At 30.2% G+C, this 242,830-nt stretch overlaps 14 protein-coding genes across 28 annotated transcripts; 5 read left to right on the forward strand and 9 right to left on the reverse strand.

Moving 5' to 3' along the window:
• Positions 1–20,984: 20,984 nt before the first annotated feature.
• pit (pitchoune) lies at positions 20,985–24,856 on the reverse strand. Its single transcript, XM_065498052.1, has 7 exons — positions 24,612–24,856; positions 24,378–24,548; positions 23,436–24,155; positions 23,068–23,369; positions 22,824–22,976; positions 22,583–22,753; positions 20,985–21,439 (listed from the first exon to the last, which is right to left on the reverse strand). Exons 1-7 carry the CDS (start codon positions 24,754–24,756, stop codon positions 21,104–21,106), a joined length of 1,998 nt encoding a protein of 665 aa, XP_065354124.1. The 5' UTR covers positions 24,757–24,856; the 3' UTR covers positions 20,985–21,103.
• Positions 24,857–25,276: 420 nt separating this feature from the next.
• Positions 25,277–29,801, reverse strand: Gk1 (Glycerol kinase 1). The gene is made up of 4 exons (XM_065498055.1): positions 29,371–29,801; positions 26,619–26,913; positions 25,956–26,556; positions 25,277–25,891 (listed from the first exon to the last, which is right to left on the reverse strand). The coding sequence occupies exons 1-4, from the start codon at positions 29,599–29,601 to the stop codon at positions 25,444–25,446; spliced, it is 1,575 nt and encodes a 524-aa protein (XP_065354127.1). The 5' UTR covers positions 29,602–29,801; the 3' UTR covers positions 25,277–25,443.
• On the forward strand, positions 27,304–28,969 carry NitFhit (NFT-1 protein). The gene has a single exon (XM_065498053.1). It carries the CDS (start codon positions 27,382–27,384, stop codon positions 28,813–28,815), a length of 1,434 nt encoding a protein of 477 aa, XP_065354125.1. The 5' UTR covers positions 27,304–27,381; the 3' UTR covers positions 28,816–28,969.
• A 5,559-nt stretch (positions 29,802–35,360) lies between the features above and the next one.
• wts (serine/threonine-protein kinase warts) lies at positions 35,361–63,156 on the reverse strand. The gene is made up of 8 exons (XM_065498071.1): positions 62,698–63,156; positions 53,973–54,333; positions 38,651–40,871; positions 38,472–38,592; positions 38,296–38,411; positions 36,799–36,877; positions 36,516–36,711; positions 35,361–36,318 (listed from the first exon to the last, which is right to left on the reverse strand). Exons 2-8 carry the CDS (start codon positions 54,090–54,092, stop codon positions 35,926–35,928), a joined length of 3,246 nt encoding a protein of 1,081 aa, XP_065354143.1. The 5' UTR covers positions 54,093–54,333; positions 62,698–63,156; the 3' UTR covers positions 35,361–35,925.
• Positions 63,157–64,792: 1,636 nt separating this feature from the next.
• On the forward strand, positions 64,793–65,739 carry LOC135948672 (protein NDUFAF4 homolog). Its single transcript, XM_065498057.1, has 4 exons — positions 64,793–64,988; positions 65,050–65,141; positions 65,201–65,429; positions 65,490–65,739. Exons 1-4 carry the CDS (start codon positions 64,844–64,846, stop codon positions 65,609–65,611), a joined length of 588 nt encoding a protein of 195 aa, XP_065354129.1. The 5' UTR covers positions 64,793–64,843; the 3' UTR covers positions 65,612–65,739.
• On the reverse strand, positions 65,740–67,152 carry LOC135948671 (superkiller complex protein 8). The gene is made up of 5 exons (XM_065498056.1): positions 67,016–67,152; positions 66,654–66,960; positions 66,360–66,598; positions 66,110–66,297; positions 65,740–66,050 (listed from the first exon to the last, which is right to left on the reverse strand). Exons 1-5 carry the CDS (start codon positions 67,016–67,018, stop codon positions 65,777–65,779), a joined length of 1,011 nt encoding a protein of 336 aa, XP_065354128.1. The 5' UTR covers positions 67,019–67,152; the 3' UTR covers positions 65,740–65,776.
• Positions 67,153–74,162: 7,010 nt separating this feature from the next.
• Positions 74,163–176,631, forward strand: Mical (Molecule interacting with CasL). Of its 12 annotated transcripts, none has more exons than XM_065498061.1 (22): positions 74,163–74,268; positions 87,632–87,736; positions 121,848–121,899; positions 148,065–149,067; positions 149,130–149,521; positions 149,595–149,824; positions 149,891–150,023; positions 150,085–150,545; positions 150,619–150,680; positions 153,661–154,146; positions 154,542–154,811; positions 154,872–155,349; positions 155,425–155,540; positions 162,299–162,457; positions 162,561–167,114; positions 167,419–167,451; positions 173,289–173,763; positions 173,889–174,093; positions 174,174–174,260; positions 174,323–174,423; positions 175,334–175,554; positions 175,665–176,631. In XM_065498061.1, exons 4-22 carry the CDS (start codon positions 148,066–148,068, stop codon positions 175,668–175,670), a joined length of 9,471 nt encoding a protein of 3,156 aa, XP_065354133.1. In that variant the 5' UTR covers positions 74,163–74,268; positions 87,632–87,736; positions 121,848–121,899; position 148,065; the 3' UTR covers positions 175,671–176,631. The 12 variants fall into 12 exon arrangements, with proteins under 12 accessions (XP_065354133.1, XP_065354134.1, XP_065354142.1 ...); XM_065498070.1 differs by lacking the exons at positions 74,163–74,268; positions 87,632–87,736; positions 121,848–121,899 and adding exons at positions 147,853–147,916; positions 151,421–151,669; positions 155,732–161,401; XM_065498062.1 differs by lacking the exons at positions 74,163–74,268; positions 87,632–87,736 and adding an exon at positions 113,615–113,625 and having other exon boundaries at positions 121,846–121,899.
• Positions 176,632–178,143: 1,512 nt separating this feature from the next.
• Positions 178,144–186,909, reverse strand: LOC135948676 (palmitoyltransferase ZDHHC6). The gene is made up of 6 exons (XM_065498072.1): positions 186,754–186,909; positions 182,249–182,433; positions 179,480–179,561; positions 179,100–179,398; positions 178,827–179,045; positions 178,144–178,760 (listed from the first exon to the last, which is right to left on the reverse strand). Exons 1-6 carry the CDS (start codon positions 186,812–186,814, stop codon positions 178,317–178,319), a joined length of 1,290 nt encoding a protein of 429 aa, XP_065354144.1. The 5' UTR covers positions 186,815–186,909; the 3' UTR covers positions 178,144–178,316.
• Positions 182,664–184,702, reverse strand: LOC135948677 (uncharacterized). The gene is made up of 4 exons (XM_065498074.1): positions 184,545–184,702; positions 184,376–184,474; positions 183,399–183,570; positions 182,664–183,331 (listed from the first exon to the last, which is right to left on the reverse strand). Exons 1-4 carry the CDS (start codon positions 184,569–184,571, stop codon positions 182,763–182,765), a joined length of 867 nt encoding a protein of 288 aa, XP_065354146.1. The 5' UTR covers positions 184,572–184,702; the 3' UTR covers positions 182,664–182,762.
• A 1,197-nt stretch (positions 186,910–188,106) lies between the features above and the next one.
• Positions 188,107–189,526, reverse strand: LOC135960376 (uncharacterized). The gene is made up of 4 exons (XM_065511657.1): positions 189,433–189,526; positions 189,273–189,371; positions 188,938–189,109; positions 188,107–188,879 (listed from the first exon to the last, which is right to left on the reverse strand). The coding sequence occupies exons 1-4, from the start codon at positions 189,445–189,447 to the stop codon at positions 188,293–188,295; spliced, it is 873 nt and encodes a 290-aa protein (XP_065367729.1). The 5' UTR covers positions 189,448–189,526; the 3' UTR covers positions 188,107–188,292.
• A 537-nt stretch (positions 189,527–190,063) lies between these two features.
• Positions 190,064–194,995, reverse strand: LOC135948679 (uncharacterized). Of its 2 annotated transcripts, none has more exons than XM_065498077.1 (5): positions 194,929–194,995; positions 191,946–192,034; positions 191,782–191,880; positions 190,720–190,891; positions 190,064–190,651 (listed from the first exon to the last, which is right to left on the reverse strand). In XM_065498077.1, exons 2-5 carry the CDS (start codon positions 191,970–191,972, stop codon positions 190,125–190,127), a joined length of 825 nt encoding a protein of 274 aa, XP_065354149.1. In that variant the 5' UTR covers positions 191,973–192,034; positions 194,929–194,995; the 3' UTR covers positions 190,064–190,124. The 2 variants fall into 2 exon arrangements, with proteins under 2 accessions (XP_065354149.1, XP_065354150.1); XM_065498078.1 differs by lacking the exon at positions 194,929–194,995 and adding an exon at positions 194,332–194,541.
• An 807-nt stretch (positions 194,996–195,802) lies between these two features.
• Positions 195,803–199,937, forward strand: su(Hw) (suppressor of Hairy wing). Of its 2 annotated transcripts, none has more exons than XM_065498076.1 (9): positions 195,803–195,911; positions 196,594–197,046; positions 197,165–197,323; positions 197,390–197,817; positions 197,886–198,018; positions 198,098–198,288; positions 198,349–198,488; positions 198,560–199,293; positions 199,353–199,937. In XM_065498076.1, exons 2-9 carry the CDS (start codon positions 196,606–196,608, stop codon positions 199,644–199,646), a joined length of 2,520 nt encoding a protein of 839 aa, XP_065354148.1. In that variant the 5' UTR covers positions 195,803–195,911; positions 196,594–196,605; the 3' UTR covers positions 199,647–199,937. The 2 variants fall into 2 exon arrangements, with proteins under 2 accessions (XP_065354148.1, XP_065354147.1); XM_065498075.1 differs by lacking the exon at positions 195,803–195,911 and adding an exon at positions 195,964–196,269.
• Positions 199,938–202,143: 2,206 nt separating this feature from the next.
• On the forward strand, positions 202,144–205,534 carry IFT54 (intraflagellar transport 54). The gene is made up of 5 exons (XM_065504077.1): positions 202,144–202,278; positions 202,343–202,460; positions 202,553–204,048; positions 204,819–205,027; positions 205,240–205,534. The coding sequence occupies exons 1-5, from the start codon at positions 202,144–202,146 to the stop codon at positions 205,382–205,384; spliced, it is 2,103 nt and encodes a 700-aa protein (XP_065360149.1). The 3' UTR covers positions 205,385–205,534.
• Positions 205,535–208,416: 2,882 nt separating this feature from the next.
• red (LysM peptidoglycan-binding domain-containing protein red) lies at positions 208,417–230,602 on the reverse strand. Of its 2 annotated transcripts, none has more exons than XM_065498079.1 (4): positions 230,144–230,602; positions 213,236–213,433; positions 211,091–211,584; positions 208,417–210,052 (listed from the first exon to the last, which is right to left on the reverse strand). In XM_065498079.1, the coding sequence occupies exons 1-4, from the start codon at positions 230,189–230,191 to the stop codon at positions 209,809–209,811; spliced, it is 984 nt and encodes a 327-aa protein (XP_065354151.1). In that variant the 5' UTR covers positions 230,192–230,602; the 3' UTR covers positions 208,417–209,808. The 2 variants fall into 2 exon arrangements, with proteins under 2 accessions (XP_065354151.1, XP_065354152.1); XM_065498080.1 differs by lacking the exon at positions 230,144–230,602 and adding an exon at positions 213,898–214,045.
• Between the last annotated feature and the right edge of the window lie 12,228 nt (positions 230,603–242,830).

A 242,830-nucleotide genomic window follows, 5' to 3' on the forward strand; every position in this document is an offset into this window, starting at 1 on the left:
GTGCCACAACCACTAATGCAATCCCGACCATTTTCAGCCAATCTGTGTAAAATGGTAAGAGAGCTATGCGGACAAATAATTGAATACAAAGCAATTATTACTTTGTATTTAATTATCCTTTTCCAACCCCTCATATTTTGGGTGCTATGCCCTCTAATCTAAGAAATTAATTCGCGAGTGAGAAATAATTGATTCGTATAAAGTTTGAAAACCGTCACAATTAAATATACACATGCACATATTAACTATTTACTTGTATGTACAATTACATATTTAACCCCATATGCATAAACAGTTTTTAAATTTGTCAAAGGTTTATAAAACAAATTTTGAATGGAAATTTTGTTTTATAAACCTATGATAGTTAGAAAATACAAAAAACACCTTCAAAATATATTTTTTAAGGCGACTTTAAATTACTAAGGTCTTCTTCTTTGTTTGCTATAACAACTCTCACTTAAAACAGAGCGAAATCAATACTGTTTAATTGTTTCTCTTATTTATTTACAACAACAAATTGGACAAACATGCATTGCTTTGTTTACTTTTTAGCTTAAGGTTCACATGTACACGTTTTTGCATATGTGTTAGTAACATCTTTAAACGCGTATAACTCCTAAAAAACTGAACCGATTTCAATAAAATATATATTCTGCACTTCTGTGAATAAATCCCTTTAAAATGGTATATTTCTTGCCGAAATTGAATGTATAATGTGAGCGTAAAAGGGGTCTAAAGAAATCGACTTGCCTATTAATATTATGATTCCTTGATACATACGAATGTGATCAATGAAAATACAGTAAGCGAAACTTAAATATATGCATAATAAATACTTATATACTGGTTTTTACTAGGCCTGGCGCACATTTCGTTAGGAATGGTTTTAATTCCCTAGTTATTATTATGATCGATTTTGTTTTAGCTTTTCAGATTCCGTTTGATTTTGTCAACTTCCAAAATAGTTTCTAATTCTGAAAATCCAAATTTAATATGGCTATGTTTTGTACATTAAAACCAAAGTCAAGTTTTTGGTAAACAAATTATTTAAAAATATGGGAAAAACAAATAATTACAAACTAATATTAAATCCACTTAGAAAACTGAAAGTGGTTTCATTCCGAAAGAAATTTTCGTTTTACTTTTTCTAAAGAAGCAAAATGCGGAATTAATTCCACTTTCGATCGGAATGAAATTATGTGACATGGGTGTATATATCGAACACATTGTTACTAATCATTGATTGTCATAATATTTGGTGCAAACTGTATGAAATAAGTCAAATGTTTCTCTTTTATTTTTAAGTGTATCATATTTAATTTCCCTTACTGTACGTACAGCAAATACTATAAACTGACTGACTGTTTTCATTAATTCTCAATTTTTTTTTCTGATGCGGTAAAATGATGACCATAAATGTCGACTAGTGTCGGCAGGCGTGGGTAACTTTTGAATACATATGTATGTATGTAGTACGTATGAATGAACGAGTACCAGTAATAATAACCGACCACGCTTAATTTTAACCACTATCGTCAATATCCAAAAACTTCGATTATTGATAATTCGTTGAATTGTTTTTGTTTGTCTAACATTTGCTAGTTTACCTGTTTAAATTTGGTCAAAATCAAATCAAGTGAAACAGTTAAATAACTCACGACTCTATGACTAAATTTGTTGCAAAAATGTTAAATCAACCATGTGGAGGAAACCAATGCAAGAACCGAAATATGAAAACAACATGGAAAAAAAGAGAAAACAAAAGTTCATGTGTCAAACTGAGATATGATCATTGCAATAAATACAAAATTATTAAAATGTATGTATGGATATGAGTATTAAACTTCTAAATGTCGAAATATTTCCTGTTGATTGTTTAATGATAAAAACATTAACTTTTTTATTACAAAAAGTTGTTCATGCTAAAATAAAATATGAAATGAAACATATGGTAATAGTGATCAGCGGATTTCTTAAATTATATTTCAATGAAATTTTAAACTTTTTATTAGTGATCGAACTTGGTAAAATTAAAAAAAAAACTAAATTTATTTTGGTAAAGAATTGATCTTCTTTTTTGGTGGACTTGATATTTGTACTTGTACTACACTGTGGAGCAAAAGTAAGCACTTTTTTGTAACTTATGACTTGAATTAAACTAATGGGAAAAGGCTTAGGGCTTTAGTTATTGTGTTTATGACTTAATATTGCCAGATTTTTTCAAATTTTTAGCTTTTATTTTGAAACATTTGTACAATATAAGTTTATTCAAAGTATTTTGGCCATTATTAGCTATGACCTTTTTCCCATCTTTCAGGCAACATATGAATTCCGACCCTAAAGAACTGCTCATCTTTAGAGCCAAAGAAAGAATCAAGCCAATATCGGATACTCTGTTTCATGGAGAAATGCCTCCAATTCTTGGTCTTTAAATTTTTCTGGCTGGCATTGACGATCTTTGGCTTCCGTGTCAAAATCACCACTACTGAACCGAACAAACCATCACATGCTGAAACCTATGATGAGCAATCGGAGTAAGAAGTAAAGCAAAACTTCCCGCATATGACGCTTTGTTGGTTGAAAATTCAACATTTTCGAAGCAAAACAAAACTTTGTAGTTTATACTATAATAATCAATAATTAAGTGAGAATAAATAACAGATATGTACCCTTCAAAAAGACATACATATAAGTTATTGTAAATCCCGAATTTTCTTAATACGTCGAGGCATAGTATAAAAGCGTTTTACAATGAGATATATCCCAGCTAGCATTGGCTGTTTTTTAGACGATTGTGTTTAATATACAAAAGAATCTTCTGATGATGATGATCTGACGAGTAACAATAACAAAAATATATATTTTTTTACATTTTTGCAGATTTTCAGACACACTCGTCTTTTAATCTTGGAGTGTTTAACATACAAATCTTGAAATTGGTTTATTAACAATTATGCAATTTACTGTTATAGATAAATAGAAAAAAACCGCGTGTCATAGTTTATTCTTCGTTTTTCATCAAACTTTTATTTAAGTTTTGAATTTAAATAGTTCAGTTGGTGATTTTATAATACATAATATGTATGTTAAAATTGCTTAAAAAAACTAATAATTAAAAAGTGAAGTGTTTGTGAAATTAAAAACTAATATTAAAATCTATTCGATGATTTTAATCTTATAAGTATTATACGGCTGAGCATTTCACGAGTTGTAAGATAATCCCTACATGAGTCTCATACGATTCTTGGCAGGCTTTATTAAATACTCTTTAGATAATCTCTACACAAATCTCAAACGATTCTCTCTACGATTAATGTTAGCGTCTTTCGCTGTGTTGTGGAAGAATCTCACTGAAGAATCAGCTGCTGAAACAGTTACTCCCGTGAAAGGATCTTGTGTGATTAAAAAATCGTAACGAAATTTCACAAGGGTAGAGCTGAGGTGTTTTTGAGTTGTTTTGCAGTAGTTCAGCATGGCCCTCGCCCGACAACTATTTGTTTCGATCGATGCAGAATGCTCTCTCTGCTATACGTTTCATAATATTTCGTAATTTCTGCAAAATAATCTATATTTCAAGCCTTGCTCAAAGGATTTCCCACATCTTGGTTACCAGTCCACATTTGTATGTTATCTTTTCTCCCTCTTAAGAGAATCTTCCTTCAATGTTTCCTTGAATTATGGTTTGAAGAAGTTTATATTTCGGGTTTCTCATGATATGACCCCAAGTATGATGTTTTCTTCTCTTTATTGTTTGTATAAGTTCTCTTTCTCGTTTTATCCTTGTCAAAACTGTTGAATTAGGTATGAAGTGTATCCAGGCAATATTTAGGATACGATGATAATTCCACATTTCAAAAGGTATGGACAATAAAAGTGGATGTATAGAAACTGTTCTTTACATCTACTTTTATTGTCCATACCTCTGAAGCATATAGCAGAACTGACCCTACATGTGTTTTAATCAAGGTTGGCAACCAAAACGAATAACGGTATCGGTAACGGTATTTAAATTATATCGGTATCTGTATACCGGTATAAAACTAATATATCGGTATTTATACGATTGTCCATACATTTGATTTTCATTTTATTGGTTCCGAGATTCATAATTTTAGCTGAATAAATAGATTTTTCGATACAAACATTTTCATATTAACGGCGCAAGAAATAATACCCTACACTAAGTAAATGAGCAAAAACATTATATGGGAAGTATGACTAATTATGGACCGATCGCCATGAAATTAGGTCCTTCTTTTGTAACTCAAAATTTCTCAAGATATCTATATAAATTAAATATTTATGACCGATAAAGTTCAATTTTGGGAGGACATTTGTATGGGGGCTAGGTGAAATAATGGACCGAAACTGGCTGAAGTTTCCTTGCGTAAAAAAAATTGCGACCTTTTTAATCGACTTTTAATCGAAAGTGATTCTGAGTCGATCTATATATTTTAAGGTGGGTATTAAATAAATATTTAAATAAGAAAATATTTTGTTAATTAGTATTTATGTATATAATGCCAATCGAGGTAAAAATACAAGCATATTCTGATTGTATTACAAAAGCAAGATACATTTTCAAAGATAATTCTGTTCCTTAGATGCATATTTCGGAATTACCAAAATATACTTGGAATTTCAAAATAAAGAACATTGAATTTAGATGTACAAATTAAATAAACATTTTTAATACTGTTATATAAAACACTGAAGATATTTTGAGAGTATCAAATGAGTATAGGGTGTATCAAGGTACTATTGAACATCAAATACATATGTGGTCAATTCACAAGGTCTCTTATCATGTCATAATGTCCTAATATTTCATGACTCGTCGCCTCGGCTTAACCGACTCTCAGGCGTTCAGCGCAGGTCTGTGCTGGTTGGTTAGGATAACACAATAAACATAGCATACAGAGTAGTATTATTTTAGGACATTACGACATGATAAGAGACCTTGTGAATTGATCAATAGTATCAAAAAAGTAAGATCGTAATAATTTTCCCATCCCTGTCGTCAAGGTTCAAATACTATTTTCTACAAGCCGAGTTATTGTTAAATTATCTATATAATTTCAACATTTTTTGCAAAATTGAAACTGGTATGATACCGGTATTGATTTGCAATTGATGCCGGTATGATAAAGGTATTGATACCGTTATGATAAAGGTATTAGAGGAAACGGCATTTGAATACCGGTATTTTACCGAAATAATTGTTTCGGTATTAATACTGGAACTCAATTTTAAACGGTATTTAATCGGTATTGGTATTAATAACGGTATCGGTTGCCAACCTTGGTTTTAATGCAGGAATATTTTGAGGGCGTGGCACATTAGACTTCTAAGTCTATAATCACTGCACTGTTTTGGATGGCATTTCTCTGGAATGATTATGAATGTCGATTTCAGTCAGTTTTAAGGGTATTGGGCCGAATCGTAAATTCGTCATCTATTAGTTTCAATATTTCGATGTAAATAATAATAAATTCAAGTATTTTATTTGTCTAAAGTCTCGTTAAATATTTTATGAAATAATAGTTGATTGAAAGACTTTAGATTCCAAAGTATTTTTAAATTCGTATAAGTTTTCATTAAATATTAAAAATCAATTGCAGATACTTTTAACTTTCCTATGTCTTTAGTAGTCACAAGGTTTTCGTTTTTAAAGTTTGGTATCACAATGTTCTGATCTTGGTGTGTTAATCCCAAATCTATTGGAATATTAATGTAAAAATTCGTTTCTAACAAATTTTTCAATGTAACCACTTTGGAATAAAATTTATATTTTTCAAAATTTTATAATTTTTTTTTAATTTAAGCTTGAAAATAATTTTATTCGACCATTCGATTAGTCGACAATTATTGATTGAATATTTTTTTTAATTCTATAACTGATAAATTCTATAAATTTTAAATAATTTCAAAATACAAACTTTAATTTTTTTTATATGTATCATTCAAAGGAAGTCATTAAATGAACTTCCGTTTAAAATTGAACCAATTTTGTTCATATAAAGTTAAATAAATTTACATATTTCAAAATATGTATATTTGAAAAAGTGGAAGACATGTGGGTTGAGTTGATTTTTCTGTTATAAAAATTGCAACAACTTCAAAACTGAATAAATAAATACTACATAACTATATAATATTGAAATCATAATAAAAACAACGTTTAAGACAGTTATTGGCGATGTGGTCAGTAAAACAATTGACTTTGACTTAGCCATCATATCGTCATCGTCATCATCATCATCACCACCATCGTGACCTAGTGACAATTTTCCATAAACCCCCCCACTCGAACCCAAATCAATTTGAGTGCGAATGGCGTGCGTTAAATGCAACAAAATTGAATGTCATAAAAAAAAAACTTAACACAGAAATATAAAGATTTTGAAATGTGTGTGAGTGTGTATTCGAATATAAATAATTTCAATTTGAAATTTGTATTGAAACAACAATAACTAAAAGCAGCAGCAGCAGCAACACTTTGAATGAAACAAGAAGCGTAGGTGCAACCCACAGGTGTTTGTTGCTTATTTATAATGCGTTGTGGCTGTTTTGGCCATTTTTTGTTTGGTTTTTTGAGCCACCAAACAAGTTGATACAAGTTGTTGTTTCTTTATTCTTAGCCTTTTAATTTGAATGACACATACAAATGCAAAACAAAACAAAAAAAACTCACACTCACATTTGTTAACAGAAAACACATGAATTAAAATTGTGTGTTTTTTTCTGTTTCTTTTTGGAGCGCATACAATCTGAAAGATATCTGAAACACCTACTGAAATTTTAACTCACACTTGGATGTTCATATGTATCTCACACATATGTATGCGAGTATGTTTGGGGGCATTAAAATTTGACAACAAAAATAAACATTTTTAATTGTTTGTAACACTGTGCAAGAGTTGTTTTTAAGTGTGTGTGTTAAGTAACTATAAATATGTTGTACTCGATTATTCGGTATTTCAACACTGAAATTTTGTATTTAATTTTACACCTTTCACCAGGTATCTATAAGTTTGTTCATTATGTTCAGGATCATTATCATAATATACCGATCTCCATATGTCTGTTGAAATCAATTTTACGAAGCTCTCAAATACATACAGCCCAATTATGAATAAAAAATTCCCCGGGAGTTTGTTCCCCCGGATGTTTTATCCCATTGAATTTGAATAGGAAAAATGAGAAAAGGGAAAAAACTCCCGCGGAATTTTTATTCATAACTAGCTGACCCGACAGACGTTGTCCTGCCCAAGTTAAAAAAAATACTTGTGTTCGATTTGTGAATTTGTGAGAAACGGTTTGGAAAAAAATCGTATTATTGAATGATAATTTTTATTCATATATGACATAGAATAAAATATACATAAAAGCGCTACTGAGATATAAAGAACCTAAGTTTGTTGTCAAAAACCTAAGTGTTGCAACAATAGAATACATGCAAATCAATGTACATATTGTTACGAAATTGTACTTGAATTCAAATATAACGATTTTAAGGGCTGATTTAAAAGTAGCATAATGCTTTCAAATAACAGTGCTGTAAAACTGTAACATATCTGTGGGCATTATTAAATAAAAGCTTTCAGTTGATTTGATTGTAAGTTGGCAACGCTGTATTCGATTTTGAATATTCAGTTAAAGAACATTGTAGAAAGTACACCACAGATGGCGTATGATCTAGAATATTCGAACTTTGACAGTTAAAGAGCAATCTAGAGTGCAGATGGCAGTGTTATAAATAGTGGCAGAGGTAGCAGTCGTTAGTGAGTTTATCAGAGACGCTTTTCGAATAAACATCATGTGAGTGCCTTAAAGTGTGTTGTGTTTTTCAAGTAAATTCGTGTACATTATAAATTGTGTCTGTAATTCTGAGAATTTATAAACCTGTATAAAAAACATTGAGTGGCTATTTAATTCTGTGATTGTTGTACATTTTTAATAAATAAAGAGTTGTTACAATTTTTAAACTACTAAACGGCTTTTATTTGCAATCAAAAGTATCCGGTTTATTTAAAGGAAATAAACCAAACGTTTTGAAAAGGTTAAAACGTAACAATATTTTGAGTTTTTATGAGTGATCACAGATCGAGCTCCTTTTCTTGATTAATCGCTTATTATCGATTTTATATAAAAAATCGATTTTTGGTCAGAAATATGAGTGATCACAGATCGAGTTGCTTTTCTTGATTAAACGCTTATTGGCCAAGTTATTAGCGAATTTAGATATTTTGAGTTTTTATATAAAAAATTTAATTTTGGTCATAAATATTAGTGATCACAGATCGAGCTCTTTTTCTTGATTAAACGCTTATTGGCCAAGTTATTAGCGAATTTAGATATTTTGAGTTTTTACATAAAAAATCGATTTTTGACCAGAAATATTAGTGATCACATATCGATCCCCTTTTCTTGATTAAACGCTTATTGGACAAGTTATCGATTTAAGCTATTGGGAGTTTTTATATAAGTAATCGAATTTTGGTCTGAAATATTATTGATCGCAGACCGATGTATTTAATAAGTGGGCGTATTAATGGGCGTGGACAATTTTAGCCAAATCGATGTAGCTGTTTTCAGATTTTAGATAAATCTAAAAAAGTGGGCGTAAAAGTGGGCGTAGTCAATTTTTCATTCCGTAAAAACCTAAGTTGGGCTATGACCAACAGTTTAAAAAAAAAAATTGTCTAAATCGGTAGAGAACGGCCGCTCTACTGATGCAATTACCAACGAACGTCATTTGATTTTAATTTATATAGATGGGCTGATAATCTCCTTTGAGATGATTTCATCATTGGAGTAAAATCCACTGAGACATTTCTTCATGTTTGAAAACAAGAAAAAGTCACTCGGGCTAAATCTGGAGAATAAGACGGAAGAGGGAGCATTTGTATAGCCTAATTCATGGATTTTGTACCCTTTTGGGCACCCGATTGTGAGCAAATGCGGCAGCCATCTTGCGGAAAGCTTTCTCATACCCAGGTGATCATTCAATATTGAAACCACTGAGCCATGTGAGATGCCCATGGCTTCCACGATCCGACCGGCCAACACCATATCGTGATTTATTCAATTGTTTCGGGTGAAGAGACCTCAACTGGGCGTCCAGAATGTTCAACATCTCCCGAGCTTCTACAGCTACAACGAAATTGAAATTGATGGTGCAGATTTTCCATAGTGTTTATCAAGCTTTGCCTTAATTTGAGTGATGGTTTTTTCCTTAATAAGAAGACGAAATTCACTTTTTTTAATTTTTCCTCAAGTCACGAGGTAGTCTGCTATCAATGGCTGTCAAACACAGACTAAATGACGCAGCTTGTTCAAATTTTGACAGGAGTCAACTGAGTGTTGACCTTACAGACAAGAGCCGATAAATTCAAAAAGTCGCGGACTTATTGATCTACAAACATTATTGTTATCTCTATATATCAGTCAAGTTTAGCAGTGAGATTATTATAGTATGAGGCTGTTCATCAGGGCAAGATGTGAAAACCAGCACTTCAACTAAAATCGGATACATATCCATTTTTAACCATGTTATGTATCCATTCGTTTATTTTAACGAATAACGAGTAAAAAAAGACATTCAGCCCAATTATGTATAAAAAATTCCGCGGGAGTTTGTTCCCCGGGAGTTTTTTCCCATTGAATTTTAATAGGAAAAATTAAAAAAGGCAAAAAACTCCCGGGGAATTTTTATTGATAATTGAGCTGATTGTTTTTAATCTTAAACTATACTTTTGGCAGGTCTTCTCTCAGTCAGGATAATATTCCCAGAGAAATCTCTGATCATAGGGTCGCGACATTTTACTTCGGTGTCCCATCCCCCAGTAGAGTTCCCCAGTAGGGATGAATGGATTGGATCTGATCAACTGTTCGAAGGGGGATCGTAGATGGTGAGGATCCGGCGTTTCTATGATCGACAACAGTCACTCTGCTATCATACAGACACTCTGACGAATACAGCGTCTTCCAAGCGATATGGAAAGTCACGGATCACACTTCACATAGGTGACAATTTATGTAGACAGTCAGGTGGCACTTAAGGCTCTGAAATGTTATATAAAACATTCTAGGATAGTGGTAGATTGCAGGAAAGCTCTAGAAGAGTTATTGTACTCTACACAATCAGATTGTGTTGAGCATTGTAACATACAGGGAGGTAGCACTGGCCAGACATGGCTCAGATCTGGGCCATAGTATTAGGAATCGGGTGTAAGACCCCCTAATCTTTGAAATATTCCGTGATTCCACCAACCAATTCTGGAATAGTGGAATGGATTGTCAAGCGTCTGAAGCCTTTTGGCCAAAACTGGATGGAAACGCAACTAAAACACTAATTGGGTTGGATAGGCGTATTGTCAGATGTATAGTAGCAGTGATAACCGGTCAATTGTAGCCTTTATAAGTAAATGGGTTAATAACACCCAAATGTAGAGCATCCCCACATGAAAGTTCGAAAGAATTTTTTGATCTCAGTCCTTATTTGTGTAATTGGTCCCATGGTTAATGTGTGGTTTTCGTAAAAATGAAGAGGGCTTTACTACAGAGTTTTGGATCCAATTGGTAATTTCCGGACTTATCCCTCAATTGCTAACTGTGGGATAAGTGTGACATCTACTTCGCCTGTAATGGGTAATCTCTCATGCCTAAAAGAAATATCAAGGAGGCATCTCAAATTCATCCATCTTTTCATCACATAATCTGCTTGATTTATCATGAAAACTGCGTGTGATGACTGATTGATATGCTGCTGGACCCCTGGGTAACATAATGGGATCTACTAAAAATTTTTGTCAAACTAAATTTTAATAAAAACAAGTAAGAAAGTATGGTCGGTCAAGCCCGACCATATAATACCCTACACCAAGTAAATGAGTAAAAATATTTTTCTTTTAAAATATCAATAATTTATATTTTTGAGTGATTTTTCGAAGGGGCCTTATATGGGAGCTATGATCAATTATGGACCGATCACCATAAAATTAGGTCGTGTGATTTATGTCTATATGAAAGTTATTTATGTTGAATTTTGTGTGTATACGAACATTTTTAAGTGATTTATGCACGTTAAAGTGATTTTCGGAAGCGGGTCTATATGGGAGCTATGACTAATTATGGACCGATCGTAACAAAATTTGGTGACATGAATTTTGTATATATAAAACTTATTTGGAGCGAAATTTGTGTAGATACATAGATAAATTAAACATTTATGACCGATAAAGTCCAATTTCGAGGGGACATTTGTATGGGGGCTAGGTGAAATAATGGACCGATTTCAGCCAGTTTCAATAGGCTTGGTCCTTGGGCCGAAAAAGTAATATGTACCAAATTTGATCGAAATATCTTCAAAATTGCGACCTGTACTCTGCGCACAAGGTTTACATGGACAGCCAGCCAGCCAGCCAGCCAACCAGACGGACGGACGGACGGACGGACAGTATACTTTAAGGTGGGTGTTAGACCAATATTTTTGGGCGTTACAAACATCTGCACAAACGCATAATACTGGTGGTAATAATGGTGTAGGGTATAAAAATGGGTGAAAACAAATTTTGTGCAAACAATTCGGGTTTAAAAATATTTTTCCGGATTTTAAGTAATTGCCGGCCTGAACTTATATGGCGTTATATACGTCGTGCTCTTGAGAATATAAATTATAATAAAACTAGAGTGGAAAATATCACTACTACTAAAATAACAATGTTTGCTATATTGATTTTTAATTTTTGTAAGTACCCGATGTTTAAAAAACAAAACTTGAAAAGGAAACTTTAAACCATATGCTTCAAACCGGGTTAACTTCATATTCTAATACACAGTTAAAAACTCACGTACGCTAATTGTGTGTAAGCAGAAAACTAATTTTATTTATGACAAAAGAAAACTTCAACATTTAATTTTCAAATGAATTTTAAGTAGTGGTGGGTGGGTGGATGGCTTATTGTTTGTATTAATTTATTGGTTACAAATAATTAAAAAAAAAAAACAGTTTTTATAGCTCAAAACAAAAGAAAACAAAAAAGCAATTCATTTCATTCATAAAATCATGTACATACATATGTATGTATTGGAAAAATACAAAAACAAAAATATTATTGAAAAAAAAAAATCCAAATCCAACTGCGCAAGTGTAACCAGTTTGCGTGTGTGTTAAGGGAAGGGGATTGTTTCTTTTCAATATTTATCAACATTTATGTTTGGCTAATATACAATAACAATTACAACAGAGCGGCAACAACAAACCAACAGTGTCAGACGACGCAACAACCATTTTGCATTAGAATTTATGAATGAATTTATTTAATCATAAAATTTGTACTGTCATGTCAAACCGGTATGTAAACTAAATGCACATAAATATACATATCGTCACCTAAAATGCAAAACAGCGTATCATCAAAATATTCGAAATTGATTTTATTATTGATTACGACGATTCACTACATCATATTACAAATGTGTACAAAATTTTATACTTTTACTAACCAAAATAATCAAGCTATAACCAATATTCAAAATAAAGTATCATCAAGTACATGATTTTCTTAAACAAAATAACGTATGTATGTATACGCTTTGAGTAATTAATTAATAAATCGTTCTTACCTTATTTAAGGTAGTATCCTATTTTTTTGTAATAACTTTGTTACAATTGCATATTTTTTGCAGTCTTTATGAAAATTTAATGAAATACCTTTTTTAGTTTAAATAAGTATTTGTTAGTATGTAATTAAAAAAAAAATATAAAAATATCGATAACCATAGAGAAAATATACATAGAGCGGAAACTAGAAAAAAAATCAAACAAAAAAATTCCTCAAAAATGTTACACAAACGAATGTTCACATATTTTTTTACTAATACATTCTCACCACTTAGGTTTTTGACAACTGAGTTAGGTCTTTGACAGGAGAGTTTCCGATCTATGGGTATTTATCTATGTCTATAACTGCTTTTATATATCTATATAAATAAAAATCAAATCGTTCGTTAATAATTGCATCAGTAGAGAACGGCCAGACCGATTTAGACAATTTTTTTTTTTAAATGTTGGTAATAGCCCAACTTTGGTTTTTACGTAATGAAAAATTGACCACTCCCTCTTTTACGCCCACTTTTTTCGATTTATCTAAAATCAGAAAACAGCTACATCGATTTGGCTAATTTTTTGTTTACATGATTATAGTAATCCAATTTAAGTTTTTACTGAAAGAAAAATTGACCACGCCAATTTTTTTTCGATATACATATCTAAAATCGCAGGACGTCTGAACCGATTTAACTAGTTTTTTTTAATGTTCGCAATACATAGTCCGAAAAAGTTTTTACATAAATAAAAATTGTCCACGCCCACTAATTAAATTAATTAAATACATCTGCAAAATACATCGGTCTGTGATCACTCATATTTCAGACCAAAATTCGATTTTTTATATAAAAACTCAAAAAATCTAAATTCGCTAATAACTTGGCCAATAAGCGTTTAATCAAGAAAAGCAGCTCGATCTGTGATCACTCATATTTCTGACCAAAAATCGATTTTTTATATAAAAACTCAAAATATCTAAATTCGCTAATATCTTGGCCAATAAGCGTTTAATCAAGAAAAAGAGCTCGATCTGTGATCACTCATATTTCTGACCAAAAATCGATTTTTTATATAAAAACTCAAAATATCTAAATTCGCTAATAACTTGGCCAATAAGTGTTTAATCAAGAAAAGCAGCTCGATCTGTGATCACTCATATTTCTGACCAAAAAACTCAAAATATCTAAATTCGCTAATATCTTGGCCAATAAGCGTTTAATCAAGAAATATCTAAATTTGCTAATAACTTGGCCAATAAGCGTTTAATCAAGAAAAGCAGCTCGATCTGTGATCACTCATAGTTCTGACCAAAAATCGATTTTTTATATAAAAACTCAAAATATCTAAATTCGCTAATAACTTGGCCAATAAGCGTTTAATCAAGAAAAGGAGCTCGATCTGTGATCACTCATATTTCTGACCAAAAATCGATTTTTTATATAAAAACTCAAAATATCTAAATTCGCTAATAACTTGGCCAATAAGCGTTTAATCAAGAAAAAGAGCTCGATCTGTGATCACTCATATTTCTGACCAAAAATCGATTTTTTATATAAAAACTCAAAATATCTAAATTCGCTAATATCTTGGTCAATAAGCGTTTAATCAAGAAAAAGATCTCGATCTGTGATCACTCATATTTCTGACCAAAATTTAATTTTTTATATAAAAACACAAAATATCTAAATTCGCTAATAACTTGGCCAATAAGCGTTTAATCAAGAAAAAGAGCTCGATCTGTGATCACCCATATTTCTGACCAAAAATCGATTTTTTATATAAAAACTCAAAATTTTCTTTTTAACTATTTTTACCCTTTTCAACCCGTTTCTCACAAATTCACAAATCGAACACAAGTATTTTTTTAACTTGGACAGAACAACGTCTATCGGGTCAGCTAGTTTAAAATAAAAAAAAAACATAATTTAATTTAAATTTTTAAATTTTTATAGAAATTTATATTGATTTTAAGTTATTTTGGTTTTAGAAAACAATAATTCAAAATAATTTCCATTTTATATAATTTTTAGCTTCTCCCATAAAGTTATGAAAAGTGATGTTACGTTATTTTGCATTTTAGGTGACGATATGTATGTATGAACATTTATACTGCATGCACGTAGATACATAATTTTGAAAAGATATTGAGATCGACTATCGACACTTAAATAAGTATGACCAGACTGGTTTATTTTTTTTTTTATTTAATAATTTGTAATGGAAAATCTTTGCAAACGCGCTTAACATGTGTTTTAAATACGAGTAAACATCAAAACAAGTCTTGCAGTTGCAGTGAAGATATTCTTTTATGAGAATTATTTGTATTTGTTTAGATAATATTTGTATAAATTAGATAAAATCTCGTTATTAGAACAATATTTACTCTTTAAAAAGGAATTCTTTGTTCAGACTAAGTTTGGAAGTTGCAAAGTTTGGGATTGCTGTTGCGAATAATACTTATTACAAGCGTCGATCTGATAATTAAATTATTTTTGACAATCGTAAAACCAATTTAAACAAGGACTGACTTTCGATTGATCATGTTGAAAGAACCATTATTACTTTAACAACTAAAACTAAATTATACAATTATCTTCATAAAATGATTGTGTTCGAAAATTTTAACTTATGTTCAAAAAAAATTTAAATTTTCATAAATTTTAAAATATTTTTATTTAATGTAGTTTAAATTAATTCAAACTATTTATTACACCAAAGCCCCACAAACTCAAGCACTTGAACATTTAAAAAAAAACAAAAACATATGGCTTGAATTTATGTTTCCTTTTCACTGGAGAATGCTATTGAAATAAAGTGTAATACAACTGAAATTCAATTGCTTGACTAAAATTCAAGGCTTGCAATAACACTTGCTTTCAACTTGCATTCCAGTAAAAATTCTTATTGGGAAATAGTTACAATGAAATATCAATTCCACTTTGAAAACTGAATCTGTTGTCATTGCGAAAGAAATTTTCGTTTTACTTTTTCTGAAGAAGCAAAATACGGAATTAATTCCACTTTCGATCGGAATGGAATTCTGTATATTTCCACTCAAGTCAAAATTGAATTTTGGTCAGAAATATGAGTGATCACAGATCGAGCTCCTTTTCTTGATTAAACGCTTATTGGCCAAGTTATTAGCGAATTTACATATTTTGAGTTTTTATATAAAAAATTTAATTATGGTCAGAGATATGAGTGATCACAGATCGACCTCTTTTTCTTGATTAAACGGTTATTGGACAAGATATTAGCGAATTTAGATATTTTGAGTTTTTATATAAAAAATCGATTTTTGGTCAGAAATATGAGTGATCACAGATCGAGCTCTTTTTCTTGATTAAACGCTTATTGGCCAAGATATAAGCGAATTTAGATATTTTGAGTTTTTATATAAAAAATCGATTTTTGGTCAGAAATATGAGTGATCACAGATCGAGCTCTTTTTCTTGATTAAACGCTTATTGGCCAAGATATTAGCGAATTTAGATATTTTGAGTTTTTATATAAAAAATCGATTTTTGGTCAGAAATATGAGTGATCACAGATCGAGCAGCTTTTCTTGATTAAACGCTTATTGGCCAAGATATAAGCGAATTTAGATATTTTGAGTTTTTATATAAAAAATCGATTTTTGGTCAGAAATATAAGTGATCACAGATCGAGCTCTTTTTCTAGATTAAACGCTTATTGGCCAAGTTATTAGCGAATTTAGACATTTTGAGTTTTTATATAAAAAATTGATTTTTGGTCAGAAATATGAGTAATAACAGATCGAGCTCTTTTTCTTGATTAAACGCTTATTGGCCAAGATATTAGCGAATTTAGATATTTTGAGTTTTTATATAAAAAATCGATTTTTGGTCAGAAATATGAGTGATCACTAGAGTGCTCCAAGATTGTATGGACGAAAAAAACTTTTTAGGTACAGGCCGTCCCCCCCTCTAGAATTGTTCTATGTATTGTAGAAACACATTGTGTAAAATATTAGGATGATAAGATAACGTTAACTGGTGGCGCAACGACGCTGAAGTTTTGAGGTGCATTTACAAGGGGAAAATATGCAATTTTTTCAGTTTTTGTAAAAATTTTGCCATTAAATAATGACTTTTACAATTTAATTTAAAAGAATCGAAATGTGTACGTAATTGTCGTTATAATAAGATATAAAAGACAAAAATTGGTGAAAAAATGTTAAAGTTATTAAAAAATCGCCAGGCCATTAACGTGTCTCAGGCCACTAGAACAAGAAATTTATGAACAAAATTAACATATTTTGAGAAATATTAAAATAAAAGCTTATTTTTACTTAAAATATATCCATATTTACTTGTATATGAGTTTTTGCCCTCGTAGGATACCGTTAACCTATTCGCAGGTATGACCAAAAAAATTAAATTTTTTTAACGGCAGTTTCAAAACTCCAATATCAAATTTTTAAAAATTTTGTTAAACAAATTTCAGAATTTTCTGATCATCACATGGGGATTTATTGACAACATAATAGGGAATAAAAATGTGAAAAAAGTATGTCAATACCTCCTATAGTTTTTCCGTACCTGCGATATAAATTTTGCGATTTTCGAGAAAAACTAATTTTTTGGCCATATTTTTGGGAATGACCAGAATTTCCTTACTGTAATGATTTTTAAGTAAAAGCTATTCAGAATAATATAGTCCAGGTAATTTTAAATATAGTCTGAAAGTTTTACTAAAATCGGAAAACTTTAACCCTTAAATCGTGAAGGTCAAAGGTAAATTTTTTCAATATTTGGAATTTCTCATGGAAAGATTGCGAAATATTATATATTTTTGGGCCGATTTTGATGAAACTTAAGAAAAATATAAAATGAAGTCTAGTATTCACAATAACAGTACAAAAATGGAAATTAACCCTTAATAGCACTTGGGGTCCAAATGACCCTCAACTTTTAAAATCACGAAAAACACATTCATTTTGACCCCAAGTACTCTTAAGGGTTAATTTCCATTTTTGTACTGTTATTGTGAATACTAGACTTCATTTTATATTTTTCTTAAGTTTCATCAAAATCGGCCCAAAAATATATAATATTTCGCTATCTTTCCATTAGAAATTCCAAATATTGAAAAAATTTACCTTTGACCTTCACGATTTAAGGGTTAAAGTTTTCCGATTTTAGTAAGACTTTCAGACTATATTTAAAATTACCTGGACTATATTATTCTGAATAGCTTTTACTTAAAAATCATTACGCTGTCAATAAATCCCCATGTGATGATCAAAAAATTCTGAAATTTGTTTAACAAAATTTTTAAAAATTTTAAATTGGAGTTTTGAAACTGCCGTTAAAAAAATTTAATTTTTTTGGTCATTCCTGCGAATAGGTTAACGGTATCCTACGAGGACAAAAACTCATATACAAGTAAATATGGATATATTTTAAGTAAAAATAAGCTTTTATTTTAATATTTCTCAAAATATGTTAATTTTGTTCATAAATTTCTTGTTCTAGTGGCCTGAGACACGTTAATGGCCTGGCGATTTTTTAATAACTTTAACATTTTTTCACCAATTTTTGTCTTTTATATCTTATTATAACGACAATTACGTACACATTTCGATTCTTTTAAATTAAATTGTAAAAGTCATTATTTAATGGCAAAATTTTTACAAAAACTGAAAAAATTGCATATTTTCCCCTTGTAAATGCACCTCAAAACTTCAGCGTCGTTGCGCCACCAGTTAACGTTATCCTATCATCCTAATATTTTACACAATGTGTTTCTACAATACATAGAACAATTCTAGAGGGGGGGACGGTCAAAATTCGCAATTTTATTTTCTTGGAGCACTCTAGTGATCACAGATCAAGCTCTTTTTCTTGATTAAACGCTTATTGGCCAAGATATTAGCGAATTTAGATATAATATAAGTGATCACAGATCGAGCTCTTTTTCCAGATTAAACGCTTATTGGCCAAGTTATTAGCGAATTTAGATATTTTGAGTTTTTATATAAAAAAATCGATTTTTGGTCAGAAATATGAGTGAACACAGATCGAGCTCTTTTTCTTGATTAAACGCTTATTGGCAAAGATATTAGCGAATTTAGATATTTTGAGTTTTTATATAAAAAAAATCGATTTTTGATCAGAAATATGAGTGATCACAGATAAAATCGAATTTTGGTCAGAAATATGAGTGATCACAGATCAAGCTCTTTTTCTTGATTAAACGCTTATTGGCTAAGATATTAGCGAATTTAGATATTTTGAGTTTTTATATAAAAAAATCGATTTTTGGTCAGAAATATGAGTGAACACAGGTCGAGCTCCTTTTTAAGCTATTGGGAGTTTTTATATAAGTAATCGAATTTTGGTCTGAAATATGATTGATCGATGTATTTGCAGATGTATTTAATAAGTGGGCGTATTAATGGAGGTGGACAATTTTTATTTATGTAAAAACTTTTTCGGACTATGGATTATTAGTTTCTTTACAAACAGTTCTCCTTCACGTCTCCTTATGAGTCCCATTGCAATGCTGCGAGTGTAATGTCATCCGTATTTTTCCTCAGAGTATGTCCCAGGCAGTTATGTTTTCTTCTATTAATTTCTATACCAAAAGGGATCTGTCCTGTTCACTTCAGTTGAATGACGATGCTGATAGATAGAGGCCACCATATTCTTAGAATGTGTCTGGTTTTCTTTGTAGCGCCTTCTACATTGATAACACTTCCTAAGTATTCCAAAGGTTGTTATGCCCTCAATTTTCTCAGCTTTTAGTTAGTTTGGACGTATTGTGGGCATTCAGTCAAAACTTTTATTGATCAGATTTAGTGTTGAATAGAAGAACAACATCGTACGCTTATTCCACATGACATAGCTTTTGGTTTATTTTTCACATGTTAAATACAATTATTATGTTGAGCTCTAGTCATTCAAACAAATGTAGAGCTAAATGTTTGTGGTACATTTGTTTGTAGTTAAAATTTTTTTATAATATGCAGTCATGGTGTGGGCACCATGCAAAAACTTTGCAAGACTTAAACATAAGTTAATATTTTTAAGTAAACGTTTATTAATGAAAAATAGAATGAGCTCAAGATTTAAATCAATTGATTTTGACACAGAAACAGAAATATTTATTATTTTTCAAATAATATTTGCATGGCTTATTAACAGCATGTCTGTGTTCTTTATGGATTAAATATAAAAATTTGAAACATCATGTACCCACACTAATGCTGCCTCCTCCTTCAACACATGCCACACAAAAACCATATTGTACACAAATAACAAGTTTTTCATTAGTTTTAATGTAAATTATTAAAACTATGTTCGACCAATTTGCATTAAATAAATAAAGTATGAATGAAATAATAATGACGGCGCTTTAATTAATAACGAGGTTTTTCCAAATATTTAATGTATAACTGATTATAATAATTATTGTTGGGGAAATGGTGTAGATTATGAAAAGCTTTAATAATATTTTATTAGTGGGTAACTAACTAACTGTGTTAAAATGCGTTGGTTTAAGTTGTGTTAATGAAATGTTAAAACAAAAACTTACAACTGCAAACAAGCAGTTGCAATACAAAACAAAATAACTTTAAATCATTTAAGTGTTCTGTTCAACTGGTTGTTTGAGGGTGGGAGTCGTCTAATACAATAAGCTTGGGTTTAATATAAAAACACAATTGTTTTGTTCTTTGTTGTTGCTGTTGTAAATTTACGAGTACTATTTGTTTGATTAATTTTAATTATAGGAAATTTGTTACCTAAAATTTAGGCATTAAAAATTGGAATTTATTTAAAAATAAAAAGTGGGTGTAATCACGCATTTAAAGCATTCATGCGTAAAAATGATTTTAATCATGTCATTTAACTTTTATAAAATACTGGCTGCATGCATACCATGCCCAATTGTTACTTAGGTAGTTTTTTTATTTTGTCTAATTTATTATTTCTTTTTTAATTGTCTTTATTTTCATTCGCTTAACAAATCGATGAGTGTTCAATTTGTTTTAAGTTTATCTTGTTTATAAATGAAAACCATATAAATTCAAGTTAATTTGCAATTTATGTTAAAAATTTTCAAGTTATATTAATTATGCCCCTCTCTCTTTATGTAAACATTTAAGTGAATTTACTTACTGTCTTTTAAGGCCAAATTAAAAGCCGGCCTTTGACTTAATTTGTTCCATTTGCTCACATGTGGGTGGAGGATGATTTACAGTATGAATATGAGATGATGGTGATGATGATGATGACCATTTAAGGCTGTTTTTCGTTTGACAACAATTTAATTGAGAACAAAACTTGACAATAAGTTATTGAAGATCATTTAATTTCCCTGCTTCCTCTCTTCTTTGACAAAAGCATTTCGTTTTCTTGTGTTTGTTTTTACTTTATTTTTTATTTGTTTTGTACACTAATACAAAAATAAATGTTTTTAAAAATTGAACATAATAACTACAGCTTAAAATAACAAAATCTTTCACTATCGCATAAAGTTTTTACCTTTATTTTGCATTTGCTCACGACTAACTTGTTTAAATACACGTTGTTTGTTTTTATCTTCGTTCATGTTTTTGTAGTAACCAAAACCACCACCACCGACACGTCTTTCGGGCCGTTGACGCTTGGCCGCACCGACCTTAAGATCAACCACTGGTGGCACCAGGAAACCAAAACTCTTGGCAACAGTTTGCAAGTCCAAGGTGTTGACATCAAATATGGTCTTCAATTGATGGGAGTCATAGGCACGAACATATGATTTGAAAGCCTCTTTGGCTGATTGATTTAGGAAGTAGTTTTTCGAAATTAGTTTCTCCAGCTAAAAACAAAAAAACGAACACAAAATAGAAAATTTCACAATTAATTAAAAGTTTACATTTTATGGACATTTTTATTTGAAAATTAATACATTCTCCGAAATTATTTTTTCAGTTTACCCTTCACCATGAGTTAAATGCCGTTTCTAATTTCTACATTTTTCATTTGCGACTCAACAAATCGTTATAGATAGCGAAGTCGATATATGTCCGTCTGTATGTTGAAATTAACTTTCTGAAGCACCCAAATAACTTACATATGCGCAAAAAACCCGGTTAAAATCGAGAAAAACGGCACACAAATGGTTGAGATACAAGGAAAAAACCAGGACAACCTCGATTTTTGACCTATTTTTATCTATATCTGGATTATTATGTCTTTATATCCAATAACATATATTTCACACCACTTTTCAATGGCGTATGGGTCAAAATCCCGAAAAATTATTTTTTACCTCGAATTTTTTTTTTAAACAAAAAATTTTTTTTTGTATAATTTTTTTCAATAAAAATTAAATTTTGAAAAAAAAATCTTTTCATAAAATTTTTTCCCCCAAAAAATGTTTTATTTAATTTTGGAGCCATAAAGAGTGGCAAGGGTTTGTTATTCTGTTTGTAATTTCTACACGTTCCATTTGAGAGCCTATCAGTCGGTCGTCTGTTTGTTGAAATCAACCTCCCGAATATCCTATGGTTGATACATCAATATTGCTATAAAATCGGCCCACAAGTGTCTGGGATATAAGCAAAAAACCACGACTACCTCGATGTTTATTCATTTTTGAACCATATCAGTATTACTTGTCATTATGTATATCTAATGATAGACTTTTCATAGATCTTTCAAAAAAAAAAATTGTCCCCATCAATTTCACTTAAACAATTGTTTCACCAAAACATTATTTTTCAGCAAACATTTGTTTAAATCTTAATCTTAAAGTTTACTTTGGTTTATGAAAAAATATGTCTGCCAAAATAAAACTGCCGGATCTTTTAACAATTTCAAATTTACAACCTGTTTTTAGAACAAGAGTAACTTCAACGAGCATTTTACATATGTTTTTTTGTTACAAAACTCATGTTAAATTTACGCTTAACTTTCTTGATTGTGTTTTATTCCAAACATTGATTACAAAATGACTTACTTGTAGTTGAATGTCTGCGATTTTATTCCAAGAGAATTCGAATTCATTCAATGGTACCTTGGCAGCCTTTAAATAACGCAAGAAACCAAGTTCTTCAGGACGCAACAATAACAAGGCATGACCAGAACTGCCAGTACCACGAGCAGTACGACCAACGCGATGTATATATTCCTATAAAACAAAATATATATACATTTAAATTACCACAAATCACAAAATAAATAAATTTCGCCCAACATACTTTAGGATCATCTGGAGGATCGTATTGTACAATCCAATCAACTTGGGGAATGTCCAAACCACGAGCTGCCACATCAGTACACAGTAAAATACCCTCGGCAGCATTACAAAATTGGAAGAAAGTTGTGGTACGTTTTGCTTGCTTTTGTTTACCCTAAAAGTATAAATTAAATTATGTTAAGTTTATTTCATTTCATTTTAAAAGTAAACTAGAATTTAAATCATAAACTAATTCTTTAACTTACATGTATGGAAGTGACTGGCAAATCTATATAGTTGAACAATTCATGATGGTATTTAACAGACATACAGGACGAAAAGAAGACCATAACCTTCTTCCTGCGATTTTTCTTAAGGAAAGTGAAAAGCACTAATAGACGTTTTTCTGAAGGACAAACAATATATCCTTGCTCTAGACCGCTAACAGTAGCTGTGTCCTTGTTGTCGTCTACACCCACATAGATGGGTTCCTTTTTCAAGGCCAACTTCGACAAGGCATCAATTTTTTCGGTTTGTGTGGCCGAAAACAACATGGTCTGCCGACGTTCTAAAATACAAAAAATATAATATTTAGAAAACATACATATAAACTATTTCGACAAGTTTAACTCACTGGGCAACAAACTAATAATTTGCTTAAGTTCTTCCTCGAAACCAATTTCCAATATACGATCGACTTCATCAATTACCAAACATTGCAGATTCTTGTACAAGAAATCGGGTGAGTTTTGTAAATGATCCAATAAACGACCTGGTGTTGCCACCAAAATATTTACACCCTTACTTAATTTTTCACTTTCTACTTGGCGATTGGAACCACCCATTACCAAGCCATATGTATGATTGTGATGGTTCATTAATTCCTTTAAAACGCCAAATGTTTGCATAGACAATTCTCTGGTGGGAGAGATGATTATAACACCAGTACCATTGCGGGGCATGAATCTAAGTTTGTAAATCAATTCTAAGGCTGGTATCAGGAAAGCTAAAGTTTTGCCCGAACCAGTTTGAGCAGCTCCCACCAAGTCACGACCTTGCAGCAAGGGAGGCAATGATTTGGCTTGAATTTCAGTCATCTCGGTGAAACCCATTTCGTCAATAGCCTTTAGAGTAGCATCTGACACAATACCCTTGAGCGAGGCAAATGTGCGATCATTACTGTCACGTTTTTCCAAGGCTTTGGCAGCGGCCGTAGGATCAAGCTCATCGAATGATTGTTCCTCTTTAACTTTCTTAACATTCTTTGGCTTTTCCATAATCGGCATCTTTACGGGATGTTCCACTTCCTCATCTTCGCTATCGGATAGTTCACTGCCATCTTCCTCCTCCACATCTTTAATAATAAAAAAAATAATTATTTTAAACAAGGCTTCATTCATTCATACATCATATCAATGTTATAAGAAAATTATACTAAATATCAGTTAATTTTTCATAGAATTTCATTTAGTTCAACAACAGTTGACTATAACTTGTCGCTAGTAGTTGTACCTCAAATTCGCCTTAAAATCATCAGGTATTTCTTAATTTTAAATAAATCTAGTAACAATCATACCTTCTTCTTCATCATCTTCCTCTTCACTGTCCTCCATATCATCATCTTCTTCATCATCACTTTCAGAATCCGAATTCACCACTTGCATTTGTTGTTGCTTCTTTTTCTTTTGTGGCTTTCCATTTTTTAAAATTTGTTTAGGCATTTCTTGGAAATCATCATCCTCTTCATCTAATTTATGATATATATTATTCATTTATTTCAATATCTCTGGACATTTTCAATAATGCTTACCCTCTTCCACTGGAGCTACATGTTTCACACGTTGTTTTGATGGTGGCTGCTGTTTTTGTTGCTTACCCTTCTTTTCAGCCAATTCTTTCTTCACTTTCTCGCGTTTTTTAATTTTTTTCATCAACAGTTTTTCACGCATAGACATTTTTAATTATTTTTTATGTTAATTACTAATTTATAAATATTTTATTCACTGATTTAAAGAAAATGATTTATTTTTGTCAGCAAGCTACTGCACGTGTTGACTGAAAAGTTTAATATGAAATGCTCAATAGTGAAAACATTCACAATAGACTGTGAAGAACATGTGGTAACACCAATAGTACGAAAAAGGAGCCAGACAATTTATAGAACGAAGTTGGCAACGCGGAATTTAGACGTTATTAAAACGGAATGTAAACCACTAATATTTTTACTTCCCAGACCATGAAATGTCTTTAATTTTAAATATAGAAATAGTGAAATAAATTATGAATTAATAATTAAAGTTACTCTATAATTGAACAGCACAAAGCAAAAATATTTCTCTTGTTAACTACTAAGATAAAAATATAAAAAATTTTGAAATTTTTAAATTTGTTTATGAAAATTTTTATTTTCGGTCACGCTGGACCTTTCTGTGGAAATGTCCATATGTATTATAATTAATTAAAAACTTATTTCCATTTTGGTAGCTTTTAATTTATTAATAGTTTATTAAAAATATGTGTATTTAAACAAAAATTGGCGAAACATTTGAAATATGTACTAAGAAAATAAAGCACTAACATTTGAAAAAAGAACTTTTTACTTTTTAATATACATACATAGTAATTGTAAAAAGAAGGCAGAACTAATCAAATAAATCACGATTCTTACTAGAAGCTGACGAGGTATCCCAACCAATTGACCGCTCAACTGCCATCTTCCACTTGTGATAACGTACATCTCGTTCATTTTCTGTTATTATTGGTTTGTACTTAGCACGTTCTTCACCAACTGACAAACCGTCTTCAATATTAAAAGAGGGCTCCACAACGCGATAAGCGGCCAAAGCAACACCTAATGCCGTGGTCTCGGCAATTTTAGAGCGTATAACATTAATGCCAACCAAATCGGCTTGCAATTGTAGGAACAGACTATTAATCGTCATGCCGCCATCGACCATAAGTTTGGCCAAAGGAATACCACAGTCTTTCTTCATTGAATCTAAGATATCACGCACTTGGAAGCATATAGATTCTAAAGTGGCACGCACGATATGTTCACTAGTGGTGTCTTCACTTAAGCCACAAATTACCCTAAAAACATAAAAAAAATGTTTAATAAAATACTCTTTTATAAAACTTTGCAAACACTATTTACCCCCTAGCCTCTTGATTCCAGTAGGGTGCATAGAGGCCACTAAAAGCCGGCACAAAATATACATCCAACGAATTGTCCACCAAACGAGCCATGGCCTCCACTTGACCCAAAGACTCAAACAGACCCAAATTATCACGTAACCATGTCAAAGCTACTCCTGCTATAGCCACACTACCCTCCAATGCGTACACAGGATGTGAGTCGCGACCGAATTGATAACCCACTGTGGTAAGCAAGCCATGCGCAGATGTAACTATAGCGGTGCCTGTATTGTAAAGTAGAAAGCAACCAGTACCATAAGTAGCCTTAGCCTGTCCCCTCTGCAAGCACTGTTGTCCAACTAATGCAGCCTGCTGATCACCCAAACAAGCAGTAATGGGAATACCCTTAATGTCGGAATCCTTTATGGTGCCAAACATTTCCGAACTGGAAATAATTTTAGGCAATATGGAGGCGGGCAAACCAAAGAATTTCAATAAATGAGAGTCCCACATTAAAGTTTCAATATTCATTAACATTGTACGCGAGGCATTTGTAACGTCGGTCAAATGAAGTCCACCGTTTTTAGCGCCACCAGTTAAATTGTAAATTAGCCATGAATCTATAAAGATTTAATTATTATTAAGACTAAATTCAATTGATACTAATTTATGTAATTTTTACCTATGGTACCAAATAAAGCATCACCTTTATCCATAGCCTTTTTAACTGCTGGTATATTGTCGCGTAACCAACGTAATTTCAAAGCCGAAAAGTAAGGTGATAATGGTAAACCACATAATGGTTTTAAGTAATTTATATTTTTCGAATTATTTGGTATGGATTCGATCAAGTCATCTACTGTTGTGGTGGTACGATTATCCAACCATATAATAGCATTATGCAAAGGTTCTCCTGTATGACGATTCCAAACTATAACCGATTCTCGTTGATTAGTAACACCGACGGCAACAATATCCTGCAATAAATATGTAAAATAGAATTATATCTTTTAATTTGTTTAGTGTTTTTATACCCACCACCAAAAAGATGGGGGCATAAAAAGTTAAAGAAACCCGAACCGTTCGAGTTTACAACAATGAAAAATCCGGTTTTCGGTGTTGGATACTCTAATTCAAGTTCCTAAATACATGTTATTGTGAATGATTTAAAATGCCATGCGAAGTTACCACTTGTACGTTTAATCAAATCTATACATTTTATATTCCGTTTCGAAAATAAATCCCATTTTTGTCCAAAAACAAAACTGTTGGCAACTCTTTGTGATAAGATGAAGAAAGCAAAGAAAGATAAGCGAATAAACATACTGAGAAATAGAATAGAATTTTTTGCAAATACATATGTAGAACACGAAAAGACAATAACAAACAACAATTAGTAACAAAGTGCGACCAAAGGTAGTAGAAGAAAAGAAAATTAAAACTCAATGTTGATCCAAAGTTATTCAATCAGCTCAATTGTCAGAGGCAACAAACATTGCAAATTCCTATCAAGCCTAATTAAACTGCGAAATATGTCTTCCAGCGGAGGAGAATCAGAGCAAAAAACTATTGTGGCCATAACACAAATGCGTAGTACCAACGACAAAGCCGGAAATCTACATCAAGTACAAAAACTGATTCAACAAGCCAAAGAGCAGTCGGCTAAGTTTGTATTTCTACCAGAATGTTGCGATTTTGTGGGCGAACATCGTGAGCAAACTTTGGAGTTATCCGAACCTCTGACGGGCCCGTTAATGCAAGAATATCAATCATTGGCCAAAGAACACAACATTTGGCTGTCTTTGGGCGGTATTCATGAATCTGTACTAGATTCGTATGAACGAAAGACAAACAAAATCTATAATGCTCATGTAATTCTAAGTAATACAGGTGAATTGGTAACCGTATATAGGAAATTACATTTGTTCGATGTCGTAACACCCGAATTTACATTCCAAGAATCCAAGGTGGTGCTACCAGGCCAACGTCTGGTTTCGCCCATAGATACACCGGCAGGAAAATTAGGTTTGCAAATCTGCTACGACATGCGTTTTGCCGAAAGTAGTCTTTTACTGAGAAAGGAGGGTGCAGAAATTCTAACTTATCCTTCTGCCTTTGCATATAACACCGGCAAGGCTCATTGGGAAGTGCTTTTAAGAGCCAGGGCAATAGAAAATCAGTGTTTTGTTTTGGCACCAGCTCAACTGGGTTATCATAATGCTAAACGACGCAGTTGGGGCCACGGTATGGCCGTTAACCCTTGGGGAAAGATTATGGCTGATCTGGGGGAAACGGATGACTTGAAGATGGCTACGGTTGAAATTGATTTAAGCACTGTTCAACCCATCAGATCAGCAATGCCTTGTTTTGACCATAGACGTAATGAGGTTTACAGTCTGACGGCCTATGGTCATGGAACAACGGAGCCTCAAGAAGACCGCATGTTTGCAACTAATGTCATCAATAAAGATACAATATTTTTCGAGTCGCCATACTGTTTTGCCTTTACTAATTTGAGTTGTGTTGTCAAAGGTCATGTCCTGGTATCAACGAAACGCGTTGTACAACGTCTCAATGCATTGAACTCGGCAGAAATGAGTGATCTCTTCAACACTGTGTGTCGCATACAACGAATGTTAGAATCAATTTACAAAACTACTGCTGCCACTGTTACCGTCCAAGATGGTGCTGATGCTGGCCAAACAGTGCCTCATGTACATTTCCATGTAATGCCCCGTAGTCCCGGCGACTTTAAACATAATGATCAAATTTATGTTAAATTAGAGGACCAAGTGGAAAATCATAAGATACGTACAATGGAGGAACGCATACAAGAGGCACAGAAATATCGAGAAATAATGAGAAGTTTTAAGTTTTAACTGTAGACAAGCGATAAGTGAAATAAAATCATAGAGCAATTAGAATGAATAAGGTTGTATGTAGTACATCAATCACATTATGGGAAATATTTATTTGTCTTATGAAAAATTGTTAAATAAAATTTTACAAATTTTTTAAAGACCATTAAAATAATTTTGTTTACTTTGTTCTTATTAACTGATAAAGGTATTATTTGCTCTTTGATATCAAGCTATTGTTTTTATGTTGTTAAAGTGTGATACAATTTAGTATAGAGGAAATAAGTAATGATTATACACACATGGGGTCAAAGAGCATACAGACAATATCTACAAAAATCTCATAGATTTTGATATGTTCCAATTTATATTAAATATCGTCACATAAAATTTTTGGGATTTAGGTGGCGATATGTACAACAAATATGCATTTAAATGACATTTGTTAAATAGATTATTATATCATCGATTATTATAAACAAAATTTATAATTGAGACAATTTGCCAAGTGAATAGTTTACTGATTTCTAGCTACATATTACAATTACATAAATAGCAATAACAACATTATCTTACCTTAACATTACCACCAAGCTTTTCTAATTTTTGAACGGCTTCATCGATACAACTTTTGACAATGTCATAGATGAGGACGGGATCCTGCTCTACCCAACCTTCCTGGGGATATATGGATGGCACTTCAATTTGATGATAGCACACTATTTCATCCGTACCAGCTTTAAAAATAATAAAACGTGCCGATGATGTACCCTCATCGATGGCGCCAACATATTTAACTTGATTCATTATTATTATTTGGCTCAAAGACTAGTTTTATGTGTACACGTAATCTACGCGTTTAAATTGTTTTGAATTTCCCAAAACCCAATATTTGTTAATGCCAAGAACTTTGATCCAACTACTCACATAACCAGACCACTCACTTGTCGAAATAGAATTATTTATTAAACTCTTTTTTGTATGTTTACACCAATGTTTAATAAAGAAAGAGAGAAGGTGTGCTGTTTATAGGAGAAAGGGTTTATCTGTGTATTATTGCATTTATCAGTAAAATATCAAAAATAATTGTTAATTTATTTGTTGTGATATAGTTATTTTATTGTCACTTCTTATCGTTGTTTCTATTTTGATATCAATATTTCTTAATTCACAATAGTGCCAGCTGAAAGCAAGGTGATGCATGTGTAGAGATGCCACGTTTTATTAGTCTACTAGTAAACCCGATTAGAAGAACGAAAAATTACCATTAGTGAAATACATATTTGAGTTTTTTTTTATATTAAAAATCGATTTTTAGTATAAAATATGAGTGATCACAGATTGAGCTTATTTTCTCTATAATAGCAATATTTACAAAGTTATTAACGATTGAAGATATTTAATTATTTTATTCTAAAAATCGATTTATGGTATAAAATATGAGTGATCACAGATTAAGCTTATTTTCTTTATAATCGCAGTTTCTACAAAGTTATTAACTATTTTAGATATTTGAGTTTTATGTACTAAAATTCGATTTTTGGTATAAAATATATGTGATCACAGACTGAACTTATTTTCTTTATAATCGCAGTATTTACTAAGTTATTAACGATTGAAGATATTTTAGTTTTTTTTATAAAAATCGTTTTTTTGGTATAAAATATGACTGATCACAGATTGAGCTTATTTTCTTTATAATCGCAGTATTTACAAAGTTATTTATGTGCTGTTTTTCTATAGCGAACGAGTACTTTGTGTGGAAATTTAACATGTGTTTTGTTATTGTAACAAAAACAAACAGCCCAATTATGAATAAAAAATTCCGCGGGAGTTTGTTCCTAGGTAGTTTTTTCCCATTGAATTTGAATAGGAAAAATGAAAAAAGGGGAAAAACTCCCGGGGAATTTTTATTCATAATTGCGCTGAAAATACATGTAAAACGTCAAATACACCGTAAAACGTCAAACAGCACATTCATTACAATGTTATTGAACATGTCAGATTTTAAAATGTTTTAAATATTGAGTTGCAAAGCTTTTATGCACGGTTTTTATGATATGGAAAAGGATCTTGGATCTTTCAGAATTCAACTTATCTTTAATTAAATGTTGTGTTTCTTGTTGTTCCAGTTGTGTCTTGTTTAATTTTTAAACTAATTTCTAGCTAATAAAAACCTTATTTGTAATAAAGTATGTATGTACATTAAAACAATACAGATTTTTGGATTTATTTGTTTTTTTTTATTTTTATTTATTTATATGTGATTTTATTATTAATTTAAATATAGAATATGTACAACGAATTAAAAAAAATATAAAAAGAAATAATAAAAAATAATATGAACAACAACTATGATAAAATTTTTAGTCAATATTTTTTGTTTTTTTTTATTGTAATTATTATAAAATATTATATTTGTAACCTTTTACTTTCTTTTGACAGAAATTTAAACTTAATTTAACTATAAAAAAAATGCTGAAACAATAAAATTTTATTTATATTGTTTCAATTTCAACATTTTTTTTTAATTTTTTAGTAAAATTATTATTTTTGTTATTATTATTTAATTTAGTATTTAATAATAATTTTAAAAGTGTAAATTAATAATTATTTATATAAATTACTAAAAATTTACTAAATTCATAATTTATTAGCAGAAAACATTAAGCTAAGTTAACGATTTAAAATAAAAAAAAAATGAAGTCATAATAAAGTAGGGAGAGTAATGATTGAGCAGCATGTATAGAAAACTAATTAGAAAATTGATAAAATATGTAAATAAAACAAACATTCAAGTACGAGTATCAAAAAACAAAATAATTAATCATTAGGCACGAATTACATACATACAAAATTGTCTTCAGTAACAGATGTCGGCAAATGAATTGTTACTTGTTGCAGAGCTTAAATTGTGACAATTTATATAAACACAAGGTAAAGTTTTTAATTTTTAATGTTTTTTAACGTTTTTTTTTTATTCAACTATAATTATTAATATTGTATTTTCATAATATTATTTTCTTTTAGATAAAGGCACTATTTTTATAAGGCTTCTTCGGTGATAGTATTTAGTGGTACATAAACATTTAATAAATAATTAGTTCTTAGGATTTTCTTTTCCAAAATTATCAAACCAATTTTATTTTATTTAACCAAATACTTTTAGGATTTTTGTTTTCGAGATAGGTATGGATTTATTATTAAATGTTGTAAACTTCAAACACAAATTATTAAAATCATTCCTCAGATACCTACAGATGTTAAAGTAACAAAATAAATCAATCAATCAATTGTTGGGAAATAAACGCCTATCTTAAATGATTATCTTTTTTTAAGTTCTTACATTTTTTCAAATATATTTTATCAGAAATAATTACAAAACTTTTTGCAGCTACACTACACACATTTATAATAAAATGTGAAATATTTTGAAATTTCCTAATCTCCCGGAATTTTTCCATTCCCAGGAAATATTAAAAAATATCTGTTCATATCTGGGAATTCCCATTAAATTTCATATAATCGTTCAAAATTCAATAATTATAATTATGTCCGACCAAGTTAAATCTAGAAAAATAAAAGTAGAATTAATTCCGCATTTTGCTTCTTTAGAAAAAGTAAAACGAACATATCGGAATGCAACCACTTTCAGTTTTATAAGTGAAATTGATATTAATTTGTAATTATTTGTTTTACTTTTTACCAAAAACTTGACTTTTACAAAACATTGCCAAATTAAATTTGGAAATTCAGAATTAGAAACTGGCCGACTTCATAAACGCAGTAATGCAAAGCAATTACAAGGCAAAGCAATATTTTGTGACATTCATGAACGCATAAATGTTTTGTAAAGAATCATAATTAAAAACAGTTCACAAATTTGACAGATGCTGCGCATGGACAAGCATTGCCATACAATAATGAACTTGCGACATTGCCAAAACAAAATCTATTGCGTTTATGAACACTATGCATTGCAGTGTTGCTTTGCAAAATGCGATTATGAAGTCAGCCACTATTTTGGAAATAAACAAAATCAAACGAATTCTGAAGAACTAAAATCTATCGGAATAAAAACTACCATTCCAAAAGAAATGTTTGACAGGGCTGTACAATATAATGGTGGTATTTGACAGCCCTTGTCAGTCGTAGTTTATTCGTTATAAAATCAATAAATTCTATTGTTTTACTATAAAACTCAAGAATTCCGACTAAGTTAATCGTTTCCAAAGATACATTTTCAAATCGGATTGTATTTAAACAATTTAAAAATTTGTTATTATTTCCTCTAAATATGAATATCCTTAGAAGTTGTAATATAAGGCAAATTAATAATTCCTTTAAGAACATAACATTTCAATTTGATTCAATCTTAATTCAGGTAGCTATCTGTTGCTAGAACCGAAAAAATCTAAAGATGTAATGGAATCATTTGATTAGCAACACATTTGTTCATCAAGAAAACTTATAAATTTCCGAGAAAATTTTTTAAAAACATATTCCCGAGAACATTTTCGCTTGTAGGAACCCTAGTTGTTGCTGAAAAATTTTAGTTGTCGTGACACAAATTGGTATTTATTTGTACCAGTATCGCAAAATTAAAAAAAAATCTAAACGAATCATTCAATTGGCATCAAATTACAATTAATATTTTTTATTAGTACAGAAATTCTACTTTAAGAAGAATTTCTGTAGGTTTTCTAATCTGGTAAATCTGGTTGCAGGGAGACTTCAATAGTTTATTTTTAAAACAATAAAAACTTGGCAAAAGTTTCAGTTTATTCTAAAACATTTTATGAAACAGCTACATATATTTTTGTTTGTTTTTATTTGCCTAGCACATGTGTGGGCTAACTTAAAAGTAATGATTTTACTAGAGAAGAACTTCTTCTAACTCTACTTTCATATAAAAATGAAACAGTTACATTAAAATTTCTTATGTAAACGCTTAAGTGCCTCGTAAACTGTGCAATCTGTTCATTTTCATGCAAATCAATTAAGACTCGCAAACTGTTCCAAAGATTTCGCTTTCATTAGAATTTAAATTAGCTTTTGTTGAATTTCTTTTTTTTTTCTACATTTTTATCAAATAGGAATTTATTTTGTAAAATTCCATAAATTTGAAAATGGTGGGTTCATGAAACATGTCGCCCAAATTTACATAAATGAGAAACTTAAACGTTTAAATGAGTACCCTTATTAATTTGCAAAATATCATTACTATTTCTAAGTCCTTGGTAATAAATAACTGATTAAACAAGATTGCTTTCGTCGGCATCTACAATTGTGATAAAGAAAATGTATGTATCTTGTGCTAATATTTAAAGATACTAATATTGGGAAATATTACTTTAATTTCTATTATTTGTGTTTGGATTGAAATTGTTTTATAAGACCAGCTTATATGGCTAGCTTACCATTATAAGATGTTTCTTTTACATATGTATGTTTAAATATTTAATTTGTTTGTTGTTGTAGTAAAGTAAAGTACATATGTATATATGAAAATAAGTATGTATGTAGATAAATTGTATAATTATTAGTTTAATTCATAATAGAGTTAGAGTTAATAGTTAATCAAATTTTTGTATTTGTTTAGATATTTGGTTTCAATATTCAAATTTGCATATTAATATAGAATATTTTTACTTTTTACCAATTTGTTTCTCAAACATTTTTCATAATTATTTTATTTCTCTATCCAGCCTGCTGAAATAGATTTTTTTGTTTGTTTTATTGTTATTTAAATTATATTTTTTTCAAAATTCGTAAATTTTTTTGTTGTAATATTGACCAAACTTTCCTTTTTTTCATATTTGAAGCACCAAAATTAATAAAAAAAATAAATATCGAACAAATTAAGTTGTTTGTTTAATAAAAAATACGATTAAAAAGTAAGCAATTGTTAAAAAATTTTAATAAAAAATAAAGTTTTTATTACTTTTTTTAGAAACACAGAGTTTGTTATAACAAGATTATAGTTGTTGTTGTTGTTTTGCATAAATGTCATTATAATATCTAGTAAAAAATAAATATAATTAATTCAGTTCATTTAAAAAAAAATCAAATTATTAAAAAAATAACTAGATGTTTTCAAAATATTTAAAGACACTTTGGTATTTTGTTTTAAATAATATGGATATATGTATAATACTAAACTGCATAATTTTGTGAAAAATTTAAAGATAGTAGTTAATAACTTTAATTAACATATTTTACTAAACTCAAACAATACGAATAATAGTTTTATAATTATGTAAGTATTTATCTAATTAATATGATGATAGAGATTTCGGTTTTAGCTTAAAATATATAAAATATAATCAAAATGGATTTTAAATGTACATTATTACAATTAAATGCAACATACATACATTTATATTCATGTTTTAATTTCTTACAATAATGAGATAAACATTTTATTATCAACACATGATGAAAACATCTAATTACTTTTTTCAATAACTTTTTTAGTTTTTGTGTAACCCACCAAATTAGCAATTGTTAATATTAGAAAATAATTATAATGTATTGCTTTCATTAGAATATTTTGTATATATTTCTTTTCTTTTATTGTTTTTTTTTTGGCAAACATTTTAACTAAATTAATAAATTACTTTAGAACGAACTTACGAGTATTATAACTACAATAGTTCCATTTAGAAAATTTCAATGAGTTCTATATACCACCTTCTCTAAGGATTCAAATTAAAATTACGGTGGGGCAATGGAGACAATGACTCAAGTTCATACTTGTTTAAGCATGTACGTATGTATGTTTATATGTATTTATTATGTATTTAAAAAAAAGAGGGCTAACTACTCATAATAATGTATAGTAAATAGTAAATGTATATAAATATATGTACTATTTGTATATATGCGTGTGTGTGTTTTTTTTGTATTAAATTTTATGGATAGTTTAAAGTTACAAAAAGAAAACTTTTGTTTTGTTAAATTAAATTGACTATGCATTTGATTTGTTCTTATTTTTCTGTTTTTTTTTTAACTAATGAAATTTATAAATATATATGTATGTGTATTTTTATATTTATTTATAAACGCGCCATCATAACCTGTTTTACTTTTTTTGTCCACAGCATAAACACTTACATGATTGTTTCATTCTCATACATACACCGGTGACTGATCATCCATTACATCTGGATTAAGTTTATCGTCAAAGAAGCGACGAAATGTGAATTCGAAGAAACCGTGAAATGGCTTGTCATCATTGAATTCATCGCCGCTCATATTTGAATCGGAGCGCAATTTCTCTGGATCAATTGGATCAAAGTTAGATGTGTCTGTGGGATGTTCAATCTTTGGAATATATGGTGCAATTTGACGGCGCATATCAGCAAAATCGACACCTTTGAAAAAATCATGAGCTTTAACTTCGTCGGCTTTTTTCCCTAAACGTTTGTCGGATGATGAGCAAAGTCTCAGGATAAGATCGGTAGCTTCTCGTGTTAGTTTTGCTTGCGGTGGTATATGTAGCGTCTTTTCCCAATTGATGACCTGTAATAAGCAACACAAAACACTGAGTTAGTTTTTGTGAAATAGACGGAATATATTCAATACCCTCTATCTAAGACTTTCATGAAATTCTCAAATTAAATCAAGTTTAAAATGAATTTCTTACAATGCAAACCCCTCTAGATATTAGTTTTATCTATTTCAAATGAATTTTTGTGTGAAAAAACCCTATATTTTACCTTTTGTTGTGTTTCAACAGGACTATTGGCTAAAAATGGTGGTTGTCCCACCAACATTTCATAAAGTATCACACCAACACTCCACCAATCACATAGTTGAGTGTATCCACTGCGTTCTAGTACTTCTGGAGCGATATAGTTGGGTGTGCCTACAAGTGAATGGGCCAAGACTCTTTGGTGATCACGCATTCTCCGCCTTCAAACACAAACACAAAATTATTACAATTATATTAATGACTTTTCATTTCGATTATTGTTCCATCTATATATATATTTTTTTTACCTTTCCAAAACGGTAGGCTTAGTTCCATTGTCGGAAAAATCTTCCCATGGTTCCATTGAATCCTGTCTAGCATGATTTCCTACAAATAAAAATTGTTTTATTTGCATGCTCAATTTATAATGCATATTTATCTTGCAATAAGGAGTGAGATCGAAAAATTCTTAACACACGTTTTTCATTACATTTTTTAACCCAAGTATTATTTGAATTTTTTTTTGATCAAGTTACCTTTGAAAAACATGTCAGTTATTATGTGTAATGTCAATTATATTAATTTTTTTGTTAATCTGATTAAAATGAGTGACCAGAAAAAAGTGCGTACTGAAATTATTAAATATTTTCAACAAAACCCAACTTGGTCTTACAAAAAGTTGGCCAAGCATACAAAGGTCTGCCGTCAAACTGTTTCCAATGTTATTAAACAGTACCGGGAGAACTTGTCAGTTGATAGAAAACCTGGTTCAGGTAGAAGGAATGGTCCACATGATGTTTCTAAAGCCAAAAAAATAGAACGCATTTTCAAAAGAGCTCCCAACACATCCGGTAGGAAAGCAGCCCGGTTAGCTCAGTGCTCGGACTATTTGGTACGAAAAGTTAAAGCTAATGCAGGTTTAAAAACATACAAGGCTCAAAAAGTTCCTGACAGGAACGCTACTAAAAATTTAGAGGCCAAAAACAGAGCACGGAAATTGAAGTCAAGTTTTATAAAAAAATATTCTTGCTGCATAATGGATGACGAAACGTATGTTCTGGCAGATTTTTCGCAACTTCCAGGTCAAAAATTTTATGTTGCTGATGCTCGAGGGAATGTTGAAGAAAAGTTTAGGACCCAAAAGCAGACAAAATTTCCCAGAAAGTTCTTGGTATGGCAAGCAATATGCAGTTGCGGCAAAAGAAGCCACTCATTTGTTACAACGGGCTCTATAAATACCGAAATTTACATCAAGGAATGTTTACAAAAAAGGCTGCTTCCATTCATAAGACTTCATAATGTGTCCACTTATTTTTGGCCTGACTTGGCATCCTGTCACTATGGCAAACAAGCCCTTGAGTGGTACAAGAACAATAATGTGGTATTTGTACCAAGAGAGGCAAATCCTCCAAACTGCCCGGAGCTAAGGCCAGTGGAGAGATATTGGGCTCTTGTTAAAAGAGAATTGAAGAGTACAAAAAAGGTGTCCAAAAGTGTGGTAGATTTTAAACGGAGATGGACTACATGTTCGAGCAAAGTGACAGAAAGCACTATAAAAACGTTAATGGAAGGGTTTCCGAAAAAGGTTCAAAATTTCATCACTAGTGATTAAAACTATAAAAATAATTTTTTTTGTAAATTGTAATAATAATTTCAATCAAATAAAAAAAAATTAAAGCTGTAAGTTTAGTGGTTTCTTTTTTATAAACATATATGTATGTTAAGAATTTTTCGATCTCACTCCTTAATAAACAAAATTTGTTTCTTTAATTTCATCTGATAGATAGATCTCACACCGTACTTACCATTCTCCTGATAGTATTTCGAATTGTGAGTCCATCGAAAGCCAGTACATAAACCAAAATCAGTTAGTTTTATATGGCCATCTCGATCAATTAATATATTGTCTGGTTTTATGTCCCTACAATAGAAATATTTTCTATTTTATGTTTCTATTCGCTTTAGCGTAATAACAACTCACCTATGAATAAAACCCATTTTGTGTACACTTTCTACGGCACAAGTTAGTTCCGCTATGTAAAATCGAGCTAAGGGCTCCTCGAAAATACCCTTTTTGATTAGCAGTGACATCAAATCACCACCTTAAATGACAAGCAAAATATTTTACTACCGCTTTGTTGTTATTAATTTTAATCTTACCCGGTATGTAGTCCATGACAAAATACAAATTGTCCTTGTCCTGAAAACTATAGTACAGTTTGACAACCCAATTATTATCGGCCTCAGCTAAAATATCACGTTCTGCTTTCACATGAGCCACTTGATTGCGCTTGAGTACATCGGCTTTTCGTAGAGTTTTCATTGCATACAAATGGTTGGTGGTATCGATTTTACGGACCAGTGTTACCTCACCGAATGCGCCCACTCCAATGGGCTTTATCTTGACGAACATACTTTTATCCATTTTGGCTCTTTTGAGACGTATGTAATTGCTCTCCTTCTGGTTCAGCATCTTTCTCATTTCGACTTGAGTTTGTGTGGATAGACCGATCTTTAACATCTCTTTTTCCAATTGATTCTTGCGGAATGTTCTCTGTTTATAGGATTTGAGAACATTTTCAATGTGTTGTTCCATGTAGAATTTGAAGGCCTGCGGAGAGTACTGCCTTATGCGACATTCCTTGCGTTCTTCTTCCTTTTCTTTGGACACTTTTTTACGCTCGGGTATGGGAGAGGCGTGTTTTATTTTCTTAACGTTGTCGGGTGGTGTAGATTTGCTACTACTCGACGCTGCAGCCCCAGAAGACGATGAAGCTACAGATTCACCAGCACTGCCATTACTGCCGCCATTATTATTCATATTTTTAGACGGAGGTATTGGTGGCGTAGTAGTCAAATTACTATTTGTAATTTGGTTATTGTTTAATCCATTTGCTCCTCCTACTCCGACGACACCATTATTTGTATTCATTTCGTGAGGTGAGGATGACGATGAAGATATGAGAGGTGGTGGAACAGCTGATGATGTACGAGTGCTTTGATACGGAGGTGGTGGAGGCAGTTGGCGTCCACCAACTACGGGCACTGAAACAGAGGGCTTTTGTTGAGCCAGAGCAGCAGCAGCCCTTAACTGGGCTTGCAGTTGTTGTTGCTGCTGTTGTTGTATCGCCGCCACCTGTTGATGTTGCTGCTGATGATGTTGCGCAGCTTTGGCCTGCATACTTTTAGCGTACGACGGGGGCTCTACACAGGGCGATTTAGTCATAACAGTGCCATTTAAGGCATTTGCGATTAACGGAGGTGTCGTTGGAGTCGGTGGTGTGGGCTTACTAACTACAGTTGGTACTCCACCTGCTAAGAGTGGCGACTGTTGCTGCTGCTGTTGAACAACAGCTGCACTCTTTTGTGGATACGATGGTGGAGCTGGCAGAATGTGAACTGGTGAGTTACATGCTGACGCCGTCACCGGCGATTGTGGCGCAACGGCCGTTTGCAAAACCGGCTTTTGGACTTGCGTTGACTTGACACTCTGCATAATAATCGGCTGTTGAGTGCGTGTTGGATAAACACGAGGCTGTGGTCGCGCCACCGATGATGGCTGAAGTGGTGGAGGAATTGCACTGCTTGTAACCGTAATTGGACTGGGCGAGCCGGCAGAAGTGGCCGAATAAATGCCACTACTCGGCGACTTGCGATAGTCCGATTGAGACTGTGTAGGAGATTGCCTCGATTGGATAGAAGCTGAGTAACTTGGTGGTGGAGCAGATGTGGGTACCATTACCGTGTTTAGGGGATATGGTGGCGGCGGCTCCACAGCACTACCGCCACCCGACTGATACAAACTAAGGGCCTTCATTTGTTGCGACAATTGTTGCTGAGCCTTGATGCCGTTCTGTGGTATCACTGGTGATGTACCGCGTGTGGGATTAGGCGTTATGGCTGCAGGACGCGTTGTGGCTGGCGAACGTCGTTTATAGTGTTGATTTGATGGCGGTGGTGGTGGTGGTGTGGCAGAGTTAGCAGATGTTGGATTACGTGGTGGAGGTGCAGGCGGAGCCACATCGCTAAAGCTCGATGGCGATGGTGAATATTGTCCGGTACTTGCGCGACTAGCACATGTAAGTTGTTGATGTGAGTGTGGACTATCCGAACGTGAGCTCCCAGCTCCGGAATCTAAAGCCGGACTGCATCGCAGATAGTTCATAGGAAGCTCACGCTCTATACTTGCCTTTCGATTGAGTTTGGGTGGGATTATTGATTGTGGCAAAACCTTTGGCACGTGACCATTAAGTTGAGTTGAGGTTGATATCGCAGGTGATGGTGATGCCGACGGAGGTGGTTCCATCGGCGGTTTAGCATGATGATATTCCGGTGCATCGGGGCGACCGTTGACAGCAGAATATCGCAAATGATTAAAATTCTGGAAATAAAAACGAACAATATAAATTCAATCAATAGGAATTAACAATAACTACCTAAATAACATTTATTAAGAGGAAACAAAGATTTTTGACAAGTCATGTGACCTGAAACGTTCCAAATTTTTTAAACACAGGTGCTTAATTTGAAGTTGCTTAAAAGTTTTAAATTCGCTTTTGTTTGTCTTATAAAATCGCTCAAATTCCGTCTCTATGTTGAAATCAACTTTCCGAGCCCTCAAATAACATACATACATGATTCATACATCAATATATCCGCTAAAGAAATCGATATAATCGGCCCACAAATGGATGAGATATAAGAAAAAAAAAACAGGATCTGGATTACTTAAGAGATTAATATAGATAATGTGCATATCTAATGATAGATATTTCAAAGTCCTTTGGAACGACGTATATAACGCCCTAGTAAGTCGGACCTACAATGAGTCAAAATCGGGAGAAATATTTTTTAAATCGATTCTTTTTTTTCAACAAAAAAAATTATTTGCCATAAAATTTTTTCACTAATAAATTTAAAATAAAATACAAAAAAAAATTATAAGAATTTAAAAATAATGAAATTTTTGATTTTGTTAAAAGTTTTATTTTAAAGTATAATTTGGTGAAGGGTATGTATGATTCGGCACAGTCGACTATAGCTCTCTTACTGGTTGTTGCATTCGTTTTGTTAATCTACAGAACAAGAGCGTTAACATATACATTTTGTAACGTTCCAGTTTTAAATTTGGTAATTTTTTAGAATTTAGAAATTTTTAAGTTAAAACAAGTAAGAATCTTGTACAGTAGGTATTTTTTATTGACAATAACATATTTTTCTGATATAGGGGTTATATGGGGTGTAGGCTCAATTATGGACGATGCTTACAAAAGTTGGTAGAAAGATTTAGGTTCATATAAAACTTGTTTAAGTCTAATTCCATCTCGATATTAATTATTAAAAGACAATTATGAATGTTAGTCGTTTTCTGAGGGGGTCCTTATATAGGGACTAGGGACAAATGTTGTCCGATTTTCGTCATATTTTACAGTATAAATTCAGAGTACTTAGAACTAATTTATGCAACAATTTAACAGGATTGCCGCATATTTATGACTACACAAACAGTATTCCGAGGGGACATTTGTATAGGGGCTAGGTGAAATCATGGACCGACATTGCCCATTTTCAATACCAAAGAAACAGAAACCAGTTAGCTCCTTTCGTTTGGGACCTATTGTGTTTTCAACAGAAGGACGAAGCTAGATCGTCTTAGAATCGTATGATAACCCAGAATATATATGGTGTTGTGGGTATGTGATGTGTTACAAACGGAATGACAAAATCAATATACTTCCTATATTGATTGATGGGGATAATGACATGAATATTGTAAAAAATTAATATATGTATTGATAACAATAATTCAAGGTACGATTTCCATAATAAATATACTATGAAAACCGAACTAGCGTACGAACTACTCAATTGTTGTAATCTTTACAAGTTATACATAAAACAAAATTACGACAAATTAGCTGGAAAATATTTAAAATGTAAAATAAATAATTCTTAATAAATCGAAATAAAAATTTATAATATAAGATGTATGATATAGGGGAGACACACAAAGAAGAGCTAAAACGAAATGTATGAATGAATGAAAATCAAATTGTGTATCAGCAAACAATCAACATTCTTCAACGAAATCAAGGCAGACAAAATGTCATCATCGTATGTGAACAAAACCCATTATTTAATGGCTTTAAATTATGTTTTGTTGATGGTTGATGTTTGTTGTATTTTTTTCTTTATACTTCTATAATTTAATCAAGATAACTTTAATTTACATAAGAGCAAATTTAGATTAAATTCTAGTCAAATTGAGAATTGTGTACATTTTTAATTTTTTTTAAGTTTTTTTTAATAAAATAACTAAGATAAAGTAAAGATATCAAGGACAACAATATCGGTATGTAGGCATGCACAGTTGCGTCCAAATAAAGTGTAGCAATATTGTTTAGTACCATAATTATATTTTATTTTTATACCCTCCATTACCAAAAAGTTTGTTATTCCGTATGTAACACTGAGAAATATTTATCTAAGAACCAATGAAATATGTAAATAAATTATGGATCATAATGAAATTCTACGTCGATTTCGAAAATTCATTTTTTTACATTTATATTTTACATGAAATATGTTCCCATTTCCCATTTTTCGTTCATAAACTTTGTTCATGTGAAAAAATTTCCCATGTTGTGAAATTTTTAGATGAAATTTTGTAAACAATAAACAGCTGCTACGAACAAAATCAACTATTGTGAATGAAAAGTTTAGGGGAATACTCCCAAAATACATACTTTGCTATTACTTCGACCACCACTCTGTTTGTGTATCTGAATTCTAAATATTATTTTATATTATGTTGTTGCTGTTGTTGCAGATTGTATTTTGCGTCAAGTTTTAAAAAATAAAGACCTCATACTTCAAATTCCTAAAAGACAGGCACAAACATAAAGAATCTCCAGCAAAGCATTAAACAAAACAAAGACAACAGCAAAAGACGAAAGCGACGGCAACGGCAACGGTAGTAACGACGACAACAACGACCAATACAGCCAGATGTGTAATGTGTCTGTGTAATGTGGTGGTGTATACAATTTGTTTATAATCATACTAATGATCATCATTATCTTCATCATTATGATCCTCCACAAAAGAACAACATCAAATACTATACGCACCACATATTGCAAAACTATTACATCCTGACATTTTACTTCTTTACGACAGATCTTAAACAAATGTAATCCATAATTATGGATTTGAAGTAGGGTTCCTAATTTTCACAATTTTTTTTAATCCATGGAAAATTAAAAAAAATGTGTTCATTCCCGGGAAACCAACGAAAATATTCAAATAAATTGGTAAAATTTCATAAAAATTCTATTGTTTTTAAAAGGCAAAAAACAAATCATTAAACATTTTGGCTTTGATTTTATTATACCCTTTACCTTCGTGAGAAGGGTATATACATATAAGTTTGTCATTCCGTTTGTAATTTCTACATTTTTCATTTCCGACCCTATAAAGTATATATATATATTGTGTATCCTTATAGATAGCGGAGTCGATTAAGCCATGTCCGTCTGTCTGTCTGTTGAAATCAATTTTCTGAAGACCCCAGATATCTTCGGGATGCAAATCTTCAATAATTCTGTCAGACATACTTTCGAGAAGTTTGTTATTTAAAATCAGCAAAATCGGTCCATAAATAATGAAGATATGAGCAAAAAACCGGGACAACCTCGATTTTTGAACTATTCTAATGATAGATGATTCAAAGTTGTTGTTGTAGCAGCAGTGTTTGCTGTGTTGACAGCCCTTGGCCGAGTGAACTCGGGTCATTCCGGTGCGTAGAACCGGCTGTCGTGGGAATGGTTATTCAAAGTCCATTGCAACGATGTAGATAAGGCTATAGTAAGTTGGTAAAAATATTTTTTAACCCGAATTTTTTTTCATCAAAAAATTTTTTTTGTCATACATTTTTTTTCCAAAAAAAAAAATTAAAAAAAATTTGGAAACAAAATTTTTAAAAAAAATTAAAAAACAATTTAAAATAAAAAATTTGAAAAACAATTTAAAAAAAATTAAATTTTGTTTACCTAAAAATATTTAAAAAATTTATTTTAAAGTATAATTTCGTGAAGGGTATATAAGATTCGGCACAGCCGAATATAGCTCTCTTACTTGTTTTTTATTTGTAGTTGGTTTTTGTTCTTTAAAAGCAACGGACTAAAGCCTGTTACATGATGTCGAAAGAAAAATTATTCGAACAAATTCGAAAACTGAGTGTTTTTTATAACCATTTTTTCAACTCATTTTTCTTTCGACGTAGTGGAATTAAATTTGGTATATTTATTTATTTAACTTCTATGGGTAATAGTTTTTAATGTTACAAATAATTTTCATATCAAGGATAACGAATTTGTTCCTTCGAATGACTGATTGTGTATATTTCAATGTAGTATTGCTTTAAAAGAGACCTACTGAAAAAAAGTGTTGCTACATACACGTGCCACTACTACTGTATTACGCACAGCAACATCCCAGCAGTTTTACAAGTCGTCAATGTATCCATTAGATACAGTCATTTGCATTAAAGTCTGCCAAGTATATATTTTTGGTTCATTTGTCACGTATTTACTCTTTATAGTGCAAAGGGAAGTTAATTGATCACATTATACATCCCAGGTAATCAAGCGTGAAGTCAATTGTCATTTTAATGTCTTTATGCAATCTTTATGTAGTCATTGAAAATGTTACTTGCTACAAATATTTTATTATCGAGTCAACTATCATTATACTGGCCGTCTAGCATACGACACAATTATTACTTGGTGTATGACTTAAAAATGCGGGATTATTTAAAATGTTTAGCTTTTATTTTGAAACATTTGTACAATATAAATCAAAGTAATGGTCATTGTTAGCTATGACCTTTTTTAATCCATCCTGCAACATATGGATTCAGAGCCAAAAGAACTGTCATCTTTTGCGGCCAAGAACGAATCCAGCCAAATTCGCATAATCTGTTCCAAAGTGAAGCATATCCCATAGAGAGCGATCTACATCGATCGAAACAAATAGTAGTCGGACGGGCCACTGTATGAACTATTAAGCGGGTGAGGCAAAATACTTTTTAACAGGTATTGGCAACATGTGGCTGATCGTTGTCATAACGGAACATTACGGTTTCATGTCTGGCCGCATATTCTGGTAATTTTTCGGCCAATGATCGCTTCAAACGAATCTATTGCGTTCGGTACAGATTCCCTGTCAGATTTCAGCTTGTGTTGACTACTTTCGCTTGTGTTGACTACTTTGAACCAGCTATCAGACTATATCTTTGTACTCTAGTCTGACAACTAGTCACGTAGCTAATTATGGAAGCAGTGATGTCCCTAAATGATAGGTAAAATCACTTGTTCGGGACAGTCAGCCAGAACTGCTGGTATGTCTTAAAAGTCAAAATAAAACAAAAGCCAAAAAAGAAAAATATAATGACAATAATCGTAAGAGCCGAAACTAAAAATAAAATATGTTTGTACATACAGATGTACATATATACATATAAATGTGCATGTAGTATGTAGGCTTTTATGCAACAAGCCCAAGCAATGTCAATGTAAACTAAAGAAGCATAAAATCCAGCTGAGATTCTGAAAAAAAAAAAATAAAAAACATAAAGGAGCAAAAATATCTTTTGAAAAAGTGGAATTTCAAGGAACAACGTGATGATAAAGTTGTGTAGTTGATCGATAAAAAAGAAACAAGTCAGCAGCGATTGTATGCTTGATGGTACGAGCTGATGGTTTACACAAGCATTCATACATATGTACAACTACATACACATCTGCTCAAAATAATAGATACACCTAATTGGAAAAAATTTAAATGGCGGTAACATTGAAAATTTCCTCGCAAGCGTTAAGAATACATCATATTATTAAAATTTCTATCTGGCAATGTCATGTCAGTCAAAAATCTGGCAACTATTTGCTTTCATGTTGATTTTTAAAAACGAATTTATTTGAATTACAAAAAATTATTTGCTCATAAAAATAGATACACATCAGTAATTTGTAATTTGTTTATATACAATTTTTTTTTTGTGCAATTTTTTGTTCCTATTTACGTGAAACAGTAAGTATAATTTAAATTTTAGCAACAATTTTATAAAAAATAGGACTCTTTTGAAGAAAATGGGACGAAATCATCATTGTACCGAAGATGAGAAAAAAATTGTTCAAACGATGAGAAATCAAGGAAAATCATTACGGGAAATAGCAAAGAGCATAGGAAGATCTTTACATTTTGTCCAAAATGCTTTATCTAAAAAACAAAAAAGAGAAACTCGCGGTAGACCAAAGAAAACCAGTCCAGAAACAGATAGGCGGATCGTCCTTATGGTTAAAAAAGACCCTTTCATATCATCGAAAGCTATTTCTGCGGAGCTATGTAACGAAATCAGTCCACAAACAGTTCGTCGTCGTCTTTTACAAGCTAAATTGCCGGGAAGAATTGCCAGAAAAGTGCCACTAATGCGCCAAAAAAATATCAAGACAAGATTAGAATTTGCTAAAGAGCACTTACAATGGTCCGGGTGTGAAGGCGAAAAAAAATGGAGAAATATTTTATGGAGCGACGAAACAAAAATAAATTTGTTTGGAAACGACTGCCAAAGAAATGTACGCCGACCAAAAGGAAAAGAATTCCACGTTAAATTTACAAAAAAAACGGTAAAACATGGCGGGGGAAACATAATGGTTTGGGGTTGCTTTTCATGGAATGGTGTTGGTCCGATATTCCGAATAGAAGATACCATGAATGCTAGTGGGTATAGAGACATATTGGAAAACGTAATGCTGCCATATGCATCGGAAAATATGCCATTAATATGGACATTCCAGCAGGACAACGACCCAAAACATAGTTCAAGATTAGTTAAAAACTGGTTCTTGGAGAATAACGTACCTGTTTTAAGCTGGCCCAGCCAATCCCCTGATTTAAACCCAATAGAAAACTTGTGGAGTGAATTAAAGATAAGGCTTTCGAAGGAAGTTTTCAAAAATAAAGACGATTTATGGGAGAAAACGCAAAAAATATGGTACGAGATTCCATTGGAGAAGTGTCAGAACTTGATATCCAGTATGCCCAGAAGAGTGGAGAAAGTTTTACAAAACAAAGGTGGATATACTGGATACTAGCTTTACTTTAATAATAAACTAATTTTTTTAAGATAAAATTTATTAGCTTTTGTTTAATAAGAATTTTTAAAAATGTATCTATTATTATGAGCACCAAATTTTTCGAAATTTAAGAAATTTAATTTACTTTATAATATTTATTATTAATTATGAAATATTTTGTTTTTGTTTTTTACTCTCCTTTTAACTGTAAATAAAAATCGACTGAATTTTTTTTATAATTTTACAATATACCATTATTTTTTTCGTTTTTAAAAAATAAATTTTGGTGTATCTATTATTTTGAGCAGATGTGTACATGCGTACATATGTATATGCCTAAACATATAGAGGAATTTATGAAGGATATTTACGTAGGAATTTAAACACTAATTATGATCATGCTTTATTAACCGGACAACAAAGGAGTTGTTTACAAAAATGTTAATTACAAAAGTAAAAACTAAATAGAAACCGGAAATGATAACAAAAAATCAGTTACAATTACAATAAATATGTAGGTACTTAATATCGATTTTAAATATTTATCTCCTAATGATCAGCCTTATAATTAAGCTAAACAACTTTACATACATTTTACAAAATCAATTCAGATTTAAAAAATATACCTCCATTTCACTCGCATAAAGTAAAATTATATATTTTCATATGCCCAACCAAAAAGATGGGGGCACATTGATTTTGTCTTTTCGTTTGTAACACATTGAAATATTCATCGCAAACCCAAATATATACAACATTTCGGTATCTTTCCAAGAGAAATTCCAAATATTGAAAAATTTTACTTTTGACCTTCACGATTTAAGGGTTAACGTTTTCCGATTTTAGTAAAAGTTTCAGAGTATATTTATATGGACTATAATATTCTGAATAACTTTTGCTTAAAATTCATAAGAGTAAGGAAATAGAGCTCATTCGCCAAAAAATTGCCAAATAATTGTTTTTTCTCGAAAATTACAAAATTCAAATCGCAGGTACGGAAAAACTATAAGAGATATTTTCATAATTTTTTCACATTTTTATTCCCTATTATATTCTTAATAAATCCCAATGAGATGATCAAAAAATTCTGAAATTTGTTTAACAAAATTTTTAAAAATTTGAAAGTGGAGTTTTGAAACTGACGTTAAAAAAATTTAATTTTTTTGTTCATACCTAAGAATATGTTAACGGTATCCTGCGAAGACAAAAACCCATATACAAGTAAATTTGGACATATTTTAAGTAAAAATGAGCTTTTATTTTAATATTTATCAAAATATGTTAATTTTGTTCCTACCTTTCTTGTTCTAGTTGCCTGAGACACGTTAATGGCCTGGCGAATTTTTAATAACTTTAAAATTTTTTGACCAATTTCTGTTTTTTATGTCTCATTAGAACTACAATTACGTACACATTTCAATTCTTTCAAATTAAATTGCAAAAGTAATTTTTTAATGGCAAATTTTTTACAAAAACTGAAAAAATGCATTTTTTTCCCCTTGTAAATGCATCTCAAAACTTCAGAGGGCTTGCGGCACGTCTTATCCCCAACCGATTTATCTAAAAAAATTTTAGGATGATTTTTTTACTAATGTTCACCAAACTGGAGGGTGAGAATGGCCAAAATCCAACTTTCGTTTATTAAGGGCCACCCTAATGTATATATTCTGGATCTAAGTGATTGAACGATAACTTAACCCTCTAATGCTTAAGCATACCCTAACCACTCATTGCAAAAATGCCAATAAATGCAAATATAACTGATTTTTCATTTCAAATACTCTTGTAATAGTTGCTAAAAAAACGGACTTAGGTAAATATTTTAAAAAGCTTTCAAAGTTTTTGAAATGAAAAATCAGTTATATTAGCATCAGTGTTTAAAAAACTAGACTACAAGTAGCAGTAGCAACGAAAAAACACAAGTAGTCTAGTTAAAAAATTAATAAAAACTCGGAGTCAATCAATTACTACTACTACTGCTACCTACACATTTTGGTAGCAGTAGTTGTAGTAGTACCAATAAAAGAAAAATTTAAAAGTAGCAGAGTAATTTATATTCTATTGCTACCTTAAAAAGAAAAAGTTTTGATGTAGCAGAGTCATTAGTTTTTTTATTAATTCCGCTACTTTTAAAATTAGGAGTAATAGAAGTAGCAGTTGAGGTAGTAGAAGAAGTAGCATGCTACTGCAGTTAAGTAGCAGTTGAAGTAGCAGCTAAGTAGCAGTTGAGGTAGCAATAAAATAAGTCAAAAATAAAAATCTTCAGCCAAAAAAGTATATTTGTGTAAGTTGGTCGTGTTGTAAACAAAAGTTCGGCTTTTTTGTTATACACACAGACAACACCAAAATGATGAGTGCCTTGAGGTATGCTTAAGCATTAGAAGGTTAAATGCCATTTAAGAATGTTTTTTAAAACATAAGTTTCAAACATCTACAGTATTGTCAAACGATCAAAAAGAATAAAGTGAATAAAAAGAACAATAAGAATAAACAACTTCACACTGTTCACTTGACTGAATTGTTCAGCTGAACTTGTTCGTTCATGAGCAATCCAACTCTCTATTGAGAACCAAAAGTATGTTACCAGTTCCAGTGTTGATTATTCGGGAAAAAATACAAAATGTGCCTATGCATAGGCATAGAAAAAGCCAACATTTATTGCCAGAAAAGACATCACCATTCGTTTTTTAAATAACTTGTTTTCATTGTAATTTTAATTAAATAATTTAATATAACTTATTTATTTATGACACTATTTATTAATGGAAATAAAAGATAATGAATTTCATCATAAACGCCGACGCAAAATACAATTGAATAAAGATAACTAATTAATAATTATTGATACGCACGCGTACGCATTTTTTAGTTTATATATTTACGGCCTACAGAAAAAACGTACAAAAAATCGTGACAAATATGTTGATATACTACTTATTATTTAAATACATTAAAACATAATATTATAATTAGAGTTTAGTGTTCGGTAATAACCCAAATCATGGCTCAAACCCGAAAATTATTCTTCTGTTTTTTTTTCTTTTCATCCACATTATTTATCTAATTGTAATCTAGTATTTAATTAACTGGACATAGAGGAAGCCTTCAATAATATAAAGATAGAGGCAATCAGATGTTCTTTAGTTGATCTCGGTTTTCAGGATTTCCTGGTGAGTTGGATAGTTTCAATTAGGATTGTCAAATTAACAACAGGGGAGGATAATATTAGGAGACTAGTTATACACCGCAAGGAGTAGTGTTGTTTTCCCTGGTATGGATAATGCGGTTAACTCTATTCTCAGAATCTTTGTATCTAAAGGTAGGAAGATAGATGGTTATGCTGATGACGTTGTGATTCTGATCAAGGGAAAGTTTCTTGGTTGGTTTTTGGACGAAGCATAGCAAACACACGCGTTTCAATTACAATTGAACACAAAACAACAAAGTCAGAAATAAATAAAAAGTTTGAGAGAATGTCGGCCGTATAATATTCTTTTATTTCCTTAAAATTTAAATTACATTCATTTAATAAATTGGTTATATCTGGCAAAAATTCTAAATCTAAACATTCTTTATTTTGTTCTTATTTTAAGTATTTGACATTATGTTTGCTGGGTAACTATCTCACCAGTACATCTTCATTTTTATTTTTGAACATCACTGGTGTAAAACCATCGAAAACGGAATTAGTAGGAAATATTGGGTAGATAACTGGTTGGATAACTGGTGTAATCGGCAGCACACCTCAGGCGGCCTTGGATATACTCCTAAATTTACTAGCCATATAGAAATATGTGGCGGCTAGGAACGGGTAGGACACACTAACACATTTTGTACGAGATAGGTATAATTGGTCAGGTTAGAATGATGGATCCAAGATGGAATCTTACACTGGGGCCAGATCTATATAGTAGACATCGACTTCTAAGCGTCATATATCGGCCAGGTTACTAACAAAAGTTTTTACATTATATATTTGTAATCTAATAATCTGGCTGTTATATGGTATACATGAATATATACAAGGTGGCGCAAAAGTAAACTTCCGATGTTTAAAAGTATAAATAGTCAGCAATATTCCGCGTTCTGGAGCAGTGTAGCGTAACATTGTTTATTAACGTGTATTTCGCATGTGTTTACTACACAAATGTCAAAACAGAACTGACATTAGGGGCCAATCGCAAAATTTATAGCATTTTCTGATAGGAGAATTACTTTTGCGCCACCTTGTACATATATATTTGTGGAAAATATTATGCAGAATTAAACATTTTACTTTGTCTATAAAGTGTCAATTTATACTTGCTAGGACAAGGTCCCTGTTTTTGACAGATTCACAACAGATCCCTATCAACGATAGATCAATCGTTTAACTAGTTCTATGGTCGATCCTATTTTCTATGGTTATTATAAATATATATGATTTATACAATATTACAAGTCTGTCATAACCGTCTTTATTTTTGTCAGAATGATTTTTTTATGTAAAATGTACATTCAAACATCTTTCAAGATTGTTTTTCATGAAATTTTCTTGACAATTCAGTTCAATGTTAGTAAAATGGTAAATTTTTAGTTTAATTAGTTTTAAATCGTATATCTACTTCTACATAGTTATTATTATTATTATAAAATTTTGATCAGTTTTTTTTTTTGTTGTAATTTATATAAGTGTGAATATAATAAATATGTACACCTCCTATAAAGATTCTTACAATATGATAAACATATACACATCCATACATACATACATAAATAAATATGAGTATGAAATTGTTTATTTGAAAATAAAATTTTTGTTTCTCCCCTTTAGATCTTGTATTAGTGTTCCTTCCTTCTTTTTCTATTGACTGATGAAAACCAAATGTTCAATTTTAAAAATTATATTTTGAATAAATAAATATTCCACAGAAATTCAGTTTTTCTCTTAGATATTGTACTTTAGTATGTATGAATGTATAATGTACATAAATATTTAAAATATTTTTTTGAAAATGCATTTTTTTTACATTTAAATTTTATTATTTAATTATTGTTCATCAATTGGGGTTGTGTGGAAAATATAAAACATTTTGCATTTTATTTGGGGGATTTTCTTTTTCGGTAGTTTTTTTTTTATTTTGTAATGTTCTTGAGAGTTTATTTAGCATTAATACTAGGTAATACATAAAATATAAGAATTCAAAGATTTTTCAAATTTCTAGTGTATTAAATTGAATAACATTTAATTCTAATTTGAGTTCATTAATAATGTACTAAATTTGTAAGTTACATTTAACTATAAAAAAATAAACAAGTTTATAATAATCAAAGTACATATCGTATAAATGTTTCGATACTTTCAAACCATCTCGTTCATATGATTATTTTCTCTGGGAATATATTAAAAATCGCAGGTTTATGCAAATAAACCAGAAACGATCGAGCACTTGCAAGCAAATATTTGATGAGAAATACAAAATAAGCAAATCAATTAAAATATGTTATTGAATTTAATGTTAACTAAAAAAAAACTAATAGATAATATAAAACGCCTACAAAAAATCATCGTTTTACAGTGCAAATTAATCAAACCACCATTTAAATGTCTTTTAACTATTAATTGTATAGCATGTTCTTTGTGTCAAGTTAGGCTAATCTTTCTTTTAAAAAAATAAAGCCAATTAACATAATTTAAAAGCAATTGTTTTATTTCATTCAAAATTAAATAAAGGTTAGTGTTGAGTGGTATTATTAGAGACAAATTATCTAATGACAATGGTTAATTGGTTTGCGGTCATATACAGTGAGCCTCAAAAGTGAGTATACACCAAAAAATATTTGATTTTTTTTTAAGATAATGAAAATCCTAAAATTTATTCATCGATTAAAATTTTGACCCTAATTTGTAAATCACGTCACCAAAGTGATATTTATGTGGAAAACAAAAACAAAATTTTAAAAATTTCTTTTTGTTTTATATACAAATTCTGAACAGAACAAGCGTACCAAAATAAAGGCACTGATTTGCCTTTCATAATTTGAAAATTTTGTATATAAAACAAAAAAAAAAATTTAAATTTTTTAAATTTTGTTTTTGCTTTCCACATAAATATCACTTTGGTGACGTGATTTACAAAATTAGGGCCTTTAATGTTTCGGTTTGTTGGAGATTGAGTTGAATAATAGATTCGGTTGTGAAAAAAAAGATTTAAGTCGAACTATAATGATTTTCATGATCCCAAAAAAATCAAAAAAATTGCGGGTGTTTACTCACTTTTGAGGCTGTGTGTATTTTGACCACGTACATGTACTATACGAAAAATCTATGTTGTGTTTTTTTTGTTGTTCTCTTTTATATTTACCTGTTGTATGCCATTATCTTTTTGAACTTGAAATCTCGTTAAATCCTGTTTTATAGTTTCAAGAGCTTCAGCTGTATATTTATTTTTGGGGCGACCACTTTTTCCGCCCGCTTGATGCATTCTTGCAATATTTAGCAGTCATATCACACAATTAATACAAATTTTTGTTTGTTTTTAGAGGCAACAATTGTAATATACAAAATAATACCAAATTTTATTTATTCAAAATTTATTTTATTCAGTTTTTATTAATTGCATTTATTGTGCGCTGATATTTTTGGAATATAGGTCTATTTGTAGCTTTACTATTCATAAAACTTTCAAATTTTTAAACAGCAAATAGTCACATTGCACTTTGGATCTGTAATAAGAAAATAATAATAACTAATAATTATGCAAAATATAAATAAACATACAAAAATATAGTTAAAAAAAAAATAAATGTTAAATAAATAATAAAAAAAAAAAATATAAAAGTTTCAACAGATTTTTTCTAATCCTTATGCAATATTTGTCAGTAAAATTATATATATATCAGTTGCTTTCAGTCAAATTTTGAACCAGCTGCGTCATTTAGTTTGAGTTTGACAGCCATTGATAGCAGACAACTTGAGAAGAAAATGAAATAAAGTGAATTTCGTGTGCTCAGTACAGTACGCATTATTTTTTTGCGGAAAAAACCATCACTCAATCCAAGTCTAAAGGTAAGGTCATACATGGCAAATATTTGACGAAAAAGACGTAACCACTTTATTTAGCACACATTTGTTTGACGTTGTAAGATCAAAAACTAAATATTTGTTTTGAATTGTCCTAAGCAAAAGGAGTTTTTGCGATAAATAAGGGAATTCAAATATATTTTATTTAAAGTTTTTTCGTCAAATATTTGCCATCAATTTCAATGGTTAATAAGTGGTTTACTGAAAAAAATTAATACAAAATTGTTTAAATTTTTTAAAAATTTCAAAATTTATAGAAGACCATTTGAAAAAAAGGAAATAAAAAATTAGCTGATTTTTTGGGCAATTTTTTTTTTAAAAAGCCATAAAAGTTTTGTTTATGAATCGTTTTTATGAAATTTTACAGAATCTCACAATTCCCAAAATATTTAAGAACATATTGGGGCATACAAAAGACGTTTTAATTTTTAGAAAGCAGTTAAATTGAAATCTACATAAAAAATTGGTCTAATTCGGAAGGCTCTGGACCTCACAATAATACAAATTTTTAAATTATTTTTCTTCTATAGTATTTCCCAAAATAATACCTTTGAGAAAAATATAAACACATTATTTATTTTGTTTTTATTTGCTGTATAACTAAACTTTATATTAATTACATAATTCTATCGAAAACAACTAAGAAAGTATGATTGGTCAAGCCCGACCATATAATACCCTACACAAAGTAAAAGAGCAAAAACATTTTTCTTTTAAAATTTCAATAATTTATATTTTTTGAGTGATTTTCGGAAGTGGGCCTTATATGGGAGCTATGACCAATTATGGACCGATCACCATGAAATTATGTCGTGTGATTTATGTCTATATGAAAGTTTACTATGTTGAATTTTGTGAGTATACCAAAATTTTTAAGCGATTTATCCACGTTAAAGTGATTTTCAGAAGCGGGTCTATATGGGAGCAATGACTAATTATGGACCGATCGTAACAAAATTTGGTGACATGAAATTTGTATATATAAAACTTATTTGGAGCGCAATTTGTGGAGATACATTTATAAATTAAACATTTATGACCGATAAAGTCCAATTTCGGAAGGACATTTGTATGGGGGGCTAGGTGAAATAATGGACCGATTTCAGCCAGTTTCAATAGGCTTGGTCCTTGGGCCGAAAAAATAATATGTACCAAATTTGATCGAAATATCTTCAAAATTGCGACCTGTACTCTGCGCACAAGGTTTACAAGCCAGCCGGACGGACGGACATCTTTTAATCGAATGAGAAAATGATTCTAAGTCGATCGGTATACTTTAAGGTGGGTGTTAGACTATTTATTTATATTTTTGGGCGTTACAAACATCTGCACAATCGTATTATACCCTCCCCACTATAGTGGTGAAGGGTATAAAAACATGCAAAAGAAGTATTAAATGCATGGGAGCATTTTAACATTAGCGAGTTTACACGCCCGTCATTAAAAATATTGCTTAAAACCAATGAAAGTTCAGTGAATAGACTAGGTTTTTCATTGATCTGCAACATTATCTCAAATGAGTGCTTAAAACCAATGAAAGTTGTATGATTCTAATACGTATTTTCATTTCTTTATTAATCTATTAATAAAGAAATCATGAAAATATCCATTCTTCTCGAATAACTTAATTTTTTTTGCTGGGTACCACAGTATTGGATCTTTGCTCCCGCTGCCGCACTGTACTTATAGATATCTGCTACAATTTTGTCATATGGCCACCTCATCTGCCGTCAGCTGGCTACAGATAATAAGTGTTTCGGGTGCAAAGTCTGGTCGGAGGAGTCCGCGCTTTAGTTTTGTCTTACACAGTATATTGAAATCGAGATCGAGATGCAATATAAAACAGATGTTTTGGCCAGGAACGCGAGTTGGGTTCAGCTAGTCTATATATATAAAAATGAAATGGTCCATGTATGTAATGGCATCACGTGAGAACGGCTGGAGCGATTTGGCTGATTTTTTTTATTCGATTCGAACTTTTCAGGAGAAGATGGTTTGTAAAGAAAAAAAATTCAAAAATTCCGGGTAAAACTCGGAATTTATTTTTTTAGTCCAGTCAACTGTAATAAAGAAGCTCCCTAAAGTATGCAGTACAAATTTAGATATTTTACTTGCAAATATATGTATAACAACAGGCCGGTGAAGAACTAACATTAGTAAATGCTACTCAACTAGTATATTATAAAAATTTAACATGTTTTTAATATGTAGAATGTTAGAAAAAATCATTTGTTTATTAATATTTTAATTTTCGATTCCGGTGGACTGTGGTAATGCCGACAATGGGTAAAAATCTCGAAAAATATTTTTTAACCCAATTTTTGTTTTAGCCTAATTTTTTTCAGAAAAAAAAAATGTTTTCAAAACACAATTATTTATAAATAAGATTCGGCACTCTCCCTTATTTGATTTTTCTTAAGCAAACTTTTGAATAGTAAAGCGTATTTAATACTCTCCAGAAAAGTTGTTAAAAAATGCATAGCTATTTTATAGGCGCAGCGACGAATAGTTAATTTGTTTGATATACCAGTACTACGTCAAAAATAGGGTCTTTCACGGACAACCTACGTACAATACAAGTAAGTATTTATATTTGCTTAAGAATTTTATTGTTTTAGCTTCACAAAAATCGAGTTTGTTATTGGTTATTTATACATATTTTGTAGGCAGGTCTTAAGCTTACGCTAAATAAATAATATGTTATGGAAGAATGATAGTACTAAATAGTAGATTTATTCAACTAGTCAGAGTCTATCTGTCTTCTATTTAGAAAAATCAAATCAAATCCCATTCAATTACATTTAGTATAAATATGTACTAAAAGAAAAAACAAAATATTTGAGTTGTTGTTTAGTAATCGTTCGTTATTTTGCTGCCTCCACTATCTGTCTGTCTGTCGGTCGGTCGTTCGAAGTTTTAGTTGTTGTACGTAAGTACGTACATACAAGTTTATTCGTTGTGGAATACCCAGTTTTGTTGTGCCTTTGTCGTCACTCACCCGCGGCATGTATCTACTCGGATTGCATGCTGGAATGTGAATGGAATTCAAAATATTTCATCGTTTTACCGAAATGCGGCGATCAATTTATACTACAGCAAAACAATAACAACATGTTCATATTTATTTTGTTGTTGTTTGTATTAGCAGGGGCTGTATGGGCTGAATTAACTAACTAACTGACTGACTGAAATGTGCATGTTCACATACACATTTACAGTGACTCACACTCACATTTTTTTTATTATTATTTTTTTTTTTTTTAATTCTATTTGTACATATTTGTTTGTGTATTTCTTTTTTATTTTTTGATTTGGATATGAATGGATCTGTATTTGTGTTTATATGTAATTTGTTTATAATATTCTAAAAAAACTCATGTTTTTTAATGCATAATTTTAATTAAATGTACAGTGTCGATCAAAACACGTTATACAAAAATGGATTCTATACTATTTATATGTTTTGTCTCCCCATGTATCGAAAATTTTTTTGGATAAAAACTACTTTGTCCAACTTTTCTCCAATTTGTTATCCCTTTCAAATAATAAAATTTGTCGAGGTCATCAAAATAGTTATTTTTTGTGAGATGATTTCATCGTTGGACTCAAATCTCTTTCCGTCGAAACATTTCTTCAGGTTTGAAAACAATAAATAGTCATTCTGGCCTATGACCGGAGAATAGGGATAATTTTGTAGACTAAATTCATTGATTTCCTCATGGAAACTGCACATGTGTGTACCTTGATGAAAGCTTCTTCATACCCAAGTGATCATTCAAAATTTAAACCGCTGAGCCATATGAGATGCCTATGGCTTCAACAATTTCTCGCACTTTCAATCTCCAATCGGACAACACCATATCGTGATTTTTTTCAATGTAGAGACCTCAACTGGGCCTCCAGAACGTTCGAAATCTTCCGTGCTTGTACTGCCACAACTTTTTTACCATTGAAATTGATGGTGCATAGTACCCATAGTATTTGTCAAGCTTCGCCTTCTATTTGAGTGATGGTTTTTCCTTAATGAACAGACTATTTTTGTATGGTAATGGTTGTTTTTGAATATTTTATAATAATGAACCTAAAATCATAAATAATGAACATAAACATATGAATCTGAATCCACAAAAGGTAACTTTAGTGATACATTTCTTGATCTTAAAAGCACTTGTTGAATTTTCTATAATAACGGACATAGAAATATGAAACTTAGTATTCACGATGATGGGAATACAAAATGTGGGTCTTTATGGCACTTATTCTTTATTCGAATATGTTAGAATCAACATTACAATGAATTAATAAATAAGAATCTAGACATGTTATCCTGAATGAGTGAGAATTCATAAAGGGAGACCTAATAGTACTTTTTCTTACTTCTAATATGGTAATGAATGAGTGAGTTTGTAGATTATGATGGAATGGGTAGAGTTCGACGACCTGTCAATAAAAGCCGTACTGGATCAGTTAAGCATGGAGGCGGTTATGCTATGCTGTGGGGTAGCTTTAGTGGTGAAAACTTAGGAACATTACACAAAATTTACGGTATTATGGACAAGTGTATACAAATATATTGCAGGAGAAGTTGCTGCTTCATGCCCATAACAATAACCCTAAAGTCTCATCCAAATTGATGAAGGATTTTTTAAAATAGGAATGCGTTAATGGCATTAAGTGTTCATCAGCACAGTCTTCCGACCATAACCCTATAGAGAATGGATGGAAAATAGTAAATAGAATGGTAAATCGAATTGGAAAAATGTTTTATAACACGAATTTTGTATATAATATTTTGAACGACACTGTATATGTTTTTATATGTACGTATGTAAGTTTAATGTTTACTGACGTCTACCCTATATGTATGTGTTTATCTTGACTGTCTTTAAGAAATATTATCTTAAAACGGTGAGTAGTTGAGTTTAATTAAATAAAATTATATTTTTGGCAACAAACTTATGCAAACTTGATAATTGCCGTGACAAGAAATTTCAGTTTACTTTAAGAATTTATAAATTGTAAATTATATGAAGCTTCTTGCTTCAAATCTCTCACTCTGAATAGCTATGAACGGACAATGGCACACAAGTTACCAACCGAAAGTTTTTCTTGCCGACATGAGCTTATGTCAACAGCCAACATCTTGCAACAACTGGGTGATGTAAAAAGATTCTTACCAATTTGTTTGCACCTAACTATAACATTTTCGGAATTGATTAAAATTTGTTTATTTTATTATTATATTCTTTCATAATTATGTAAATTTGTTTTATAAAAACCGAAATAAATCTAATATATATATGAGAACTAAAAATTGATTCTAAAATTATAAAAGTTGTAAAACTAATTTGCATATTAGAATTTGTTTTTATAAATTTTTCATATTTTATCAATGGTTCTTTGTATAAGACAAATTTCAATAACAAATAAAGATTAATTCATGATCAACGACTTGATTATAAATATACATATGTATATTATTATGTAAACAAAATAAACGACTTAAAAATGAATATACATTAATATAAACTATTCAAAATGGCTTTCGAGCAAAATTTAAAAAAAATAAGTAAACGCAAATATCTCTGCAACTAAAGATATAACCTACAAATTCCCACGACAGCCGGTTCTACGCACCGGAATGACCCGAGTTCACTCGGCCAAGGGCTGTCAACTCAGCAATCACTGCTGCTACAACAAAAACAACCTACACATGTAAGCATATTTTCTGTAGATTTTCTAGAGGACTATTTATATTTTATTTTATATTTCAGCTCATTCAGATCATAAATGGATTTTTGGCGATATTATTTTAAAAAAAAATAGACTCGAGATGACAAACCCCTAGGAAGCTGAACAACTGTAAATCAACTCGAAAACACATCAGCTCCAACCATGTGAAATTTTGTAATAATATATCTAATAGTTACCGAAATACCGAATCATTTCCAAAAAAAACAACGTTTCTGAACCACTGTGCGTTGCAGCCAAATGAGCGATATGTATTGTATTTTGAAAATACATACCGTTATTTCTAAATACTATATCTTTGGCAACCCTTGCACTTCTATAGCAGAGCAATTACACTCAACGATTTGAACACACAAACTCACTCACTCATTGCACATACATATTTATTTCACATTCAAACACATATTTTGTTTAGCATAAATATTATTTTTATTGCTTCTCTATGCCCAAGACTTTCTTACTGTTTTGTGATATATGTTTGTATGTTTGTAGTTATTATGTTCTTATTCTTTTTTCCAGTTTTTTTTTCTCACACTCCTCTTTATTCCGCAATTTATTTACGTTTATCTTATTTATTTTCAATATTCAACTTTTACTCAATTTTTATTTATTATTTACATTTTTTTTTTTTTGTAAATTTAGTAAATAAATCAAAAATATTTTTCAAATAATTGCTACACATCTTTACAGCAATACGAAAGATATGTGAAACAAAAATAAAAAAGAATTATGGAAAAATCTTATTGGAAATTATTTTCTATTATTATTTTTAGTAGGTAATTCCTCTTATTATTAATGTTAACAAATAATTTTACACCGGTCCTAGCCGGTAATGCGAATAATCCGGAGAATGAATAACATTTTTCCATTTACAGCTTGATTACAATTGCGATCGCTGTTGACAGAACACATTTTTTGACGTTTCTAAAAACAATTAATTTAGGCCTTTTATATTCACTGCATCACTGCATCAATGTCTGTATAAAATGCCTTTTAAATGAGATATAAATCTTAATTAATGGTTTCAAAATCATTAAGGTCAAAATTAAAAAAAAAAATATATCCTGATAATGTACCTATATTTACTTTAAATATGTCAAATTATAATAATTTTATTTACAGGACTACAGGCTTTCATTTATCTACATTTTCTTTCTTATTCCCGAGTTATGATAATTTAATCCATTCTGCACGATCATAGGCCCGCTATCAATAAAAACATTTTATGCGAAGCCGGTGTTAGCTACAATTCAGTGTACAATAATACCTACTATTATTCCAAAAAAAATTTAAATAAAATAGGATTAACAAATATTTCGGATCAAAATCGAAAATCTGGAATTTTATCTAAATAGGTATGTTAATAATTTTTAAGCTATTCTTTAAAATACTTATCAGAAATATGATAAAATAAGAGTTTCATTTTCAGAAGATTATAAATCGGAAAATATGGACCGGCGAAAAATAATTTTTGTTTTACAAAATCACCTTCCTATTTCAAGTTTTTTATTATTTTTATTTTCCTTGGCGGCTATAAACTAGCCTTGTTCATTTAAAATGTCCCCAATAAGCATTTTTATTGGAATTCAAGTTGAAAGCAAGCGTAATTCAAGCCTTGAATTATGGTCAAGCAATTGAATTACTTTTGTATTACACTTTATTTCGACAGCATTCACCAGTAAAAAGCAAACATAACTTTTATATTACACTTTATTTCCACAGCATTCTCCAGTAAAAAGCAAACATAAGTTTAATATTTTTCGTTTGAAAAATATAAAATTTTTTGCATTCAAGTCAAATTCCAACATAATATTGAAGTGCTTGAATTTTTGGAGCTTTGGTGCTTTTTGGGTTGCTACTTTTTTCATAATATGATAAAACAAGCTAACCACATATAATTTAGGGGACAAATCTAGTTTCTGGGCGCCACTTAAGAATCTAACCAAATTTTTACTAGCTAATGCAGAATACTGCCTCAGTACTCAGTGGACAAGAACAAGAACACAGCAGATGAAAAACAAAAACAAAAAAAAAACATGGATGAAAATCGAAGAACTGTTATACGATTCTTATAATTTTTAGCACCACTAACTAACTATATGTAAATTGTTGCAAAATAGTAACAAAATATTTAAGTTATCAAATAAATTGTATATTTCTTATTAGAATCCAACAAACATCCATTAAACATGAGAAATTTTCAAAAAGCTAAATAAAATGCATTGGCACTTGTTGTTTTTGTTACTTTTTCTTACATTTTCTTCGTTGTTTTAGTTGTTGTTTAGCACATTCTTCACCATTTTTATTTTTTTTTTTAATAAATTATAACAATTTTTATTTTTATATTTTTATTATTTATTTTTTGTATTATTATGTCAATTTATTTAGCGACGAGTAAATTTTTACGTTTTGCGATTTACTAGTTATTTCTTTTTTGTTAGAGAGCAACGAATGATCTTTAATTTCTTATTGCCCATACGAACATTCAATTCGTTACTTTAGGCAATGTGAAGGAAAATATGAGAAATGATTGCTCGAAAAACACTTTTAAATCCACAATTTTCGAAAGATTTTCAACACTTTTTTGTAATTTGGTATTGGGAAATAAATATTTTACACTTTTTTGTTAAATTTATACGTTTTAAAATGATATTTTTGCAAAAATTTCAGCACTAACTTTTTCACATACGTCTAACTAACAAACAAACAATGTCACGAATAAATATCAGTGTAGCCGAATTGTTTATTTAATTCTAATCAGAGTTGTACTTTTAAGTTCCCATTTACAATAAGTGTTGCTGTTGTTTTATTTTTTATTTATTTTATTCAGACGATCGTCGAAACAGCTTGCATTTTAAAAACGTAAACATTTATGCTCTTTCTTAGTTTAGGAGTTATAGGAATTTAAAGTCAATATATATAATAGTAAATTTCTTATAGCTTTAGAAAATGATCTGATCATTGTGGGTCTCATTGAATAGTGCTTCAAAATACCTCGTACATGATATATAATATGGTACTGTTTATTAACATTGTGAACCAAAATATGACAGTACTTCGGAAAATTTTGATATACAGAGTTTTAAGTTCCTTCGCACGGCCTAAGGCCGAATATACATAAAATATAAATATTAACAGAAAAAAAATTATGAATAAATAAAATGTTGCGGAAAATCAACTTTTTAAAACGCGAATAAAGTCGAAATGTCAAAAAGTTGACTTTTAGTTTCAACTATAGAACCTTAATTTGTTCCCTATTGAGATATTTATTATGAAAAGAGTTACATAAACCCCACGTGATGAAATTCTAAAAAGATTAACATAAGTATGTTACTTTTATAAACGCATAATCCGATTTTAATAAAATTGGTTATGGAATAGGTGTAGTTTTGGTATTGAATTTGGACTTTAAAGACTAAGGTGGCGGAGTCTCAAGGCCCCAAAGTGAGCTACCTCTATATATGGAATCTACTAGAAATAATCTACAAAAATAGCGTTATGAAAACTATAATTTTATTTTTTTACCTACTAATTTGCAAATAACAGCTTCAAATCTTTATGGATGTATTAAATATATGCAAATAGTAATTATAAATATTATGCAAAGGGTAATTACGCCCAAAAATAAAAAAAATCCATTTTGGGATCTTTTAGACGTTTTTCTTTTAATTATGCATTTTGATTAAACATAAACTTTTTACAAAACAGGTTAATAAACATAAATTATATTGAATATGAAAAATTTTATTTTATTTATTCCCGTCACTACGTAACGTAGTGTCGGGAATAACAACAACAAAAACAAATTTCGGCACTGATTTTTGTATCATCGTGACCATGGTGTAATGATATACAAGGTGACATTAATCAAACAACTGATTATATTTTTGCTCGAGTTTGTTTACAACTTTAATCTTGTCAAAATTTTTTTTGCTGTAGTTTGTATACATTATGTCAGTTGTTTTTGACACTGTAATCGTGACGATAAACTGACAGTTTTCATACAAAAAAATGTTAATTGGAGGTTTAACGTTACGAAAAACGATAACCAGAGATTGAGAAAATGGGGGTAAGATATATTTAAAATTTTATCTGTTTAGTGATGCTTATAGCAGTAACTAATTGCAAATGATAATAAAAAACTGCCAAAATCAATTTAAAGAATAAATTAATTGAAATATCTGATGATTTTAATATTTTTTGTAATATCTATTTATCGAAAAATGTCAAATGTTGCCAGAGTAAAAAAACAACCAACTGTCATTCGGAGGTTATTTTGATTGATGACATTTCACTATTGTGAATGTTTATTTAGATTGTTAACATTTACAAATGTTTGGTTATATATTGAAAGAAATTTATTAATTTTTTTATTAAAATATCAATTAAACTTATTTCACAATGGGAAAAGTAATGTCGGTAGTGTCTAGGAAACTTAATCGCTTTAATGTAGAGAATCGAGCACATCGTATATTGGAAAGAGAAAAGCCGGTCGCCGCACCCAAGTATGAAGCAAATTTAAGGGACATGGAAAGAACTATGGAGTGTAAGTTTATTTAATAGGTAATCAGTAGGTGCCCGGTTCAATTATTTCGTATATATTTCAGTGGATCCCAATTTCTTGGAGAAATTGAATAAAAAGGACAGTGCTTTGAATGAACGACTTAAAAATGTTTATGTAACCTCGGAGGACAGATTTGTGAGTAGTTTGTGTATAAGTCGAATATATGTATTATATTAATGGTTTTCTTTTTATAGATTGATTATGGACTGCAACGAAGTCAAACTTCGGCTGAGAAACAATTGCCATTGGCTCGAAATACACCAGAAGATTTTGAATTTGGTTATATGGAACCACAAAGGATTACAGTAGGACGTTGCACATTAAGACAGGCCTTAAAGTTTATAACAGACCACCAGTCTGAACCGGAAAAGTTTACGCCAGCCAAAATTGCTGAGGATTACAAAATGAAACCAGAATTAGTTGGTTAGTAAACATTGCAGATATATTCATCATTATGCTAAATTGTTAATTATTGTTTTTCAGATAACATATTAAAATACTTTAGAAGTTATAATATTTATATACCAGATCAGAGAAGTAATGATTCTATATTGACACAAGCCAAACGGAACCTGTTGACAGATAAACCCAAAGATGAATCTTAAATACTTAATTTAATTTACGAACGCTTTCCTAAGTAATCTTGTTATTATTGTAAATAAAAGTTAGTCAAAATATAAAAATAAAAGCTTGAACTCACATAATGGCCCTAAAGTTGTTACAAAAATTCAAATTATGTTGTTTTTGTCAAATTAAAAAATTTATTTCCTTCATACGACAATATTTGGTGGACAATTATAAACGTTCAGTGATTTGTCCTCCGATACTGAAATGACTTTATCATTTCCAGGACTATACTTAACACCCCATGCCTGATCACTATGTTCGCTAAAGGTGTGCATGCATTTACGTTCAGCAAAATCCCATATTTTCACGGTACAGTCACTGGATGAAGAAGCAAAATGTTTGCCATCTTCTGAAAAGGAAACACTTAATACCCAAGAAGCATGACCCGATAAAGTACCAGCGACATCAGAGTGAACCCTAAATTAATTTTATATTAAAAGAGATGTAACTATATATATTTCCAAATGGCTACTTACACATCATATAATTTCATATGACCATCGTCGGATGCCGTCAACAACATTTGTGAGTTGGGAGAGAAACATAAACTGCGCACCGGCATAGCATGGCCCTCAAGTGTTTGAGCTACTTTACCAGCTGCCACATCAAATATGGTAATGATGCCATCTATGGCTCCACTGGCAATATATTTGCCATCAGGACTCTAATCACATAATAAAATATTTATTTACATCTATGCATCAATTATGTTATGAGTTCACTTACGTATGCTATGCTCAAGGTAAATTTGCCATTTTGTGCATCCAACACTTGCTCCACTTTGCCCGTCTCCACGCTATACATGGATATCTTGCCCTCATTAGAGCCTGATATCACATATTTATCGCAAGGCGAAAATGCAACACTCCACAGATCGACAGGGCCAAAAGCTAATAAATGCTGTTGTTGGCCGCTTTGAGAGTCCCAGAAACATAAGCTGGAGTCCAATGAACTGCTGGCAATGGCTAAAACATATTGAACATTAGCTTAATTAGACAAAGAATACTTGATTTTACATACTTTTTCCATCCGAACTTACAGCCACCGACACTACGCCCAAAGAATGGCCCTTCAGTTGATGTCTTAATTTTAATGTATTATCTTCTCGTATATCCCATACCTTTACTAAATCATCTAATCCGCCGGTAACTATGAAATCAACTGGCAATGGTTCCGGCGTATCTTCTTTAATAATAAATTCTCTATTTGCTTCGGGATCCTTTTCAGTTTTCTCTTCTTCAGCCGGCTTTTCTGGTTGGGTACGACCCCAAGCACACGACCATATACCATCTTCATGAGCGGCTTCCTCTTTATGCAGCACGGAAAACTATAATGATTTAAAATGTGAATATTCTTCAAATTCTTTAATTTCAAATATTCACCATTATTGTGAGTGAAATTTAAGATGATAATTTTATTAAAATAAAATTAAAAATAAAATTCCGAGTGCAAAAAAATGAAAATGAAAAACAAAAATCGCTGATATATTTACACGTGTTATTCACCACAAACTAATAACATGATTGTGTGTTAGAACAAGAAACTGAGAATTAGCAAAAAAAAAAAAAAAAAACGGTAAACACCCTGCAGTTCTGAGTAAGTGTCCCGATCTAGTAATTTTAAATATCATTTGGGTCATCACTAGACACAGAATTAACTGTGATTACAAAAGGACACTTACGGCCATTTTCACAATGTACGATTAAAAGTTAACGTGAACTTTAACCGCAAGTTAGGCTAATATGAATTTCACAATGTACAATTAATTCTTAACTGACACTATTTAACAACAAAGTTGCTGTTAAATATAACCGAATAAATTTCACCGGTTAGCATCTTAATTGTAAGAAATATAATAAAAGAACATGGAAAAACATTTATATTTTTGTAATATTTATAATTTTTAAAAGTGTAAAGCGAAGAAAAGTAAATTTTGCACGGGGTTATCCATATACCACCCGGATATTGCACTTACAAACCAAACAACAAATGTGCACTTTTCCTTGTTGGTTTTCAGTAATTGTTGTTCAGTTTGTTCTGTAAATTTTACAGTTAGGTACCTTAATATTTTTGAGTTTTATACGTTTTTTTATTATACCACTAACCCCCAGTAACACGAAGTCTGGTTATGTTTTAACAAATAGTTATACTGACAGTTTTCATACAAAAATAATTTTAACCGACAGTATAACTATTAGTTAAGGCATAACTAGACTTTGTGTTAATGGGGGTAAGAAAACACAAATTATTATTTTTTATGCCGTCTTTTAGAAAATTTTTTATATTTCAATCTTTCATTACACTATTTTTCGCAAGGCGTATTTAACAAGGTGACAGCAGTGGCGAATTGAAATAAATACAGGCGAATTCACTTATTTTTTATATATAGAGTTTGACATACGGACGTACGGGCGAATATTTTTTATATATGTAGTTTGACATTTGTGCGTGCTATTTCTATAATCAGCTGTGCTGCCGATAGCACCTTATTAAATGCACCTTGATTTTTCGTAAACAAATGTATGCATTATTGCCATACTTTCTACTGAATGCTTTGGTTAAGTAATCAAATGATGGTGAAACGTAAATCGGTAACCGTTGGTTAAATGGTCCCCGTTAAACAAACCGACAGTTAGTTAATTTTCCGGTTAAAATGAAATAATCGTACATTGTGAAAATGGCCGTTAGTGACAATAATTTATTACATTTGCTGGGTACAAAACAACTTTTTACACTCAAGTTACAATTGACTTCAGGCTAGATTACCAGGGATATATAAAGTAACCAATGACCATAGCAAAGACCTAATAATATCTGAATTGAAGCCAGAAAAAAGGTAACAGGTTTTTAGAGATAACAGTATTTTCGATTATACGGTAACAGTGTTTTAATGAAAATGTTATCCCTAAAATACTCTTTTATATACATTAGAAGCTGATTTTTTCCCTTATATTTTCATATACCGATGTATCACACTTTGGATCACCTTGAGAAAAAATTAACAGAGTAGATGCATTTTCCAATTTTTGATGCCGTTTCAAAAAACAAAAATTTCGAAATTTTGCTGAAAACTTATTTTTTTTGGCAAAAAAAAATTATATTTCTAAAACGACTACGCAGATTAAAAAAAGTTTCAGTCTTACTTAAAGGTAATTTTATTGCGGAATTTCGTTTTTTTTAGTTTAATCAATAATCTAAACCATTTTTGAAAAATCGATTAGCACCACTGGATTCAGCGTAATCGAATTAGGTTAAACCGCCGGGTGCCCTGCTAGACAGGAAAAAAGTGTCGAATTCGAGCACAGTGTTATTAAATAACATGACCAAAACATGATCGCAACTTTGTAGTCCGTTTGCTGATCATCCATTTGATTATCATGAAGAGGAATATAAGCTGTGGACTTTTTAATTTAATAAAATTTTAGTAATTTTCTTTAATAATACAATTTGTCAACTTTTCTATTGAAATATCCAATTTTATAAAGAAACAAAAAATATAAACTTTTAATCCGTTTCTGGTTTCGTTTTTAAATTATCTAGTCGCAAATTAATTTTGTTTTAAAATATATTTCGATAACTGAAATGTTTGTATTCAATTGTTGAAACGTATGCACAATTAAACTATTGTTCTGTGTTTATAAAATACAAATTTAATGTTGAATTCACTTTAACTCGACTCATGGTAAAGGTCATAGGGTAACATAGAGACGAGGTGTTATTGTTAAAAACCTAACTCTTGCAACAAATACTTATTAGTCCATGTATTTAGTTGTTGTAACAGTCATATGATTGTTTAATTTTTCATAAAGTTTTTTGCATATAATTGTAGGTAATGTAGTTCACGATATTAAAGTTTAACGGTTTTTAAATGAACTGCACTGTTTTCACAAATTATTAATGTGAGCACTTAACATAAGTGGTGCCAAGTTTAATGATAAATTCTTACTACTACTTTCGTAACACAACCAAGTGAATTTGATGCAACATTTTTTGTCAGTCCGAGAGTAAATTTCAATTAGTACGAACGTGTTTGCGCAAAACGAATTAACTAGATAAAGGAAAACTAATTTTTTTCATTGCTATAATTAAACAATCTTTTTTTTCTTCAACTATAACTAAAAAACAGCTCGTTAAGTGAAAAAGTAAAAATATTATATAAAAAAGCAATCAGTTGTCACAAAGAAAGAATAATTCTTTCTATAGGTCGAGTACGCATAAAAACAAATAAAATTTTATTTTAAATTAAAAAAAATGTAAGAAAAATGTTCACATTTAAAGTTTTTGTGTTAAGTAAAGCGTGTTGTTGTGTGTGAGAAAAATGTTAAATAAAATCAAAGAAACGACGATTTTTTTTAGTAAAAACCTAAATTTTTATTCAAATAAATATTAAAAAAAAACCTATTGCAAAACGCAAAACAAACTTAATAAATAATTAATGCAAGATTTTAATTAATAATTAACAAATAAAGAAAAACAAAAAAAGTATGACAGAATAAAATTGGTAGAACAGAAAAAAATATAAAAGAAGAATGATAAAAAAAGCATGGAATGACGTGAATTTACTTTGTGTTATTTTTGTTGTTGTTGTTTTTGTTCTTGTATGAATGGATGGATAACAAAAACAAAAACGAAAGAAATGTTAAAGAGGGTGTTTATATCTGTAGTAGTTAGCCAGTTAGTCAGTGTGTGCGTGTGTGTGTGTGAGAATAAGAGTGAGTGCAAGTTAATGGATTTGTTGTTGTTGCAAGTCAGTGACTATTAGCCATATTGTTGTTGCTATCATTGTTATCTGCAGTTTTTGGCCATCACAATTTGCTGTAAAATGAATAAAATTTAACTTGCTAAATTTATTTTGTGAGTCTGTGAGTAGAGATGAAAGTATGGACAATTTACCTGTTTTGGGGATGGTTTTCATGCAATATTGGTTGGTAGGGATTATTTGGTTATTGCAGACATAGATGGGTTGTTTTCCCCCAAATAAAAAGATACATATAAAACCAATATATATTTTGCTAATTCTGACAGCAACTTTTAAATTCTATTGAGTCCAGCCAGTAGCTATTTATTAACTTATGTATTTTTTTATTTTTTAGAAATATGATACTTATATACCCACTCATAAATTGTTTATTCTTATTAATTTATTTTGCTGTGTAATGTAGCTGCCCATATACATCGTACAATACATACCTACATAAATGAATATGTAGTTATTAGTTCTTTTTAATTGTTTTTATAAACAATTTCAACAAAAGGGTGGGGTCTTCCTTAGAACTATAAACAAACAAAATATAAATAAATAAAATTCTTTTTATTATCTAAATAAAATTGAGTTTTTTATTTATTCTTTAAAGATTTCTAAAAATGTTCTTTGTCTTGTCAAGTTTTTGCAACCCCAATTGATGTGTTGTTATTGTTGTTGTTGTAGTTTGGTCATTCACTTCATCTTTGTGTTTTTATTTTTAGTCATGTCAGTCTTGTTCAGTTTTATCACAGTTGAATGGATGGAGAGAGTGACAGGGAAGGAAATATTGTATGTCTAAAGAACTAACGTTTCGGTGGGTAAATTTAAATTTGTCTAAAGTTCGTCTTGAATTTTATTTAAAAAAAAACGTTTCTTTTGTTATAAAATAATATTTTAAAGACATAAGTAGATAGCTTTTTCAACCACCAATATTTGACAATTTGCTAAAAATACCAGAATTGAATTTTTGTCTAACTGCTTTTTGGTTTTTTCCAAACTCCAATTTTATAATATTTGAAATTTGGCTAAACAAATTCTAAAATACAATGGAAACTTTTCCAAATACATATCGCTCATTTGCTGCAACAACGTCATAATTCAAAAAAAACGACTTTGAATGTTTTATGACATTTTACTATTTCTTTAATAAATTTTACGGAAATTCCCGGGACTACAAATCCCGGGAATTCCGCAAAATTTTCAATCCCGAAATTCTGGGAAATTCAGCGAGAATTCCCGGAAATTATTTTACTTAGTTTTATGTGATGTTTTTTGACTTTCTCTAGAAGATGCTTAAGCTCCAAAACAAATGCAGAAGGTTCATACAACAAAAAAGATTTAACCCAAATAGACCAATATCAAGTTCATTATTAAAATTATTCCAAAATCCCTTGAATGTTTAGGGCTGTCAAAGAATTCAGTTCCGATCGAAAGTGGAACTATTGTAGTATTTTGCTTTTTCGCAAAGTGTAAAACTATAATGTTTGGATAAAAGCACTTTCCGTGGAATTGAATTTTGTTTAATATTATTGGGTTTCCTTCAAGTTTTAATTAATATCTTTACTTATATTTTGATTTAAAAAGCAAAACATTGCCAATTCAATAAAAAAATATTTTTTTTTTGCGAATTAACAGAATTAATATTAATCTAACGAAGATAGAACAAAATCTAATGGAAATTGAAGCCATTCAGATACAAATGACAAATGGTGACAGGTTTTTATACATATATCCAAAATTAGACATCGAGTGTTTGGTGTTCTTCGAAAGAGTTGTTCGACTTCTTCAGTTATAAATATTTGTTCCTTCTAATCCAGGTTTCTTTCAATGTACAAGTCTTCTTAATACTATTTAATGGCCTTTGAAACCGTGTGACAATGATTTTTTCAGATCCTTTGCTATTTTTTTTTAAAATTTAAATTTTAAATTCTGCACATACTTTTTTTCGCTGTCCATTTTGACCAAAATAACAGTTGTAAATCAAAGATTTAGAAAAACGTGATAAAACAAATAATAATTTGTTGGACCCAGGATAAGTTTTGGCTGGAATAGTGTGTATAAGTTTTATCTGACTCACTCTTTATATATTGAATAAATATATAAATAAAATGATTTGATGTTCTCCGTAAAAGTAAAGTTCACGTTTTCATTTTATTTTTACACCTGTTTTTGATTTTTACAGTCAGCTGTTTTTTTTGGCGTTTGACAGCTAGGAAATATTTTTACAAAAACAAAATCCATGTTGGTTTTGTAGAGTTGTATTTGTTGTAGAATAAGGACTACCAGAAAATAAATTTGACTTGGTCTTGACCATTTAAATGTTCTTTGGCAAATTATATTGAAGCAGGACGGTTTTATGTAAGCATATCAGTTCGAGAATTAATTTCCAATTTTAGGTAATTGATAACATTCCGGGGAGTAATTTTTGGGAATTTCCTAAACTCTCTTGCAATTAAATTAACTTGTTTTGGCGTAGTTTTATTATTAGTTGGGCAAAACAAGATTGTGTAATATTATACACAAAATATTTAAAAACATACAAAGTAACACTTGTAAATAAATGAAATTATAAACAAAAATTTTTCTAAAACACCTTTTTGACATTTAATATCAAAAAAAAAAAGCAAATGTTTAGAAATTTCTATAAAATTAAATTTTCTGAATAAAAAAATGTGTTAAAATTTTTACAGTTAGTTTTCACTTTTGCTTCTGTATGTGAGCGAGTGAGTGTTGTTTTTTTTTTGTGGCAAAAATGTGTGATTTTTGTGAAATTTTGCAACACGTCTATAAACCTGCAATATGTATTGTTTTAGCCAAATGCATGTGAATGTAAATGTATGGTTGCTTAAACTACCCAGCAGTTTTTGGTGACAGTACCGAGCTAGTGATTTTACCTATTACATAAGTAGTTACGCGACTAGTTACTTTAACACTTGTATGTCCTAAACTGCTAATAGGCCCAAAGTAGTCAACTCATTAGATTCATATACCGGCTACATAGAGCCAGTTATAGTTCTAACAACTTAACTGTTTACTTGATCAGCTAAATAACTAATTATTTTAACATGTACGGGTGCTAATTGACCTCAAATAGTCAGTTTAAAAGATATTTCATAGACAGTCCAATAACCGATTAATTCTGGTGGATAAAATACTTCTGATGGGTAAAATAACTACTTTGTAAAATGCAGTAGAAAACAAACTTTTAAAGTAACTACACTCTAGGTTACTTAGAGACACTAAAGTGACAATTGGCTTTACGCTAGGTTACATGCGAGGTTAGTATATTTAAGCAAAAAGAAAATAAACTGTATGATAATTACATCAATTTTGTACCAATTACTCACAAAAAAGTGCAATTCGAAATAAACTTTTAAAGTGACTACACTCTAGGTTACTTAGAGGCACTTAAGTGGCAATTGACTACACGCTATTTTACCTGAAATGTATTGAGGATGTATAAATTATTGATTTCTCTTTGCACTAGAAAGAGTACATAGTCAACCAAGTGATCAAACATTATTGGCAATTATTATCTATAAGGGATACTTTGACAACTTACCAAACTGCTGGGTAAATACAACCATACATATACAAATACAAGTCACAGATACTTGCTTATAAATCGTTGCCCATGAACTGTTCGTAATGTAAAACAAACCGGCATCTAGTACAAAATGAACATTGTATGTGCGTGCTGGTAATTCGTATCTATAAAATCGATTCAAATTTTGTATTTTTTTTAATTTTAATTTAAATTTTATGTTCAACAATAATAAAAATAGAATTATTTAAAACAGATCGTAATTGAATTACAAAAAAAAGTTTAAGAAAAAAGAAAAAAAAAACAACAACTTTAACTAACTATTTTTAGTAGCAGTTTAAAAACAGGTAAGATTAAATTTTGTATATAATTTAATGAAAGCAATTGAAATATAATTTTATTTCGAACTTTGTTTTAAGTTTAAAATCTCCCCGAAATAGTTTTACTGCGTGTCACATCTTTTTTTTCTCTATTTAAACTTAAGGACATGTTTTGGCCAAACTTATTTTATTGGGTGTATGACTTAAAAATGCAGGATTTTTTAAATGTTTAGCTTTTATTATGAAACATTTGTACAATATAAATTTATTCAACTTATTGGCCAGTGTTAAATTTTCCCACCTTTCATCTTTTGAGGCCAATAACGAAACAAGTCAATATCGGATAATCTGTTCCAAAGTGAAGCGTAGAGAGAGACCGTTCTGCATCGATCGAACAAATAGTAGTCGGCAATATAATATTCCGACCCTATAAAGTATATATATTCTGGATCCTTATAGATAGCGGGGTCGATTAAGCCATGTCCGGCCGTCCGTCTGTCTGTTGAAATCAATTTTCTGAAGACCCCCGATATCTTCGGGATCCAAATCTTCAATAATTCTGTCAGACATGCTTTCGAAAAGTTTCCTATTTAAAATCAATAAAATCGGTCCAAAAATGCCTGAGATATGAGGAAAAAAACCAGGACAACCTCGATTTTTGAACTATTTTTGACCTATATCCGGATTACTAAGTCATTTGCACACGACAAACGTAAGACCATAGTAAGTTGGAGCTAAAATGGGTCAAAAATCGGAAAAAATATTTCTTAACTCGAATTTTTTTCACCAAAAAAAAAAATTTAAAAAACAAAAAATTTTTTTTTTAAATTTAAAAATAACAATTCGAAAAATTTTTTTTCCAAAAAATTAAAAAAAAACAAATAAATTGTTTACCTAAAAATATTTAAAATTTGTATTTTGAAGTATAATTTGGAGAAGGGTTTATAAGATTCGGCACAGCCGAATATTACGGTTTCATGTCTGGCCGCATATTCTGGGCGTTTTTCGGCCAATGCTCGCTTCAAACGAATCAGTTGCAGGTTCCCCTTGATGTTCTGTTTAGATTTCCTTTTGCTCCCACCAAATACTTAGAATTCTCTTATAGGGCCCATACAAAACACCATCATGATTGTGCAATCAAGTGATTGTGCACGCTGATTGATCGTGTATGAGCTTGTGGTGTGATTGTACCAGCTGCTGGTGCTTTATCAAAAATAGTTTGATATTTTTTTGATTGAACCAGCATGATTGAATCGTGTGTTGTAAAATTAGATCATAAAATTTAAATCGTCAAGACATAAACATCAAAAAATAAAAAAAAATAAATATGAAGGCCAAAGAAAAACATATTTTGGGGAGAATTTTTCGAAGTTTATAAAACAATGCCTAGCCTATGAATTAAAAAACCAATGCTACAATAAAATGGTAGAACAATTGAAAGAGGTGAGCCAAGAGCAAGAATGGTAAAAAAAATCAACGTTTTTCGAATACTGCAGGAACAGATGATGTTTTGGAGTCTTCGTTGTGGTATTACGATAAACTCTATTTTTGGAAGATCAGGAATGTTCCAGAGAAGAAAAATGTACCATCTTCTTTTAGAAGTTTAGTGTGTCCTAGTTCTCCTTTGTTTTCTAGCAATTTCTTCATGCAAATACGTCTTTTTTTTTGTTTGTTCATTTTTCGTTTTTGTTTATCATTATTCATTACAATCTTTTCCACACAATTTTTGGTAAAAAATTAATTTTGTACCAGCATGCTGGAGTAATGTGTGCTTCAAGCTTAATTGCACAATCACTTCATTGCTCAATAATGATGCACCAGCGGCTGGTACAATCACACCACAAGCTCATACACGATCAATTAGCTGGCACAATCACCTGATTGCACAATCATGATGGTGTTGTGTATGGGCAGTATTAGCGCGATATTTGTCTTGTTGGCCGGGCTTCACATACGATCTTTCGTAATCGATCCATTTTTCATCGCAAGTAATGATTTGAAGCAAAAAATTTTTCTTTTTAGCGTTCAAGCTTCATTTCGGACATGCAAAATCGTCTTTCAATGTCCCTCGGCTTCAGTTACGAAACACTATCAATTGCAATATGCCTTAATACAAATAGAACCTTGTTGAATAAATCTAATATTTCAGTTCAAATTTAAAGTATTTTTGATCTACTTACAAATTATAGTGGATATTATTGGGAATTTATGTTTTTAAATTTTTTCTTTTGTCGAAAAAAATACCCATGATACAATAATTGTAGAAGGTAGAATCACTAGCGAGAATTTTAAATATTTATTCCTATAACGTCAAACTTTGATTTTGATTTTTTTTTCATATTACAAGAATTGTATAATTGAGAATTTATTTTCTATTGAGTGTCATGAAAATATCTATATTTTTCTTTTGTAGAAACAAATTTTCTTCGGCATTATAAAAAATTTTTATATGATCCCAAAAGAGAACATTATGCAAATGCTTGTAAGTAAAACTAGGCTCAATTAAGCGGACCTAGTCCCCCCAGACTTATCCAAACTTGGCCAATTTAAAAAAAAATTAGGTTTGAGTAAAAAATTCTAAAAATGCAAATTCTTACTATCACACAGTAAATAACGTCACAGGCTTTTTTTCTAAAAAAAAACTCAGTTTTTGGAACACATTTTTGTCGTTTTAGGAATTTCGGTATTTGAAAATATACACCTCTATCGCGAATCAATATTTCACATGAAATATTTTCCCTTTTCCTTTTTTCGTTCATCAACTTTGTTCACGTGAAAAAATTCCCCATGTTGTGAAATTTTTCGATGGAATTTTGTAAACAATAAACAGCTGTTACGAACAAAATCAACTATTGTGAATGTAAAGTTCATCGTGATATTGCCGATAGCAATTTTCCCTTCGAGGGAAATGAATATTTCATGGGAACAAAATTTCACATGTTATTGCCGATAGGGGTGATAAAATGTCAAAAGTTATAATGCCATCATTGATTTAAGGACATTTGGATCTATATTAATTTTAAAAAACTTTTGTCTACCTTATTGATTTTGTCCATACTGTATGCAGTTAAATTTATAACATTCTGAAACTTCTAAACAAATAAAATAAATATTCTAGTCACAAAATTAAAGAAATCTAGAAATTTATTCACGAAACCCCTCTTCTTACAAAAAAATTAATAAATTTACTTCAACGCCACTATTAATAACAAAACACAACCAACTACATATTTATTTATTCACTTATTTGTTGGCTGACTGACTGGCTGTTTGCGCTGCTTACCCAAGTACTTTTCAACATTTTAAGTCACAAAATTATTTTTGTCAGCAATTTTATTCCACACACAACAACTATACAGCCTGACTGGCTGGCTGGCAGGCAAACAGGCAGGCCGTAATAATTAAAAACCAAACGAAATGAAAAAGTGTTAACTGCTGCCACAACAAGATTTTAAATAACTTTCATTGGCATAAAACTCACTTTTTTGTGTTTTTGTTTGTGGCTGTGAAATGAAATCTGTTAATCTTTTTTCAACGTTTTTCTTTTACAATTTTACAATAATTTTTTTTTTAATTTTTTCTTTATTACAAACATTGAACTTTTTTGTTTATAAATTATAATTTACTTATACATGTAGCTTTAGTTTCAATAGTTTTTCTTTATTATTGTATTTTTTTTTGTTGAATTGTTTATATCGCTTTATTTTTTGTTCATATCTTATCGTCTACAACAGCGATATGAATGTTGAAACTTAGCTGTTATCTCTTAAATGGTCTTAAAGTATTTATTTTACTTAAAATATGTGTATGTTTCTTTAGGCATTAGAATATATTATAATTAGAAATAATTAAAAGTCACAGTTGCATTGTATTAGTAGTATAGCGATCAAAACTAAAAGTGATCCATGATCCCAGACTAATATTGCTGCAATGACATTTTTTTTATTAGAAGAACTAAAACAATCAGTTACTGTTAACTTTCCGAAGCTCTCAAATAACTAACAAACATGATTGATCGGATATAATCCTGGTTCAGTTGTTATTTAAAATCGGGAAAACCGATACTCAATTGGGTGAGATAAGATAAGCAAAAATCGAATTCCCCGATTTTTTATCACAATTAATAAGTAATGTACACAGACAATATATATATAAAATGATATTGGGTATAAGACTTAAAAATAACGGATTTGCAACAGATGGCGTATCTTATGTTTTTTATAACTTTTATGTCATTTTGAAGGCTACATATCTTTCATTTATTCTCACATAGTTGTTGAACATTATAGTTTTTTTTTTGCTTCGAAAATGTAAAATTTTGTACCAACAAAGCGTCATACGCGGGAAGTTTTGCTTAACTCCTTTAATTTGAAAAAAGTGCCGCTGAAGCACACCGAAGATCGCCCAGACCAGCCAAAAAAGTTTGAAGACCAAGAACTGGAGGCATTACTCCATGAAGGTTGTTGTCAAACTCAACAAGAGCTTGCAAAAAAATTGGGAGCTACTCAAGCAACAATTTCAAAACGCTTGAGCACAGCAGGATTCATCTAAAAGCAGGGAAATCGGATATCATACGAATTGAAACTGAGAGACCTTTTGTATGTCTGAAATGCTGCTTGAACGTTATAAAAGTACGACCAAATTATTACTTGCGATGAATCGAGACCAAAGCCAAATATCCATGGCCCTTGGTGGGAACAACAGCGCTCTATCTATTATGAGCTGCTGAAATCTGATCAGACAATCACAGGGAATCTGTAACGAACACAATTGATTCGTTTAAAGCGAGCATTAGCCGAAAAAAACGCCCAGAATATGTGGTCAGTAAAATTCCATCATGGCATGATTTGTTTTGATCGATGCAGAACGCTCTTACTGTGATACGCTTCACTTCAGAACAAAGTATCCGAATGCGACACCAACGCCAAATATCCATGGCGCTAAAGTAATGCTCTGTATTTGGAATGAGGTGGTTGAGAAGTTTTCCCTCACCCTCTTTATAGAACAGACCTTGCCCCGTCCGACTACTACATATTTGCTTCGATCCAAATAGAACACTCGGATACTCTTTGGTACAGAGTATCCGATATTGGCTTGATTCGTTCTTGGTCTCAAAAGATGAGCAGTTCACTTGGACGGAATTCATACGTTGCCAGAAAGATGGAAAAAGGTCATAGCTAACAATGGCCAATACTATGAATAAATTTATATTGTACAAATGTTTCAAAATAAAAGCTAAAAATGTGAAAAAAATCCCGCATTTTTAAGTTATATACCCATTATACATTTCAAAGACCTTTCCAACGATGTATATAATACAGAAATTCTGACCGACAATTGGTTAAAATCGGGAAAATATAAATTTGAACAATTGGCAAACGTTGCTTTGGTGTGAGTCTATTCATGATAAATTGCCAACCAAACTAACCTCAAAACAACCGAGATTATTATTTTTTTTTTTTTTTATTTTTTTTTTTGAATTCTCAAAATTGATGGCAAGGGTACGTAACCAAAACGCCAGGGTATACCACACGATTTAAGTAAGTCCCTAGTCGACCTATATCTTCATATAGGAAGCTGGAACGCTTAAAAGACTTCACGATATGAGTTTTAATTAGTACTCCACCAGTTACGAAGAGTTTTAATGGTCTCCACCAGGGTTTATCAAATTAAAAGACACGCGGTTGGTGCAAACGACCTAAAACAGGAACCGTTATACGAAGCCTTACATCACACACGTGTCAGAGTGAGACGCAAAATTGTCGAAGGCAAAAAAAAACGGGTATGATTGCACTTAAAAAATAATTGCAAATGACGCGTACAACTCGCGCGTCATGACGCGCGAGTTGTTAATATACCCAGACCTACTTTACGACTGGAAACAACCGAGATTCTGTCAAATCAGCTGTTATAGAAACCAGTGCTGCCAATTTAAAAACAAACCTTTAACTATATTAATGAAACACTAAAAAAATGTCCTAAGGATTTTTTTGATTTTGACCTCTTTATTGAATAATTGCAAAGTTTATATTATATTATATGTATGTATTAAGAATGTCAATTATTTTTAGACTCTACAATATATGTGTCATTAAAAATGTAAATCTTCATTACATTTAATGTTTTTTTTGTATTTTACCAACACACAAATCACTATAAATTGATTTAATTTTTCATAATTTGTTTTTTTTTACAGCAAATATTTTTGCTTGCATGTCGAGGTCAACTTAAAATATATTTCCCACTTGTTTTTTTTTTTTGTAAAATAAAAAAACACACAATATTTTAATAAAAATGACATATAAAATTTAGATTATTGTGTTATATACAACAAGCAAACATATATACATATGTACATTCATATGTAAATAAATTGTGTGTACATAAATTCTTGTACATACAACTTATGTTGTTTACATCATACAAAGATGCGTTAACATTTGAAAACCAACTTTATTGTGACACAATCATATTCGCCAATATATACATTAAGGTGGTCTCAAAAAAAAATAAAAGTTGAACTAAAATAAAAGTTGAATTCATTCTAAAATAATGTTTTTCAAAATATTTTTGCTGGGTTCAGTATTTGATGAAAATTCGGGAATTTTTAAAATTTGTAGCTTTTATTTTGAAACATTTGTACAATATAAATTTATTCAAAGTATTGGCCATTGTTAGCTATGACCTTTTCACATCTTTCTGGCAACATATGGATTCCAAGACAAAATAACTGTTCATATTTTGAGGTCAAGAACGAATCAAGCCAATATCGGATATTCTATTCCAAAGTGAAGCGTATCCCAGAGAGAGAAATAGTATTCGGACGGGGCAAGGTCTGGACTATAAAGTGAGTGAGGCAAAACTTCCCAACCACTTCATTCTAAATACTGTTACGAAATTGTACTTGAATTCAAATATAACGATTTTAACACGGCTGATTTAAAAGTAGCATAATGCTTTCAAATAGCAGTGCTGTAATAGCAAACTGTAACATATCTGTGGGCATTATTAACATTGAATAAAATCTTTCAGTTGACCATTGATCATAAGTATGGCAACGCTGTTTGCTGCGACCGTATATTCGAATTCGAATATTCAGTTAAAGAACATTGTAGAAAGTACACCACAAATGGGCTATGTATTAGAAAGCTCTAGACAGTTAAAAAGCAATCTAGAGTGCAGATGGCAGTGTTAAAAATAGTGGCAGAGGTTGCAGTTGTTAGTGAGTTTATCAGAGACGCTATTCGAATAAACATCAACTGAGTGCCTTAAAGTGTGCTGTGTTTTTCAAGTGAATTCGTGTACATTATAAAGTGTGTCTGTATTTCGAATTTATAAACATGTATAAAAAACATTGAGTGACTATTTAATTCTGTTGTTGTACATTTTAAATAAATAAAGAGTTGTTACAATTTTCAAAATACTAAACGGCTTTTATTTGCAATCAAAAGTATCCGGTTTATTTAAAGGAAATAAACCAACATTTTGAAAAGGTTAAAACGTAACAATACGTTTTAACAGTTATTGCATCATGTGGCCGCGCATTGTCATGATGAAATATTACTGTTTCATGTCTGGCCACATATTCTGGGAGTTTTTTGTTCAAATCATTTGCGTTCGTGAAGAAGTTCCCTGGGGGGTTACTCTCTATTGCGATGCGCAAGCAAGTTCGATGCGAAAGGTAAATGCGATAAAAATACATTTTATTATTCTGTGTCGTATATGCAAACGCTTTCGCAAAATAAGTTGAAAAATAAGCAACACTGGTACCACAAAATAAACAATAGCGAAATGAAATGTCAAAATTTGTAAATAAAAACATTTTAAACACATTTTTTTTCGATGAGAAAACGCAGTAAAGGGTACCAATTGTTCAGTTTTTCTTTCGCATCGCAATAGAGAGTAATAGAGAGTAACCCCCCTGTTCTGGCCAGATTTCAGCAGGTCATAATAGATAGAACTTTTTTGCTCCCACTAAATACAAATAATTACCTTAGCGCCATGGACATTTGACTTTAGTGTCGATTCGGCAGGTTGGCGGGCTTCACATACGATCTCTTACGCTTCGGGTTATTGTAATGGATGTTATTTTCATCGCAAGTAATGATTCATTATTTCGGACCTGCAATATAGTCTTTCAAGGTCTCTCGGATTCTATTGGTATGGTAACCAATTTCTTTAATTTTGAGTGAATCCTGCTGCTTGCAAACATTTTGAAATTGCTGCTTGAGTTGCTGCCAATGATTTTGGAAGCTCTGGTTGAGTTTCACAACAATCTTCATGGAGTAATACTTCCAATTTTTGGTCTTTTTTGGCTGTCCTGGGCGATCATTCCGTGTCAAAATCACCACTTCTGAACCACACAAACCATCTCTCGCAAGTTGAACAAGATTGAACATATTCACCATTAGCTTTGATAAGCAAACGGTGTGCTTCAGCGAAATTTTTCTCCAAATTAAAGAAGTAAAGCAAAACTTCTCCCATATGACACTTTGTTTGCACAAAATTCGACATTTTCGAAGCAAAAAAACTTTGTGAGAATAAATGACAGAAATGTACCCTTCCAAATGACATATGAGTTATTAAAAACAAAAACCGTGTTCCAATCTCGAATTTTTAAGTAATACTTATTCTTTTATAACTTGTTTCCTAAAACACTAGTTTCTCTAGAGTGACATACGTTCATCTGATAACATTATCCAATGGAGACCAACTAAATGAACTCGAGATTATACTTGCTGTACTGATAGGGGAATCCCTAATATATTTGTTGTTTTTCTTTTTTTTTTTACATATTGTTGTTGTTATTCTTCTCATCGTATTTATACATTTAATGTTGTCCTAGTATGAGTATAAAACTTGTCTATGCTAGTTTTTAGTTCATTTGTTGTCGTTATATTTGTATGACAAATCGCTAAAGAAAAGCAAGAGTGTGAGAAGAGAAAATAAAATAAAATCGCTAAAAATCCTTTGGACTCTTTGACGCCTGTTTGTCGTTTTTATGGTTGTTCTAAACAAACTTAACAGTTAGTTGGAAGGAATAAAAGAAACAGTTTAATTTCTATGATGTCATGCCACACTTCCACTACTACTACTTTCACAATTATACAGTCAACGACAAGAAAGTTAGCTGGAATTTAATAGAGATTGCTATATTTATTTTGTTATAAACAAGGCAAGTAATGTTGGCCAAGTTTTTGTGGTTTGTCGTTGTGTATTTAAGTTATAGTGTATGAGAAAGGGAATATAGAGCAATATGAATGACTATAAGTAGTTTTACTTTCATTATTTTGCTTATTTGTTTTAATATTATATCCTTTTTCCTTTATTTATTACGTAATAATATTTAATGTTACTACATACATATATACAGCTTTAATAGAGAAAGTAATGAAATGCTGGAATATTCGGTATTGAATTAGGCCACATATTCGGCACAAAATTTTCCGAATACATATCGAAATTTAATAATTATAACGAAAAAATATAGATTGTGAAATTTTGGAATGAAAAAATCGGACTCTGTATTATCAGTGAAAACAATGACTCTGTATTATCAGGCCTGTCACAGAATTACATTCCGATGGAAAGTGGAATTAATTCCGTAATTTGCTTCTTCACAAAAGGTAAAACGAAAATTTCTTTCGGAATGAAACCACTTTCAGTTTACAAAGTGGAATTGATATTTGTTTGTATTTATTTGATTTTCTTAAAATTTTAATCAATTTCTGAACCAAAAACTTCACTTTTGTTTTAATATAAAAAACGCTGTCAAATTAAAATCTGAAATACAGAATTATTAAATATTTTTTGAATTAACAAATCACACGGAATCTGAAGAACCGAAAACGAAATCGCTCGGAATAAAAACTACGGAATTGAAACCATTCCGAACGAAATGTGTGACAGGTCTGTTAACACAAAAACGTGCTATGGATTTTGCAACTCTATTGGTTTAATTAATTATATTATTGCAACATTGGCCCATAATCATAGTCAAACACTAAAGTCGGTTCTTTTTAAAAACAACTTTAAAATAAAAACCTGCTTTTTATTAATTTGCAACCATAGTCAAAATTAAAGTATGTTTTAAATTGAACCGACTTTAACTGGGTGCCACCGCAAATGTAGAAAATGTTTTCATACAATATACAACAAAAAACAGACAAGTGGCAACGCTGAACAGCTAACATACAAAATAAAAAAAAAATCCAAAAAACATAAACAATAAAAGTTACCGGGACATCTAAAGAAAGAAAGTTGTTTGTTGTGGAAAAATGGAAAAGATAAGATTAATATCATAATTACGATATTTTGGTACTAATTTTATTGATAACTGTTCAATAATTGCAAAATCTCTACCAATATCTTGTAACTTAAACATTTTTTACTTTGTGACGAACTTTTTTACTCGGCGAAGAACAGCTGATGCTGTTGTTAAACGAGTTAAAAACAACTTCAGCTAGTTTTATATTTAGAGTCGACTTTAGCGTCAGATGTATACTTTAACTTGTCTATGATAGACCTAAAGTCCACTCTTAAGTAAAGTCGAGTTTAATTCTCTTAAAATGTACTTTATTTTTGACTATGATTATGGGCCATTGTGTTTAATGATTTTATCAATTCTTCAATGGCATCTGTTTTGATGGAATTACAGAAATTATTTCTGAAATTAGTCATAATTAATTTTAAAATTTAACAAATTCAATTCACATTTTCGCCGCATTAAAAGTAGTTTTTTTAAGCTGTCAACTTAATATTTCCCAAAATCCTTACTGCATTTGTAGTCTAGGTTTTTCTTATTACTGTAACATTACATTGATTTTGACAGCTCACATACACTCTAATGTATTTATTTAGTTAATGTGTAATGTTGTCAATTCTTATCATTAAAATTAATGTCTGATGATAACATTGAAAATATTACTGACCAATTTCCATAACAAGTATTAAATAGATAGATATTGATACACTTATTGATTTATATATAATTTTTTGTTTATTATTTTACATTGAAATCGTTGTTTTAGTTAGAATTCCTTCGTTTATTTACTGCGATTTATTGTTAGTTTTTTTTGTTTATCAATTTTCTTCAAGTGTTCACTTTCACACTTATTTGATAAATAATAATGAAACACAATTGTTTTTGTTTTCAAATAATCGAAGTATTTGTGGGCTAATATTTTTTTGATGTAACCTAATTAACTAATTATTATAAAATCAAATACAATTTAGAGACTGTCTGTTTCTCGAAGTTAAGTGAGTTAAAACCTGATTGTTTTTCGACTCACTTTTATTTCGACATCGAGCAAAATACAGATATATATTTGGTATATTACTTAAAAATGTGCACGATTTTTTAAAATTTTTGGGTTTTATTTTCAAACATTTGTTCAATATAAATTTATTCAAAGTTTTGGCCTTTGTCAGCTATGACCTTTTCCCATCGTTCTGGCAACATATGGATGCCGAGTCAAAAGAACTGCTCATCTTTTGAGGCCAAAAACGAATCAAGCCAATATCGGATACTCTGCTCCAAAGTGAAGCGTATTCCAGAGAGAGCGTTCTGCATAGATCGAAACAAATAGTAGTTGGACGGGTCACGGTCTGGGCTTTAAAGCGGCGGAGGAAAAACTTCCAAACCACTTGATTCTAAATAGCAACATGTGGCCGATCGTTGTCATGATGGAATATTACGGTTTCATGTCTGGCCGCATATTCTGGGCGTTTTGCGGTTAATGCTCGCTTCAAACGAATCGGTTGTGTTCGGTACAGGTTCCCTGTGATGGTCTATTCAGATTTCTGCAGCTTATAATAGATAGGACCGTTTTGCTCCCACCAAATACTGATAATTACCTTATCGACATGGATATTTGGCTTTGTCGATTCGGCTGGTTGGCCCGGCTTCACATACGATCTCTTACGCTTCGGGTTATTGTAATGATTCGGTGCTAAAATAATTTTCTTTTATAGCGATCAAGCATCATTTCGGACATGCAAAATCGTTTTTCAAGGTCTCTTGGATTCAATTCTTATGGTACCCAATTTCCCTGAGTTTAGATGAATCTTGCTGCTCGCAAGATTCACCCGTTTTGAAATTGCAGCTTGAGTAGCTCCGAATGATTTTGCAAGCTATTGTTGAGTTTTAAAACAATCTTCATGGAGTAATGCCTACAATTATTGGTCTTCAAACATTATTTGGCTGGCCTGGGCGATCTTTGTCTTTCGTGTCAATATCACCACTTCTGAACCGAACAAACCATCTCTCGCACGTTGAAACCGATGGAACACATTCACCATAAGCTTTGGTGAGCAAACGGTGTGCTTCAGCTGTACTTTTTTTCAAATTAAAGAAGTAAAGCAAAACTTACCGCATATGACGCATATGTCTCCTTGTGAAAAAAGAAACTTTTTCTTGACCAAATTTTTTGTTCAAATTCTCGTTAAATCGACCCAATTATTTGGCATAATATTTGCCATAGAACGTTGTCAATGTTCATACCGAAATGACTTTCGCCATGACTTTATTGGCTGACAAACCCACCTGGCCATCCTTGGCGCCGATTCATTCCGAGATGTGGTGAATTCAAGTTTCGTTCACGGTTACGAAGTGGCGCAAATACTCGTCCATATTGCTGTTGAACATTGTCACACAACATTTCTTCAGGTTTGGACACAAGATATAGTCACTCGGGGCTAAATCCGGAGAATAGGGCGGAAGAGGGAGAATTCATGGATTTTGGCATGGAAACTTCACATGTATACCCTTTTGTGCACCCGATTGGGAGCAAACGCGTCAGCCATCTTGCGAAAAAACTTTCACATACCCAGGTGATCATTCAAAATTTAAACCACTGAACCATATGAGATGCCTATGGTCAATCACCGATCGGCAAACACCATATCGTGATTATTTGTAATTGTTTCGAGTATTTCCATAGTATTTATCAAGCTTAGCATTAATTTGAGTGATGGTTTGAGTAATGCATAACTTGTTTAAATGTTCTCCTCCAGTCACGAGGTAGTCTGCTATCACTGGCTGTCAAACACAAACTAAATGACGCAGCTTGTTAAAGAAGTCAGCTGACAGATGCCTGTTGACAGGAGTTAAGAGCCGGGAAATTCAAAAAGTCAGGGACTTATCGTATCTATATATATTATTGAATTTTGACCGATTATTTTTGTCTTAATTTAGTATTAAAAATTTTCTCAGGGATTAAACAGATTTTGTTTGACATTTCCTGGGAATTAGAAAAAGTCCAGGAAGTTAGGTTGTTAAGCAAGTGAATATCCTTACTATTTATAAGAATGATAGAAAGAAGTCTTATCTTTTTATTGTAGTTATTTATAAATATTTATTTGTTTGTTTGTTCTTTCTTTACAATTTCAGATTTTCTTTGTTTGGTTGAGAAGAAAACAAGTATTAAACAGCACTATTGTGTGTTTGCGAGCGTTCTTTATAGATGATTTCAATAGTAAATCAACTCGTTTAAAGGTAAGAATTTATTTGATTATTTTTTATCTTTCAATAAGTTAAAATTGATGAATATTTTTAAAATATTAACAAATATATCAAAGAAATTTTAATAAATATTTACAAAATCCCAATCAATATTTGAATTATTTTGTTTTGTTTTTTGTTATTTAATTTGAAATGGTGCAGTTGGTTTTAAATTTATAATACCACAACATCTTTCGTTTCATGTCATTCGTGTGCTCTTTTTTCTCCTTGTGTAGCCATCCATCCATCATGCTGGCACTTGGCCAAATAGAAATTGAAAGAATAAAGAAAGGAAAACATGTAAAAAAAGACGAACAAAACAGAGAAAGAGAGAAATACAGCAACTGAAAGTGCAAAGTTTATTCGGCCAAAAACAATAGAGATAGAATCTGTTAGGATGGCTGTTGCTGGTTTGATTAAACAAATTAAAGTAAAAAATAATTGAATAGAATAGAAAATGGTATGAAAATGTATGTATCTATTGTCTAAACACAAACATACACACACACACACACTCTTTCATAATTAAATAGCCAACCAAAGTTATTTTTAAATTTTGATTACAATTACATTTGCAAAATTAAAACATTTAAACAATTCAATTCAATACAATTGAATTGAATTCTATTCAATACATTGACAATTGCAAGTATTTTTAAACAAATTTCTAACATTTTGCTTTCTTGCAACCTTTAACAGAAAACTTTCGTTGGATGTGTTTAGGTTTTTTGTGTTTTGTAATTTTTAGAATTAAATTTATTAACAATTTCTTGGGTCTCTTTTCTGATCGTGCAATACATTTTCTCTAATTTGTGTTGCTGTTGTTGTTGCTAATATTGAAATTGTTGTTAACACATGAAATGAACATTTTCCAACACTTTATAAATATAGTTTTGCTAAATTTAATGAACATATTCTGTTAATTTAGCATGTGCTAAATTCCCCAAAAACAACCACAACAAAAAAAGAAAAAGAAAATCATGTGTTTCCTGTATTTAACAAAAAAAATTCAAAATCAAACAGATTTAAAAACTACGTAGAAAAATTTATATTTATTTATGTATCTATGTATTTATTGTATGATTCAATTTGTGGCAAAACAAAAACAAAAAAAAACTGTTAAAGTTTGCAGTTTTTCCATTTTGGGATTTTTTTTCTATATATAATTGCCTCAATCACTAATTATTTTGCAATTAAGCTTATTTTGTTATATATTTTTTTTAATATTCAAGAGGATTTCAAGTTGAAATAGTATTTTGTTGCCAAATATAGTTATAATAAAAACTCAATACAATTCCGCAAAACTATTGCAATTAATATTAGAACTTTAACATTTTTATATACATAATTGTAACCTTGATTGAAATTTTTAAAATTAAAAACAAATATAACGATTTCCTAATAGATTTATATAAATGTTAAGTATCTCTAGAAATGGCCATTGTATATGGTTGACAAAACAATGGAAACTTTTTCAAACATTAAATTAAAATCAGAAACAAAATTCAAAGTAATTTGTATATTTTTAGTATTACATTAATATATACTCTTGTTTAACTCTATTAACTAAACAAATATTGGGTGTATGATTTAAAAATGCGGGATTTTGATAACGGTTTTTGCTTTTAATAACTTATAGGTCATTTTGAAGGGTACATATCTGTCATTTATTCTCATTTCGTTATTGAACATTAAAGTCTAAAGACAAAGGCCCATAATCATAGTCAGAAATAAAGAATACTATAAGAGAATTAAACTCGACTTTACTCAAGAGTGGACTTTAGGTCTATCATAGACAAGTTAAAGTATACTTCTGACGTTGAAGTCGACTTTAAATATAAAACTAGCTGAAGCTGTTATTAACTCGTTTAACAACAGCATCAGCTGTTCTTCACCAAGTAAAAAAGTTCGGCAGAAAGTAAAAAAATTTTAAGTTACAAGATATTGGTAGAGATTTTGTAATTATTGAACAGTTATCAATAAAATTAGTACCAAAATATTCTAATTATGATATTCATCTTATATATTTAATTTTTCCACAACAAACAACTTTTTTCTTTAGTTGTCCCGGTTACTTTTATTGTTTACGTTTTTTGTTTTTTTTTTAATTTTTTTATGTCAGCTGTTCAGCGTTGCCACTTGTCTGTATTTTGTTGTATATTGTATGAAAACATTTTCTACATTTGCGGTGGCACCCAGTTAAAGTCGGTTCAATTTAAAGCATACTTTAATTTTGACTATAGTTGCAAAATAATTAAAAGCAGGTTTTTATAAAAAGAACCGACTTTAGTGTTTGACTATGATTATGGGCCAAAGTTATTTTTTGCTTCGGAAAAAAGAGCCACTGAAGCTCACCGATTGCTCACCAAAGCTTATGGTGAATGTCTGCCATCGGTTTCAATGTGCGAGAGATTGTTTGTGCGATTCAGAAGTGTGGATTTTGTCACGGAAGACAAAGATCGCCCAGGCCAGCCAAAAAAAGTTTGAAGACCAAGAATTGCAGGCATTAATCCATGAAGATTGTTGTCAAACTCAACAAGAGCTTGCAAAATAATTGGCAGCTACTCAATCAGGAATTTTAAAACGCTTGTGAGCATCAGGATTCATTCAAAAGCAGGGAAATTGGGTACCATACCTAAGCCGAGAGACCTTGAAAGACGATTTTGTATGTCTTAAATACTGCTATAAAAGAAAATCATTTTTGCATCATTACTTGCGATAAGCAAAAGAGATCGTATGTGAAGCCCCGCCAACCAGCCGAATCGACACCAATGCCAAATATCCATTGCAATAAGATAATTCTCTGTATTGGGTCGCAGCAAAAGCGTCCTATATATTATGAGCTGCTGAAATCTAGCCAGACCATCATAGAGAACCTGTACCGAACGCAACTGATTTGTTTGAAATGAGCATTGTCCGAAAAACGCCCAAAATATGCGGCCAGATTTGAAACTGTAATATTCCGTCATGACAACACTCGGACACATGTTACAATACCTGTTAAAAACTATTTAGAACTATTTCGTGTTTGGGAAGTTTTGTCTTGCATGCTTTATAGTGCAGACCGTTGCGCCGCCCGACTACTATTTGTTTCGATCGATTCTGACTTTTAGTTTTTGTTCTGTTAGCTGTTTTGTGAGTGATTTTGATATTGTCATAATTTTAGCACGTGAAATTTTGTGTGTCATTTTTTTTGTTTTTAAATCAAAGTTTTACTAACTTTTAATCGCCCGATCTATTCGAAATATTTTTTATTAGTAATTTTGTTTATTTTTATTTAAGCTTGAGGTCACTTTTTTTATAAATAATTATATTTATTTATTTTCAATATTTCGCTACTCTTTGTGTAGCATCATCAGGAAAATAGTTTAATAAATTAATTATAATAACAAATTGTTTTTTTCAATATTTCAATAAAATTGTCAAAATGAAAAAATTTTAAATATTATACAAACAAAAATATTCAAAAAATATTTAGAACAAAAAATATTTAACTTCTGTTTCCGTTTTTATAAACTAAGTGTCTGTAGTTTTTCTATAAAATCGTATCATAATTATTGTTTTTTACACCTAAACCGTCACCAATGCCCTGAGGCATTCTTCACCTTTTTGCACCTGGTTCGTAAACATAATTTGCAAATTAGTTTCTGATGGCTGTTCGTAGTTTATTGGATCATAATTACCATAAAAAAAATATTCGACAACTTTTTTTAAGTTTTTTAAGGTTTGCGGGTTAGAGGGTTAATTTTACAATTTCGATTTTTTCTCAACATTTTAAAAAAATGCTCCCCACTAAATAAGAGTTTTAAACATTTATTCCAATCAGTCTTGTCTTTCAAAATTTTGTTGCAATATAATCTTTGTCTCATTTACATTTGGAGAGAGCCAACCGGCTTGGTCGAATAGCTTCGTTATTTCTGGCAAGAAATAGTTATTGAAATTCTTTTTTCAACAAGAGTCATTTATCACAAGGCAACTGTCAAAAAGTTTATAAACGTCAATTTTATAGTTTCGGGTTGTTGAAAAGCGCTTAATTGGCAACGCTGGCTATTTATTATGTCAATAATTAGAGTCTGGCTGTGAAGAGAACTTTAAACAACTCTGTTTGTATTAAAATATTTTTAAAAAATTTGTATGTCAATATTTTTACACGTTTAAAATGTTATATAAATAAAAGTGTAATAATAGTGACACACTCAACTGAAATAGCATCTAATTGCAGAGATTAGTAATGCAATTGAATCATCGAAAGGCAATAACTGAATATCATTATCATTAGACAAAGCAATATGGCTTTGTTTTAGTAAATAATTAATCACTAAGTTATATCACAATTAAATGCAATTAAATATACAGTGAAGTTTGCTTAAGACAAACACAATTTATAAAAATACTATTTCTTTGGTCCCTATGATTTTGTAATAATTTTTGAACAAAATTTAAACGTTTATTTCAAAAACCAGTCAAGCAACAAAAAATCAAAAATAAAGTTAATGGCAATTTTTGTTTTGTAAAGGTAAATGCATCGTTTAATGCAAAAAAAATAAATACTGCCCTCTATTATGCTGAAGCAAAGCCTGGAATTCCGTGTTTAGTGCAGAAATAAGTCAAGTGACAGCGCTTGACTGGTCCTATTCTACTTTTGTTCTATAAATATTGTAGGTCTCAATAAATGTGTAAAAAATAAATGATTTACAAAATCTAAAACCCTACTGGTAGGCTATTAAGTGTTTAATCGGAATATTTTTCAATGACATAAAATGGACTCTAGAGCGAGTGTATAGACAAGTAGTTATTTCAGAACAATTTTGTATATTTGCATATGATGTAAAATTCTTTAAAAAGTTCAACTGTCTTTTTACTTTTGAAGTTCCTAATAAAATTAGAAAAATATTTCGTATGACAATTACAATAGTGATGGTTGTTTTTTTCAAAAACCAGTCAAGTTCAAACTTTATATTATTTTTTAAATATATGTTAAAAAAAGTTTTATGTTTGTGAAAAAGTTACATAAATGCATAACTTTCAAAGAAAAAAATATCAATTTTGTAAATGTAATTTGTAGGTCACTAGGAAGTTTTTTGTTGCTTGACTGGTTTTTGAAATAAACGATTCAATTGCTCAGTCGTTTCGTTATATCCAAACTTAACAGCTTAAGAATTTTGGCTTTATTAAAATCATTTTGTTTCTATTTAGATTGAATACAACTCTCGTTAGAATACAACACTGTTTGTACCACTACATATTTTGCTAATTTATATAATAGATATGATTAGATGGTTATTAATTATTATTAACTCCCTCTTACTACTATTTCTTCTGGTTATTGTTAATATATATTTTTTAAATTCAAATTGTTGCAAGAAATAATAGAGAATATCAATAAATTGAACGTTGGCTGGCTGGTTTATTACACAACCAATAAACACCCAATTGAAAAAAAGTTTATTAATTTCTTTTAATTGTTTTTTTTTTAAAGCAACAAAACCAAATGAAGGTTATAAACAATTTAAATACTTGAATTGTTTTTTTTTTATTTCTTTCATTTTATTGGATTTTAAATGTTAAAGTAGAAAGGCAGTGGTGGAGGGGGGTGTAAAATGAATTGCTGGCTGCCATAGTTTTTATTATTGAATTGAACTGCTATTATTTTCTTCAAAATATGTACACGCACAGAAATTGCAAGGGCCATTAATATGGTTTGTACAAATAATAATTCTATATTATTTTACCACATGATTCATATTTTGCTTCTTTTTTGCGTACTCGTGTATTCTGAAAGTTATTTAGGTTTTTGCTATTTATGGATTTTTAGAACGTTTAACGTTTTTTTTTTTGTTAATAAAAAGAATGCGCTGATAAAGCATTGATTTGTGTGATTGAAATTTTGCTTAATAAAAAACTAGAACAGCTGAATAATTTTGTATGTTATTATATAATAAGATATCGGTATAATTATCGAAAATTTAAATAACATAACCACAAAATTATTATAGACGAAATCATGTTCATATGCCTATAAATAAGGCAACATAAATGTTTAACCAATTCCATTATTTTATTGGGGTCTCTTGGATATTTACCCCTTCTACATTTGACATTTCTATTTTAAAATCATTTGGATTTTGTTGCGCTTGATTCATTTCATTTACTTTCCATTCAAACATACATATTTACTAAAATACATAGTTGACAAAAATGTTTGTTGTTGTTTTATTTGTTCTTCTTCTTGTATTTACTGACTCTGGTGCTTTAAAATTATTCTCCTCGTTTGTTGTTTGTAAATAAAAAATCAATAGACAGGCATATTGACAGTTTTGATGTTGATGTGCTGCTGCTTTATTGTTTTTTTATATATATATTTTTTATTCTACTTTAAAGGTATGTTCAGTGCTTTAACAACAAAAACAATAGCCACAACCATACCAGCCATCTTCTCAATGGGAGAAACAAAGGGCAATCAAAATTAAACAATGTTTATATATACAATTTCTCATGACTATGACACCCTTTTCCGGTAGTATTTGTATAGTTGTTGCTGCTGCTGTTGTTGTTGTTTTTATTTATTCTTATCATAAGCACAGAAATTGTTGCTTTAATGCATATTAAAAATGGCCATAGAGGAAATACAAATTACATTCATACATATTTGTTTTTATTTTTATTTGTTTGTTTTGTTCTTGTCATACAAAAAGCATGTACCAAAATTACTAGAGTTACTTTTTGTAAAATTCTACTATTTTTTTGTTGCTTTATTTATTACAACCCAAAAAACCTTTTAAAATTTAATTTTTAGCAATCAATTTTTGTAATAAACCAAAAAATTTGCATTTATTATTTATGGATCGCATGATTGTTTTTATTTTTCTTCCTACTTACCTTTTAAAAAAAAATTATCATATGCTTACTTACATGTTGTCTCAAATCAGTTTGGTACAATTGTAAAATTTTTGTAATACGACTTATGACAGAAAAGTACCAAGTAAAACAAACATTAGTGTTTTTTGAAAAATTTTACAACTTAACTTTAAAATCTGAATAAATTCATGTCTAATATACAAAGGAAATTTCAGTTTGTCATTTATGTTTTAAAAAATATCTCCCTTTACCAAACATAAATTATATATTTGAGATGAATTCAAATTTACTGGTTTTCAATACAAATATGGTAAATTTTATCGTTTTTTATGCATTAAAGTTTAAGAAAAACCAAATAAGAGAGTTATATTCGGCTGTGCCGAATAGATTATCTATATTAGTTGAAGAGATATTTAGGTTTATTGATTTATTTTTTTTAATTTTGCTCGATACGGTCATTTCAAACGCATTCACTTAGGTCACCTTTGAATGTCTCTGGACAAAAAAGTAATAAAGAATAAGGCTAATATTTTTGGTACATGATAATTAGACTGTTTATTACAAAATGTAGAAAAATCAGGTAGATCAGAAGACATACAAAAAATTAATTAATGTCGCCCTTGAACCAGTGTGGGGCGGTGCTAAGGGGGCTCAAAGTAGGGTACCTTCGACATGTAACATTTTTAAACACGTGCCATTTTTTCCGATTTCAAAGATTTTTATATTTTTGGAAAAACATGCTTGCGTGTGCTATTTATCTCTTATAATTTCCGAGTTACAGGAATTTAAAAATTTAAATTTTAAATTTTGAAAAAAATCCTCGAAGTTTGCGAACGGTCTCAGCATAACTTTCCAAATTTTTGTAATAAGTTTTCACAATTATAACGCGCTGTTCTTTCGTAAAGCGCTCCATTTTTAATAACCGGCATAAGGCACTTGCACAAAAAATGCACTAAATTGAAAAATTGCTCTCTTACTGAGACAACCTTTACCTAGTAACGATATGCTTTAAGTTTCAGAGAAACCTGTCAAATTTTGGATAATGAGTCATACACTTTAGTCTCTAATTTTGAGTGATCCATGATTCATACACCGTAACATCCCTCGATATAAAAATGTACTTGATGGGGGGCTCTAGAGCTTTTTTTTTAGTTCAAGTACCAATTATTGTCTATCTCTATTATTGTTTTATTTAAACATTTTTCATTTGTTGTTACAGTTTATCTATTATACACTGTGTTTGTTACTGCATATTTAAACTTGATTTATCGATATTTGTGCTCTTTATTAATGTAGAAAACAACAAACCAAAGTGCAGTAACAATTTCATTCTAAACGATTGAAGGTTAAACATTGATTTCTATTAAAAAAAAAGAAATATATAAAATAAAATTCAAAATCGTAAATGTAACTGCAATTCAGCCGAATTGAATGTGTTTTATAAATGTAGTTTTTTTTTCTATTTTTTCTTTGCTCTAATTGTTTTAAACATTTTGTATCACAAAAATATAAGTTTTGATTTCATGTGTAAAACATAAAATAGATTTTGTAATTTTTTCTGATTAATTCGTGGCGGCATAGGATTTGAATTGTTGCATAGAAATGGCATTCTTTAACATTTCTTTTGATTAATATTTAACTTTAATTTAAAAGCTTTTTCTGCATTAATTTAACTCAATTGTTTGTGTGTTTGTATTTTGTTTAACAACCTTGAAAATTATTTATTCACACAATTGTTTTTGATGTTTGTTTTTATAATTTTAAAGTTGTTTTTTAGAAAACAAAAAAAGAGAAAATTAAATAAAACTAAATAAAACTTCAATGGAAATGCAAAACAATAGTTACAAAAAAATATTTTACAAAAATTAACACATAAAATCATTCAAACGTATGTTGTTTAAGTTTTAATTTTTATTAAAATTCAAGCGTTGCGAATTTATGTTTTAATTTTACCGGATTTTAGTTTTACTATTATTATTTACTTGTATGTGTTTTCTAAAGAAATTAAAAGTGTTAAAATAATAATAAACTAAATTGTGCAAATAAAATAAAAGTTATCAAAAGTCTATCTGTCTGTCTATTCATTAAAATAAATCCGGCTAAATTTATTTTTTTTGACTGTTGTTTGTATTCACTTAATTGCCAGCTACTACATTTTTTCACTTTTCCTATCAGCTGGCTGTCAAAGTTTTAACTTATTACGCATTCCATCTGTCATATTCATAACTAATATTTCAATTTATTAAAGGTTTATGAAATTTTCAAAATTTGTTTAACGATTTCTAAACTTATATATTTTTTTAAATTATTGTAAATATGGTGATAAGTTTATTATTTTTGAATTAAGAGTCCCTCTCATTTACTGCAAATAATAGAGAGAAAAATCACTTGAAACTACAGCCATGTGTTTAGTATAAAAATACATTTTTGTTTTTTTTTTTTTGGAAAATTTAGTCTTACAATTAGTGTAGGCTTATGTGCATTGCGTTTTTAAATAAACATTTTAATTTAACAATGTTGCTTTGTTAAAATATTCATTAAAACTAAGTTGTTGTTAGTTTTAAAATTTTGAAAATGTTTCAAACTAAATTTCATGTTATAATCTTTTAATTTGAACCTTTGCATGTGTTTCGTTTACAAAAATTTAATTAATTTAATTGTTTTACATTTAAATTACAAGTAATTAAATTAGAAAAGCTGCATTAAAATTACAACGTAACAACAAATGATTAATGATCTCGGGGGGGGATAATATTTAAAATTCGAGGTTAATTATATTAGAGAACTTATTCATACATTTATGGGTAATTTCAATGGGTTTTAATAATAAATTAAAAGTGATGCATAGCAACAATTAATTCAGTTGAAAATGTATTAATTCTCTCACGTATTGGAATTCTCATGCCTAGAAAATCAAGAGCTTTTGATTCTTTAATGTTTACGCCACGCATAAAAACAGAGGAATCAACATGTTCTGTCCTGCGTTTGTGTGTTAATTGGATCTTATCTATATATATAAAAATGAAATGGTCCATGTATGTAATGGCATCACGTGAGAACGGCTGGAGCGATTTGGCTGATTTTTTTTTATTCGATTCGAAATTTTCAGGAGATGGTTTGTAAAATTCAAAAATTCCTGGTAAAACTCGGAATTCTTTTTTTTTTTTTGGGTCCAGTCAACTGTAATAGAAAAGCAGTACAAATTTAGATATTGTATTTGCAAATAAGAACAGGCAGGTGTATGTGGGTTGTAGAAACTTGAACAACTAACATTAGTAAATGCTACCGGGCGAAGCCGGGGCTGTCAACTAGTTTGCATTAAAATCAACTCTATTGGCACAATCCCATTCAGAGATTGTCACAAGATGTTGATTAAGTACATCATTCATATTTTACCTCATTGTCCCAATCTTCGGCATGCTGGGTCTATTGTTAAATGAATATGAATGGCAAATGTTGCTATCATCTGCAAATGAATTTAGAAAGATAATGAATAATAGTAGGAGAAATAATGGGACCTTGCGGTAACACTGAATTGGTCTGGGGCCAAATCACCGCATTCGAAATCGAGTAGTTTGTCATCGAAATGTAGTTAACGTGGATCTTATCAAAAACAAACAAACACTGCCGTTTTGTGTTAAAAGTAAACAAATCAACCAAAACAATGAAGTAAAATAATAAATAAACAAAAATATACGTATTTTTCTGATATTTTCTCAAAATTAGTGTAAAAAATATAAATATTTTACTAAAATTGTAAAATTTTGGGCCACAATTTGTTTTGTATTTTGTTTACGTTTTTCACAACTTTGCACATGGTACTTTGTGCTAATCAAAGTAAAAAACATTCTGAAATTTGCCACTGGCTGATGATGAGGAATACAAAAAACATTTACATCCATTTTTATTAAAAGTTTTATGCATTTTTTTCACAGTTTAACAATTTATCACAAATTTATTTATTTTGTTTTCCTTTTTTGTTTTGTTTTTCTTATTGTCATATGCTTCAGCAATGTAAAAAATAGTAGTAAATAATAGTAGTAAATAGTGATCCAAAACATTGCAGCCATCGAAATTTTTCTCTACACGAACGTGCACTCGATATCGAATGCCGTGATTTGCCCCCTGTTGTCATGATCTTGATTTATGCCTGATTCACTTACGATTGCGAACGTGACACACGATGAAAATCAAAATGAAATGTTTTTGGTGATTATTATAAAATATTTAAATCCTATAAATTGACATTAGCGAACCATTCTTTCGTCCGCACACGACTTTGTTTCGTGTGAACAATTCTGGTAGATGTTTTTTTTCTTATTCGAACAACGTTGTCAGAATATCCCAACCGTTATTTGTGACTGTCCCGAACTAGTGATTTTACCTATCAGTTGTGGTGACAACTAGTTACCTATGTAGTTACGTGAGCATGATCCTTTTTGATTACAATGAGACTCTCTGATAGCTGCTCCAAAGTAGTCAACGCATTGGATTCACATACCGCTTATATATAGTCAGTTACCTTACTAGCTACCTAAATGGTTACTTGATCAGCTATGTAATTAGTTATTTTAACATGTAGGAGTATTAGCAAGAGTGTCTCAAGGCATGCCAATTATCTCAAAAAGTAATTATAATTTTTTTTTTAAATTTAACTGTGACTTTAGTTACAGATTTGTTAACATTTCCCTCTAAGGTCGAAATGCATTCTGACTTTTAGTTTTTGTTCTGTCAGCTGTTTTGTGAGTGATGTCAAAATTTTAGTACGTGAAATTTTGCGTGTCATTTTTTTTAAATCATAGTTTTACTAACTTTTAGTTGCCCGATCTATTCGAAATATTTTTTATTAGTTCTTTTTCATTAGTTTTTCAATAAAATCCTATCATAATTATTGTTCTTTACACCTAACGCTGGGTTTCCGCATACACCGTAATCGGCGCCGATAACGAAAACTGAAAAACGTTGGTGTTCGTCACCGTCTCGTTTCTGAATTGTTTTTCATTTCAGTTGGATGCGTTGCGGCATAAAATTTCATAATTTTTGACAAAATCTATTATTTTTTCCTCTTCCAATAAAGAAAATTTATTTTTATACCCTTCACCATGAGTGGCAAGGGTATATATAAGTTTGTCATTCCGTTTGTAATTTCCACATTTTTCATTTGCGACCCCATAAAGTATATACATATATTCTGGATGGTTATAGATAGCGGAATCGATATAGCCATGTCCGTCTGTCCGTCTGTGTGTTGAAATCAACTTTCCGAAGCCCCCAAAAAAACTTACATACTCGATTCATACATCAATATCTCCGAAATTCTTCCGGCTCGTCGCTATTTAAAATCGAGAAAATCGGTCCACAAATGGCTGAGATATAAGGAAAAAACTAGGACAACCTCGATTTTTGACCTATATCTGGATTACTAAGTCATTAATGTAGACAATATGGATATCTAATGATACATATTTCAAAGACCTTTGCAACGACGTATATAAGACCAAAGTAAGTTGGACATACAATGGATCAAAATCGAAAAAAAATATTTTTTAACCCGAATTTTTTTTTCATCAAAAAAATTTTTTTTGTCATTAATTCTTTTTCCAAAAAATTTAATTAAAGAAATTTAAAAAAAAAAGTTTTGAAAAAACTTTTTTAAAAAAAATTAAAAAAACAATTTTTTAAAATTTTAAAACATTAAAAAAAAAATTTGGATTTTGTTTAAATAAAAATATTTTTAAGTATAATTTGGTGAAGGGTATATAAGATTCGGCACAGCCGAATATAGCTCTCTTATTTGTTTTTATTCATTTTGATATTCTTTAAATTTGAAATAAAAAATAATTGAAATAATTTCGTTGCTACAGCACCGAAAACAACTTACTTGAAGTTGTTTTCGTTCCGTCCCCAAATGATAGGTTTTTCGTTACTGATCGGTGCCGTTTCGTATCCAATTTTCGTTGCCGATTTCTGAAACGAACTTTTTTCGGTGCAAATGTATGGAATATCGTTTTCGGTGTTTGCGGAAACGTTGCTTAAACCGGCAACAATGCCCTGAGGCACCAGGTTCCTATACTTAATTGGAAAATTAGTTTCTGATGGCTGTTCTGAGTTTATTCGACAATTTATGTTTAGTTTTTTAAAGTTTGCTGGTTAGAGGGATTGACCTCAAATAGTCAGTTAAAAAGACACAACTCACAACTCTCCTCCGACAACTCTACTTTTGGTAGGTAAAATAACTACTTTCTAAAGTGCAGTACAAAATAAACGTTTAAAGTGATTACACACTAGATTACTTGGAGACACTAAAGTGACAATTGACTTCACGCTAGGTTACATGGGATATATAAAGTAATCAATTAACTGCTCACTGCAATGATCACATACGTGTCAAATGACCCAAATAATATATATTGAAGTCAGCCTTAGGTGATCGATCAGACATTATTGTCTATATGGGATACATTGAATACTTCCTTAACTGCAGGGAATTGTTTGCACAAATATATCAGACAATAAATGCAATTTTCATACGAAAAGACCGCCATTTTTAAAAATTACAAAGAAAACTATGAAAATTCATATGAACAAATTTGTGTTTGTAATTCTGCCAACGTTTTGTTCTCGTCTTGAATTAATGTTATAACAATTGAAGAACAGAAATTAATTTGAATATTTCAGACAAAGTTATATCATTTTAATTAATTATATGACAAACTATTTCTTACGCTAACAATTATATTTTGATAAATATTTTATTTATATTTTATCACAAACAATTTGTTTGTTTATGTTTTTTATTTTTATATTTGTTTTGCAAATATTTATCAATAAATAATTAAATTGTTGCCAAACACATATGAACTTATCCAAAGTAAACAATTTAATCAGAAACGTCTACATTTATGATGATTATTTAACAAAATTTGTTTTACACTTTTTGATAAACATCAACATTTGTACATTCCCTTATTTGCATTATAAATTCACGTATATTGTATTAAATATCTGCCCAATTGATTACAGCACTTAATTAAGAAATTGTTGGTTAAACAAATATCTTTATTAAAATTTTTAATTTTTCATTTTCTTTAAATTCGAAACAATTTTATGGCCTAGTGAAAAAACATCAAGAAAACTTGGTTATTAATGTAAAAAAAAAGAAAACGACCCCATCATTGAATTCAGCAAAAAAAAATATTAGTTCTGTTACCACCAACCACTCGAGTTTGATGCCCAAAAGTAATTTATACATTCATACATAAAAAAGTACATCCATCCATTCATCCATCCATCTATCCACCACATCCATGGAGATCAGAAGATTAATGTTCTTGTAAATACATACAATATTCATTGAAATATATCCCTGCAGTTTTACAAGTAATCAATGTAGCCCTTAGGGCACTGCTACACGTTCAATATATATATTGACCGCGATCCAGTATCGCGATATTTATTGAACGTGTAGTATACGGTATTGATGGATCGCGATCCAAATCGCAGAATAACCTCATTTTGCGTGATCCATTTCAATGGATCGCGATTCAAATATCACAATATATATTGAACGTGTAGCAGTGCCCTTAGAGATAGAAATTGTCACTAATATCTGATCACTGGCTGACTTCAATTTATATATTTTGGGTCATTTGAAGTCAATTGCTTACTTTATACATCCCAGGTAATCTAGCCTGAAGTCAATTGTCACTTAAGTGTAATCTAGAGTGTAGTCAATTTAAACATTTAATTTGTGTTGATATAATTCTCATACAGTTTATTTTATTTTTGATTAAGTAAAAATTAAATTGTAGTCACTTGTTTATTTTGTACTGGAAATAATCTTTTTTAGAGTAGTCGGAGGAAGGTTTGTTTACAAAGAGTCCGTTATAGGATGTATTTTTAACTGACTTAGACTCGGCTTAGCTGACGTAACTGACTATGTCAGTGCTGTTAGGCTCATCATAAAATCGTCAAGACTAAAATCATGTATTCATTCAATTAAATTTTTTTATAAAAATTTTATTTCTTTAAATAATATCGAATAAATTAAAAATTTTTCAACGGTTTTTGTCTCAAAGAATTTCTTGTCTTACTTTTATTTATATTTATTTGACTAAAAATACTGATGAATTTTGTAAAACTATTAAGACATTTACAAAATCACATAAATTAGGAAACGCTGGTTTATTGTTTGATTTGACCTATTTCCAGAAAATATTAAAATCGAAAGAACTTGCACTTATAAGCAAAGACTCGATAGAATTAATTCTTAATTCCATTTTCGAACTCAAATTAAACTGTATCTCTTAACCATTGCGGTAATGAATTCATTATAAATTAATTCATAGACTTAATTAATTTGTCCTTCAAATTTATTGAATTCATTCCTATGAGAATCAATTACTTATGGAATCATTAAAATGTTCCTTAATTCAAATCCATTACAAAATAGCTTTAAACATGTTTTGAATGATTACATTTTTCTTCAATTAGATTTTGATTAGAATTGAATTAATACAAATTTTATGCATTGTTTTACAAGTTTATGAATTAATTTAACGATTAAAGAATTCTATTTAAATAAAAGCCTTTGAAAGAAGATTAAAGTACACCGATCGACTTAGAATCACTTTCTGAGTCCGTCTGGTCGGCTGGCTGGCTGTCCATGTAAACCTTGTGCGCATAGTACAGGTCACAATTTTGAAGATATTTCGATAAAATTTGGTACATGTTATTTTTTTGGCCCAGGGACCAAGTCTATTGAAACTGGCTGAAATCGGTCCATTATTTCACCTAGCCCCCATACAAATGTCCTTCCGAAATTGGACTTTATCGGTCATAAATGTTTAATTTATATATGTATCTCCACAAATTGCGCTCCAAATAAGTTTTATATATACAACATTCATGTCACCAAATTTTGTTACGATTGGTCCATAATTAGTCATACCTCCCATATAGAACCGCTTCCGAAAATCACTTTAACGTGCACAAATCGCTTAAAAATGTTGATATACCCACAAAATTCAACATAGTAAACTTTCATAGAGACATAAATCACACGACCTAATTTCATTGTGATCGGTCCATAATTGGACATAGCCCCCATATAAGGCCCACTTCCGAAAATCACTCAAAAATATAAATTATTGAAATTTTAAAAGAAATATGTTTTTGCTCTTTTACTTAGTGTAGGGTATTATATGGTCGGGCTTGACTGACCATACTTTCTTACTTGTTTTATACTTGGGACCAGCTATCAGACAGTATCTTTGTAATCAAAAAGGGTCAAGCAACAAGGGGTCAGCTTAGAACAGGCACTTATGTACCTATTAGTCACTAGTTCATGAAAATCATCCAGAACTGCTGGGATTTTTTAAAATTTATCGAATACATCAGCAGAGAATTTTGTTTTTCGTGTAGCAAAGTAGGGAAACAAATTGTAAAAAAAAGTTTTCAATTTCATTGCAACAACCCATTTGTTGATCGTTGGTTTGGTGGGTTGATTTGGCTGGCTGGCTGATATCTTCTGTGTTACTGACACATGTTTTCAGTTTTGTTTTTTTCAATTCACAGTGGGGGAGATGTTGTTTATATTTATAAAAGAAACAAAATTAATTTTAACACAATTGAATTCTAAAGAAACTGTTAAATATTGAGAAGAAACATACATTTTTAGTAGGTTATTTTTTATAGACAATAGTTTAGCTATTTAGATTTTTATTAAAAAATTGTTTATGAAATAAATCATTTGCAAATAAAGGTGGAAAATTCGCCAGGAATCTCAAAAAATAGTATTTGATCTTAATACAATTATAAATATAACAATAATAAATAATTTCAATAATATTTGAAATATGTTACATAAATCTCAAAAAAATTAAAATCAGCTTGTACGAAAGTTGAAAATATTATAGAACCATTTGATAACTATTGTAATGAACTTTGCTTAAATATTGCCAAAATCGTTTGGTTTCAACTAGGGTTGTCAATCGAATAAAAATTATTCGAATAATCGAGGAAAAAAATTATTTTTTAATCGAATGAATAACATTTTTTAATTTAGAAGAAAACTGTATTCAATCAATTATTGTCGAATAATCGAATATTTTAAAAATCATCTTTTAAAAATCATAAACTTTAATTCTAATAAAATTAAACACGAATAATTGACAACCCTAGTTTTAACTACATGGAACCACGACACAACAATAAAGGGTACACTCATTAGAAAATAAATTATACAATTCTTATAACGTCAATCACAAGAAAATATGAAAACATATGAAAAAAAATCAAAATCAAAGTTTGACGGTATAGGGGTAAATATTGAAAACTCTTCCTTCCTACAAATACATGTAGTTTGTAAGCAAATTCTAGAACTATTTCAACTCAATTAGTAAATCAATTGTTTTGTCATAAATACTTTCATATTAATAATATTAAATTCTCTAACTATCATTGCAGTTAAACACGTCATATTCGAATTTATAAAGAAATTGAGAAGCCGCTGCAAACATAAATACATAATTTAAAACGCATTCAAACGTGTGTAAATTATGTCATATCAATTTAACAATTTGCCTGCTGTTTAAATTAGCCAAAAAATACAAACAGACAAGATTAAAAGCCTTGTAAAACAAGATTTCAAACATAATAATATTAGATAATAAATACAATAAAATACAAAAACACACATATCAAAACAAAACAAAAAAATAAATTAAGTTCATCTTTATGCATAGTTTATTTTACAAATAATTTGCATAATACACATAAACAATAGTTATATTAACAAGTAAGAGTGCTATATTCGGCTGTGCCGAATCTTATATACCCTTCACCAAATTATACTTCAAAATTTTAAATATTTTTAGGTAAACAAAATTTAATTTTTTTTTCAGTTGTTTTTTGAATTTTTTGGAAAAAAAAATTTTTCGATTGTTATTTTAATTTTTTTTTTTAAATTTAAATTTTTTTTTTTTAAATTTAAAATTTTTTTTTTAAATTTAAAATTTTTTTTTTTTAAATTTAAAAATTTTTTTTTTTAAATTTTAAATTTTTTTTTTTTTTTAAATTTTAAAATTTTTTTTTTTTAAATTTTAAAATTTTTTTTGGTTTTTTCAATTTTTTTAAAAAAAATTCGGGTTCAAAATTTTTTTCCCGATTTTGACCCATTGTAGGTCCAACTTAATATGGTCTTATATACGTCGTTGCAAATGTCTTTGAAATATCTATCATTAGATATCCATATTGTCTATATTAATGTCTTAGTAATCCAGATATAGGTAAAAAAATAGGTCAAAAATCGAGGTTGTCTTGGTTTTTTCCTCATATCTCAGCCATTTGTGGACCGATTTTGCTGATTTTAAATAGCAAAATTCTCGAAAGCATGTCTGACAGAACTATTGAAGATTTGGATCCTGAAGATATCTGGGGTCTTCAGAAAACTGATTTCAACAGACAGACGGACAGACAGACAGACAGACAGACGGACATGGCTTAATCGACTCTGCTATCTATAAGGATCCAGAATATATATACTTTATAGGGTCGGAAATGAAAAATGTAGAAATTACAAACGGAATGACAAACTTATATATACCCTTCTCACGATGCTGAAGGGTATAATAAATTATACTACATATTTGATAATATCTAAATGAAATACGAGCTCAATCTAAGAAGATTTTTGAGGTAGATTCTTGTACTCCTCGCCTCTTGCTGCTTTTCCGGTAGTACCCAGTCGAATTATTAACATAAGTAGTCTTGGGTTATTCATGAACGAACTAGTTCTATTGAGTGATTCAATTGTTTATTAGGGTTCCTACGCGGGAAAAATTTCCCGGGAATTCCCGGGAATATTTATTTGTTAATTTTCGGGAAATGTTTGTCGGTAATTTTCGGGAATTTCTTCATAAGTTTTCTTCTAAAAGTTACAATTTTCAGATTCGTTTCGATGGCCAAATTTGTTGCTAATTGAATCATTCTATTATATCCATAGATTTGTCGGTTCTAGCAACAGATAGTCAGTTGGCAAAGAAGTATTACAGTTGAAATAGCCGAATTTTTTTCACTCAACTCAAGCCACAGCAGAAAAATTTGGTTATTAAGAATGAATCTAATTTAAAGTTTATGCTGTTAAAGGAATTATTAAGATGTCTAACATTACAATTTTTAGGAATATTCAATGAATATTCAAATTTGTTTTTCTACAATCAGATATGAAAAATATCTCTACGCATATTTTATAGATTTAACATAGTCGAAATTCTTAAAACTACGACTGTGATAATACCGATAAAATACCACTATTAAATTAGAAACTCTTATAAAGGCTGGACCAACATTGTACAACCAAATATAGTTATTTTTTTACTTCTTTTAAAACCGTGGTACAATTATAAGTCAATTTATTCGAAAAAATTGTCTGGTTTTTGGTTTAATTTAGTATTAAAAAATTGCCGGGAACTCCCGGGAATGAAACCATTTTTTAATTTCCTTCCGGGAAAGAAAAAAGTCCGGGAAATTAGGAAACCTATTGTTTATACTAAATGAACTAATTACAATATTTCCCAGAGAGCATTCTGCATCCATTGAAACAAATATTAGTGGGACGGGGTAAAGTCTGGACTATAAAGCGCATCAAAACTTCACAGCCACTTCATTGTAAATACGTTTTAACAGGTATTGCAACATGTGGTCGAGTGTTGTCATGATAGAATATTACGATTTCATGCCTGGCCACATATTCTGGCCGTTTTCTCGGAAAATGCTCGCTTCAAACGAATGAGATGGTTGCTCCCACCATGGATATTTGGCTTTGGTGTCGATTCGGCTGGTTGGCTGAACTATACGTACGATATCTTACGCTTCGGGTTATCGTAATGTATCCATTTATCATCGCAAGTAATGATTCGGTACAAAAATATTTGTTCTTTTATAGCGTTCAGACATGCAAAATCGTCTTTCAATGCCTCTCGGCTTCAATACGTATGGTAACCAATTTCCCCTCTTTTAGATGAATCTTGCTGCTCGCAGCTGTTGCTTGAGTAGCTCCCGTTGAGTTTGGAAGCATCTTGTTGAGTTTGTCAACAATCTTCATGGAGTAATGCCTGCAATTCTTGGTCTTCAAACCTTTTTGGCTGGCCTGGGCGATTTTCGTCAAATCACCACTTCTGAACAGCACAAACCATCTCTCGCACGTTGAAACCAATGGAACAGGTTCACCATAAACTTTGGGGAGCAAATAGCGTGCTTCAGCGGCACTTTTTTAAAGTAAAACTTCTTGCATATGACGCTTTGTTGGTACAAAATTCGACATTTTCAGCAAAACGCAAAAAACTTTGTTGTTTACACTATAATGTTCAATAACTAAGTGAGAATAAATGACAGATATGTAGCCTTCAAAATGACATATACATAAGTTATTAAAAACCAAACCGCTTTAAAAAGATACCCCATCTATTGTAAATCCCGCATTTTTAAGTCATACACCCAATACCTAAAAATGGCAAATTATGCAAAAAAAAAAAACAAAAACAAGTAAGAGAGGCCTTCACCAAATTATACTTCATAATAAAAATTTTAAATATTTTTAGGTAAATAAAATTTATTATTTTTTTTCCAATTTTTGAAAAAAAAAAAATTTTCGATTTTTTTTAAATTTAAAATTTTTTTTTTTTTTTTTTTCGATTTTTTTTTTAATATTTAGCGAAAAAAAAACTTTTGGTGAAAAAAATTCGAGTTAAAATTTTTTTTCCGATTTTGACCCGTTATACTTATGTCCAACGTACTATGGTCTTATGTAGGTTGTTGCAAAGTTTTTTGAAATATCTATCATTAGATATCCATATTGTCTATATTAATGACTTAGTAATCCAGATATAGGTAAAAATAGGTCCAAAATCGAGGTTGTCCTGGTTTTTTCCTTATATCTCAGGCATTTCTGGACCGATTTTCTCGATTTTAAATAGCAAACTTCTCGAAAGCATGTCTGACAGAATTATTGGAGATTTGGATCCCGAAGATATCTGGGGTCTTCAGAAAATTGATTTCAACAGACAGACGGACAGACAGACGGACATGGCTTAATCGACTCCGTTATCTATAAGGATCCAGAATATATATATTTTATAGGGTCGGAAATGAAAAATGTAGAAATTACAAACGGAATGACAAACTTATTTATACCCTTTTCACGAAGGTATAAAAATAGCAAAAGAAAAAAAGTTTTTTGTCTGTCCTTAACTTGAAAAATAATACTCCAGCGAAAAGTACATATCATTTAATATATAGACTCTAAATTTTAGAGAAATATTTTAAACAAATAAATTTTTAAATTAATTTTCAGTCTGCCCTCTTTGTATAAACTATTTTGCATGCAAGCAACAACAAAAACAAACCGTAACCAATCTAAAAAATTACACACATCCACACACACTTTGACACATAATAAAAGTTTAACAAACTCATTTAAAGATCATATTTTGCCTCTCGCTCTTTGTTTTGTTATGTTTTGATTTTTTCCAATTCTCTCTTTCTATTTGCATTTCTTAATTTACACATTTGATATTTGCACATACACTTTGCATTTTTATACATATTTTTTTAGCGCGCTTATTATTTTATTTAGTATGTAGTACAAATTAGTTTTTTTTTACTTTTGTTGCTTTTGTTTTTGTTTTTATTTTCGGCCAAAACTATAAATATAAATGTAGTATATATTTTGTTTGTATCTATTACACGTTTCCTATAAAGTTACATATAAACTTGAATTTATTAGTTTTTTGAGATTGAGATTTTTGTTATACAGTAATAATATTAATGCATTAGTATTGCTATTGCTCGTATTTATTCATTTCATTGCTATTGACCTTACATGAGGTTTTTGTGTGTTTTTTTTCCATTTATTTTTTATTTTTTTTTGTTGAAATTCACATGATGCCATAAAAGGCATCATCATCATCATCATTAACAACAGCAGCATTGCTTTGCAATTAGTTTGTCTTAAATAAACAATTGAATTGAAAATGAAACAAAAAACTAAAAAGAAAAAAAAAAAACATAAAAGTAATTTAATTAAAAACCACAATACTACTTATTAAAATGTCAATTTGAAGAAATAAAAATACGAGCACAAACCAACCTACCAATAGTAGGTACGCGTACACACATGCATATTTAAATGAATGAATTTTAATTTCAGCAAGCTGTGTGCAAAATTTGTGAGTGCATTAGGATGCAGCCAATTTATTCTTACATTTCTGCAACTTTTCTATAAAATATAAAAGCGAGATACTCCTAACAAATAGTATGTAATCACAGCTTCGAATTAATTAATTAAATTTGAGTTTAATTCACTAAGATCTTAATTCCGAATTAAAACATATCAGCCATTCATTCTCAACATCTAAAGCTACGTATACACGGTTGTCATATTCTTATAATATTTTCAGAAAATGTCCAATAAATGGTTAACAGCCCTATGGGAAATTCCATATCATCGTACGTGACATTTGTACGCCTATAGAGTGGAATAGATTTTGCAAAAATAAGAGTATCTGAAAAATAATTTGGTCTTTGTGCTCCATTCAGGGGGTACTATATTTTAAAATAATAAAAAGTTCTTTCGAAATATTGTTGTCCAAAATATTGAGCGAAATAAGGGTATATCGTACGTGACATAAAACGGAACTCATTTTGAGGTACATGTAGAAATATGCGAAAATATTCGAATCATGAGAGGCGTTGTGTTTTCTTTTAATTTCTTACACTAAACGAAATATTTTTCCTTTACAATCCGTCACATTTAAATAAAAACAATCTTTGGATAATTTTATAATAAATATAATATCGTACGTGACATACCGTACGTGACAGATTTTTCTTATATAATAAAACCATATATATTGTTTTATTTAACTTTTATTTTGAAACATTTGTACAATATAAATATATTCAAAGTATTGGCTATTGTTAGCTGTGACCTCTTCTCATCTTTCTGGCATTATATGTATTCTAAGCCAAAAGAACTGTTCATATTTTGAGACCAAGTACGAATCAAGCCAATATCGGATACTCTGTTCCAAAATGAAGAGAGAGCGTTCTGCAATGATCGAAACAAATATTAGTCGGACGGGGCACGGTCTGGACTTTAAGGCGGGTGAATCGAAACTAAATAATTTTAACAGGTATTACAACATTGGTCCGGGCATTGTCGGGCAATTCAAGCTTCAAACGAATCAGTTGCGTTCGGTACAGGTTACCTGTGATGGTCTGGTCAGATATCAGCAGCTCATAATACATAGGACCCTATTTGCTTCCACCAAATACAGATAATTACCTTAGCTTCATGGATATTTGGCTTTGGTGTCGATTCGGCTGGTTGGCCTTGCTTCACATACGATCTCTTACGCTTCGGGTTATCATAATGGATCCATTTTTCATTGCAAGTAATGATTGGGTGCAAACATGATTATCTTTTATAGCGTTCAAGCATTATTTCGGACATGCAAAATCATGTTTCAAGGTCTCTCGGTTTCTTGTTGTGTTTAACAACAATCTTCATGGAGTAATGCCCCTCCAATTCTTGGCCTTCAAACTTTTTTGGCTGGCCTGGTTGATCTTTGTATTCCGTGTAAAAAACTCACACGTTGAAACCGATGACACACATTCGCCATAAGCTTTGGTGAGCAATGAGCAATAGCCATGTCCGTCTGTATGTCGAAATCAACCCATTTCCTGTTCGGTTGTTATTTAAAACCGACAAAATCGGCCCACAAATGGCTGAGATATAAGGAAAAAACCCGGAACAACATCGATTTTTGACATCTTTTTTACCTATATCTGGATTACTAAGTCATTAATATAGATAATATGGATATCTAATGATAGATATTTCAAAGTCCATTGCAACGATGTACATATATAAGCATATCGGGAAAGATATGTTTTAACCCGAATTTTTTTTTATCAAAAAAAATTTTTTGCCATAAATTATTTTTCAAAAAAAAAAAATTGGAAAAAATTTAAAAAAAATAATTTGCAAAAAATTTAAAAAAACTTTTTAAAAAAAAAATTAAAACTTTGTTTACCTAGAAATATTTAAAAAAAATTATTTTAAAGTATAATTTGCCGAATATAGCTCTCTTACTTGTTTGAACGGAGTTTTTTTTGTAACAAAAACCATTTTTCTCATTAATTTTTTTCACTAATAAATTAAACAAAAATAATTTGAAATTTAAAAAATAGTAAAAATTTTGAAAAAAAAAATGAATATTCAATAATAAATATATTTCAAATTTGAATATTAATGTGCCACCCTACTGCTGATGTTTCGATTCATTCACTATCTACCCTTTAATTTCATTTGTGCATGTATTTTTTTATTTTTTTCTATCTTTCATTTAGTCATAATTATAGATTTAGACATGTCTCATGACAAACGTGTATCAAGTCTCAGCCCACATAATTAAGTTACTTCCACTGTTTTGTATTAGAATTTTATAATGAATGACTGCAGAAATTGTATGAATATTGAGTACAAACTCGTACGATACAAGTACATTAATATATTAGTGACCTTACTATTAGATTAAATTGTTCATAATATTATATTAACTTGATCAATCAATTGAATAATAAAAGCATGGTTAAATTAGTTTGAATAAATCTTGGCATAAAAGTTGAAGAAGTGAAACTTATGGTAGTAATAATTTATTAAATGTAGTAAATATTTGCAAAAAAAAACATTCGCAACGGGGTGTTTATAGAGGAGGTATGGTTAATTTTGGCCCGATCCTCAAAGATTGGAAGAGTGATTTCTACTTTTAGTACTTTTAAACCATTTAAATTTTATATAGGACTTTGTGGGAAATTTAGTTTCCTGTCCTCAGAAAAACAAGCTCTATATATTCAAAGAAAGTTGCAAATTATATTAAGAAAACTCGTTAATATTATAAGATAAAAAAGTATCATTAAACAAAATGTCACAATTTTCTAACATAAATTTCAATTTGTCTCTATGGAAAAATGTCTCAAAACCTAAAGGAGGTTTGAAAATGGCAAAAAAAAATTAAATCGTTTTTATGTTAAAGCAATTTTGTCTGGTTTCCACTGACAGTGAAAGCGTTAAACACAGTTTTTTTTGTTTCAGTTTTGTTTTTTTTGTTCATATTTAATTTAATTTGAAATGCAACAAACAGCCAACAACGACTCTTATTTTATCCGACACTAAGTACCTTTTGAGCGTAGATATCAGCAGCGATAAAATATCGAATCTACGAATAACAAGCAACTCATCCATCCAACCAAATTCAAAGCAATGCACAGCAACCTTTCTAATGCCACCGCCAGCCAACCAGCCAGTTTAGTTCAGTTCAATGCAATTTGACTCTAAACTAGTTTCCAGCATGTGCACTTGTCTTTTATGATTTGTCTCCTTAAAATGTGAGAAAAAAACGAAAACAACCGTGTGTCAGACAGGGGACTGACTGACACTTGTAAAAAAAAAACAAACATGATTCGATATTTTTTAATCGCTGTAGTTTTCTATTATCAAATGGGGTGTGCTGAAAAATTATGTTATTAACCCTATAATATTCGCTTGTGAATGACTAAATATGAGAATATCACTGGCTCCGAAATTAGTTTGATTTCATTGTGATGTTCAACTTCAACTCAAACTTGAATTCTTTAATTTATGATAATGTCAATACAATCTTTAAAATTTTTCAGTTTGTTATAATTTGTTCATTAACTTAACCCTTAACTGGTGTTGATTTTTCCAGTTACGTGATTGGTTTCGGGGTCCAAATTGACCCCATTGAAGAAATGAAATATTTACTGTTCTAAACATAATGGCCCATAATCATAGTCAAAAGTAAAGTACATTTTAAGAGAATTAAACTCGACTTTACTTAAGAGTGGACTTTAGGTCTATCATAGACAAGTTAAAGTATACTTCTGACGCCGAAGTCGACTCTAAATATAAAACTAGCTAAAGTTGTTTTTAACTCGTTTAACAACAGCATCAGCTGTTCTTCGCCGAGTAAAAAAGTTCGTCACAAAGTAAAAAATGTTTAAGTTACAAGATATTGGTAGAGATTTTGCAATTATTGGACAGTTATCAATAAAATTAGTACTAAAATATCGTAATTATTATATTAATCTTATCTTTTCCATTTATCCACAACAAACAACTTTCTTTCTTTCTTTAGATGTCCCGGTTACTTTTATTGTTTACGTTTTTTTGATTTTTTTTTTTAATTTTGTATGTCAGCTGTTCAGCGTTGCCAATTGTCTGTTTTTTGTTGTATAGTCGGTTAAAGTCGGTTCAATTTAAAACATACTTTAATTTTGACTATGGTTGCAAATTAATAAAAAGCAGGTTTTTATTTTAAAGTTGTTTTTAAAAAGAATCGACTTTAGTGTTTGACTATGATTATGGGTCAATTTTTATATATTTTAAATTAAACAACATTTTGTTATATACAAATTAAATGTTTGTTAGTTTATTTTGTATATAAATAATAGCCTTTTGTTTTTAAGATTTTTTTTTGTTAATGCTGGGGTCCATTTTGACCCCACGATACCAGTTAAGGGTTAATAATCCTTGTAGAAAGTTAGAATTTGAACTCCTTAAAACTATTTATACAATTTTGTTTTGTTATTAACATCAAAAAAATTAAATTTAATTTAAACCTATTTTTCCAATCAGCGACTTGAATAAAAAACAGCTGTAACTTTTAATTTTGACACTGACTGACACAACATGTCGTTGTCACATTGACAAGTGGCTCTATGAATACAATTTAAACATTTTAATTATTTATGCCATAAAATTAATATTTTTTGTTTAGTTTTTGTATACATATTAACTGAAAGCAAAAAGAAATGACAGCTTCCCTACTGCTTTGCATTGTAATTAAGTAGTGAAATTTTAATTGAGTCACCCTGTAGTATTTTTTGTATTAAGACCACAAAACAAAGAAATCAATGTAAATCTTTACATTAAATTGTGTTTATTCAAAAGCCAGTAATATTTCAGAGTTTATTGGCCAGGCCAGGCCATACTTTATGTAAAAATTCTTATTGCCAACATTTTATGCTTTTTTTTGAATTACAAAATAGCAACAATAACAATATTACAAAAGCTCCGTTATTGATAACGGAAAAAATAAAATCAAAAGAGTATTTCTTCTCTTTTTGATTTTGTATTGTAAAATAAAAGGATTGAAAATAACAATTCATCATAAGTGTAAAAATAAAACAAAAATATAGTCAGATTGCAGCAATAAAATTTGGTGCAATAAAAAACCTGCTGCAGTAGTTACTTTGCAAGCAAATCAGAGATGGAAAATGGAGATTTAAGAAGAAATAACGTCAAGTCAGAGCTGAGATATTTCTGAGTTGATTTGAATTAACAAGGGTCGTAGATGGAATAGGGGTTAGGAGGCAGCCACTCAAGTTAGTAGCTTTTTAAAATTTTACAAAATTTATGCTGGGTAATGATGCTTTTAAATAAATTGATAGCATTTCCAAGATACCGAACGCGACATTCTAACGCGAAAAAAAATAAAGAAATCCTAATTTTGTTTTCTTATTTACATTAATTGCTTCTAATATATTTGCAATAAACATGGGATGAGATTAGGGTTGCCAGCCTGGCTGGACTTGGCTGGATTGTCCAGCTTTTTTGATGCCTGTCCAGTTTCAAGCTAAAATTACATTTGTCCAGCTAAATTGAAATTTTCGACAATAATATCTATATTATTTATTACTTCAAATTTACGTACTACTAAGTAGTAGACAGTAATAACTTATGCAAAAAAGTGTATGTATTTTTTGAAGAAAGGAAAAAATAAATACCAAAAAGTTTTATGCGAATACGTGTCATGTGGAATTTCTGATAATGATGTCAATGAAGATGAATGTAAAAGTTATGGATTATCAGAAGCATATTTATATTTTATGCAAAACATAATGCAGGAATTTACAGCTTTTGAGAATAACTCTTGTACAGTTTTAGAGTTGCTCTATATAATGACCGTACTTATAAATAGCCTCAAAAGTAGAATAAATGACAAATTTTTTGGCTCCAAAGTTAACAGCATTTTGAAAAAAATTGCGAAGACTTTTTAAAAACAGCGGTCAGCTATTTAGAACATCGTTTTTTAAAAAAATAGCATTTTTAAATTTAACCTTCAAATATCTGAAGAAATAGATAACGATAAACTATACATATAGAGCTGATGGCCATAGCAGCTAGTGCTCTTTAACTATAATTTTGTCTTAGAATTAAGTTCATTACGACTAAATAAACGAATAAATAAAATAAATAAATAAATAAACAATACATATATTGATTACTGCAGCCTTCGTGAAGTTTATAAATAAATACCAAGAGATTTGTCAAATGATATGGTCCTATTTTTTACCAAAGGTGAAACAAATGAATTCAAGAATTTAAGAAAAGCTGCATGTTTCGTATTTTCAATACAAGTAAGCAAAGCTTTTTGTGAAAGATTTTTTCTATTTTAAACAATCTTTATACTAAAGAAAGAATCCGAATGTCATTCGACCTGAAATATTAATACGGAAAAATTTATAGGAAGTTTGTAAAAATTTTCAAAATTGTTTACAAACCTCTAGGTTTGAAATTGGCCAAAATGCGGAAGCTCAAAAACGAAATAAACGAAATAAAAATAAAGCAGTGTTTTTAGTATTTAATAATATAAATATGTATATGACGGACTTAACCGAACAAATTTAAGTTTAGTTAAATAAATTTTAAGGAATGAAATGAAAATATTTAATTGTGATTCTAAATTTTTAAATATTAACACACTGCTAAAAAAACACTTTTTGTAAGAACTTGAAAAGCGACCAAGTGTGGGTTGTAGACCCAAAGATTTTGAAACACCCTAAACATTTTTTGTTAATTTGAAAAAACTGTTTTACGATAGGTCGTAGTACTTTAGTACCTCTAACTCACACATTTTTAGACCGAAAAATTGTAAACAATTATGGAAAGGCAAAGAATTAAGCTTTCATAAAATGTATACATAAAATGTATTTTCTATGAAAACCATTTTTTTTTGTACAATGTTTTAAACAAAATTATATATAGAAAAAAATAAGACATTACTTGTTAAAACCGTTCGAAAAAGTTCGAAAAAATTTACTTGTAAATTAAAAACTACAATTATTTTACTAAAAAACGTATTAATGAAAAGTTGAATAAAACCATGTTTTGTTAAGAACTAAATTTTCTTTATACATTGCTATAAATTTGCATAAGCTTTCATAGCAAAATAAGCAATGAAAAGCCACTTTAAATAAAAAAGTTGATGAATTTTGTTTTGTTTAGATATTCTTAACAAAAAAAGTTTTTTCTCACTGTAGTACCGTGTAATACATTTGATTACACAAAACCAAAATTAACATTTTCTCAGTAATTTTTGTAATGTCCAGTTTTTTTTGATTTGTCCAGCTTTTTAGACCCCAATGTCCAGCTTTTTGCAAATCTGAATCTGGCAACCCTAGATGAGATAGATGACTGTCTGTAGAAAAATTTAAAAATAAGCGAAGTATAATTTTTTAAAGCGTTTTGTTTTAAATTTCAATGGAATAATGTCTGTTGAAAGTTTCATGTTAAAATATTTGTATTGGTTAATTTTTACAAACTTTATTATGATTTAGCACTCGACATTTTTTCGTCACGTTTTTAATAAGGATTTTATTTTAATTAACATTTTCAGCCACCTGATTCTTACAATCGCGGAGTACTGATCGATAATTGTATAGTTATTTTCATTATTAATTCCTCAAGTTTCAAGTTTTTTTGAATTTTGGAAAAAATTATTAATGTATAGTGTTGCATTTTCCATGTCTGATGAACATACATATTTACAACAAACAATTACCGCAGTTGCAGCGTGATATTAAATTGAAAAAAATAATGAAGAAAAAACCTGTGATTTTTTTTCTTTGTAAAAACATGCAAAACAAAATGCCAGTAACCAAATAATTGCCACCTAACACAGTGGAACCGCCGCTAAGCATTATCGTCATCAAGGCTATAGAAGCGTTAATTTCGCTTAACTCATGGTCTAGACTGGCAATAAATTCTATAACATATATTGCAGCATATGTCAAAATTGTGTTATCTCCAGTGAAGACGCATCTTTTTTGTACATGGCAATAATTGTCAACAGTTTTTCATCGACATTTATGGCGAACATAAAATGTCAAATTTGGTGTCAATTTGTGTTTGATATTTCAAAGAAAAGAAAACAAAATGACGCGCCATAAAAACATTAAAAGAAAAGTGTTTGCAGAAATTTTCGAATTTTAAATTGTGTGTTAACATAAATAACTTTTCATAGCCTTAACATAAGTAAAGCAATAAGCAATATTGTTCCATTGTTGTTGTTGCTTATTGCTTTTCTTATGTTAAGTAATAACATTATTGCTTTATTGCCAACATATTTATTGCTAGTCTAGTCGGGCGGTAAAGACTACCAATTAAAAGTTTTTAGTTCAAAATAGTTATAAAATCGTGTAAATAGTTTCTTTGCAAATGTCAACCTGAATTCATTTTATATGTATTTCACTGTAGTATGCTTTTGGTTTTTTAATGTCTGTTTTGTTTTCTCTTTCTCTTCGTCTGCTTGACTGACGTAGCGTGCTTGATTGTACTTTGTTGCCTTGCTGCAACTTCTAACTGCTGCAATGTGGTGGTTTACTGTTGTTTATAATTTGTTGTTTTTGTTATGTTTGCCCCCTCAGGTGGTAATGATGATGACGACGATGATGATAGGTTGGTTTCGTTGTGCGCCGCCAGTTATTTAATTTGTTTTTCTGTTTTTTTTTTTATTATTTCTCTCTCTGGTTTTGTTGTGACTTTATACTTTATGCACATTTTTTAGGTTTATTCGATTTAAAGAAAATACTTATTTTTTGGTTTTTCAATTTCTTTTTCTGCGTCTCTTTCTTGACTCAATTTACAGTTAGCTGTTTTCCTGTGTTTTATTGACCTACCTTTATATAAAGATTATTATACCCATAATTGTTATATACTTACCACTTACCACTGCTTATATATTGTACTTATTCACTCATTCATTCATTGAACGCCAGTAGAGGTTTGTTTTCCTGCTTAAGTCCTTTCAACTTTTGTATTTGCCACAAGGCCTCTGTAAAAAGAAAGTCTTAAAGGAAATTAGGCATTGTAAGAACAAGTAACTAATGAAAAAATAAATGAAATTATTTGCACGTTTTAGCCATGCACGTGCAAAACGAAGCAAAGTGGATTACGAATATTTGATGGCGAAATTTTTAAATAGTGCAGTGGCAGTCAAAATAAAAGCACCAAATCACAGATATTTATTATTGGGTTTATGACTTAAAAACGCGGGATTTATAATAGAGAATGTGTCATTTATTGTTACTTATGTAGTTATTGAACATTGTAGTGGAAACAACAAAGTTTTTTTTGCTTCAAAAATGTCGAATTTGATACAGTAATTTTGACTTACCTGCACTATCAACTTTGCACGATATTTTGTGCAGGTAAGTTAAAAATGCAGTTAACCTCAATGCACTTACCTGCTCATTGATGCTGGTAAGTGCATTTACAGTTTACTGCCCAAAAAAGCAGCTAACGGCAAATAATTTACATGAAGCTTTGTGATTTTTCCGTCTAAAAATAACGTCAAATTGATATTTTAGCTACTTTTAAAATTATTAAGAAGTTTACAACATATTTTTTCATTCAAAATTGTATTTTTCTTATTTGTTTTGATTTAATTTTGTATTAGGCAGCTAAATTAAATTTTTTTCATGAAAACCAGTTATAGCTTCCAAAAGTATTATGCACTTATCTTAAATGTGCAGGTATGAACAATGCACTTAAATTAACGAATTTATATGGAGTTTGGTAAATAAATATACAAAACACAAGTTTTGTGCACTTATATGCAAAATGCTTTTAAGTTAAAGGCAGGTAAGTCAAAACTACTGTACCAACAAAGGTTCATATGCGGGAAGTTTTGCTTTACTTCTTTAATTTGAAAAAAAGTACCGCTGAAGCCCACCGATTGTTCACCAAAGCTTATGGTGAATGTGTTCTATCGGTTGCGAGAGATTCTTTGTTCTTTGTCCAGGCCAGCCTGGAACCTAGAATTGGAGACATTACTCCATGATATTTGTTGTAAAACTCAACAAGAGCTTCCAAAAGCAGAGAAATTTTGTACCAAACGAATTGAAGCCGAGAGATTTTGATTTTGACTCATTACTTTGGACAATCAGCCGAATCGGCACCAAAGCCAAATATCCATGGCGATAAGGTCTGTATTTGGTGGGAGCAAAAGGGTGCTATCTATTATGAGCTGCTGAAATCTAGCCAGACCATCACAGGGAAACTGTTCTGAACGCAACTCATTCGTTTGAAGCGAGCATTGGCCGAAAAATTACCAGAATATCCGGCCAGACATGAAACCGTAATATTCCAAAATGACAACACTCGGTCACAATACCTTTTAACACATTGACTGCCACGTCGGACACATATGTATGACACTGCACTATGCGGTTTACGCCACGTCGGACACATATGTCCGACATGACTTTTGTTCTCTATAGCCATGTATGAAAATAGTTCTGGATTTTAACCATTTTTTCGATGTTGTCTGGAAGTTCCTCATCAAAACTGTAATCTTCACATTCTTCATCACTTTCTGAACTTGTACTGAGTATTTTTTCTAACCAGTATCCCATAAAAAAATCCTTTTCGCCATTTCGTAAGACCCTCTTATTTATAAAAAAAAAATCTGTGTCTAAGCAGTAAATATTTCTCACAGTAGCCTAAATTCCAATATTGAAGTTTTCGAAGAGATTACGCAAAGAAAATGCTGTGGCCCCCAGCATATTATTAGCTGAACGTGCCTTGGCAGTCAATGTGTTAAAAACTATTTAGAATGAAGTGTTTGGGAAGTTTTGCCTCACCACCTTATAGTCAGACCTTGCTCCGTCCGACAACTATTTATTTCGATCGATACAGATCGCTCTCTGGAATACGCTTCACTTTGGAACAGAGTTTCCGATTTTAGCTTGATTCGTTATTGGCCTCAAAAGATGAGCAGATCGGAATCAATATATTGCCAGAAAGATGGGAAAAGGTCATAGATAACAATTTCCAATACTTTGATTAAATTTATTTAAAAAATGTTTTAAAAAAAGTTAGATTTTGCAAAAAAAAAATAAAAAATTCTGTCTTGAGTTACAAAATATTTATTTTTATAGATATCCGACCAAAAGGGTCTTCAAGGAAAATTTGAGCAAAAAAAAATTAAATTTGGAAAAAAAAGTCAACAAAGTTTTTAATTTTGCACAAAAAAGTAAAAATTTGTATGTTATGGGCCCTTTCTTTTGAAAAAGGGCCCATTTTGAAAAAAAAATCAAAAAAGTTTATGATTTCGGAAAAAAATGTAGAATTTTTTTTATTTTTTTTCTCGAAATATTGAAGAAATAGCTGTCTAAACTATTTGGGACACATTTTGCTAAGAATAATAGGTAATAAGTTACATAGATGAGCAAAAACACCTGCTTGGCCAAAATGTCAATTTTTACCCCCTCTAACTCAAAGAGTTCTCCACCGATCTTGTTGAAAAATTGTGTTACTAGCCAATAGAACTAACCTTGGTGCAAATTTCATCCCGATCGGAAGATATCGATTTCAAAAGTTCATTCACTTGACATTTATTTAAGAAAAAAAGACAACCAAAATAAATTTATCAGTTTTTTGCATAATACTCCTTTAAAACAATATGAATGTCATATTACTATTATTTTGACCTCAGCTGTATGTTTAAATAAGCAAATATTTTAGTATCAATTTCTGCTAATAGAACAGGATATATTTAAAAAATATATTTTTATTATGGGTCATCAAAACGAAATCATTTCATTGCATGTTAAATTCGCGAATTTAATCTTATCAATAATAAGTATAATCAAGATATTTTGTTTAACAGGAAAATACCCATAAATGAGAGCAAACCATTTCGGTTACATTTGAAAAAGTGAATCATAAATTTGAAATGAATATTTGTATTTCTTCCATTAATTTTTGTGGGAGTTCATTAACCCAAAAAAAAAATGACAAAACATTTCATAACTTTGCTTGTTTATTTCTCTTTCAAACAAATTTAACGTAAATTTTATGTTTATTTTTTCTTTACAGATAAAATCGGCCTTTATGTGCTGCCTATCAGTTTTGACATCGACTAAAAAAAGTAAGTATGGAAAGAAATCCTCATGCTTACATACAGTGAATATAAACATCAAAAAGAATTTCAATCTATGAATATAAAAAGTTGAAAATAATACATACTAAACCCCTTATTCAAAATCAATTTTTATACCCTTCACCATAAGTGGTAAGGGTATACAAAAAAAGTTTGTCATGACGTTTGTAATTTATACATTCTCCACAATGTATATATATTCTGGATCGTTATAGATAACGGAGTCGATATAGCCATGTCTGTCTGTTAAAATCAACTTTCCGTAGCCCCCGGTTCGGTTGCTATTTAAAATCGATAAAATCGGTCCACAAATGGCTGAGATATAAGGAAAAAACCAGGACAACCTCGATTTTTGACCTATATCTGGATTACTAAGTCATTAATATAGTCAATATGGATATCTAATGATAAAGACCTTTGCAACGGGTTTTCTTTTCACCAAACAAAATTTTTTCAGTAAAAATTAAAAAAAAAAAATGAAATTTAAAAAAACAATTTGAAATTTTGACAAAAAAAATTTAATTTTTTACCTACAAATATTTTAAAGTACAATTGGGTGAAAGTTATATAAGATTAATTGGGAGCTACACAATCAGTAATTTCCAAACATTTGCTAGCAGCAGCATTTATTTAAAAGCAATGAAATTGGGGACCATATATGGTCCAGAGAGACTTTGAAAGACTATTTTGCACATACGAAATGTTGCTTGAACGCTCTAAAAGAAATTCAGTTTTGCACCGAATCATTACTTGCGATAAAAAATGGATTCATTACGATAACCCGAAGCATAAGAGATCGTATGTGAAGCCCGGACAACCAGCCGAATCGACACCAAAAACAAATATCCAGGGCGCTAGGACGAACAATAAGTTCAATAGGATCATTTCTTGTCGACCTGACCTAAAAACGGTTTCGATCGGTCTCTACTAAAAAGGAATTCCAAATTTTATGAATAAATGTACGTTATAAAGTTAAATTGTTTAAATTACGGGCGATCACCAGCTAATTTTATAATATGTATCTCATGATCGTGAGTGAAATAAAATTACACTCACTGTCTCAACTCTTATTAAAAATCGACACCAAAGCCAAATATCCATGAATCTAAGGAAATTATTTGTATTTGTTTGGAGCAAAAGGGTCCTATCTATTATGAGCTGCTGAAATCGGACCAAACCATCACAGGAACAGGAACAGGGAACCTGTACCGAACGCAACTGATCCATTTGAAGCGAGCATTAGCCGAAAAACGACCAGAATATGCGGTCACTCATGAAACCATAGTACGGCCACATGTTACTATACCTGTTTAAAACTATTTAGAATGAACTGGTTGGAATGTTTTGCCCATAGGTAGCAAACCGTTTAAAATTCTAGGAAAATTTACCTAAGATCTCAATAAACAACTTTCTAGAACATATGAACTTCCTAGGAATGATTCTTAACACTGTTTAGGTAGGTCAATACAAGTTAGTTTAAAAAACTAAAGGAATTAAGTGGTTTGGGCCATAAATAGAGTGTCAAAAAAACCGGCAAATTAAAAAAACCGGTTTACCGAAAAAAATTTTTTGGGAAAAATATGTTTAAATGAGCTTTAGAAAATATATTTCATTAAAACCGGTTTTCCAACTTAAAAAACCCGTTTTTCAAAAAACCGAAAATTTAAAGAACACCGAAAAAGGTTGAGTTTACAAAGATGAAAAAATAGGATGACCGGTTTCGGTTTTGAATACTCTATCCATAAACTATTAAATTATTATAAACAAAAGCATACTTTTAGGCAGCTTTAAAAAAAATTTATTTCGAATTTTTTAAAGTTTTGATCTTGAAGATGAAGTTTTTATACCCTTCACTATGAGTGGCAAGGGTATATAAGTTTGTCATTCCGTTTGTAATTTCCACATTTTTCATTTGCGACCCCATAAAGTATATATATTCTGGATCGTTATAGATAGCGGAATCGATATAGCCATGTCCGTCTGTGTGTTGAAATCAACTTTCCGAAGCCCCCAAATAACTTACATACTCGATTCATACATCAATATCTCCGAAATTCTTCCGACTCGGTCGCTATTTAAAATCGAGAAAATCGGTCCACAAATGGCTGAGATATAAGGAAAAAACTAGGACAACCTCGATTTTTGACCTATATCTGGATTACTAAGTCATTAATATAGACAATATGGATATCTAATGATAGATATTTCAAAGACGTTTGCAACGATGTATATAAGACCATAGTAAGTTGGACATACAATGGGTCAAAATCGAAAAAAAATATTTTTTAACCAGAATTTTTTTTTCATCAAAAAATTTTTTTTTGTCATAAATTCTTTTTCCAAAAAATTAAATAAAGAAATTTAAAAAAAAAAAATTTAAAAAACTTTTTTTAAAAAAAATTAAAAAAAAATTGTTGATTTTGTTTAAATAAAAATATTTAAAAAAAAAATATTTTTAAGTATAATTTGGTGAAGGGTATATAAGATTCGGCACAGCCGAATATAGCTCTCTTACTTGTTTTGATTTTATATGTTCACAATTTTTGTTCTTTATGACAAGGGCTACAACTTTGCCTCAGAGAATAAATCAAAATTCTGAACTGTTGCAAAAATTAAACCGAGGCCCGTAAAAAAAGTCCATGACTTTGGGCAAAACTGGGAGACATGGGTCTTTTTTTTTGGTCTTTTATCACGTACTGGTGTCCGTATATGGTTATATTTCCATGACTTAAACAATGACAGGAACACAGTCAATTCGTTTGAAGTACTAACCCCCATTAACACAAAGCCTTGTTATGCCTTAACTAATAGTTGTAGTGTCGGTTAAAATTATTTTTGTATGAAAACTGTCAGTATAACTATTAGTTAACAATAGGGATGCCAATCCCGAAATCCCGAAAATACCGGGAATTTTCGGGATCGGGATTTCCCGAATTCCGGGATTTGTGAAAAAGAATCCCGGGATTTTTCGGGATTAACAAATCCCGAAATATTATGAGATTAACAGGCTTTTACACAATTTACACTTTTACGAAATTTATGTTCAAGTTATTTTCTGAAGGGGACTAGGGGCAAATGTAGCCCGATTTCCGCAGTACTCTACAGTATAATTTCAGAGTACGTACAACTTATTTTGTGCAAAATTTTATAAGGATTGCCGCATAATCAAGATATTTATGACTGCTCAAACAGTACTCCGGGGGACAATTGTATGGAGCTAGGGGAAATCATGGACCATTTATTTTAATTTAATGCATTAGTTTCTGATTTGTTATATTTTTACTTAAATATATTAATGAAATTATAGTTTTTATTGTTGAATTTGATGTTTTTGACGTTTAACTAAAATCCCGAAGTCCCGAAAAATCCCGGGGTCCCGAAAAATCCCGGGATCTCGGGATTTACATTTTTAAAATCCCGAATCCCGGGATTTGTAAAACCGAGTCCCGTTTGGCATCCCTAGTTAACAATAACCAGCCTTCGTGTTACTGGGGGTAAGGAATCAAGACAACGATTAAATTCGTGCTGAATTTGATTTTGAAAATTAAATTTTCTCAAAACAAATTTTTTATGAAAAAAAATATTGAAATTTTTTCCAAAACATGGCCTTTTGTGGATTCGAATATCTTAGATAATCAGATCTTGGTGCAAATCAGATCGGGTCATATTAACCTTTCACAATAACCTTAAAATGCAATAACCCCTCAAAATAAATACTCGAATATGTACTAAAAAATCTTATAGGCAGACACAAAGAAATACATACATATAGATGTAGTATGTTTTTAAAAACCATAAAGTACTTTTTGTAATCTTAATTAGCTAACATTACACATGTACTAGTCACAAGCAGTCTTGTTGTCGTCCCAAGCAATTCTCAGACAGGAGGAGTCAGTCAGTCATTCAGAGTCATATATATTTACTTAAATGTACGTTTTAGTAGCACAACTTTAATAATGTTTAATGTGGGCTGCTTTCTGCTTTATTTGTCTCTTTGTCAGTATTTTACATTGTGATTCCAACTTGCATCAATCTTTTGTGCGACGAGTATTTCTTAGGAACAAAAGACTTGTTGTTATCATTTGAATCACAGTCATTATCGTTTAATTCAATTTTAAGTGAGTGTTACAATAAAGTGAAATGGAACACAATTTTTCATATAATAAACATCCATATAATTAACCCCCGGTTTGTGATATTATACTGGCATTTGCATTTAAATAAATGTATTTGTCATGATCAGGGCAACCAAAAATATGCAATATCATATTTTTTGCTGTGCGTCGTATAAACATATGAGTTAGTTTTATATCCGTTTCAGACAATTTTAAGAATTTTGGCATCGATTTGTTAGTGCATATTTTTGCATATTTTGCTCTTTACTGCATATTTTTAGCATATTTTGCGTTTTATAGCATATTTTTGCATATTTAACTCATAATTGCATATTTTTGTTGCATATTTTCTCTTATTTTTCATTATTTTATTTTCCTGATATAATTTTATTCTTTGTTTTGTAATTTTTCATTTCTATATTTTACTATTTTGTTGAGGTCCAATGATAATTGGTCTAAGCTACTTAAATACAAAAATAAAGTACCCATAATCGACTATCTTCAAAGAATTTTCGTTGACTTAAGGGTGCTTAGTTTCCATATATTTCAATTAAATTAAAAATATACACACACAAATATTAAAATTTAACAAATAGTAAAAATACGTCAAAAATTAAAAGAAAATTACTTCATAACAAATTTTTGGATACATTTTAATGAAGGAATTTAAGGCAGCTTGAGACAGTTATGGTTGGGCATTAATAGTTTACCACTAATGTAAAATTGAATAAATATTCAACAGATGTTCAGAATATTAAGATCCATCGAAAATTTCGCGTTCAAAACCCATTGATATATATATTTACATAACTTGTAAAAAAAAGTTATTAAGAAATCATTAAAAAACAATATACGTGGATATCGATAGACGATACAATTGATAAGAAAGGAAGTCCCAATGATAATACTTGAATAAAAAGTTTTTTTATATTTTTTTAATTGCAGTCATTCCACTATTGTAAGGCTTTTTTATAATTCTATTTAAAGTTTAGAAGCCGTATTCAGATATTAATCTAGATACTAGTATAACCCGGTGTACTTCGCTACCCCTACCCTAGTAAAATAAAAAATATGAATGGATTTCTGATAAAACCTAACTACATATACAAAATATTGAGAATCTCTCAATTACATTTCACTTGATATTCGAAAATAACTAACTAATTTGGTATGGGAGATAATCCTCCACTGCTCTGATCCCACCCATTTTTAAACCTTCAATGTAAATATGAAGCTTTACTTTAACTATCCTTTATAAGGGAGGGGTAATTCTTACTAAGCCGATCATGCTTAGCTAAACTTGGAACAGGAATCAGTAATAAATTCATTTTTAGCTCACCTCCGTAGAATGGTAATAAATTGATTGATACAGAGTTTAAATACTTTTAGAATTATAGTTCTCCACATATTCAAAATTAATTATTTACTTTGCCCCACTACCAATAATACAATCCCGACCATTTTCAGCCAATCTATGTAAAATGGTAAGAGAGCTATGCAGCCAAAGTTTGAAGAACCTTGCAGTTATTACTTTGAATGATAGTTGACTCACCTCCTTTTCCGACCCCTTCCATTTTGGTTCCCCAGATATTCGAAATCAATATTTACTCTGTATTGGAGGTGCTACGCCCTCTAATTTTATTCCGTCTATATTCAGCTAAACTCCGCACATTAATAAGAAATTAATTCGTAAAAAGTTTAAACACTTTTACAATTATAGTTCTCCAGATATTCGAAATTAAATATTTATTTTGTATTGGGTGTGCCACGATCACTATTCCAATCCCGAAGATTTTCAGTGAAACTATGCAAAATTATAAAAGAGCTATTTAGACAAAATTTTAAAAATCTTGCAATTATAGTTCACAAAATATTTAGAAATAACAATTTACTTTGTATGGGAGGTGACTCGCCATTTGTACCCGTACCATTTTTGATTAAACTTCATGCGGTGATAAGAAATTGATTCGTATGAAGTTTGAAAATCGTCACAATAATAGATCTGCAAATATTATAAAATAACTATTTATTTATGAACAATTACATATTTACCCGCATATGCAGTTTTTAAATTTGTCAAAGGTTTATAAGAACAATTTTGAATTTAAATTTTGTTTTATAAACTTTTGATAAATTTAAAAATTGCTTATGCATATGGGAGTTAGAAAATATAACAACTCTCACTTAAAACAGAGCGAAATCATACTGTTTAATTGTTTCTCTTATTTACAACAACAAATTGGACAAACATGCATTGCTTTGTTTACATTTTAGCTTAAGGTTCACATGTACACGTTTTTACATATGTGTTAGTAACATCTTTAAACTCCTAAAAAGCTGAACCGATTTCAATATAATATATATTCTGCACATCTGTGAACAAATGCCTTTAAAATGGTATATCTTTTGTCCAAATTGAATGTACAATGTGAGCGTAAAAGGGGTCTAAAGAAATCGACTTGCCTATTAATATTATGATATGATGAATGCTCCAAAATCCATTGCAATTTTTACCATAAAATGACACAGGCTATTCATAGAGTTTTTGAAACATTATTTAAATGGTAAAAAAGTTTTTAAAGCTTCATATAGAATAGAAACATTTCGAGAAATTGATTGGGTACATCCTCAGTAGGGATCCTATAAACATTGGGACACATGGATTGAGAAAGTAAAATATTATGCCACTAATTACCAAAAAAAAGTTTGAAGTATTAGGCAGTTTAAAAGATGAGACAAATCAATTGATTAAGATTGTCTAAGAAACTCGGAAATCTAAAACAAAGATTTAGTTTAAAAATTTTAAAACTTAAGTAAACAGTAAAACAACTGAATTGAATCAAACTATTTTCATGTAGTGCCAAATTCACTAAAATCGAAATTTAATCCTATAATAACCAATTTTAATTTATGAGCTCAATATTTTATTTACTTCATATATATTTTTTTAATGAAATTTTGAAATCAAACAATAACCAACTATTTTTAAGTGCATATTTTTTATATTTTAATAGCATATTTTTCATTTTGAAGTGCATATTTTATGCGCATAAAACACTTTTTTTAGAGCATATTTTTGGTTGCCCTGGTCATGATATTAATTAAAAAAAAATGCTCGTAATCTAATTGGATGATAAATTAATTAATGTTTAAGAAAGTGTCCGCACAAATCTGTAAGAGTTTTTACATGTTAAACATGTTTTTATTTAATGTTGTTAATAATACATATTTAAATGAATGACCAGGATAGCCGGAATCCTAGAAATGCATGTTTTTCCAGGACATCCTATTGCGCCGTGCATAAGGTATTGTTATGAATTTGCAATAGCGATTTGAATTTAACGGTCTGTAACGACTGCCTGCAACATTCATCATTTTTATAAACATGTCCATCAGTAGAAGGTTCTACTTATAAACAATGTTGATGATAGCATGCGGTTAAGTGGCATTGTTTTTAAGTATGGCAACACTAAATGTTTAAGCTGTTAACATCGAAAGCTCAGGAATTCGAATATACGAGTTTTGACCATTAAGAACAATCTAGGCTACTCACATGAAGATGACAGTGTCTATAAATAGTTACTGTGGTTGCAATAGTCGAAGAGTCTAATTTTAAGCATCGTTAAGTAAAGACATCAACTGCATTCCCAGTGTACATTATAAAGTGTGTGTGTATTTCGGCGAATTTATAAACGTGTATAAAACACTGAGTGACTATTTAATTCTGTTGTTGTTGTACATTTGAATAAATAAAGAGTTGTTACAAATTTTAAACTACTAAACTGCTTTTATTTGCAATCAAAAGTATCCTGTTTATTTAAAGGAAATAAACCCCCCTTGTTTAAAGCTAAAAACGTAACAGTATTTATCCTTATCGGAATATTTTAGGAATTTTGACATCGATTTGTTAGTGCATATTTTTGGTATATTTTGACATTTGAGAGCTTATTTTTAAAATTTTTTAGTTATTTAATTTTCAACATACGATTTATTTAGATCTATCTTTTTAGATTCCCCTCCCCTCGTGCAACGTTTTTCCTACAGGGACTCCTTTCATATAATGCGTTATCTGTAGATCTGTTTTGGAAATGTTTTACAATTCAGTACACCCGAATACATGCAGCAATTAATATTTTCAAACAAACAGAATTCAAGTGAAAACTAATTAACGATAAAGTATACACTTTCTGATTTCCAAAAAAAAAAATCTGGTCGCTTTAGAATATTGATCAGTGCATTATAAACTTACATACAAACATATATAATACATACAGAATTTTAGTATATAGTCTACTCTTATGTGTATAAAAATATGTGTTTTCATTGTTGTTTTATGTTGTTGGGTTTTGGTTTTTTGACAGCACACAAAAAGCTGCAAGCTCCAATAGTGTTTTTGGCTGTAGCAGTGGCAGAACCAACAACACAAATGTTCACTCATTCATAAAGAGAAGTAAATGAATATACCACCACATACCTACTACTTACTATTACTTACCTGTTTTATATTTAATAAATACACAATAATCGTTATTTTGTGTACACGATTTTAAAAATAAAAACAAACAATTTTTGTTTTACTTTTTTTTTTTAAAAAATATACACATACTAGGGGTGTCATTCGAATAAAAATTATTCGAATAATCGAGGAAAAAATTTATTTTTTATTCGAATGAATAAAATTTTTCAGTTTCGAATAAAAATTAATTCGATCAATAATTGGCGAATAATCGAGCATATACTCGAATAAATTTAATTAAATTACATCCTTTAAATAAACCGGATTACTTTAATTGCAAATAAAAGAGATCAGTAGTTTAAACTTTGTAACAACTCTTTATTTATTTAAATGTACGCAACAATTTAAATAGTCACTCTCTTTTAAAACACGCACTTATATTACACACTTTATAATGTCCAAGAATACACTGGTAATACTACAGTTGATGTTAATTCTAATAGCGCCTATGATATTTGACTGACTGCAACTTGCTGTTATTATTTATAAACATAGTGCCATCATATAGAAGTTTCATGAATTAAATATATAGCGGACAAAACTAGAAGTCTGTATATTTCATCATTGTTAACAAATAATTTATTAGACATATTTTAGTAAATTATTAGAATAATATTTTTTATTCGTTACTCGTTCGATTAATCGATTAGGTAAACAAAATAAATTTTTTTTCCAGTCGTTTTTTAATTTTTTGGAAAAAAAATTTTCGAATTGTTTTTTTTTTTTTGTTTGTTTTTTCTATTTTTTTTTTTAATATTTAGCAAAAAAAACTTTTGGTGAAAAAAAAAATTCGGGTTAAAAATATTTTGTCCGATTTTGACCCATTGTAGGTCCAAATTACTATGGTCTTATATACGTCATTGCAAAGGTCTTTGAAATATCTATCATTAGATATCCATTTTTTTCCTTATATCTCAGCCATTTGTGGACCGATTTTCTCGATTTTAAATATCAACCGAGCCGGAAGAATTCCGGAGATATTGATGTATGAATCGTGTTTGTAAGTTATTTGGGGTCTTCGGAAAGTTGATTTCAACAGACAGACAGACGGACATGGCTTAATATACTATATATAATTTATAAGGTTGGAAATGAAAAATGTACAAATTATAAACGGAATGACAAACTTATATATATATACCCTTCTCACGAAGGTGAAGGGTATAAATATAAATTTCACACTAAAACAGCAATTGAAATAATGTGGAACGATTTAAGGGCTGAGTTTAATCAAACTATTCTACAGGAAAACTTAAATCTTCGAAACTAATGGTCTGATTGAAATTTATTGAGTATATGACTTAAAAATGAGGAATTTTTTTGAAAAATTTTAACTTTTATATTGAATCATTTGTATGTCATGGCCATAACCTTTTCCCATATTGTGGAAACATATGAATTCCGAGCTAAAAGATCTGCTTATCTTTTGAGGCCAAGAACGAATCTAGCCAATATCGGATACTTTGTTCCAAAGTGAAGCGTGTCCCAGAGAGTTCATTCTGCATCGATCGAAACAAATAGTACGCTCAGGACCATAAAGCGGATGAAGCAAAACTTCTCAACCACTTCATTCTAAATAGTACGGTTTCATGTCTGGCCGCATATTCTGGGCGATTTTTGGCCAATGCTCGCTACAAAGAAATTATTTGCGTTCGGTACAGATTCCCTGTGATGTCAGACTTAAGCAGGTCATAATAGATAGGACAAGGAATTGCCATAGCGCTATTGATATTTGGATTTGTCGATTCGGCAGGTTGGCTGGCCTTCACATATGATCTCTTACTTTTCGGTTTATTGTAATGGATCCATTTTTCATGCAAAGTCTTTCAAGGTCTCTCGGTTTCAATTTATATGGTACACAATTTCTCTGCTTTTGGATGAATCATGTTGCTCGCAAACGTTTTGAAATTGCTGCTTAAGTAGCTCCCAATGAGTTTGCAAGCTCTTGTTGATTTTTCCAACATTCTTCATGGAGTAATAATGCCTTCAATTCTTGGTCTTCAAACCGTTTTGACTGGCCTGGCCGATCTTTGTCAATAAATCCGAACCGAACGTTGAAACAGATGAAACACATTCACCATAAGCTACGGTGAGCTTCAGCGGCACTTTTTTTCAAATTAAAGAATTAAAGCAAAACTTTCCGCACATGACGCTTAGTTGTCGACATTTTCGAAGCAAAAAAAGCTTTGTTTGTCATTCACAATGTTCAATAACTAAGTGAGAATAAATGACAGATATGTACCCTTAAGAAATGAGTTATTAAAAACAAAAATCGCCATCTATTGTACATCCCGCATTTTGATGTAATACATTATAGCTTTCATTCACAATTGGTCAATTCACAAGGTCTCCTATCATGTCATATTGTCATAATGTCCTAATATATCAAGCTTCGGTGGCTCGGCTTAACCGACTCTTAGGCGCTCGGCTCAGGTCTCTGCTGGCTATGAGGCAATAACAAAATTTTCAAACCATTGTGAAATATTAGGACATTATGACAATATGACATGATATGAGACCTTGTGAATTGACCAAATATATTTTATATTATTTTATTTTATTCAAATTGGTCATGAATTCTTAATAAATTTAATATATTTCTTGTTCTTTCAAAAGCGATCCAAAAAAAACTTTTGAAAATGCGCATTTGACAGTCCTTATTTTATAAAAGTGAGTGTGAATATAATAATGGCAAACAATTAAATTATTAAAAATAGATAAATTATTCACATCTCACCTAAACAAAAATCTTTAAACATCATTTTATTTAATGGACTCATTGAAATTACTCTACACATTTTTCCATATATCCTCTGCTTTGATGACTAATTTCCTTTTTCAAATTCAAAATATGATGAGTGGTTTTATAAAATATAAACAGAAAATTTCTACTTTTAATATTTTATTTTATTTAAATCAATTTATATAAAACCGCCCGCCTAATTGATTGAGACAACACAAATCTAAATCGATCGTAAAGTTAAATAAGTTGTTTTCATGATTTATTTTTATTTTAATGTAAAATTTTAATTAGACACAATTAGTAAAAACTAAATGGTTTTGTGTTTTTAATTCATAGAATTCAATGTAGAAGCTAAATTTCACAATACTTATCATGCTGAGAAACTTTGAATATAAAATAAAATAAATTAAATAAATTATACTTATGTATGTTTGTCTATTTAGAGGGGACGCAATGAAAATTATTTGATATAAATGTTTGCCATCTAATGTTTTACATAGTAGCTGGTATGTGACAGAGATGTTAAATGGTGATTTCGTTCTGGAAGTTTGTAGGTTATTATATAGTACATATTGCTGGAGTTCATGAAATCACTAGTGACCTTTGACCCGCTATAAAAAGTGTACATATTTGACATTTATTCTCACTTAGTTATTGAATATTATAGTCTAAACAACAGATTTTTCTTTTTGCTCCGAAAATGTTGAATTTTGTACCAACAAAGCGTCATAGCGGGAAGTTTTGCTTTACTTCTTTAATTTGAAAAAAAAAGTGCCTTTGAAGCACAGCGATTACTCACCAAAGCTTATGGTGAATGTGTTTCATCGGTTTCTACGACGCGTCGGTTTACGAGATGGTAAATGCTGTTCTGTTTGACACGGAAGACAAATATCGCCCAGCCCCAGCCGAAACAAGTTTGAAGACCAAGAATTGGAGGTGTTACTTCATGAAGATTGTTGTCAAACTCATCAATAGCTTGCAAATCATTGGAAGCTACTCAAGCAGCAATTTCAAAACGTTTGCGAGCTGCAGGATACATCCAAAAGATTCATCCAAGACCTTGAAATACGATTTTGCATGTCCGAAGTGATGCTTGAACGCTATAAAATAATTCTTGCAACGAATTATTACTTGCGATGGAAAATGGGTCCCTTACGATAACCCGGAGCGTAAGAGATCATATGTGAAACCCGGCTAATCAGTCGAATAGACACTAAAGCTAAATATCCATGGCGCTAAGGCAATTCATTGTATTTGGTGGGAGCGAAATGGTCCTATCTATTATTAGAAATCTCACCAGACCATCGCGGGGAACCTGTATCGAATGCAACGGATTCGTTTGAAGCAAAAATTGGCCGAAAAACTCCAAGAATATGCGGCCAAAAATTAAATGAAATCGTAATATTCCATCATGACAACGCTTGTCCACATGTTGCAATACCTGTTAAAAAGTATTTAGAATGAGCTTCACTTCAGAACAGATATTGGCTTGATTCGTTCTTGGCCTCAAAAGATGAGCAGTTCATTTGGCCGGAATTCATAAATTGCCAGAAAGATGGGAAAAGGTTATAGCCAATACTTTGAATAAGTTTATATTGTACAAATGTTTCAAAATAAAAGCTAAAACGAAATGTAATTTTTCGAATAACCCGGAATACTCTATTTAAAATCCAAACAAATTATGTTTGTAAGCATGGGTCTCCTCGTAACAATATTTATTGCCGCAATTGTCAAATTTGATAGCGTCCATAAAATTTGCTGTGTGTAGACCGCAATTGCCATATGTAGCAATCCATTGCGCAATGATTGCTCTACTGATTGCTTGAGCAATTATTGCAAAGCAATAAGCTGTCAGTTCAGTTGTCATTAATTTAAAATTTCTATTTTTCGTTGATTCGTTGTGATTAATGCATACACATTTAATTTATTTAAGAACTAAAAGTAAAAAAGGAATGAAATTAGTGGGAAAAAATCATTCAGCTCAAAATATAAGCAAAAAACCACTCAGTTCATAGAACTTCTCACGTTGAAAATTTTGTATTTGTGACGAAAGCTTTCTCCAACTAAAGCAATCAGCAATCGCTGTGCTGTTGTTCTACTGACGTTTTTGCTTGAGCTTAGCAATAAAAATTGCTACGTGGAGACCTAGGGGTATACGTTTATTTGAAAAACAAAAAATTCCTAATCAACTACTGTACCAATTGTATACATATGTTCCTTTAATGAACGTAAAATAAACTTTATTTTTTGTAGACTCGTGTTATTTGATATTTTTTTTTATTTTAAAGAAGTAAATATTCTGGAAATCGAAACGGGATCTAATAGGATAATTTTATGATTTCAATAACTGTGATAATTTATTTATTACTTTGAATATTTACTTTCTATTGTAACAGTTTAATACCTTTAAATGTCTGCAGTTGTAGTTATGTGTCTGCAGTTTATGGCGTTTGCAAGACGCATGACATAATCTAGTATATGAGTTTTTAAATGGTTGTTGCCACTGTTCTGTTCTGTTCAGTTCATTCTTCTCTATTTTTTTATATAGATTTATTTTTGTGTATTCTTGCAAAATATTTTAATGCAGACTATGCAATTGTAGTGTTTGCCCTCACTCTCTAAGCAATTGTTTTAGACATTCTTTAGGTTTTGCAGATTTTTATCAAATTTATGAAAGCATTTAGAAAAATAAAACAATTGTTTAAGATTTTCTAAACTTAATTGTTTTAAATTAATAAATTTGAATTGTTTTTTTTTATTATTTTTATTGTTGATAATAAAAATAGTTTAATTTTTTTCAAAATAAAAAGCCTATAAATCTGCTAACCCTAACCCTAACACCACTTTTTCAGCCAACATTTTAAAAACTTTCAGATTCTTTCTATAGCAAACATTACATACTTTTATTTTTATTTTCTTTGGTGTTATTTTTATACAAACAAATTTGGGTCATTTGAAAAGACTCAACAATAACGACGACGACGGTGACGTCTACACAACTGTGATGGCAGAATGAAAAATTAATTGTAGCTATAAAAGAAATCTTTCAGAAAAATAGGCCTACTCCTTCTTCATCTTCTTCTGCTGCTTTTACCTCCTCTCCCTTTTTCAATTAACTTTAAAACTGTAATGTTGTGCTAAATCTTCGATAAAAAAGAATGCAAATGTATTTTGAAAATTAATATTTCTCTTTTTTTTATTTTGTTCTAAAAGTGTTTGCGCATTTCTAAAGAATATTTGTGGTACAAGTATGTACGGTTATGGGCAAAATTATAGCATCACGACATTCATATTGTGATAAATGGTGTTTTTTGAAGCCCGATTGAACTTACGAAAGGGTCAAACTGTCAAACGATCTGTCTAAAAGTGAGCGCAGTATGACAGTTCGTTTGACAGTTAATCCTTTCGTAAGTTCTATTGATGCTTGAACAACACTACCAAATTATCAAAATTTACTTTGAAAATCAGTCAAGTCCCATACAACTTGTAGTTATGTAGGTAAATTGTTGTCGAATTTGGAGCATTAGTTCTTGAATTTATCGATTATATAATATAGAAGATATGAGTAATATACAATTGGGATATTCACACGGTCTGCCCTTAGTCATATTGTCATAATGTCCTAATATATTATAATAGTTGTTTTTGTGTTTAAAAAAAAAAAATATTATTTTAATATCATAATTATGACAATATGCCCAAATAGTAGACCCTGCGAATACCCCTTAATTATTCTATCTGTAGCTAAAATGCAAACCATGACATTTGAAAATAATTAAAGGCTGGTCACTCAAATAATACGTCACAATAGTGAATTTGTGTATTGTGGTAGACATGCATACAAACATGCCCAGCAAACATTTAGATTTGATATTAAATGGAAAAAAACTTTCAAATCGTTTAACAACAATTGATGAAAATAAATAAATTCGAGATAGACGAGAGTTTTCGCTTATATTTCTTATGTTGTATAACGTCAAACTTTGATTTTTTTCATATTTTCTTTTGTTTGACGTTACAAGAATTGTACAATTGAAAATTTATTTTCTACTGAGTGTACCTTATATTGTTGTGTCATGGAAATCTCCAAAATTTCCAGACATATGTAAATGCCACTTGAATTTAAAAATAATATATTCCGAGAAAGTTTTCCCGATTAGGAACCCTATATATACAATTTGTTGTTGGGTATATTTTGTTGATACATGTAGATTATGTACATATGTATGAATTTATCAAAATCTTTTCATAATTATTTGGCTAATTTCCAAAATAGTACATCATTCATAAACCGCATTATTTTGTTATAATAAATTCGCTAAAAAATATTGTATAAACTTTTTATTTCAATTTATAAACACATAAACACAAGATCAATACCCAAGAAGGTAGCCTAAATAGTATTAAAATGTTTTAACTAATTTACTACACTTGACATTTTATTATATTTTATTAAGTTATTACATTACCTTGATATATCAAAAGTTGTTTGCTTCAAGTGTTTCTCCACGAGATATTTGTTTATAACTCAGCCATTAGCCGATTTTTCCGATTTTAAAAAGCAACTAAAACAGGGCCTGATATATTGATATATCAATCATGTTTGTATACCTATAGCCTTAAATATTGTAATTTTATTAAAATTTTTATTTTTTAAATTTTAAGTTTGCCCTCATATATTTGAATGTGCATGTAACTAAAAAGCTGCCCTTTTATGGTGTGGTGAAAAACGTCTTTTTTCCTTTTTAATATTTTTGGGAAAATTAAAAATAGAAAAAACAATGAGGGTTGTTTACCTCAATCATTTCCAAATAAAATAATAATAAAAACAAAAAACCTGCATTTTGAAATATGTGTACATTTTTTGAAGGGTGTTTTATCTTTTTTTTATTTTAACTAAAATTTTATGAATAAAAAGTTTTGTTTTTATTTTGTCTTACCAAAAAATGATTCATTCTTTGTTTGGTGTTGTTTTATTGTGTCATGTTTATTATTTTTTTTTATTCTACCACCCACTTACACACATAGACACACATACATACTTATTAAAATCTTTACTAGGATAATAGCAACAACAAAACAGTAATAACAACAAGAACAACGAAACAAAATTAATCACAAACAAAAAATGAGAAAATTCTTATAATAAATACTCCTCAATAAACAATGCATTGTTTTATGACATTTCGAAAGCAGACTGGGAAAGGAGAAAAGCGGGGTAAAGAGAATTTTGGAAGTTGACTAGAAGAAGACAATGAATGAAAGAACAAAAACAATGCAGAACAAAACAAAAAAAATCATAGTAAATTATTATTTCTTGAGATTGATTGAATTTTAAGGAGAAATGAAATCATTTAAACGCACATTATTTTCAATTAAAACAAAAGTAAATTGAATTTTGTCTTATTGTATAATTTTATAAATAAGGAAACTTTTTGTATTAACATCTATAAAAGTGTTTAAATTTATTTAAATTTTAAGGTTATGTCATCTTAAATAAATGCTTGATTTCAGATTTTCAGTGAAATTAGTGCATGAATTTTTAGTTTAAAATTATTTATCATGCAATAAATTGATTTTTATGGGTGATGCCTATATTAAAAAGTTATTACAATTTATACTGTATTATTCCACAACCGAAATACCATAAATTTTGTCTAGTTTAAATGTCACAGCTGGAAAAACTCTGTAAAATGACAATAATGACGGACCGACACCTTCACTGGCCGGTCAACCAACCATATTTTAATGACCACAATGAACTTTTTTTGTAAAAATTTTTATTGTTATTATTAACATCGTCATGTTTTAAGTAATTATTGTATTTAATTTCTTTTTTTTTTTGATTTGTTTTTGTGTTGTCAGTCATTTAGCGACAGTGACAGAGTTTATTCGTTTGCATGATGATGATCTTTGTGGCCAACACCTCATTTACATCATTACTATTGTCGGATTGTCAGTATGTGTGTAATATACATGACAGTTACACCTATTATAGAATATGTACTATACATATGTAGGCACACTTTCATGCATATGTTTCTATGCACAAATAATTTTATTTTGCCAAATGTAGGCTACCGTTACCCCTAAAATACTCTTACCTCTAAAATAGCGATACCGAAATAATCGGAAATACTGTTACCTCTAAAATACCGTAAATAATTACAAACATTGAGAAAACATTTTTTTTTTCAAAAAAAAATACAAACATTTTCAAAAATTTTATAAATTTTAATAATTTGAGTCTGACCGACATTATTTTTATCAAGCGATTCAAGCCAAATCCCAAATAGGGGTGTTTCATTTAAACTTTGATGATATTTTGGTAAATGTGTGAGACCAAAACATTTATAACGAATAACCATAGATTATGGAATTTTTAAGGGGAAACTAATTTTGAATACAATAAAATGAGAGACAATACAATGGAAACTTTTTTTAAAAACCATATAATTCAAATTTACTGGGTTTTATCTATTAAAATATAGTAAATATCAGCGTGTTTAAGCATTGATGTTTAACAAAAATAAATTTGTAGAATGTGTTTATACTTCTTAGCTTTAGAAAAACAATGGAAACAAATTTAGTATGAGTAAGTCCAATATTTTTGATGGACGGAGTTTTAAAATGACATATTTTTGAATCTAATTGAGATATTGATTTGAAATTTTTTTTGTAAGACCAAAAATTAACTTATCTAAACAAAAAAATATAACACGGAATAAAAGTGGACCTAATATTTGCAATTCTATTAAAATTTTGATACAAATTTTAGTTTTGGAATCTCAATAAATATGTAAAATGTAATAAAATCATTATTTATTAACGAAACTCAATGAAATTTTCAAGGTTTTTCAAAATTGTCATTCTAAATAACAGAACTTGTCAAAATGTCAAAGGGAATCCCGCAATTCCTAAAAATTGGAGCGAAAATCACAAAAATGGTATTTTTTACGATTTTGCCCATAGGATCCTCATTTCCTTTGGGGCTGGGAAAATGCTTTGGGGATAAATAGGGAACATATCAAGGTTTCCAAAGCTGCTTCCCGTTTTTTCATCTCAGCTTTGGTATTTTAGAACATGTGGCTCAAATTTGAAATTTTGATAAAAAAAATGGGTCACATTCCGAAGGTCGTAGGGGCGACATACACGAAAAATAGGACATGTTTTTTTTACCAAGTTGTTCTTCGTAAAGATACCTTATAGAAAAATATAAAATTGTTATATGTTCTTAAAGAAAGTTTATTTTTAATAAAAAAAGAGTTAAGTCACCTTTTCGCCTAAAAAACAGCAAAAATAAACTATTTTTTGAATATTTAAATTGAAAATCGTTTATTTTTGGATCCACAATTGATATTGCTCTGAAATCTTCTGTATGTTATTCGTAATTTAGTTCATTAGCCAACAAAAAAGTCCATTCGGTCCAAAAGTCCGACATATATTTTAAAAAAGGGAAAATGAGTATAACTCGGAAATTATAAGAGAAAAATAGCAAACGCAAGCATGTTTTTTCAAGACCTAGCCGAGCGCTTTGAAATCGGATGGGAAACAAAAAAATGGCACGTGTTTAAAAATTTTACTTGTCAAAGGTACCCTACTTTGAGCCCCAATAGCGCCGCCCCTGGATCATTTGTAGGGCACATTTTAATAACTTAAACTCGAATACTCCTTGGTTACGCCCATGTCAAATTTTATCGGACCAGCCGTTTAGAAATGCCAGATTTATTTCCAAAAAATTTGATTCTGGCCCACTGTGTCATATTTGAAAGAATAAAAAGTCTGCATATAGTATGAAATCGATTAAATTAAATGTTTATAAACAAATCGGTTGGACTGTAAAAGTGCATGTATGTAGAAACACACGTGCATAAATAAATTAATAAGTGAATAAAAAAAGAACAAAAGAATTTAGTTTTAAACAAAAATATATGTATTTTATAGTTAGTATTTGTACTATATTAATGTACATACACATATAGTATATACTGACAGATAGGCAAACAGACAGACAATCTGTTTGCCTATCTGTCAGTATATACTAGCCAGCCAGCCAAACGACTGACTGACTAACTGCCTGACGCTTTTGTTGTAGATGGTTTTATCGACCCACTTGAAGTTTATTTCTGGTTTAATTTTGTATATTATATATTTTTTATAGATTTTTATAACATAAACACTAAAAAAAACAACTAAAGAAAATGAAAACCATTCAACAAAAAAAGTTTAAAAAGATTCGTTGGCGTTACCGTCAGCCACCACCTCTTTGTCTAGATTTATTGGTTGATTTGTTGGTGTAGCAAAATGAAAACTACACATAGAGAAAAACTATAGTTGTACATGTTTACCATAAGCATTTCAACATGTTTACACGTTTTTTTTTTTAAATATTATGTTCGCTGTAATTATTTATATGATTACGGCAATCATAATATGTTAAAATTACTTAAAATTATTCACATCATTGTAGCTATCATATATGTATATGATTGCAGTAAATAAATAAATACATATATCAATGGCTTAATATAAAAAAGGCGTAACTCGATTTTTTGTTTCTTTACAGGAGAAGAAAAAAACTCAATAAAATCCATAAAATTTTAGACACAAAAAAAGCTTTAATGCAATTTTTAATAATAAGAGATATCAGATTTTATTTCTCATTTAAAATTTATATTTTTTTATTTTAATGAAGTTATTTAATATAATCCTTTTTTCATTGATATTTTTGAAATAAAACATTAGTTTCGCCTATTTTATATTAAGCCATCGATATGTTTATGGCAATAATGTTCATGTTGAATGGTTATATCATAATATATTGTTCTCAGTTTATGTAACTATAATCCTTTATAATAAAAAATCATATCGCACTAGTTCCTCTAAAGAGTGTCAACTCAAAATTTTAAAATGTTCAGTAGAAGCAAAAAACTATTTTTTTTCAATACATTACAATGAAACAACTGTAGGGATACAACTGCATTTTTTGGCGAAAGAGTAGAGAAAATGATAGCAGATTTTTACAGTGGGTAGATATGACCACTGCACATCGATTTCTTACAAAATGTGAAAATTCAAAAATTTTAGTTCCTCTTTAGAGGAACCAGTGCGATATACAGTATCTTTAGAGAAACCAGTGCGATATACAGAATTTTTTTCATATTATATTTTCTTTTATAAAAACAATGTTTTAAATTTCGATTATGTATTATTTTCATTTGTTAATATGTTTATTATTGATAAACAAATACTTTTAAAGTTAATCTTTCAATAAGTGGTAACTTGAAATCAAAAAATATTTTAAGGTAGAAAATGAAACGGACAAAACTAAAACACCCCATGATGGATATAATATAACACTAATTTTAATTACTATTTTGTTGCAAATCCTTTGCATTGGATGACACAAGCACATCACTTAGGCATAGAAGATATTAAGTTTTTTATCTTGTCTTGCAGTATTCCTTCCCAGGCTATTTTAACGGCTTGAAATAAATCGTGAAAATTTCCGATCCTTATTTCGGCAATTTTCACGTTTTATTTTCATATTAACAATATCCCTCAAGTTCTCAATAGGATTGATATTGGGAGATTGAGGAGTCCAATGAACAACATGAATTTTATTTCTCTGTAGCCAAGTCTTAAAAATTTTGGAGGTATGCTTAGGTCTTTATACTGTTGGAAACTCCCTTGGCATCTCTTCACTGGCATAAGGCAACATTACATCTTTCATTATATCACGGTACATGAAATGATCCATAATCCCATTAATTTTATGAATTGGCCCAATTCCTTGACCAGAAAAGCAACCCCAGACCATTACATTGTCTCCTCCATGTTTAGTTGTTCCTATGCAATACTTAGGATTCAGTCTTTCTCCTTTTGGTCTGCGTACACGCCTTATTCCATCGGAACTTTTTAAGTTGTATTTGGATTCTTCAGTGAACAGTACTGTCTTCCATTTTTGGACACTCTAGTCGATGTGCGCTTTGGCAAACTCCAGTCTAGCTTTCTTGTTCTTAGCTGATATAAAGGGTTTTTTTGCTGGTCGTCAACTGAATAATACGTCTTCTACTGCTCTTCAACGGATTGTTCTTTCGCTAACGCATAATCTTAAACTTGTTCATACTTGACTAGATTATGCTGTAGGATCTTTTTGAATTGCTCTTTTGATCAAGGAATCATAATATCGTGTTTTTTTTGGTGGAAGTACTCCAGAATGCACCGTTGATATGCGACCAGTCTGCAAAAACTTTGAAATGAGCCTGAAAAAAACTGATCTGTTAATTGAATATTATTTACTCAATTTATGTCGTGATAAGCCCGTCTTCAAGTACTCAATAACTTTAATTTTAAATTCACTGGAGTACTTTTTCCATGCCATTGTTTTTATTAAAATAAACTGTATCAAACTTAAATTATACACACTACGCCTTCCATTATTTTTATCTTCTGGAATTTTTAAATCCATTCGTTGTCAGTCCCGTCAACTCACAATGCAAATTTACAGTAGCGTAGTCAAATTTTTAAACATCTTATAAGAGGGTGCTTTTGTTTTGTCCGTTGCGTTTTGTATTTTTATAAGATTTATCATTTTAAATTAATTGTTCATAAAATTATCTTTTACTAAATGAATGTTATATGAATATTAACAATATAAGCTAATAATATATATACAAATCAGAATTCAAAAAAGCTTTTTTTATCAAAAAAAATATGTTTTGAAAAAATCTATTGAGGGGGTGCTTTAGTTATGGCCAATACTGTATATGATTGTTACAATCACAGGTATATGGCAACTTTATTAAATTATGGTCAACATAGTCATATAAATAATTACAGTGAGCATTGTTACGGCTAACATGTACAACTTTTTCTTTGAGTGTACTTACTATGCGAGAGTAGTCTTGAAAATCCATTGTTTTATACCATTCACCTTCGTGAGATAAGTATATATAAGTTTGTCATTCCGTTTGTAATTTCCACAATATAATTTCCCGAACCTATAAAGTATATACATATATTCTGGATCCTTATAGATAGCGGAGTCGATTATGTCATGTCCGTCTGTCTGTTGAAATCAACTTTCCGAAGCACCCAAATAACTTACATACACGGATGTGTGAATCAATATCTCCGGAATTCTTCCGGCTCGGTTGCTATCTCGAGAAAATCGGTCCACAAATGGCTGAGATATAAGGAAAAAACCAGGACAACCTCGATTTTTTACCTATATCTGGATTACTAAGTCTTAATATAGACAATATGGATATATAATGATAGAAATTTCAAAGACTTTTGCAACGACGTATATAAAACCATAGTAAGTTGGACCTACAACGGGTCAAAATCGGAAAAAATATTTTTTAACCCGAATTTTTTTTTTGCTAAATATTAAAAAAAATTGAAAAAACCAATTTTTTTAAAAATTAAAAAAAATTTAATTTTTTTCCAAAAAATGAAAAAAACAACTTTGGAAAAATAATTAAATTTTGTTTACCTAAAAATATTTAAAATTTTTATTTTGAAGTTTAATTTGGTGAAGGGTATATAAGATTCGGCATAGCTCTCTTACTTGTTTTATATATTTTTAATTTAGATTGCTACTTTTTTTAAAAATAATTATTTTATTTAACTCTTTATAAACGAGAAACCATTGTCCCGATATGATTAAAAGTTCAGATAATCATGTTTATAAGCTACTGCTGATATTCATATGATCTTACAAGTATTTTTGAAATGATCCTCGTATTTGTTTGTTGTACCCATTTTTTTTTAGTAATTTAGCTGATCTTGATTCTATTGTACTCAAAAACTAAAAAAATTCTTGGTAGTACTTGTATTATTTATTAAATGTTTTTATTATTATTGCCATTTGCCTGTGCTATTTTTTTTAGTTTTTGTTAACACATATGTCTGTATTTATTTCCTTTATGCGATGCTGTTTTTGATGTTTATAAACACAATATTCAGTTTCAATAAATCTATCAGATACATAAATACATATTTTATAGGTACATACACATTATATACTTAAATACATAAGTAAATACTTATGTTTATACATATTTATAAGTTTTCAAAGTTTACTGAACTTGTCGGCATTTACATGCATATTTAATAGATATTTATTTGTATAAATACAATACAATTGGTACATACATATGTACTTTTGGAGTTATAACCAAAAATATTTTTGTGTGACTTGCCTCACTTAATGAATGCCTCCACAGTAATTTTTTAATCGATTTCAAATTGTTAACAAAATTCGAAAAAAATCCACAGAGCTTTATGATAATAGATTCATACGAGTATGAAAATCTGTTGTGCATTATTTTACTGAATAAAGAAAGTAATTTTGAATATCTACAATTTCTCAATAAAAAGTTTGTATTGAACCAATTAATGATTGAACCAATAAACGTATCCTTCTATGGTAGTATAATTTTGAGTCCGTATTTTGTAATCCATTGGGTCTATGATTAAAAAATGCGGGATTTTTCAAGTTTTTTGCTTTTATTTTGAAATACAGTGGGACCTCGATTATTCGTATTGGTCGGGACCGGAAGCATTCTGGATAATCAATTTTCCCGGTTAATTGAGTACCAATTTTGAGTAATTTTTTAAAGGATTTTATGTACATGTTTAAATAATATAAGGATTTTATTAAATTTCGGACATATGCCCACAGCATTTCATTTTCTGGGCAGAGTAAGTTATTCTAAGCATTTTTCAAAACTGCAGAAGTAACAGTGTTCCAAGCGTTATTAATTGACAACAGTGCTTTCGTGATGTTTAACGCTTTCCTTAATTATTATATATTGATTGACGTGAATAGTTTTTGCACTATAGTTTTTCGATAATGACATTTAAAGCTCCATATTGCACACTGATCCATCGGTTGCATCAAAGACGTCACATTTGGTTTGGAAAATTGTATAAATCGCTCATTGCTTAGTTTTTCTATTGTATTTATATGAATGGTAGCAGCTATATAATCAGCTGAAGATTTTTTCCTAAGTTTGTGAATTCCATGTCGCTTTTTTGTTTAATTTTGAGTGGAATATTTTAGCCTTTTCATTCACTATTAATCCAGAACTTTTGGTTCTTCAGCCGTCTTTAAATATTTTCAGTTTCGAATGGGGAATTTCTCTTTTTCGTTTTATTCACATTGTGTTTGTTGTTCAAAAATAATCGAAAAAATTTTGCTTATAATCCTGGATAATTGAGGTAATTACGGTTAATCGATGCAAAAAAGTTGAAATCGATCCAAAATTTGTTTCTTTTTCTTTCACGGATCGAAGTTTAATCCCTCTTTCTGGCATCATATGGATTCCTTTTGTGTCGATTCGGCTGGTTTTCCGGGTTTCACATACGATCCCTTACGCTTCGCAAGTATTGATTTGGTGCAAAAATGATTTTCTCAAGCATAATTTTGGAAATGCAATATCGTATTTCAAGTTCTCACGGCTTCAATTCGTATGGTTCCCAATTTCCCTGCTTTTGGATGAATCCTGCTGCTCGCAAACATTTTGAAATTGCTGTTTGAGTAGCTCCCAATGATTTTTGTTAAGTTTTCCAACAATCTTCATTGAGTAATGCCTTCAATTCTAGATCTTCAAATTTTTTTGCCTGGGCGATCTGTGTCTTCCGTGTCAAAATCACCACTTCTGAAGCAAAAAAAAAACTATGAATAATTAAGTGAGAATAAATGAACGAATGAGAAATGAGAACAAAAACCAATTTTTCAATATCCGATTCCCGGAATTTCCGGGAATTAAAAACTGACTAAACTACAAAGAAAACAAGTTAGAACTCAATTTTTTTTTAAAAAAAAAAGTGATATTTTTATTATTTATTTGGGGTTTTTCGAATGAACATTTAAAAAAATAAATGTAAAACTGCACGATCTATAAATAAGGTGAATAATCTTCAATGAATTTTAGACCTATTGTTTCTAGGGTGAAGTTGCTTAAAATTTTTCGTAGAATTTTTTCCCATACTTTATTGTGTCCATACAAATCGTTCGACCCTAATGTACATATTTCAAACTACTTACATATACATACATATGAAATATATTTCAAATATAATTATTTTTTGTTGTTAATATTTAAATTAAATTGTCCTCAGCTTTGTGTAAATGGGTACTTGAGTGTATTACAATGTAAATTTATTAACATATAAAAAAGAATGAAAAACATTATGACAACTGCAGACATAAATAAATAAATTCTGTCAAATGATACATTATTAATTGATCATCTTGACTGTCTCTTTAAATATTCTTTGTAAATGATTAAGAAAGAAAACAAATTTCTCACAAACATTTTTAATTTTTAAATATTGTGGGTTCATTGACTTTTTGTTTCCTTTTTTGTTTTGTTTTTTATTGTTTTATGACTATGAATGGATATTTATTTTGCATTTGAATATATAAACTCAGGTGCTAGGATATGCAGTTTTCATTATTAAATAAACTTTCAAAACGAACAGCGACTCTAAATATAACGATTTATTTAAAAAAGTTTTAAATTCTGTTAACTAAATAATATTAAATAAAAAAAGGATGGCAGACGAAAATACCTCTCCATTGAAGACTACTATTTATTATGTCTGCACTGTAAAGTGGTAATTATTCGAAAATTAAAATGTTAGAATTTGAATGCTTTTCTTTAAAATTTAATTAGCGAGTAACAACACTGTAATATAAATACACAAAATCTTTATTGAAACCTTTTTATTATTTCTAATAATTTTTTTTCTTTTCTCTTTTCAGCATGAGTCGGTCAGCTCATCAACGCCAACAGCAAAAGCTGCAAATGCAGCAGCAGCAACTGTTGGCGCAACAGATGGCTGACAATGAGGCAGCCGCTGCTGCAGCCGAGATGTTTGATTTGTTTTGTTTGGCCACCACAATGCGTCAAATACTCGGCTTACATCGTCAAATGTGTGATGTTGTTGGCTTACGACCCGCCCCGCTAAATGAATTCTATCCGAAGCTTAAAACCAAAGTTCGTTCCTGGAAGGCCCAGGCTCTGTGGAAGAAATTCGATGCCAGAGCTGCTCATCGAGCATATGCCAAAGGTACGGCCTGCACCGGTGCCAGAGTACTAGTAATTGGTGCCGGTCCATGTGGTTTACGCACAGCCATCGAAGCTCAATTGCTGGGCGCCAAAGTGGTGGTGGTTGAGAAGAGAGATCGTATTTCCCGCAACAACGTATTGCATTTGTGGCCTTTTGTCATTACGGATCTGCGCAATTTGGGCGCAAAGAAATTCTATGGAAAATTTTGTGCTGGCTCCATAGATCATATATCTATTAGGCAGTTGCAGTGTATTTTACTTAAAGTAGCTTTACTCTTGGGTGTTGAAATTCACGAGGGTGTCTCGTTCGAACGCACAATAGAACCAAGTGGTGATGGTTGTGGCTGGCGGGCATCGGTTACACCGGCCGATCATGCAGTATCGCATTATGAATTTGATGTCCTAATTGGGGCAGATGGTAAACGTAACACATTGGAGGCTTTTAAGCGCAAAGAATTCCGAGGAAAGCTGGCCATAGCGATTACGGCAAATTTCATAAATAAAAAAACCGAAGCAGAAGCTAAAGCGGAGGAGATTAGCGGTGTGGCGTTTATATTCAATCAGTCGTTCTTTAAGGAGTTGTACCATACGACTGGTATAGATTTGGAAAATATCGTTTACTATAAGGACGAAACACATTACTTTGTAATGACTGCCAAAAAGCATAGTCTTATTGATAAAGGTGTTATTTTACAAGTAAGTCGATACTGTCATTCTTTGAAAATAAATTTATATAATTAAATATTCTTTCCTTGAAGGACTTTACTGATCCTGCTGAACTATTGGCTCCTGTTAATGTAAATACTGAGAAACTTTTAGACTATGCTCGCGAAGCTGCTGAATTTTCTACCAAATATCAAATGCCAAATTTAGAATTTGCTGTCAATCATTATGGCAAACCCGATGTGGCGATGTTTGATTTCACCTCCATGTTTGCCGCTGAATCCTCGTGTCGCGTCATAGTTCGCAAAGGCTTTCGTCTCATGCAATGTCTGGTGGGTGATAGTTTACTTGAGCCCTTTTGGCCAACGGGCTCTGGTTGTGCTCGTGGTTTCCTATCCAGTATGGATGCTGCATATGCCATAAAACTATGGTCAAATTCTGGCAATAGTACTTTGGGTGTTGTGGCCCAACGTGAAAGTATTTATAGGTACATTGTATAGGCAATCAAATCTATGCTATGTGAATATGTTTTTATTGAAATACTTATTTTACTATTTTAGACTTTTGGGTCAAACCACGCCGGAAAACTTGCAGCGTGATATTGGTAGTTATACTGTAGATCCTGCCACACGATATCCCAACTTGAATCGTACATCGGTAAATGTTTGGCAGGTTAAACATTTAATCGATACAGATGATAGTGGGGTTTTGGAACAAACGTTTATGGATACTAATGCATTACAAGCTACTCAGGTCGATACTCCTGTGCGCAGGAAACGCCGTAGTGGAGGTTTGTGTTCAACATAACCTTTTAAAGTTTTTAAAGTGCTAAAAATTGTGTTTTATCTCTTCACAGATACTATGCCTTTAAGTACTGTATTATTAAGATGGATCTGTGCCCAATTACATGCTTATGAATTTACCAAGGAGCTTAAAGAGGCTTCGGATGTTTTTACCAATGGCAAAGTTTTATGTGCTTTAATAAACCGGTAATAATGGGAATTGTTAATCCATAAACTAAAGTAAATTGTATTTTGTTTTCTTATTTAGTTATCGTCCGGATCTAGTCGATTTTAATACAGTCAAAGATTTAAGCCCCTTGGAACAAAATGATCTCGCTTTTAAAATATTAGACAAAGAATTGCATATACCACGCATAATGAGTGGCAAAGATTCGTTAAAATTAAGCAATGTAGAATCAAAAGTTTGGCTTAATTACTTAGAACAAATCTGTGAAGTATTTCGCGGCGAAATACCCCATGTTAAACATGCCAAAATTGATTTATCCGATCTGCGTGAAAAATACAAAATCAATAATACTCATGCCCAGCCGGACTTTTCGAAACTGTTACAACTCTCCACCAAACAAAAAGCCAAATCACCCATACAAGATCTGGTGGATGTTCCTCAAGTGGTGCAAAGACGCTCCGTATTGGATGAGGAGAAATTAAAACGCCAACGTCGTTACGAACAACAGTTTGTTGGTAATGCCACGGGTGCAGGCAATGCAGGTAAGAATGGAAATAATTTTGTAAAATTTTGAATCAATTTATTATTTTTCTATTACAATAACTTCTGTTCTAGCACAAACTGATACTCCTCGTCGTGCCAAAAAACGCCGTAGTGCCGATAAAGCTGCCAATATTGTGAGTAGAATTTCTGGATTTTTCTCGAATGTTATTTCTCATGTTATACATAGATGTTGAAAAGTGATCTTTTTTTTCATTACATCCAACCATACAATGGTTTTAAAATTTTGTATAAATTGTTATTTTTTTTCTCTTCATATTATTCATTTTTGTTACATTATCATTTTGTATTATATTGTATTTAGAAATTTCATTTTCAAATGATCTCTTAAGTTAAACAAGATTTTGTATAAAATTATATGATCACTTTTCCAACAGTATTATTATGTATTTCCTCTGCTACATTGTAATGTATTGATTGATATCTCTCATGTACATTAAATTGAAATTTTTGAATTATAAAGGTTCATTTCATAATAAATCATTATCATGAAAATACACATATATTGGGTAATGACATCATAGCATCTTCCTCATATGATCAGGTATTTCATCAATTGTCTTTGTATTGTATTGTTCCATTTATGTGTCATCTTAAATATTTTTTCAAATCGCCCTTCTCCCAAGAAAAGAAACAAAACCTATTTTTGTTTTAATTTATTCCAAAAAAAATGTAATCAGAATAAAAAATCTTATATTGGATTTACATTAAATGTTTGTGTTTAAACAAATGTTTAAATGTACGCGTTAAAAACTGTTGCATTACCTATTAAACAAAAAAACAAACAAAAAAAAGAAAGAAACCCAAAGAAAAACGTCTATCATTAACATTCCTTAAACAATTTTATATAAATCAGGAGGAACGGCAAAAACGTTTGCAAGAAATTGAACTAAATCGAAATGACCGTCAAAGCAAGCGGCGTCAGCAACGTTATCAACAAACGCAAAACTTTTACAAGTCTCTACACATGCTACAAGCCAATACCTTTTTACGTGAAGCCGATGAAAATACTCCCTTCGAGGACTATTCGATATTTTTGTATCGCCAGCAGGCTCCCGAGTTCAACGATCGTGTCAAAGATTTGGAAAGAAAATTACTGTATCCCGTAAGAGATGATCAATGATGTTTTGATGACGCATGTGCAATGAATTTAAGTGCTTGCTTTTGTTTATTCCGAAAATAAAATAATAAAAAAAATGTGTTTAATGTTTTCTAACAGCTGACCTTAAATAATACAATACATAATAGTTATAACATTTAATTGTTGTTGTTGTTTTTAAACTAATTTAATGAAAAATAAAAATAAGCAAAACAATCGTTTAATAATTACATATGTACGTATTTACGTACATTTCATATGCATACATTTTATGTATAAGGAAACATTGTTGTTTGGTGTTCAAGTTTGTCATTGTCACAAATCTAATTTGATAAAATAGGAAGCAATGAGTGGATTTAAACTAAATTATTATTTCAATTGTTTGCATTGCCTTTTTCGCTTAAAAATAAAATTCACATACATACATATAAGGTTGTATGGAAAGTCCATGATGTTTTGCAATAATGCTTTTTGTTTTTGCTTAAACTTCACTTTAATTGACACTAAAAAAGCATTTACCCAATCAAGTCCTAAAATGTTTCGAATTAGTGCAATAAAACTGTATCGTTGAAATTTTACATTTTGAAAGTGCGTTTCAGAGAGTTGTTATTTATTTAAAATGATTTTTATGAAATATTAGGTTTCGCCATTAAACATAAAGATATATCTATACTATCTGTCTTTCTAAAAAATATACTATAGACAAAAATGGGGTTTAAAATGTTCAAGTTATTAAAAATTCCGTCTACCTTAGGTGTCTCAGGCAGAGCTTCGAATTGATTAATTCACTAAAATCTTAATTCAGAATTAAAATATCAGCTGTTCATTACATAAATCCATTCCCTAATACTTATTATTTAGTTTCATTCAAAGGATTTTATTGGAATAGAATTCATTCATTGTTCAATCAATTCTTTCGAGCCTTTGTTCTCAGGCGATCTTTAAAAGAAAAAGCAATATTATTTTCTTATACATAAGATCTGGGTCTAGGCTTCCTAATTTTCGGGTTTTTTTCCATTTTCGAGATATAATAAAAACATCTGTTCATATTTTCTTTAAATATGAAAATCCTTAGAAGTTTTAATGTTAAGCACCTTAATAATTCCTTGAAGAACTTAAAATTTCAATTTAAATTATGTCGACAAGTAAATTTTCCTGATTTAAATAAGCATTTTTGTCACACAGTTAAACTAGTCTTGGATGCGATAACCCAAATTATTCATTTTAAATTATAGAATTTTTTTGTTGTAACTGAAAAATTTTAGTTGGGATGACAAAAATTGGATTATTTTAATCGTAATTCTTCTGTTGCAAATATCAAAAATGTCGATTGATATTATCGAATCATTTGATTGACAATAAATCACAACGAATCCTGTGGAATTTTTCACGATTAGAAAATTTCAAAAAGTGTTTTTTTTTTATGAATTATAAAATGCTTTTATAGTTTTTAAATTTTTACTATGGTTCTTCTAGACTATGGAACTTTGGCGAAATATTTATTAACGAAGCTGTTCTATTCTACAAGTCAATTAATTCTGAAGCTTTGATTTAAAATAAACTAAACTAATATTTTCAGTGTGTTGTTTCGTTGTTTCTTTTAATTGATTAATTAATTATTTATTGTTTAACTTTTGTTGTGTTAATTACATTTTTATTAATTTTATTTTTATTATAACTAAATTTTTATAATTTTTTTCTTTTCGTTCTTTCGTAATCCTCCCTTAAACCTAATTAATGCATTTGTGTTTCCTTATTTTCCTAAATTAAACAACAAAATCAATAACAATTCAATACACTAACAACTAAAAAACAAAAACACAATTTCCCATCATTTACACTTATACCTCTACCTTTTCAACCTTATTTCCAAAACTCAAAATCCTGGATGTAAAATCTCAATATATAAAAACAAAAACCAAAACCAAACAATTCAAAATTCGTCACCCAATTGCCCTCTAAAATAAAATACCAAACAAAAAACAAAAAAAAAATAGGATCGTGAACGTACTGATATACCCTCAGCTCTGCCTCGCAATGTAGACGAACAGTTTAGCGATCGTATCAAGTCTATGGAACAGCGTATTACATCGCGTAATGCTTTTGGCAATGACAAGAAGCCTAAAGATTTAATGCGTGCCATAGGAAAAATCGACAGCAGTGATTGGAATGTGCGAGAAATCGAAAAGAAAATTGAACAGTCGAAGAAGACGGAAGTTCATGGACCGAAAGGTCGCGAAAAGGTGCCAAAATGGAGTAGAGAACAGTTTCAGGCGAGACAGAATAAAATGTCTAAACCCACCCGCCAGGATTCAGCTGAAGAGAAATTTAAAGAAATCGATCAGACACTTAAAAATCTGGATAAACAATTGAAAGAGGGTAATGTGTTGGAAGTGGGTAAAGTTGCTTCGATAGCGGGGCAATTTGTTAAACGTGACGATACCTCGGAAGAAAAGAATCCCCCTACTGTAGTACCAAAATCAGTGAGTACCATCATCATCTATCCAAACATTAAAAACCGCAACAAATACACAATTTTTATCTTTACTTTACTTTATTTTAATTTCTTTCTGTATACATTTTATTTACATTATTATTTCCTTAATTATGACCCAATTTTTTATTTATGTAATTGATTTCATACTTTTCATCAATAATGTCTAAAGAAAATCGCACTCTCAATAGCAAATATAAAAAAATCTCGCTTCATAATTTCGAAAATTCATTGAACCAGTAACAAAACACATCATTCACATTCAAAATTAATAAAATTGTTCAATTAACCATAAAAATTATAAAGAAAATGTACTTTACAATAAAATAAAATTATTGTATCACTCATTGAAATACTAAATATTTAACTGCTTAATATTCTCAGAGTACCAAAGTGGCTTTGGCCTTTAAGAAACAAGCTGCCTCGGAAAAATGTCATTTCTGCAAGCAGACAGTGTATCTTATGGAAAAATTGCAAACAGAAAATCTGGTTATGCATCGCGGTTGTCTTAAGTGTCATCATTGTCACACAAATCTGCGATTGGGAGCGTATGCGTTCGATCGTGAGGATCCCAATGGTCGATTCTACTGCACTCAACATTTTAGATTACCAGCTAAAGCAATACGGCCGGTGGTACGCAAACCAGGACAAAGGGTATTTATAAATAACCATATTTTAGTCGAACTTACTCATACTTCATTTATTCTTGAATAGAAACCAACACAACAACAGCAAAATGAGGCAGCTGTTATTGCCGCTTCGGTGGCCAAGACACCAGTACCTTCGCATCTGAACAGTGAATCGGGTGATGAACCTCGAACGCCCGATAAACGTGGCCCCGTCGATAATGTAGCCAAATTGGATCTTTTGGAACGTGGCCAAACTCCAGAGCGTATAGAATTCGAAAATACCGATGCCATGTCAGACGGCGAACCTTCTGAAGAACATATTATAGATGAACATGAGTGGTCTGGTCGTAATTTCTTACCAGAATCCAATAATGATTCAGAATCGGATCTTTCAAGTTCCGATGAGTCGGATTCCGATTCAGATTCGGATATGTTTGAAGAGGCCAATGATTCGCCGTTGGGTGCCCAAACTTTGCAACTGGCTAATGAGTGGATTGGCAAACAAAATTATTCAGATAGTGATGATTCTGACGATTTTTATGATTCCAGTGAGGGTATGGCCGGTATGCAATTAATTTGTTAATAAATTAAAGCCGATTTAAACAAGAAATGTTTTATTTATTTTGTTTTCTTTTTAGATGATGGCAAAGATGACACGGAGGGTGAAGAATTTGCCAAAGCTAGAGAATTACGACGTGAAGAAGTTCGTTTACCACCCTTACCTCCCAATTTACCCACAGATACTGAAACAGAGGTAAGCGTATAAAATACGTATATAATTTGTCTTCTTTTATTTAATATACCTTAAACTTTTTTCTTTAAATCATACGCACATCATTACTATAAAACCAAAAAAAAAAACATGTTTATTTATGTTAACATTTTACATACAATTATGGTGTTGGTTTCATGTACAAAATTTTCTAAATAACTAAATAAATGTAGGTCATATCAACTAGTGAAGTTCCAACTATCAATGACAAAGATGTTAATGAGAACAAAGTAAAAGAGGAGGTGGAGGTGCAGGTACCGCCTGTAAAAGAAAATAATAACAATTTGGAAGTGGATGTAAATAAAGTGCGAAAAGATTCAATTTTGTCTAATGCATCTGATCTTTCGTTCAAGTCTACTTCATCGCTAATAAACGGCAATAGGAGTATGTCGTCTGTAACTCCCACTAAAACAGATATTGAAAAATTGGAACAAAATTCTGATCGCAAATTTAGTGCTGACATTGATGCGATTAGTGAAAAATTGTACCGTTTAAATAATGTTGTTAAGATGAATAAGGATATAGAGACAATTGCCAAAGAGAATCTAATACGTAGCGATATATTAAAAAAGCTAACCATGAAGGAGAAGTGGTTGGCCGACAATAAAGTTGGAAATAACAATCCAGTTGTGGCCAAATCGAAATTTGAAGAAAAGGTTGATAATTTCTTAAAACCCTTATCAAAATTTAAAGATGATATCTTTTCACCAAAATCACAATCAAAAGATGAAAACATTAACACAACCAGCAGCTCGGATTCTTTAAAACCGAAATCGAAATTTAATGATAGTTTGACTCAACCAATTAAAGCTGATGAACAAAAGGCCACAACGACTGAGGCAGTCGCCACTAAATCTAAATTTAAAACAGAGGCTGAGAAGAATGCTGCAATTTTAGATTTATTAAAAGATTTAAAAAACAAAGAAAATCGCCCGCAACCAAAAACGGAAACAGCAACAAATAGTTTAAAAAGTCCCAAAATCAACGCCCATACAGAATCGACGGCAACACAGAAACCTACTACCAGTAGATCCAATAGTTTTAAGAGCCAATCGGCTTCCTCTAGTCCTTTAGCTAAAGCAAAAAGTTCCATTGATGCGAAAATTCCAAAATCTGACAGTAAAATGGAACTTGAAAATATTTTAAATTTCGTTAAGAAAATTGACCTCTCTAAATCGGACGGAAATGTTAAGGATAAAAGCAAAGACATGGGGCACAAGTTGTACAAAGTAGAAAATAAATTCTCGCCCAAACCTAATAAGAAAATGGTAGATAAGTTAAAGGAAATTGAAGCAAAAAGTTTTTCGGGTACTTTAGATTCTATAAAATCCCAAATGGAAACACCCACCATTAGTGCGCAAGCAGTTCCCTCCAATGTGGATCTATCGAAATATTTTCCAAACCAAAAACAAGAGAAAAACGCCTCAAATGCGTTGAACAAATCTCAGAAAACTCTTAATGAGGTAGATCTAACCAAATACTTTCCCAGTAGTCCGGTACCTCAAAGAAGGTCGTCTGTAGTCACGGTGGCTGATAAATTGAAAAAGTCCCAGACCGAAAAATCGTTGGACATTAGGGCTGGGAGCCCTTCGTCAGGTGCAAAATCACCTACACAAAAAGCAGCTCCCAAACGTCAAGCCTCTTTGGGATCAGCAAACTATAGCCTGAAAGATAATCAATTGGATGGTGCTATAGATATTGTAAAAAAGAAGCCAGCTGCCAAGGTGGTTACCACAACTGCTGTAGCCAACACCGGCAAAAAGGGCAATATAAAGATTATACGAAAAATTGTTCCAAAAGGAACAAAGGCCAAGAAAAAAGCATTATTGTCCAAAGACGATGATGATCGTATTCTAGATGAAATTTTAGAAAGTGGCAGCGAGGCTCAACGATCTCCCAGCTTGGAATATCAGCAATTATTTCAAGAGGAAAAGTCGCCTAGTGAAGATATTTCAGATAAAATAGAGCGTATCTTAGAGGAAACGGGCATAGATCTTGGCTTACCAAAGAAAACCACACCCAGTGCAAATGATAAACGAAAAAAATTGCTTAAAGCCAAATCACTTGGTGAAGGTGAAATGCTACGCAGAAGTAGTATGATTGTCGACAGCAATAAAGATTTGACAGAAACAACAAGAGAAGATGGCGATCGTCCTAGTGGTGTACAAAACATACTTAAACGTTTTGAATCATTGAGTTCTGTGTCGTCATCTGATCATGTCTTCAAACTAAGACGTATGGAATCGACAACAAGTAATTTAAATAAATCCAAAGAGTCCATAGTATCGCGAGAATCTGACAACCTAAGTGACTTGGAGAAGACGATGGAGTATTTAAAAACAGAATGGCGCAGTGAGGCCTCAAATTTTCTGCAAAAGAAAAGAAACGATTTCCATAACAAAAAGCTTACAAAGGAAATTGAAGAGGAACCTGCCGAAAAACGTCTTTACAATGAATTGCCTGTCCAATACAAGGAATCGAAATTTGCGAAATTTTTCGGTCTTAAACAAAAAAGTCCCGAGAGACGGAAATCACCAATTAAAAAGAAAAAATCACCAGAAAAGAAAAAATCACCCGAGAAAAAACCACAAAGCTCAAATGTAAATATAAACAAGCAAGTTATCTATACTTCATTGGAAGAATTGGCTTTGATAAGTGTTAGTAAGCAATCAAATACTCCAACTTCATCCAAAGTAACTTCTAAGAAAGAAGATACTAAACCTAAAGATCAAGATAACGTTCAAGTCATTAATATTCAAGAAAATGTGCCAAAGGAAGAGGTTTTGGAAAAACAAGCTACACATAGCAGCAACACCAACGAAGACACGTCCGTTAACTCGCGTCCTTTGGTAGAAGATATAAAGAATTTGCCAAAGACTGGTTGTGACAAATCACTAAGTAGTTCTCGTCGAGGTTCACAGACTAGTCTACAGTCTCGCAGATTATCTAATGCCTCGCTTACCGAAAAATTAGAACTTGCCGCTGCAGATTTGGAAAAACATGTCACTGTCGATGATTTAAATACGGATATAAATTTAAGCAAACCAATTTTAAGTGCAGATAGTTATGATACAGATTCCCTGTGCACATCCATAAGTAAAAGTCCTAGTGTTGCTCCAGTTACCGTCCAAATGAGAGGCTCTTCAGAGGATGAAAGCATAGAGAAATTATTTAGCCAATTTTCCGATGAAATGCTAGTGGACGTAGAATTTGATTCGAATGATGAACTAGTGGCCATAACACCCAGATCCCCGATTATCAAAGATGATCATTCAGATCAGGATATCTTAGACAGAGTAGAGTCTTTGGAAAGAGATGCAATTAAAGACTCGTCTTTAGAGAATGATGTTAAATCCATTGTTACTAAAATACCCACGAATACATCTACGAATGAATTTAACTTTCCCACTAGACCACAACGCAGACAAAAAAGTCTTTCATCGTCCAGTGATTCGCCAACTCCTTTGGCTCCTCAGAGAATCAAAAAGAAATTGTCAAGATTATCACCCACTAATATGCCGCCATCTATACAAGATTTTATGTTGGCTGTTGCCAGAAACGATTTGAATAACGATATCAAGAAAGATGATTCTAAAAATAATACGAAACCATTAAAGTTCCCCAGAATTATAGATGAAGACGATGTTTTATTGGATGAATCTCAAACTCCTTACAAATATTTTATACAAGATCAACCAGCAACATCTAAACGCATCGCAGAACATTCGGAAAATTCCAAACAACCTTTGGTTATTGTGACCAAATCATTGGACGATGGCTTTCAAAATATTAATAAATTACCCGAAAATGTAACAGAATTTACCAAAGTTCTAAGACCTATTTCACAAAGCAAGGAATCATTGCTGGATGATGATGTAGATAATAGTTCTGGTAACATCATTAAACCCGAGGAACCACATCAAACTGAAAATTCTATAGAGTCTCGTTCTGCTAACGCCCCCAATCTTAAGGAAGCAAAATTGAGTGTAGAAGATAATTTGGAACCTAAGCCCAATTTGAGGGAGCCTTCCGTGGAATGGAACATGGAAATGATGCCTAATAGCCCTATGCCGCCAAGACGTAAAGCACCCACTAGTACTAAATCCAATTTATCTAAACCAGGATCGATAGATAGTTTAAACAAATTAAAGAAAATGGAATCTAGTGCGATTTCTGAATTAACTAAAGCTCCCAAAGAACCAAAATCTGAAGAAATAACAAGTAAACTGGAAGGCACAAGTTTGCAAAGTGAAACAGAACAACAAAATGTTTCGAAGAACTTAATTAAAAATAAAGAAATACCATCGCCTAAGAATGCAGAATGTGTATCTCTTAGCTCCCTAAATGATAATGAACAGTTTGTTAATCTGAGAGAAAAATCTCCCACAAGTTCTATTAAGCAGCTTAATAACATTGATGCTAACACTGAGGCTTCTCAAAAACGTTTGATAGAGGAATTTGAATTAGAACGTAGGCATGCTTTAATCCAGCGTGATAAGGAATACCAAGTTATGGATAAGCCAGAACTTAAGCAATCATCTTCCGTAGATAGTTCCAAAGGTAGTTCGAAAAAATCTACACCTCTTGTAACACCCTGCAAACAAAGTCCACGGGATTCGCGACGTAGTTCAATACAAAGTTCTACAACTAATAGAGGTGGAACACCACCCATGATGAAACCGCTAGAAATACCCGGATCACCAACTTCACAAACATCTCGTCGTAGTTCATTTGCATTTATAGAATTGTTAGATAATAAACCTGTAATAGCCCCAATGCCAAAGAAATTAGACTTGCCAAAAATAGAAGATGTTCCCGAAAAGCCGGACAATCTTAATCAACCCATAGCCGATGATGTTAAGAAGAGACCTTGGCCTAAGTTGCAGGAGGAGGAAGATGAAGATGAAACTTCCAAAGAAGAAAGTGAGGGCTCAAAAAAGTTTGCCCCAGAAACAGTGGAATATGCTAATATTCCAGCACATTCCGGGCGAAACCGCGATTGGCCCGATGGTAAGACAGTGTTTAGCAAAAAAGATAACAAGTTACCGCGTTACAAGCCACGTTCAGAGACACCCGAAACAAATCGCAGTTCTTTTGATGGTGTGTCATTAGAAAAAGAAAATCCCTCATCCAAATCAATAACTGACTTACGAAAACTACAGTCACCATATAATTCCAACTATTCCTTGGCTACAAACGGCCAAACCGCTGTATCTTATTCCAGCAATGATAGCAGCGAAGCCGTTAATCGAAATAACAAATCCATCGATCATTTGCATTCAACACCCCAGAGACCCTCACGTCATCACAAGACTAGTGCAACAATCGGAGATGATGCCAGCACTCAAATGTTGTTGGAACGCAGCAAGCGGTTGCACAACCGCAAACGAGATTTTGTTAATGAGCGTGTTGTTGAACGCAATCCCTACATGAAGGAGGTCATTAATGAGGAACGGCGTAATTCAGGTCATCTTAAAAATGATTCAGATAATGATGATATAACAACATATCGCCCTCGACATTATACCACCAGTTCCGCAAACACCACCAGATTCCCTTCATCTCGTGCCTTGGGTAGAACAAACGCTTCTACATATAACTACGACTATGTACCTTCGTATGATAGTTCCTCATACAGCTCTAGGCGCTTGCCCACCGTAACTGCCTTGCCCTCAACTTACAACAACTTGTCGTCATTAAGTAGCGGAAACAATTATCATTATAAACCTTATACTTCAGCAACACTGGGACATAGTGGAGGGCGTTCATCTTACCTATCCGATTATTCTAGGCGTTCCCCTTCCCAGCTAAGAGATCGAGGTGATCTTTCGAAAGACTCTTGCGTTTTATGTTAACAACTCTCTCCAAAATCCAATTCAAACTCATTTGACTCAAATATTATTTGGAGAAAAATGAAACCAACATACCATAAATACGACCATAATAAACAACAAATCAAAAACAATTCCAATTCCAACCATTTCAATGCTTAATTGCATACAAAATTTAAGTCCTGTAACACCAATCCAGCCCAAACTACCCAAATTATATCCATCCGCTAGCCCAGCCTCTCTGCTCTTGGTGTGCAACAATGATAAATAACAATTATCAAACCTCTTTCTCTTGGTTCTTTCAACTCCCCCAATAAAAAAAAAACTCATTAAATAAAAGCGCAAGACTGAAAGAGAGAGATAGAGAGAGCGAACGATAATTCGAAATGAATTGAAATATTGAAAATGTTAAAAAATGTAACTACTCTGGGTACGATCTTAAAAGGTAAAATAACGTTTATGTGCCAAACGCTGAATATGAAATGTTTCCTTAATGTTGTTTGCTACGCTACATGGAATTAACAAATGAAAATGTAAAAAATGAATTTAGGAAGGCTGTTAAAATTTACCTCTAACCTCTGCTGTTGTGTTTTTTGTTTATATTTCTGACCATTCAAATAATTGTGTCTTCTTGTCGTTTTTATACTGCTCAATTAATTTTTCTTTTAAGTTCTTTCAAAATTTAACCCTATAATGTTGTTGTTTTAAACCTTTTTGGATCGTACCTGAAAAGGCCTTTCTTTTTAACTCAAATCTTTTTTTCGTTTCTTTTCTTCTTTATGCATGAGTTTTTAATTAAAATAATTGTTTCTTTATTTGATTTTTATTATTGTTATTAAATTCTTAATAGTGCTCTACATATTTTCTAAATGATTTCAATTTAAAATAAAATTAAACAACAAATTACAGGTGCAAAGTGAATCAGAGACCTCGTCACCTGATGAAGTTGAACTTAATTCGGCTACTGAAATTTCAACAGACTCTGAATTCGATCAAGATGAAATGATACGCGAAACACCAAAAATCTTCATTGATGATACCCATTTAAGAAAACCAACCAAAGTTCAGGTATGTACAAATAAATACAAACAATTCAAATTAAAATTATAAACAACTTTCCCTAAAACAATTCGATTTTAAATTTTCGATTTTAATTTTGTTATATATTTAGATTAAATCAGCTGTTATACCGCCATCAATGAGCCAAAAATACAATAATGTCCCCAATACCCAGCAAGCCAAAAGTAGTGGCACTTATTTAATTAAGTACCAAACTCAACCGCAGCAACCCGTAATGCCACAATTCAAACCACTAGTCCAAGTTGATCCCTCTCTTTTGACCTCAAATCGTACACCCCTACAAAATCCGCGTCCTGGAGACTATTTACTTAACAAAACGGCCAGTACCGAAGGCATAGCGTCGAAAAAGAGTTTAGAGTTAAAAAAACGTTATTTGCTTGGTGAGCAAGCTAATGGTAATAAGATACAAAAGTCTGGTTCTACTTCCGTTTTGGATTCCCGCATACGTAGCTTCCAATCAAATATTTCGGAATGTCAAAAGCTCTTAAATCCAAGCAACGATATAAGCCCTAGCATGAAAACTTTCCTAGACCGCACTAAACTGGGGGAGAAGGCGGGAAATGAATTGATGAGATCTGCCACTAATAATATTCTCAATGATCTTAAGGTGGAAATAACAATACAAAAAGCTTCATCAACTGCGTCTACAGATAACGAAAAGGAAAATGTTTTTGTAAATAGTAAAAATGAACTTAATAAATGTTTGGAATATTCTGAGACCGTTAATAACACCTTATTGGATTCTCTCAACCGGAAGTCGACCCCCACGACTCCAACAAATAATAAAAACATCATTGAGACAGTTGATTTAGTTACACCAGAAAAAGAATCGACATTGGACACGTCGGACAGCAATAAAGTTATTGATTTAACCGGTGATTCGCCAGTAAAGAGCAATAGAACTATAGTTGAAGCAGCTGTCAAACCTGATTTATCTCTCGATGTAAAACAATGTATACCCGATATTTTAGGTCACATAGAGAAGAAGGAGGAGGGCAGCAAGTCAAAGGAATGTACACCAACCCTGGAAAAGAAGCAAGAAGAGGATGAGGTTAATTTAATTGATAGCAATATGGAAAAAGTAGATGTCCCAGAGAAATTAGAAGCTATCTATGATAATGAGATGGAAGATGTACAAATTGAAGTCCCCAATATAGCTTGGAATACAAAATCTGATAATCTTAGTTCGAGTAGTAATTCTAGCTGTTCGTCGCATTCTTCTAGTTTGGAGGACATAGAACATTACATATTGGAATCAACAACTAGTCCCGAAACACACAATAGCGGCGGTCTCATGACATCTTCAGGAGGGAATCATCAAGTGCCCAGACTGGAAATACATGATACCTCCGGTACCCTAATGCAAATCGATAGTTTAATGATTATAGATGGCAAATATATAGGTGATCCAGAAGATTTAAAATTTATGGAGTTGCCCGAAGGCGTAATAGTCCCCGAAGTGCCAGCAATTAAGACGTCAGAGCTAGAAGATGAACATGAGGTGGATGTGGAACCAGTCACAGCCACACCTGAACCCGCCGAAACAACCGTTATCGAGGCGGATAAGGTTTATTTAGTTAATGAAATACAAGAAGACGCATATATGGATGAAGAAGAACCACCACCACTGCCGGAAATTGGGCCACCACTGCCAGAAAAAGGACCACCTAAAATAAAGCCTTCTAATCTTAAGTTTGATACTAAAAATGAAAACAAAATTGAGAGTCTGAAAAATCTACCGCTAATTGTGGATGCCGCTTCAAAGGACTATAAAAAGGCAGTTAAGCCCATTACTTTAAATCTTACAAGCGCACAAAAAACACCAGATACTCCAACAACCCCCAAAGGTAATTTCCTACAAACACCCACGTCTCCTTTAGTCGATATGGATAAAACTCCAACTGGTGAGTTGATCTCACGTGGTTCAGATTCTGAAACTGAACCCACAGGTACTGCACAAATTCTAACAGAGACTGAGTTATCGGACTGGACAGCAGACGATTGCATTTCTGAGAATTTCGTTGACATGGAATTTGTCCACCACTCTAATAAAACAAACTTGAAAGGTGGCAAAAAAGAGAAGCAAAGCTACAGTGGCTACACAAGAGGTCTGCCAACAAGCAATGAAGTGTTGCAGGAAGTAGCTAAAACCGCTCCAGTTGCTGAATTTGAAGGTATTCTTAAATCCATTGATATCGATGATATTGAATTTATGGACACAGGATCGGATGGTTCGGGTACCGAGCCGCTATCTGCAACCAATACAGCTTTGTTACGTAACCGTGGCTACGTCGAATTTGTGGACAACTCGCCAAAATCAAACAAAACTACAGCACAAAGTGCAGTTTTTGGTGCCACAACATCCTCTAAGGAAAGTTACAAACCCATTCAGACTAAAAGAGACGAAAAACTGGGAATTGACTACATAGAACAGGGAGCTTACATAATGCATGATGACATGAATAAAACCCCAGTAAATGAAGCCGCTAAAAATATTCCTTCCACTCTAATGACACAATCACTTACCGACTCAAGTACCATCAATGATATAGAGGATGAGAGTACTTGTGCTTTATCGTCACAAATGCAGCTAACATCAGTTGATACCACCACAACATCCAAACCAACACAACAAACAACTACTACGGAAGAAAGCGAAGCTTTGACTGTGGTCACTAGTCCGTTTGATTCTTCGTCACCTCACACACCAAATTCGAACAATATGAAAAAGGAAACCAACACAGTAATCGCCCATACCCAGGAAAAGGGTGATAGTTCAACACCCAGTAGCTCGGACAGAGCACCTAAAACGTCACAATCAACTTCTTGCACCAACTCAGCCACATCCTCCAGTAAAAATACACCTCCACGGCAATTATCTAAAGATCCCCTAATGACGTTGGGAGACAATTCGTCATTGCGTAAATCAAACGATGAGTTGTCATACGAGGAATATGTACGAGCTCTGCAGCAGAAGATTGTACAAATATCAACAACTGCCAGAGGTGATTCATTGGAGGCTCGCAAACAACGAAGGAAAAGCTCAAAAGGAGAGGCCCCCGTAGCCTTAACGAATCCTAACCAAACTGTGATAGAAACAACACCAACTACAACTACAACCACATTAAATACAACAACTAATTTAAGATTAGATAAGGATGACGAAACCAAAACGAATCCATCATTAACCACTGCATCACCAGCAAACGTCACTGAACTAACAAACGCAAACTCAAATACAAATACAACCGTGGCAGCAGTATTACCCACACAATTGAATAAAGTACCTGAAATTCCGACACTTTCTAGTAAGCTGGAGGAAATCACCAAAGAACGCACCAAACAAAAGGATCTTATTCATGACTTGGTCATGGACAAATTACAATCGAAAAAACAGTTAAATGCCGAAAAACGTTTGCACCGTAGTCGTCAGCGTACAATGGTGACAAGTAGTGGCGGCGGCTGTGGTCTCGGCGGCGGTGGCTATTCATCTGGTTCTAGTCTAAGTCCTACACCTAAATTGGCGGCAGCTAACTCTACCACTGACACGAATTGCACAAATCAGGCCCATTATCATGTTTCGACGGCAGCTGCCGAAACATCGTCATCTTCTTCCAACCGAGCTCCGGCACCGCGTCCTCTTAATATAAATTCAAGCTTTAAAGAGAACAACCCCTCTGTTCCATATGTATCAGCTTACGGCATGGAAGCTTTATCACCCACTCGAGCAAAAGCCTATAAACAACGTCCGTTTAGTGAACACTTGGAAATAGATTCTTTAAAATCACTAGAACAACGTTATAAAATCAGTAAAACACCCTCATTTTCCTATGCAACAACTAGGCAGCAGCACCCGATGGCGCAGCCCACATCATACTCTGAACTCTCTACACCAATTCCACCGCTGCGACAAAAACGAAACGGCGATAGTGTTGCAACAACACCAACAGAAACGAAAAAAGATTCAAATTTTTCGGTATCTACAGAGAACCTAAGAAGCGAAGCTAGAGCTCGTGCTCGTTTGAAATCCAATTCCGAACTGGGACTTAGTCCCGAAGAGAAAATGCAATTATTGCGCAAACGTTTACAAGTGGAACAGAGCAGCAATGTTAGCACAGATCCAGAGCCAGCAAAAGCATTACAATCTTCATATGAACGGCAATTGAGCAACAGTACACGAGAAAATAAAATGAGCACCTCAAAAAGTGTCAACGATCTGGCCTATCTAACTCAATCACAAAAACAAAATAACACCACTGTTGGTATCGCGAATAACGCTTCGAAAACATCTGACTTTACCTCAGATCCAAATCTATTAATTTCATCCACACACTCAGCAGCAGCCGCTGCGGACAACAGTAAACAATTGAAAACGAAATCCGGTCGTAGGATTAAAGATCCTGAACGCCGCAAATCATTAATACAATCATTATCAAGTTTTTTCCACAAGGGTCAACAAAATAAGGAGAATAAGCAACAAAAAGATGCCGCTGCTTCGACTAGTGATGGCAACTCTGCACAGCCAGAGCGTCCAGGCACTGGTGGTGGCAGTAGCAGCACATCGACATCACAAACAGTTTCTTCAGGTATTGATGGTGTTCTAAGTCGTTTTCGTATATCACCCAAAACCAAAGAGAAATCGAGGGTAAGTTTCATGCCAATTATTCAATTTATGTATTTTTGTTGTATGTATTTTGTAAATATTTTAATTATGTAATGTATAAATACTGGTTATGTATGTATATACAAAGTAATAGTTTTTCGTCATTGGTATTGGTTGGGTTTTCACATTATCTATACTTAAATTTATAATCTAATCCGGGTTAGGCTTATTATACTTTTTGAATTATGATTTTAAGAAATCTGTTTTTTTGAAAACATTTAACAAATTTTATGTAGATACAATGGGTTTTATGTATAACTTTTTATGTGTTTCTAAATATTTTCAGTCTTGCATTGAACTCAGGAATTTCAGTGTTGGTGTAAGCTCCATTTAATTATGTACATTAATTATATTGTTGTCGTATGTATGTATTATTGTTTTGTTTTTAAATTTGTGTGCATCATAGGCTTCAGAATTATTATTTATTATTGGATTATTAATGAATGCATTAAACGAAATTTTATATAACCTTCATTCCATGATGATACATTTTTTACCGTCTGTCTTCAGATTTTGTTCATATTAGGGACACATATACCTAATGGAGCCATTTTGAAATTTAAATTTTTCTAATTTTGAAAAACTCGCTTTAAATTTCATTGTTTTAGTTTTATTTGTTGAATTTTGTAACTTTTCAAAAATCAAAATTGGGGAATAAAACCGCAAGTTTTTCAAAATTTGAAAATTTGAAGGCCAAAAATTAACAAAATCTGAAGAATTTTAGGGTGATGTACTGTGGAATGAATGATAAATGTTTTGCATTTTAATTATAATTACTTTTTTAAGTCATTCTGCATTTTTAATTGCTTGCTTTTCATTTTTGTCTTGTATATATGAATAAAAGTGTTCTTCAATTAGAGATGATGTTTAAGTGCTACTACTAAATGTGAAATAATACAAATTTCATTTTCCTATAAGTTTTTTATTACTTTTGTAGTGTATACAATATTTATATTCATTTGCGATATATGTAGATCACAAAACCATATATTACATAGGTATGGGAATCAACGGTGCACAGTGGTTCAGAAACGTATTTTTTTGGCAATAATTCGGTATCTCGGGAACTATTAGAGATATTATTACGAAATTTCACATGATTGGAGCTGAGGTGTTTTCGAGTTGATTTGCAGTTGTTCAGCTTCCTAGGGGTAATGGGGGCCAGTACGTGGCCCCTCAAAGTTGGTCACCTCGGGTCTTAAATTTTTAAAAAAAATCGCCAAAAATCCATTTATGATCCGAATGAGCTAAAATTTAAAATATAAATAGTCCTTGAGAAGATCTACTAAAAATATGTTTACACATGTAGGTTATCTCTATTAGTTGAAGAGATATTTAGGTTTATTGATTTATTTTTTTTAATTTTGCTCGATCTTTTTTTGTTTTTTTAGTTATGGCGGGCCAACGGATGGTCGAAATTTTTTTTTTTACAAAATCAGCTATATTGGCGATAAAATTCTAAATAAAATACAAACAACTTGCTACGAGTCATGTCGTCCCTATAAAAACTTACACTCATCCAAATTTGGAACATGTAAAAAGTCCGTATTTTTTGCGTTTTTTACCAAAAAAGTGCCTATATTTTTTCTTTTGTAGAAACAAATTTTCTTCGAAACTATATAGAATTTGTATATGATCCGGAAAGAGAACTTAATGGAAAAGCGTGTAAACTAAAATTTGGCTCACTTAAACGAACATAACACTCCATAGAACTATCCAAACTTGGCCAATTTAAAAAACAAATTTTTTTGGTTTGAGTAAAAAATTTTAAAAAGGCAAAGCATCGATCCTTGAAATGGCCCCCTATTTGTATAGCCCTATATGTTTCTTAAATACTTGCAGAGTTTTTTTTACTATCACACGGTAAATAACGTCACAGTAGGCAGTTTTCTAAAAAAAAACTGAGTTTTTGGAACACATTTTCCCCGTTTCAGGAATTTCGGTATTTGAAAATAAAAAATGTCAAAAATTATAATGCCATTGATTTAAGGACATTTGGGTCTATATCAGTTCCAAATTTTGTTATGATATCTTTAACCGTTTAAATTTTACATTAATTCAAATTTATATTTTTCTTCATGGAAAATCACCATATTATCATTTTTTTTTAGTTTTTACATTTTCTAACTTTGGATGCATGTAACTTTTTATAGGGATGACATAACTGTCTCCAAGTTGTTTTTATTTTATTTAGAATTTTATCGCCAATATGGCTGACGCTGTTAAAAAAAAATTTCGACCCTCCGTTGGCCCGCCATATCTAAAAAACCAAAACAAGATCGAGCAAAATTAAAAAAAAATAAATCAATAAACCTAAATATCTCTTCAAAATATATATATAACCTACAAATCTAAGCGTATTTTTAGTAGATCTTCTCAAGTACTATTTATATTTTAAATTTCAGCTTATTCGGATCATAAATGGATTTTTGTCGATTTTTTTAAAAATTTGAGATCCGAGGTGACCAAATTTGAGGGGCCACATACTGGCCCCCATTACCCGTAGGAAGCTGAACAACTACGAATCAACTCGAAAACACCTCAGCTCCAACCATGTAAAATTTCGTAATAATATCTCCAATAGTTCCCGAGATACCGAATTATTTAAAAAAAAAGCTGTTATTGCATGCCCAATAACATGCTTGTGAAGCAAATTTTTCCTAACTTTTTTTTTGTTTTTTGTACCGGATTTGCTTAGGGGCAAAAACGGGCAGCTGAATTTTTAATAAATCGTTAGCTGAGACTTCAGGCTTTAATTCGATATAAGTCTCGGGCTAGAGGTCGTTGGAGATCAATAGGTACAATCCATAGAAGTTGGAGAAAATAAATATTTTTGGACAATTTATAGTAGTAAAAAATTTTTTTTTTTAATTTTCAAAATTTTTTTTATTTGCATATATCATTTATATCATTTATATCATTTATAACATCCAATTCTATAAAAAAAAATCATTATAGTGTCATTACAAGAATATTTTAACAGCATGAAGCGATAAAAGGTAGCATATAAATACGGTCATTTCAAACGCAGTCACTTAGGTCACCTTTGAATGTCTGTGGACAAAAAAGTAAAAAGATATAAGCCTAATATTTTTGGTACATGATAATTAGATTGTTTATTACAAAAATCAGGTAGATCAGAAGACATGAAAAAAATTAATTAATGCCGCCCTTGAACCAGTGTGCGGTGTACTACCACCCGGCAGATACAATGTTTCGGAAAGCCCCAAATAACGTATGATTTATATTGCTGAGAAATTGGCTAATGAACATTTTTAATTTTTTAAGTCATTAAAGTTAAAGGATTTTACGGAAGTTGCCAAATTGGCAACGCAGCTGCACAAACTTCGAACTTCCGACTTTTTTAAATATTTGAATAGTCGGTGAGAAAAATGCATTTCATAAAATTTTATTAAAACAAAAATTAAAATCGATATTTTGACTTTTATTGACTATTTGATTTTTCATCGAAAAATGCATTTTACTAAATTGTTTAAACAAAAAATATAATCGACTGTTTAACTTTTTAAGTTATTCAATTGTTCGTCTTATAGAACCCGAAGCTTAAGATTTTACTGTGATTATCAGGCCTGTCAAACATTTCGTTCGGAATGGTTTCAATTCCGTAGTAATTATTCCTATCGGGTTTCTTTTAGCTTTTTCAGATTTCGTTTGATTTTGCCAATTCCCAAAATAGTTTATTATTTTGAATTTCAAAATTTAATTTGAAAATGTTTTGTATATTAAAGCACAGGTAATGAAATTATTTAAAGATGTAAAAAAAAACAAATACATATGTAATTACAAACTAAACTAATGTGTTAACTAATAGTTAAACTGACAGTTTTCATACAAAAATAATTTTAAATGACAGTAATAGCTAACTAACTAATAGTTAACACATAACCAAACATCGTGTTAATGGGGGTTAGAAAACTGAATGTTTACCGTTTTAATTTTTCTAAAGATGCAAAATGTGGAATTAATTCCACTTTCGACCGGAAAAAATTTGTAACATTAATTGTACATACATATTAAAACTTTTATATCAAATAATAAAATGTGAAACGTATATTTTGAGCTTTTTTTGAAAAATAAGTATGTAATTTTCTTTTGAATTGCTTTTTTAAACTGATAGAGATAAACAATCACGTAAAAACGTTAGGGAAGAACATTTTATACAATGTAGTCTAAGTATCCTGTGTTACCTAGCTTTGACCTAATAAGTACTTGCTTATCTTCCGACTTCATTTAAACTATCATCTCATATTGGATTAACTTTTAAATACGAATACATGCATCTAATATTGTATCCTGTACTGCAACAGCTTAACAATGCTTTAAAAAACAAAAACGTGGTTAAACTTGGTTTAGAAATTTTCCTAACAATTATTTTTTTGGTTTTTATATTTTCTTCTTTTTTCCCTTTTTGCCTTCTTTGCAGAACGATTAATTTTTTGTTTAAATTTTATGAAAAATTATGTCCGTCAGTCAGTCTTATGATGAAATCCAGTCGTCTTTTAAGCATTTTTTATTGAAATATTTTTTTTTATAAAAAAAAAATCACAATGATGCCATTTTATTATTTATTATTTTTATTATAATTTTGTATTATGATTTCCTTTGTAATTGTTATTATAATTATTTTTAGTATTTTTTTTTATATGGATAAATAAATTGTAATTTTTTAATGTTGTTTTAAGGAAAATAGTATGATTTTTTTTTTATATTTTTTGTATGGTTGAGTGCAAAATTTTAAAAACCGATTCTGTAGCATGGGATTTATTAGTCAATTTATTAACATGTACATAGAATTAATATATAGAAGCGAAGGAGAGAGTAATGTCAATGAACAAAATTACTTTTTTCACACATATGGGTGACAGTGATGGGATTTTAACGTTCATATTTAGTGGCAAATGTAATTTGTTACTAAGTAGTTACAATTGATATATACACCCTTACACCCATCTTGAAGTAAACCGATCGACTCGGAACCAATTTCTGAGTCTATTAAACGATGTCCGTCCGTCTAACTGTAAACATTGTGCTCAAAGTACAGGTTGCAATTTTGAAGATATTTCGATAGTTTGGCACATTTCTTTTGGCCCAAGGACGAAGCCTATTGAAACTTTAACGAGCAAAAATCTATTAAAAATGTTGGAATCCAAATATAATGGGTACATTTTATGACAATTAATGATTTTTACATTTTCAGTCAATTATTCTATTGTTAAACAATCAAACTTTACTCAATTGAAATTGTACTTAATCTTAATTAATCGTTTTAGTTATTTAGTACTACAGTTCTTCTTAAATTTGATTTGTACTGAAGAATGTACAATTGTATTATCTCTCTCACCTTCTCTTCTTGTTGTATGTTCTATGTTATTAATATGTATATTCAAAATTTAGAAAAATTTTAAATTGAGTTTTACGAATAGAATCCACAAGTTGTGTTGTCCTGAAAATTTCGAATACATCGAATGTTTCGAAAATTTGTGGAAACAAAATAAATTGTAGGATTTTCTGATTCGGAGTTGCGTGAAAATTCGAAAAATATTACACAAAATTGTTTACTAAACTCTGTTTTTCGCCTTTGTACTCAACTCAACTATATTAATTTTAGAAAATATTTTTTGTTTTGGTTTTGGTTTAATTTTTTTGTATGTAGGTATATTGTGTTGAATCATTAGATTTATTCTGGTGATCTTTTGGAAATCCTTAGCCTTTTTTACCCTTTCACAGCTTTCAATCCCCCCCAAAAAAAAAACTTCTTTTTCTTTGTCACTCTTAAAAGCAAAAGTTTTTAAAAAAAAGCATGTCTCTCAATACTTTAATAGTTTTGAAAACGACTAAAAGAAAGTTAAATTTTTTATAATCAATTTGTTTTCTTAAATTTTTTCCATTTTTATACATGCTGCTCTGCTCCTTGGCTCGGCAATATTCAAATTCCAACAAAATTTTTTCTAAAAACAAACGAAACCAACCATAATACATTTACTACATGCCCTTAATTTTTGAACTTTTTCTAAAATCGTTAACTAAACGAACATTTCAAAAAACTACAAAATTATTCTATTTTTTTTATACAAACTAAATAATTAAAACCAACACACACACACAAAAAAAAACACACATTTTTAAACAACTCAGGATAAGGAGGATTATTTATTCAATATGGCCAATTATACTGGTGGCAGTCCAACAAGACGTTTGAGAACTTCATCGGCTTCTATGGCCATGTCATATGAATGTCATAATAATCCTGATTTTCCCAGCAGAACACAATTAACGCATACACCCTACAGTCATTCACAAATAAATAATTTGAGCAACAACAATAACAGCAACAGTCGACATCGTCATTATGAACAACACCAACAACAACAACAGCTGCAACACAAACACCAACAATCAACATCAGCACATCACAATCAAAACTTTTCACACACTCCTACCAAGAAATCATCATCCTCATCAGCCCTGGCGTTTTCATCTTCTAGTCCCCAATTGGGTGTGAATAAATCGCAATCAATGACAAATACAAATACCGCCGCAGCCGCCGCTTATGACGATCAGACACCGCCTCCCATACCGCCTTTGCCACTGAATTATCAAAGATCTGATGGTTTGTTTTCTTTTAATATTTATTTTCTTATTACATATTTGCACTTTTAACTTGGCACTTAACTTGAGTTTTTATTATTTTTTTTTGTTTTTTTTGAATAAATTTAAATTTTAATGTTTCCCTAGACGAGAGTTACGCTACCGAGACTCGCGATCAAAAGAAACAGCGTGCAATATCGAAGGCTGTTCGCCAAGCTGAACTTAAGCGATTAAGAATCGCTCAGGAAATCCAGCGTGAACAAGAAGAAATCGAAGTGCAATTAAAAGAATTGGAAACACGTGGGGTACTCATTGAAAAGGCTTTACGTGGTGAAGAACAAAATTATGATAAGTATGTTACATTTCGTTCTAATTTTATTGCAAAGATTAACTTTTATTATTGTAAATTTTTAATCTATTTCATATGTTTAGTCCGGATACGACTACTAATATTGGCAGTAGTGATGAGAAATTATTAAAAGAACTTTTGGAAATATGGCGTAATATAACACAACTTAAGTAAGTGTTACACTTTTTTAGATTTCTTGACATTTAATTGCAATTATTTATAAATTTCTTAGAAAACGCGATGAAGAGCTTGGAATACGTCAACAAGAATTACAGTTAGAACATCGACATGCTCAGCTTAAAGAAGAACTCAATTTGCGTTTGTCTTGCAACAGTAAGTTTATATTTTCAATTTCCTATCTTATTATGAAATGCAATTATGTTGCCAGTAAGAGATAAAACAAAACAACTGTTTAAAATTAAAAAGTCCCACAGAAATATTGAAATTATTTTCAAAATTGGCGGGAAAAGTTTATATATTCTGGATCCTTTTAGAAAGAGGAGTTGATATAGCCATGACCGTCTGTCCGTCTGTATGTTGAAATCAACTTTCTGTAGCACCCAGAAAACTTACATACATGAGTTAGACATCAATATATCCGCTAAAGACTCGGTTCGGTTGCTATTTAAAATCGAGAAAATCGGTCCACAAATGGCTGAGATATAAGGAAAACACCAGGACAACCACGATTTTTGAACTATTTTTGATCTATATCTGGATTATTAAGTCATTATTATAGACAATATGGATATCAATAATTGATATCTCAAAGTCCTTTGCAAAGGGTCAAAATCTGGAAAATTATTTTTTAACCCGAATTTTTTTTACCAACAAAATTTGTTTACCACAAATTTTTTGTTCACTTATAAATTTAAAAAAAAATTTAAATTTTTTCAAAATTTTTCAAAAATAAAAATTTTTTTTTTCAAGATTTTTTTTTAAATTTATAAGTGAACAAAAAATTTGTGGTTTTTTTTACCTTAAAATATTTGTATTTTAAAGTATAATTTGGCAAAAATAGTTTTTTTTTTTACATTTCAATTAATTTTTTGGAGTAAATTTTTAATTCAGTTTTGAATAAGCGATCAATGTTTATTAAATTAAATAAATCAACAATAAGGTACATTTATGTAGTTTGGTGTAATCTATCTGTATCAATAAAACAAAACGCTTTTGAACTTTTAGTTACCTAAGGCCTTTTGTATTTTTGTTTAATTATATTTTTGTTTTTTAATAATTTCAGAACTAGATAAAAGTTCTGCAGATGTGGCAGCCGAGGGTGCCATTTTAAATGAAATGCTAGAAATTGTAGCCAAACGTGCCGCTTTGCGACCATCAGCATCTAATCACGACTTGGCTGGCACCTCCGACCTATTAAAAGTTGGAGATAAAACAGCTGCTTCAACTAGCAAATTGCAATTGAGTTCGACTCGTGGACAATCAAATGATAATGATGAATCAAATGTAAGTATTTTATTTAAACAAAAACAATAACACTTTGTTAAGGATTATATTATTGTGTAAGTTTTTTTGTTTTTAATAATCTTTATTTTTTTTTTTTTGATTATTTCCAGATTTGAAATCGTAATATATTTTGGAAAATACTCGCCATAGAAATTTTCATGGAAATTTTTAAATTATTCAACTAAATTCCAAACTATTTACTAAATAATTATAAAGCAATGATGGAAGAAGTTAAATATGGGCCAGACAAGCAAAAAGAAAATAAAAACTTAAAAAGAAAATCATTAAAATGAAAGCCTTCTTAAAATGCCTCATCGAAATCAATTAGTAAACTAACTTGATACAATTTTAATATACATTATTATAGTAATAATAATAATCGATTTTAAAAACAATATTAATTTTTCAAGAAATAATTCAAAAAATTATAAAATTATTATTAAAAAAACAAAAAGATAATATTACTATTAGCTTCTGACTCTCAATTTCTCTCTATTTAGAAAGCGTTATGCCAAATATAAAATGAAAACTTTTGGATTTATTCTTTAAAAACAAAAAACAAAAAAACAAATAAAGTGAAATAATTTTAATTTGAAATCTTTATAATTTAGTTTTTCACAAATTGTATGTATTAATTAATTGTACTGTTTAAAAAAACACCATGTGTATTTTGTACTTTTGCATGACCATTATTCGTTCATTAAGATGATAATCACTGTTTTTCTTTCTCAACTTAAATGTAATTTTAAATGCAAATGATTGTGCTATTTTTTTATTTTATTTTAATTTTTTTATTATTGTTTAATCGATGTCTGTGTATGTTTTATTTTGTAATTATATATTTTATTTATATGTATATGTGTATACATTTACATTTTAAGTGTTTTAATTGATTAAATCTGTTTTATGTACTATTTTTTTATCAATGTTTTGTATAATGTTTGGTATGTAATTGCTGGGGTTCTAATTGCAATAAAATACCTAAAAATATAAAGCCTGTCCCCACATGTATTACCTTCAAAAAAAAAACAAAACATCTAATTTATTTAAATGTATCTGTATAAAATTGAAAACGAATTTATTGGTATTTTTTTATTTTAGTTTTTTTTCTTTTAGTTTAATTATATTTTATTGAAAACAGTCAATAAATATAAATAATGTAGTGAAAACAATAAAAAAATTCTTATTTTAATTTAATTAAGAGTAATGTAAGTAAATAAGCTGGGCGTGTTTTTCTCGAAGTGTATGATTAGAAATGGTACGCCCTAAAGTATGCTTGTTTATTATTATACATTTAAATTAGCGCCATCTGTGATTATAGATTTTTTAAAGTGCAAACATGAAATTCGATGAAAATTCAAGAACTGCATAATACATCAGCCTAAAAGTATGCCAACACAAAGTTTTCTTGTCTTAACACTTACAGCCCCGTTGGCTGACATCAGCAAACCCATTTTTATACCCTTCACCTTCCACAATATAATTTTCCGACCCTATAAAGTATATATATTCTGGATCTTTATAGGTAGCGGAGTCGATTAAGCCATGTCCGCCTGTCTGTCTGTTGAAATCAACTTTCCGAAGCCCCCAAATAACTTACATACACGATTCATATATCAATATTTCCGGAATTCTTTCGGCTCGGTTGCTATTTAAAATCGAGAAAATCGGTCCACAAATGGCTGAATAATATAGGCAATATGGATATCTATTGATAGATATTTCAAAGACCTTTGCGACGACGTATATAAGACCATAGTAAGTTGAACCAACAATGGGTCAAAATCGGAAAAAATATTTATTAACCCGAATTATTTTTTCACCAAATTTTTTTTTGGCTAAAAATTAAAAATCCAAAAAAATTTTTAAATTTAAAAAACAATTCGGAAAAAAAATGTTACAAATTAAATAACTGTAAAAAAAAATTTTGTTTACATAAAATATTTATAATTTTTATTTTGAAGTATTATTTCGCGAAGGGTATATAAGATCCGGCAGAGCCGAATATAGATCTCTTACTTGTTCGTAGCTAGATTTGAACGGTCTTCAAACCGATCAGTCCCATAAGAAATGCCCGGTGTGTGCATAAGCCAGATGTCAGAGTATAAAGTTGAACATATTGTACAGATCTGGCAGCACTTTATTATCTCTAGTTTTTTATAACGTTAACTCCATTTAAAAAAAAGTTACAAACGCAACAACGCGTTAACTCCATTAAAAAAAGAACAACTTCAGTAAGTAACAAAACTTTTTTTCAGTAAGGTACAGGTTTGTGGGTGGTGTTGTGTTGGAATTACTTTTTGCAGTAGGAGCTATGAATTGAAGAAGGCTTTAATATATAAATAGAAAGAAGCTACACTAAAACGAAGTGATCGAAAAAATTAAAAGTACTTCCCTACTCTAAGAACTCCAACAAAACAGAATTGCTACATGAGAACCCCTGATTTCTTCGTTCACCTTTGTATCACTGTGTTATTAAAATATAAATGTTTGTTTTCCATACTTGAGTTTGTTAAAGCTAAGGTTATATTTAATGTAATATCTATCAACTTACACTAACCGAGCCATATTAATTCAAACAAACGAACATCCAATTAAAAACTTTCCAATAAATTATTTATTTTCAAATTGATTTTTAAATATGTATGTATAAGTTTGTATACAAGTATGTATGTATGTATATATTTTACACACTACAATGTGTGTTCTTAGTTTTTTTCCCGTATTACTTGCTAATCATAAAGTATTAAAGTCTTTTTATGTCAGTTATTTTTTTTACGATGATGACCATTTTGTGATTTTGCACAACTGCCTCCATTATTAAGTGCGGTCTTCTTTGGCGTCTGTGGGTGTCGATTATTTGTTTCGGTAACCTCACAGTCGTCGCTGCTTGAAAAAGGTTGTTCCGGTTGAATAAGTTCTACAGCACAACGTCTGGGAAACCAACCACGCAAAGGTCTTTTATTGTTTTTATCTTTTCTGTCGTCTACAACACGTTCGCCAAATAACCAATGTTGACGGTAGCGTGTTACTTTAATAATTTCATCAGGTTCGAGTTGTATACGGGGTTCATCAGTACAGGGAGGTGATAAACAAACTCGAAAACCTTGCGAGAATAGTGGTAAATAGCTTCCGGTAGCTTTACGTATGCACTTATAAGTGCGAGTACGAGCACGTTTTTCACATTTTTGAGCGATTTGTTCACACTAGATAAATACAAGAAATTTTAATAATTTTTATGGTTATTTTTGTTGATAAATTATACAACTCACTGTCAGAGTATATTGATGGCATCCTTCTTTAACTGGCCATTCAATTCCTGCTCCTTTGTTTACATTTTCATTTATGAAGACTTGTTTCATATTTGACCACCAGCCCAAATCATAGGGATACACAAAATCATCCAAGTCCGGATTATGCATGCGCCTGTACATGGCTTTTTCAACAATCCACATCTCGATGCCAGTTTGATTTTTAACAATCGATTTAAGCTAAAGACCAATATTAATTATTATTTATCTAATTTAGAAATATTTTTCAATTACCTGGAAATATAACAACATTCCTAGGGCTATCACCACACCAATAGCCAAACCCATTGAAAATATACATAAAATAATGCTATACATGGAAAATTGCACGGTGGCTAAGTGAACAAGACCCCGCGACAAATACCAATAACGATGAATGCCTCTATAAAAGGTAATGCACAGAATGACAGAACCATGTAAACTACCAATAATGGAAAATGCTAAGAAGTAGGTGAAATAGGCATGATTGGCCCAACCAACACAATGATTAATCCAAGGACAATGATGATCCATTTTCTTAATGCAACGATTACCTGCAAATTTATAAAAAAAATAAAAACCGGAAATTAAATTTAATTACAATAAATCAATTACACTCTACTTTGTACACTTACATTTACGGCAATGATGAGATCTGGGTGCTTTATAACCTTCACATACTTTACAATACTGTAACTGCTCAACAGCTTTTGGCTCCTTAAAGGAAAACAAAATATATGAATTGTTAAAATAATGACTGCAATTTAATAACAAGTAATAGTGTGTTTCTTTTTGTACAATATACATATATTCTTGCAATATTGTGACATTTTATGTATGCAAATATTTACTAATATCCCTTAAAATTGCGTGTTAAATGTGAATAATTTATTATGCCCATTACACATACACATTTTTCATGAGTGATTTACAATGTTTTCAAGCGTTTAACAAGAAATCTAAATTGTATAAACCGATGCAGCAAGAAATTTAAATCGAAAAGTATTTGTTAAATAAGTTGTAACTACTTTCAATGTTTTATTCGTGGTTGCATGCATGCATACATTAGGAGAGCACAGCTTTTAGGTGATTTATTTATTGAAATTTTGCAAATACATACTCTAAATATTTTTTTGTATTTAGTCTAGGGACAATTCCAAAAAAAATTATTCGAATAAATTTATTTTCAAAATTAAATAAAACAAGTGAGAGAGCTATATTCGGCTGTGCCGAATCTTATACAGTGGTATATTTAAAACAAATACTTGAATTTTTTTCATCAATTGAATTTTAATGAAATTTATTATTAATGTTTCTTGTTTCTCAAAAATGTTTGGAAAAATCGGTAAAACATATATGGACAAATATATGTGGAAATACGTTGACCCACCTCAGCGAACATCCGCTGTTAATAACATGATATGACCGAAACTAATGGAACTAAAAATACGAAATTTGGTCCGAATATTTTATAATAATAAAAATATAATGATATAAATGTGAGAAAATATGTTTATTTAAAAAAAAAAAAATTTGGTAAAGTTTTAGAAAAATCTTATGAGTTCGTGGTGAATATGTATGAATTGATACCGTCGAATAAAACACACTTGTGTGTTAAAACAGTCCTCATGCATACGTATTTGTGGAAATATTTGAAAAAATAATTGACAATTACATGGAATTTAGCAAACAATTTTTGTCTTAATTACCTGGCCACCACTGTATACCCTTCACCAAATTATACTTCAAAATAAAAATGTTAAATATTTTTAGGTAAACAAAATTTTTTTTCCAAAGATGTTTTTTTCAATTTTAGGAAATTTTTTTTTTCGAATTGTTGTTTTTTAAATTTTTTTGTTTTTTCAATTTTTTTTTAATATTTAGCGGAAAAAAAACTTTTGGTGATAAAAAATATTTGGGTTAAAAATATTTTTTCCGATTTTGACCCATTGTAGGTCCAACTTACTATGGTCATTAGACATCCATATTGTCTATATTAATGACTTAATAATCCAGATATAGATAAAAATAGACCAAAAATAGAGGAAGTTATTTGGGAGATTCGGATAATTGATTGCAATAGACAGACGGACATGGCTATATCGACTCCGCTATCTATAGCTATCCAAATTAGATATACACCTTGATATATGCCTTGATTTATATAGACACAGCCTCATAGTGAGTAAACATCAGCGAATTTTTTGATTTTTTTAAGATCACGAAAATCATTATAGTCCTCCTTAAATCTTTTTTTTCACAACCGAATATATTATTCAACCCATTCTCCAACAAACCGAAACTTTTAAATTTTAAAAAAATCAAATAATTTTTGGTGTATACGCACTTTTGAGGCTCACTGTAGGTATAGGAATATACGAATATACAGAATATGACAATTTGTCCATATTACATTAATATATCAAACAAATGTCCAAGATACAAGCAAAAATCAACGATTTATTTTCCACCAAACGTTTTTTTAAGGTTGGCTACCGATTCAAAACGGATAAAAGTTAACGGTAATGCTAATTGGGATTATTTCGCTAACGGTATTTTAGCGATACTTGTAATTACAGTTATTTCGATAAGGGTAGCATAGCGGTAACGTAATTTAAATGTACGTTAATTTCATTTTAAATTTTGTAGATTTCAATAAACTCAATTATTGAAATTAAAAATTTAAATTATTTATAGAATATCGGCAACGGAAATTCCAGCTTAGCGATAACAGTTGTTGGGCTGAAAGGGTATTTTAGGCTAACGGTAGCGTAGCAACGGTAATTCCAGTTATTTTGCTAACGGTAGCTTCGCGATAACGGTTGTTTTAGGCTAACGGTAGCTTAGTGGCAACGGTATTCACGTTAAATTTTTTCAGAAATTGTTTTCAATATTTAAACTTAAAGTAACTTTGGTGAAGGGTATATACGATTCTTTACAGCCGAATATAGCACTCTTACTTGTTAAAATTAATATGGTTTTAGGAGTTTTTGTTGGGGCATCGACAATATACAAATGTAACAGAATGAATGCATATGGTAATATTAAAAACGGACCATTTATGTACGGCACATTTAAACACGCAAATCCGTGTTAATAAGGAAATGTATAAACATACAAAATGTACGTTATATATGTATATATTTGCGTACGTTTATATGTATGTATATCCTTCATTACGGAAGCTATTAACTAGCTTAGATGACTGCTAATTATACACTTGGAAAATATAGTGTAATAAAAATCGAATGAAACTTTAACTAATTGCTAATTAATAAAAGGGTTTATACAACAAAATAACTACTCTACTACCAACTCCAATATACATAACTAAAAGCATACACTACAACTATTTAAAGGTCATAAGTGAAAATATGTAAATTTCTTTTATATTTCTTACTCACCTGTGGTTTCCAATTTTTTGGCAAAACACCAGGACCTGTCAATGTCGCCATTATATAGTTAAATGTGGCCACTGAAGAAAACATTAAAAATATGGCTTGATTAAGGAAACCACCTAAAGATTTATTGGGTGGCCACCACATAGAGTTCATGTATAATGTGGTCAATGTAATGCATTTTATAATACCTAAAGAGAAAAAAATATATGAACAAATAATTATGGTAATTAGTGGGAGTGTTTTAGAAATTTACCTCAAAAATACTGTAATAAAAAAAATAAGGAATCTGGCATACATTTGCTAAACTTGAATGCAATCTAGTTAAATAACAAATGACTTCATTATAAACTGCAATTTAGCTAGCAATACAAAGTAGGTGATGATACAATCTTAATATTTGGTTGAAAGAAATTACAAGTTTATAATTTATTAAATTTGCATTATAACAGGTTATTTTATTAAAAATATTAAAAAATTAAAAGAAATGAACAAAATTATGGTGTAAAACTAAGACAATTTATGGTACATATGCATTATTATAAGAAATATTTTCTTGTTTTTTTTTAATTGATTTCAGCTCCAGTTTTTCTTTAAGTTCCAACTCTTTCATGGCTATTCTCTCCTTCATTTGTAGCTCCATAATCTTTAATTTTTCTTGGGTATTGAATTGTTTTTCTTTTATTTTCATTTCTAGCTGAAATTTCTCTTTTTCCATATTAAAATTCTCTCTAGCCAGCTCAAGTTCTTGTTGTTTTTTGGTGGTTTCTTTAAAAAAAATTCGTCTTTTGAAATTATATTTTCCCGTTTGCACGGCAAGTATATCTCTTCCTATGCTCTTAGGGAAATAACATACAGAGGGTTCTTCACGAAGATATTTTACGTTAAAACTATTATTAGGTAAGTTATTATTTTCAATATTTATATTTTCATATTTTTTTATATTGTCATATTCCTTGTTTGAAGATTCAGATTCATCACCATCATCTGAACTAGGCTCTTGTGAATTTGGGCCTATATTATCGTCTATTTCATTAGGGAATAGTAGGTCAAAATCATCCACGTACCAACATATTTTCAACATTATATCTGTAATTATTTTATTGTTTAATTAATACAGTTTTTGGTTTATACTTAATACTTTTGCTTAATATACTTCTCATAGCTTCTGCATCCATATCATTGGTTTCTCCTCTATTCATTTGATATTCTTTAGCTCTGCGATATACTGTATGCATGTTACGTACTTTATAGTACACAAGTTTCCAATAAATATCCATTGCATTTTCTGACGTGAATTTTGTGTAATACATTCGTGCTGTTGGTTTCTAAAATGCAATAGAAATGTATAAAATTTGTTTTCCTTTATGTAAAATAAAGTAATAGTCGAACTGATCCCAAACATTTGTCATGTATTATGAATTGCAGAATTAATTTAATACTCTACGGACTTTTATGAAAAATTGGTAACAAATTTACACAACCCATATATTTTAGTTTAAGAAATACAGTGCACTCGCGATAATATGAACTAATTAAAACCAGACCAGTTCACTTTTGCAAGATTCTTCATATTTGCGAATGGCATCTAATTCCCATCTACAGCTAAGGAAATCCAAAAATTATTAAGCAGTTGAATTAGAATTTAGCCACTACCCTGTTGATTTAGTTTTCAACGCTGTGTAGGTAGATTTTAAAAAGCTTTAAACTATGAACAGCTTAGTTCACTAAGTTCATATTTTAGAGTACCCTATGGAAGTGTTCATATTTTGGGGTGTTCATATTATCGCGAGTGCACTGTATATCCATTATGAGACGATTTTAATGATTTTAGGGTGGAGGAAAAATGTCCGCAACTAAAGTTTCGTTTAGTTTTTTTGTGAAGACCATTTCTCAAAATATTTGTGAACTGGATCAATAAATAAAAAGGTCCTTTTTGAAGATTTTTAAGATTCATATAAAAGATTTATGAATGGCCCTTTAAATGCCAAATTCTAGTGCAAGTCCAAAAATATTCAAAGTTTTGTAATTTTTTGGCCAGTTTTAATTTTTTTTAATTTTGATGTAATTATTTACCGCAGATGTTAGGGTACATTTTGATTTGAGTCGGTTCTATTGTGCGTTCTTATTTACCTCAAATTCGCGATGTTGTTTTAAAAAATTTATTATGGCAGCTTCATCATTATGATCCCATTTTTTAACAGGATTAAACCTGTTGCGTTTTCTGGTTTTCTTAAAAATTAAAGAAAAACATACTTTATTTATACAAAATAATAAAAACAATAACAATATGTGTACATACCTTTTCCTGTTTAATAAAAACACTCATTGTGGTTGATATTAGTGTAACACAACAACAAAATTATAAAATACGACAATAGCATTTATACATGAGCATAAGAAGTTGTAAATAAAAATAGAACAGTACGTAGTATGGTATCGTTGTTTAATATTGTTGATGATTTATTTATTATAGATATTAGAGCCGTATTTATTTAGTTTTCATCAAGTTGCATTTAATAAGGTGGAAACTAGTTCTAGAACAATTAAAACAATAGGCTATTTATTTGTTTCTTGTAAAATAATACGACAATTGCAAAATGTGTTGAAAACAGCTGGGATAGTGATATTACCAAGGCGAATTTATAGAAGGTGACGACAGAACTATAACATGTACAAAAACAACAGATACTTTGTTTTTGTTAATATATAATTGAAGTGTCAAAATTGCCTGTTATTGTTTTTGCTTTTGGGTTTGTTGTATTTTTTGCCTCAACAAACACAAGAGATTTGACAGTTCAAATATCTAAACAAGTAAAGAAAAAAATAATCAGTTGTTCTTCTTGTGGAAGGTGCTTGGGTTACCATTTTCTTGTTATCATTCACTTTAGATTGATGTACCATTTTTAGGCAGACACACATATATAAGAGTTAAAACTCTCAGATTATCCATACTCCAATCTGAGTTTTATATGTGCTCGACTTATATAATTGTCTAGGAGTTCTATAGCTTTATCATAATAATAAGTAGTTGTGCTAGTGTCAAAAAATCAAAATACACTTTAAATACAACACACATGACTTTTTCTGAATTGCCCAATAGTAAATTCATACATATAGGAATTGTCTTTTATTTGAAAATTTGTCTATTTAAACGATTAATTTTATATACCTATATACAAGTATTTATTAATATTGCATATGTAAATAACTTAAATATTATAAATATATACATTGCGCGTTTAGTATTTAGTATCAGTCAAATGTTATGAGAACTTTTCTAAATTCTTTTGGTATTGTCAATCACTGCTGATCGATATCTAAGTTGCATGATTAATGTTGTATGATACAACTATCAATAAACATTTGTATTAAGGATAAAATAGGTCGTTCCAACTTTAAACTATTATTCACGGACTAATTTCTGTTATATGTTTTTAATAATACATAGACTACTTTGTTACATATATATGTACGTATATATGTATGTATATATTTATGTACATACAATGATTCATATTGATTTTGAAGACAAATCTAAAAATATGTGTGTCCTATTACTAAAATTGGTGGGTGTGTAAACTTATCATAGAATATATTTTGTATAATACCTACAAAACTTTATAACTTAACAACGAAAAAGTCACATGTTCCATCTATTTTTTTTTTATATTTTTCCTGACAAAAGGCTAATATTGTATATCAGAAAACATTAGCATGACAGTCAATTCGGTTTTATGCTTAAACATGACAAATAAACGATTTCGTCATGCTCTTTATATTATCCTAAGGATTATACATACTTTAAAGTTAAAATACATATATATGGTGTCCTTTTGTAAATGCTGAACGATTTCCAATGCGAATTTTTTACACGCAATAGATATTGATATTTTTGTTCGTACATAATGAATGCTAAACCTATTACATTACAACTGACTGATACATAGGTATCGTTTAATTCCCCCAAACCAGTTCAGAAATTATTGTTGTTGCATGTCACCATAACCTCCATATTAGTTAAATTCTTTTTTTGTTTCGATATGGATCGTTGTTGGTATGTAATTTGTTAAGTTTGTTGTTGGCTAATTACACTTTGAATTACAATTAACACACCACTTACTGCAAATGAACAACTGGTATTATAAACAAATTTACACATTCATTCAAACATTAGCGGTCAAAGCACAAAACCTTAATAATTACAAACATACATAGGACAGTGCTACAAGTGGCATTAACGTAGGAATGTTAACATCCGGAATAGACGTTTGCAACGGAAATGTTGTGGGAGTTAATGTGGCATAACAACACTACAAACAAATTAAACTATTTTGTTGTTCCAAACCACAAGAAGTCACTATATAATTGTTCTAATCAAATTTAGATTTTCTATCATTAAATCAAACAAAGGATTATTAATAATAGAATTATTAACTCCCACTACTTTGCTTTCATTCCTTTGATGAAATGTATCACTTTAATCGGTATCTTATCGTTCTTCTACTTACTTAATGCAGTGATGGGTCCCCAGTGTAGAAATCGTTTGAATCCTGCCAGCCCGTTCGACATTATTTTTTTCAACTTTTTTATTTGTATATTAATAAAACATATTTTCTTTTGCTACAATTTTATATTTAAGTGTTTTTTGTTTATAAATCACTTTACAAGTTACGAATACAAAATTACGCACGTCTACTGAAATGAATGGGCGAAAATGAACTGAAAAAGGAAAATTGAAGAAAAACAAAACTAACATAGTTGTATTTTTCGTTACAGAGTTGCGTAGTCACAATATATTTTAATATTTAGTGGGAAAACCTTTTTTTAGGTGTTAACAATTAATGTAGTGATATTTAGAAACCGTGTTTGTAAGTGATTTTCTTGTGTGTTTTAAAATTCAAACAATGCTGTTCATAGCATTTTGTGTTTTCTTTGACATTTAAAAGGCACATCGTCTTTCCTTCGTGTGTTCTAAAAAAATTAATTAGTTGTGTTACTGAGTACCTTGTTAAATCTGCGTTCGCAAGAACGAATGAATAAAACTAATAGGATTAAACAAAACCATATATTTTTATGAGTTTTTGACCGTACTTCTTGACATCAATTTGCTTAATTGTCCACATGTGCATTTGTCTCGTGTGGATAGGAACATAACATTGACAAGAGATGTCAAAACAAGACAAATTCATGTATGCCCATAAGCTTGTTAGTTGTATGAACAACGTGATGTGTTTTGAAATCACGTGGATTTCAAAACATGCCTGATTGGTTTGATTTTGTTTAAATGACATTCCAACTTCATTCGGTGTTTTAAATATATTAAATATTAGGATTCCAAAAGTATGGCGGATTGGGATTGTTAGAGGCATAGGTTAGCAGTATCTTTTGAAATACATAGTTTGTATTTTGAAATTTATTTTGTTTTTGACATATTTTTATTATTTGTAGCCCTGAGAATGCAATCAATAGTGTCGTAAAAATGAAATTCATACGAAAGTGAAAACGAAAACGTATTTTTAGCTTTTCTAGTAATAGAAAAATGGAAGTGAAATATTAAAAAATTTTAAATAAAAGAAACGTTAAAAAATATTTTATGCATACTTTTAGGAGCGACAAACAAATATTTCATCATTAACTTCGTATGTTAAAAAGGTTTCGCCTTAAGTCATGTAATGTTCTTGTGCCAGAACCAATTAGTAACATCTTTCGAAGCAAAACAGAAACGTTACGAATTGGAAAATACGAATATTTTCAATTTCGTCCAAATTCTGAGGCAGACCTGTGATATTTAATTTATTTTACAAAATTTTTTGTATTAAATAAAATACCAACGACACGTAGAATAAAATGAAATAAGTATGTAAATAATCTTTTATTTAATTTATTACGAATAAATGACCTTAAAGCCGGAAAATAGAGAATTCTTGGAAAAGATTGATGAATTAATATAACAAAGATAATTATAAAGGCCTTATTCATAAACAATTTTTAAATTTAAACAAGGTATTAATTAAATATCTTTTTAAATTATAAAGTATTATGTCATTTTATAATATATGTACATTATTATAAGAAGTTTCTAGTTTTTCCTCTGATTGTAGGGCTAGTTTCTCCTTAAGCTCTAACTCTTTCATCGCTATTCTCTCTTTCATTTGCAATTCCATCAACTTTAGTCTCTCCTGACTTTCAATCTCTTTCTCTTTTAATACAAATTCTTGGCGAAATTTCTCTTTTTCAAAATTGAACTTTTCCCTGGCCAGATCAAGTTCTTGTTGTTTTATGCTTGTGACTTTATCATGGTATTGTTGTTTCAATTTAAGCAGATCAAGTTGTTGTTGTTTTATGCTTGTGACATTATCATATTTTTGTTGTTTCAATTTAAACATATCCGTCTGCACTGCCAATATATCTCCATTTATGCTCTTAGAGGATGAACTCGATGTTATTTCATCATCTAGTGGATATTGTTCATTAATCATAATACTTGGATAATTGATATGAGAAATTGATTTCTGGTTTGAAAATTCATCATCAAAGTTGGGATCTTCTGGTTTGTTTTCAATATGACTGTCCATTTCATTTGGAAAAAGAACGTCGAAATCATCCACATACCAACAGATTTTTAATAATTTATCTGTAAATTAACAACAGTTTAATATAGATATTTTATTACTTTTGTCTGATTAGAATACTTCGCATAGCTTCAGCATCACAATCACTAAAATATTTTTTATTTATTCCATATTCCTTGGTTTTTCGATATGCTACACGCATATTACGTACTTTAGCACGTACAAGTTTCCAATTAGCATCTATACCAGTATCAAATAGAAATTTGTTGTAATACATTTGTGCAGTTGGTTTCTGTAATAATTGTTAATGAATTTAGTAATATGGCTATGTTTTTAATATTCATATACAATTGTTAATGAATTTAGTAATATGGCTATGTTTTTAATATTCATATACAATTTTAAAAAATTTTTACTATTTATTAGAATGAAAAAAATCAATAAAATACAATTACCTCAAAATCAGGATGTTTTTTTATAAAGTTGATTATAGATATTTCTTCATTACGAAGCCATCTTTTTACAGGATTTAACCTATTGCGAGATGGAGTTTCCTGAAATGATTTATTTTTGTCAAAACAACATATTGTAATAAACAACAATTTTTCTTTATACCTTTTCCCCCTGCATAGTAGATTCAGTTTTTTTTTACTTCCTTGTTATTTTGTAAATTACATCAAATTTAATATGATTTGTTGAACCTAAACAAAATAGACATTAGTACTATAGGCGTTTGAATGATTTGAAAAAGTTCGTTTTAGGAGCAAATGTATGGTATTTCGTTTTCGGCATCCGGCTTAAGAGTTGTATATTCGGCTGACCCGAATCACAAATACCCTACACCGAAGTGTAGTTAATAATAAATATTGAAAAAATCCCCAACATATTGATGAACCAATCATGTTTTTGTGGGATCCGGAAAATTCACTGCAGTTGGCTATATCGACTCCGCTATCTTTAACGATCCAGAATATACATATGTATATACTTTATGAGGTCGCAAATGAAAAACGTAAAAATTTCAAATGGAATGACAAAATTAAGGTGAAGGGATTGTGTCCCTTACGTAATATCTCGATAAATGCAAAAATGTTATTACCTTATTGGTATTAATTTTTGGACTATTTACAAATTATGGACCAACTGCCAAAATCTGAACATTTATATTAAAAATTACTTACAAATTAAAATTTTATAACATAATCAAACCTTAAATAATTATTTCATAAACCAAATAAATAACTACTTTTATCTATCGTTAAATTACTTGTATCAATAGTATTTATTATTAAATATTAAATTGAGATTTATGTCAAGTTATGATAGACATTATTATAAGATGTTTCTTGCTTTTCCATTGATTGCAGCGCCAGTCTCTCCTTAAGTTCTAATTCCTTCATCGCAATTCTCTCCTTCATTTGCAATTCCATAACCTTTAGTCTCTCCTGGCTTTCGATCTCTTTTTCTTTTAATCTGAACTCTTGGCGAAATTTCTCTTTTTCAAAACTAAATTTTTCTTTGAGCAGTTGAATTTCCTGTTGCTTTATACTTTCGTCTTTATCATGTTTTTGTGTTTTGAAATTGAACGTATCCTCCTGCACTTTGAATACATCACCATCTGTGCTACTAGAGGATGAACTCGATGTTAGTTCATTTTCTTGAAAATATTTTTCAGTCCAAATTTTTCTTGAATTATTGATTTTAGAAGATGATTCTTGGTTTGAAAAATCTACAAAACTGTTTGCTTTGGGTTTTCTGTAAATATAACTGTCCATTTCATTGGGAAAAATATCGTCGAAATCATCGACATGCCAACAGGTTTTTAACATTTCATCTGTAAATTATTAGTATATGTATGTTTGCCATAAGATCCATTATATTGTATTTGTATGGTTAACTTACATCGAATATCTTCAATAGTGCAATCAATGTCATCTCCTTTATTGATTTCATATTCTTTGGCTCTGCGATATCTTGTTCGCATATTACGTACTTTCGAGCGTACAGTTTGCCAATCAACCTCCATTCCAGTTTCTTTAATAAATTTGTTGTAGTAAACTCGTGATATTGGTTTCTAAAACGTAAATGTACATTTTATATAATAACTGTAAACTGTATATTTTAAAAAGCTGACTTGAAATTCGCAGTAAAGCTACTAATATTTACAAAATATATGGTCAGTACCATAGGGTAGAACTAGAGGCTCAACTGAGAGTACAAATAAATACTCTCTCACAAATTGTATGGCTAACCCCCAGTAACACGAAATCTGGTTATGTGTTAACTAATAGTTATACTGACAGTTTTCATACAAAAATAATTTTAACCGGCAGTATAACTTTTAGTTAACGCATAACCAGGCTTCGTGTTAATGGGGGTTACACAACTAAATAGATTGATTTACATGTATTTTGATGTTGCAAGACTTAGGTTTTTGACAACAGATTTAAGTTGTTTATCTCTCAGTAACGCTTCTATGTATGTTATATGGTTGTTGTTGTAGCAGCCGGTTCAACGTACCGGAATGACCCGAAGATCTTCGGCCAAGGGCTCAACCCAGCAACAACAAATATACAACTATATTATATGGTCAGTACCCTTAGTTTCTTTTTTAATGACAGATTAGCTTTTTGATTTTAATTGTTTTAATATACATACATACTTGTTAGATCATATCGCTCAATTATCGAAATTACATACATATATGTATGTAAGGAGAAATACTCTCAAAGTATCAAAAATATTGAATTATCTAATAGACTTCTGTGCTGTTTTTCTATAGCGAACGAGTACTTTGAGTGGAAATTTAACATGTTTTTTGTTATTGTAACAAAATACATGTAAAACGTCCACTCAAAGCATTCGTTCGCTATAGAAAAACAGCACATTAATTTTAGATTTAAATTTATGTTGTGAGTTAGTTTTGCAATAATTGAGTGATATGCTTTTTGTTCAGTTAATTACCTCAAAATCTCGATTCTGTTTTAAAAAACTGATCAACTCGTTTTCTTCTCTACGAAGCCATTTCTTAATAGGTTTTGTCCTGTTGCGGTGTGGAATTTGCTGTAATTATAAGATATATTCTATTAATATAACATATTAGATGCAATATTAATTTAAGGTTATACCTTGTCACGATGCCTAGATCCATTCATTGTTTTGTTATTTTTTTTGTAAAACACACCAAATTATCTAAGATTTGTGATATTTTCTGTACCTGAGCAATAAGAGATATACAAATGAGAAAATACTAAAATATTATGTATATAAATTCAATCTAAATAGAAACTAATGCGCTGTTTTTCTATAGCGAACGAGTACTTTGAGTGGAAATGTAACATGTGTTTTGTTATTGTAACAAAAACAAAATACATGTAAAACGTCCACTCAAAACGCTCATTCGCTATAGAAAAACAGCACATAAGACTGTATACATATGAATATAATTATTATTGATTTACTATTAAGGTACATTGTGCAGCACTTTTTCCGAAATCCTAAAAGATCAAATGCTGCAAATGAACGAATGAAAATGTTTAAACTTTCAAAACTCCATATCCTTAGATAAAATTAAACTGATCATGTGTAATGGAATGTTTCAAAGCAAAATTTTGCTTACCACCAATGTTATTATTTAACTTGAATTGTGAATGCTGTTTTATTACAGATTATACAAATTATAAAGATTTTTAGAAGTATTTATAATTATGTGATAATATAAATTTTAATATTTTTCGTGGCTTTCAATTTCTTTCTCTTTTATTTTTATTTCTTGACGAAATTTATCTTTTTCAAAGTCAAATTTCTCTTTATCAAAGTGGAATTTCTCTTTATCAAAGTTAAATTTCTCTCTAAGCAGATCAAGCTCTTGTTGCTGTATAGTTGCAGTTTCATCATACTTTTGACGCTTGAAATTAAACATTCCCGTTTGTACAGCTAATATATCTTTTTTAATGCTGTTAGAAGATAAACTTATTTGTTGTTGAATTATTGATATTGGAATATGGGTCCTGATTTGAAGAGTCGTCATCAGAGCTAGTCCAAAGTGTATTTGTATAGATGTCGTTGTTGTGAATCTCCATATCATTGGGAAATATGATATCGAAATCATCTAAGTATCAACAGATCTTTAACATTTCACCTGTTATTAAATCAATATTTAATAAATGATTTTTTGATTATTTGTTAAACATACTTCTCAAAGTTTCATCATTATCTTGAAACAAATCCTTTGATGATCCTTTGCTGATCTCATATTCTTTAGCTTTGCAGTATAATTTTCTCATATTACGAACCTTAGTGCGTACACGGTTCCAGTCAGAATCCATGCCACTCTCAAAAAGGAATTTGTCATAGTAAATTCGTGAACTTGGTTTCTGAATATAAAGCAACATAATAAAAGATAAACTAAATTGTGAATATAAAAATGTTTAAGCATTTAGTTAGTTCTATTTGGAAAGTGTTTTTGTTTTTTTATTGATAAGTGCAACACGTATTCGAATATGTACAATTGCCGACAAGGTGCCATCCTATTAATTATATTCGAAAAAAAATTTCGGTCGGACTCTGACATACATATATTTAAATTAAACAATTCGACTTCGGATTAGGCCAAAAATTCTACCGTAAATCATCTCATTTGTATTATGTATTTGAAAATCTAATATAATTTTTGTTTAGACGATGAAATTGTATCATGAGACATCGTTTTTGACAAATATTAATACTCAGTATTGTACTCTGTAAATATATTTAGTAGTTTTTTATACAAATTAGTAGGGGATATCTTATATTATACTAAATGCTTTTACATTTATCAATTTATTATATATAACACATGTATTTACCTCAAAGTCAGGATTTTGTTTTATATAACTGATTATAGCGGCTTCATCGCCCGGAAGCCATTTCTTGTTGGCGACATTTCTTTTACGCTTACAACCTTTCTAAAATTTGTAGAAATAGTTTATAAAATTAAAAAAAACGAATATTCAGACTTACCTTTTCGTCTCCAATATCACCACTCATTTTTCTATTTTTTATAATATTATAGCACAATTCACAATCTTGTGTATTTGTACATATTGCAAATTTATACAATGTTGTGTATTTCTGTATATTTTGTTAGTGTAAAGTAAAATGATATGCATATACAATTGGTCAATTCACAAGGTATCCTATTATGTCATAATATTTCACAGAAGAGATCTGCACCGAACACCTAAGAGTCGGTTAAGCCGAACCGCCGATTCGTGAAATAGTAGGACATTATGACATGATAGGAGACCTTGTGAATTGACCAATTGATGCAAGACCATTTGCACAGGATTGTATATAAGATTAGTTATATTTTACGCAATTAAACTAATGATATATGTATACGAGAAAATATAAAAAATACAACAGCTGAAGATGTTTATAAAATAATAATAAGCTTTTGGGTAGCATTATTTTGTGCTAGTAGTACATATCATACTACACGCTATGAAATTGTATATATACATTAATACACACCTACTATGTAGTATCTTGTTTTATTTAATCAATTTTCTTTGGTTGAAAGCCACCGTATTTTCGTACAAAAATTATTTAAAAAAGTAAGCAGATTTCCGCAAAACGATATAAATAACATTTACGAAACTGACGAATATTACTTTAATACCAAGAGTGAAAGCCCCATTTTTTTCCGGGAATAGTGTTTTTATTTCCTTTACAAACCCTGAATATAATTTTGACTATTTGATGTCGCTCAAGGCGAATTTATAGAAGGTGACCTCAGTAAAACAGCTGATTACTTATTTCTTCACTTGTTACATAATTGAACTGTCAATTCACTTGAGTTTGTTATGGCGAATAATACAGCAAACCCAAAAGGAAAAACACAACTACAGGCAACTTTGACAGTTCAATTATCTTTTAACAAAAACAAAGTATCTGTTGTTTTTGTACCTTCTCGCCTTCTATAAATTCGCCTTGATTGTATTTATTTGTGGCTTCCAGATTTATTAATTTCTCTAGTATATTCAAGTACCAACTAGAACATCATTCTTAAATATAATGATTATATTATTTCGGTTGGAATCAAATTCCATTTTATTAAATTTTACTTACTAATAATATTTTACAGTATTATGCTATTTATTTGTATTTTTTTTCTCCAACAGAGTTTTGTTTACAAATAACAAACTAATATCGCACGTTCACCAACAAATTTACGAAAGTAAACCTTAAAAGAAAATTGAAGAAAAACAAACCACTGTTGCATTTGTTAATTTCAGAGATACCCTGCTTTAAATATGTGGAATACATATGTGGGCAATTGTATTAATTCTAACCAGTGCTGCCAGAACTGTTACCTCATGTCCCCAAAAAACCTAATTTCATAATTGTACCCAAAATTTTATTTTATAGATAAACTGAAATAATACATAAAAACTATTTACAAGTGTATTTTGTTTTGTAAAAATATTTCCTAGCTGTCAAACAGCTGACTGCAAAAATTAAAAATAGGCTAGTATAAATTACCATTATGGTGTACAGCAACGCATTTTATTTATATTTATTAATTTTTCTATTATTTTATATTTTTTCTATTTTTTAGGAATTATTTACGTATGAATTTTTTTTTGTATACATACTCCTTATTGATCTTAACAATTTCCCCATTTTATTATGAGGAAACATCAAAAATTAAACTCTATAGTGTTGTACTAATTTGGCACATAGTTGGATTACTGTTGTACTAAAAATAATTTTTTTCTCTTTAATATTTATAATCCTAATTACTGTTTTATCATTTATGTTAAAGAACTAATTTTTTTATTTATAATTAAAACAATTGTCTAATATAATGTGATATTTAATTAAATATATTTAAAACAATAAGAAGATCGTTTTAGTACTTATCTACTACAATTTATGCAACTATGTGCGGAGAATATTTTGCCACATTTCAAAGCATAAAATTAGGTAAAAATCAGTCTGTGTTGGAATTGATCGATCAAAGATAATTAATTTGTTTGTAGGAATGAGAAAAAATGCTTACAGTAGTTATTAAATAAACTAATATCAGCTAAAAAGTAAATAAATAGAAGGTGTATATTGTTGCTATGTATTTTATTTAGTTATATATTGTAAAAGTTGATATTTACAACAAAAACAAAATCGACCTACAAAAATTAGATTTCACTAGTTTAGTTGGTAGGGGACGTGTGTCGTATTTGTGTAGTATGTGAATAATTCTGCTGCAAAAATAAATCGTAAAGAAACGCGAACAAACCGTTTTATCTAATCTGTAAACGAAGCAAAAATTCAGTGACTATTATTGCTATTAGTGAAGGAAACTTAAATAAAATATTTTTAAATATGAAAAGTATGCAATTGGTATAAGAAAAAATTTTTACATGTGAATAAAAAATAAGATCGGCAGCAATAAATTTATTTTTTCTGTAGGTGAGTTAAATAAAAAAAACTTGTTGCATGTTTTTTACGGTTTGTCTCCCCAAATGAAATTGAGAGAATTGGAGAAAATTTCTCTCATTTGTATTTACAAATTTCATTGAAAATTTCAGTGCACTTGTGTACGCCGCCATTTTAATGTTGATTATTACGCATTGTGTTTTTAGGCGTAGTTCTTTATTTGGCAATTGACCTGCATTATTTTATACAATTGGAATTTGAAGAACAAACAACAAAAACAAATTAATAATTTTGCCTAAAAGTTGGCTTTCTTTTTACCACCAGTTTTAATTTATCCTCGCATTTTTATTTATTTAGTTTTTCATCACCATGAGTTCGAAAAAAGAGAATCCGGAATCGTCCTCTAGACGTTCTAGTTCGGGTATCAAGATATTAAATGATGAAAAAATAACTGCACTAGTACCTTTAAAAATACCCGTGATGACTTCGGTGCCCTTGTCGCCTCCCAAACAAATCACCTTATCTATTGCCAAACCCAAAAAAGCTTTAAAACAAAAAAACATGGATCATTATGTGATGAAGACGGTCAAAGGAGAGAAACATACTGATAACGGTTTAGAAGAAAGCGAAACCATTGATTTCATATTGGCGGAAAGTAATGAAGACGAAGTATCAAAGCGGAGTGAAGAAATAACGGAAGAACTGCATCTGAGTGATGATGACGATCGTGAGTCGACATTTACAGGTTCAACACACGAGATTGTTGAACATGTTTGCGGAAAATGCTATAAGACTTTTAGGCGAATAAAGGTAAATTGAGTTTATATTATAAGCTTTATCCATTTAGAAATGTTTAACAAAAATTTACAAATCGTGTACGGGATTAATAATTAAATTTTTTATATCTTTTATTGCTCATCCATTTCAGAGTCTCAAAAAACATCTCGACTATTGTCGATTTGATAGTGGTTATCACAATCGAAAAGCGGAAATGTTAAAAAACTTGGAGAAAATTGAAAAGGATGCCATTATAATGGAGAATAAGGATGTCTGTTTTTGTTGCGGTGAAAGTTATGATACATTTCATGTGAGTTGTTATTATTTTCTAGAATAGTATTGAAAATAATATAATTTCTGTTAATATTTGCTTTAGTTGGGCCATATTAGTTGCCCCGATTGTCCTAAATCGTTTAAAACCCAAATGAGCTATGAACGTCATATATTTATAACACATTCGGAGTTCGATGATCATCCCTGCAGTATTTGTAATGCTAAATTGCGCAGTGCTAATCTATTGAAATTACACGAAGAGCAACATCGTAATCGAGGAAAACCATTTGCTTGCAAGCTTTGTGGCAAAGATTTTACCCGTTCATATCATTTGAGTCGCCATCAGAAGTTTTCCTCCTGTTCGGCCAATGAGAATGATACTATGCATTGTAAAGTCTGCAATAAAGCATTCTATCGTTTGGATAATTTAAGAGCTCATCTGAAGCAGCATTTGGGTACTCATCAAACCAAGAAATCGGAATACATGTGTCCAATATGTAAAAAATGTTTCTATAGTTTGTCAACTTTAAAGTAAGCCTATAATAAAAATAAGTTTTTTTCTTAATAATTTAAAAATTAATATTTATGCATTTTTTAAGTATTCACACGCGTACTCATACGGGCGAAAGACCATTCGATTGTGATTTATGTGAGAAAAAGTTTCCATCATTGGTTGCTTTGAAGAAGCATCGACGTTATCACACCGGAGAAAAACCCTATACCTGTTCAGTGGTAAGTGATTGTAAAATTGGTTTAAAAAGGATATTTTGTGTTTAACATATACATATGTACCTATTTTCTTTTGTTTCAGTGTAAACAATCGTTTGCAGTCAAGGAAGTATTAAACCGTCATATGAAACGTCATACGGGCGAAAGACCTCATGTTTGCAGTGAATGTGGTAAAAGTTTTATACAAGGCACTCAACTTCGTACTCACATAAAGATCCATTTAAGGCCCTACGAATGTGATCAATGTCCAGAGAAATATAGAACTGAAAAGCAGTAAGTTTTTCTTCAAGATTTTGTTAGTGCTATCTTTAAAATTTAAACATTGTTCGTTAGATTAGAGAGGCATACGAAAGAGCATGGTGCAACAAACCGAAGAGGGCGTACACGAATGGTGTATAAATGTCTGATATGTAAGAAGGGCTTTAAAGCTGAACTGGAGTTTAACAATCACATGCAGATGGGAACTCATATAAGTACGATATTTACAATTGCATAGATAACTGTTGACAATCGTCTTATAACAAATGTTTTCTCTTTTTTTTAGCTCCTGCTCAAAGGCGTAAAATAAAAAATCGTACTGATTGTGCAGTTTGCAAAGAAAATTTCGATTCTGTACAAAGTCTTCAATTTCATATACTCAAAGTTCACCAAGAAGATCCCGAGACGTTTATCAATGAAGACCCCTTCGGAACTCCCACGCGAGCTAGGGACATTGATTCAATGTTAATGCCAGCTCCTAAAGTTATAAAAATTGAGGATGCACAGGGTCAGCGCATAGAATTTGTTACCACCAACAGTGAGGGTAAAATTTTAAATACCAACATTCAGGGACTGAATCAGCAGCAAATCTTAAGTCCAGACGGCAAAACAGAAGATTCGAATAAAGTACGCATTTTGGAGCAATATGTAATCGACGATAGTCCTTCAACATCAGCAAGTGCTGGTGGCAAACGTACTATATTCTTGACAAGTGATACTTATACTGTTATACCGCTAGAATCGGACGGAGGCATTATAGAACCCATTACTACAAACACTTTGCCAAGTAATATTATAAGTCCTGAATGCAAAAAGGAACAACGAAGGACTTTGGCTGAAAGTTTGGCAGCTGCTATTGCCGACGATGATGAGAATGAATTGCATACCATCAATGAAGAGGAATCACAATATTCCGAAGAAGAGTTAAAACTTAAAGATAATGTTAGTAAACTACTGGATATGTTGGTGGATAGTTTTACACTTAAGAAATTTGGTTGGCCAGAGATTTCGGAAGAAACCGTAAGAAATTTATTTCAAATTATTGTATAAATTTATTATTTTGTGTATTTTCTTATTAGGTGCTTTGCAAAGTTATTGAGAATTGCGGTCATGACTTATCGAAAGATCAATATAACTTTACTGCTTGGGATTATGCCAGTCGCATGCGTGAATATGTTAAATTACTATTCACAGTTGTAATACACAACGATTCCATTAAGGAATTATTGAATAACTATCCCATTGACGAAGTTATTGAATATGTTTTGGGCAATGACGATGACGAGGATGATGACGATGAGGAGGGCGACAGTAAAGACAAAGCAGATGATAAAACTGTTTTAGAAACCATCAAACGAGAAAGCGAAGATTAGATGTCTATTCCTATTCAAACTGGACAATATTTAGTGTTAATTTTTTTCTTAATTGTTTTATTTTTTTTTCAACTGCAACCCAAAAAATATTGTAAAGTATTTTTTACAACTTTTTATTAATGTTGAACCACAATGCCTTATTATTAACAAAAACTAATGTATACAGAATTTATACAAATGTAAAAATTAAAATTTAAATTTAACTAATTAATTAATTAACCCAACATACATATTTTTTTAAAATGTTTTTGAAAAACAAAATTTCTAAATAAATTATAACTAAAATCATAATTACACCAATTACAAAAACATTGTCATTTCACGCACTTGAATCATAAAATGTTCCAGACCAACCATTGTATTTGTATTACTACTGCCAATGAAAATCTTATTACAATACATAATTCACATTTTTTTTGCAGTTGGTATCATCAGTAAACTAATGCTTATAGAAACATATAAATGAAACTGAGAGTAAAATATATTAAAAATATTTTCTCTCTCCCAAACACAACAACAAAATAGACTATAATTTCATCAAGTGTCAACATCGACGGCAGAGCCACCATAGCAGATTTTTTTCAATAACGAAAATTAAGGTTATCTGCTTCGAAATCCTAGTTGTCCCTTTCAACTCTTGGACCAAAGAATTAAGAACGGCGCTCAACATCTCAGTCGATGGACGAACGGTTCAAAACCCGAACATTTTAGTTATACACCCCTATCGCGAATCAATATTTCACATGAAATATTTTCCTTTTTTCGTTCATCAGCTTTGTTCCCCTTGTTGTGAAATTTTTAGATGGAATTTTGTAAACAAAATAAACATCTGTTATGAACATAATTAACTATTGTGAATGAAAAGTTCATGGGAATATCACGATAGCAATTGTCTTGGAAACAAAATTTCACATGTTATTGCCGATTGGGCCAATTGTCTTCGAGAGCCTCCTTCACTTCTCAAGGCACGCAATTTACATCATCCATAATATTAGAAACATGATCAAGGGTCTTAAAGCTTTAGCTGGCACCTCTTGGGTCATGGGCAAGGAGACGATTTTAGCTACGTACAAGGCAATTGATCGCTTTCTTCTTAATTATATTGCCCCAGTATGGATCTCATTCCTTAGTGACAACCAATGACGAATTTTACAAACGGTCCATAATAATGCACTCCGGATAGCAAAAGGTTGTGTCAATATGACGAATGTGGATCATATAAATGAGGAGACCATCAGATTCTGATGCAGGATCCCCTTCCCCGACACATTATCGCAACGACATCCAAGGCTTCATACAATCAGACATCGATCGATTGTCAATTGCAAGTACTCGGAAAACGTTGCATCAAACGGCAGTCCCTGAAGCCATTAGACGCTACAGATACAATAGAGTCCTAAATGAACACTCCTGCGATCTCGGATAGTGAGAGACAATTACTTACGCATTCAAGATACATATCAGCACAATTGTTATTGGTACTTTAAACCGTGTCACACTCACGACACTTTGTATTTATTAGACCAATAGTTAAGAACCACTAAGGTGTCGCAGTGTATGGAAAATGTTTAATTCAATTCGTAAATAGACAATTTTGCAATCTTTATTTTATTTTTCTTTTGCTAATTTTATGTATTAAATTCGCGAATCGAACAGATAAATACATTAATGCTCGGTTCTCTGGTATTATGTGAAAAACCTTTGATAGGTTTTTTCAATGCCTTTTCTGAAATGATCGTTTAAGTCCAAAAATATTCTAACTTTTGTAATTTTTTAAATTTTTACTTATAACGGTTATTCCGTTTTTCGAAATTCAATCTACATAATTGGAATTTTATTTGAATTACAACATTCAAAATGTTGAACCACAAAGAAAGCATGATAATTAAATGACATATTTTTAGTGAAATATTGTATGCGTTTTATTTAAAGTAAAATATTTGCAGTATAACATAATTATAAAAAGTTATATACCAATGGAAAGCTTATTCATATTGTACTATTATAGAACATAATGCTAACGTCAGATAGGTTTCATAAAGCTCAAACAATATCTAATTAGATGGAATTTTGAAACACGGAAAAAACTGTTTCGGTGAATTTATATGAATTCACTGTCAAAATTTAAAATTTTTTTAGATATATTTGGACGATAATTAAGATATAGCAATGAAAGTGTCTTACAAAAACCTTTCACACGATACTAATACTTCATATGTTGCCTTTTTATCCTTCCACTAAATACCGATGCCACGGCAATAATTTTGAGTAATCAAAATTCCCCTCAATCTATTCATTTTAGCTGGGAACATCGACTCCTTATTTTTCCTACATACAAACGGGGCACACTAATGTATATGCACTTATCACCATGGTGAAGAATATGAAATAGCGTTGCCCGGGGCAACCGTGCACAAAACATTACATTTAACATTTTGTTAAATTCCAATCAAAAATAGTGTTAGTTTATTATCATTCTTTAAAAAAAAAGCAAACCATGGCTGATGAGTTAAGTCCAGCCATAATAAAACGTACTCAAGAAACACTGGGAAAATATGTTAAGAAGCCCAGTTTAACGGAAAAACTTTTGAGAAAGCCTCCATTTCGCTTTTTACATGATGTTTTCAGTGTTGTAAGTCCGATATTGGAATTATAATTGTGCGTTAAACTATTAAAGTTCTTAATTAACTTTGCAGGTTATACGAGATACTGGATGTTTTGTTGGATTATATACTCCAGAGGAACTTAAATATGATAATATCAAAGATCGTGATGATAAAATGAAATTTTTGCAAAAAATTATCGATGTAGTTAGTAAGTTTTAAGGACTGTTGTTATAACAAACGTGTTTGCTACCACCTACTTCTATATATTGATTAAGACCATTTTAAATAATTTTGTTTTAGAATTCACTACAGGCTCATCGTTGGCTGTACGCACATCAAAAATAGTAGCTGGTCATGAACCAGAAAAAACAAATGAGCTTCTTCAATTAATGGGAGAAATAATAGAAAAGAAATTAGATTGGCAAACGGCACTTGAACAAGTTCTATCAGGCAAATCAGCACGCAATGAATCCCCGCGAAAGCCCAAAGACTCCTCGAAAAAAGTAACAAAGGACAGTACAACTAAAGATAGGCACAAAGAGAAATCTAAGGATAAGGAGTCTAAAACGAAAGACTCAAAAGCAACCAAAGGAACATCAAGCAAAACTGTAACAACGACTAAGAGGGATGAAAAACCCACCATGAATAAAACAAAAGATAAACCCATTACAAAATCCGTCACTAAAGAGAGAACTTCTAAGGGAAACAAAGAACCAGATAAACCGTTAAAAAGATCAACAAAAGAAACAACTAATTCAAAATCAAAATTAACAAAAACTGAATCACAATCCAGCAAAAGTTCTCCTTCGCCCAACATTCAAGAATCTAAAAAGGATCTGAAATCTATACAAAATGAAACTGAGTGCAAACATGAGGAGATGTCGCAACAAGTGGAAAACGATAAAATCGTCACACCTCCAAGAAAATTATCCGAAAACAATATAAATAATGAAATTTCGATTACTAATGAAGCTCCTGATACAGATAATCAACAGGATTCACATCAATCTAGTCACTTAGAAGAAGAAAAATCTAAAAAATCCTCAGCTAAAAAACGAAAATCTAGTGCACGCAAAATAGCCGAAAGCTTTGGAGATACAGTTCAGGATAATAAAATTAACAGTTTGGAACCAGACAATGCCATTACATCAACACAAAAGAAATCGGAAATATCTGAGGCTGAAGCCACGACTACGACTTCTTTAAAACAAGAATTATTTACATCAACAGTAAATCAACAGCAGCAATCACCAAAACATTCTGAACCCGATACTTTGAAAAATAGTCCATCCAAAACAATAACTCCTCCGATGCAAACTCAAAAACAACCGCAAGCATCTCCTCCTGTCAGTTTAACAAACGAAATGAAACGCGAATCGACTTTTACCCGTGAAAACTCCAAAGAGTCATCATCTAATCAAAGTTCTTTAGTAAATCGTCCAAGAACCTCACTAAGACCACCCAGTGCCAGACCGCCCTCTGCGCGTCCTGGCGCACCCAGGCGACGTGATAAGAATATTGAAATTATCTTACAACCCAATGATCAAATAAAAATGTCTGGCATACAAGTAAAATTGGAAACATTCGGTGATCTAGATGATGATGGTGAAAATTTGGTGATCATTGAGAATCCCAATTCGAATGATGTTACAATTGATCAGCAATCAAACTTAACCGAAAGCGAAAAAATGATGCAAGACAAAACATTCGAACAGGGTCATTTGGTGCAACAGATTCTGGAGACTCAAAAAGAACTGGTGCAAAATGATACAAACAATCAGCAAAAAGGTGATATGGTAAGTTTCAACTACAATCACAAACAAACAAATAATAGTTTGTCAAATGTTTGAAGTGAACCTACCTTAAATTTTCCATCTAAAGCGAAATGAGAGATGAGATTCGCACTCGCGATAATAAGTGTGTTCGCGTATTTTCCAGTAACTTTAATTTAGAGCGTAAAAATACATTTACTCTCAATCTAAAAAAATATTCAAAAAGTATGCGAACAACAGTAACAATAAGTTGTATTTTATTATAAATCAATTTAAAACGTTTGTTTTGTGATATTTTACTTCTTTTCTTCGCAAGACTTGTAAATTGTGTTAATTTTCAACTTTTTTGTTTTATTTCATGTTGATATGTTTTACTGGACAAAAAATGTCCAGTAAAAAATATCATGTTCTCTATCTACGAACTGTCACTTTTAAGTTAAAAGTTTTAACAGTCTCTTGCTCTCTCGTTACAAGTTTTTAAAAGTAAACGAACAGAATCCCGTAACTTCCAGTGATAATTTTTCAAATTATTACAAATTATCAAGTACGCGAACACAACTAGTATGAACTAATTAAAACCAGGCCAGTTCACTTTTGCAAGAATGTTCACATTTGCGAATGGGATCTAATTCCTATCAGATAAAATACTGTTCATATTTTAAAAAGCTTAATTTCTTATTTTAGAGTACCCTATGGAAGTAAAAAGTGATCGCGAGTGCACTGTATGATGATCTAATCACACAAATTGATAATTGAAATTCTGTGTCATTTTCAATAATTGTATTTTTTTACAGGATTCAACAAATGGTTTAGTAATGAGACAAACTTCTGCCCGTCACATGAATAACTTGCGAGATGTTATACAAAATTTAACAAAATCTGTTAATCCATTGGGTAAGCTTATGGATTTCATACCAGAGGATGTTGATGCCATGCAATTGGAATTTACCATGTGGAGAGATGCTTACACACAAGCCGCCAACGAGTTGAAAAGGGAAAAGAGGTAATTCGTATAAAACGAAAATAATCCTGCCTGTTCTGTAAACCGAATTCGATTTTTTTCGATTTTTTAAACGAATTCTCATATTTTGATGTTTTGTAAATCGAAATGAAGAAATTTCAAGCAAAACAACAAAATCGTGACATTTGCAGAACATCAATTTATCAATTTTGCATTTAAAGAACAGGATGTAATTGCTTTGTGTTCCTTTCTAGTCTTACAGAGTCGGCTACTGAACCTATGAAAAATCAATTAATACAAATTGAGGCAAATATAGCGGAATATATGGAAATGATTGATGCTAGTCGAGTAAAAATTTTGCAAAATTCCGAAAAAATTTTGAAAATGTTATCAACATAGAATGGAATTACCCACATAATCGACACATTTACTTATATCTGCACATTGTTGGTTGTTATTATCTTTTGATTATCACTCTAATTTGAACCTCTCTAAACAAAGATGAATCTGTATAGAGTGGTGTCACCAAAAGAAAACATATAAATACTATTATTATTCGTTGATTTCTTAAATAAATATGTATCTTTTCTGAATAGATTTTTTTATTATTATGATTTGGTATAGTGAATTTTGTCACCTCTTCATGGAATTGTTTATTATTTATTTATATTATTGTTTAATTTTGGTACTTTTCCATAAGCGAACATGAATATTATAGAAAATATTAATAAAAAAATATTAATTTTTCCTATGAGATCACGTTCCAGGAAATTTTGTAGTGACTAACAATGGAAATCTCTATGCAATCTACACAATCATTTGACAAGTCATGTTATTGCTAAATATTTTCTTTCATCAATAAAATTCCAAATTTGGGAAATATTTTATTTATTTTGCGTGATCAATGAATATATTGAAAAAACTTAAACTTTATGGAATAAAAATAAATCAATCCACAATGTAATGCACGAAGTTATATTACTTTGATTTAAAAATTTGAATACAAACCATTATGCTAAAGTTTTAATATTGTTCTTGGATTTATTTTAAAATATGTACACTGGATTGGTCTATTTAGAAATAATGGACACATTTTATTACTAATGCATGCTTATCATATTTATTATTAAAAATATTATTTACATTATTTATTATTTTTGATAAAAAATAATAGATATACTTAGGATACACCCAATTAATTATTTCATAAGAAAAAATTGCAATTAATTTCACCATTTTTAGGAGTGGATGTGTGACAAACTATTAGCTAGAACACTTTTATTTGCTAAATTTAATTAGATTGGAGATCATTAAATGTTTAATACGGAGAATCAGAATATTCTTATTAAATTTCTTACTTTCCTTTAGTTAATTATATTGTTACGAAATTGCAGTATTAATTTGATTGTAAAGATGATCTTGACGTAAAACATGCGGTATGTGCTCAATGAAGCAACCGTTTACAGAAACCGTCTCATTCGCATTGGTACAAGTTGCTTGCAACATTTTTCGTGTTTATAAACATTTTCAGTGCTTGAAACATCTACTTATCAACAATGTTGATAAAACGCTGTTATTAACATTAGTTGCGTTCGCGTACTTGATAATTTGTAATAATTTGTACAAATTATCACTGGAAGTTACGGGATTCCGTTCGTTTACTTTTAAAAACTTGTAACGAGAGAGCAAGAGAGTGTTACAAGTGACAGTTCGTAGATAGAGAACATGATATTTTTTACTGGACACAAAATGTCCAACATGAAAAATATATTTAAAACAAATTGTTGCAAATGTAAACAAAACAACAAAGTTAAAAATTAACACAATTTACAAGTCTTGCAAGGAAAAGAAGTAAAATAACACAAAACAAACGTTTTAAATTGATTTATAATAAAATACAACTTACTTATTTTTACAAATTGTTGTTCGCGTACTTTTTGGATATTTTTTTAGATTGAGCGTAAATGTATTTTTACGCACTGAATTAAAGTTACTGGATAATTTTTACTGGAAAGTACGCGAACACACTTATAGTTTATAAGTTAAAAATCTTTAGAAATAGAAAATTCTAGTTTTGTCCGTTAGATAATTCATGAAACTACTAGAAGATTGGACTGTGTTGCAGTGAGTCAATATTGAAAGCGCTGTTAGACTTAACATCAACTGTATTACCAGTTTGTTTTTTTAAAGTGTGTTTTAAAAGAGAGTGACTATTTAAATTGTTGTGTTAATTTAAATAAATAAAGAGTTGTTACAATTTGTAAACTACTGATCGCTTTTATTTGCAATTATAAACCACCGGTTTTAACAGGTAAAATCGTAACAATTGGTGTCAGAAATGGCGTGTACAAAATAAGAAGCAATCATGAAGTTTGAAGAACTAAAACTGGAACGTGGAAGAAAAAGCTATAGAATAGATTTTGGCCTTGAAGGGAAGTAAAGCAGAAGCTCTGGAATGCGTACCAATGAGCTGCTGGAATAATAATGTTAGTATGATACTCAACAGAAGATAGAAATATACCGAATGGAATTAAGTGGTAGGGTGCAGAAAGCCAACGAGACGCTGAAGGACGCCATATCCATCTGTCCATCTGTATGTTGAAATCAACTTTCCGTGACCCCCAAATAACATAGATCGGTTGATATATGAGGAAAAAATCAGGACAACCTATTTTTGATCTATATCTGGATTACTAAGTCATTAATATAGACAATATGGATATCTAATGATAGATATTTTAAAGTCCATTGCAACGATGTATATAAAGTTATAGTAAGTTGGAGCTACAATTGGTCAAAATCGGGAAAAATATTTTTTAACCCGAATTTTTTTCATCAACAATTTTTTTGTCATAAATTATTTTTCCAAAAAAAAAAATTGTTTAAAAATTAAAAAAAAATTTTAAAAAATTAAAAAAAAAAAAAAAATTTTAAAAAACATAAAAAAAAATTAAAAAACTCTAATGCCGTGATTTGCCCTTGGATTACTAAGTCATTAATATAACAATATGGATATCTAATGATAGATATTTCAAAGACCTTTGCAACGGCGTATATAAGGCCAAAATAAGTCGGACCTGCAATGGGTTTTTTTCATATCATTTTTTTATCTAATAAATTTAAAACTTTTTTTTTTAAATTTAAAAATATTTTGTTCATTAATAAATTAATTGTTTTTTTAAATATTTAAAATTTTTATTTTAAATTATGTATATGTATATATAAGATACGGCACAGCCGAATATATGTAGCTCTCTACTTGTTTTAAAGCAAATTGTTGGCAGTGATGACGCAAATTTTAGCAACCATAGCTAAATTAATTAGTTATCTGTTGTATCTGTGATACACTAATTTACTGCATTAACGAACGTAATCACAATCACTTACCACAGAGAAAATGTATGCCATTCTTAAAGAAAGAGTAAAACTCGATAATTTACGTATAATTTTGTATGCATTTTATTAAATATTTTAAGTATATATTATAAAATATACATTCACATATTTAACATTCAACAGATAAGTAGGAGGTGGAGCATTTTCAAGAATACACTACATTATTGTAGATAAATAATGCCAGTACATACATAATTTTATTAAAATATCCATCCCATTAGTTGTTTTTTTTTTCAAAAAAAAACTCTTTTTCCTTCACGACCATTAAGTAATATTTTAGTAATTATAGTAACAAATTTTAAATCAAAATACCAATAATAACACATACAGATAATTTCCCTAAAAGATAAATTTTGGTGCGTTTAGATTGGATTGTAAAGAATTTACGTTTATAAAACTAACTACATATATTATAGATAATTCAAAACTTTGTCAGTCAAATTAAAATTCTAAACAAAATCTAAACTGTTAATAAAATTAAAGAAAAGCCTGTTGGGTAATGTGTATAATAAAAATTAATACTTTATTTAATAAAAAAAAAGATAATAAATGGAAAGAGTAAGTGAAAATGATTATGAAAGGTACTCATGTAGTTTTGACAAAGGAAATGTAAAGGGATTTGAATGAAAGTTGAATTTAAATTTTTACAAGTTTAAACTAAAGTAGTACAGAGTAAAAAACTAAAATATAATATAATATATATATAGGTATACATTTAAATTAAATTAAACTAGGATAATGTTAAAAAGAAAAAAATTAAAGATAAAAAGCTGCAAGTCAAGTTTATAACATGTTTATACAATAATTTTTCTTCTGTTCTTTACATCACATATTGCTAAATAATATAAGAAGACCTTTTATTATTTAATTGATTTTCATTTTTTTAAGAATTCATTTTCTCTTTTATACATATTTTATTTTGTAACCACAAATACTGCCATCAAATATTTATTTTATTTTTTTTCAAATTTATAATCTTTTTTGCGATATCAAATCAAAACAAAAATTCCAAATAATAACAATAAAGAACACAGTCAACATTTTTCAAGTCATAAATAAAGAAATTATAGCAGAAATATTGAAAATAAATCATTGGATTATTTACAATCAAAAAAATCGCCAACGATTACAATTTAAGTAGTGAGTGTTTGTTTGGTGTTTTGTTTGTGTTCCTAGAGTACATAATCTGTAGGTGAAATGGTGCTAAATATTTGTTGTTTGTTGTAGCTACTTAGTTAATATTATGATTATGTTATTTGAAAAATAAAAACAACAATACAATTGTATAAGTATAATTAATTAAGTAAAATAATAATAATAGTAATAATAAACTGCTTAAAATTGTATTTAATTTACAATATTAAAATTTCAGTATTGTTGTTATTGTTAATTTTGTTGATTGTAAACTTATTAATAGTACTAGTATGCTACAATTCAAAGAAATCATCTTGTTGTTTCTCTAACTTTTTTAAAGAGTTTTGAACTTTTCTTAATTGTGTTGTATTTAACAATTGGGCGGTATCGGAATTACTACCAGTCGAACTGTGGCGTATGTGATGAGGCTGTTGATTTTGTTGTTTTTTATAGGAATTATTTAAATTGTTATTACGTCGACGGGGCACAACATCGGTGGCAACAAATAAATCATCATCAGTCTGATTAGAGATCGTTCTGTAAAAAAATACAAAAAAAAAGATTAAAAATTATGATTAAACTTAAATTTTACATAAACATTTTAATCTAGCATAACGATAACGATTTTTTTACCAGCAATTTACACACAAATTTAAGCTCCCTGGTAATACATAGAACTAGAACACTGAAATCTATAAGAAATGCTTTCGGAATTATCTTTGTTGAAGGAATCATCCAAATCGTTCCATAAATGCCCGAGATATAAGCTCTTTTTATACCCTTGATCTTCATTTGCGACCCTTTAACAGAGTCGATATAGCCATGTCCCTCTGCCTGTTCAAATCAACTTTCCCAAGCTCTCAAATAACTTACATACATGATTGATAAATCAATATATCCCCTATAGTCCCGCTGAGATATAAGCAAAAAACCACAAATACCCCGATTTTTAATGTATATCTGGATTTCTAAGTTAATGGGTATCTAATGATAGACATGGATCAAAATCGGGAAAAATATAGTTTAACCCGATTTTTTTTTCACCATAAATTTTGTATTTCCATTGCCCGAAACTTCAACTTATCAACAATGTCGATAACACGATGTTATTAACATTGTTTGTAAATATAACAACATTAACTGTTAAAGCTGCTAACATTAACATAGCTGCCCACATATGCATGTATAATTCATGAAACTACTAGAAGATGGTACTGTGTATGTAAATAGTAACAGAAAATTGCAGTCAGTTAGTGTAACGTCAACTGTATTACCAGTGTGTGTATGAAAAGAGAGTGACTAAGTTGTTGTGTAAATTTGAATAAATAAATAGTTGTTACAATTTTAAACTACTAAACTGCTTTTATTTGTAATTAACCACCGGTTTTAAAAGGTAAAAACGTAATAGTATATAAGATTCGACACAGCCGAACAAACTGTTGTTTTTTTCATCTAGTCTAATTCGTTATTGATTTTGGAAGTGATAAATTTCTAATGAAAATAACGATCATGCAGAAGCCATAATTTTCTATACGTAATATTATGAGTTTTTTTCCAAAAAAAAAGCATACTTACTCTTTTGACTTTTCCACGTATTTGCGTGACTCTGAAATTGTATTATCAATTTTGCTTAAAAACTCATTTATACTGCGTCTGCTTTCTTCCTCGGGCGTCATTACTGCAGCCACCGAATCCAATGATTTACTTTGTTTGTTATTGCCATTATTGCAATTACTCAAAGTGGATTCATCGTCATTGCTCTGCACTAACAGTTCGCCAGCTATGGAATAGGGTCGGGTGGGTAAGGCGGCAGGACGTGGATTACTGTCGCTACACATGGACGACGACGAGGCAGAGGCTGAGGATAAGGTTGAGGATGAAGTACAATTTAAAGGATCGCCGCCGCTCACAACGACATTCTCCATGATATTGTGTAAATTATTCTCATTTTCATTTGTTGAAGCATTCGGATAATAGGGGGAAGATTTCTCAACGGGTACTAATAGAAATTGACGTAAAAACAAACTGTCTGAGGCAAATAAACGATTAGCTCGGCGTATTTGTTCAGTCTGCAAAAGAATTAAAAACAATAGAAATACATTCATTATTAATTTGATTTTAATTATATAATTAATTCTGGCGGTATATTAAAGATCACAACAATACATATAAATATAAAATAAAATAAAACATTGTATTAATATTGATAACTGTCAGCTAAACTGATTGATTGATGTTTGTTTTAAACAACAAATCAAATCTTTCTCATAAATTCCAATGAAATAAATAAACTTAATTTATTTATTTATTATTTTTGGCATTTAAACCATCAACTTACAAGTCTATTCATAAATCATACCTTAAATAGTAATAATACTGTACAATATTTATTTATTACTTATGCTAGTATAACATTGTTTGGTATACTTTAAAGTTTTACAATTGCTTTAAATGCATTATTAGAACTAGATATTTTGTTTTATTTGTTTAGGCTGTAGTTGTTACGATCATGATAAGCTAAATACATATATTTATTTACTTATGAACACAAAAAATGACAAATCTTCTTCTTTAGTTTTAGATACAAAGTTTTGATTAAAACTCGTGATTTAAATCTTTGACATTTTTTTGTTGTTCTTTTCTGTCTTCTAGACAATTTAATTTTGTTTTTGTTAACAAAATCTTATCTAAACATTTGAGTAGTTAAATAAGACAAACGTTTTTGTTCTAAAATAAACACTGTCATGCATTGTTCGCAGCATATGGTATTTAAATAAACAATTGTTATACAAATTTCATTTTAAATACAAATTACAATAGAGTGGAGCACTTCACTCACAGCTATAGTTATTTATTATGTAAATAAAGACAAATCTATGGATCAATTTAAATTTTTTGCTAATAAAATTTTATTATTTTGCTAAAGCCATAATTTACTGCGAAAGCGATACATTTTTAAAGAATTTTGGTACAAAGCGAATAATTACTGTAGAAAACTACTCTAATATTTCTGAGTGCAAATTATTTTATAGGTATTTCTTAGAAATTTTAAAGCAAATAAAGAAACTTGATGATCAACAACATTTTACGGAATCACTGGTCGGCAAAGAGAAAACATGATATAAGGATTATAATAATACATAACATATTATTTCGCTGTTGCTTTCGTTTCTTATTTCATAATTTGTATAAAATTTTCTGATATACGTGTCGTTTATAAGTAAATAAACGATCATGTTCTGTCCTAGGTGGCTACGAGTGCCGACCACTGATCATCATCATCAAATAGTTTGCAAAGTGATATCAACGTTAGAGCAACTAGTATGAGAAATTTCATTAAGTGCTAGGGAAATTGAAAAGAGTAAACTTTAGATAGTATAAAGATAAAGGAAATTACAATACCTAACAACAGCGACTATATAATATAATTTAACAATAGGTACAGATATGCATACATAATGAAAACAACTAGAATTTAATAAATAAATTAAGTACATGTGTTTAAATAAACAATAAATCAACCGAATACAATTAAATTGATACCCTCTCCTTCAATAATACTAATAATATGTATACTTTTTTATACAAAAACATCAACGGCAATTGTTTCTTATAATTTCTGTAATTATCGCTGTTGATAATATAATAATTATTTTAAAACAATAATGGTGTATATAATAAAAATTAATTTGAAAAAAGGCTCCTACAACTACTACTTACAGTGCAACCATATTTTAGAGCAATGCCCTGTAATGTGTCGGTTTTCTCGACATCATGTCGCACCAGGGTCTCATTGTTGCGTATCTGATGATTACAGCAAGTGCTGCCGTATTTCTTTAGAGAACGTGCAGATTCGCGTATTGATTGTTTTTCATTGAACATAAATTCATCATCCATATCGGGAACAATTTCATGGAACTGCAAAGAAACACACAGACAAAAGAGAAAGTCACAATTAAATTAAATGTACAACACATATTATAAACAAATTAATTGGTGATGATGATAAAACCAGCAAAAATATACGACCACAAATAATATTAATAATAGAAAACAATTGAATACTGTTCGAAATATATTAATTGTATTTTGTGACGTCATGTGACTGCGCAGTTTTTAATTACAATTTGAGTTACAACTTTTTACATTATTTTTTAGTTTAGTTTTAAATCACATAATTAACAAAGAAATTTTATTTATAGCTATTTTTTTTTTTACTTTTGCCTAGTTTTCTACTATACACAACCACTATTGGTAAATATTAGAAGAAAAAAATTAGTTCAAATTTACAACAAAAAATAAATGAACCCATTCACTTTTTCTGTAACTTCCCCACTCCTCAGCTTCATTTCAAAACAATTCACTCGTTTTTCTGTACTTACACACTTTCACAGACAATAAACTAAATTTATTTTTATGCAATATATATTTTATGAATACGTTTTATTAAAAATTTACTTTAAAAACGTTTTATTTAAATAATTTTTTATAACAATTAAATTTTTTAAATGGATATATATTCAGCGAGAAACCAAAACAAAACCCTTCACTTAACTGAAATGACAAAAAAAAAACCAGACTGACGTCTGACATTTAAAACAAAAGGAGAAAACAGCTGGTACAGTAATGCCAGATATACAAATGAATGGTTATAGAGAAAAAGTAATGCCAAGTTTTCTTTAAATTGTGATGCAAACAATATAACGGTTATTTTGAAAATACGTTTTGCTTTTGAGGTTTTGTTTTGGTTTAGTTATTTTTATTTACATCTACTGTTATTCTCATCTTTGCAGTTATCTTTTATTCATGAAATCTTTAATAATAAACAATTAATGAATTGGCAATAAAAAGTGAATTGTGTGTTTTTTCTTTCGTTCTAATTTCACGTGATAGTTAATGTATACACACCAATTTAACTGGATAAAACCTGTTTAAGGCAAAAATAAAGAAAGAAGAAAATTTAATATAAATATGTTTGTGCATTTGTATAGATACATACATATGTACATACTATGTATCTATATTTTATAGTACATGTATTGTTTTCATACTGAGCAAATAATTAATTTGTTTCACAAACGTGGATCTGTCTAATTGTCAATATTATTCCTGTTGATGCTTTGTTTTATTAATGGGGTGGTAAGTATGACTATAATTTAATTCGATTAACTTTATGATAATTTATCAGCAACAAATACAATGGCAGGTTGGAATATAATTTCATAACAAAAGAAAAACACATTTTCAATTTACTCAATATTACCTATTTTTTATTGTAATAAAAAAGTAAGAATATTAATTGAAAATCCACCGAATTGACAAAAACTTAATTTAATTTACGTCATTTCCACAATAAAGCAAACAGTATTAACTTTTCAAAAATAATTGAGAAAACTTTAATACCTACTTAATCATTATAAATTTTCATCAAATACAGGTAGGTAAATTATAAACAAATTGAAAACTTTAAACCCCTTTTGTGTTTACAATAAAAGACAATGCCTTCTTCTTATCAACAATTATAAAAAATATAATTTTAACTCATGACTTCTGGCATACGTGTTGAAACAGGTACATTAGTTAGTTGTTATTAAAAAAAATATATACATATATTTAATATATGATGGTGGCGTCTTAAAATTGGCCTTCATTTTCGTGTTTTTTTTTTAAATTTTAATTTATAATAACAACTAACAATTACAAAACATTTCTGAATTTAAGCCCCCTATATAAAATGAATAGGTATTAATGCATTTATTGTACTCATGTAGTATTTATAGGTACATATACTGTAATAAATATAAACAAATTAAAAAAATAAATTTTCAATTTAATATGTGAATATGAGTATTGTTTATACAAAAACGAATATTTATGTTTGAATTTAATTTCAATTTGTTTATTTGTTACAATTGCACTTGCATACACAATAACAAAATACATATTAATACATTTTTTATATATATGTATATTCCTTTTAAAACAAAGAAACATGTTTATGATTATAAATCAAAATACCCACATACATATGTTAAAAATTAGATTTAATTTATAATTATACCCTTCACCATGAGTGTAAAATTTGCCATTCCGTTAGCAATTTCCACATTTTTTATTTGCGACCCATAAAGTATAGATAGATAGCGGAGTCGATATATTCATGTGTGTCTGGGTGTTGAAATCAACTTTCCAAAGCCCCAAAATAACTTACATATGTATATACATGATTAATACATCAATATATCCGCTATAGTCCAACTTAAGATGCTAATTAAAAAAACGACCTCGATTTTTCACAATTTTTCAACAAGTTTTTTTCACAAAAAAATTTGTATCACCAACAATTAATTTTTCCAACAAAAAAAGCTAATTTTTCTCAACAAATTTTATTTCACCAACAATTTGTTTTGTACTTTGGTACAGCGGAATATATCTGTACAGCGGAATATATCACTCTTACTTTTTCTATTAGAAATGAGATAATAGGCAATATAGACAGACAAACAATTTTTTATGTTTCGAAAATCTAAGGTAACCGTTCGATAAAATGCATAAAAAAATAAAAATTAATAAATTATATAAAATATGTATATGGTGATAACCAGGATCTCACGATAAACAAAAAACCCGGGCCCTATCAAAAACATGTGGAAAATCCATATTAAATATTATTAAATCTATTTATTGCTGGAAACAATGATTTAATTAAGTAATTTATACCTAATAAATTTATTTTATTAGTAATTTCCATTTAAACAGACGATATTAAAAGTTCTTTGTAAATTCATTCCATTCAATCGTTAGACGTGTTAATTTTTTTTTCATTTTTTTCTACTGCCTTATTTTGTGTGTGCGATTCTTTGTTTATAAAGAAAAAGAGATCTACTGTGATTTCCGTGTTAACAGTTAGAAGAGAAGGAGTGTGTGGGGGGTGCAAAAGAGGAAGGGTGTTTGCCCCAATAGAGTAAATGTTATTAAAGTACCGGTTGTTGTCTCATAATTACAAGAATGTTAAAAAAATAGAACAACAATAAGAAAAACATACATACAAACAAATGTATAAAAAGTGATAGCAACAACAACAATAACTAAGCATTTTTGTTGTCAACTGAGAGCTCCGAGACATTTCAATCAGACGAAAACTACAATAACGAAAAAAAGTAAGTAAAAATAAAGAGTCGTATGTACAATTAGCATAATGTATAAATGTAGGTATTTACATGTGTATAATAAATATCTATGACTTTTTCATTTAAAATTGATTACTTTACAAAAGAAATATTATTGTTATTGTTATTTATTTAAATTAGTTTTAAAGTTTTTTTTTTATTAGTTAACAAGTAAAAAAGAGAAATAAATCAATATGTACGTTTACTTAATTTAATATGCCGCTGCATTATGCATTGAAAACATTGTATAAATATTAAATAATTGTTTTCACTGTTTTAATTAAACATTAAATAATAGTACAAACTAATTTCAAATACCTAGTTTCGATTTGTTTTTTGTTTGTTTGTTGTTGTTGCTACTGCATACTACATATTTATTTTCTTTTTTTTATTAAACAAACACTTTAAATGTTATAGATTTTTAAATTAAAACAGTCATATTGATATTGCATTTAATATTTAATGGTTCATTGAACAAAAACACTATAAAACAAGTAAGAGAGCTATATTCGGCTGTGCCGAATCTTAGATACCCTTCACCAAATTATACTGAAAAATATTTTAAATATTTTTAGGTAAACAAAATTAAATTTTTTTTGGAAATTTTTTTAGAAAAAAGTTTATTGAAATTGTTTGTGTTCGAAATTGTTTTTTAAAAAGTTTTTTCCAAATTTTTTTTTAATTTTTAAAAATTTTTTATTTTTGAAAAATAAATTATGACAAAAAAAATTCGTGTTAAAATTTTTTTTGACCTATTGTAGCTCCAACTTACTATAGCTTTATATACATCGTTGCAATGGACTTTAAAATATCTATCATTAGATATCCATATTGTCTATATTAATGAACTAGTAATCCAGATATAGATCAAAAATAGACAAACAATCGAGGTTTTCCCGGTTTTTTTCTTATATCTCAGCCATTTTTGGGCCGATTTGTCGATAAATAGCAACCGAGCCGGAAGAATTCCCGACATATTGATGTATAAATCATGTATGTAAGTTATTTAGGGGCTACGGAAAGTTGATTTCAACATACAGACGGACATGGCTATATCGTCTTCGCTATCTATAACGAACCAGAATATATATACTTTGTGGGGTCGCAAATGAAAAATGTAGAAATTACAAACGGAATGACAAACTTATATATACCCTTGCCACTCATGGTAAATTCGAATTTATTTATTTTGTGAATAATATGAATATTATGAGAGGCCTCACACATTTTGTTCGGAATGGTTTCAATTCCGTAGTTTTTATTCCGATCGATTTCGTTTTAGGTTCTCAGATTCAGTGTAATTTATTAATTCCAAAAATATTTAATAATTCTGACGTTTTAATGAGACGTTTTTGGTACAGAAATTGATTTAGAAAAACAAATACATAGTTACAATGAAATATCAATTCCACTTTAAAAACTGAAAGTGGTTTCATTCTGAAAGAAATTTACATTTTACTTTTTCTGAAGAAGCTAAATACGGAATTAATTCTTGTTTAGATGTAATTTGTCCAAACGAAATTTGTCTATCAATTTGTAAATTTAATAATTTTGTGATAAGAAAGCAACACTATTGCACGTTTTAAGAAGAACCTAATTTTATGTTTATTGTCTTGAGATAAAAACGTGCGTTTGACCAAAATATTTGTAATCTTGACATTTGGAATAAAAATTATTTATCTAAATGATTTTTATAGCCTTCATCATGAGTGTTAAGGGTATATATTAAGGTATTCATTCGACTAATGATCGTTCGATTAATCGAATAATTTCTTACGAACAATTTAAAAATCGCCATTTTCGAATAACGAATAATTCGAACAATTTTATGTAGAATAATCGAATAAAACGAATAAATGTTCATATATATTTAAATTTATTAAATTGCTTAAAATTTTTCACAAAAATTGTATTGTTTCTGAATTTCGACAAATAACTAAAGACAAAGGGACTTTCGATCACTGTAGATGTGTGTTCCGATAGATCCTTCTATAAATATATAAATACTACTGCAAGAAGTTAAAATTCTAAAAACAAATCTTTACAAATTTTTAACTTAAGGATTGAACCAATGAAAATAAATGGTTCGGAATAAAATATTTGTTAATTAACTGGCGAAATATTAGAAGAATCTCAATTAATAATCAAAATATTAACTTAGATTAAAGTGGAGTTGAATATGATGGAGAATGTTATTTTGAAACGGTCGTCGAAAGCGATATTGAGGATGACATTTATGTATAATGATTACATTGAAATAGATGAAGGCCATGATCTTAAAATATATGTATATAAGTTGACAGACTTTGGACAGATTCCCTTTATTGTGTAATTCCCCAAGACCACTTTATTATGAAAAGATTCGGCAACGTTGATAGAGCTTGATGTATTATACAATTTGTTATAAATAATTTAGAAATAGTGAATAATTAATTTACTAAAGAATTAGTTATTCAATTTAAACCCCGAATTAATGAACGACATAAAATAGTTCTTAATACGTTTATATTGTATTTGAATTTAGGATCATGTCCAACTAGCTTTTGTAGTTTTGTAGATTGTTCGGGAGTTAATCTGATCAGAATATTTTTGTTGAAAATTTAATAATGTGCTTTGTTTTCAAATGTTTTTTAACATTATCAATACTTGAATTGTTAACTTTAACGTTTTTTTTTGTTTTTCTTTAACAATAAAACATTAAAAAACCGATATCAAAACTTCATTATTTACTTTTTTAAAAAATATTAAATTATTCGAATAATTCGCTTAATTTTAAACGTGTGATCAATTATTCGAACAAGTTAAAATCTCTTATTCGAATTATTCGTTTTATTCGAACAAGAGAAAAATCGAATAATTCGAATACCCTAGTATATATGTATATATAAGTTTGTTATTACGTTTGTAATTTCTACATTTTTCATTTGCGACCCCACAAAGTATATATTCTGGATCGCTATAGATCAGCGAAATGCAATGAGCTCTCAAATGAGCTCTCTTGTTTTTATTTTCACATGTACGCAAGCACACACATTGTATAAAAACAGTCAGTCTCGCATGAGCATTGATATAAGCAGGTTGTGTTACGCTTTTATGCTTGTTTATTTCATTATTTCAGCTATTTGTTTTTGTTTTTGCCAGAGAATAATTCTCAACTCATACAACTACAATATCTAAAAACTGTAGTGGTGTGAGTTTGCATTTCACTGCTATAGATATTGAAGTCTATATAGTCATGTCCGTCTGTATATTGAAATCAATTTTCCGTATTCCCAAATAACTTACAAACATGATTGATACATTAATATATCTGGAATTCTTCCGGCTCGGTTGCTATTTAAAATCGAGAAAAAATGGCTGAGATATATGAAAAAAAACGTGACAACCTCGATTTTTGGCCTATTTTTGATCTATATCTCGATTATTGGCCTATTTTTGATCTAGACAATATGGATATCTAATGATAGATATTTCAAAGTCCATTGCAACGATGTATATAAGGTTATAGTAATTTGGACCTAGAATGGGTCAAAATCGGGAGAAAAAAATTTAACCCGAATTTTTTTTTACCAAAAAAATTATTTTGTAATAGATTTTTTTCAATAATAAAATTTAAAATTTTTTTTTAAAATTAAAAAAAAAAATTGTAAAAAAATTAAAAACTAAATTTCAAAAACAATTTTGAATTTTTTTTTTTAAATTTTGTATTTTAAAGTTTAATTTGGTGAAGGGTTTTATATACATATCGTACTAATTTCATAGTTGTATGTCGTCTGAGTTTCCAAAAAAGAAACTCATAGTTTAACTTTCATTCTAAATCTAAGAAGTTTTTCTAAACATAAGTACATATATGTACCTACATTGCCTGAATCAGTTTTAAAAATCCTTTTAATTTTAATTCTCTACTTCTCAATCGATTTAACTCTTTTAAAACTCTTTATATGTATTCTTTTACTCTTATTATTTTTTAATACAGATACAAATACATATGATATGAATATATAAATAAATGATATATAGTTTTTGTTTTTTGACGCAGTGAAAATAATTTGCTTTGATTTGTTTTATCATTAGTATGTACAAATATATAGTAGATACATATGAACAATATCAACAGTAACAAACCAAGTATCTGTGTACATTTAATGGAAAATTTGTTGTTTCTAAACCTTGAAACTGTCTCGTGTTGTTTATTTATTTATTTTTTTTTGCTTTTACTAATATCCAACAGATAAATTTGTTTATACGAATGACTATATAAAATGCACGATTAAAAGAACAGAAATTACAATTTATTTATATTTTATACCATTTACCAGTTAGTTGTTGTCTTGTCTATCAATTGTCAATATTCTAAATATTGAATTTCATAATAAACCATCGTTTTCCTATATGTCACATATTCCTTAACCCTTTCACGATCATAAGACTAAATTTTTGAACAATTGTCAATTTTCAAAGACAATAAAAAATAAATGCTGTAACCGATGTGGTTTGTTTTTTATCTAAACACATTAATAAGGAACTAATTAAAATGAAATCCATTCGGTTTTTCGTTATTTAGTTATTCAATATTTTTGTGTTGGGACAACGGTGTCCCCGTGCTCGTCAAAAGGTTAAGATAGTAATAGTATGTTCATATGGTTCAATTGTTTGAGGAAATAAGCAAATTAAAAATTAACTACATATAAATAGCAAATTCTGGGGAAATTTACTATAAATAGCAAATTCTTGAAAAATTTATTATAATCAGAATATTCTGAAGAAGGTCATTGCAACAATCATGTTAGAATAAATAAACACTGGTTCGTCTTTAGTACATATCACAAAAAGTTACTAACACTGAATTCAAATGTACTTTAAAAGGAAATTGCAATTATATAGTTAAAAATAACAATGAAATTATTGATTATTATTTAGACCATAAAACATTCAAATTAGCCTTTTTACGTGGTCTATCTGTCAATAGTTTTATAAAATAAGAAATTCGGAAATCGATAGCAGAACGCACAAATGTTAATTTTATCAGAAGTGATTTCAAAAAAAAATTTAATGAATAAATTACATTTCTTTCAAAAGTTCAAAGGTCAATCCTTGAGTTATAAAATGCAAAAACTAAATTTTTTTAAATTTTTTAAAAAATATTGAATTTTATATAATTTTTGCAATTTAATTTAAAACATTTGTACAACATAAATTTATGCAAAGAATTGGCCATTGTTAGCTATGACCTTTTCCCATCTTTCTGGCAACATATGGATTCCGAGCAAAATGAACTGCTCATTTTTTAAGGCCAAGAACGAATCAAGTCAATTTCGGATACCATGTTCTGAAGTGAATCGAAACAAAAAGTAGTCGGACGGGCTGTGGACTATAAAGCAGGCGAGCCAAAATTTCCTTACCACTTCATTCTAAATAGTTTTTAACAGGTATTGCAACATGTGGCCGATTGTTGTCATGATGGAATATTACAGTGTATGCATATTCTGGGAGTTTTTCGCCAAATGCTCGCTTCAAACAAATTGGTTGTGTTCGGTACAGGATGCCATTGATTGTCTGGTACGATTTCACCTTTTATTCTCACCAAATATAGAGAATTACCTTAACGCCATTGATATTTGGCTTTGGTATCGATTCGGCTGGTTGGTCGGGCTTCACGTACGATCTCTTATGATTCGGTGCAAAATTTATTTTCATTTATAGCGTTCAAACATAATTTGGAACATGCAAAATCGTCTTTCAAGGTCTTTCGGCTTCAATTCGTATGGTACGCAATTTCCCTGCTTGGATGAAAACTGCTGCTAGCAAACGTTTTGAAATTGCTGCTTGATTTTGCAAAGCTCTTGTTGAGTTTGACAACAATCTACATGGATTAATGCCTCCAATTCTTGTTCTTCAATTTTTTTTTCAAAGTCACCACTTCTTGACCGAACAAACGTTGTAAATGATGGAACGCATTTACCATAAGTTTTGGTGAACAAACGGTGTGCTTCAGCGGCACTTTTTTTCAAATTACAGAAGTAAAGCAAAACTTCCCGCTTATGACGCTTTGTTGGTACAAAATTCGACATTTTCGAAGCAAAAAAACGTTGTTGTTTACACTATAATGTTAAATAACTAAGTGAGAATAAATGACAGATAAAAACAAAAACCGTGTTCAAAAGATACGCCATCTTTTGTAAATCTAGCATTTTTAACCCTCTAACCGGCCAATTTTATTTCGAGGTAAAATAATATACCAGGTTATTGTTTGAAAAAAAAACGAAATACGTTGGAATAAAAACAAACAAAAGACAAGTGCACGTTCTTGTTTATCACAATAAGGAAATTGTTTGTTTCTTTACACATATTTACATTTAGTTATAACGGGAAAAATAACCAAATAAAGCAGCATTGCATATATTTAACATACCCGCCTAAAGGCAGCCTTGCCGGTTAGAGGGTTAAGTCATACTCCGAATATTTGTTCCTGACTAAACTACATTTTATATTTGTTCACATTTTTAAAGTGAACACTCTTTTTGTCCGCCTCTAAGAGTTCTCGACCAATCTTGTTGACTAACTTTGCAGCAAATTTCATCCCGATCGGAAGACATCGATTTCAAAAGTTGGTTCACTTGACATGAAATCCCCATATTCATAAAGTTATATTATAATAACCTAACCCAGCAGTTTGAAAACTGCCAATTGAAAACCTTTCACTATCTATATTACTATTTGTACAACAACCAAGATCACTGTGGCTGCTAAAGTGGTGATTTCGCCAGCATATTCAGTAATAAACAATAGTCAGATATCAGATCAGATTGGCACAGTCATTAAATTTGCGCGTGGGTTGAAAATTCTCTAGTAGTAATTCTCAGTGGCTAACAAATTCAACGTGGCGGAACTAGTACAATGAACTGCAGGGAACTCTTTTGTATATTTGTATAAATTTTTAAGTTGAACACTCTTTTAGTTTCGAAGATAAGAAATCCGAAAAGTTCCCACATTTGTAAAAATACAATTTAAATTTTCATGTTTAATAAAAAATTCTTCAAAGGTTTATTCTGGGATTTATAAAATGGGCGTATTTTCTAAAATTATTTATAAATTGAACTCATCCAATTTATAACTAAAAATTTAATAAAAAAATTTATTTAAAAAACAATTTATCAAACAAAGCCCGTTAGGAAGTGACTGTTGACTTTTAGCAATTTATCAATTTCGGTTGAAAGAAAAAAAAATGCAAAACGGAACAAACCATTGAAAAGGCTTTATTTGCCATTAATCGATTATTGAAAACTCAACCCAACAAAATACGATGATGATACATATAATTTCCAGTAAAGTTCCATTTTTATTATGATTTGTAATCTACAATACCGACAACTATTTTTAACATTTGACAAATTTTGCCATAAAAAATTTTAATAAAATATTTTTTAAGTGGTGGTTCTGTGTTTTTTTGTATGATAAACTAAAAAAACAATTGATTGATAACAACATTTATTTATAATGAAAAACTAATAAAAAAAAGTATGGGCCATAAAAACAGCACATTTAATAAAATAATAATGCAATAATTAATTTGTCATTTCTCACAATTGTTAAATAAATACATAGTAAGTATTTTTGTTTAAAATATCATAACTTTGTTGCTTCTCAATCTGAAAAAAAAAATAACAAAAAACATCTCCTAAGCACGTCTCATTACGAATACGAATAAGATTATTAAACTTTAAATCTCATGTTTTGGCCTTGTCTATAATACAATATAATAAATTTGAGATTTGTATTTTTTTTTCTTCTTAAGGGGTTTTTAATTCGTTGAGATAATTGTTTGAACGAAGGTAGTTTATAATTAAATTAATTTACTACTACATACAACTACAAGCAGCAATTGCTGAGAACTCAGCAAACATTCTTAAGCTCTAATTGAATCTGACGTGTCATGACATATTTTCGAGTTTAAAATTTTTGTATAGGAAATTATTAAACCGGTTCAGTGACTTCATTCAGTACAAGTATCCGGGAGTCATTCTCTCAAACAAACTCGAATGACAATAGTCTCAAAACCAACTTAAATTTAATTTAATTAAATTATTTATATTTAGTTTGTGTGACTATTCAAATAAAAGTCAAAACTGTTGAAATTTATAAAAATTATTTATTTTAATAAATATTACTTATGGAACAATAGAAGTGTTTATTGCAAAAACATTTTAAGCCACTAGTAATGGAAAACAGAGTTTATGTGTTAATTTCATTACTTTATGTTAATTTCATTATAATAGAAAGCCTCCTCCAGCCTAACCACAAAATAATTTTCTTTTTTTAATGTTGACATTTATTATGGTCCGATCCTCACAAAAGTTGGTAAAAAGATTTAGGTTTATATAAAACTTGTTTATGTCCAGTTATTATAAGACAATTATTTATATTCAAGTAATTTACTGAGGGGGATTTTGTATGGGGACTAGGGACAAATGTTGTCCGATTTTCGCCATACTGTACAGCCATGGTAGGCGTTCATATTGTTCAGGTTACGATGATTTTCGTCAAACAACCCGAATGTGAACAAAAGAGCGTAAAGAGCGTAAAAATACACACAATTCATTCAGTTTCTTGATGTTGTTGTGGATATTTTATTTTTTACCCAAAAGAGCACACAAATTAAATGCCTCTTTTTGCCTACCAATGCTGTACAGTCAAGGTTGCCAATTTAGCCATTTTCCGGCTAGATCTAGCGATGTTATTTTCATTTAGCCATAAAAAAATGGCTAGATTTAATCTAGCCGGAAGATCTAGCCATTTTATTTTGTCCTAGCCTTTTTTATTTTATACTTTTCTTGAACATTTTTGTAAGTTTTTAAAAATAAAACAGTATTTTTTATCAAATGACAAAGAAACAGTCCTTTTAAACAAATTCGTCTGTTGATGATTTGATGAGAATATTATTGGTTTTATGAAAACAGTCTTCTAAATTGTTTCAAAAAGGAAAAAAAAATATTGATATTACAATCTTTAAATCTGCTAAACCCCATTAACACGAAGTCGGTAAAAATTTTACATCTTTGATACTGCCTCCACCAGTAGTTTGGCTTCGTTCTATTGTTTGACCGTTTGATTGGCATGGATGCATTTGTTCTGCCATGTCTATTACCCCGCTTTCATCGATTTGATGACTACAAAAAGCTTTTTTGCTGTTGACCTGTATTATTAAGTATGTTCGAAAACTTTTTAAAACTGTTAAAATAATCTGATGACAATATTATGTTCGAAACTTTTTTAAAGCTGTTTATAATCTCTAACCCCCATTAACACGAAGTCTGGTTAGGTGCTAACTAATAGTTTTACTGCCGTTTAAAACTGTCAGTATAACTATTAGTTAACACATAACCAGACTTCGTGGCAATGGGGGCAAGAAATGTAATATTTTTGAATTTGTATTCAGTTATTTTTGGGTTTTAGCCATTTCTAGCCATTTTTAATTCAAAATCTAGCCATTTTCTGAGCTGAAGAGTTGGCAACCTTGTGTACAGTATAATTTCGGAGTACTTCAAAGTCTGCTTTTACACAGGGCAATTTTTCTTGCGCAAGTCTAGAGTTTATAGGAGAGAGAGGCAAGAAGAAAGAAGAGGGGTACACACTTGCTTGTACTGGCAAGTCTCTTCAAATTTCTTTTGTTTTCTCATTTTCAATATGGCGTCTATTAGGTTTTGACATACAAAATTGCTCACAGACTTGCTGTGTGTAAACAGACGAGCAAGTTTAAAAGGGAATCGACGAGACTTGCTTCAAGTAAACTTGCCCTGTGTAAAAGCAGACAAACTAATTTGTGCAAAATTTTATTGGGATTTCCGCATAATCAACATATTTATGTATGCTAAAACAGTATTCCGAGGAGACATTTGTATTGTGGCTAGATGAAATCAAGGACCGATTTTGCCTATTTCTAATACCAAACAAACCTTATCAATAGTGAGTATTTATGGAATCAGCCAGTTAGCTCCTATCGTGTTTTCAACAGACAGACGGACGGCCGTAGCTAGATCGTCTTAGAATTTCATTAGAACCCAGCATATCGCTCATTTGCTGCAACAACGTCATAATTAAAAAAAGTCGTTTCAAGAAAAACGGCTTTGATTGTTTTATGATATTTTACTATTTTTTAAATGAATTTTCAACAAATCATGCGATTTCGGAAATAAAACCTGATTTAAATAGTAGATATTAAAATCTTTCTAATCTGTATTTAACCCAAATTTTTACTTATCAAATATACGAGAAAACATGAATTTTAATTTTGACGTTTACAACGAAAAAACAATGATAAAACTATATGAAATACTAAATAACGGCGCATATTTTTTATTACTCAGTTCAAAACACCCGGATTTTGAGTTATGACGTTGTTGCAGCAAATTAGCGATATATACTTTAAAGGAACGACAAAAAGTACATACAATTTCTAAACAAAAAGCTTATTTTAAAATACTAAAACAACATTTTAAATTCAGTTTAATATTTGTTAAAATAATAGTCAACTTTATGGGTTTAAAACAGATCTTAAGCCTTTTGTGGTTAGGCTGTTTGTATTAAAAATAACTTGAAATCATTGTCTTTCCTACTGTAATTTGTTTGTGTGACTTATCATTTATTTAGTTATTGCACTAATCCCTTCAATTGTAAACGTTTACCTTGTGTTAATTTACCTTTTTATAATTTATTTATCTTAAAATTGTATCAAACTTTCCAACTAAAATATAAATCTTAACCTAACACAATATTTAACATGTTAAAATACGTCATACAAACTGGGATTTTACAAAACAAGTAGAGTCTTATCAATAATTAAAAGGTTATTTTTATTTATTAGTTTGTAATCCCAGTCTTGATTAAAGTGAAATATTTTACAAAAATATTACCGTGATTTTTATGTGAATACAATTTAACAAAGAAAATTCTTAACATTTTTGAGATATTAGTTGGGGAATTTTTCTTTGGGGTTTTTTGCAAAAACTTCTTTTATTATTTTAATCTTAGAAAATCAGTTGAATTCTTAGAATCAGTTAAAATTTACAAATTGCATTTAACCCACATTTGTTCTTTAGTGTTTTTAGTATTTGCTTTATTAGTCATTTGCACAGATGTCTCAGTTTAGTCGATATTACAAAATTATCTGAAATTGAAAACGTTTTTTTTAAGAATTTCATAAAATCAAAAGCTTGTGGTTGCGGTTAAAAGACTTTATACCTACGTATTTACAATGTACAGTGGAATCAATCTCAAAATTAGTTGTAATAAATAGCTAGACATACATACATATTTTTTTTAAGTATTGATCGGATTGGAATAACTGTAAACAATAATATAAAGATACGAGCCTAAGATTTTAGACGAATTTAAATTGTAAGTCTGTTGACAAGAGATCGTAATATTCATGGCGCTAAGGTGATCTGAATTTGGTAGAGTCAAAAAGGGATCTATTTTGAGCTGCTGAAATCTGACCTGACCTTCTCCAGACCAGATCTGAACACAAAAAATAACAAAAATGTATTTTCAATTACGAAAATTATCTATTCAATAATTTTTGTATTTAAAATTCAACCAATAACGAAAATTGTATATTCAATTGTCAAAATTATCAAATTCAAAACTCAAAATTCAATAGAAAATATCAGAAAATTTTGTTTTTGAGCACATGAATACTTGATTCAATTATGAAATAATTGAAACCAGTTCAATATGTGACAAATATTTGACTTGAAACGGTTCATTCAATTAAAGCATTCATTGCGAATTAATTTGCGAATTAATTTGTTGATTTAATTCATTAGTACTCCAAACGCATTAAATTCATTTCTGATAAAATCTTTTTTCACATTAAAATTTTTACAAATATGTAGGCTTAAGACAAGTTTTTTCTAATTAATTTTATAATTGGGGGATTTATGTTATTTGGTCATATTTTCATAATGTCCTAATATTTTTTTGATAGTTTAAACAAATGTTTGTAGTGTTTCAAACTAAAAGCTCTGCTTCGAGCTTAATTCACTAAAATCTTAATTCAGAATTTCAAAAATTCATTTCCAAAATCTAATTATTATCTAATTAATTCATAACAGAATTCATCCAACCTATGAATTAGTCAATTTTTGTTCATTCAAATCGAATACAAATTTAATTAAAATATTCTTTCTTTATTAATTTTTGTTTGGGTTTAAATCATTTACAAATTGAATTGAAATAATTGATTTTATTTTATAAAAGCTATTTTGTAATGGATTTGAATTAAAGAATACTTGAATGATTTAATAAAAAATTAATTCTATAATGAATGAATTATCAAAGTAATGAATTCAATTCGTTTGGAGAACTAAGGAATTAAGAAAACGAATTAGTTCGTGCTGAATGATTTAATGGTATAGTTTAGAAGAACGTATGTATTTTATTTGAATTTGATAATTGAATTAAGAAATAATTCTTTCGAACTTTCTTTCGATTTGAATTAAAACAAGTAAGAGAGCTATATTCGGCTGTGCTGAATCTTTATACCCTTCACCAAATTATACTTCAAAATAAAAATTTTAAATATTTTTAGGTAAATAATTTTTTTTTCCAAAGATATTTTTTAAATTTTTTGAAAAAAAAAAATTTTTTAATTGTTTTTTTAAAATTTTTCAAATTCTTTTTTTTTTTAATGTTAAAGATTTTGTTTTGGTTTTTAATTTTTTTTTAATATTTAGCGAAAAAAAACTTGTGAAAAAAAATATTCGGGTTCCAAAATATTTTTTTCCGATTTTGACCCATTGTAGGTCCAACATACTATGGTCTTATATACATTGTTGCAAAGGTCTTTGAAACATCTATCATTAGATATACATATGTCTATATAATAGAGGTTGTCCTGGTTTTTTACTTATATCTCAGCTATTTGTGGATTTTCTCGATTTTAAATAGCAACAGAGCCGGAAGAATTCCGGAGATATTGATGTATGAATCGTGTATGTAAGTTATTTGGGGGCTTCGGAAAGTTGATTTCAAAAGAAAGACAGACGGACATGGCTATATCGACTCTGCTATATATAAGGATCCAGAATATATGTACTCTATAGGGTCGGAAAATTATGTTTTTGAAATTAAAAACGGAATGACAAACTTATATATACCCTTCTCATGAAGGTGAAGGGTATAAAAATGTTATAATTGAATGAATTCTGTGATGAATTTATTCAATAATGAATGAATTCTATTGAAATGAAAGCCTATGAATGAAGCTAAAGAATTATTTTTTTTAATACTGAATTTATGAAATGAATTGCTAACATTGTTTATTTTTGAATTAAGATTTTAGTGGATCCTAAGTTGGGATGAGAAAAACAACAACCAGAAAAGTTACAGTATGAGTAATGTTAGACACTGTATGTAATTTTTTCAATATCTACTGTTTGTATGGAGTAGTAGTTATTCTTACCTGTGAATGCAGTTTCCAATCTTTGTATGCTTTTACTATGTAATCCATTTTGTTGTTGTTTTTGTTGTGGTTTATATGCTATATTATATTTATGTATATAAATAAATATAAATATGTATAAGAAGGTAGGTATATAAAAATGATATTTTTAGCACAAAATTTCGCTTTTTTCTTCTTTTTTTATTTGAAGTTTCTTTTGTTGGATTTTCTAAAGAAGAGGAAGAACTCTTGTTTTTGTAGCAAAGTTGGTTAACAACAAGTTGTTGTTGTGGCTTTTAACATTGGCGAGTCAGTCGTGTGTTAGTGTTGTTTCTAGTTATTAACGAAAAAATCCAATATAAAGACTGTTAGTTAAAAGCGTTGATGATGATGATGATGACGGTTGGTGGTAATGTTGGCTTGGCTTGGTTTATTTTGTTGCCTGGTCGACTCTCTGTTCGTTTGTTGGATTAGTTGAATGACTTCAAGTTTTTTTTTGGTTTTTTTCTTAAAGAATTACACTTAAAAAACTTTATTTTATTAATAACAAACAAGATTATGATTAATACAGCCAAAAATTAGTTTAAACTCGATTTTCTCGCTATTTTCATTTAACAATTGCCACCATTGATGTTTGTTATTGTTGTTGTCTCCAAGTCAAAGTGTTTGTTTTATTGTGTTGTCTTGAATGACATTTAAATTATTGACGTTTATTGTTTGCAGAGTTAACGGTTACTTTTATTTAATGCAGATTTTTAGTTTTTTTCTTTGTAAATTTTATATAAATTTATAATGCGAATAGAATGTGTGAGTGTGTGTTGTGTGCTTTGAATATTTTTGTTTTCGCTGGTTTTTTATTTGAAAATTATATTTTTTTTATATTTCTAAACGTGATTTTGAATGGATTTTTTGTTTAATTTAAATTACAACAAAACAAGTACAAATAAAAATACCAATTTTTACACGTTTGGAATTAAAAACCACCAACAGCTCTATTTAATTCAATGTTATTAAATTTAATTTTTGTTATTGTTTGAAATTCTTTGAAAATATTTTGCATTTGACACTTCACAGATTTTGGTTTTGTTTTAGTATTTGTTTAATTGTAATCTTTAAATTGTGTTTTTTTTTGTATTATTTATTTCATGAAATTTAATTTATTTTAATAAAGTTCATTATTACGTTTAACTTTTTTTTTCTAGAGCATGGCAGTGCATTTGCCTGACATGCAATGTTTTGGAGGAGTAGCAGAAGTGTACGAGTAATATAGTTGTAACTGGAAGGAGCTTCTCTTACTGTCTCGACACAGTACAACGAATGACTTCAATGATAATAAAAATTATTAAAAAGAAAAATGTTCATTCGATTTTTTAGCGCGCACAGCTTTAACTTCCATTCACGTTCGAACACTAACTGATGTCAGGGAATAAATAACACAGCTGTTAGATGTCTTTACTTGAATGTATATATGTAGGTACTATTTATTATTTGCTCAATATTTGGCTTGGTTGCCTGGTTAGTTAGTTAGTTCGTTCACTGAGCGACCGACTGACTGTCTATTAGCTGGTTAAATTTCTTGACTGGCTGCTAGCTCTAGCTATGTAGCTGTGTGTGTAGCTAAGTGTGTAGCGAACGTTTTGTATTTTGTATCGCACGAACTTCTTTCTTTCTTTATTATTGTTTCGGAATATTGGTGCAATTGTAGTTGTAAAGTAATCAAGAACAAAAACAACAAAAGTTTGCCATTATTATTATTATTATTATTAATAAATATTATGGTGTTAGTAGCTACAGGCAAATTGTTTTGTCGGGAGAATGAGAGCGCTGATATTATTTGTATTACAAATACACTTGGAGAAATTTATTATAATGTCCTAATTTCAGATTTGGATTCGAGATTAAGTTGGGATCAAAGTTTTATTTATTTCAATGTTATAATACAATTTAAATTATATTTCCTTCGTGGTATAATATTGAGTCCGTATTTTGCGATCTACAATTTCCCGCTTTCTAAAGGATTGACAGCTGACAATTGGGCTGGTCTCTTCAAACTACGTAGCTCATGGGATTGTAACCAATCGGTTACAACCCTAGATGTCTCTTTGGGGTCACTGTGGTACTGGGATTTTCAAACTAGGGATACATAACATCGTTTAAAATGGATATGTATCAGATTCCGTATAAATCGGATGATATGAATGTGATTCATACCTTGCTCTAAAAACAATACCACACCATTATATGCCATCGTCAAACTTGAATATCAACTTTGGTCCAGTCTATTTCCCTTCGGCCGTCTTACAAATTTAATTTCTTAAACTCTATTGGTATTAAATTATCTAGTCTTGGAGTAGCTTTACGCACTCTTCCTCACAAATGTTCAGTTTTTGCAGTATTTGTTTCTCAGGTTTTTTATAATTTTTGGAACTACAGATTTATTAGTATTTTTTAAAAAATGTGCTTGTTTTAAGAAATATTTGTCCCGATTTTGACCCATTGTATGTATGAAGACTGTTGTAAAACTAAACAACATCAATTGGGAGCTATTCAATCAGCAATTTCAAAACGTTTGCAAGCAGCAGGACTCATACAAATACAGGGAAATTGGGTACCATACGATTTGAAGCTGACAGTTTTTGAAAGACGATTTTGTGTGTCCGAAATGCTGCTTAAACGCTATAAAAGAAAATAGCTTTTACATCGAATCATTACTTGCGATGAAAAATTGATACATTACGATAACCCGAAGCGTAAGAGATCGTATATGAAGGCCGGCCAACCAGTCGAATCAACACCAAAGCCAAATATCCATGGCGCTATGGTAATGATCTGTGTTTGGTGGTACCAAAAAGGTTATAACTACTGTGAGCTGCTGAAATCTGGACAGACCATCACAGGGAATCTGCATCGAATGCAACTGATTCGTTTGAAGCGAACATTGGCCGAAAAACGACCAGACATGAAACCGTTATATTCCATCATGACAATGTTTCAATAAATATTAAAAACTATTTGGAAAGAAGTGATTGGGAAGTTTTGCTTCATCCGCCTGATTGTACAGACCTTGCCCCGTCCCATTACTATTTGTTTCGATCAATGCAGAACGCTCTCTTTGGGTTACGCTTCATACAAATGCAGGGAAATTGGGTACCATATTATTTGAAGCTGAGAGACGTTGAAAGACGATTTTGTGTGTCCGAAATGATCGAAACATTACTTGCGACGAAAATTGAATCTATTACGATACCCCGAAGCGTAAGAGATCGTATGTGAAGCCCGGCCAACCATCCGAATAGACACCAATACCAAATATCCATCAATGGTAATGATCCATATATGGTGCGACCAAAAAGGTCCTATCTATTATGAGCTGCTGAAATCTGAAAAGACCATAACAGGGAACCTGTACCGAACGCAACTGATTCGTTTGAAGCGAGACATGAAACCGTAATATTCCATCATGACAACGCTAGGTACCTGTTGCAATACCTTTTAAAATTTTTTTAGAATGAAGTGGTTGCCCCATCCGACTACTATTTGAACAGAGTATCCGATATTGGCCTCAAAAGATGAGTATATGAAAAGCTAAAAATATAAAAAATCCCGCATTTTTAAGTCATAAACTCTATATCAGCAATGCGAGTTCATATTGTTCAGATTACGAAGATTTTCGTCAATTTACACTTACACAATCCGAATGTAAACAATAGAGTGTAAAAATACAAATATTTCATTTAGTTGCTTAATGTTGTTGCAGATTTTTAATTCTTTACCCTTATATGGACTCAAATTAAATGCCTCTATTTGCTTACCACTGCTCTATATAATGAAAAACTATTTTTGTTAACTATTTTCTTAATTTTATCAGTGTAATTTTTGACACTGGTACTTTTAGTGATACTCGAGACATTTTAGTTTCTCGTATGATATTGTTTATTTTTACAAACCTTTTCTTTAACTAACTAATAAAAATAATAAAATTTATGAAAGAGAATAAGAGAGCAGTTTAATAAATACAAAAAAAAATTAAAAAAAATATTTAAATGATTGATAACAGTTGGTTTTTGTTATTATTTTGCTTTTACTACGACAATTGATATCAGTTCAGTTTGTTAAAGAAATATAGCAAAAAAAGTACCTAGGCTGAGAACTAAGTATACGTCGGTCACTACTACCACTTCAGTAGTCTGACAAACAAAAACCCTCTTCTAATAATGAATTTATTGTTAAATGTGGGTAACAAAAGAGGCGGCAAAGGAACTGAACTGAACAGTTTGTATAATTTATCATCTAGTTATTGCAGGGAGCGTAAGTACTACAGAGCAATGAATGTTATGTTTGTGTACGAGTTGATACAATTAACAAGTGCCGCATATGTTTAATCGTAGTCGTCGCTTGTTTATTTGGTTAAAAAATATTTAAGTTGCTTGATATCAAAATAAACAAATTGTCACTGAGTGCTAATGATAAAAGTGTATATTATTTTTGTTTCTTTTCTTTTTATTCATTTGTTATAAATTTTTTTTCGTTTAGTCAGTCAGTACTTGAATGTCTGTCCGTCCTTCCCTTAGTCAGTCAGATCTTTGTAAATACTTGCTAGTCTTAAATTGTGGGGGGGGTGTATTGGTTGATACGGTAGAATTTATGGAGTTTTATTTCAGGCGTTAGCTCGGTTTTATGAGTTGGTGTTTTATTTGTTAGACCTGAGATTACAATAAAAACAAAATTATAATACTCGTACTAGTAGGGCAACAAATTTTGGAATATGGGTAATTAATATGCAAATAAGTTTAAATAAATACTTATATGAACAGCTTGAATACGTGTGTTCACATTTATGTATTCATATACCTTCATAAACGACTATTTATTGGGGTGGGCCCATTTGTATGGAGAAAAAATGAGGTGCCGATGCTCCCAACTAAATTGAAAGTTTAGTTTGTTTGAGGAGATCATTTCTCAAAATGTTTGTATGTATTTGGTAAGCTGGATCAATGGGTAAATATATATTTTTTAAGGTTTTATCAAGGCTAATTTATAGAATGTGACGACAGAACTACAATATCTACAAAAACAACAGATACTGAATAAAAAAATAAACAGCTGTTCTTCTGAGGTCAGCTTCTATAAATTCGCCTTGGTTTTTATGATTTTTTTTTTATTATTCTCGCAAAGGAATCATATGAAATATTGGTATCATGTGAAATATCATTGAATGCTGTATAAGAAATTTTTGTATAATTTAAAAAAATTCGAACTTTTGTAATTTTTGGCAAAAATTATGTTTTTTATACCCTTCGACATGAGTTTGTCATTCCGTTTGTAATTTCTACATTTTTCATTTGCGACCCCACAAAGTATATACATATTCTGGATACTTACAGATAGCGAAGTCAATATAGCCATGTCCGTATGACCGTCTGTATGTTGAAATCAACTATCCGTAGCCCCCAAATATTTCATACATCAATATATAGGGAATTCTACCGGCTCGGTTGTTATTTAAAATCGACAAAATCGGCCGACAAATGGCTGAGATATGTATAAGCAAAAAACCGGGACAACTTAGATTTTTGATCTGTATCTGTATTACTAGTAAGTCATTAATATAGACAATACGGATATCTAATGATATATATTTCAAAGTCGTTTGCAACGATGTATATAAGGCTATAGTAAGTTGGACCTACAATGGGTCAAAATCGCTAAAAATATTTTTTAACCCGAATTTTTTTTCATCAAAAAATTTATTTTTTTTGCCTTAAATTCTTTTTCCAATAAAAAAAAAATTTAAAAATAAAATTGGAAAAAAAAATTTGTTTAAATAAAAATATTTAAAAAAAATATATTTTTAAGTATAATTTGGTGAAGGGTATATAAGATTCGGCACAGCCGAATATAGCTCTCTTACATGTTTTTTAAAATTTTGACATAGATTTATTTAAAGTAATTAAATTAAAACAATAGCTCTGTTCAATAACTAAAAGTTGTTACTAGTTAGTAACAATTGTTACTGGAAAAGCGTTCATTAACTCAAAAAACTTGCAAGTAGAGAAAAAATCAAGAGCGTATACATTTTAGTGAGTATTCTCTCGTTGCAAACTATTACAAGTTCTATTTTGAACTCGTAATAGTTAGCAGCTTATATTTCATATGTTTTGTGTTATTGTTTATTCATTTACAATTTTATTTTTGTGGTGAAAAAATGTAAAAAAAATAATTTTCAATAAAATTGAAGAAAATGTGAGTATATATACATTTTTAAAGGAATAAAATAAGAAAATTGTGTGTATTAAACAATTGTTACTGGAAAAGCGTTCATTTACTTTTTACTTTTTTGAGAATTTAATTGAGTAATTTTGTAAATTCTGATTTTATTCTCTCGTTGCCAGTATTTACTGGGAAAGTAAATGAACAGACTTATTATAAACCTCATAAATTTACCAAAACGATTTTTTCCGTTTTTTGAAATTCAATCAGGTTCGGATTTTTTTCAATATTTTGAAACCTATTTTCTCCCCGTTCAGCCAGCTTTATATTCTTTATTTTTTGTACCTACTATTAAAACAAATGGTGGGTATACTGATTTTGTCATGCCGTTTGTAACATATCGAAATATTGATCGTACAACCAAAATGTATTTACATATATCCTGGGTCCTTATGAAATTCTAAGACAATCTATTGGTGTATGACTTAAAAATGAGGGACTTTTTCAAAAGTTTATCTTTTATTTTGAAACATTTGTACAATATAAATATATTCAAAGTATTGACCTTTTCCCATCTTACTGGCAACATATGGATTCCGAGCCAAAAGAACTGCTCATGTTATGAAGCTAAAAACGAATCAAGCCAATTTCGGATAATCTGTTCCAATGTGAAGTGTATCCCAGTTCTGCATCGATCGAAACAAATAGTAATCGGACGGGGCATGGTCTGGACTATAAGGCGGGAGAGGAGAAACTTCCCAACCATTTCATTATAAATTGTTTTTAACATTGCAACATGTGGCCTAGCGTTGACATAATGGAATATTACGGTTTCATATCTGGTCGTTTTTTTGGCAAATGCTCGCTTCAAACGAATCAGTACAGGTTCCAAGTAATGGTCTGTCTAGAGTTTAGCAGCTTATAATAGATAGGACCATTTTGCTCCCACCAAATACAGAGCATTACCTTAGAGCCATGGATATTTGGCCTTGGTGTCAATTCGGCTGGTTGGCCGGACTTCACGTACGATATCTTACGCTTCGGGTTATCGTAATGGATTAAATTTTCATCCCAAGTAATGATTCGGTGCAAATCTGAATTTCTTTTATAGCGTTCAAACATCATTTCGGACATGCAAAATCGTCTCTCGGCTGCAATTCGTATGGTACCCAATTTCCGTGCTTTTGGCTGAATCCAGCTACTTTCAAATGTTTTGAAATTGCTGTTTAAGTAGCTCCCAATCACTATGCAAGTTCGTTTGACATTAGGGATGCCAAACGGGACTGGGTTTTACAAATCCCGGGATTCGGGATTTTAGAAATGTAAATCCCGGGATCCCGGGATTTTTCGGGACCCCGGGATTTTTCGGGATCCCGGGATTTTTCGGGATTTCGGGATTTTTCGGGATTTTAGTTAAACGTCAAAAACATCAAATTCAACAATAAAAACTATTAATTTCATTAATATATTTAAGTTACAATATAACAAATCAAAAACTAATGCATTAAATTAAAATAAAATGGTCCATGATTTCCCCTAGCTCCATACAATTGTCCCCCGGAGTACTGTTTGAGCAGTCATAAATATCTTGATTATGCGGCAATCCTTATAAAATTTTGCATAAAATAAGTTGTAAGTACTCTGAAATTATACTGTAGAGTACTGCGGAAATCGGGCTACATTTGCCCCTAGTCCCCTTCAGAAAATAACTTGAACATAAATTTCGTAAAAATGTAAATTGTGTAAAAGCCTGTCAATGCAAGGGAGACGTGCTGCTCCCTGATTCAAATAAAAAACTCTGGCTGCGTTTGGATTTGAAGCGAGATTAGTATTATAAATATGCTGAAATTTGGCTTTCTAAGTATTTTGGGTGCTTCAAAAATCTTCCTAAAATATAAAAAATCTCATAATATTTCGGGATTTGTTAATCCCGAAAAATCCCGGGATTCTTTTTCACAAATCCCGGGATTCGGGATTTGTCCCTATTTGACATCCCTATTTGACATCAATCTTCATGGAGTAATGCCTCCAATTCTTGGTGTACATACTTTTTTCGCTGGCTTGTTCGATCTATGACTTCCGTGTTAAAATCACCACTTCTGAGCCGCAACATCTCTGACATGGTGAAACTGATGGAACACATTCACCATAAGCTTTCTTGAACAATCGATGTGATTCAGCGACACTTTCATTCAAATTGAAGAAGTAAAGAAAAAATTCCCGCATTGAAAATATCGAATATTGTACCAACAAAGCGTCATGTTGGTACAATATTCGATATTTTCAAACCAAAAAAAAACTAAGTGAGTGTCATTTTGACCCTTCAAAATGACATATTAGTTATTTAAAACAAAAATCAAGCTCAAAAAACACGCCATCTATTGTAAATCCCACATTTTTAAGTCAAAACTGATTTTAAAATTGTTTCTTTTGCTTGCAATTGTAGAGTAATTAATTAATTTTAGAATAAACAAAAATACAGAGTAATATTAATAGCCAAACAGTGCACTTTTGCATTATAAATAAACTGCTATTATTGGGCAAACTTTATGAGAATTATTTTTCACTAGTTTTTTATAAAATGTCTATTTGTAACCTAAAAAAAAGCAGGCTGATAATAAATCCAAATATACTGATAAATAATCTATTTAAATACAAAATGCTGATATTGAAAATGTTAGTCACAGATTAACTATCAGATAAAACAACATACAAGTAAAACACAAATACTAAAGTAAGTATAAATCAATGATAACAATTATTTTAAAAAAAAAAAAAAAAAAAACAAAATAACAACATTTAGGCGTTCATTTTTACTATAATCTTGAATATTAGTTTTAATAAATATTGCGACCTTTGTTATTAATTATTTTTATTTTATATTTCTAAATAATTTTCTTATAAATAAATAAAAATAAATGGGGAAATTCGAATTTCGTGTAGCTACTTTGATTATTTGCCGTTTTATATTCAACGACATAGACATTTGTCTTAATATTTCCGATTTAATTTATACAAATAGACATTTGAGCTGACAATAAATTTCTTTTATCGTAAATAAATATGTCAGTTTAATTAAATTACAAATTTTGCTTTTTAGTGATAACATTTAAATAAATACATAAATAAAATTAATAAATTTTATTTGGAAAATTTGACAACTTCAAGGTTTTAAGATACGTAAGTATATACATATGTATTGTACAAACACGTAAATAGAAAACTTGGCAAATATTATTATCAGAAACAATATTTTAAAAAATTGTCACAAAAAATAAATCCTAATATAAATCATCATCACTCTCCCATCCAATCAGCCAGTTAAGCCATGCTACTCCATATGCTAAATAAAATACAAAACAAAGTCTCTGAACTCAAATTAACGTAAATAATATATTGAGACAAATTTGTTGTGTTAATTAAATTAACACATATTTTTTCCATTGGTTTTCGATTTGCCGATCCGTAGGTATTACTCATTATATTATACATAATCTAATATAAATTGATTTTCCTAATACCACGCCACGCATTTGTTTATAATAAATAACTACATATTATAGTATGTTTTGTGTATTAACTAGAAATTGTTATTACTAATTTCAATTTCACTTTTTATTTGTTCACGTATTACAACAAACTGTATACGTTTGTTTCTCTAGGTGTATGATTGTCATATTTGTTTGTTTCTGATTCATTGTCAACTCTCTCATAATAATTAGGGAAACGGAAATAAAGTATGTATAACACATTGAACAATTGGTTTTGTTTTGTGGTATACGAGTATAACACTCGTACTTTCTCTGTTGTTTTAAGCAGAGCAGAGCGCTTTTAGTGCTTGTCAACAAACTAAAAGTCACATTGTTCTCAGTCAGACCATTGGTCAGATGGTTGGTCTCTATTTTTCACATTACACATTTTACAGCTGTCAGTTTTTTTTAAATGTTGATTCTTCGAATAAAGCTGTTGTTTATACAGGGAGGGCCAACTTCGACTGATTAATTTTAAATGCTTATAACTGTTTTATTTTTAGTTTTTAATTTTTAGGTAATAAAAAGCACATTTTCATTTCAATGAATATTTTAATAATCAGAACTGCAGAATTTGAGGTACCCAAACTCCTAGATCAGTGTATCAGCGACAATTACACCTTCTCAGATGCACGGTTTGGTGGAGAATTATGACTGAATTATTGGTCCATATTTTTTCGAAAGTTATGCTGGAAAACCAGAAACCGTTTCCGGGACGTTATATTGGACTATATTGGAAAATTTTTTATCGATAGTTATAAATAATCCTGATATATGGTTCCAGCAAGATGTAGCTACAGCTCTTACCTTTTCTTGTTGTAAACTTCAAAATGAAAATTCATGTTTTCTCGTATATTTGACAAGTAAAAATTTGGGTTAAATACAGATTAGAAAGATATTCGTATCTACTATTTAAATCAGGTTTTATTTCAGAAATCGCATGATTTGTTGAAAATTTATTTAAGAAATAGTAAAATGTCATAAAACATTCAAAGTCGTTTTTCTCGAAACGATTTTTTTTGAATTATGACGTTGTTGCAGCAAATGAGCGAAAACTTTTAGTTTGTTTTCTATGACATTTTACTATTTCTTAAATAAATTTTAGACAAAAGAACGAAAACAGATTTAACTTTTACAAAAATGTCTTAAGATACGTTTCCGCATACACCGTAATCGGCACTGAAAACTAAATTCCATACATTTGCACCGAAAAAACCTTCGTTTCAGAACGAAAAATAATTTTTATAATAAAATCGCTTTGAAAATATTTCCTTTCCAAGTTATTAAACAATTTTGTTTACCATGAATTCTTTTCAACCATATTTTTTTCAGTAATTAACATCGATTTCAGAAAAAAAAATGTATCAATAAATAGTTTAAATTTTTATCTTAATTTTATCTTATTGATGCCAACTTAACTTCACTTGCGTTGAAAGTTGACGTTATTGATGATAAATATTATTTTCTCAACTATAGGCCCTAAAATTAAAATTTCTAACTTTGACCGATTTATACAATTTAATTTTTTTTTTTTTTATTAATTTTAGAAATTAGCATTTGTTTTTAAATGCGTTTGTTAATCATTTAAATTAACATGTGTCACGCGACTTTAGTATTAATTTTCAATTAATGAAATGCTAACAAATAAAAAACATCAATATTTAAAAACTTGCCAGTGAATTAATTGAGCGGAATTAGCCAGCCACCCATAAAATCAAAAATATTGATATAAGATTTATGATAACACAAGTTAACAAATAAAAAAATATATTGATACATTGAATGAAACTTATTTCATTTTGAGTTTATTACACAAAAAATAATAATTTTAGAAAAAAAAGGTTGACGAATAAAAAAATAAATTTTAGGTAAAAATCGATAATTTCGAAATTGAAACAAAATTGAGAGAAAAAATTAATTTTTATTCCTTTTTTAAACAAAGTTCATTTAATATATGTTCCTATTTGTACAATTTACGAGGTGATTAACCCATCTTTTATTCTAATGAGGTGGTTACAAATATCATTTTCTGAAATCGATTTGTTTTTACAATCCGACCAGTATAAGATACATATTTATTACCACTTGTCTCCCGATAGACCTTACTTGAACCGAATTATCCTCATTTGAACCGAATTATCAAAAAATCTTATAAACTAGTGTAATTGCTTGTAAAAGAATTTGAAAGCGTAATATATTGTAAAAAAATAATGTGTATTTTTTTGGATTAAAATATATGACGCATATGAAAATTAGAAACAAGTTTCTGTTTGTAAACAACTACATAATTAGTAATTAATAACAGGTAGTCATCCTGACGTAAAGCTCACTTGGGTCCATTCAGTTGATCCCTTTGCGTATGGCCTTAGTAATGGCCTTAAAAAAAATAAAGTACTTGGAGTAGTTCTAGCTAGAACTACATTATTATTTAGGGATTTTTGCTTAAAATTGACAGCCAGAACTAGTTCGAAATAAGTGGTGGTCATATAATTAACCCATTTTATTTAGCAATTTTAAAAAAGGAAAGTAAATTAGTTCTTTGTTTTACCAGCTAATCCTAGTGAGCTTCGCCGCCCAATCGTAGTAAAATGGAAATGAACTGAAGCATAAACCTGGCTATAAGTCGGTATATAGTGATCCGAAAGGAAGAAATACGATAATCTTTTATTTTCAACCCAAAATTGATTTTTCATATGAAAATTAAATAAAACATAACACTGGCTATAAGTTGGTTAATAGTGATCTAAATGGAAAAAAGACGAGTTTGTTAATATATAGAATTAAAAAAGTACTATTAGAATAAAAAATTGCCTTTTGTAAGTTCCAATTTTACTCATAAGTACCTAATTTCACGTTTCTACATTCATAAATTTAATAGAAAATTCAAAAAGTTACCGCTTTATGTAGATCATGCATAGGGTTTTTAATTTCCCGACCTTTTTTGATTCCCGGGAATCGGGAAATTTTT

The sequence above is a fragment of the Calliphora vicina genome, chromosome 1 (genome assembly GCF_958450345.1).
Source record: "Calliphora vicina chromosome 1, idCalVici1.1, whole genome shotgun sequence".
NCBI classification, from domain to species: Eukaryota; Metazoa; Arthropoda; class Insecta; order Diptera; family Calliphoridae; genus Calliphora; species Calliphora vicina.

Excerpts from the sequence above, each read along its gene's own strand:
- pit (XM_065498052.1), bottom strand. The coding sequence starts at position 24,756 with ATGTCTATGCGTGAAAAACTGTTGATGAAAAAAATTAAAAAACGCGAG. Across the intron at positions 23,370-23,435 it reads AATTATTAGTTTGTTGCCCA|AACGTCGGCAGACCATGTTG; the intron begins GTGAGTTAAACT and ends TTTGTATTTTAG. Across the intron at positions 21,440-22,582 it reads TCGCAGACATTCAACTACAA|CTGGAGAAACTAATTTCGAA; the intron begins GTAAGTCATTTT and ends TTTTGTTTTTAG.
- NitFhit (XM_065498053.1), top strand. The coding sequence starts at position 27,382 with ATGTTGATCCAAAGTTATTCAATCAGCTCAATTGTCAGAGGCAACAAA.
- Gk1 (XM_065498055.1), bottom strand. The coding sequence starts at position 29,601 with ATGAATCAAGTTAAATATGTTGGCGCCATCGATGAGGGTACATCATCG. Across the intron at positions 26,557-26,618 it reads TGCTTTATTTGGTACCATAG|ATTCATGGCTAATTTACAAT; the intron begins GTAAAAATTACA and ends AAATCTTTATAG. Across the intron at positions 25,892-25,955 it reads TGGAATCAAGAGGCTAGGGG|GGTAATTTGTGGCTTAAGTG; the intron begins GTAAATAGTGTT and ends TTATGTTTTTAG.
- wts (XM_065498071.1), bottom strand. The coding sequence starts at position 54,092 with ATGCATCAAGCGGGCGGAAAAAGTGGTCGCCCCAAAAATAAATATACA. Across the intron at positions 36,878-38,295 it reads GAAATACTATCAGGAGAATG|GAAATCATGCTAGACAGGAT; the intron begins GTAAGTACGGTG and ends TTTTATTTGTAG. Across the intron at positions 36,319-36,515 it reads CTGTTGAAACACAACAAAAG|GTCATCAATTGGGAAAAGAC; the intron begins GTAAAATATAGG and ends TGCTTATTACAG.
- LOC135948672 (XM_065498057.1), top strand. The coding sequence starts at position 64,844 with ATGGGAAAAGTAATGTCGGTAGTGTCTAGGAAACTTAATCGCTTTAAT. Across the intron at positions 64,989-65,049 it reads CATGGAAAGAACTATGGAGT|TGGATCCCAATTTCTTGGAG; the intron begins GTAAGTTTATTT and ends TATATATTTCAG. Across the intron at positions 65,430-65,489 it reads AATGAAACCAGAATTAGTTG|ATAACATATTAAAATACTTT; the intron begins GTTAGTAAACAT and ends ATTGTTTTTCAG.
- LOC135948671 (XM_065498056.1), bottom strand. Across the intron at positions 66,599-66,653 it reads TGTAAGTTCGGATGGAAAAA|CCATTGCCAGCAGTTCATTG; the intron begins GTATGTAAAATC and ends AATATGTTTTAG. Across the intron at positions 66,298-66,359 it reads TTACCTTGAGCATAGCATAC|AGTCCTGATGGCAAATATAT; the intron begins GTAAGTGAACTC and ends TTATGTGATTAG.
- Mical (XM_065498070.1), top strand. The coding sequence starts at position 147,855 with ATGGCAGACGAAAATACCTCTCCATTGAAGACTACTATTTATTATGTC. Across the intron at positions 149,825-149,890 it reads CAGGAAACGCCGTAGTGGAG|ATACTATGCCTTTAAGTACT; the intron begins GTTTGTGTTCAA and ends ATCTCTTCACAG. Across the intron at positions 174,261-174,322 it reads CGTAATATAACACAACTTAA|AAAACGCGATGAAGAGCTTG; the intron begins GTAAGTGTTACA and ends TAAATTTCTTAG.
- LOC135948677 (XM_065498074.1), bottom strand. The coding sequence starts at position 184,571 with ATGAGTGTTTTTATTAAACAGGAAAAG. Across the intron at positions 184,475-184,544 it reads TTTTTATTAAACAGGAAAAG|AAAACCAGAAAACGCAACAG; the intron begins GTATGTACACAT and ends TTAATTTTTAAG. Across the intron at positions 183,571-184,375 it reads AACAACATCGCGAATTTGAG|AAACCAACAGCACGAATGTA; the intron begins GTAAATAAGAAC and ends ATTGCATTTTAG.
- LOC135948676 (XM_065498072.1), bottom strand. The coding sequence starts at position 186,814 with ATGTCGAACGGGCTGGCAGGATTCAAACGATTTCTACACTGGGGACCC. Across the intron at positions 182,434-186,753 it reads GGGACCCATCACTGCATTAA|GTATTATAAAATGCATTACA; the intron begins GTAAGTAGAAGA and ends TTTTCTCTTTAG. Across the intron at positions 179,562-182,248 it reads CAAAAAATTGGAAACCACAG|GAGCCAAAAGCTGTTGAGCA; the intron begins GTGAGTAAGAAA and ends TTTTCCTTTAAG.
- LOC135960376 (XM_065511657.1), bottom strand. Across the intron at positions 189,110-189,272 it reads AAAAACATCCTGATTTTGAG|AAACCAACTGCACAAATGTA; the intron begins GTAATTGTATTT and ends CAATTATTACAG. Across the intron at positions 188,880-188,937 it reads TGATGCTGAAGCTATGCGAA|ATAAATTATTAAAAATCTGT; the intron begins GTATTCTAATCA and ends GTTAATTTACAG.
- LOC135948679 (XM_065498077.1), bottom strand. The coding sequence starts at position 191,972 with ATGAATGGATCTAGGCATCGTGACAAG. Across the intron at positions 191,881-191,945 it reads GATCTAGGCATCGTGACAAG|CAAATTCCACACCGCAACAG; the intron begins GTATAACCTTAA and ends TTATAATTACAG. Across the intron at positions 190,652-190,719 it reads CACTATTGAAGATATTCGAT|ATGAAATGTTAAAAACCTGT; the intron begins GTAAGTTAACCA and ends AATAATTTACAG.
- IFT54 (XM_065504077.1), top strand. The coding sequence starts at position 202,144 with ATGGCTGATGAGTTAAGTCCAGCCATAATAAAACGTACTCAAGAAACA. Across the intron at positions 202,461-202,552 it reads AAAAATTATCGATGTAGTTA|AATTCACTACAGGCTCATCG; the intron begins GTAAGTTTTAAG and ends ATTTTGTTTTAG. Across the intron at positions 205,028-205,239 it reads GAGTTGAAAAGGGAAAAGAG|TCTTACAGAGTCGGCTACTG; the intron begins GTAATTCGTATA and ends GTTCCTTTCTAG.
- red (XM_065498079.1), bottom strand. The coding sequence starts at position 230,191 with ATGGATTACATAGTAAAAGCATACAAAGATTGGAAACTGCATTCACAG. Across the intron at positions 213,434-230,143 it reads ATTGGAAACTGCATTCACAG|TTCCATGAAATTGTTCCCGA; the intron begins GTAAGAATAACT and ends GTTTCTTTGCAG. Across the intron at positions 211,585-213,235 it reads CTCTAAAATATGGTTGCACT|ACTGAACAAATACGCCGAGC; the intron begins GTAAGTAGTAGT and ends ATTCTTTTGCAG.